Source organism: Stegostoma tigrinum, chromosome 30, assembly GCF_030684315.1.
Source record: "Stegostoma tigrinum isolate sSteTig4 chromosome 30, sSteTig4.hap1, whole genome shotgun sequence".
Lineage (NCBI taxonomy): Eukaryota > Metazoa > Chordata > Chondrichthyes > Orectolobiformes > Stegostomatidae > Stegostoma > Stegostoma tigrinum.
The window spans coordinates 5,874,706-6,163,063 of NC_081383.1; the positions used below are offsets into that span (position 1 = coordinate 5,874,706).

At 45.1% G+C, this 288,358-nt stretch overlaps 3 protein-coding genes and 1 long non-coding RNA gene across 6 annotated transcripts; 1 reads left to right on the forward strand and 3 right to left on the reverse strand.

Annotated features, from left to right (window-relative positions):
- Window positions 1-1,823: 1,823 nt before the first annotated feature.
- slc5a5 (solute carrier family 5 member 5) lies at window positions 1,824-55,266 on the reverse strand. 2 transcript variants are annotated; one of them, XM_059638554.1, is made up of 15 exons: window positions 54,311-55,266; window positions 51,313-51,378; window positions 46,768-46,819; window positions 45,171-45,238; window positions 41,862-42,016; window positions 37,223-37,363; window positions 34,755-34,884; window positions 30,710-30,798; window positions 28,943-29,055; window positions 16,191-16,261; window positions 15,102-15,188; window positions 10,532-10,737; window positions 9,854-9,957; window positions 7,427-7,527; window positions 1,824-5,756 (listed from the first exon to the last, which is right to left on the reverse strand). In XM_059638554.1, the coding sequence occupies exons 1-15, from the start codon at window positions 54,671-54,673 to the stop codon at window positions 5,553-5,555; spliced, it is 1,950 nt and encodes a 649-aa protein (XP_059494537.1). In that variant the 5' UTR covers window positions 54,674-55,266; the 3' UTR covers window positions 1,824-5,552. The 2 variants fall into 2 exon arrangements, with proteins under 2 accessions (XP_059494537.1, XP_059494538.1); XM_059638555.1 differs by lacking the exon at window positions 15,102-15,188.
- A 4,604-nt stretch (window positions 55,267-59,870) lies between these two features.
- LOC125465796 (uncharacterized) lies at window positions 59,871-79,401 on the reverse strand. The gene is made up of 4 exons (XR_007250316.1): window positions 79,302-79,401; window positions 66,971-67,094; window positions 62,742-62,846; window positions 59,871-59,977 (listed from the first exon to the last, which is right to left on the reverse strand). It is a non-coding gene; the product is annotated as an uncharacterized LOC125465796 (long non-coding RNA).
- Window positions 79,402-91,678: 12,277 nt separating this feature from the next.
- On the forward strand, window positions 91,679-217,387 carry LOC125465790 (tyrosine-protein kinase JAK2-like). 2 transcript variants are annotated; one of them, XM_048559648.2, is made up of 25 exons: window positions 91,679-91,808; window positions 92,975-93,036; window positions 129,696-129,913; window positions 135,651-135,774; window positions 145,152-145,269; window positions 151,604-151,749; window positions 153,042-153,339; window positions 155,058-155,177; window positions 162,242-162,399; window positions 164,432-164,543; window positions 172,837-173,017; window positions 176,155-176,279; window positions 182,875-183,006; window positions 184,022-184,109; window positions 185,667-185,800; window positions 187,622-187,760; window positions 188,696-188,847; window positions 190,679-190,829; window positions 193,022-193,161; window positions 195,174-195,363; window positions 199,714-199,838; window positions 202,712-202,884; window positions 209,092-209,209; window positions 214,172-214,279; window positions 216,803-217,387. In XM_048559648.2, the coding sequence occupies exons 3-25, from the start codon at window positions 129,721-129,723 to the stop codon at window positions 216,905-216,907; spliced, it is 3,330 nt and encodes a 1,109-aa protein (XP_048415605.1). In that variant the 5' UTR covers window positions 91,679-91,808; window positions 92,975-93,036; window positions 129,696-129,720; the 3' UTR covers window positions 216,908-217,387. The 2 variants fall into 2 exon arrangements, with proteins under 2 accessions (XP_048415605.1, XP_048415604.1); XM_048559647.2 differs by lacking the exon at window positions 92,975-93,036.
- A 36,207-nt stretch (window positions 217,388-253,594) lies between these two features.
- LOC125465634 (relaxin-3-like) lies at window positions 253,595-262,756 on the reverse strand. The gene is made up of 2 exons (XM_048559362.2): window positions 262,546-262,756; window positions 253,595-255,079 (listed from the first exon to the last, which is right to left on the reverse strand). The coding sequence occupies exons 1-2, from the start codon at window positions 262,754-262,756 to the stop codon at window positions 254,766-254,768; spliced, it is 525 nt and encodes a 174-aa protein (XP_048415319.1). The 3' UTR covers window positions 253,595-254,765.
- Between the last annotated feature and the right edge of the window lie 25,602 nt (window positions 262,757-288,358).

Consider the following 288,358-nt stretch of genomic DNA (forward strand, 5'->3'; position numbering starts at 1 on the left):
AGGTACATGGAGAATGTGGGCATACAACCCAGGATTGAGATAGTTTAATGTAGGCAGTTTTATTTGAATCATGCCTCCCCTGAACAATACTCTGTAACATTAACAGGTACAGAAATGCAAATCCTTTATATAAGACCCATTCCCACCTCGGCAGATTGTGAGAATGAATTCAAGATTTCAACACTTCAACACACATTCAACATTTTTCTCTGTATCTTCAAGATGTATGTGACAATAAATAAATCATTCATTCATTCACGATTTGTTGTCCAGCTGGCACCTGCAATGTAAGTATGGCAAGTTGTACCTTATCACAGAGACCCAACTGGTTCACAACTTTTAGGGAAGTTAGCATCACCCAGTCTGAGTCTTTCCATGACTCTACATTGAATATTCCTCATAGTCCCACCTGGAAAGCATGACTCATGAGAATCTGTGAGGTTTTGAGCCTGTCGCTCCAAACCAGAGAACACACAGTCCTACCTTTCACGTTAATGATAGTGATCTCATAATCAATTATCTATCAGGATAGATTAACTCTGTGGGCTAATTTATCTAAAACAGTAAAACACATTATAAATTATGAAGCGGACCTTCCAGCTATCCAATTGATTTCTGTGTGCTCAGATTGCAAACTCATGGTAGACCAGCAGCCAGGCAGAGCCGCAACATTGTATGCACACCACATGTAGAGCCCTTTGATGAATTATTTTAAAGGAAATGTACATTTATAGCACTATTGAGTCTGCCATCTTGAAAAGCCTTCTAACTCTGTTGTTAGTCCCTTCTTTTAACTCTCCTGCTGAAGTTTGGAGTGTTCATTTGTTCTGTGTGTGATTATATGTGCCTGTTGACCTGTTCATACTCACTGTGCTTGATTGCTTAAGCCTGTCTGTGGGCTCAGAGAAAGATAATTGAAGCTGTAAAAGAGCAGAAAGCCTGAGCTGAAGCTGACTCGGTCCACTGCCATGTGACTGACTCTTAACTGCCCTGTGAAAGGTCCTATTAAGCCATTCAGTTCAAGGGCAATTAGGGATAGGCAAAACATGCTGGTCTTTTCAACAGTATAAATGAACAAAGTGTCACTCATTCCCGAGTGAAATATGGCCTAAAAAATTTCACATCAGTCAGCGAACACGTTCAAATGAGACTGCCAATGTACTTTTAACAAAAAAAGTATAGTAGGCAAAAGAAAAGAACAAAAGCTATTATATATATTTTATAAAATGCATGTGATAGTTTTGTTCTTTTCTTTTGCCTACTATACTTTTCTGTATGCATATATCTGAATATATATGTGTATGTATATGATGACGAAGGAAGATCTTTAAAAGTTGTTTCGAAAAGAAAGATTTTACTCTTTCTCCCAGCAACATCCTTTACTAACACTCAACCCCAGTGAAACATCAATCCTATCTTTTCTCTTTAATATCTTACTTAACTGATCATGTTGAAAACATTTCCCTTCTGCAACATCTGAATATGCCTTCTGATCTCTGGTCTCCCTTTCTTTGTGTAACAAAAGCTCAAATTAATAACCCCTCTAGTAATTATCTCACCAGGTGCCTTGGCTAGTCTTTTAACTTTAAGTCATACGATTTCTTACAAACTTTGCTTTGATGTTACTAAAGAAAAATTCAGTTTCTGAGTCTTAATTAAAACAGCAACTGAAAACTTCTTTAAGAACTTTTTCCATTTTTTATTCATATTTTACTTTGGCAGTAATGCTATATTTATTTTGAACACCTCAGGATTTGCATAATAATTATATTTTACACAAGACCAGGTTGATCACAACATTTATTTTACTCCATATTTGCACTTGATAAAGCATAATTGCCTCTTCCAGCTACGTAAACAGTTTTCAAACTGTATAGTTGCAGTATTAAACTCCAATGAAACAGTGTCTAATTTTTATTATAAAATCATTTCAGGAAGGTTAAAAGATTAAGGTACATACCAAAAAACAATAGTGTCTGCAGAGTTGTTGGATGTGTAAACTTCAAATTATTGTAGAGACAATGACAAATTCAGTATCAATTTTTCCATGATTAATATTTTATTGCGTTCCCGCTGCAAATATATCAAAGAGATAGGCTAGGCCCTAACTTTTATCTTATTTAAAGGCAAATATAAGGTGTTGCATTCCAAATGCAATTCTATTTGTCAAACTGTGCAACATTAGCAAACACCCTTCTTTTTTACACTACAATTAAAATACAGATACAATTAAAATTAAAGAATTGGTTTAATTGTAACAATCAAAATGCTTAACAAAATATTGGATATATTAGCTCCTACTTAATAACTGTTCCGATATAGTAATATTACATAAACACACCCTTGGCAAAGGCAAGCTCAGTAAGATAGATTTGCCTCACATGCAATTCTAGCAGCAGGAAGAGAACCCCCAGTTTTTAGCTGAAACTGAGAGAGAGAATAAGACCTTCCACAGTCAGCATCAAAGCCCCAGCAACTGTTCAAATCTAAAACTAAAATCCTGGTTCTGTGGGAGCTTATCTCACGAATTCAGGTTGTATCTATTGTTTCAACTTAATAAAAGAAATCCCAAGGGCTCACAAGCTGTTTACTTTTTTTGGTTTTGAGCAGATCACTCGGCGGGTCTGCCTCAACATTTCATTATTTTAAAAAACCAGAGCAGAATAGACCTCTGAAGGCAATAGTATCACCACACTTTAAAAAAGAACTATCAATATACAAAGATGGCTTCATTTGTAAAAACCTTTAGCCTTCCACTATTAGTACACCACAATACATACACGTTATACCGACTCTAAGTATATAAACCTTCACTACTACAGCCCATTTCAATCTGTTTCTTCCCACCACCAAACACATCAGTCTTTCTTCATCAAAGTCACAACAACATGTTGGCAATTACGATCTCTCATCTTGCCATGTGTATTGTTTTCAAATTGAAAGGTGCAATAATAAGCTCCATCTAAATAACTTGGTATTTTATACTTAATATTTTTCCAAAACCTTTAAGAGTTTTTGACCTGTACATACAATTGTGTCAAACACATTACTGGCAATATATATGTCGAAATGTTGCAACACAAGCCACCAAGCTCAAGGTCTCCTTCTCAATGGTGGAGTATTTCTGTTGATGATTATTCAATTGTCTGGAGAACTACGCAACAGGTCTTTCGATCTTCTCATCATCCTCTTGTAAGATTACAGAACCAACACGCATGTCACTCGCACCGAAAGCCTCTCGGCCTTGTGTAATTAGGTATGGCTAACCCTGGGGTAGTGGTTAACACAGCTTTCAGCCTGTCGAATGCTTTCTAACATTCCTCTGTCCACTGAAATTTTCTGCACTTCTTCAACAAGTCAGACATTGGAGCAAACACACTGCTGAAACTCGGTGTAAACTTGCAATAAAACCCACTCAGCTCCAGGAATGGTGATACTTCCCTCTTTGTTGATGGTCTGGAAACCAATAATCTTTGTCTTCACATTCCCTGGGGCCATCCACCCATGTCCTATAACATGGCCCAGTAACATGACTTAGGCGTTTTTGCAAATTCGCTCTGAGCCACTTTTATTACCAAGCCCACCTCCCAAACTTGATCAAACAATTCTAAAAAATGCTCCAAATGTTACTTCCATGTGTGGCTAAAAATCACCAGATCATCTATGTGTATGACACAATCTCAAAACGGCTTTATTGGTTAGTCTTTGAAATGTAGTTGGAGCATTTTTCATATCAAATGGCATGACTTTGAACTGGTGTAGTCCGTTCAGTGTCACGAAAGCCAAAACTTCTTTTGCACTTTTGAATAAAGGTACCTGCTAATGTCCTCTGAGTCAGTCCAGCTTTGAAAAATAAGTTGCTTGTCCCACCTTCTCAATATAGTTTTCCAGCCATGCAATAGGGCATGACTTTGTAATTGCATTGATTTTGCAATAGTCCACACACACAATCTGGTTTTGGCATCATTATTACAGATGAACTTCAGTCATTGCAACTCCTTTCAATTATATTGCCTTTGAGCATGTGCTCAATCACTTTTTGAACCTGTGTCTACTTTAGAGGTTTAAGTCTTTAAGGATATGCCTTAATTGGAACAGCATTTCATGCATCTATATAAATCATAATCAGATTATTACTTCCCAGCTTATTCCCACACATCTCCCCTGTGGTTGTAATAACTCTTTCAGGTCATTTTGATTTTTATCTAGAAAATAACTTAATAATTTATTCCATCGTTTCAGAACTTCTTCATTATCCAATTTAATTTAGAGAATCTCTAATTCAGAATCATCTTAATTTGGTTCTTCACTCTGTTGCTTTCCTTCCCCATCAAAATACCCTTTTAGCATATTCACATGAAACTCTTTGTATCTGGTTTTCTTATGAAACTATTCACCTCACTGAATTTCCTTTCTATTTGATAAGTCCCACTAAACCTTGCTTTTAAAGGCTCACTTGCCACTTGGAGTAATACTAACACTTTATCCCCACTAGCAAAATTACAAATTTTTGATTTCTTGTCTGCTTCCTGTTTCATCCCTTGCAGTGCTACTTTTAAATGCTGTCTCGCAACTCACCCACTCTAAAATTTGACACATTGTCCAATATGTGGTCTCTGAACTCTGACTTAACAATTTTCCCTTGATTAATTTTAATGGTTCAATTGGCCTATGTCTGAGAACTCATTCAAATGGACTCAATTTGGTGGATTCATCAGGTGCATCCCTAATTTCAAAACATACAAATGGAAATCCTTTTCCCCAATCCTCTGGATTATTTTGATGATAACCCCTCAACATGGTCTTTCAGGCTTGATGCCACTGTTCTAACACTCCCTGCGATTCTGGAAGCTATGCAACGGATTTGAATTGTTTTATTCCTAAACTATCCATAACTTCCATGAATAATTTTGATGTACAATCTGATTCTTGATCTGATTGAATTTCTGTGGGTAGTCCATATCTTGTAAAAATTTTCAGTAACTCTTCTAGCTGTGATGTAATATAAAGGAATGGCCTCTGGAAATCTAGAAGACACATTCATTATGGTCAACAAATACTGATTCCCACCTTTTGTTTTAGGTAGGGGTCCTATGCCATCAATTAAGTCTCTTCTACAAGGTTCCTCAAATGTGGGAATGGGTATTAAAGGTATTGGCTTCATCACTGCCGGAGGTTTTTCAATTACCTGACACGTATGAACTTGTCTGGCAAAGTTCTACCACATCTTTATGCAATCCAGGCTAATAAAAATGTTTTTGTATTTTAGCTTCAGTTTTCCTTACTATCAAATGATTTTCTATTGGTAATTCTACCTGCAACACCTCCTTTCTATAACGCACTGATAATACAACTTGATGAAGTTCTGCTCATTTCTCGTCTGCCTGGACAATTCGAGATAGCTTTATTTGGTGGTCTAATCACAAGCAAGAACTGAACTGAGACCAGATTTACAAAGTAGCAGGATGTGTCATAAATCTACGATCAACAGGCACTGTGAAGCTCACCAATAGCCACGAGTATGCTGATCCTCTGTTAGGAGGAACACAGCTTCAAACACAGGTTTCTGTCAGAGGAGATAAATAACAGTCAAACATGATCGGGGGGCTGTTTCGATCTGGGTTGCAGTTCCACTCAGTGCAGTCTACGTCCTGGACTGATGACTGTTCCAGGCTTATTTTGTCTTGGGCTGGAACAGTTGACACCATTGAGCTTGTCTGTTTCAGAGCAGCCTTGCTGCTTTCCAAAGCAGGAAGCTGTAGATAAGGAAACAGGAGGCATTAGAGAGCATTCAGCATAGAAACAGACCCTTCGGCCCAACCCGACCATTCTGACCTGGTTTCCTAACAGAAATAGTGCCATTTGCCTGCGTTTGGCCCATATCTGAGGCCATGGTATCACTTGCTCAATTAAGGAATGGATTAGGAATGGGTGCTGTAGGATGATGGGGCAAAGCTAGAAAGTTTTGCATTTATATGATACTTTTACAGTTTCTGGACATGCCCAGTCAACACAACAATGATTGAAGTCTAGTCACTGCTGTAAGAAAGGGAAAGGCAGCAAAAACTTTATGTTCAAAAAGATGCCACTAACAGGAATGTGATAACAGCTCAGAGGTTAACACAGCTGTCTCTTAGTGCCAGGGACCTGGGCTTGATTCTGGATGTGGAACTGGCTACAACAGTTAGTTCATTTCTTAAGCTGCTCACTGCTTTAAAGACATTCAATGTGCTACAGAAAAGCAAGTTCTCTCTATTGTTTAGTGAACAAGACTGCCCAAGGACTGGTAGTGAGGTGATCACCATAATTGTATTGATTTTGCACATCTGTCCTCATACCACTTGCCCCTACACACCCGTCCTCATCCAGCCCTGACACCCTTTATAAACCTGTCCCCAATACTCTCCATCCTGCATTACCTGTATGCCGCCTAATGACCCAGATACAACACTCTCTTTTCCACATGCCTCACCCTGACAACTCCCTGAGTCTGAAACCCCTCGCCCCACACCCTCCACCCCCGCACTGCTGCTCCTAAATGCTCCTCATAACTCCCCTGTGCCACACCCTTACACCCTGTACCTCCACACACCAGCCACTCCTACCCACACTGTCCCTACAATCAACACGCCCCGAGCTACAAGCTCCAACTCAAGACACCCACCCCTCACAGGCCCACCCTCAAAATCCACACCCATACATACCCATTACACTCACACCCCTCCACTCCTGATGTAGGAAACATGGCAGCCATTTTGTGTACAGCAAGCTCCCACAAACACTTTGCATACAATATGTATGCCACAACCGATGACCGGCCGTTATCACAGAATCTCTACAAATCAGATAGCGGTCAATCAGCCCATCGAGTCTACCAATGACCCACCAAACAGCCTCCCACCCTATCCCTTATAGCCCTTCCCTACACCCATCGTCAATGGACACCCCACCCATATGTCAATACCACCACACCATCCCACTTCTAAAGCTGGCTCCCTCACATTTACCTCCCTCCCTTCCATACACCCCCCACCAAAAGGGTCTCAGGCTGATGTACCGTACCCTCCCTCACCCCAGGCCCAGTCCCTCACTACTGCTCCAACCTCAACTCCTCTCCTCTCTTTGCCAACCCTACAGGTCCACTCATTTTCCCCTCAAACCTCGCTGTTGATGAACTACAGCACCTCTCCAATCTTTCTGTGCTCATTGTTGAATCGATTATTTGTTAGATGGGTGGTGGGAGAGGAAGGGTGAGTAAAAGATAATGACAGCAACAACAAATATTTAACACAACGCTGTTTCCAAAGGCACCTTGAGGGCTTTTATAAAACAATATAAAAGGTATTCGACCAGATGTTCAAGAGACACAAGGCCAGTATTGTGGGTTGCACTGTGTCACTTTCAATATGGTATTCATTAAGTTTACCTCTGTCTTATTCAACTGTTCTGTCTCTTCAGAAACTGGATTCTTCTTCGAAAGATCCCACCAGAGTAAACCATCAGCGATATCTTCTCTCTTAGTTGGTCCTGAGAAAGTGGAGAAAGAAAAGGCAATCTAGTGTCCATACCCTCTCAGTAAAGGGGGGTTGATGTGTAGTGGTGTTACCACTAGCCTATTAATCCAAAGACTCAGGTAATGTTCTGAAGATATGGGTCCAAATCCTGCCACAGCAGAATTTGAATCAAATAAAAATCTCAAATTGAAAATCTCATGATGACGGTGTAACCGTTGTGGGGGTAAGCCCCACCAGGTTCACTAATGTCCTTTAGGGGAACACGCTGCTGTCCTTACCTGGTCTGGCCTACATATGATTTCAGATCCACAGTAATGTTAACTGCACTCTGGGCAATTAGGGATGGGCAATAAATTCTGGCCAAATGAGTGACAATCACAAGCAATGAATTAAATAAAAAACATTTTTTTTGGTACACCAGCTCTCAATAAAGTCCACTGTTCTTGTATGCTAACTCATTTGAGACCATCCCCTTCAGTACATGCAAGGGGAAGCAATGGCCTAGTGGTGTTAATGCTGGGCACTTATTCCAAAGATTATGTTCTGGGGGACCTGTGTTTGAATCCCTCTACAGTAGATGGTGCAATTTCAATTCAATGAAACAAAAACACCTAGAGTTAAGAGTTTAATGACTACCATGAATGAATCTGTTGTCAGTTGTTGGGGAAAAAAATCATCTGGTTCACTCACGTGTTTCAGGGAGGGAAACTGCCATTTTTACTTGGTCTGGCCTACATAATCATGAAGTGGCTCGGGAAGGGTGTCATGGCCCATAACAGCTCGAGCCTCCCAGCCTGCCTCGATCCCCTACAATTTGCCTATCAATGTAACAGTTCCACAGACGATGCCATTCCCCTAGTCCTGCTCTCATTCCTGGAACATCTGGACAACAAAGACACCTACGTCAGACTCCTACTCATCAAACACAGCTCCACCTTCAACACCATTATCCCCTCCAGACTGATCTCAAAACTCCGAGACCTTGGTCTCAGCTCCACCCGCTGCAGCAGGATCCTCAACTTCCTGAGCCATAGGCCGCAATCATTGAAGCTATATCTCCTCCACGATTCTTAGCCCCCTTCTGTACTCCCTGTACACCCATGGCTGCGTCACCAAATTCTGAATGAATGTCATCTACAAGTTCACTGATGACACCACTGTAGTGGGATAGATATCAAACAGCGATGAGTCAGAATACAGAAGGGAGACAGAGGGCTTGGTGACAGGGTGCAATGAGAACAATCTCAACGTTGGAAAAACTAAAGAACTGATCATCAACTTCAGAAAGAAAGGAGAACACAGCCCCATCTACATCAGTGGGACTGATGTTGAGCGAGTGAAGAGCATCAAGTTCCTCGGAGTGACGATAACCGACAACCTGTCCTGGGCTTCCCACGTAAATGCAACAGTCAAGAAGGCACAACAGCACCTCTTCTCCCTCAGACCGCTCAGGGAATTTGTCATGTCAATAAGGCCTCTCAGCAACTTCTACAGATGCCCCAATAAAAGCATCCTGTCCTGGTGCATAATGGCCTGGTATGGTAACTGCTCTGCCCAGGAATGTAAGAAACTACAGAAGGTGGTATGCAAGCCCAGACCATCACAGAAGCCAACCTTCCATCCATGGACTCTATTTACACAGCTGTCTGCTGTAGAAAGTTCACCAACATCATCAAAGACCCACCATACATTGGTAATGGTCTCCTACAACCTCTTCCATTAGGCAGAAGATACAGGAGCTTGAACACACACCCCAACAGGTTCACAACAGGTTCAAGAACAGCTTCTTCCCTGCCTTTATTTGACTGATGAATGGACTCTCTAACTTCAAATAATGCTGATCTTGTTACAGTTGATCTTGCCTCGTGTAACCTGTATGCCTCATTCTGTCCAAGTTTTATTCATCCTATAATCTGTATGTCGTTGCTCACAGTGATCTACCTATACCACTCATAAACAAAGCTTTTCACTGTCCTTAGGTACATGTGACTACATTAAATCAAATCAAATCAAACATAGGGCTCCAGACCCACAGCAATGTGACTGACTAATAACTGCCCTCTGGGCAATTAGGGATGGGCAATAAATGCTGCCTAGCCAGCGAGACCCACATACCTCGAATGACTAAAATAAAAAAAACATTCAATCTCCATTTGGCCCCCTTTCCTCTAGAAGGTGAACTCTCATTGAAGACCACCCCATCACTCCTGACTTGTGCTTTTTCCAATTTTGTTTTAACGTCTGCCAAAGTGTTGGGAAAATGGTACAACTGCTTTCTGATAATCTGTCACACATCTTCCTGGCAAGGATTCAGCCTGATATTTAGGATATTTATTTACCTGATAAATAGCTGACTCCAATACCAACGATCACCGTTGTTAATGTTCCCAGAAGACCATAGTAAAGGTAAGATAAGGCATAGAACTGTTCCACAATGTTGGGCCTGCAAACCAAATCAGAGAGGTCAATAACTTGACAGTAAACTGCAGTCTCCTGCCCCATCCTTGAGCAAAGACTTTGTCGATAGGATAGATAAAGAGAAATATCATCCCTGGTTGGAGATTCTAGAACTAAAGGGGCATAGTCTCAGAATTAGGGTCAGAGCATACTGGACAGATGTTAGGAGGCAGTTCTACACTCAAAAGATGGTAGATGTTTGGAATTCGCTTCCACAGCTGTTCATTTTAAATCTGAGATGGAAAAATTTTGTTAAACAAAAGTTTTAAGGGTAATGGGTCAAAGACTGGTGTGTGGAGTTTGGTTACTATCCATGAATGATGGAGCAGCTCGAGGGGCTGAATGGTCTACTCCTGTGTATACATTCCTCTGTCTCTGCCACTGCTTCCAATTCCAGAACTGGATGAGAAAAAGAGGTCCAATTCTGAATTAGGTAGTGAGAAAACAAGGGATGAGAGTAAGATCCAAAGATGTCAACACGTGACTGGGGACCTGTCCGGAAGGTGCGAGAATTATGGAGAGTTAACTCGACTTCATGATAGAACAGGGTTCGCTCTCACCTCTTGCTCAGTCCAGACTGGGGTATCACCTTGTCAATGAGCCACGCACTGCCATTGACTGTAGTGTTGGGATTGTATGCAAGATGACACCTGTCTGCGTTAAATGGCAGGACCCCCATTATCTCAGGTGTGGGTGGGTACAGAATGCCCCCGATGGACAGCCAGAGAGAAATGGCAAATCCAGCTGCTAAGCCAGAAAATACACCCTGAAAGAAGAAAAGACACAGTGAAATAATTAATCCAAATGAATTTATTGTCTCTGGGAATCCACTGGAAAAAGAGAAGGAAACCAGCAACATATATTAGGGAGCCAAAGGGCTGCCAGGTTAATTTGAATGAGCACTAAATTGTAACACATAGTGCAGAAATAGGCCATTTAGCCCATCCAGTCCATCTTCCCACTGCACTTAATCTCAACCCCAATCTTCTACTTGTCAGGGTATGCCCTTGTGTTAAATTGTTTGCCAGTGTTGGCTACTATTTTGTGGCTTTGACATAATCCAGCGTGCCCTGAAACTCGTGTGATTTGTTGCCTGCTCACTTTGTAGGAGCCAGGATATCATCAACACCAGTGCCAAGTTTATACTTACATAGAGCCTTTAAGTGAGACTAAACCGTGCAGCACAAAAACAGACCAGTTTGCTCAACCTCTTAGTATATCCATCAATCTCATTCACTGTCACGTCTCTGATTATTGTCCACTTCATACTGGTTATCATAGATTTGAATAAAACGTGAACTGAAACTGCTGTTGCATCTGTGTTGGCAGGATTTAGCCCCAGATTAAAACCCAAAGAGTTCTCTGAACATACAAACAAGGAACAAGAGTAGGCCACGTGGCCACTTGGAACCTGCTCCACCATTTAAAAAGATCGTGGCTGATCTTATTTTAACCTGAACTCTATGTTCCTGCATATCCCTGTTGGTCTCTCACATCTTGGTGTTCAAAGATATGTTCACTTCTGTCCTAAAAAATAATCAACTGCAGAAGCAAAAGCAGGCCTATTGAGGCTGTTCTGACATTTGGTGAGATTGTGGCTGATATGATAATCCTCACCTCTACATTCCTGCCTTATTCCACCTAAACCCTTGATTCTATTCCGTGATTTAAAACCTGTCTATCTCAGCCTTGAATATATTTAGTGATTCATGAACTGGATTGGTTGTTACAATGATCATTGAGAGTCACTATTAGATAAAGGGTCCAAAACTGTTCACACTATTCAGGCTATGCTCTGACCAGGAAAAACCAAAAGAACTGCGAATACTGTGAACCAGGGACAAGAACAAAGTTGCTGGAAAAGCTCAGCACGTCTGGCAGCATCTGTGGAGGAGAAAAGAGAGTTAACATTTCGGGTCCAGTGACCGGACCCGAAACGTTAACTCTGTTTTCTCCTCTACAGACCCTCTGACCAGTGCCTTGTATAGTTTCAGCAAAACCTCAGTATTTTTGCACTAAATTCCCTTTGAAATAAAGGCCAACACTCTATTTGCCTTCCCTATTACCCACTGAATTTGGAACCTAGTGTATTGTGATTAACGGATGAGGACTCCCAAACTCCTCAGTTCTGTAACTCCCAGCAATCTTTCTCCATTTAAATTATATCCAACTCCTCTATTTTTTCAACCAAAATGCATGACTTCACATTTCCCCACATTATTTTCTATCTACCAAGTTTTGACCCACTTGCTCAACCTATCTATATTCCTCTGTAGAATCTTTGCGTTTTTCTCGCCATTTGTGTTCCCATCTATTTTTGCATCATATTATGTTAAAGATTCAGGATCCATTGCTTTTTCCAAAGGCCGTCAACCCTCTGAAAGAAAAGATGTTTCCTTATCGATGTCTCACATGCGAGATCCTTTATTTTCAAACTCTGACCTTCTGTTCTAGATTCTCCCATGAGAGGGAGCAATCTTTCCACATTGACCCGGCCAAATTCTCCTCGGGTTCTTCTCTGTTTCAATTCAGTCACTTCTGAACTCCAGAAGATACAGCCCTAACCTGTCTACCTTTCCACATCAGACAATCTGCTCCCTAAACTTGTAACTACAACCTACTTACAAAAGAATTCTGTCTCACAAGCTGAACATGACTGTAGCATGAGGGTAGTGGTTCTGAAAGAGTTAATGTTGAAGTTGTGTTAAGCTCCACCTAATCTGATAATATCACATGGTTTTTGGTTTCAGAACAGTAATGTTGTGCCTGAGATTCTGATGGAGGCAGATGCATCACTTTTGGTGTCTGATAGTCTTGATGAGTAATGTCTAACTAGTCAATGCAACTCACACCGATTGTCATCAAACCAAAAACAAACTGCACCTCGTAACTTAAGACTGGTGCCTTTTCTTGCTAAGACTCACTGTCTCATTCTCAACCACTGACATCTAAACAGGGGCTGAGAGTCAGCACAGTAAGGAGTATCCATCCGCTGTACAGAGTGTGGCTTCCTCTGCACTGGGGAAACCAAGCGGAGGCTTGGGGACCGCTTTGCAGGATACCCAAGGAATAAACAACTGCACTTCCCAGTCGCGAACCATTTCAACTCCCCCTCCCACTCCTTGGACGACATGTCCATCCTGGGCCTCCTGCAGTGCCACAATGATGCCAAACGTAGGTTGCAGGAACAGCAACTCATATTCCGCTTGGGAACCCTGCAGCCCAATGGTATCAATGTGGACTTCACCAGCTTCAAAATCTCCCCTCCCCCCCACTGCATCCCAAAACCAGTCCAGCTCATCCCTGCCTCCCTAACCTGTTCTTCCTCTCATCTATCCCCTCCTCCCACCTCAAGCCGCACCTCCATTTCCTACCTACTAACCTCATCCCGCCCCCTTGGCCTGTCCATCTTCCACGGACTGACCTATCCGCTCCCTACCTCCACATCTATACTCACTTCTACAGGCTCCATCTCCGCCCCTTTAACTTATCTGTCTCCTCTCCACCTATCTTCTCCTCTAGCCGTCTTCAATCCGCCTCCCCCTCCTCCCTATTTATTTCAGAACCCTCACCCCATCCCCCTTTTCTGATGAAGGGTCTCGGCCCGAAACATCAGCTTTTGTGCTCCTAAGATGCTGCTGGGCCTGCTGTGTTCATCCAGCTCCACACTTTGTTATCTTGGACTCTCCAGCATCTGCAGATCCCATCACCTCTGAAGGAATATCGGCTCCAGCAGTCACTGTTTAAATGATTGAACATTTGTTTTCAAAAGAATAGAAAGAAGGATTGGAAACAGTATTGTATCTCAATAATCTAGCTGCATGATATGATATGGTGAGCAGTGGTATGGATTGGAACTCAATGTAGATGCTGATCTGATATGGGGGTGATCTAATTGACGTATCTAAGATAGTTAAGGGAGATAGAGGAGAAATTTTTCTAACGTCGTGAAACATCCAAAGGGCCTTCACCTTATCGAACAGATTTTGACACCGAGCCACAAACGGAGATACTAGGACAAGTGAGCTAAAGGTGGATTTTAAGGAGCACTTTACAAGGGAAGTGACTGCAGTAGGGAGACTGAGATGCATAGACAAGGAATTCCAAAGCTTGGGATTGGGATAGTTCAAAGATAAATGAAAACTGTGGATCTTCACAAGGCCAGAATCACTGAAGTGCAGAGTGTTTTTTGTAAGGCTGCAGGAGGTTACGAGCATGGGTGGGGTGAGGCCATGGTGAGATTTGGCAATAACAATGAGAATTTGAAGATTGCAGTTTGAAATTTAGGTCAGTGTGCAGATGGGTGATGGGTGAAAACAGTGTGGCATGGGAAAGGTTAAAGGCAACATAACTGCCTGGCCTCCTCTATATCGGTGAGACCAGGCAGAGCTTTGAGGAACATCTGCGCTCTGTGCGTGACAAATGACAACACCTTCCAGTCGCGAAACGTTTAAACTACCCCTCCCACTCCCTGGGCAACATGTCCATCCTAGGCCTCCTCCAGTGTCACAATAACACCACCCACAAACTGGAGGAGCCGCACCTCATATTCCACCTCGGGAGCCTACAGCCCAATGGCCTAAACATGGAATTCACCAGTTTTAAAATCTCATCACCCCCAGCCTCATCCCACGACCGACCCTCCCTCTCATCCCTGCCTCCTTCACCTGCCTCCTCCCACCCATCTGCCCCTCCCACCTCACTGACCAACCCCCACCACTCCCTACCTGCACTCACCCATCACCATCCCACCTACCATCCCCAGCCCCACCCCTCCTCTCTATTTATTTCCCAGCTCCCTTCCCCCTCCCCATTGCTGAAGAAGGGCCCTGACCCAAAACGTCAGCTTTTCAGCTCCTCTGATGCTGCCCAGCCTGCTGTGTTCCTCCACCTCTGCACCGTGTTATCTCAAACTCCAGCATCGGCAGTGCTTGCTATCTCAGAGTTGTGAGTGAGCTCAGGTTCCTGGCATTGTGCAAAGTCAGTGGGCGAGAACAAAATCGGGCAGGTCCCCACTTAGATCTACTTCAAGCTCCCTGACCGGAAGTGACTCATGGACCACAGCGATCTGATTGGATGTATGAGCATGTTGGAAATGCACCCTCTCAAAAATCGTCAGACTGTACTTACCACAGTGTTAGCAGCAGGTACGAATATGCCAAGAATGAATGCTCCCAACAAAGGATTACTGATGACACTCATCACCATGAAGGACCCCTGGAGTAATGTTTGAATAGTTTACATTAGACTACACCCAGAGACCAGGACGTTCATTTTGAATTTCTCTCCCCTCTCCCCATGCCAGTGCGACTGTCTGTTGGTTCCAGCCTGGCAGTTAGACACACCAATATGCTGCCATTCTCACATTCCGAATGTGAACTATCAACATCCTTCCTCTCCCAGCACTCCAGCCCCCCTCCCACTGCCGGCCCCCCTCCACACTTCCCGTCAGCTCTGGTGAAGAGTCTAGAAGCGTTAAGCTTGTTTTCTCTCTCCATGGATGCTGAACAACACACATTGTTTTCGGTAAAGATTGAAGCATCTGCAATAATTTGCTCCGACAGATCGTTTTTGAGTTTGAGCGCTGGTGTTAAATTTGCCGTAATCGGATTCATGCGAGAGATTCCGCCTGATTTTTGTTTCCACTGGGGCAAAGAAAAACAGACGAAGTGTTCAACATACGACCAAACTGATACCCGCTTCCTCTCCACCTAGCTTTGTGACTTTGTCCAGCCAATAACTAAGGGCGAGGCGGTAAAAGCCTGTGACCTCATAAATACCTGAAGAATGAATTGAAAACGCAGCCAAGACACCGCCACTTAATTCACCAGTTCCCTGAATAGGAGAGTCAACACAGTCTAGAGCCGGAGGAACACAGCAGGTCAGGTAGCATCAGAGGAGCAGGCAGGGTGATGTTGTGGGCCTCGGCCCTTCATCAGAACTGGTGAGGGGTCTAGGCCCAAAACATTGACCCTCCTGCTTCTCTGATGCTGCCTGGCTTGCTGTGTTCCTCCAGCTCCACACCGCGTCAACTCCGACTCCAGCATCTGCAGTTCTTGCTATCCCCGAGCAGGAGAGGCTGCGAAAACTGAGGCTGCACTGAGCTCGCAAACAATCGGTTTTCGACGCTGCACGTTCCGTTCCCCCTGTCTGAATCCAAAGCCATCCTATCTCAGATAACAGCAGCAAGCCCCCAAACCCACCTGGATGTCAACGTACCTGCAAGACTCCTGCTCCGAGCAGGGAAGACAATGCAGCAAAAATAATGCAGGCAGACCCATACAACAGGGCTGTACAAAACAAAGAACAAAAGTTACAACACAAATTACAACAACTTGTACTTATGTCTAAAATCTCTTCAGTGTAGTAGCAGGCCATTCAGCCCAAACAAACCCTCTGAACAGCATCCCATCCAGACCCACCCCCTACCTTCTCCACAGCTAATTGACCTATGCTGCGTATCTTTGGACTGTGGGAGGAACTGGAGCACCCAGCAGAAACAGGGAGAACACACAAGCTCCATACATGCGATCACCGAAGGGCGGAATCGAACCCAGGTCTCTGGCACTGTGAGGCAGCAGTGCTAACTACAGAGCTACTGTACTGTCCTACCAATGTGTGCCCTTCCTGTTTTAAAAGGAAATCCCAGCAATGCCAGACCAAACTTTGTATTTCAACCACCTCAGGATTGAGAAAAGCTTGGTCAAAATGTGAGTTTTAAACAGAAGCAGATAGGAGAAGAGCGACAGAGAGATTTCGGGTAGGAATTCTTGAGCCTAGGGTCTATACAACGTTAATGCCAAGGTGGGCATCAGAATTGTTGGCTTACATAGGTCCCTGAGGTTTTGAGGCCAGCTCGAGGTTACAGAAATTGGGGAAGGGGGATAGTCAGAAGTACATTGGTTATTTTCTTTCCAAAATTATCCATGGCAGGTCTGGAAGAGTAAGCATTTATTGTCCATTCCAGAGTGTTGCTGAGAAGGTGGGAGGAGTGTCATGCCTGAATCAGTGATGTGTAAATGCTGTAGATATACCCTCAATGGCATTAAGGAGGGAAGTCCAGGATTTTGACCCAGTAATGGTGAAGGAAGGGCAATATATTTCCAAGTCAGGAAGGTGAGTGACTTGGAGAGGAACTTGCAAGGGTGTTCCCATGTACCTGCTGCCTTTGTCCTTCTAGATATTAGAGATGCTACTTTGGAAGGTGTTGCGGAAGAAACTGTAATGATTGGTTACACTGCTCTTGTCGTGTGTCTGCCGTAGCTGTGCAGTGGTAGTGGAGAGAGAGAATGTTGAGGGCGGTGGATGCATGCCATTCAAACAGCTGCTATGTCTCAAATGTTGTACATATTGAATATTGTTGCAGCTGCACCTATGGAAGCAAGCTGAGAGTATTCTTTCACCGCTGGCTTATGCCTCGTGGATAGCTTTGTAGGGACAGTATGTGAGTTGTTTGCCATACATAGAGCATAGAGCACAGAACATAGAACATTACATCGGCCCTCGGTTTGCGCCGGCCTGTGAAACCAATCTGAAGCCCATCTAACCTACACTATTTCATTATCATCCATATATTTATCCAATGACCATTTAAATGCCCTTAAACTTGACAAGTCTACTACTGTTGCAGGCAGGGCATTCCAAGCCCTTACTATTCTCTGAGTAAAGAAGCTACCCCTGACATCTGTCCTATATCTACCACCCCTCAATTTAAGCCTATGCCCCCTCGTGCTAGCCATCACCATCTGAGGAAAAAGGCTCTCACTGTCCACCCAATCTAATCCTCTGATCATCCTGTATGTCTCTATTAGGTCAATATAATTCCTTGTCCCTGACTGACAGAGTGGCCACATTATTAAATAAGTGAAGGTAACAAAGTGTAAAACTGGATGAACATAGCAGGCCAAGCAGCATCTCAGGAGCACAAAAGCTGACGTTTCAGGCCTAGACCCTTCATCAGAAAAGGGGGATGGGGAGAGGGTTCTGGAATAAATAGGGAGAGAGGGGGAGGCGGACCGAAGATGGAGAGAAAAGAAGATAGGTGGAGAGGAAAGTATAGGTGGGGAGGTAGGGAGGGGATAGGTCAGTCCAGGGAAGACGGACAGGTCAAGGAGGTGGATGAGGTTAGTAGGCAGGAAATGGAGGTGCAGCTTGAGGTGGGAGGAAGGGATGGGTGAGAGGAAGAACAGGTTAGGGAGGCGGGGACAGGCTGGGCTGGTTTTGGGATGCAGTGGGGGGAGGGGACGAGCTGGGCTGGTTGTGTGATGCAGTGGGGGGAGGGGATGAGCTGGGCTGGTTGTGTGATGCAGTGGGGGAGGGGACAAGCTGGGCTGGTTGTGTGATGCAGTGGGGGGAGGGGATGAGCTGGGCTGGTTGTGTGATGCAGTGGGGAGAGGGGACGAGCTGGGCTGGTTGTGGGATGCAGTGGGGGACGGGATGAGCTGGGCTGGATTTGTGATGCAGTGGGGGGAGGGGAAGAGCTGGGCTGGTTTTGGGATGCAGTGGGGGACGGGATGAGCTGGGCTGGTTGTGTGATGCAGTGGGGGGAGGGGAAGAGCTGGGCTGGTTTTGGGATGCGGTGGGGGAAGGGGAGATTTTGAAGCTGGTGAAGTCCACTTTGATACCATTGGGCTGCAGGGTTCCCAGGCGGAATATGAGTTGCTGTTCCTGCAACCTTCGGGTGACATCATTGTGGCACTGCAGGAGGCCCATGATGGACATGTCATCTAGAGAATGGGAGGGGGAGTGGAAATGGTTTGCGACTGGGAGGTGCAGTTGTTTGTTGCGAACTGAGCGGAGGTGTTCTGCAAAGCGGTCCCCAAGCCTCCGCTTGGTTTCCCCAATGTAGAGGAAGCCACACTGGGTACAGTGGATACAGTATACCACATTGGCAGATGTGCAGGTGAACCTCTGCTTAATGTGGAAAGTCTTCTTGGGGCCTGGGATGGGGGTGAGGGGGGAGGTGTGGGGGCAAGTGTAGCACTTCCTGCGGTATATTTAAGATTTTCAACAATGGTAGCTTCCATAATTCTGATGGTAGGTGGGTCTGATGATGGCAATACAGTTGAATGGGAAGAAAAGGTGCTTAGACTCTCCACTGTTATAGATAGTCACTGGCTGTGTTGTGTCAGTACCCCTTGTCAATTATAGAGTCATAGAGTTGTGGAACACGGAAACAGACCCTTTGTCAATTTGTCCATGCTGACTAGCTATCCTAAATTAATATTATCCATTCGCCAACATTTGGCCCCTATCCCTCTAAACCTTTCCTATTCATGTGCTCATCCCGATGCCTTTTCAATGCTGTAATTGAACCAGCCTCCACCACATCCTCTGGCAGCTCATTCCACACACACACACACACACACACACACCACGCTCTGCGTGGAAATGTCACCCCTCAGGTCCCTTTTAAAAGTTTTCCGCTCTCACCTTAAATCTATGCCTTCTAGTTTTAGACTCCTCGCCCCTGGAAAAAGGACCTAGGCTTTCACCCTCTCCATGCTCCTCATGAGTTTATAAATCTCTACAAGGTCATCCCTCAGCCTCCGATGCTCCAGGGAAAATAGCCTCAGCCTATTCTCCCTCTACCTTAAACTCTTCAACCCTGCATCATCCTTGCAAATTTTTTCTGCACCTTTCAGATTTAACATGTTTCCTGTAGCATGGAGACCAAAATTGAATGGCGTATTCTAAAAGTGGCCTAAACCACTGTCATGGCTCCAATCTTTTCTCAAACTCCTTAATGAGGTACTCACCTCATCTCCAAAACTAAGTTCTAGTTCATGTGTGCATCAAGGTTTTTGACTGATCTTACAGAACCTAAACTCTGTCGATGACTGGATTACTGGTGAGTAGGCGTCACTTGATTACACAGACAATCCCCACTCTTTGGGTGACTGGGAATGTGCTTCTTGACTCGGATTAGAGTTGTCCCGATTTTTGTGGACAGGACACATCAGGGACATTTTCCAGTTTTGTTGGGAATCAAATCCACTGGTCACTGATGTCTGTGATCTGCAGGCTCAGAAGGAGGCCAGGCAACGCACCTGGCTCCAAATGATTGAACCTTGACCTTTGCCCTTGAATGCTGGGCTCTGCCTCATTGAGAAGGTCATTTGAACCTGAAGCCAACTCCGTGCTGAAACCCTGTCATTCATCATAGACTTGACTGAACGAAAATCATCTTCGGAGAGAGGTGAATGAGCAGAGGGAAGATGTCCAATGAGATAAGGCCTTCCCTGACCTTCAGGATGAACATTGAAAAAACTTAAGGATGTCAATGTGACATTGCATTATTCATCCGTGACCAGCCACATTCCACAGATAATATTTCCTGGATCCAGAAAGGCTCTTGATCATCTGTTTCACTTGTGCTGATGACCTGCAATCCTGGCATTAACCAATTATGTCTCCAGCTCTCACTGGGAAGATTGCATAGAATTACAAGGGATTAGCAGCCCAACCGGCCCAAGTAAGTGTTTACACCTACCACAAACCTTCCTCACAATCATATCCTTCTTTTCCCTAACCACTCATTGTGGTTACAAATTCCATATTCTCGAAATTCTCTGGGTAAAGCTGTTTCTCTAAGTTCCTCTTTCAAATGGCTTGTGACTACTTTATATTTTTGGCATGCGGTTCTGGTCTCTCATAAATGTCAGCATCTTGTCTATTTCTACCCAGTCTAAACCCCTTCCTAAATTTAATGGCCTCTATTAGGTCACCCATTTACCTTCTCTTTTCTAAAGAAAAGATGTCATGTTTTTCTTCTTGACACACATTTCTGTCTTATCTTTCTCAATGTTTTTGCACCATCTCCAGTGCCTCTACTTCCTTCATGAAGTACAGCCATATAGCCATACAGCAGGGAAACTGACCCTTCAGCCCAGCTGGTCCACGCCAACAATGATGATTCCAAACTAATCTGGTCCCACTTCCCTGTGTTTGGGCCATATCCCTCCAGACCAGTCCTATCCATGTACTTATCCAAATGTCATAGGTCCCTACAGTGTGGAAACAGGCCCTTCAGCCCAACCAGCTCACGCCAACCCTCAGAGCATCCCACCCAGACCCAGCCCCCAATAACCCACCTAATCTACACAATCCCTCAACATTATGAGCAATTTACACGGCCAATCCACCCTAATCTGCACATCTTTGGACTGTGGGAGGAAACCCACGCAGACACGTGAGAATATGCAAACTCCACACAGACAGTTGCCCGAGGGTGGAATCGAACCTGCGTCCCTAGTGCTGTGAGGCAGCAGTGCTAGCCACCGATCCCCACCGTGCCGCCCAAACGTCTTTTAAATGCTGTAACTGCACCTACATCCATCACTTCTTCTGGCAGTTCATTCCACACCTGAGCCACTCTCCTTGTCAAGAAGTTACTCCTCAGGTCCTTTACAAATCTTTCTCCTCTCACCTTAAAAGTATGCCCCCTACTTTTGAGTTCCCCCAACCCATGGAAAAGCCCCTTGATATTAACCTTATCTATGCCCCTCATGATCTAATAAACCTCCATTAGGTTACCACTCAAACTCCTATGCTCCATTGAAAAAGTCCCCCGCGTATCCGGCCTCACCTTATAACTCAAACCCCTCATTTCCGGCACCATCCTGGTAAATATTTTCTGAACCCTCTCCAGTTTAAAAATATCCCACCTGCAGCAGGATGACCAGAACAGTACACAGTACTCCACAAGGGGCTGAGCCATACTTTCACTGCTCAGTAGACACATAACATTCATTTGGAACACAGACTCAGGGTTTTTTTTTTAATTTGTGGCTTTACATTTCATTGAGTGAGGAGCTGAAACTTAGAATCACCAACGAACCATATGTTTTGAATATTGATGAATGCTTTTGGAACCCCTTGAAACCAAGAATAAGTTTGTACTGCAACATAACTCAGATTTCCACTCCTTCAGATATTGTCTGAAGCAAACACTCCCAGGGCAGCGACAGCACAGGGCTAGATACAGAGTAAAGATTCGTCTACACTATCTCCTTTCAAACACTCACAGGGTAGCGGCAGCACAGGGCTAGATACAGAGTAAAGATTCGTCTACACTATCTCCTTTCAAACACTCCCAGGGCAGCGACAGCACAGGGCTAGATACAGAGTAAAGATTCGTCTACACTATCTCCTTTCAAACACTCCCAGGGCAGCGACAGCACAGGGCTAGATACAGAGTAAAGATTCGTCTACACTATCTCCTTTCAAACACTCCCAAGGCAGGGACAGCACAGGGCTAGCTACAGAGTAAAGATCTCTCTACAAAATCTCCTTTCAAACACTCCCAGGGCAGCGACAGCACAGGGCTAGATACAGAGTAAAGATTTGTCTACACTATCTCCTTTCAAACACTCCCAAGGCAGGGACAGCACAGGGCTAGCTACAGAGTAAAGATCTCTCTACAAAATCTCCTTTCAAACACTCCCAGGGCAGGGGCAGCACAGGGTTAGATACAGAATAAAGATCCCTCTACACTATCTCCTTTCAAACATTCCCAATGCAGGGGCAGCACAGGGTTAGATACAGAGTAAAGCTTCCTCTACACTGTCCCCCATCAAACACTCCCAAGGCAAGGACAGCACAGGGCTAGATACAGAGTAAAGATCCTTCTACACTGTCCCCCATCAAACATTCCCAATGCAGGGACAGCACAGGGTTAGATACAGAGTAAAGCTCCCTCTACACTATCTCCTTTCAAACATTCCCAATGCAGGGGCAGCACAGGGTTAGATACAGAGTAAAGCTCCCTCTACACTGTCCCCCATCAAATATTCCCAATGCAGGGACAGCACAGGGTTAGATACAGAGTAAAGATCCCTCTACACTGTCCCCCATCAAACACTCCCAGTGCAGGGACAGCACAGGGTTAGATACAGAGTAAAGTCCCCTCTGCACTATCCTCATCAAACACTCCCAGTGAAAGGACAGCATAGGGTTAGATGCAGAATAAAATTTCCTTAACATTGTCTCCCTCAAACACTCCCAGGACAGGCACAGTATGGAATTTAATGCAGAGTGAAGCTCCCCTACACTGTTCCCATTTGACCTGTTGACCAATGCCCAGTTTGAGATTTGCCAGGGCCACTCAGTTCCTGGCATCATTGCAGCCTTAGTTCAAAAACAGTCAGAAGAGCTGAATTCCAGAGAGGAAGTAAAGGTGGTGCACTTTGACATAATGACAGTGTTAGACTGATTGTGTTAGCAAGGAGCCCCAGCAAAATTGGAATCAATGGGAATCGGCCGGTGGGTGGGGTGGCAGGTGTCCACAGGTTCCTGTCATACCTGGCACATAAGAAGCTGGTTGTAGTTGCTGGAGGTCAGTCATCTCAGCTCCATGACCTCTCTGCAGGGGTTCATCAGCATGGGGCAGGGGAAGGGAGAGCATGATTGGCGAGCCCCCAGCATGGGTTGACTGCAGAAGGACTATAATGTTTAACTTTATTCCCCTAATTTATACTATGAAGCACGGAAATATACAACTTTCAAACTTTTTCTTTTATTTCTCTATTTTTGTATCCAATTTAATTTAGTGCCTAAGGTTTGTAACCAGGAACTTTGCATGTTTGGTTCTATTTTCACCGTACTCCTGTACTTTTGCACTTGAGTACAGGTGACAATGATGGGCTTGAACGGGTATTGGAGAGGGAGGGGAGGATCCAGTTGTTGTGGCCCGCATCAGGGCAGTCAACACAGGCAAGGCTAGAAAAGAGGACTTGGTTAGGGATTGTCAGGACTGGGAACAAGAGCAGGTCCTCAAGAGCTATAGTCTCCTGATTACTGCCCGAGCCATGTGCAAATTGGCATAGGCACATGAGAATAAGGGAAGTAAACATATGGCTGAAGGAGTGGTGCAGGAAAGATGGGTTCCTTTTCATGGGGCACTGGCATCAGTATTGGAACAGGAGGGATCTGTACCATTGGGATGGTCTCCACATGAAACTAGCTAGGGTCGATGTTCTAACAAAAAGGGTTAAATAGGGCAGTCAACACAATTTTAAACTAGAAAGTTGGTGGAGGGAGCTGAAGGGTAAAACTCCAAGAATTCTAATGGTCAATGTGAAACAAAGCAGGTTAACATCTGTAGGGGTGGATTCAACTACATTGAAAAGTATGAAAAAAGTGAAAAGTAAGAAGATCTCAGGGAGAGGTTATTAAAGTCTCCAGGACAGACATAAAATAAGGCAGAATGTTTGGAAAGGGTTAGGAATCAAACTTCAAGCACACTGGATAAAAAAGTGATAATGAGAGGAGGGACAGTTAATACAGGGCTGAAGCTGTTATACCTGAATGCATACAGTAATAAGGAATAAGGTAAATGAGCTTGTGGCAGAGATCGAAATTGACAGGTATGACATGGTAGACATCACGGAGACCTGGCTGCCAGGGGACCAGGATTGGGAGCTGAATATCCAAGGATATACATCCTATCGAAAAGATAGGCAGGTGGGCAGAGGGTGTGGGGTTGATTTATTAGTAAGAAATTAAATTAAATCAATAGTAAGAAACAATGTAGGGTCAGATGGTGTAGAATCTGTGTGGGTAGAGCTGAGGAACCGCAGAGGTAAAAAAAAAACCATAATGGGAGTTTATGTGTAGGCTTCCAAACAGTAGCAATAGTGTTTTCATGGTAGGGGATTTTAATTTTCCGAACATAGAATGGGACTGCCATAGTGCCAAGGGCTTAGATGGGGTGGAGTTTGTTAACTGTGTTCAGGAAAGTTTCCTCAAGCAGTACACAGAGGGTCCCACTCAAGAAGGGGCAAAACTTGATGTACTCCTGGGAAATAGGGCAGGACAGGTGACTGAGGTGACAGTGGGTAGCACTTTAGGATCAGCGACTATAGTTCTATGAATTTTAAAATAGTAATAGAGAATGACAAAACTGGTCCACAGGTTCAAGTTCTAAATTGGGGCAAGGTGAATTTTGATGGAAGTAGATGATAACTTGCAGGAGTTGATTGGAATAGTTCGTTTGCAGGCAAAGGGACCTCTGGCAAGGTGGGAGGCCTTTAAAAGTGTGATAGCTAGAGTTTAAGGGTTATATGTTCCTGTGAGGGTGAAGGGCAAGGTTGGCCAGAGTAGGGAACCCTGGATGACATGAGATATTGAAGTTTCGGCTGGAAAAAAGAAGGAGGCATGGCTCAGGAGCAGGCAGCAGGGATCAAGGGAGTCCCTGGAGGTATATAGGGGATACAGGAATTTACTGAAGAAGGAAGTTATGAGGGCAAAAAGGGGGCATGAGATAGCTTTGTCTGAGAAGATTAGGGTGAGTCCAAAGAGATTCTTTAAGTATATTTAAGGAAAAAGAATAACGAGAGTGAGAATGGGATCCCTCAAAGGCCAAAGTGGACCAATCTATGTGTGGAACTGTAGGGGATGAATATTTCTTCTTGATGTTTACCATCGAGAAAAACATGAAAACTTGGGGAAGTTTGTACTGATATCTTGGGGTCAGTTTGTATTACAGGAGTGGAGGTGTTGAAGGTATTAGAAAATATGAAGATGGATAAATCACCTGGTCCTGACCAGAGATATCCAAGTGCCCTGCAAGAGACTAGAGAAGAAATTGTGGGGGGCCCTGGCTGATATATTTCCATCATTGTTCGCCATGGGTGAGGTCCTGGAAGACTGGAGGGTAGCGAATTTTGTGCCCTTATTCAAGAAGGACAGAAAAGAAAAACCTGGGAACCATAGACCAGTAAGCTTTATATCTGGGGTAGGTAAGTTACTTGAGAGGATTCTGAGGGATAAGATATATATACATATGGAAAAGGCAGGGTTTGATTGGGAGTAGTCAGCATGGCTTTGTACGTGGGTGAACATGCCTCACAAATTTGTTAGAGTTCTTTGATGAAGTGACCAGGGAGGTTGGTGAGGGCAGGGCAGTAGGTGTGGTCTGTATGGATTTCAGTAAGAACTTTGATAAGGTTCCACATGGTAGGTTGCTCTGGAGGGTAAGATCACATGGAATCCAGGCAGAGCTGGCAAATTGCCTGTGCCTTGATGAGTAGGAAGCAGAGTGTAATACTGGAAGGATGCTTGTCAAACTGGAAGCCTGTGACTAGTGGTGTGCTCAGGGGTCAGTGTTGGACCCAACACTGTTTGTTATGTATGTCAATGACTTGGATGAGAATGTACAAGGCATGATTAGTAAGTTTGCGGATGACACTAAAATAGGCGGTGTTGCGGACAGTGAGGAAGGTTATCAGAAATTTGCAGCAGGATCCCGATCAGCCGGGTGAGTGGGCTGAGAAGTGGCAAATGGAGTTTAATATAGATAAGTGTGAGGTGTTGCATTTTGGAAAGTTAAATGAAGATAAGCATTTCATAGTGAATGATAGGGCCTGAAGGAATGGAACAGAGGGACCTTGGAGTTCAGGTGCACAGTTCCCTGAAAGCGGAGTCACGAGTAGACAGGGCAGTAAGGAGGCTTTTGGCCCAGTGGCCTTCGTCAGTCAGGACATCGGGTACAGATGTTGGGAAGTTATGTTGCAGTTTTACAGGGCATTGGTAAGGCTGCACTTGGAATATTGTGTTCAGTTTTGGTCACCTTACTGTAGGAAGGATGTTATTAAAGTGGAAAGAGTGCAGAAAAAAGTTACAAAGATGTTGCGAGGACTCAAGGGACTGAGTTATAGGGAGAGGTTGGACAGGCTAGGGCTTCTTCTTTCAATGCAGGAGGCTGAGAGGCGATCTCACAGAATTGTATAAGATCATGAGGGGCATGGCTAGGCGAATACTCTCAGTCTTCTTTCCCAGGGTTGGGGAATGAGGACTAGGGGGCATCAGTTTAAGGTAAGAGGGGAAAGAATACATGGGAACCTGAAGGACAACACTTTTACACAGAGGATGGTACGCATATGGAATGAGCTGCCAGCGAAAGTGGTCACGGTGGGCACATTAACAACATTTAAAAGGTTTTTGGATGAATACATGGATAGGAAAGGTTTAGAAGGAAATGGGCCAAATGCCGGGAAATGGGGTTAATGTGGATGGACACTTTGGTCAACATGGACCAGTTTGGGCTAAAGGGCCTGTCTCCGTGCTGTAGGACTCCATGGATGTATGAGAAGTTGCTAGAAAAACTGGAAGGATAAACCACCTGGACCAGATGACTGTACCCAGGATCTGAAGGAGGTAGCTGAAGAGACAGTGGAAGTGTTAGTGGTGATCTTTGAGGAATCACTGGTATCAGGGACTGGAAATGGCTAATATAACGCCCCCATTTAAGAAGGGAGTAAGGCAAAAGATGGAAATTACAGGCTGATTAGCCTGACCTCAGTCATAGGTAAGATTTTAGAGCTCATTGTGAAGAATGAGATTTCTGAATACGTGGAAGTGTACAGTAAAACAGGGCAAAGTCAGCATGGTTTCGCCAAGGGGAGGTCATGCCTGACAAATCTGTTAGAATTCTTTGAGGAAGTAATGAGCGGGGTAGACGAAGGAGAGTCAAAGGATGTTATCTACCTGGAGTTCCAGAAGGCTTTCGACAAGGTGCTACACAGGAGGCTGCTGAGTAAGCTAAGGGCCCATGATGTAAGAGACAAGGTGCTACCATGGATAGAAGATTGGCTGTCTGGCAGAAAGCAGAGAGTGGGGTAAAAAGTGGTCGGCAGTTAGGAAAGCAAATACAATGTTAGCTTTGAGGACTAGAATATAAAAGCAAGGGTGTACTTCTAAGGCATTATGAAGATCTAGTCAGACCACATTTAGAGTGTTGTGAGCAATTTTGGGTCCCATACCTCAGTAAAGATGTACTGGCCCTGCATCGGGTCCTGAAGAGGTACTCAAGAATGATCCCAGGAATGAAAAGATTAATGTCTGAGGAACATTTGATGACTCTGCATGTGTACTTAATGGAGTTTAGAAGGATGAGGGGGAATCTAACTGAAACTTACAGAATACTGAATGGCCTGGACAAAGTGGATGTTGGGAAGATGTTTCCATTGGTAGGACAGACTAGGACCCGAGGGCACAACCTCAGAAGAAAGAGGAGGCCTTTTAGAATGGAGAGAAGGAGAAACTTCTTCAGCCAGAGAGTGGTGAATTCACGGCCACAGAAGGCTGTGGAGGCCAGGTCATTGTGCACATTTAGGACTGAGATAGATAGATTCTTGATCATCAAGGAGATCAAGTGGGAGAATAGAGTTGAGAAACTTTACAGCCTTGATTGAATGGCAGAGCAGACTTGTAGGGAAAATGGCCTAATTTCTGCCCCTGTGCCTTATGGTCTAATTCCAATTCAAATTCGAATTCGAATTCTAATGCTAGTTCTAATTCTAATTCTAGTTCTAATTCTAGTTCTAATTCTCGTGCCCTGGGCCCAAACACCAATGCACAGTTGCAGCAGCATGCAACATCTACAAGATACATTGCAGCAACTCATCACAGCCCCTTCAATTGAACTTTCCCAACCTGCAACTTCTAGCATCTCGAAGGACAAGGACAGAAAGTACTCAACAACAGCGCAAGTTGCAAGCTCTCCTCCATAACACAAATGGTCCTGGTATGGAACAATGTCACGTTTCTTCATTGCGGCTGGGTCAGAATTCTGGAACTCCCTCCTAACCTGCACTGTGGGTGGACCTGCATCGCGTGGACTGCAACCTTTTGAAGGGCAGTTAAAGATGGCCAACAGATTCTGGCCTAGCCTGTGGTATCCACATCCCATTAACAAATTTGAAAACAATCAAGAAAACGAAGGGATACGGAGAGGATGCAGTTGAGTGGAGTTGCGGTAGGAGATTAGGAATGATTAGATTAAATAGCAAAGAAGACCTACAAGTTCACCTGGCCTGTTCCTGCTCTGGTTTCTTATGTTCTTAAGCAACAGACTGTGCTATAGAACAATGGAAATTGAATCTACCTTTGCTAATTATGATTGATTAATTCCTGGTGTAACCTAGCTCCCACAGATTGGATACATTGTTAACATGCAGACAGGCACTTACACGATCCTTTAGATATTAGAATCAGCTTCCTTTCAGTCAATACTTTCAGCCTGGGTTTGATTACGTCCTCCACGGTACATGCAGCCATAGCATTGATACTGGTTGATACTGTGCTGTAAAGAAAGTAACATTTTAAGGTGTGGTCTCAAATCGCAATGATGTACTGTAACTGGTAACCCTCTGACCCTTGTGTCAGAAACTATCAGCTTTGAACCACACAAGGAAGTAGAACGGACTGATATTCCGGAGAGGGAATATTGGAAAAACAGTCCTTCAGGTGAGAAGTGAAACTGAGATCTTATCTGCTTGTCAGACAGATGCCAAACCTCAGATTGCACAAGTAGATGATCAGGAAGATGTCCTGGTCAACTTGCATCCCTCAGACCACAGCGACAAAGCCATCATTCATCTCAGGGTTGTTTGCAGGGTGTTACTGTCTAATTCCTGCACCAGCTGTGGTTACCATGAAGCACTCACCTTCTCAACCTCTTCCCTCGCCTGAGGTGTGGTGGCCCTTAGGATAAACAATCATCTCTTTGTAATGAGAGAACCCTCTGGGCCTTTGATGATTTAGTCAAGGTATTATGTTACAAGATGAACAATACCTGAGAGTTTTAGAGAGCTTTCCCAATCTCCAGACATTTAATAATACTGAACATTTTGTGAATAACTGATTGGTAACTGAATTCCCGAATTAGTGAAAAGTAGATAAAATACAGCAACAGGAAGGTGCTGGCATATTAATATTAATGCTGGATTTGAAAACCCAGACAATGTGTGGGGACCTGGGTTCAAATCTCCCCAAGGCAGATAGTTGAATTTAAATTCAGTTAAAATATCTGGAATTAGGAATCTTTGATGACTATGAATTGATTGTCAGAGGGAAAAAAAACATTTGGTTCACTAGGACCCTTTAGAGAAGGAAGCTGCCATGGCCTACTGCAGATCCACAGCAAGGTGGTTGTACCCCTAACTGGGCTCTGGGCAATTAGGGACAGGTAATAAATGCTGCCTGGTCAGTAAAGGGGGGAAAATAAACAAAATTCCATAGACAGCAATGCAGAAGCTAAACTGATATTAATAATGCAGGTTGAGGGAGAAAGTGCTGCTCCAGACACTGAGGGTCCTTGCAGTTTTCCTGTAGAAAGACTATCACAGAATCTTTTACATTGTCCTGACTGGCCAGGGAACCCCAATATTTACCAACCTCTGTCGTGCTGTGCTCCCTCAGTGCATCAGTGGATGTGGACTTCCTTGATTTTAATTTTATTCATTGTCGGCTGGGCCAGCATTTATTGCCCATCCCTAACTGCCGTTGAGGTGGCAGCAGTGAGCTGCCTACTTGAACTGCAATGACATTCAGAAGGGAGTTCTGGGATTTTGACCCAATGGCACTGAAGGAGCTGAGATAAATTTCCAACACAGGATGGCTTCATTTACCATATCAAATCCTGGAGTGGGATTCGAGTGTGGCAATATCTCTCTAACCCATTCATGCAAGAGTTGCCAAAGTAGCAAAGTCCATGGGGGTGATAGTCTTGTCCTAGCCTTGAAAAGGCATGAATGAATATCCAGGAATTGTCCTCCTGTCGCCATCATCAGATCGCCAATGCCACAACAAAACATGCAGAAGTAAGGATGGAGGTCCACCATCACCTTCTCAGAGCTCTGAGAGAGGCTTAGTAGGCATCTGTTCTGCCTGTTTCATACACAACGAAATTCAAGAAAGCCAACTCTTATGATGCTGAATATAAATTCTTGCAATACCTCAATGTCCCACTGAATGCTGCAGAAAGGAACAATCCTGGAACTCCAGGGTAGTTCTGAAAGATATCCAGTACCATGAATGGCATCATCTGCAAGTAGAGAGAAGGTCTTAGATAAACCAATCGAGGGCACCCAGTTCTCACTGCACATCCCCCTTTTCTTTATTTCAGAAAATACTTTATCCAAAAAAAAATTTTTATATCCATATATAGTAAAGAGACCAATTCAGTTCTGCACAGTCTTTACATATAGAAACAAACACACATTGAAGTTTAAGAGATAGTAGGAACTGCAGATGCTGGAGAATCCGAGATAACAAGGTGTAGAGTTGGATGAACACAGCAGGCCAAGCAGCATCAGGGGAGCAGGAAGGCTGATGTTTCAGGCCAAGACCCTTCATCAGAGTTTGGCTTTCCTAACAGTTCTAACGAACAAACCCAAGGCATTTTTTACCTATGTAACATGTTCTTCATTTGAGGCACTGGGAGGGTCTAATAACTGAACAGACTCCCACTTAATTTCAGCAGAAAGACTTCAGACAGTGGTCTTTCCCCAATGCACTTTAGCAGCTGCTGCCCCAAGCTTTCATGCAACACTCAGTCAGGGACAACTCCCTGCTCTGGAAGACCAACAGGTTTTGGGTAGACCAGAGTGTTTTTCACCAAACTGATGGCCCTCCAGGCGTAGTTGATGCTTGACTCTGTGTGCATCCCGGGAACAGACTATATAGCACAGAGTTCCCCGCTGTGGAGCTGCTTGGGACAAACATTGACAAAAATCACTGCGTCTTCTTCCAGAGTTCCTTTGTAAAGGCACATTCCAGCAGGACGGGTGGGACAGTTTTCAACTTCTCCTGCGGCAGCCACTTTGAGGGCAGCATGTGGTGGCACAGACAGTCTAGATGTACATGAAGGCTCTCACAGATGGTGCCCTTTTCATCACCAACCAGGCAACTTGGTACTTGGTTCTGGTGAGGGACTGTGACAGTTGGCTCAGGGAATCACACGACAAGACCCAGCCTCTCCACTTCCTACTGGTTCCCAAGGACACTACATGCTGACCACTTCCTGATGGACTTGTGGTCAAAAGTCTTTCTCTTTACAAATTTCTTCACGAAGGACAGATCATATGGAATGGTCCAACTACATGGACCATTCCACAGCAATGAGGCCCAGCCCATCCTGCACGACACCAGGGACATATAGGACCTCAGTATGTAGAGACACTTGGTGTTTGAGCACTGAGGGTCTGCGCACACACACCCAGGATGATGGTGACATTGGGTACCTTCCTCCCTCCCTTAGCCAGGGTTTTATACACGGTGTTCCTACAGACACTGTCCATCTTAGATCTCCAGACGAACGGGAAGATGGCTCGTGTGACTGCAGCAGCGCAGTTTTGCGGAATTGGCCAGACCAGCAACACGTACAAAAACAGAGAGAGTACCTCACACCTGATGACCAGGTTTTAGCCCAGAATAGAGAGGGAGCAATGCTCCCAAAATACCAGTTTCTGCCTCACTTTGGCAATACCTTCCTCCCAAGATTTTGTGCACCCGAGCACCTCTGAACCATATTCCCAACACCTCCAGGTAGTCTGCCCTCCCAGAGAAGGGGATAAAGATTTGGTCAGCCCAGTTCCTAAAGAACATGGGCTTCATCCTTGCCTCAATTTCCTTTGGCTCCCGAGGCCAGTTCAAGTGGTCACAGATGCTCATGAGCGTGTGCACTGACAGCAGGTCGGAGCAGAAAATGGTGACGTCATCCATGTATAGGGAGGACAAACAATGGTACCAGAGACAGGTGAGAGAGGGGACCCTCACCTCCTTTCTCCTTGAACACCTTCAGGAGGCAGCCACATTGCTTTGTGCTCTGGGAGATCATGCCTAAGTCGCTCCCACTGAGGAAATGCTGCAAACAGAAAATATCCATTGCTTGGAACCCACGACAGTCCGGGAGAATCTTCCTCACAAGGAAGGTCTAGTTGACCAGTGATTCTTCCTGCACCTTCTTCACAGTTACTCTGACTGTATTGCAGAGCCACTGGCCTCGGAAGGGGGCACCAGCAGAGGCTATAGTTTTGGCTGGCTGTATTGGCATTTGACTGAAACCAGAAAAAAGATTCACCAATTGCAGCTCATATTCAGCTCACCGTAAAGTCTACTATGAGGCTAACGCTTCACGCAGAGACCAAACGTGGACAACAATCTTAAGATTTGCTGCTGTTGAAACTTAAGATTTGCTGCTGATGAAAGTTCTCAGCTCAGACTCATCCTGGGAGAAATATTTTCTGGATCATGGATCTTCCCTGCCCCTTTCAAAAATACACTTTATTCATAAAAAATCTCTTTGTAAAAATACATTGTCACAAAGGCAGTTTGGTTCTGTATGGGTGCATACCAAGTAAATACACAAAACATTGGACTTTGACTCTATCCAAAAAACAAAATACCTCTCCTACACGTACAATACTAATATGTACATACACTTACGGCACCAGGAGGGTCCAATACCTGAACAAACCCTCATTTACCTTCAGCAGAAAGACTTCAGACAGCGGCCTTTCCCCACTGTGCCTAGGCAGCAGCTGCCCCAAGCTTCAGTCCATCCCTCAGCATGTCGTGCTGGAACCCTCTCTCAATATACAGCAACTCAGTTTAAAATCTACCTCCCTCCTTTTGCTCCGAAATTGGATAGCCTCACATTGATCCATGTTATACTGCACCTTTGTGTGCCTTTGCGCACTCACTCATCCTGTCCCCATCACACTGAAAATTGTCTGCATCCTCCTCGCAGCTCACCCTCCCCCCAGCCTGGTGGAGATATTACATTTAGTTCTGTCATCCAAATCATTCACAGAAATTGTGAATAGCTCGAGTCCTAGCCCTGGTTCCTGCAGGACTCCACTGCTCACTGCCTGCCAATCAGAAAGAGACCCATTTATTCTTACTCATTTCCTCACTGGCTGCTATCCAGCTCTCCAACCATCTCAATAGGCAATCTCGAATCATATGCACTTTAACTTTACACACTATTCTCTTATATGAGACTTTGTCTAAAACTTTCTGAGTGCCCAAATAAACCACATCCACTGGCTCTTCTGGATTAATTCCATGAGGTACATTCTTGGAGAATTACAGTGGCTTCCTCAACCACGATAACCCAAATTATGAATCCATACTAGCTCTGTCTGATGTCTTGCTTTTCTAAATGCTCAATTACCAAATCTTTCATCATGGGCTGTAGCATTTTCCCCACTGCTGGCATTAGGCTGACTGGTCTATAATTCCTGTAGATAATAAAAATGGCCATATTGTATATCAGTGTGTGTACAAAACATATGTATATGTCTAATAAATGTACATGTAATGCATAGGTATGTATTGTGTGTGTGCATATAATATAAATCAGCATAATGTACAGACTGTAATTAAGCTCTTTTTTCTGAAGAAGGGCCTCGACCCAAAACGTCAACTTTCCTGGTCCTCTGATGTTGCCTGGCCTGCTGTGTTCATCCAGCTTCACACTGTGTTATCTGTAATAAAGCTCCTTTGCTTTTCAAGCTGCTCACCCACCTCCTGCACTGGTTGTGTTTCTGGGATAGGATGTTACAGCACAGAATCCATTCAGTCCATCATGCGACTGCCAGCCCTCGCAAGAAGAAATCCCATTCCGTCACCACCTTAATCCTCAGCCCATTACCCCTCAGCAAATAAACTGGGGCTGGGGTGAAGGAGAAACTGAAGAAGGTACAGGTGCTGTAAACCAGAAACCAGAACAGAAACTGGTGGGAAAGCTCAGCAGGTCTGGCAGAACGGTTCTGAGAAAGGGTCACCCGACCCGAAACATTAACTCTGGTTTCTCTCCACAGATGCTGCCCGCCCCTGCTGAACTTTTCCAGCAATTTTGTGTTTCTGGGGTGAAGGAGGTTGTGCAGAGTGGGGAAAAGCTGGCGGATAAATACAGGTATCTTTCTGATGTAAATGCTACACCAGACATTCTCCCTTCACTGTCCCTTCAGCCTTGTCATTGTGTGTTAGACTCACCTGGTCAGGTGCAGTGACGTGTCCTGCTTTGACAGGATCACAGTCCCTGTACAGGGCGAACAGAATGATCCCACAGGTCGCTGCACTTGTCACTATCATCCACAGCCCAATTTGGTTCACAAAGATCGCGCTGGAAACAAACACAAGCAGGTTCAGCCATTTCACAATCTTTCACACTTCAAGTGCTCTCCACTTCCCTCTCAAACACAAGACGCCAAATGGAAACAGAGAGTCACACTGTGTGGGAGAGACAGAATGTTTACACACTCTCTGTATGCCTTTTCATCCTGAAGCTGAGGAAATGGTTGAAGAAACAGCGAGATCTCTCTGAGAGAACTATAGGGCGTTAACGGAGTCAGCCAAGTGCTTTTAGCATCTTACAATGGTTCATGAAGCGCAAAAGATTGGTAGAATTGAGAGCCCCATTTCGAGCTTCTTACAAGATTGTTTGCTTAACGAAACAAAGTCCGACACTGAGAGTCCAAGCAGTCAGTCAGACAAGTGTTCTTAGCCCCTCATTCCCCTTCAGGCACCGTAAAGTCTACTATGAGGCTAACGCTTCACGCAGAGACCAAACGTGGAAGCAGGAAACAGGCATGACCCAACTGCATGAGAGCTAAAGACAAAAGCTTCCTAAAGGAGGAAAGAGAGAGAGAAAGAGAGTGCCTGCCTGCCTTTGAAAAAATAATCAGCCCTTTTGGACAAGGTCTGAGCAACATCTGGGTTGTGTTTCAGAGCAATGTGGCGTTGTCTCATCTTGTTAAAGAAAAACAAGTGAACAGAAGGAGGCCACTCGATCATTTAAGCCCGCTCAGCCATCTGATACGGTTGTGGCTGGCCTATCTCAGCAGTACCTCCTTGCCTTAGAGGCTGCGAGGTCTGTAGAGAAGGTTAATTAGGATGCTGTTGGGTATGGAGGGGCTGTCGTATGAGCAGAGGTTGAGAGTTTGCATTTGTTTTCATTGGAATTTAGCACAATGAGAGACATTCTTACTAAAACTTTAAAAAGAATTGTTAAGGGACTTGACAGGTTACATGAAAAATTGTTTCCCTCCGTGGAAGAGCCTAGGACCGCAGTCATAAATCTGTGGAATTCCTTATTACAGAGGGCTGTCCTTAAGTATATTCAAGGCTGAAACAGAAAGGTTGTTCATCAGGAAGGGAATCAAGGACTATGGGGAAAAGGCAGGAAAGTGGAGTTGAGGATTATCAGATCAGCTATGGTTTCATTGAATGGAGGAGCGGATCCGATGGGCTGAATGGACAACTCCTGCTCCTATGCCTTTTAGTTTGAGGCTGGCAGGTTAGTAAATATACTTCAGTCGTGATGAAAATCCTCTTCAACACAATTTATGGAAGTCTGGAACTATGTCCCTCAAAGAGATGGTAAGGCTACATGCTTCATGAAAATTTCAAAGTGTGGGTCGCTAGATTTTTGTTGGGTAAGGGTGTGCAGGGTCAACTGATCGACACGGTCAGGTACAGTCTAGAGAAGGATCAGCCATGGTCCAATTTAGCAGTGATGGAAGAGGGGCTGAATGGCCTGCTGTAGTGAGGTCCTTCTGTCCGTCATCTCAGGCTGTCCCAGGATAGCACAGCAGCCACTCAGAGAGTTGTCTCAGATCAGGTAAAGGTCCTTCACCCACTGACTGGTACCTGTCAGTGAGGAATTCCCACTGGGATCCTCCCAATGGACTGTCATAGCCTTCAGGGAAAATCAACCAGAGTTGGGGGAGGAGCTGGGGAGAATCCTGTGGGGAGGCGCCACCTATACAAACCAGAGAAACCCTGTGACCTCACGTCTGCAGTATCTTGGGAACTGCTCCAAGTCCTCAATGTCAGGACAGTTCACAAAAGAGAAAAGGACTTACATTTACATAGTGCCTTCCAAGTCCTCAGGATGTCCCTAAAGCAGAATGTGACATTGCAGACCGGGTTCCTTATCACGAGCTCCCACAATGAATTGCCCCCCTATACTTGTGGTGCTTACAGTTCACTTGTAAGGCCATTCATGTGCTTGCCTTGTGTATAGAAATGACTAAAATGACCGACCAGCTCCCAAACTTTGCATTGCCTCATCATGATAGACAAGCACTGCACAGCAGCTAAATCCCCAATTCCAGACCCTCACCGTCATGTCAAACCCTGAATCCTCATTGCATGCAACGTTCTGAAGCTGACTCAGTGCTTGGAGATGCTGTTCTTTCAACCCACAGGATATCTTTTGGGATGCCTTGACAAGTGGGATTTCAAATGCCAATCGCGGGCCAAAGATAGTCTGTCTCTTCCCGTCAGGACTGGATCTGCTGAAAAAGAATGAACTTGGCACCAGTTTCCCTGGCCAGCCCTTCATGAGCTATCTGAGTGGAAACTTGCTGCCCTTTCCCTTGGACACCATTCTGCATGTTTAACCACCTCATGACTCATACTGTTTACAGATCCCCTCTGCTCAGATCACTCAAACTTACAGCCGGGCCTGAGATTCTGTTTTGCAGGCTATGTAGCGCTGGACTTGAGATTGATTCACTCCATACATGGATAACCACAGCACAGTTCCACCGATGACAAAAGTCCAGAAGGTGTAGCGTCTCCTTGGATCCGGGTCAAAACTAAACAGAGAGCTTTCATCAATTGACAGTAAAAAGATCAATCTACAGACGATATTATTAAAGTAGAAACAGTGCAGAAAATATTTATCAGGATGCTACCCAGGCTGGAAAGTTTGAATTAAAAGGAGATGTTGGATAGGCTGAGACGTTTTTATTCCCTGGAGTGTAGGATACTGAGGGATGTCCTTACAACAGTCTATAAAACCAGGAGAGGCAGAGATGAGGCAGATAACCAACTGCTTTTTCTCCTTGTATGGGAGTCTAAAACTAAATGGCATAGGTTTAAACTGAGAGGAGAAAGACACAAAAGAGTCCAGAGGGGCAATGTTTTCACACAGAAGGTGTTGAGTGTCTGGAAAGGGCTGCCAGAGATAGTGGTGGAGACAAATTTAATTTTGTCATTTAAGAAACATTTGGACAGGTACATGGGTGGGATAGGTATGGGGTTGGTTGGGGGGTGGGGGTGGGTGGTGGGGTTGCATATGGACCAGACGCAAGCAAATTGGGCTAAATTAATTGTGAAAACTGGACAGCATGAACGAGGGGGGCCCAAAGGACCTGTTTCCATGCTGTAAACCTCTATGGCTCTACAAATCTATGACTAGAGCCAAACACTCTGCAAACCTGCCCGGACAATTACGTTTGATGTCACGTTAGTTTTTTGAGCGCAAGGCAGACGTTACCAGGACAAGACTTCCTGAGGATTAGTTATAATTCTTCTTACCAGATGGCCAGCATTTATTGCCTATCCCTAATTGCCCTTGAGAAAGGTGTGGGGAGCTAACTTCTGAACCAAATAAAATTAGGAATGGACAATAAATACCCAAGTTGCTGGTGATGCTGATATTCAACGAACAAATAAAAAAGATTAATTTTACGAGCCACATAGACCAAAGCATCTGAATTTCATTTCCTTATCTGTCCTGGGCTAATAGCAACAATTAGCATAGCGCAGTGCAGGAAAATAATACTGGCCAGGGCTCCAATTTCTCCAACAGTGGAAGAGTGGTAGAGTCACTGGTAGCAGTAATCCATAGGCCCAGCCAAATTCTCTGGGGATGGGCATTTGAATCCTACCAAGGCAGCTTGATGACATTCAATTCCAACAAAAGCTAGGCTGACGCAGCGACTCAGTGATTAGCACTGCTGCCTTATAACAGCAGGGACCCAGGTTCAATCCCACCCTTGGTTGACTGTCTGTATGGTTCAGTTTTGCCCGTGTCTCTTGACTTCTGTTAGTGCTCCGGTTTCCTCCCACAGACCACAAATGTGCAGGTTAGGGTGGACGGGCCGTGCTAAATTGATCATATTGCCAGGAAATTGCAGGCTAGGTGGGTTAGCCATGGGAAACATAGGGGGGTGGGATTAGGGTGAGACGGTCTTTGGAGGGTTGTTATGAACTTCATGAGACAATTGGTTCTGCATGTAGGGATTCGATGATTCTAGTTTCATGTGATGGTAACTATGAAATTATTATTGGCTGTCAAAAAAGCCCACCTGGTTCACTAGTGTCCTTTAGGGAAGGAAACTGTCATCCTTACCTGGTCTGACCTACATGGGACTCCAGACCCACAGCAATGTTTTAACTCTGAATTGCTCTCCCCAGCAAGCCATTCAATTCAAGGACATTGAGCAATCAGCAATAAATCTTGGCTTTGCCAGCCATACCCACACCTCATGAAGAAAAAATCAGGAAACATGATGCTGAATAAGCAGGGTACCACCTAAGTATGGAATTGAATTCAAATATGAAATCTCCAAAGAGAAAAATTCTGCCAACACAGTTAATGGTAACTTGGATTATGAGGAATATCCAGCACAAAAACCATGCCATTCTGCCCGAAAAGGCTTTGCTGATATTTGTACATGGTGTGAAATGCCTCTTGTCCCATCAACAACATCTCAGCCTTTCAGCTTCTCTTTTTGTTCTCCCTTCTCTCACCTACTCGTCTACTTTCCATTCAAAAGCGCCAAATACTTCCGCTCAGTCACTTCTCAGGACTGCAAGATCCATATCTCGCTAATTCTCTGGGTAAAATCATTTCTCCATAATTTGCACGTTGAATTCGTTTCTGCGTTTATCATCTCTAGTTTTGGATTCTTCCAGAATTGGAAACAATCTTTCTCAATCCACTCTGTCCAACCCATTCATAATTATAAAGATCTCTTCCCTCAGCTTTGAACCTTCCATTTTTAGAAGAAAATAAGCTTTAACCTGGTCGATTTAACCTGTTTGCTAAAGGCTCTCAGTTTTGACATTGTTCAAAACAAAATCTTTTTCTCATTCACTTCAACACTTTACGTGTGGAGCCCTAATTTGTGCTTATCATCTCAAATGTGGTCTGAACCAGGGTCCTATACTAGTTTCACAGGAATTCTAGTGTTTTATTATTATTTTTTAATTATTTTGCTGAAATGTATTGTTATTTTTTAATGATTTGTTCACATGTATCCCCGGGTGCCTTTGCACTTCCACCCCAATTTGTTCTTATTCCTGAGGGTGCAGAAGAAGTTTCAGTTTGCTTGGCCAAAGTTCATCATCTCACATCCGTCCATTATAAATTTCATTCACCACCTAATGCCCAATCTTCATGTTCTCTCATGTCTTCATGGAATCATAAGTGTCCCTACAGTTTGGAAACAGGTCCTTTGGCCCAGCAAGTTCACACCAACCCTCAGAGCATCCCCCCTATAGCCCACCTAATCTATATATACCTGAACTGTATGGGAAATTTAGCATGGCCAATCCACCTAACCTGCACACCTTTGGACTGTGGGAGGAAAGCGGAGCATCCGAAGGAAACCAATGCAGACACAGGGAGAATGTACAAAGTGCACACAGACAATGTCCCGAGGGTGGAATCGAACCTGAGCCCGTGGTGCTGTGAGGCTGCAGTGCTAACCAATGAGTCACTGTGCTGCCCCATCTTTGACTTTCCTGTTGTATTCTTATTTTGCTTAGCCATAGGACCCAGTTCAGTATCACCTTCAAATTTTGAACATGCTCTTGATAGTGATCCCAGCACTACTCCCTGTGAGACCTTGCTTTCTTCCATCCTTCAACCTGAATAACTCAACCTTTTCACTTGCCAGTTGCTGGGGCTGTGAAGAGAGGCACGGGAATGGAACTCGCAGAGTTGGCCTTGCAGTGGGCTGGCATGGGCATGTCAGGCTGAATGGCCTCCTTCTCTGCTGCAACCATTGTAGGATCCAATTTTTAGCCAATTCACTATACATCCTTTATTTGCCCCCCTGGCCATACCTGGCTCTAGCTTTCTATCATGCTTCTGTCATGTGGAATTTCATTACTTGGTTGCGGAGCTGGAGACTTTCTAAAGATGTTGCCTTCAAACAGAGAAGAGATAAATTCATCAAAGAAAGATATTCAGGAGTGAAACTTGACTGTCGCACCTTCTTGTTTGTCATTTTTATAAATGACCTGGATGAGGGCGTAGAAGGATGGGTTCGTAAATTTGCAGACGACACTAAGGTCGGTGGAGTTGTGGATAGTGACGAAGGATGCTGTAGGTTGCAGAGAGACATAGGTAAGCTGCAGAGCTGGGCTGAGAGGTGGCAAATGGAGTTTAATGCAGACAAGTGTGAGGTGATGCACTTTGGTAGGAGTAACCGGAAGGCAAAGTACAGGGCTAATGATAAGATTCTTGGTAGTGTAGATGAGCACAGAGATCTCAGTGTCCATGTACACAGATCCTTGAAAGTTGCCACCCAGGTTGACAGGGCTGTTAAGAAGGCATACAGTGTTTTAGCTTTTATTAATAGAGGGATCGAGTTCCGGAACCAAGAGGTTATGGTGAAGCTGTACAAAACTCTGGTGCGGCCGCACTTGGAGTATTGTGTACAGTTCAGGTCACCACATTATGAGAAGGATGTGGAAGGTTTGGAAAGGGTGCAGAGGAGATTTACTAGGATGTTGCCTGGTATGGAGGGAAGGTCTTACGAGGAAAGGCTGAGGGACTTGAGACTGTTTTCATTAGAGAGAAGAAGGTTGAGAGGTGACTTAATTGAAACATATAAAATAATCAGAGGGTTAGATAGGGTGGATAGGGAGAGCCTTTTTCCTAGGATGGTGACGGCGAGCACAAGGGGGCATAGCTTTAAATTGAGGGGTGATAGATACAGGACAGATGTCAGAGGTAGTTTCTTTACTCAGAGAGTAGTAAGGGAATGGAATGCTTTGCCTGCAACGGTAGTAGATTCGCCAACTTTAGGTACATTTAAGTCGTCATTGGACAAGCATATGGACGTACGTGGAATAGTGTAGGTTAGATGGGCTTGAGATCGGTATGACGGGTCGGCACAACATTGAGGGCCAAAGGGCCTGTACTGTGCTGTAATGTTCTATGTTCTTCTCATGTTTGAGTTCTGGCTCACTCAAGGTGCAAGGAAATTAAATTAACCAGGCTCAGTTATCATGGAGATTTAGGATCTTGTAGGATACTTGGTGATCCGGTGATGAACTTCAAAGACAATTTCTTACTCTCCAAAGTTGATGCGGGACCCATTGTACGCAGTGGCCAGAACACCATGGGTTCCTCCAGCCAAGTAGGTGCCACGAACCATGATGGCAATGAAGCCAGACATCATGGTGATGATTTGGAAGACATCAGTCCAGATCACAGCTTTCAACCCTCCCTGGAGGCACAAGAATGGAGGTCATTAAACCCAGGAACATGAGAAAGGACAAAGCAGCATGCTACCCACATCCTGGGGCCGTTTAGCATCAAGAAATACTGTGGGAATGAGATCCATAGAGCTTGTCAGCATGGAAAAAGGCCCTTTGGCCCATCATATCTGCACTAGTCATAAAACATCTATCAATTCCTATCAGATGTCCCAGCCCTTAACCTGTAACCTAGTATGCAATGATGCTTCAAGTGCTCACCTAAATACTTGTTAAATTATTTGTGCATTCCTGTCTCTCTCACCCTTTTAGGCAGTGAGTTCCAGATACCCATCACCTTCTGAATGAAAAAATCTTTCCTCAAATCCCCTTTGGACATCCTGTTCCTTACCGTTAGAATGTGCTCCTGATTATTGACTCTCCCTTGTGCAACCACATCCCCTCTATGCGGTGATGACCGGAAATACACACCATGCTCTAGCTGTGGTCTAACTAACACTATATACAGCTTCATCAAAACTTTCTTGCTCTTGTATTCAATGCCTCAATTAAGTATCTCATATGCCTTCTTAAACCACCTTATCTACCCGATCGAAAACACCCTCGGCCGTGTTTCTTGCATTTCCCGCAACTCATCCCTCACACCCCCTCCCCGTAATAACAACCAAAACACAATCCCCCTCATCGTCACCTACCACCCCACCAAGCCACAGATCCAACACATCAACCTCTGGCACTTCCACCATCTGCAATCTGACCCCACTACCAAAGACTTTTTTTCCTCCCCACCCTTATCTGCCTTCCGGAGGGCCCCTCTCTCCCCGGCTCCCTTGTCCGGTCCACACTCCTCACCAGCCCCACCACACCCGGCACTTTCCCCTGCAACCGCAGGAAGTGCTACACTTGCCCCTACATCACCTCCCTCACCCCTATTCCCATCCCAGGCCCCAAGGAGACCTTCCAGATCAAAGAGATGTTCATCTACACATCCGCTAATGTGGTATACTGTATCCACTGTTCCTGATGTGGCATCCTCTACATCAGAGAAATCAAGCAGAGGTTTGGGGACTGCTTTGCAGAACACCTACGCTCAGTTTGTGACAAACAACTGCACCTCCCAGTCGCGAATCATTTTAACTCCCCCTCCCATTCCTCAGATGACACGTCCATCATGGGCCTCCTGCAGTGCCACAATGATGCCACCCGAAGGTTGCAGGAACAGCAACTCATATTCCGCTTGGGAACCCTGCAGCCCAATGGTATCAATGTGGATTTCACCAGCTTCAAAATCTCCCCTTCCCCCACCGCATCCCTAAACCAGCCCAGTTCGTCCCCTCCCCCCACTGCATCACACAACCAGCCCAGCTCGTCCCTGCCTCCCTAACCTGTCCTTCCTCCCACCCATCCCTTCCTCCCACCTCAAGCCCCAGCCCCATCTCCTACCTCTTGCCTCATCCCACCCCCTTGACCTGTCTATCCTCCCTGGACTGACCTATCCCCTCCCTAACTCCCCACCTACACGCACCTTTTCTGGATCCATTCCCGCCACTTTGACCTGCCTGTCTCCTCTCCACCTATCTTCTCCTCTATCCACCTTCGATCCCCCTCCCCCTCTCTCCCTATTTATTTCAGAATCTCCTTGCCCTCCCCCCATTTCTGAAGAAGGGTCCAGACCCTAAATGTCAGCTTTCCTGCTGATGCTGCTTGGCCTGCTGTGTTCATCCAGCTCCACACTGTGTAATCTTTTATCTACCTGTCCCATGGCCTTGAAACATTGGTGGATATGCAAACCAGGCCCCTCTGATGCTCTATACTTCCCCAGGTCCCACCATATTCCCCTTTGCATTGTTCGCACCCCAACTTCACACTTGTCAGAATTAAATTCCATTTGTCACTGTTCAACTTATGGGACCTGTCTGTGTACATTATCCCACAGCGTCCGGCTTTCCTCCTTGCTATTTACCAGTATTTCCGCTGGCAGGAATGTTGATGACCAGAGCTCACAGATTTAAAACCACTGGAAAAAGAGCTGGATGCGAGTGAAGGGAGAACTTATTTTACACAAGTGTTTTTATTTACTCCAGAAAAAACTTCCTGATAAGTCAGTTGAAGTTGATTCAGAGTTAATTTTCATGAAAGAATTGGAGAAATGCATAAAAGGGAGAAGATTGTGGGGCCAGTGGAAGAGAGAAAGAGAGGAACCGTCACGTTATTGCATTATAGAACTAAGAACAAAAAAAAATACAGCACAGGAACAGGCCCTTCGGCCCTCTAAGCCTGCACTGATCGAGATCGTCTGTCTAACCTGTCATTTATTTTCTAACGGTCTGTGTCCATTTGCTCCCTGCCCATCCATGTACCTGTCCAAATATATCTTAAAAGACACTATCGTGTCTGCCTCTACCACCTCCACTGGCAACGCGTTCTAGGCACCCACCACCCTCTGCGTAAAGAACTTTCCACGCATATCTCCCTTAAACTTTCCTCCTCTCACTTTGAATTCATGACCCCTAGTAATTGAATCCCCCACTCTGGGAAAAAGCTTCTTGCTATCCACCCTGTCTATACCCCTCATGATTTTGTAGACTTCAATCAGGCCCCCCCTCAATCTCCGTCTTTCTAATGAAAATATTCCTAATCTATTCAACCTCTCTTCATAGCTAGCACCCTCCATACCAGGCAACATCCTGGTAAACCTCCTCTGCACCCTCTCCAAAGCATTCACATCCTTTTGGTAATGTGGCGACCAGAACTGTACGCAGTACTCTAAATGTGGCCAAACCAAAGTCCTATACAACTGCAACGTGACCTACCAACTTTTGTCCTCAATACCCCGTTCGATGAAAGAAAGCATGCCGAATGCCTTCTTGACACTCTATTGACCTGCGTTGCCATCTTCAGGGAACAATGGACCTGAACACCCAGATGTCTCTGTTAATCTCTCTGTTATTATGCCACAGAGAAAGGTTCTAGTTTTGAAACTATTGTATTGGTTGAGGAAAGGCAACGCAGATGACTTTACTGACTACCCTGAAGCTCTCTGCAGTTTACACAGTCAGCTATTAAGGTGCCAGATTGAGCTAAAATCTAAAAGTTTGGTCATGATAGAAGGTCAGGATATTTAACATAATGATACGGATTTTGGAGTAAGTGTTCTGTACTCACCATGGTTGTGTAGAATGTGCAGATGATTCCAGTGGACAGCAGGGATGCCCAGATATTAAGACCAGTAACTGAAAGACAATAAGTTGAATCAGCATCAGACTATACCACACATTAACACAGTTTGACCAACATGCTGAGCAGTGTATTGTGCTGAGAGCCTTACATATAATGGTCTTCCTTTGCACAGCTACATTTCATTAAAGTAGGAAGCTACCCTGTAAGTCCATGTCTTGGAGTCATAGAGGTCTACGGCACAGGAAAAGGTCCTTTGGCCTATCGATAAGTCAATGCCTAAGCCATGTAAAAGTTGCTCATCATTCTTAAAAGTTGGTGTTTGTTTTTAGTTTGCCTTGTGTAAGGGTCACTTTGTTTTTTAGGGATCAAAGTTGAAAATTTCAGGATCAAGGTGTAACCCAGGAGGTGTTTAGGATGCTGAAACTACAGAGATTGCACATTCCAAATGTGAAATTCACAAGACAAAATGCGGCAAGGGAGAGAGTGAGAGAGTGGTTACTGTCTTCATGAATTACTCACATCTTTGCAATTTCTATTGGAATTAATTGGTTTTAACCTTGTTCCATTGATTACTTAAGAGTAGAAATGGATGGGTGAGTCTCATTGTACAATGGACGGTGAAAATATGATGATTGACAGTTGAAATTATGTCTGTGATGTGGTGATCATCTTTACTAGATTTCCGAAGCTAAATGGAGGGTTAGGTCATGGTTATTTTCTTCCAAACATCTTCCATATATCTTTCTTATCACTGATCCAAAATTCTGGAACATCCCAGCTAGTGGCACTGTGGATTTTCCAATACTCGTGTGGACTGTAGCAACTCGAGAAGCAGGATGGGCAGCAAATTGTCAAGAACAAATAGTGATGGGGAATGGGTGCCAGAAAACGACATTTCCACAGAAATCATTCTGAATTTCTTTTTTGACTTCCAGTTGGATGTGAGCCGATACTTTTGTATTGCCACATTCCCCATCTCAGAGTCTGGCCATCATATTCAGCTGATGTGGAGTTTGTTTCAACAACAATTTCCATGCATATAGCACCTTTAAGTTATCACATCCACCCAAGATGCATTGCTATGGTGTAACCAGGAAAAGGAAAATGGGCTTTGGAGTAACTCTTCAGATGCCAACATCTCATCACCAATCAACCTTTATTTACAAGTGCACAGTCTATGACGATAGCACTGCCTCTGAATGGGTCAGGCACTTACGGTCACAATTTCTCTGACATTCACCCTTTTATGACAGCCAGGGGTCCCTGACTGAGCCAGATTAATAGACCCAATCAGAGAACCCTTATTCTCCAATGTCCAGCTGGCTGACCTCATTACAGTTGCTACAGATGCAAGACAAAAGAGACAGTGGGAAATGTAATCAAAAAGCTGTGCCCAGAAAAGTTAAGCCTTGAGGGATAGGGCAAAAGAGAGGAAGAGGTGTTGAAGAGTTGGAGGGGTTTGGTAGACGGTAAAGTAGCCTACAAGATGTTAATCCGACTTTAGGAAAGGTTTGAGCAGTGCAGTACAGCTCTCACACATTTGCAAATTCTACAAAAAAGAAACAAAACGGATACGACTTGCCTTGGTTTAATATCAGTGCAGGTGCATAAATGACCACCCCAGTGTACAGGATCTGCAGTGTTAAAAAGAATGTCAAGCATTGGTTAGTGGAGTTACAAGGATGGTATTGGGGTTTCAACAGATAGAAACTCGCTGATGGGAAGGCCTGATGGCGAGAGTTGCTTTCAGAACTGGCAAGAATAGAAGATGGTATATGGTGGCATAAGGACTATGCTACAGGGCCGAGTGAATCAGACGCTGGGATTAATGTTCCAGCAGATTTAATGTCAAACCCAATCATGGTGGTTGGTGGAAATTTCACTCAAATAAATAAAGCTGGAATAAAATGTTCGTTGCTCAGTCATGATCACTGACTGTCTTTCAAAAATCTATCTGGAACAGTAAAATCCTTTTGGAAAGAAAATCAACCCAACCTGGACTTATTTCTAGACCCTCAGCAAAGACAGTCCTCTGAAAAATCATTTAAGAAACTGGCTCACCATGCCATTTCAAGGCAATTAGGGATGGAGTAGTCAGTGCCACCATATTCTATCAATGAATTTCACTATCTGCCCATGGTGGGATTCAAACTCATGGCCTCAGAGATGAGAAGTTGTTCTTGTGAAGTCTTGAATGTGATCTTTCTGTGTGGCATGGTGCTACCTCACAGCACCAGGGACCAAGGTTCGATTCCACCCTCAGCTGACTATCTGTGTGGAGTTTGCACATTCTGCCCGTGCCTGCAGGGGTTTCCTCCGGGTGCTCTGGTTTCCTCCCACAGTCCAAAGGTGTGTAGGTTAGGTAGATTGGCCATGCTAAACTGCCTATAGTGTCCAGGGATGTGCAGACGAAGTGGGTTAGCCATGGGAAATGCAGGGGCTGTGGGTATTGGGCTGGTCTGGGTGGGAAGACTTTCAGAAGGTCAGTGTGGACTCGATGGACTGAATGACCAGCTTCCAAACTGTAGGGATTCTATGGTCATTGCAAAATGTACCTTTTACAGTGGATAGTGTCAAGGACATTCTTCTTAGTTTCCATATTTAAGCTTCTACTTCTCTTTCCTCTTGCACCCCCGCCCTGCCACGACGGCACAAGTATGGAGGGCACTCTGCAAATGTTTCAATAAGTGTGATTTGACTGGGGCAAGAGGGCGGTCAGAATGCAAGGCAAAGCATTCTTCTTTACAAGCATAGTGGAATTTAGATTCAATGAGGGAATAGGATGTGAGGGCTGCTAGGAGGACAGGTGGAGGTGGTAGAATGTCAGTAGCCCAATAACCCAGAATACAGTCTATCATTGTAGGTGCAGGTTTAGATCCCATTATAGCAGACGATAAAACTTGGATCCCAACTGAATAAAAAGCAAGTATAATGGTGACACCCCTTTTGAAAGGAAAAACCATTCATGCCTTTGGGGGAAGGAAATTGTCGTCCTTTCCTGGTCTGGCCTACATGTGACTCCAGACTCACAGCAATGTGATTGACTCTTAACTACCTGCTGGGAAATTGGGGATGGGCATTAAACACTGGCCTAGCCAAGACCAAGCACATCCTATAAATGAAACTGAGACTCCAGCTTCTATCTGTGTGACTGACTCCCTCCACCATCGATGCAAAGTGGCAGCAGTGTGTACCATCCACAGGGTTTATCAGAGAAACTCACCATGGATCCTCTGACCACACACTCGCAGTCCCATGACTTCTAACCAAGAAGGACAAGGGAAGCAGATACATGGGAGCACTGGCCCCTGCAAACAGCACAGCATCCTGACTTACTAACTATTGCTGTTCCTCCACTATCAGTGGTCAAAACCATGGAACCACTTTCATGAGAGGCGTATAGCCTGCAACATTTCAGGGTGCAACTCACAACACCTTTCCAAGAGGTAATCAGGGATGGGCAATAAATGGTGGCCTTACATTAAACCTCCAGCAGAAATATAAACCGCATTGCAGTCACAGGCAATAAAAAATAAAAGATAAGAAACAAAAACATAAACTACTGGAATGACTTGCCAGTCCTGCTGATTATTTCCAGCACTTCCTGCATCTGCTTAAAAAAGAATAATTCTTTAGTTAGACAAGACTGTTATTAAGATGTTCCAACCCAATTTTGCCTTAATATCATTATTTGCCACTCCTTGTTTAATGTTGCTGCACAGGAACTGGGCCTGGGATTTTCCAATTTCAGGATGAATCGTAGGAATGGGTATAATAACAAACAGGGCACACCCCACAACGAGAACTCCCCTGGTCAGGGCATCCTACAGGTGCTTCAGCCCATCAATTTCTGAGACAGAGCTGCTCTCCCTCCCCTTTGCCATTGAAGATGCCAGCCAATCAGAGGCCCACAGCTAACAGAGAGCAACAGCATTGCACCTTCCCACCCCCAAGATCCAGGCAGAGGAATGTGGAACAACTCCAAGACACAGGAACAAGTGCCAGGCTCTTGGGGAATTGAGACTGTAGTGGGTGTGGGGAAGGGGGATAGTTGTGAGACGGGAAGGCTATGTCATAGCAGCAATATCATTTCCTGAGGACATGGGCTTGCATCCCACTGTGGCAGGAGATGAAATTTAAACTCAATAAAAAACTGAGAGTGAAATAAGCTAATCTAATGGCAATGATGTCTGACCATTGTTGCGTGTTGTAAAAACTGATCGGGTTCACTAATGACCTTTAGGGAAAGAAACTGCCATCCTTACCTGGTCTGGCTTACATGTGACTGCAGACCCACAGCAGTGTGGTTGACTCTTAAATACCCTCGAAAGGGCAATTAAAGATGGGCAATAAATGGTGGCTCAGCTAGTGATGCCCACATCTCATAAACACTTTTCTTTTAAAAAAGTGCAATACACTGGATTTCAGCAGATTGGGGCAGATCAAAGCTCCCACCTCCACCCAACCCAACCCAGCCCAACCCAACCTAACCCAAAACCCAGACATAATGAGAACTGCAGGTGCTGGAGAATCCAAGACAACAAAGTGTTGATCTGGATGAACACAGCATCTTAGGAGCACAAAAGCTGATGTTTCGGGCCTTGACACTTCATCTTTTCTGATGAAGGGCCTAGGCCCAAAACGTCAGCTTTCGTGCTCCTAAGATGCTGCTTGGCCTGCTGTGTTCATCCAGCTCCACACTTTGTTATCGCTAACCCAAACCCAGCCCAACACAACCCAACCTAACCCAAACCCAAACCAGCCTACCTGAACCCAACCTGACCCAACCCACCTCCATCTAATGCAAACCCAACCCAGCCTATTCCAACCCAACCCACTATCATCTCACACAAACCCACCCAATTAACACAGCCCAGCAGGAAGGAGGGGCTGCCACTTATTCCATCTGTTGGGAACATTGCTAATCATGGCAATGGCAGGTTGGGGCTGCTCAATGGGTCTTTATTGGCTGCTTACAATCCTGAATTGGTAGCATGTCCAGAAGGTCTGATTGCGGGCCCAGAAACCAACTCTGAGGTGATGGGTAGAGGGCAGCCATCTCCATGATGCCAATATGGCGGATCATTTGCCTTTCTCATCACCATTATGGCACAGTTTAGGAAGGGAGGATCCCAGCCTTACAGCCAGCATCAATCACTCTCAGGGTAAGGCAAACATGGGTTAAATTTATAAGTGCTTTTAAAATGCACACCACAAAACACAATGTAGTCTCTGGTGACAACTGCGTCCCTTCAGTTGATCATATCCAACCAAACTTGGTTAGCGTGTGGGCCAAACGCAGTTACTTAGTCAACTGAGTAGGAGACCAATCAGACTGTGAGAGGAGTGTGGGATAAGGAGACAGAATCATTCAACAGAGTTACTCCAGAGAAGAAGAACCCTCCGCCTGTGATCCCATGAGGTTTTATTCAGATTGTTCCTAAATGGCATTCAAATTAACACCATTTGTCTTCAGGCAGTCAACAATTGGAAGCTTGTCTATTGGCTAAGCTCTCTTACCTAACCTACAGCCACAATGCATATATCACGTGGTAGGGTCAGGGCCTGTTGGATCACCATGGCTGGGTAGGAGGGGTTGCTGAACTGGACTGAACAGGTTAAAACAGGAAGAGTGCAGATTATTGAGAGGCAGAGATTCGGTAGTTCCATATTATCTCCTTCTAGTCTTCCATATATACTTCACCGGCACAGTGGTTCACTGGTTAGTACTGCTGCCTCACAGCGTTAGGGACCCAGGTCCAACCCTAGCCTTGGGTGACTGTGCGGAGTTTTCACATTCTCCTTGTGTCTGCATGGGTTTTCCTTTTACACTCCAAAGGTGTGCAGGCTAGGTGGATCGGTCGTGGGCAATGCAGGGTTACAGAGGAGGGGTTTGGGTCTGTGTGAGATGCTGTTTGGAAGGTCAGTGTAGACTCGATGGACTGAATGGCCTGCTTCGACGCTGTTATGATTCTGTTCTACGATTTAAAGCTTGACTTCACTTTAAGATGCCATGGCGTGATGGGTCAGACTGAGTATAGAACTTTCTAGGCCTTGACCTTAATTCCCTGAGGTGGGAGCGAAATCCAGCCACTATTTGAAACAGAAAGCATGTGGAAAGTCTTACCGTGGCTGCTGTGAATTGTATGGTCCCACACAGTCGAAGGCTTTTGCTGAAACGCAGTTCCAGGTACTGTAAAAGTAAACCATTATATCTACAAACATTCACAAGCTTTTTCTATTGCTATGTATAGACTCTTGAGCCCTCCCTCCCTTTGGTGGCTGAGGTGTGGGGATTACCATTGTGGTGAGGTTGGGGGTAGTGGGTGTAGGTGGGAATTGAAGACCTCACAGCAGTTCCCACTACCACCTGACGGAGCCCAAGGGGGAAGTGGGGGAGTTGGAGCCCAACGTACCAGGTCTGCCCACCCAGTGACTCCCTGATGGGTCCAACTAGTGCTCAGTTAAGGACCTTATCCCGAAAAAAACAATCATTCAGGGGTTCGTAATAGTGTCTCTCTCATCCCACCACGCCTGCTTGGAACACATTGATAAGAATCGAAAGAGCTGCGGATGCTGTCAATCAGGAACAGAAACAAAGCAGCTGGAAAAGCTCAGCAGGCCTGGCAGCATCTGTGGAGGAGAAAACAGAGTTAATGTTTCAGGTCCGGTGACCCTTCCTCAGAACTGATGGTGGCTGGGAAAACTTCGGTGTATATGCAGAAAATAGGGAGGTGGATGGGGCAGGGAATAAACGATAGGATAGAGCCCAAAGAGGGAGAAAGGCTGGTGGGCAGACAAAGGAGTTGCTAACGATCAGGCTGGGAGGGTGAGGAGTTGTTAATGGAGACTGTTAGTGACTAACAACAGGGGGGGTGTAGTGGCAGGCTGTGTGGTAGTAAAGCCTGGTGTGTGGGGTGGGGGGGCTGGTCATGGGAGCGTTAAGGCCCGTTGACACATTAACGGTGGGAGGGGAGTGGTAGCTGTCCACGTGGGTAATCTGACAAATTAAGCTCACGTAGGGTCAGTTACAGGGCCCTAGAGTGGAGGTGGGTGAGGGAGAGGGGTGAGGGGAACTGGGAGAGGTGATGGGAGGTGGTGAGGAGGGTGATGAGGGGACTGGTGAGGACATTGGGAGTGCCTGGTGAGAGGTGATAATGCGGAGTTGGAAAAGCACAGCAGGTCAGACAGTATCCAAGGAGCAGGGGAGTCAATGTTTTGGGCTAGTTTTTAAACATTGGCTATCCTGCTCCTTCGATGTTGTCTGTGCTTTTCCAGCTCCACATTTATTGCCTCTAGCTTCCAGTATCTGCAGTCCTTATGTGTCCAAGTGCCTGGTAAGAGGGTGCTGAGGGGATGGAGGGGTTATGGGGGTATGTATGTGGATCTGGTTGGAATGTGTGGTTTGTGGTCACAATGTGGGGGTGTGAATGCAGTGGGGAAAGCCTGGGCACTCGAGGCATGGGGAGTGGAGAGGTGTGTGTGGGGTTAGCGATGTAAGGGCATTGGGAGATGGTGTGTGTTGAGGGAGTTGGCAATGGGGAAGTATGGGTCAGTAACAGCTGGAAGCGGCTAAGTGCTGTAGGGGTTTGGGGTTGGGGGGTGGGGCTGTGGGTGGGGAGGTGTGGGTGTGAGTAGTGAACATGGGGAGGGATGGGCAAGGTGATGGGAGTGGGCACCCACACTTTCAAAGACACTTGGTGTTGATCACTGTTCCCAATGTTGACCTCCTCCCCTACCCGCCCTCAAAAACCCAGCATCATCCATGCCCAGCCCTCCCACTCCAGGCCCCAACCACAGGAAGCCCTGCCTGTGTCCATCAAGTGTCTGGCTTTTGAGATTCAGCGAAGAGGCAATTGAGCTCAGGTAGGTGCAGTACCATTAGCGGCCACCACACTCTTGCTGGTGCTGTCATTCAATGGAGTGTCGGCCCCTGGAGGGCAGTAAGTTCTCAGTGGTAGAACCATACCAATGCCCACTCTAGAGAAATGCCCACCACTAGTAGCCAATCCACTGACTGAGTGGCAGCTGCCACAACGGGTCTTCCTGAAGGGAGGGTCTTCTACCTGCTCTTCATCCCCCAGGTCAAGACTCGCGCCATTTTAAATTACTGTTCTCTTCATTCCCAAATCACTCAAGCAAAATACTTATAATATTTTCACAGCTTCACATTTGGAAAGTGTGGCAGTGAATGGAATAAAGGGTGCTATTTTTTAATTGTACACAAAGCTTGGTCGTAGTGTGAGGATTTTTGGGGTCAAGCCTCATTCCAAAGGCTCGAAGGCAGACCCCAGGCTGAGCTTGGCCGTCACTCTGAGAGGGTCCTGCAATGCTGGACAATCCTGCTTTAGTTATGATGCTAAACTGAAGGGTCATCCTTCCCTTAGGTGGACAGAGCACATTTTTGACAATGTGGCTTTGCCACCACTTATCTGTCAATCTACATTGGAAAATTAACACGCTTGAATCATTTATCTCACTGCTGTCAGTAGGATCTTGCAGCGTACAAACTGGCTGCTGTGTTTCCCGTTTAACAGCAGCGACTACCCTTCGAAAGTGCTCCATTGTCTTCAAAGCATCATGGAACATCCTGAGCCCACAAACATTGCTGAGCAACTTCAACTTTCTCCTTTCATTGAACCTGATGATTCACGAAATGAACTTCTGCACAGGATATTGTAAGACTGTAGAGATATAGGGGCAGAAGGATCATCAGGTCCCTTCCAATATTCAATAAGATCAAGGCTGATCTGATGATCCTCAACTCCACCTTCCTAAACTTACCCTTGCTGATTAAAAAAATGTCTATCTCAGCCTTGAATATACTGAATGACCCAGCCCCTGCAACGTTCTGTGGTTAACATTCACTACCCTCAGCGAAAACAAAAAACTCTCATCTCCACTTTAAATGTGCAACCTCTTATTCTAGCCCTTGGTTCTCCCACAATGGGAAACCACCTCTCTGCGCCAACCCTGTCAAGTTCTGTAAGCATCTTGCATGTTTCAATAAGGTCTCCTTTCATTCATCTCAGCTCCAATAGATCTGGGTCCAATCTACTCAAAGTCCCTCAAAATCAGGACTCAAGTCGTTGATACCTCCACAGGAGATTGTAAAACAGGCTTACCTCATAGGTGCTGGTCAATCTCAAGCGATAGAAAACAGGAAGGAAGAGGTAGGCAGTCAGGACAGCATTTAGTGTCTGGCCCAGACACATTTGAATAAATTTAGCCCCATAGCTGTATGCTTCAACAGGGACCCCCAGTACCTGGACTGCAGACATGAAGCTGGCTGACAGGGACAGACCCACAGGCAGCGCTGACATCTGTTGGCCTCCTGTGAAAAACTCATCCGCTTTCCTCTGCTGGCTGCCTCGCCGAGTGAGGAAAAATATCCCAATCCCTGTGGAAATCAGGAGCATTGCAGCAAACAGGACATAATCCCAGACTGTGAAGGTTATCGTCATTGGCTTTGCTCCTGCTGCATCCATGATCCACACTCCAACGAAGAGTCTGGTAACGGGTATGGATCTCAGGAGAATCAAATATCAAAACCAAGTTAAGAACAACGTTGGCAATTTATAAGCAAAATGTTTGAAGCGTTCATGGAAATTCAGGCCAACTCCGCCCGACACAAGCCGGTCTTTTTCTCCTCTTCGGAAGTGACCAAGGAATGTCTTGTCCAAATCTGAGATAAATTCAATGTTGATGAAACGCTAAACCTTGCGAGAAAGTGACAGCCTTTGTCAAGCCTCATAGGAAAGTGCTTCTTGATGTAGGATGAAACATTTCATGCTTGCACAATGCTATTGCAGCTAAAAGTTTTTCAGTTTTTGCTTCCTTTAATTTGGAAGCGCTGGAGGGAACACAATGAATGCAAAGTAGTCTGTTTCATGAGAAAGGCATGTTTATGAAACCTGGCATTTTAGGCTGTCATTGGTCTGTATCTTAAGCAGGACTCACCTTGTTGGATTTGTATTAACCCTTTGAAAGGATAAAGGAAATGCTTTCTATCCTCAAGTGCAGAAATACAGCAACAGCATTGCTCCTTAATCAGACTTCTTGCTTTACGCCACTGTGAAAACTTCACCTGAAAGTCTTTCATTAGTTCCTTTGAGAAGAAAGCTGGAAATTTGCCTGAGTAAATCTAGATGTTGGCTCGCTGCCTGTTTTACAACCTATGCTGCTCCTCCCTTGGATATCTGCAAGCAGCAGCACCTGGGTTTTCCCCAGAACTGATTCCCAGCAAATCCCAGCAGGAACATGCCTTGAGGGATAGAAATTGCCAATTCCCACTGATGAACTTCTCACCCTTCACCTCCCACAGTTCTGATGAGGGGCGATTGATCCGAAACACTGACTTTGATTCTCATTCGGCAGATGCTACCAGACCAGCTCAGCAATTCCAGCTTGTTCCTTTTTCCAGCATCTGCTGTATCCAGTTTTGAGGAAGGGTCACTGAACACAAAACGATAACTCTGATTTATTTCCACAGATGCTATCAGGCCTCCTGAGCCTTTCCAGCAATTTCTATTTTTGTTTCCAATGTCCAGCATCCATAGTTCTTTCAGTTTTTATCCACAGTATTTTGTTCTATTGTATAAATGTGGACTTTCCTTGGAGCTGTTGCAGGGTCTTGCAGGTCTTGGGAAGGTCGACTGGCCTAAAGCTTCACCATGAAGGAGACAGACTGTCAGCCTTGGACAGTCCTGGATGTACTTTTACAGAAGTAGCTGGCCATTTAAATCGCTAGCTGCCACCCCGGAAGTGGGATTTTGGCCTTGCTGTAGCATCAGACTCATTGCCAGCGCACGCTGGAGTTGCTACGAGCAGAATCTGAACTTTGTGGGTTCGTGATGAATTTCACGGCTTGTAAAAATACACAACGAATGCAAGGGGGTATAGACTTGTGCAAGTGAAGCAAGAGTGGTGAGAGATAAAAGCTTTTGCACTCAGTGAGTAGTTAGGATCGCACGGCTTGGTGTGGTGGAGGCAGGTTCAATCGAGGCATTTGATGATTCTTTGGGTAGAAATAATGTGCCGGGAACACAGACAAAGCATGAAACTGACACTAGATAGGCCCCAAGATGACATTCCACATTAAGCAGAGGTTCACCTGCACATCTGCCAATGTGGTATACTGCATCCACTGTACCCGGTGCGGCTTTCTCTACATTGGGGAAACCAAGCGGAGGCTTGGGGACCGCTTTGCAGAACACCTCCGCTCAGTTCGCAACAAACAACTGCACCTCCCAGTCGCAAACCATTTCCACTCCCCCTCCCATTCTCTTGATGACATGTCCATCATGGGCCTCCTGCACTGCCACAATGATGCCACCCGAAGGTTGCAGGAACAGCAACTCATATTCCGCCTGGGAACCCTGCAGCCATATGGTATCAATGTGGACTTCACCAGTTTCAAAATCTCCCCTTCCCCCACTGCATCCCTAAACCAGCCCAGTTCATCCCCTCCCCCCACTGCACCACACAACCAGCCCAGCTCTTCCCCCCCACCCACTGCATCCCAAAACCAGTCCAACCTGTCTCTGCCTCCCTAACCGGTTCTTCCTCTCACCCATCCCTTCCTCCCACCCCAAGCCGCACCCCCAGCTACCTACTAACCTCATCCCACCTCCTTGACCTGTCCGTCTTCCCTGGACTGACCTATCCCCTCCCTACCTCCCCACCCACACCTTCTCCACCTATCTTCTTTACTCTCCATCTTCGGTCCGCCTCCCCCTCTCTCCCTATTTATTCCAGTTCCCTCCCCCCATCCCCCTCTCTGATGAAGGGTCTAGGCCCGAAACGTCAGCTTTTGTGCTCCTGAGATGCTGCTTGGCCTGCTGTGTTCATCCAGCCTCACATTTTATTAACTAGATAATAATGCTTGTTGCAATCGGCCAAATGACATCCTTCTACACCATAATAATTCTGTGACTGGGGATGGTCTTGAGAGACATCATCTACACTCCTGGATAGATCACCTTTGTTAGGTACCCTTTGTGGGATACAGCAATCCTTGTGGTTGACAGCAGGTTGTGTGGGGAAAATCACACACCACCCTTACAGGTAGGAAGGTGTCAGGTATCCTGTGGGATAACAAGGTGTAGTGCTGGATGAACACAGCGGGCCAGGCAGCATCATAGGAGCAGGAAAGCTGGCCTTTCAGGCCTAGACCCAGGGGCTACGCCTGAAACACCAGCCTTCCTGCTCCTATGATGCTGCTTGTCCTGCTGTGTTCATCCAGCTCTACACCCCTCGTTATCTCAGATTCTCCAGCATCTGCAGTTCCTACTATCTTTGAAACAAAGGTATCCTGCGGGATTGTTCACATCTACAAGGATTGTTCCTAAAGCTGTTCAAACTCCTTGGGGCTGTGAAGCTGTCAAAGAAACATATCCAGAACTGTCAAAGGCGACAAACTTGTCAAGAAAATCTGTCAAAGTCTGTATTAATGGATCAAAGTGATTTTCTCCATAGTGTGTAGATTGCAATAAAGAATTTCAAATAATGAAACATTATTTTTTTCTCCTGTGTACAGGATACTCATGTATATTAATTGAGATGGTATAGGAGGTGAACGGGAGACAGTAGAACTATCAGGCAATGGAAGGTAATGAGGATATGTAGAGGGGCGTGGGGTAGCAGAGTGAGTTTGACGGTTAAGAGTGGTATGGGGGTCAGCGGAGCCATGAGGGATGCGTAGAGGGGGAAAGGATGGTATGGGAGCATGATGGGTGATGGTGGATGGCCAAGGGCATAGGTTAGCTTGGGGAGCATGTGTGGGTGAGGGGGATTGAGGGGGGTGTGAGGCTTGGAGCAAGGCTTCATGTTTTATTGTTTAATTTTCATTTTTGGACATGCAACATTGTCAAGCCAAAGCGGGCTGCACAATCCACCTCGATCACTGACAATGTCCTTAGCTCTCCCCAGGGCACTTGGTTTGGTCTATAAATTGTACCCCTCCCATCAGCCTGGAAAGGGGAGCAGGGCAGTTGATCTTTAAATGTTATGTCCCCAGTCACAGAATTATGCAACTCTGAACCAAGTTCGCTTTCACAGAGTCTTATGATTTCAGAGGCGGGCTGTTTGCTGCCTTTGTGCACCCAACTACAGAAATGGGAATCAGGATCTCGGTCTGTCTGTACACATTAACTGGGCTCCAATGATAACTCACAACCTCCACACAACAATCTGTTGTTCAGCGTTTTGGTTCACAATATGTTCCATACAAAATAGCCTCTCGCTTGCATGGTTTGAAGTGCAAATAAAAATATCTTTAAACAAAGGGATTTTCATATATATTTTATACACTCTGAACCTAATTTGAAACTGAAATAACTGTACAAAGACTGGTATCCCATCACTAGGTTACCCTTTTTAACATGTGTATAGCACTGGACACTGGTCTGGCTTTCTCAGAGCCAACTCTCAGATTGAATCGAACTTCTGACACTCCTGCTTATATCTGCCAGTGAGGGTTCCCTGATTGGGTCAAGTTAAGAGCCTCAATCAGGGAACTCCTATTCTGTGAGGTCCGCCTGGCTGACCCCATTACAATCACAACAGAAACCATTTAAATTTCACGTAATATGTCGTTGGTACTGTATTTTAGGAGGTAGGTAAAGTCACCATAGTGCTAGAGGGCCACAGTGTGGTGGCCTTGTTAAAGGGGTGGTGTGGCAGTGAGTTTAACATGGGGTCTGGTAAGGCGAACGAAGTGGGACTTTCGTCGTAACTGCAGTTTGTATGGGAGTTGAACTCCTGCTGTTAATGTGACTCAATGTTATAAACCAGCTATTAGCAAGCTTATCCCCAAGAAATGTAAGGTGCACAGCAGTCATGAGTTACACAGCAAGCTCCCATAATTGGCAATGAGATAAACATTTTAAATAATGTTGGTTGAGATGCAGTCTCCTCGGTTCTTCCCCTAATGGTACAATGCTTTGATTTTATACTGAGCTGAAATGGTAGACAAAGCTTACCCCAAACTGGAAGATAATTCTACACTGTCTGAAGTGTAAGCTCAGGTTTGTGTGTTTAAGTCTCTGGAGTGAACTTAAATCCAGAACTTCCCAATACCAGGGAAGGAATGCAACTCTGAACCAAGTTCGCTTTCACAGAGTTATAGTTTGTGGCGGTAAGAAAAAGTATGTAGCTTTTTCATCAGATAACGTTCTTAACTTATCTCTTAATTTGCTTGTCAGGGGCTAATCACATTCATATTCTGGTCCTGGTCTCATTCAATTTGCTGTTTGGCCATTGGACAGTAATTAAATCAGTGGAAATGCAGATCGGTATAGTGGTTATGACAATGGCATTGGGTGTTGAACAGCACAGCACTGGAACAGGCCCAGTTGCTCATCATATGTGTGCTAACCGTAAATATTCTAAACTGATTCCTATGCCTGCACATGGTCTGTATTCCTCCATTCACTGTCTGTTCATGCGTCTGTCTAAATGCCTCTTAACCATTACTATTGTATCTGCTTCTATCACCTCCCCTGGCAGGATACTCCAGGCTACTACCACCCTCTGTACAAAATATTTGCCGCACACATCTCCTTTCAAGAAGATCACCATCGTCCCAGTACCAAAGCAAACTCATGCAGCGAGCCTCAATGGCACCTGCCTGTCGGCTCTGATCTCCATAATTATGAAGTGTTTCAAAGAGTTAGTCATGGTTCATAACAAGTTGCCTCCCAGCCTGCAACGATCCCTTGCAGTTCACCTACTGCCACAATAGGTCCACGGCAAGTGTGATTTTCCTGGTCCTCCGCTCATCCTTGGAATATCTGGATAACAAGGATATCTACATTAGGATCTATTAACTATTTCTTACTTACTACATTATACTGAGAAGAATTGTAATGTTTTACAATTACTTCTTTACTTTTCTACTCTTTATCTAAGATTTTGTATCTAGGTACCTCAAGTATAAGGTAGTGTCATGAGTGGCGACATTGTACAACTTTCACTAAACTTCTGCAGGCCCGTACTTAAGTACATGTGACAATAAAATCTAATTCTAATTCTAAATCTATGATGTCAGAACAATAACCTCGGGTCCAGGCTTATGAGCCCAGTGAAATTACCACCATGTCATCCCCACCAATCACAACAGAGCTCCTCAATGACATCACGTTTTATTTCAATGTTGTTAATATTTCAAAAAAGACATGCTTTTTTCAAATGTTCAATCATAAATACACTTTGAATTTCAAGAAAGACTAGCATTTTCCATAGCACCATCAAAAATACTTTCTTTGTACCACATCCCTCCAATAATGTTCTCACTCCAACATTTAAAAGTGTCACTTTCCTGAATGAACACATTTCCCCTACACATGACAACTAATGGAAAACTAAAGAATTTTAGTCCTTTTTTGTGAGAAATTACAATCTAGGTCAAGACCCAGTCCAGACTCTCCTCTCTCGACATCAGGATCTGAAGTGAATTGGGTTTAAGGTAACTACAAACAGCTCCATGCTATCACAAACCTAATTGGAACTTGGCACAGGATGCCATGAAGTTGGCATTTGTGCTGAACAAGTCTAAAAAGGACAGTTGTTGTGAGAAACAGAGATAAGGGAAAGGTTATTGGAATTTTGTTGAAAGCAGCTTCTTGGATGGGCTCAAGCTGCTTGGCATATTTCTTCATTGATTAAAAGTAAGAACACAATGTTAACCTTTTGGGTTCGATCTGGGAGTATTTTGGCCCAATGCACTATTTGAAATGGAGGAGTGAATGCACTTCAATTCAGATCAGTGGGTATTATATGTTATAATTATAATTAAAGGAAGAACAATCTTTCTTTCTTTGTCAGAAATAGAGTCACCACAAATGTTCAGCGTTTGGCTCCAAACCAAATGTATTGCAGTGACATTGTTCTTTCACCACCCCTCAGTCCGACAATCTGCTTCCATTTGTTCTCCTTCACAATCGGCAAGGCTTCCCTTCACTTTGTTCAATGTAGGTGATGTTTCTATTCACCTACAAATGTTACTGTTGCTAAGCTCATTGCTCTTCGTGACTTAAGTACTACCTGTTGATCCCTTTGATCATTTTCTTCTTTTGGGCTAATGGAGGGCAATCATCGGAAAGTTTCCAGGAATCCAGCACCCCATGAAATCAGAAGACCAATGACATCACATGACCCAATGACCACCATTTGCCCTGTGATGTCACATGGCCCAATGTCATCACATGCCCCATGACATCACTGTAACAAAGTCAGCCAGGTGGACTTCATAGAATATGAGTTCCCTGATTGGGGATGTAAATCTGGTCCAGTCAGGGAGCCGGCTCTGACCTAACTGGATCAGTGTCGTGAACTATGCACATGTAAATAAAGGGTGAATTGATGACAGGATACCAGCCTTCGTGGAGTTATTTCAGTGGTGCTGAGAGTAAAACGTGTTCCCGAATATATTCGTTGCAACAGTCATCTTTGAATTGAGGTACGAATTCCTGACAACATGACATCATTTAGGAAGCTTGACTTGCTCTATCCTGCTGTCAAAGACTGGGCCTAGCTTATGGGAAGAATGGCTTTATTCCAGACAAATGACACTGGGAGAGACAAAAATCAATGAGTAATTCATCTGACAGCTTGTGGCCTTGCAGTTTTTTTTTGTTATTAGGAGCTTAAATTTCCTGGAGGCACCAGATACTAAAACCTTTCTAGATTTGACAGATTTAGCTCAGGGATACTACGATCCAAAACCTCCTATTTGTTTTCTTGACAGTTTGAGAACCAGGGGAACCCATATTGGGATTTTTGACAAGGCTGGGATGATGACAGAGGCAAGTGATGTTGTTTTAACCCAAACCGAAATGCCGAGAGACCATTTGGCATGTGAAATTGATGATGTGACCATGCAAAAGCACCAAACAACTGAAGCCAATTCGACTCCAAACAGGCACTACAACTGAGTTTGCAGTTAGAATACGTGGCAAGTGGGGCTTATGAGTTATTGGTTATGGTGATGAAAGGGGACACCCGTGCCAGGCCAGTTGAGCTTGGGGGACACAACTGAATAAAGACAAATGCATAACCTCACTCAGGACATATTCCTGAACAGAGGATCCCGTTTTTGGCTAAACAGAAAATGTTCTTGGCAGTAATTTCAATGGCCCCTTATTCAGACTGGTGCCAACTGAGGTGAAAAAGAGCCAGTAGCCTGGATGAGGAGTCGGTGAAATTAATGATAAAATATTTTGCACTTCATCGAGAACGCTACTTTAAGATCTATTTTAATGTTGTGGCACACACTTATAGTAATGACAGAAACACAGTCCAACAATGTTTTGCACAGACGAATATACAATGCAAGTTCAAAATTAAGCAAAGTAAACCATTTAGCCAAAAGCAGAATGGATTTGATTCATCCAGTCCAGGAAACATACAAATTTATATTGACCACAACGTGGGCCTGAAGTCATAGGCTGCGGGTGCTTGCTCAAACATTATCTAGGTGCCCTTGGCATGTGTCAGCATTAGATTAGAAGCAAGCAACAGCTCAAAATGGGCTGGCTAGCCTCCCTGAAATATCACCTTGCAAAATGTTAGAATCACAGAATCGCAGAGTAGAGAAGATGCCTTTCGGCCCATCACGGTTTGTAGAGTTTTGTTATTCTTCGATAGAACATTTCAGAGCACCTGGAAATAAAAGTATTTAGTTAATACCACAACAATACAAATGGTTACACTTCCAACAATGCGTAGAAACAGAGGCAAGTTCTGAATGACAAGGAAATTGAATTGTTCCATTCGGATTGGGCAGATTTTTGACAGTGAGAATAGACGTCAGTTGGAAAGATCCTGGATATTTCCAGGAATAACTAACAATTGAAAGTAGCACCTCTGTGTCGAACACACATTCTTAACTGAACAACAGCCTTTACATCTGTCTTCCATGTTATTTCAACAATCTCATGACTTAGCTGCAAAATTAATCAGCAAACATGCAATTTGTTGACTTTGAACAACTTCCTGTAAACATAGCCAATTTTCTGCAGGACGTCTCTCTTCTCTGGAAAAGTCACTCTGTATTTAGCTCCCACTGCCTTGGTGAAAGCCCTCAGGGACAGTCACTGGCAGGCATTTCATTGAAACGTTGAGGGGAAAGTTCAAGACCACAATGAAGGTCACAAACCGAAGACGAGATTGAGTACTGTGGAGCCAGATCTTTGACAAACTTTAGATCCAGGTGTTGCCCTGAGTGGGGTATCAGAAAATTGACACCTCCAAAGTTTCAGGCTACTCAAAACCAAAGAAGTCGATACTGTGAGGGCCTGGGCCCTGCCAATAGTACTGAAGACTTGTGCTTTAGAACTTGCCGCTCCCCTCGTCAATCTGTTCCAGTACAGTTACAACACTGGCATCTACCCAGCACTGTGGAAAATTGCCCAGGTATATCCTGTAAACAAAAAGGAATTTTAGGAGTGAGATAAAGAGCCATATGACTTTGGAACTCCCTGACAGGCCGTTTCAATATTTTTAAGACAGAGATCAAAAGATTCTTGTCAGGCTGAGGAATCAAAGGTTATTGTGGGGCCGGGGGGGTGCGGGAGAGGAAAATGCAGAATTCGGAACAAAATGTGTCAGCCATGATCTTAGTGAACGGTGGGGTAGGTTTGATCACTGAATGGCCCCCTTTTGCTCAAATTCATGTTTGCAAGAGCTTGCTGTGCCAGTCAATATAATCATGGCTGATCTTGGCATTCACCTTGACTTTCCTGTCTGATCCCTCAAACCCTTTGTCTCCTTGAGAGATTAAAACTCTGTCTAAAGCAACCTTTCAATCTGTTCAATGATGGGACATCTGCAATCATCTGGAGTGGAGACATCCAAAGATTCATTTTGAGTGAAGAAATTTCTTCCCATCTAAGTTCTAAATAATTGGCCCCTGATCCTGTAACTGTGTCCCTGTGTATTGATTATAATGAGGTCAGCCAGGTGGACCTTATAGAATATGAGTTCCCTGATTGGGGCTGTTAATCTGGTCCCATCAGGGAGCCCTGGCTGTCAGATATAAACAGGAGTGTCAGAGGTTCTGTTCACTCTGAGAGTTGGCTCTGAGGGAGCTGGACCTGTGTCAAGGACTCTCCACATGTAAATAAAGGGTGACTTGGTGATGGGATACCGGCGTCTGCAGAGTCATATCATCCTGAGTCATAGATCTCCCATGTTGCCAATGGCTTTTCATTTTCCATTCATCAGGGCCAACACAAGAGTGCCAAATTTCAAACGGTCCAACAGAGGAGAAAAGGTGTCGATTAGCTGGGAAGATTTTCAGAAGGCATTTGATAAGATTGCAAGTGTTAGGACAAAGAGACAGACAGCCAAAACAAATCACCCTTTCTACCTCTGTATTCACAACAGTGTATTAACTCATGGAAAAGCCTCCAAATAGTTACTCCAATTGTTTCATATCTTAAACAAAGGAATTAATTATTTATTCATGTAATACCTCAGGAAACGCAACTGGAAGCAGGCAGCGCTGTGGCACAGCTACCTCAGAGAACCAGGTTCACAGGCTCAATTCCACCCTTGGGCTGCCTGTGCAGTGTTTGCACATTCTCCTTGTGTTTGCAGTGGTTTCCACGGGGTGCTACAGTTTCCAGGCGTGCAAGAGAAAGACTGACCATGGGAAATGCAGGGGTCTGGGTGTGAGATGCCTTTTTGGAAGGGTAATTTAAAGGGGTGATGGCACTACAGGGATTCTAATGAAAGGAATATCATTTATTGTTGAAACACCAAATTACAGCCACTGCTCGTGGCTTACATATATCTGTCCCGGACTGGGATAGCCTATCCGCAGACTCCTTCCCTGAGATAATAAAGTGTGAAGCTGGATGAACACAGCAGGCCAAGCAGCATCTCAGGAGCACAAAAGCTGACGTTTCGGGCCTAGACCCTTCATCAGAGAGGGGGATGGGGAGAGGGAACTGGAATAATTAGGGAGAGAGGAGGAGGCAGACCGAAGATGGAGAGAAAAGAAGATAGGTGGAGAGGAGAGTATAGGTGGGGAGGTAGGGAGGGGATAGGTCAGTCCAGGGAAAGCGGACATTTCAAGGAGGTGGGATGAGGCTAGTAGGTAGGAAATGGAGGTGCGGCTTGAGGAGGGAGGAAGGGATGGGTGAGAGGAAGAACAGGTTAGGGACGCGGAGACAGGCTGGGCTGGTTTTGGGATGCAGTGGTGGGAGGGGACGAACTGGGCTGCCACTCCTGCACATCCCAGAAAAATTCCATCCCCTATTCCCAATTCCTCCGCCTCCACCACATCTGCTCCCAGGATGATGCATTCCACTCCCGCACATCCCAGATGTCCAAGTTCTTCAAGGACCGCAACTTTCCCCCCGCAGTGGTTGAGAACGCCCTTGACCACATCTCCTGCATTTCCCGCAACACATCCCTCACATCCCGCCCCCGCCCCCACCATCTACAATCTGACCCCACCACCCAAGACATTTTTCCATCCCCACCCTTGTCTGCCTTCCGGAGAGACCACTCTCTCTGTGGCTCGCTTGTTCGCTCCACACTGCCCTCCAACCCCACCACACCCGGCACCTTCCCCTGCAACCGCAGGAAGTGCTACACTTGCCCCCACACCTCCTCCCTCACCCCCATCCCAGGCCCCAAGATGACTTTCCACATTAAGCAGAGGTTCACCTGCTCATCTGCCAATGTGGTATACTGCATCCATTGTACCCGGTGTGGCTTCCTCTACATTGGGGAAACCAAGCGGAGGCTTGGGGACCGCTTTGCAGAACACCTCTGCTCGGTTCGCAATAAACAACTGCACCTCCCAGTCGCAAACCATTTCCACTCCCCCTCCCATTCTTCAGATGACATGTCCATCATGGGCCTCCTGCAGTGCCACAAGGATGCCACCCGAAGGTTGCAGGAACAGGAACTCATATTCCGCTTGGGAAACCTGCAGCCCAATGATATCAATGTGGACTTCACCAGCTTCAAAATCTCCCCTTCCCCCACCGCATCCCAAAACCAGCCCAGTTCATCTCCTCCCCCAATGTACCACACAACCAGCCCAGCTCGTCCCCTCCCCCCACTGCATCCCAAAACCAGCCCAGCCTGTCTCTGCTTCCCTAACCTGTTCTTCCTCTCACCCATCCCTTCCTCCCACCCCAAGCCACACCTCCATTTCCTACCTACTAACCTCATCCACCTCCTTGACCTGTCCGTCTTCCCTGGACTGACCTATCCCCTCCCTACCTCCCCACCTATACTCTCCTCTCCACCTATCTTCTTTTCTCTCCATCTTCGGTCTGCTTCCCCCTCTCTCCCTATTTATTCCAGAACCCTCACCCCATCCCCCTCTCTGATGAAGGGTCTAGGCCCGAAACGTCAGCTTTTGTGCTCCTGAGATGCTGCTTGGCCTGCTGTGTTCATCCAGCCTCACTTTATTATCTTGGATTCTCCAGCATCTGCAGTTCCCATTATCTCCTTCCCTGAGTGTGTTTTATTTTGTTTTGTCAGTCTCTGAAGTCAGAAAACTCTGAATCTCCTATCTGTTTCTTTTTTATTTGCATATTTTATCCCCACATCACCTCGGTGCCTATGTATGTGCAGTGACTCAGTAAAGACATTCTTACTCAAAAAACCTGATTCCATGTTTTCACAACCAGGAAAACACCCATGTGACCTGTGAATTGGTGAGAGGCAAGGGCCAATGGGAGCAATTCTTATGTGAAGAAAGTGGAGGAAGAGGGTGGGGATTAAGTCCAAATAAAGTCAGAGGGGCAGTTAAAGCTGCTTACCTTCCATGGTGCCCTGAGTCTGCTTCATAAATGGCCCAGGTTATCAGTTCCAATTAAGCCAGCCATTGCCTTTTATCAAATGATCTCACTCTCCTAAAGCTCCACAGAGATTAATTAATGGGCCCTGTAGGGGTTATCACATGTAGATACAAAATAGATTAAGTAGAGAGAAAACTAAATATCACACGAAGCTTTAAATGTGAAACATTTGTGTTCAGCCCCTCTTCACACAGGATGGATAAGGCCCATGAGGCTGCCCCAGGTATGGAGGGAGATTTGGATGAGGAGAAGCTGGGCCTGTGCTCGTCAGAGTTCAGGAAAATCAATGGTGGCTTTTGTGAAACTTATGACATTGTTAGGTACTGGTCAGGGTAGATTCAGAAAGGTAGCTTCTCCTTAATGGGAGAATCTAAGACCAGAGTGTATCATCTTAGAATAAAGGAAGAACAAGAAGGAATTTCTTCTCTCACATGGAATTTTTTTTTTGCCACAGAGGGCTGTTGAGGCTGCATCATTCTGTCTGTTCAAGGTTGAATTACAAAAATGTTTAATTAGTTTGGGCATCAAGTTTCATGGTGAAAAAGCAGGAAAGTAGAGTTGGGGATAGAGATGAGCCATGATGTTGTTGAATGGCAGAACAGACTTTGAAGGGCTGAATGGTGTATTCCTGCTCTGATGTCTTATGCAAAGCTTTGGCCACGCGCTTCTCTTTTAAGCAATGTTCAAGTTCTGCAAATGACTGGTTAATTAAATATTGTCTCACCAAATACAGGTCATGTGCAGGGACACTGTCAGGTGGAGCCTAACACTGATCTTGACAAGCTTCTGGGAGAAGATCCTTTCTTTTGGCAACAGTCACAAGAATTCCAAGCATGATGCTGTAACAAACTCTCCCTTTAATAGTATTTCCAATGTCCCAAATCTCTCTCTTTTATTTGCTTTGAGCTATTGCAATCTTGTTTTCACCGTCATCTCCTGAATACCTTTCTGATGAAGGGCCTAGGCCCGAAACGTCAGCTTCTGTGCTCCTCTAATGCTGCTTGGCCTACTGTGTTCATCCAGCTCTATACTCTGTTCTCTGTTCTCTCTCTCTCTCACTCTCTCTCACTCTCTCTCACCCACCAAGTCAGGTCTTCCAACACCTAACAGGACTCGCCGGCAATGGTTGGAGTGTTAAACTAAACATTCACCAGGAACTTGTTCCAGGAGGCTCCTATTTGTATTTTTTGAGCTGTAAACTTTGTTCTTCCTCTTAGTTCATGGTGAATGGTTAATGAAGGAGAAAATATTAATTTGGGGTATTTATGGAGGTTACAAACAAGCCCCATTATTTAAAGTTAGATGAGAGTGACTTGTTAAATGCATAAATTGCATTGGAAGTTGTGGAAAAAAAATTATTCAAGGAATTTATTTTATTTTGGGAAATAATCTGACAGATTCAAGAATATTGTCTTCTGCAAGAGTAGCAGAGGTAAATGTTATTACTGGAACATCCTGGAATTGTTTCCTCACTGTGCTATGACTTGATCGCAGGCCCATAAAATCAGATGGGCAGTAAAAGCAACTATGAAACAGGGAGATGGTTCTGGAAACAGGGAATTCAGTTATTCAACACAATTTCCAAAATAAAAACTGAAAGGATTAAGGTATAGAGTCTCAGAGCACTGAAACAGACCCTTCAGTCCATGCCAACCATGATCCCAAACTAAACTAGCCCCATCTGCCTGCATTTGGCCCATATCCCTCTAAATTTTCCTATTCATTTACTTATCCAAATGCCTTTTAAATGTTGTAACTGTATCTACATCCAACACTTTCTCTGAAAGTTCATTCCACATACAAACCACTCGCTATGTAAAAAAAATTGCCCCGATGTCTTGAAATGAATTCTTTCTCCAGTCACCTTATAAATATGCCCCCCCTAGTCTTGAATTTCCCCATCCTAGGGAAAAGACACCCTACCATTCACCTTATCTATACTGCTTGTTATTTTGTAAACCTCTATAAAAGCCATCTCTCAACCTTCTATGCTCCAGTGAAAAAGGTCCCAGCCTATCCAGCCTCTTCTTTATAAAGCAAATCCTCCATACCTGCCAACATCCTGGTAAGTCTCTTCTGAACCCTCTACAGCTCAACAATATCCTTCCTCTAACAGGGAGACCAGAACTGCTCGCAGTACTCTGGAAGAGGCCTCACCAATGTCCTGCTCAACCCCAACATGACGGTCCAACTCCTATATTCAAAGTTCTGAGCACTGAAGGCAAGAGAATGTGGCAGACGTTTTTAGGCCATCTCTTTTAATAGAAATAGGTTTAGAATTGAAAGAGTTAGACCAGACAGTCTGCTCAGGGATTGAAAGGGAAACAAAGCCTGAGTATCATTACAGCATGGAAACAGACCCTTCAGTCCAACTCATCCATACTGACCAGACATAGAACATAGAACAATACAGCGCAGAACAGGCCCTTCAGCCCTCGATGTTGTGCCGACCTGTGAACTGATCTAAGCCCATCCCCCTACACTATCCCATCATCATCCATCATTTCCAAGATAAATCTTCTCCATTTGTCAACATTTGGCCCATGTCCCTCTAAACTCTTCCTGTTCAAATCCCCTTCCAGATGTCTTTTTGTCATTGTACCAGGCTCCAACACTTTCTCTTTCCAAAGATGCACCACCCACTGCATGAAAAAGTTGTCCCTTAGGGCCCTTTTAAATCTTTTCCTCTTCCTTAAACTTTTGCCCTCTAGTTTTGGACTCCCTACCCTGGGGAAAAGACCTTGTCTATTTACCCTATCCATGCCCCTCATGATTTTATAAACATCTATAAGGTCACCCTTCAGTGTCCGACACTCCAGAGAAAATAGCCCCAGTCAATTAGCCTCTCCCTTTAGCTCAAACCCTCCAAGTCTAGCAACATCCTTATAAATCTTTTCTGAACCCTTTCAAATTTTACAGTATCCTTCTTATAGCAGAGAGGCCAGAATTGCTGCAGTATTCCAATAGTGGCCAAACCAAAGTCCTGTACAGCCACAACATGACCACCCAACTCCTACACTCAATGCATTGATGAATAAAGGCAAGCGTACCAAACGCCACCTTCACCACCCTGTCTACGTGCAGCTCTGCTTTCAAGGAACTACAAACTTGTATTCCAAGATGTCTTTGTTCAGCAACACTTCCAAGGACCTTTACATTAAGTGTATTAGTCCTGCCCTGGTTTGCCTTTCCAAAATGTTGCACTTCAAATTTATCTAAATTAAACTCCATCTACCACTCCTTGGTCCATTGGCCCATCTGATCAAGATCCTGTTGTACTCTGAGGTAACCATTTTCACTGTTCACTACAACTCCAATTTTGGTGTCATCTGCAAACTTACTGACCATCCCTCCTATGTTCACATCCGAATCATTTAGGTAGATGATGAAAAGCAGTGGGCCCAGCACCGATCCTTGTTGTACGCCGCTTGTCACAGACCTCCTGTGTGAAAAGCAACCCTGCACCACCCTGTCTTCTATCTTTGAGACATTTCTGTCTCCCAATAGTTAGTTCTCCCTATATTCCTTGTGATCTAATCTTGCTAACCAGTCTGCCATGAGGAATCTTGTTGAATGCCTTACTGAAGTCCATATAGATCACATTGAACACTCTGCCCTAATCAATTCCTTTCATTACTTCTTCAAAAAACTCAATCAGTATAGTGAGACATGATTTCCCACACACACAGCCATGTTGACTATCCCTAATCAGTCCTTGCCTTTCCAAATACATGTAAATCCCGGCCCGCAGAAAAGAATTTGCCCATCACCAATATCAGGCTCACCAGTTTACAGTTGCCTGGCTTTTCTTTACCTTTTTTCTCAAACAGTGGCACCACGTTAGCCAACCTGCAATCTTCTAGCACCTCACCTGCAGTCATCAATGATACAAGTACCTCAGCAAGGGGCCAGCAATCTCTTCCCTAGCTTCCCACAAAGTTCTAGGCTACACCTGATCATGTCCTGGGTATTTATCCACCTTTATTTGTTTTAAGACATCCAGCACCACCTCCTCGGTAAAATGGACATTTTTCAAGATGTCACTGTTTATTTCCCCACATTCTCTAGCTTCTACATCCTGCCAAAAGAGAAAACACTAACGAGAAAATGGAAATAACCTGAAATAACAACCAATGAGGAATGAGCAGTGCTTCATCACATGGCAGTCCCATCTATGTATTGTTAAAAAAATTTGAGTGACTCAAATAAATTCACCTGGTTTCCCCATAATATACTCACTACTGTGGCAGGGCAAGTGGGATTCAGGTACACACACATGAGACTAGAGGGCTGTGGAATTCATCAAAAGGAAGGAATTACATTCTATGAACATTCAGGTGATCTGTGATCACCATCAGTACTTCCAGGAAGCATGTGGCATCCACAGGGATACAGCAGAGAATGTCTGTCTCTATGACCCACTTGTTTTTGAAAAACCTAAAATGTAAGTATCCATTTTGCCAGCATAAAACAGGGCCTTGTGTATTCATGTTTGTCCCTTCTTAACATTTGCAAATGCATCACAATAGATTAAAACCCAACCTGCGACATTACCTGCTTGTGATTCAGTAAAAGATCACCTCTTTAAAACCAAAGAAAACATCTGACAAGCCATATTTCAGCCTGACATCTGACTTGCCCAGAAATACCATCAGCTGGGATCATACCACTTGTGGCAACTATTTATTTACTAATGGCACTGAACCTGGGCAGTTTATGCTTTGAATGTTGACCAGAAGACACAGTTTTGCCAAAGTGGGGTCCTTCTAGCTCCCTGGATGATACTCCGAGGTATATTCATAGGCATCTAATAGCAGTTCCCAGCGCTGGATCTGAACTGATACAAAGGGAGGAATTGCTTTGTTTTCCTCAAAGAAGCCCAGCAGAGGTTTGTGATCAGTTACTATGGTGAAGTGCTGACTGTAGACATACTGGTAGAGCATTTTCACTAATTACCATGGCCAAACCTCCTTTCTCAATCTGGGCATACTTCCTTTCTGTATCTGCCAGAGTTCCTGATGTGCATGTGACTGGGCGTTCTATCTCATTGTCCCAACGATGTGGTAATACCAGCCTTATCCCACAGTGGGACGCGTCACAGGGACAATGAGTGGTCTCAGTGAGTTCTAATGAGCTAAAATATCTGTCAATAGTGGTTGTTGTTTGACATTTACAAAGACTTTCTCTGATGGCATTTGCCATGACCATTTCTGATGTTTGTTTTTGGCAGGACATGGAGGGGTGCGAGCTGGGTCACCAGGTCAGGAATGAATTTCCTACAGTACTTTACTAGATCTAGAGAAAACATCATCTCTGTTGTGCTCCTGGGAGGCAGAGCCTTTTTTTATGGCCTTCACTCTCTCTTCGACAGGTTGTAATCCATCCTCGTCCATGCTGTCCCAAAGGTGCGTTACCTCGTTTACCTGAAACACATTTTCCCCATTTTGTCAGGTGACAGGCACAGAGAAACATTGTGAAACCTTCTCCAAACCCTACAAATGTTCCTTTGCAGCAGCTCCTGAAATTAAATCATCATCCGACTAGATCCGCGACCATAGGCACCCCTTAGAGGATGTTCTCCATCAGCCTTTGAAAGATGGCATAAGCTGAAGACACCACAAAGACACCCCACAGACAAGTGGTCTCATGGTTGTGAACATTTATAGTGACGTACTTCTGGGATGATACCTCAAACTCCAGGTGGAGGTTGGCCTGGATCATATCCAAAGTAGAAAATAGCTATGGAAACAAGTCTTCAATGCATGACATATCCTAGCTGTCTAAGAGAGATGATGTGTTGATCATCAGCTCATAATTCTCACAGAGACAGACAGAGCTGTCATCTTTAAAAACTGGGACTAATGGCATGACCCATTCAACACATGGCAGCGGGCCAACGATGCCAAGCTTCTCTAGATGTTCCAACTCAGCCTCTGCTTTGGCACAAAGGACACACAGGACTGGCTGTGCCTTGAGGAATTTAGGTTGGGCCCCTGGGCCTACATAGATCTCAGTCCTAGTGCCTTTTATTTTCCCAAGGCCTTCTTGGATACTTCCCAATGACTTCAGATGGATCACCACAGCCCATTTTAAAAAGCTGTTGCCAATCCAGGTGGATTTTCTACAGCCAGTCCCTTCCCAAAATGCTGGGGCCTGGCCACTGTGCCACTAGTAAGTGGAGTCGGACTGTTTGTTGCCCACACATAACGGGAGTTACTGTGGCCCCAGTGATACATAAGGCTCCCTTATGCATGTGGCCAATCCAGCCCTGCTTTCGTACAGGCTTAAAGGTAAAATGCCCGATCAGAGCCTCCTTTCTCTCCAACGGTAGATTCAGCAGTATCTGTATTAGCCTCCATGTCTATGGGACGGCCATTTCCCTGAAATCTTATGAGTTGGGACCGCTTTGGGAGCAGTGATGCAATTTAAATGTATCCCAATTCCTCATCCTCACTTTGTCAGTTTGGCTAGCCGGGATGAACTCAACGATCATGAGTGCAGATGGATCCTGCTCCACTCTGTATCCTGGAGAAACTTCCTATCTGGGTCTGTAACCTTGTGGTTTCTGATCCCAATCGCCCTTCCCTGACAACAACCAGGAGCCACTAGTATTATCTGCTGGGGTTTTGGCTCAGCAATATGGCCTGAGGTCTGTACTGTCCATGGTCCCCTGAAGCTCCCAACCCTGTTTTATTCTGCGTTTTCTTAAGGTCTACATCTGCTTCTCTTACATTGTCATATTACTAATTCCACAAACTAAGTGATTCTTTAACATTTCCCAAAGTGCTGATCTGGGCTCACAGCTTTCCACCAATTTCTCTTAAGAATCCAAGTTCCCCTGTAAATCTATTTGCCGTGTAAAAACTACAACTCCGCAATAAAACACACAGCTTGGGGTCACAGCGGTGCACTGCTGTATTGATCAGCTCGGTGAAGGATTTTGACTCTGCATTGCTGGGAGGTTAAATTACTTATGATACTAGAAGTTGGGACCTCAAAAGCAGTCAGAGGAATTACATTTTGTTGGTGACACCCTTCTATCCTGTCTACCTGAAAAATAAGTAGCTCAGTCTTTCAGTGTACAGGAGCCAACTCTTCACACCTGCATTGTAATGTTCCAGGTTTCCAAACAGCAGCATTTCCAATATTTCCCAGGTTCATTGAAAAGTAATGCTGTCTGAAACTTTAGTCTCATTGCCTATGTAGTAACTCAGAAAGCCCGAATGGAAAGGAACAGCATTTATTTTTGAACAGCAAAACAGAGCCACTATTCGTGGTGGACTTAGGCCGAGCACAGACAGTTCTGCAGACCTATCTCTGGGTTTGCTTTATTTTCCTTTTTTGCCTTTTGTACCCTTACACAACTGAGAGATAGTAAGTACTGCCAATGCTGGAGTCAGAGATAACACAGTGTAGAGCTGGATGAGCACAGCAAGCCAGGCAGCATCAGAGGAACAGGAAAGTTGCCGTTTGCGGTCGGGACACTTCTTCAAATTTCTGAAGAAGGGCCCCAACATGAAAACGTCAGCTTTTCTGCTCCTCTGATACTGCCTGGCTTGCCGTGCTCATCCAGCTCTACACTGTGTTATCTCTTCAACAACTGAACGCTTTTTTTCTCCAACCCCTGGGTCTGCTTTGCTCTATTTTTACAGAACCACTATTAGCACTTTATGGGTATTTTCTAATCCATCTTTTCAAAGATGTTACTGGACACTTCTGGAGCATACAGGACTTGAAACTGAGCCACTGAACCACAAGAGCCCTCTGGGTTTGCTTTATATATGTATTTTTAAACAGTTTGGAACTCAGTACACCTATCCAAGTATGTGCTGTGGGTCCAATCATTACTATCGATCAGGTTGGAGTGTTGTCACCTTTCTACATATTTTCTAAGCAGCTTGTTCAGGGATGTTATTACACTCCTCTGGAGCAGGAGGGTCTTGAATGAGGGCCTCCTGGTTCACAGGTAGGGACACTGCCACAATACTATAGCAGGGTCCCCATAAATGTTTTACTTTTCTCATGAGCCTATTTTGCTAATCCACCTATTCAGAGATGTTATTACATATATCGAGAGCAGATGACACCAGAACCCAGGTCTCCTGATCCATTGGTAGGGACGTTACCTCTGCAAGACAAGAGAGCCCTTTGTGTATCTGCTTTACTAAAAGTTAACTTTTTTTTCTAAGCAACCTATTCAGAGACATTATCACACAACTCTGGAGCAAGTGGGACTTGAACACGGGCCTCCCAGTCTGAGAGTAGGGGCACTGCCACTGCATCACAAGAGGGCCCCTTCTGGGACTGCTTTAATAAAGGCTCAGGTGATGATTTCCAGCTGGAAAGGCCTTTGCCTATTGTCAAGGGAAGAGGTACTCTGAAAGTTCCACATAGAAATTTGTTCCTGTTCACCTGTGGACTCAATAGGGTTTACCACCAAAACATTTACAGGTGCAGTATGTTCAAACATGCCTTCGCTGATCGCATCAGTTGTCACATATTATCCTCACTGAGCACTACGTGACACTACGCTGACAGATAGGTTCTCCTACACTATGCAGTTTTAAAGGATTGTGCTGTAAGTACTTGCAAACCAGTTGCTTGTTCTCTGCTTTTGACTGGGCACTTTGGTTGAGTTCTGAATGCTCTTCAAAGATCACTTTGTTCACCCAAGGTTACCTTGAGCAGGTTTTTTGCTGTTACTCATTGCCTGGCAACTAGCAAGAACTCTTGGCTGGTAGAACCACCTTTTGTAATATCGCACAATTGGCAATGAGGGCTTAAAGCAAGAAAAGTTGCCAGAAATCATGGGCAAGAGGGGTCACATCACTGGAGGACAAGATGAGAGGGTTTTCAGGGACCAATTATCCTACATACAGTCAGCTGTTGTTCAATGGGTGGCTATTCCAACCTCTGGCAATGGTTATGGGTTCCAGTCTCCATTCAGGCATGTGCCAAAATAAAAACAAAATACTGCAGACACTGGAAATCTGAAACAAACATGGAGAATCCTGGAGAAACTGGAAAACCCTGGTTAGACCACACTTGGAATATTGTGTTCAGTCTGGTCACCTCATTATAGAGAGGATGTGGAAGATTTAGAGACGGTGCAGAGGAGATTTACCAGGATGCTGCCTGGACTGGAGGGCAGGTCTTCTGAGGAAAGAAGGAAACTAAGATTTATTTTCGTTGCAGCAAAAATGGATGATAGAAGTTTACCAGATGATGAGAGGCATAGATAGAGTGGAGAGTCAGAAACTTTCTCCCAAGGTGGAAATGACTATTATGAGGGGGCATAATTTTAAGGTGATTGGAGGAAGGTATAGGGGAGATGTCAGAGGTAGGTTCTTCACACAGAGAGTGATGTGCGTGTGGACTGTGCTGTCGGCAGTGGTAGTGGAGTCAGATACTTTAGAGACTTTTAGGCCACTCTTGAATAGGGAGGATAGTAGAATGTAGGGTATGCAGGGTAGTTTGATTTTAGTAGGATAATAGGTTGGCACAACATTGTGGGCTGAAGGGCCTGTACTGTTCTATCTTCTATGTTCTAAACTCTGCGGGTCTGGCAGTGTCCGTGGAGAAAGAAACAGAGTTAAGGTTTCAAGCCTGGTCTGACTGCTTCGGGAATACAGAACAGCCCTGGAGAAGAATCCGAAAGATGGTCTAAGATTGAATAAACATGCAGACAGAACCCTCCCTTTTCAGGGAAAACAAGAATCAACGTGGAGCCAGTACCTTCTTTTGCCCCAGTGTGATTAAATCCGTCTCCTTAGCAATCAAAATGATTGACACAAATGAGTTTGGGTAAAGTTGTTATTCAGAGTAACGAAAGCTTGCCTATGGCCTGACTGTTTTGTGGTTTCTTGACTCAATGGTCTACAATTCTCCATGAAGCAAAGTCTGTGACATGTGACCAGACCACATCAGCTCCACACATCGCTGACCCATTTTGTAAGCAGCAGCTGCACTTCCTTTGAATTACTGCTGAAGCCAAAGATTTTTGTCTTAAAAGAGATGTTAGGCTGACCCCGAGTTAGTTGTAACCCATTCTTTAAAGGTCAGTTTGTGGGTGCCCAGGTCTCTAATTTCTTAGTATCTCCTGGCCAATTGACTAGAATAGTAGCCAGTAAGAGAATCTGGGCTATTTATTTATTTGAATATTAATTTAGGGTGTGTTTAATCCGATTTGGAAGAGAATTGAGCTGTCTGGAAAGTTAGGAGACAGTAAACAGCTAAGCGGTATGAAAAAACAGTGTAAGTATGTTTCAATCATTACTCAGAGACTTAGATATGGTTGAGGGGCAGGAAGGTAACTTCTCCCCTTCTATCGGTCAGTACTTTTTCATCATTTTTATCAGATAAGTAGGAATCACACACATACTCCAATACTCGAAACCCATGACCTCTTCCATCCAGAAAGCCAAGGGCAGCAGACACATGCCACCAATTGTGAGTTCCTTTCCAAGCCATTCACCATCCATTGGAAATATATTACCGTTCCTTCAGTGTTGCTGGGTCAAAATCCTGGAACTCCCTCCCTTATGGCATTGTGGGTCAACCTACAGCTTATGACTGCAGCAGTTGAAGAACGCAACTGACCACCATCTTCTCAAGGACAACCAGACCAATGTATGGGCAGGGTCAATGGAAGAGCAAGGGTAATAAATGCTGGGCCAGTCAGTGATGCCCATGTCTCATGAGTGAATGAGAATACTTTTAGGTCAGTGTATCTTAAAATACCGTCAATCACAAACTACCCCAACGGAAAGTCATGTACTGGCCTCATGACTTGTAAGCAACTGCTACTAACAGAGTGGAAATTGAATGTGCCATACTGATAGTCTCGGTGGCTCAGTGGTTGGCACTACTGCCTCATAACATCAGGTACCTGGGTTTGATTCCAGGCTCAGGTGACTGTCTGGATGGAGTTTGCACTTTCTCCTCGAGTCTATGTGTGTTTCCTCTGGATGCTGTGGTTTCCTCCTATAGTCCAAAGATGTGCAGATTATGTGGATTGGCCAGGGGAAATGCAGAGTTACAGGGATAGGGTAGGGTGGTGGTCTGGATGGGATGCTCCTCGGAGGGTTGGGGTGGACTCGATGGGCTGAACAGCCCGCTTTCACTCTGTAGCGATTTGATTCGATTCTTAGTCTCCAAATAAATCTATCTGAATACAGTTTTCAAATAAAGAGGCTACATTACTGTTTTACCAATTGTTTTGAATTATTGGTTTGCTTACATTAAAAGTACAACTTAACATGATGGCACCATTTTTTTTTCATGCATTCGATGAGCAAGATATAAGCCACATCCCCTTCGCATCCTGCAAACACAGTTATGCAGCTCGGAAACAGACTCTTCGGTTCAACTCATTGATGCCGACCAAATTTCGCAAACTAAACCAGGCCCATTTGCATGCATTTAGTCCATATTCCTCTATTCCTTCCCTATTCAGCCTTTTCAGCTGTAACCATGGCTGCATCAACCACTTCCTTTGGCAGTTCATTCCACACAGGAACCACCCCCTGTTTAAAAAAGTTGCCTCTCAGGTCCCTTTTAAATCTTTCTCCTCTCACCTTAAAAATATGCTGCCCAGTTTCAACCCCCAACCACCCCCCCCAGGGAAAAAGACCTTTGCAATTAAGCTAATCTATGCCCTTCATGATTTTATAAACCTTTATAAGGTTACCCCTTAACCTTCCAAGCTCCAGTCAAAAAAGTCCCAACCTTTCCAGCTTCATCATCTCGCTCCAACCCTCCAGCCGCAGGAATGTCCTGGTAATTCCTTCTGAACCCTGTCCAACTTAAAAATCACCTTCCTATAGCAGGGTGACCAGAACTGTGCACAGTACTCAAAAAGTAGCCTCATCAACGTCCTCTTCTCAATGGCCTAGGCAAAAAAGGCAAGCATGCTAAACACCTTCAAGTAAATCTATCTGTAAATATCTGTAAATCAACTCCTGGACTCTGGCCACCACGAGCCCACGAGGAAATTCTCAAAGGACTGCAGATGCTGGAAATCCGAAACCAAACCAAAAATTGCTGGAGAAACTCAGCAGGTCTGGCAGCATCTGTGGAGAGAAAAACAAAGTTGGCAGTTTGAGTCCAGTGACCCTTCCAAGAGAGTCTCTCCACAGCTGCTGGCAGACCTGCTGATGTTTTCCCAGCAATTTCTGTTTTAGCATTTCAAGACCATGTCTGAAGTGAAATTGGAAAAGATATCAAAACCTTGTCAGCAAACATCTCAATTGATCCAAACTCTAAACAAAAGTCATCAAAATTTTATACTGACCGGTTTCTTTCCTGGGATTTCAAACCAATTTTTGAAAGTTTACATGAAACTGCTTTTTTTAACAGAAGTTTTATTCATGTGTCTAGGGGAAGGATTACTGAGATCAGTTGCATTCCGAACACACTTATCCCTTGGGGTTAGCAGAAAATCGTCAGTCATAATCCAACTCAGCAAATCTCCAAAACAGAACTATTTGTCTGAATGGTTTCGAACTGACAAATCTTGTAACTTGTTTTTGGGCTGTGTTTGTCACAGGACCCTGTCTTAACTTCGAACTAAAGTACAGAAACTGGAATTCAAAGAATAGCCTCAAAAGCAAAGATAGACATTGTGAAACAGAGGACTCTAATAAAGTGCTGTACTTTACTGATGTGAAAATCTACCTACATTGTAACAAAGTGTGAAGCTGGATGAACACAGCAGGCCAAGCAGCATCTCAGGAGCACAAAAGCTGACGTTTTGGGCCTCGACCCTTCATCAGAGAGGGGGATGGGGAGAGGGCTCTGGAATAAATAGGGAGGGAGGGGGAGGCAGACCGAAGATAGAGAGAAAAGAAGATAGGTGGAGAGGAGAGTATAGGTGGGGAGGTAGGGAGGGGATAGGTCAGTCCGTGGAAGACGGACAGGTCAAGGAGGTGGGATGAGGTTAGTAGGTAGGAAATGGAGGAGCGGCTTGAGGTGGCAGGTTTGCGCTCCTGAGATGCTGCTTGGCCTGCTATGTTCATCCAGCTTCACATTTTGTTATCTTGGATTCTCCAGCATCTGCACTTCCCATTATCTCCGACACAATCTATCTATTTTGTGTTTACATTACAAGCTTGATGTCAACGTAAAACCAACTGACAGCAACACTTAAATATCACTCCGAAGCTGAGGTTTAATTCATGTAAGGGCAGAAGTAAAGTGAAACAAGCTGGACCGAATAACCTCTCACCACTATCATTTCGCACTCTGCTGAGTTATGCCTCTTCACAATTATTGTCCTTGAGCAGAATCCCAAGGACTGACCCTGCCTCACACCTTGACTAATCTGCACAGACAGCCTCATCTAATGACTGACCAGGCCCCTGACTTCTGTAGTTTCCCATCAGACTTACTGAAAATCGTGGACCAGTTACCTTGAACCTGAGGGATTGATCATGGTCCACTTCGCAGACTGCAGTAATACAGAACTGTGGCCTTGATTACCCCCAACTGATCATGGGAAAACTCTGGATGAACATCCAGGGTCTGAGCTATAGGGAGGGGCTGAATGGGCTGGGGCTATTTTCCCTGGAGCATCAGAGGTTGGGGCAGGGGGGGGTGACCTTATGGAGGTTTATACAATCATGAGGGGCATGGTCATTTCCACGCGGTAGCAGAGTCCAAAACTAGAGGGGCATAGTTTTAACATAAGAGAGGAAAAATTTAAAAGGGACCTAAGAGGCAACATTTTCACATAGAAGGTGGTGTGTGTATGGAATAAGCTGCCAGAGGGAGTGGTGGAGGCTGGTATAATGCTAACATTTAAATGGCTTCTGGATGGGTATATGAATGTGAAGAGTTTAGAGGAATATGGGCCAAATGCTGGCAAATAGGACTAAAATAGTTTAGGATATCTGGTTGGTATGGACAAGTTGGACCAAAGGGTCAGTTTCCATGTTGTACAGCTCTATGACTCTATGGCTGTATGATTCACCTCAATGCTACCCCTCAAATCTCCAGGTGAGAGCAGGAGAGCCGAGGTGCCCCCTATTTGCACTTGTGGTTGCTGCAGGCACCCTCCTGTTGAGCCATTGTATTCTGGGCCAATGAGATTTTCATTAGGAAGCAGATGCAGCCCATCTTCCCCTCACAGAGTCCCTGAATGGTGGCATTGCACTGTTGTGCCACAGTTAAGGAGCCAGTACAAAGCTTGTTCTAACTATCAATGAGTTCCTCACAAGCTAATGGTTCTGTTGTTTCAGAAAGGGGCTAATTTCAGAAAAGTCAACCCCCATCTATCTCACATCTGCCTTTTCAGAAAGCATACAGATTTGATTCTGGTGTTCAACATAGTACTGACCTTTGGCAGAGTAGATATATGGAGGAAAGTAGGATTGGTTGGATGCATGGCTGGTTTGTGAAGCAGACTGATGCCAACATTATGGGTTCAATTCCTGCGTCAGCTGAGGTTGCAATGAAGGGCTCTCCTTCTCAACCTCTCCCCTCACCTAAGGCATTGTGGCCCTTGGGTTAAGCCATCACCTGTCGTGTCTCTCGAATTAGAGAGTTGTTCTCTGGGGCTATGGCAACGTCAACATTCCATTATATAAAGACAAAGCATTTCCACTGGCAAGAGAATCAGACCAGGTGACTCAGGTTTCAATTCATTGGCTAAAGAACCAGGGAGGGAGCGCGGTGGGGGAGCGTGAAAATGAGGACATTTGTATTTTAAGTAGCAAGTTACGATGATCTGGAATACGCTGCCAGAAAGAGTAGCAGGACCAGATCCAGTCACAACTTTCATAAGAAAGTGGGACATCTACTTGAAAAGGAAAATTTGTAGGGCTATTGGAAAGAACAGAAGAGGGAGATTAAATACAGAAATTACTGGCACACTCCACAGTTCTGGCAGTATCTGTGGAAGGAGGAACAGTTAATATTTCAAGTTTGATATGACTATTACTAAGAACCTTGGCAAATGAGGTTCACTGGAAATGAAATGATACTCCACAGATACATAACTGACCTGTTGATTTTCTCCGCATTTTCTATTCTTGTTTGTTTCGTTCGTTTCAGAATTCCAGCATCTGCTGTTCTTTGTTTTCTTGTTGAAGGTAATTGGCTAATCCTCCAAAGAGCTAGAATGGGCAAAATGGGCTGAATGGCAATAAAAACATAGGGTTTCTATACTTTGTGTGCTTCTTGTTAGTGCTTAAAAGTTGTCTGTGGAAATATGAAAAATATTATAAAATAAAATCCCTCTATCTTTTTCCTTGAGCAAATTCCCATCTGTGAAGGAAGTGAGGAAGAAATGTTGGCCCCTGATGGATGCTAGTGTTCCAGTTTCCCTACCTCAGCCACCAAGCCCCCGCCCCCAACATTTTGTTCATACAGTCACCCTCCCCTTCACTCACCACCACCCACCCGCTCACCATCTTATGCCCCCCACCACTCATACATGGCTGTGGGGTCCAAGTCAATTTCAAATGCCAAAACAGGGTTGCAGTGGGAATAGAGCGCCTGAGAGTCACTGGGTTAGAGTCCGACAACTCACCAAAGCAGTTCTTTGTTTATGTTATATTATGAATATTCACCAATCACAAGTTATAGACTGTAGCTTCCCTCTTCAGAGTTTCTCCATCATCATGTGATCAGGCATCAACGGTAATAAAGCTTCTCATATTCACACTCAATAATTAACTCTTTACTCTACTCTGCACTTAACTCTTAAGGCATGTGATCAATGTTTTCTGCAATCGTTACATTTCTCTCATCCATTTTCCTGGAATGGTAAAGACCAGCATCTGTTTTCCATTCCCTAATTTATTTCAAGAAGCTGTTGGATAACTGTCATCTTTTACTAATGTAGTCTTTGTTAATGTTTACTGTTGTCATAAGTCCCGAAGTACAGTGAAAAGTTTCGTTTTGCATGTGGTACAGGCAGATCATGCCATACAACGTACATTTGGGTACAGAGTGAAGAATACACAGGTGCACAGAGAGCAAGATCAAAATTAGATTTGAAATTTGAGAGGTCCATTCGGAAGTATAATAACAGCAGGGAAGAAGGTGTTCTCGAATCTATTGGTGCGTGTGTTCAAGCTTCTGTATCTGCTGCCTGATGGAGGAGGTTGGAGGAGATTATAACTGGGTGGGAGGGGTCTTTGATGATGTTGGCTGCCTTCCTGAGACAGCGAGAAATGTAGATGGAGTCAGTGGATGGAAGGTTGGTTTGCCTGATGGAATGGGCTATGTTTACAACTCCCTGTAGTTTCTTCCAGTCCTGGGCAGAGCACTTGCCGTACCAAGCCATGATATATCCAGATAGAATGCTTTCTATGGCACATCTATAAAATTTGGTACAGAGATAGTAGGAACTGCCGATGCTGGAGAATCTGAGATAACAAGATGTAGAGCCGGATGAACACAGGAGGCCAAGCAGCATCAGAGGAGCAGGAAGGCCGACTTTTCGGCCCTAGACACTTCAGAAAAAATGTTTTCCTGAATAAGGATCAAGACCCAAAACGTCAGCTTTCCTGCTTCTCTGATACTGCTTGGCCTGCTGTGTTCATCCAGCTCTACACCTTGTTACCCTATATAAAATTTGGTAAGAGTCATTGTGGACCTGCCAAATTTCCTTAGCCTCCTGAAGATGTAGAGGCGTTATTGTGCTTTCTTGACCATTGCAGCAACGTGGGTGGACCAGGACTGATTGCTGGTGATCGTCACTCCCAGAAGGTGGATGCTGTTGACCATCCCCACCTCAGCACCGTTGATACGGACAGGGGCGTGCCCTCCACTCTGCTTCCTGCAGTCAATGACCAGCTCTTTCATTTTGCTGACATTGCGATAGAGATTGTTATCTTTACACCATACCACCAAGCACTCTATCTCTTTCCTGTATTCTGTCTTATCGTTGTTTGAGATCTGCCCTACAACGATGGTGTCAGCAGCGACCTTGCCGATGGAGTTAGGACCAGTCATGAGTGTATTGGGGAGTATAGTAAGGGGCTGAATACACAGCTTTGAGGAGTGCCAGTGTTGGGGATTGTCATGGAGGAAGTGTTGTTGCCTCTTCTCACTGATTGTGGTCAGGAATTGGAGGATTTAGTTGCAGAGGGTGGAGTGGAGACTTTGGCCTCTGAGCTTGGAGATTAGTTTGGAAGGAATTACAGCACTGACGGCAGATTTGTAGTCAATAAGTAGGAGCCTGACGCTGGTATCCTTGTTATCCAGATGTTCCAGGGATGAGTGTAGGGTCAGGGAGATGGAGTCAGCTGTGGACCTGTTGCATCAGTAGGTGAATTGCAAGGGCTCAGGGCAGGCTGGGAAGCTGGAGTTAATGTGAACCATCGCTTTCGGAGCACTTCATTAGTCATTGGGGCATGCTGCATGATTTTACTTTGGTACTGGGATGATGGGATCGTCTTGAAGCAGGTGCAAACTTCAGGGTGAAGGAAGAAAAGGTGAAAGATAGTAAAGGCGCCCCACCATGCTATCAGAAAGGGAGTTCTAGGGTCTTGGCAGAGGCCAATAGCATTCTTGTTCAGGATGGTAAGAAGCTTGGAGAGGGACTTGTAGGGAAGTCATGCCTGTTGCTCTTGTCTTTCCGGATAAGAATGGCCATGAGTTGGGAAGGTGCTGATATCAATGGGGCCTTGGTGAGGTGTCATTGCGTACTTCTTAGGTGGTCCACACTGCTGCCACTGTGTGTTGGCGGTGGGAGGAGTGAATGTGGAAGGTGGTACTAGATTAAGATGGATTACCAGTCTGCTTGGCACAGAGTTTGGTGACAGCCGGAATCCACTTAACTTCTGCGAGGCAGGTTTAGAAGGGAAAGGGGCGCAGGAAACACAAAAAAGATCAAGAAAAATGAGCAGTATAAAGAAACACAGCCTCAACGTTCCACTTTTACATCACCTGGGGCATCAGATAAGGTTTCCTGACGTGCTTGTTTAAGTCAACAGTTAGCATGGTTTAAGAAGAATCAGTTAAGCAGCATGTCATTCAGGGCCTAGTAAAGAAACACAAAGAACTCTCCAATCTAACAATCACATTGTCTGCTGACGTCTTCTAGAATGTGACATCTGCGAGCCCTTTTTGGGGCCAGCAATAACACACACAAAGAAAGAAACCACATTCGCTTGTAAATTTCCTACTCTGAGCTGTTCAAGGCTTGCTCAATGCATCGATGCTATGCATGACACGCTAGTTTAGCAAGGTCACTGTTTACACCACAAGCTGATGCTTTCTTACTCCTGCACTAGATTGCCAGGAAGCACAGAGAGGAGGAGGGTACGGGCTGCGGGGGAGGGGGGAGGGATGCTGGTGAACGAGAGTGGGGGAGGTCGGGAGCTGGCTGTTTCCCGTCAATATGTCGATGGTGTTCAGGAACTGCTTGCCCCAGTGCACATGAGTATGAGATAACAGGCTTTTCACAAACACACAATGATGGGAAAACGTTTGAGCTCGAACTTAAGGACAATGCTTCAAAGTTAAAGGACACCACACAGAGTGACACACAGTTATAAGAATTAAGCACATAGGTTGACAAGGAAAGAGCTGTTAAGGGAAAATGATCTCAAGACAAAACAAAATCAAGAAAGAAAAAGATGATGGAATTTTTCAGAAAAATCAAATTTCCAACTGCTGGTTACAATGATAACAGTTCCTCACTGATATTTAACGTCCAGCTAAACTTTTCAACTAAGATTACAGTTGAAGAACAGCATTTTTAACAATGTACCCCATTTTTGTTTGAATTCAAAGTGATGACCTCACAACCATAGCTGGTTGTCACAAAAAATACCCATCTGATTCATCAATGCCCTTGGGGTAGGAAATTACCATCCTTACCGGGTCTGGCCGAGACCCACAGCAACGTGCTTGATATTTAGTTATTCTCTGGGCAATGAGGTTTAGACAATAAATACTGGCCTATCCTGCAACATCCACATCCAGCAAACCCTAAAACCTCCCTCAGGGTTACATTGAAGTTTCAGCATAGATTAAGCAAAGCAATATATGATGAATGGAGGATGCTTGGAATCTCCGCAGAGCAGAGGGATCTTGGTGGGCATGTACACTAACCCTAGCACATAACGTCCCCTCATGCTTCATGTATCAGTAAAGCTGGATAAAGGTGTTAAGACACCATTTGCCCTTATTAGAGTCATAGAGTAATACAGCATGGATTTGGCCCAAACCAGTCCATGCTGACCATGGTGCCCATTTAGCTAGTACCAATTGCCCGCATTGGGTTGCTATCCCTCGAAACCTTTCCCATTCATGTACCTATTCAAATGTTTTTTAAATGTTGCTACTGTAACAGCCTCAACCTTTTTCTCTGGCAGCCCATTCCATATACGCACCACTCTCTGTGTGAAGAAGTTACCCCTCAGGTCCTTCTTAAATCTACACCCCCTCACCTTAAACCTGTGCCCTCTAGTTTTCAATTCCCCGTCCCTGGGAAAAAGACTATACGCTATCTGTGCTCCTCATGACTTTATCTACCTCAATAAGGGCACCCCTCATTCTCCTATGTTCCAAGGAATAAAGTCCTATCCTGGCCAACCTCTCCCTATAACTCAAGCCAACTACTCCTGGCAACAACCTTATAAATCTTCTTTGCACACCTTCCAGTTTAACTACATCTTTTCTACAACAGGGCGACTAAAACAGTAGATAATACTCCAAGTGTGGCCTCACCACCGACTTATCCAACTGTAAAATAATGTCCCAATTCCGATACTCAATGCCTCGACCAATGAAAGCCAGCATGTCCACCTGTGATACCACTTTCAATGAACTATGTACTTGTATTCAAAGGTCCCTCTGTTCCACAACACTCCTTAGGACCTTTTTTCATTTACTGTGCACATCCTGCCTTGGTCTGACATTCCAAAGTGCAATGCCTTACACTTATCTGTATTGAATTGCATTCGCCAATCCTCAGCTCACTTCCCCATCTGATCAAGGCCCCTCTGTAATTTTTGATAACCTTCTGCACTATCAACAAAACCTCATTTTGTATCATCTGCAAACTCATTGATCGTGCCTTGTATATTCACATTCAGGTCATTTACGAAATAACAAACAAAAAAGGCCCCAGCGTCGACCCCTGAGGCACTAGTCACAGGTTTCCAGTCTGAGAAACAACCTTCAACCTTTACCCTCTGCTTCCTCCTATCGAGCCTATTTTGAATCCAGTTAACTAGCTCTCCTGGGATTCCGTGTGTCCTAACGGACATTGAAGCTCTGGTCATGAAAAAGAAGGCAGCATACATTGGGTTTTAAGCTATCAGGCTTAAGTGAATCCCTAGAAGACTACAAAAAGTGTAGGAGTACACCGAGGGAAATCAGAGAGCAAAAAAAGGGTATGAGATGGAGCTGGTAGATAAGGTTAAAGATAATCCCAAGTGGGTCTATAGATGGATTAAAAGTAAAAGGGTGGCTCGGGACTACCCCGCCTTTCAGGACCTAGTCAAAGGCCTTACTATATATACAAAACAGCCACTGCCCTACCCTCACCTATCCTCTCGGTTACTTTTTCAAAAAATTCTAAAAGATTTGTCAGGCATGACCTTCCTTACACAAACCCATGCTGACACTACCTAATCAGACCCTAACTATCCAAAGATAATGGGAACTGCAGATGCTGGAGAATTCCAAGATAATAAAATGTGAGGCTGGATGAACACAGCAGGCCAAGCAGCATCTCAGGAGCACAAAAGCTGACGTTTCGGGCCTAGACTACTAGTCTAGATGCTGCTTGGCCTGCTGTGTTCATCCAGCCTCACATTTTATTACCCTAACTATCCAAACGTTGGTTGATCCTGTCCCTCAGTATCCTCTCCAATATGTGTGTGTATGCAATCCAAAATATTCCCACTTGTTTCCCTTATTTCCTTAGCATCCATGATCCTCTCCTCAGTAAACACTGATACCATTGAAGAAGCATTTTAATGTCATTAATGCCATTACAAATGGCAAGGCATACAAGACTATGGGCTAAGAGCTGGAAATTAGGATTAGAACAGTGAGGGTTCTGAAGAAGGGTCACTCGACCTGAAAAGTTAACTCTGATTTCTCTCCACAAATGCTGCCAGGCCAGCTAAGCTTTTCCAGAAAATTCTGTTTTTGTTTAGAATAGTAAGCTGTTTGGACTAACGAAGACATGATCGGCCAAAGGGCCTTTTTTTCATACTGTGGACCTCCATGACTCTATGACACCGTGTGCTTCAGGAAAATATTCATCCAAATGATTCCGGGAATGATGGGCTCCAGTTACTTGGGAAGATTGGAGTATCTGAGCTTATCCCCTTTGGGGAAGGGGAGATTTGATGGAGGTGGTCAAAAACAGAAGCAGTGTGGGCCGGTCTGACAGAAAACATTGACCCCATGGAATGGTGGAGAAAGAAATGTTACTGATTTAAAATGATTTGTTAAAGATGGCAATTAAAGATTTGTAATTAGAGACTAACCTTTACACCACACAGATTATGAATCTGGAATGCAGTGCCAGAGAGTGACGGATGTGGACTCAGACGGTATTTTGGATCAGGATAGGATAATCATTTGAGGAGCAAATAAAATATTGTCGTTTGACAGGAAAGGTCTGGGGAGAGGAATTAGAGGACCTGAGGATAGCAAATGTTGCCCCCTTGTTCAGGAAGGGGAGGAGAGACAATCCTGGTAATTACAGGACAGCGAGCCTTACTTCGATTGTGGGTAAAGTGTTGGAAAGGATTATAAGAGATAGGGTTTATGATCGCCTAGAAAGGAATAATTTGATCAGAGATCGTCAACACGGTTTTGTGAAGGGTAGGTCATGCTTTACAAACATTATTGAGTTCTTTGAGAAGGTGACCAAACAGGAGGATGAGGGTAAAGTGGTTGATGTCGTGTGTATGGAATTCAGTAAAGCGTTTGATAAGGTTCCCCATAGTAGGCTATTGCAGAAAATACGGAGTCATGGGATTGAGAGTGATTTAGCAGTTTGGATTAGAAATTGGCTAGCTGTAAGAAGACTGAGGATGGTGGTTGATGGGAAATGTTCATCTTGGAGTTTAGTTACTAGTGGTGTGCTGCAAGGATCTGTTTCGGTGCCACTGCGGTATGGGGGCGTAGAACGATGGGTTCGTAAATTTGCGAATGACACTAAAGTCAGTGGAGTTGTGGATAGTGTGGAAGGATGTTGCAGGTTACTGAGGGACATAGATAAGCTGCAGAGCTAGGCTGAGAGGTGGCAAATGGAGTTTAATGTGGAAAAGTGGGAGGTGATTCACTTTGGAAGGAGTATCAGGAATACAGAGTACAGGGCTAATGGTAAGATTCTTGGTAGAGTGGATGAGCAGAGAAATCTCGGTGTCCATGTATATAGATGCCTGAAAGTTGCCACCCAGGTTGATAGGGTTGTTAAAAAGGCATACAGTGTGTTAGGATTTATTGGTAGAGGGATTACGTTTCGGAGCCATGAGGTCATTAATTTCTTAATTGAAACATATAAAATAATCAGCGGGTTAGATAGGGTGGATAGGGGGAGCCTTTTTCCTAGGATGGTGACGGCGAGCACGAGGAGGCATAGCTTTAAATTGAGGGGTGAAAGATATAGGAGAGATGTCGGAGGTAGTTTCTTTACTCAGAGAGTAGTAAGGGAATGGAACGCTTTGCCTACAATGGTAGTAGATTCGCCAACTTTAGGTACATTTAAGTCGTCATTGGATAAGCATATGGACGTACATGGAATAGTGTAGGTTAGATGGGCTTGAGATCGGTATGACAGGTCGGCACAACATCGAGGGCCGAACGGCCTGTACTGTGCTGTAATGTTCTCTGTTCTATGTCAGGTTGCAGCTGTACAAAACTCTGGTACGGCCGCACTTGGAGTATTGTGTACAGTTCTGGTCGCCGCACTATAGGAAGAATGTGGAAGCATTGGAAAGGCTGCAGAGGAGATTTACCAGGATGTTGCCTGGTATGGAGGGAAGGTCTTATGAGGAAAGGCTGAGGGACTTGAGGCTGTTTCTGTTAGAGAGAAGAAGGTTATGGGGTGACTTAATAGAGACATACAAGATGATCAGAGAATTAGATAGGGTGGACAGTGAGAGCCTTTTTCCTTGGATGGTGATGGCTAGCATGGGGGGACATAGCTTAAAATTGAGGTGTGATAGATATAGGACAGATATCAGAGGTAGTTTCTTTACTCAGCCGGGGGTTGGGGGGGTGGGGGATGTGAATCTGTGAAACTCATCGCCACAGAGAGTTGTAGAGGCCAAGTCATTTGAGTATATTTAGGACAGAGATAGATAGGCTCTTGATCAGGAAGGGGATCAAGGGTTACAGGGAGAAGGCAAGAGAATGGAATTGAGAAACTTATCAGCCACGGTTGAACAGTGGAGCAGAATCAATGGGCCGAATGGCCTATTCTACTCTGGTATTTAATGGCCTTAACCTGAAACTCTAGTCTAGACCCACTGCCATTGCACTACTGCCTCCTCTATAATCCAGGAGAAACCAAAGAGAAACAGTTTAAATGACCAAAAAGTCAAAAGAGAACATCAGAGGCACTGCACCTAGTGTATCGACAACACGGGGTGTGACAGGGCCATTGGCAAGGAGAAGCAGCAACCAGTAGCCAGAACAAAATGAGTCCATAACTAACGGATCAGATCTGCAGTCCTGCCACATCCAGCCATGAATGGTAGCGGCCAATTAAACAATTCAATAGAGGAGGAGGCTCCACAAATATCTCCAATCTCAATAATGACAGAGCCCAACACACCACTGCAGAGCTCTGAATCTGTCTTCCGTCAGATGTACAGCGAGAATGCGCCATTTAGGCCTCCTCCTGAAGCATCCAGCCTCACAGCTGACAACCTCCAACCAATTCAGTTCAGGCCACATGATAGCAGGAAATGGCTGTACACACTGGATAACTGCAACCACTATGGGTTCTACCAACATTCCTGCTATTGTGCTCCATGGCTCGTCCCTAGCCAAGCTGCTCTGGGGTAATTATAGCATTGGCTTCCACTCAGCAATGTGGGAAATTGCCCAGCCTAGTCCTGTTCTTAAAGAGCAGGACATTTCCAACCTCAGCCAGTTACCAAGATAACAAGGTGTGGAGCTGGATGAACACATCAGATCAAGCAGCATCAGAGGCGCAGGAAAGCCTGATGTTCCTACTACCTCAGCCGGTTATTGCTCCGTCTGTCTACTCTCAATCGTCACCGAAGTGATAGGAAGGAGGGCTAACAGCAGTATCAGGTGGCACTTACTCAGCAATAACCTGCTCAATTTGACTTCTGTTTGGTCTAATTACAGCTTTGGCCCAAACATAAATTCCAGGGGTGAAGCGAGAACGACTACCCTTGACATCAGGACAACATTTGACTAAGTTCAGCCTCAAGAAACCTGAACAAAACTAGAGCCAATGGAAATCGGGAAGAAATATCCAAAGAGCAAGAAACAAAGAACTGTGGATCTTGAAAATCTCAAAGAAAATCATAAATTACTGGAAGTCATTGCCTCTTGTCAAATCACTTCACAGTGTGAACTACCTGTAGAGTGCAGTGACTATTGTTATGTCGGCTTACACTGTTGTGTAGGTTAAGGAGGGGAAGTTTGAGCCTGGTGAGAAGCAGGAAGCTGCTCAGCAATTGATGTCTCATTCATCCTGAACAGGAAGTCTAAAGCACATACAGTAAACGCCACTGCTCAGAGCAGAACAGTCAGATACAGCATGGAGAAATTTCTAACCGCTTGCTGCTTTCGCCCCGCAATGTGGAAACCTCACAGAGGATAGGAGAAGAAACATTTCAGGGTAAGGAACCTTTATTGGCTGTTTTTACAATATTAATATATGTTTTGTAGATTGTTGTACAGTTTGTTCACATATTCATATTTGAGACACACACATAAGCTCTCATATACATACAGACTATACCACGCAACCATTCACATATATGCAAAAATACTCACTTTAACACAAACAAATACATACACTCAAACAAGAACACACACTCAGACACAAACACTCGTACATGCACTCAAAAACACACAGGCACACACATACAAAGTCAAACACATACACACACAAAACAAATACATACACATGCTCACAGTGAAACACACGGACACTAAGACACAAACACTCACACATAGCTGTGTTAAAACAGACACACACACAGACAAACATTAACTCATACACACAGACAAACGCATACACACACAAACTCTCACACACACCAACTCATACACACACACACAAACGCACACGCACAAACTCTCTCTCACACACACACAAAAGCTCTCACACACACAAACTCATTCTCACACACACAAATTCATTCACACACACACACACACACACACACACACACACACACACACACACACACACACACACACACACACACACAACTACACACTCAGCTATATACAAATGTTTACACTACATATACTTTCCAGTAAGAGTTAATTGTACTAGAACATGTTAAATTTGCAGTCTTTATTCCAGAACTGTTTGACCTGATGTCGAAGCTGCCTGACACAAATAGCAGCCAATAATGTGTTTTGATGTGCAGTTACTGTTGTAATGTGGAAAACATAGCAGCAAACTGTTGCACAGCAAGCTCCCACAAACTGTAATGTGGGAATAAGCAAATAACCAGCTATTACTGATGTTAAATGAAGAATTAATTGTGACCAAGACATTTGGGAGAAAACTGGCTACTTCTTCCCAGATCTGACATGGGATTGCTTACATCCAGCTGATTGGACAAGTAGGGCATCAGCCAAAGTCTCATCCAGATGGCAGGGCCTCCGGCATGTGGTACTGTAGCAAACGTGTCAGTCTTATTTCTATGTTCATGCGTCCAGAATGGGGACAGCCTTCAACCTTCTGAATCAGATGTGACACTATTGAGCACTGAATCACGGCTGATACCTTTCAAACTGACCTTCTGCATGACTGTTGTGTTCTTCCAGGCTGCAGTGGAGACTGGAGCACCCGGGAGCCCACATTCAACGTGTGAGCTGCGTGTTACCAGGTAGGGTGGGTTAGATGCCCCTGCCTGATTCACATTCCCCTGCATCTAGTAGATTGAAGGATCAGGTGGGTTTTAAAAGGGAGAAATGATTGCTTTGCTCCTTTAGATTACCATACAACCGATCAGTGAATCTGGAGATCTAAACATCCTTTCCTTTCCCCACTGTTTTGTTCAATCTCTCAGTTACAATGGGGTTTCAATAAACAGTGCAGTTTACCCAAGTCAATCTTACAGTACTGTTTGTTGGAGCTTGCAAAGTGGCCATTGACTGCGGTCTTCCCTGTATTAGACTATCCTGTAAAATTACTTCAATGACTGTAAAGCACTTTAGGACGTCCTGTGGTCATGAAAGACACTACATAAACACAACTCCACTTGTCAATTTCATTTTCAATCCATGTTCTAAATGACTCAGGTTGAATTCACAACAAGAATTTGTGTCATTTAGCCACCCAATCCACAATTATTCAGCAAAGCCAATAGAAGGTTATGATTTATTGTGAGGGGAATTGAATACAAGGGTATGAAGGTTATAAGCAATTTGTAGACAGTACGGACTACAGATGGCTTGAAGCTAGAATCAATAAACATGGAGCTGGAAAAGCACAGCAGGTCAAACAGCACCCGAGGAGCAGGAAAGCTAACGTTTTGGGCTGAAACCTTTCATCACAAGTGCTTGACTTTCCTGCTTCACATTTACTGACAGTAAGGAGGTTATATTTCAGTTGTATAGCTTATTAGTGAGACTGCATCTGGAGTATGGTGTATTTTACTGGTCCCTGTACATATAGAAGGATGGTTAATGTGTTGGAAGCAACTCAGAGAAGAGTTACTGGATTAATACCTGGAATGAGTGAATTGCCTTAAAAGAAGAGACAAGACAGGCTAGGCCAGTATCCTCTGGTGTTTAGAAGAAGATCTTGAGGCGACTTGACCAAGTGGATATAGGAAGGATGTTCGGCTCTTATAAGAGAATCTAGAGCTCGAGGGCTTAAAACTAAGGGGTCACCATTCAAGACAAAGCTGCGGGAACTTCTCTTTCTGTCAGATGATTGCAAGTCTTTGGAATTCCCAAAGGGCAATGGATGGAGAGTTTTAAATAGCTTAAGGCTGCATTAGATTGATTGTCAATTAGGGGGAGGATGTAAGATTGTTGGAGATGTGCAGGAATGCAGAGTTGAGGCTGAAGCCAGATCTGCCAAGCTGTTATTGAATGGCGGAGCAGGCTCAAAGGGCTGGCTGGCCTATCCATGTTTGTTGACTGTGCATGGCTACATTTTGCTGGAGAGATCACCCAGCTTCAATCCTGAGTTCTGTTTAACCTGTTCAAAGACAGCAATGTCAACTAGAGTCTGTGGACTGTTTGGTGAATAGGCTTGGCAAATTGGAAGGCGAGCAGCTCATTTTAGTGAGCCCTGCTGTAATCCTTGCCCCTCTGAATGGCTGACACTATGGCATCAAGGGATTACATCTAAACCCAGTGCTGCAGCCATCCCTGGCTCTGCCCTAATCCTGAGCCATTTTCCCGAGGGGAAAGAGCAGGTGAGAATTATTGCAGGCAGTGGGTAGAGAGTCGACCTGTTAAATTCCATTAAGACTGACTGCTGTGGGATGATGGGAACATTGCTGTTGCCCTCCATACTCCCAGAGATGTTAAGGAAAAATGTAGTTGCTGGGATTTTCATGCAGCAGGGCAGGGCCCCAGTGCTGCATGTGAGTGTGGAAGCTTCCCAGCGTGGTCAGCTTCAGGCACTAAGGGCACTATAAATTTAAAGTTTAGAAATGAGACATGTGCCTTCAGGCACCTACCAAGGTAACCTGGTGCTCCATCTCAGAAACAGGGTCTCGCCTCGCGAGCTGCTATTGTCCTTGAGATTGGCCTCCAGCCACTCATTTAACAATGGGAAGGAGATGGCCAAGTGGTATTGTCGCTGGACTATTAATACAGAAACCCAGATAACGTTTTGGGGACCTGGGTTCAAATCCCTGCCACAGCAGAAGGTGGAAATTGAATTCAATAAATATCTGGAATTAAGAATCTAATGATGGCCATGAATCTATTGTTGATTGTCGGAAAAACCCATCAGGCTCATTAATGTTGTGATCAGAGATAATGGGAACTGCAGATGCTGGACAATCCAAGATAACAAAGTGTGGAGCTGGATGAACGCAGCAGGCCAAGCAGCATCTTAGGAGCACAAAAGCTGACGTTTCAGGCATAGACCCTTCATCAGAAAAGGGAGATGGGGAGAAGGTTCTGGAATAAATAGGGAGAGAGGGGGGGTGGACTGAAGATGGCTAGAGGAGAAGGTAGGTGGAGAGGATAGTATGGGTGGGGAGGTAGGGAGGGGATATGTTAGTTCGGGAAGGACGGACAGGTCAAGGGGGTGGGATGGGGTTAGTAGGTAGGAAATGGAGGTGCGGCTTGAGCGTAGGGGAACGCTTTGCAAAACACTTATGCTCGGTTCACAGTAAACAACTGCACCTCCCAGTCGCGAACCATTTCCACTCCCCCTCCCATTCCTTAAACGACATGTCCATCCTGGGCCTCCTGCAATGCCATAATGATGCCACCCATAGGTTGCATGAACAGCAACTCATATTCCGCTTGGAAACCCTGCAGCCCAATGGTATCAATGTAGACTTCACCAGCTTCAAAATCTCCCCTCCCACTACTGCATCTCAAAACCAGCCCAGCTTGTCCCCTCCTGCCTAACCTGTTCTTCCTCTCACCTATCCCCTCCTCCCACCCCAAGCCGCACCCCTATTTCCTACCTACTAACCTCATCCTGCCCCCTTAACCTGTCCGTCCTCCCCAGACTGACCTATCCCCTGCCTACCTCCCTACCCATACTCTCTTCTCCACCTATCTTCTCCTCTATCCATCTTCAGTCCACCTCCACCTCTCTCCCTATTTATTTCAGAATCCTCTCCCCATCCCCCTTTTCTGATGAAGGGTCTAGTCCCGAAACGTCAGCTTTTGTGCTCCTGAGATGCTGCTTGGCCTGCTGTGTTCATCCAGCCCCATACTTTGTTATCTTAGGTTCACTAATGCCCTTTAGGGGAAGGAAACTGCCATCCTTACTTCATCTGGCCTACATGTGACTCCAGACCCACAGTAATGTGGTTGACTCTGATCTGCTGTCTGGGCAATTAGGGATGGGCCACAAAAGCTGCCATGCCAGCGACACCCTCATCCTGTAAATGAATTAAGGGAAAAAAATTCAGAGGAAATCACAAAAATAGAAAAAAAGCAAAGAACATCAGATCCTGAAATTAGAAACATGGTAATTCTGAAGAAGGGAAACATTACTTCCACTTTCCCTTCCCAAATGCTGGCAGCTCAGCTGAAATTTTCTAGAAATTTCTGATTTTATATTGGTAGAAATCACAGTTGGATGTCCATCTCAAAATAATGTGAACGTCTGCCCCCAAAGGGTTGCCAAGCCAGAGGGGAGAACCCAGTCCTCTGATTTTTAACAGTCAACAATCTGGTTCAAAATAATCCTCTCAATAATGTGCATAATGCTTTGGGGAATGTAAAATATTTGGTGCTGAAAAGAGGCTTCACCTTGTGAGAGAAACTAGAAGTAGGGGACACAGCCTAAAAATGAGAGCTATCCCATTTAAGACAGAGATGAGGAGGGTTTATATTCTCTCAGAAGCTCAAGAATCTTTGTAGCTCTCCTCCCCAGGAATGGTTAGGTGTGGGCCATTGACAGACAAAAACAATCTTGGCCAACAAAGAGGTCGGTGGGAAAGTGGAGTTAAAGCCACAGTCAGATCAGCTATCGCCTTATTGAATGCTGCTGTCGGCTGCAAAGTTGAATGGTCTCTAACTTATGAAATTTGTATTTCTGCATTTTTTTGTTTAGTGTTAATTAAAGTAACTAACCACGAATCCCTCATCCATGTTTTGGTCAGTATGCCACAGAGTGTAGTACAAAATCATGGTGGAGATGGTGGTGACGGTGGGGATGGTGATGGTGGGGATGGTGAAGATGGTGGTGAAGACGGGGACAGTGGTGATGGTGTTAATGGAGGTATTGGTGATGGTGGAGATGGTGGGGATGGTGGTGATGGTGGGGATTGTGGAGACAGTGATGTTGGTGGAGATGGTGGAGATATTGGAAACGGTGGGGATGGTGCTGATGGTGGAGATGATGGGGACAGTGGTGATGGTGTTAATGGAGGTATTGGTGATGGTGGAGATGGTGATGATGTGGAGATGGTGGGAATGGTGGAGATGTGGGAACAGTGGTGTTGGTGGAGATGGTGGAAATGGTGGGGTTGGTGGGGATGGTGGAGATGGTGGTGACGGCGGTGACAGTAGCAATGGTGTTGGTGGGGATGGTGGTGATGGTGGAGATGGTGGTGACATTAGTGATAGTCTTGGTGGAGATGGTAGGGGCAGTAGTGTTAGTAGAGATAGTGGTGATGGTGGTGACAGTAGGGATGGTGTTGGTGGAGATGGTGGGGGCAGTGGTATTGGTGGAGATGGTGGGGATGGTGGGGATGGTGGGGATTGTGTGACAGTAAGGATGATGTTGGTGGAGATGGTAGGGATGGTGGAGATGGTGGGGGCAGTGGTATTGGTGGAGATGATGGAGTTGGCGGAGATGGTGGGGCTGGTGGTGATGGTGGAGATGGTGGTGATGGTGTGACAGTAGGGATGGTGTTGGTGGAGATGGTGGGGATGGTGAAAATAGTGGGGACAGTGGTGTTGGTGGAGATGGTGGGGATGCTGACATTGATGATGGCAGCAGGGCTGATCTTGATCATTTTCCCTGGCGAGTGTGTGGAAATCATGCCAATGACAATATTATAAAAGGAAACGTGATGGTTTCCCCAACTCGTTGTGAGGTACCATTTCATTTCTTCATCAATGGAGATTCACAGCCGTGAAACATCCTCTAATTTAATGCTTTACAGAATTGTAGAAACTAGGAGCAAGAGCAGGCCATTCAGCCCTTTTAGTCTTTTCCACTCTTCGGTATGATTATGGCTGATCCTCTATCTTACTGCTATATTCCAGTTTTCTCCCCAGACCCTTTTACAAATTCAAAATAGATCAATCTCTTTCTACAATTATATTCAGTGGCTCGGCCTCCACAGCCTCCTGTGATAGATAATTCCACAGGTTTGTAGGAGTGACCTGACTCAACTGGAGATCGATTGTGGGGAAACATTTTGCTGTTGAATGAAGGGTGCATTTCTCTGAGGTTTACCCTTAGATCAAAAATAGAAATTCTAAACGCAAATAATCAAACTTTTCCAAAATCACTTCAACCCTTTTTTTGGTTTTCTATCATGCTTGAAGGCTAAAGTGACATTGTGCAAAACAGAGAGTCCACTGAGTTCAGCTTCCAGAAAACATTGAGTATGGCCACTCAGATTTCCATTGACAAGTCATCAGGAGATGGGGTGAGATGATAACTAAGAGGTAATGTGCCTGGACTAGGACTCTAGAGGGTCCCAGGTTAACGTGGTAGTTGATACAGGGTTATAACAGCTGGTGGAATTCAGTTCAGTTAATGAACGTCACATTGAAAGCTGGCATCTGGCTCACCAATGTCCTTTTGGGCAGGAAATCTGCTGTCCTTACTCAGTCTGGACCACATGTAACTCCAGACCCACACAATGTGGTTGGCACTTAACTTCCCCCTGAGAAAGCCACGTAGCTCCAAGGCAATAAGAAATGGGCAATAAATGCTGGCTTTCCTGGCAACATTTACATCCCTTGAAAGAATAAATATGGGTAATTGTCTGAGAGACATTCACCATCACAATTCAATTCCCACGTGCAACCTGATGGCCTTGCCCAATGTTACAGGAAGCTTCTGACATTTCTGAATGCTCTGACAAAGGTCATTACCAGCAATTGGTGAGCCAGAATAGGAAAGTGACCCAATCTCACTCTTTAACCTCATTCCCTTGACTAATAGGATTTGTCACAAACAATAACTATAGTCATCATCAAGTATATTGGCTTAGAAACTCTACAAGAGTGGGGGAGGAGGGAAATATTTTTCTCCTTATGGCATTGTTGGCATGGGCGATATTTGGTGCCGTTCTTATCTGCCCTGAAGAAGCTGGTGGTGAGTTGCCTTCTTAATGCTGCTGCCCATGTGCTGTAGGGAGATTTACAATGCTGTTAGGGAGGGAATTCCAGGATTTTCACCCAGTGCCAATGAAGGAACGGAGATATGTTTCCAAATCAAAATGGTGTGAGACTGAAGGGAACTTGCAGACTCCAATGCTCACTTGTAGTTGCTGAAATTGACATTGTGGATGATAGAGATGACATTATCTTGATATTAAGTGCTGATTAATTCACTAGCCTAAGACTGCTTCTTCATGAACATGACGACAACTAAATGACCAGTCAGTCTCAACAGCCACCCCAACTGAATATTCCCTTGTGATGCCAGCCACAGTGGTAATGCCACATAACACTTTCCACTGTATTTTGTAACAAAATACGTGTGATAGATAGATCAAACTCAGACACATTATGTTTAAACTAGTGCAGTGACCCTTGCTCTGGGCCAGCAATCTAAGGTTAAACCCAATTAACAGGGCAATAGAAAGACTGTGTGACAGTGGGAAAGTGACTGGGCCAATAATCCTGAGCTCCAGGCTAATTCTATAGGGGTTCAATCCTACCTAGTGGAATTTCAAACTCTGTTGTTTTCTGGACAAGAGGAAACAGTTTGTTGGCAGAGAGGCATCATAAATTCAACTCCTTGTTGGACAAGGTATTTGCACTGATTAATAAAACTGCAGTGCGAGAAGATGAGAGACAAAAGTCTCCTCTCTAATTGTGGTCTGTGTTACATTTGCCAAATTCAACACATTTCTGTCCTGCTGATCTGATCAGGGTGTCTCGAAGAGCATTACACACAGTGACTCACCTTAGAAATGTGAATACAGTTGGAGTGTGTCAGCCAGAGTGCTTGCACATGTCTAGATCCCACAAGTAGTGATGAGATAAATAAGCAGACTATTCACTTTAATGCTGGTGGTCCAGTGGTTTAAAGGGAGAGTGGCATTGCGGTAGTGTGTGATTAAATGTGTGAGATATATGTAAATTTAAATTTGAGTTTGGTTATCAGACTAGTGGTATATGGGTGTTGGTTATTTTTGTGAAGGGAGTTTTTAAAAAATCATCAGAAAGTCCTTCTGAAACAATGACATAATCCAGTGAGTGGGCCACTGCAGAAATCTGAAGTGTTAATGGAAGGCGATGTTTATACCAGGGGTTTATGGCTGGTAGATTAAATATGAAAGCTTGTTTTCAGGTCAGAATAATCAAAGATTGATTTTAGATTGGGAAAGTTTAATTTATGGCATGTTGGAGGAGACATGCCTGGAGTCAGCGCAAGTTTTAATTTTCTCTCTTTATAGGAATGTAGGAAAGGATAGGGAGAACACAGCCACTTCAAGAAAAAAGTTTTAATTTTTGAAATTTCCAAACCCAGAGAGATTGGTTAGAAATCTGCAGGTTATTGGAATGAAGCTTTGGATCTCAGAGTTGCTGAAGATTTCACGTTGGTTTATTTGGAAAAGATTCATTGAATCATCTTCACAGTTCATAGCAAAGAAATTTTAAGGAGTTATTTGATTCGTACCCAAAGGATTTGAGCAATGGTATGTACTAACTCAGGGCTGTTCCCCAGTACCAGGAATTTATTTTTTTCTACTTTATTCAGTCACGGAATGAGGGTGTCACTGACCAGGCAACATTTATCCCCAATTGTCCAGAGGGCAGTTCAGAGTCACATGTAGGCCAGACCAGGTAAGGACGGTGAGATAACAAAGTGTGGAGCTGGATGAACACAGCAGGCCAAGCAGCATCTTAGGAGCACAAGAGCTGACGTTTCGGGCCTAGACCCTTCATCAGAAAAGGGGGATGGGGAGAGGATTCAGAAATAAATAGGGAGAGAGTGGGAGGCAGACAAGAGAGTTGCAGTGGGAGAGAGATCCCCTGAGGTTTATCTGGGCAGAGGAGGGTAACTTCTTCAGGTTAGGCATCCCTGGAAGAAGTGTCTAGGCCCGAACCGTCAGCTTTTGTGCTACTTAGATGCTGCTTGGCCTGCTGTGTTCACCCAGCTCCACACTTTGTTATCTTGGATTCTCCAGCATCTGCAGCTCCCATTATCTCTGATACAATTTTAACCTCACTTGTAAGGATGGCAGTTTCCTTCCCTAAAGGACATTAGTGAACCAGGTGGTTTTTTCCCTGACAACCGATTCACGATCATCATTAGATTCTTAATTCCAGGTATTTTATTGAATTCAAATTCCATCATCTGCCGTGGTAGGGATTCAAACCCAGGTCCCCAGAACATTACCTGGGTCTCTGGATTAATGGTCCCATGATAATACCACTAGATCATTTCCTCTCCTTTAAAGATTGAAAATAGATTGAAAACTTTGTTTTGCTATGTTGCTGTAAGATTTCACTTAACTGCTCTACATTTAGATTGTTTTTTTTAAATTAATTTCTTCCTTTGTGTGAAGAAATGTTCTGGTACATAAGTAAAGAACAGCCCCATGTGACTATATTATAGTGACTGATCGCCATAGTGACTTTATAAAAATACATATGATCTATCAAGTCAGATTTCATTCTGGGATCTTACTTGTCCAATAGTAACATCAGTTGAGATCTTAACAAATGTCACGCTGCTAGTAATTCAGTGGTCCTTAATACCCTGGAAATATGCATTCAACCCCACCAAGGCATCTGGTGGAATTTAAATTTAGTTCTGAAATATAAAAAAAAGTCTGAGTGCTGGTGACCATAAAACTGCCATCGAACTTTGTCAAAACCCATCTGGTTCACTGATATCTTTTAATCTGCCACCCTTACCAGATCTGGCCTGCATGTGACTCCATACCAACAGCAATGTAATTAGCTCTTAACCATTCTCCGAATGGCTGAACCAATTACTCAGATAACCAATGCTGACATTTTTAGTGAGGCCCACATCCTGTATTAAAAGTAAAGGGAAAAATAAATCTACAAAGAGGGAACACTGGATGGGTAGCTGACGCCAAGCTACATCTGTAAATGAACCCATTATCAGGAAAAGTTGCAGTATCTAGTTTCATGTACACTAGATGTTTGAGTTCCAATTACCGTCAGTTCCCATGCGGTATTCCAGTTGAAGGGATTTACATTTCTGACCTGCCTGTTGCAGTGCTTGTAAGAAGGTCAGCAAGGTGGATCTCAGAACCTAGTTCCTTAGCTGACAGAAAGGATGCAGATGTTGGACATCCTGTTCACGCTGAGAGCTGACTCTAAGGAAACTGGATCAGTGTCAAGGACTCTCCTTGTATAAACATAGGGTGATGGTATACAGGCCTCTGTGGAGCTATTTCACCCATCACAGGACCTTAGGACATCCTGAAACAGGTTCACAAACAAAGTGTTGTATTGCTTTTGACATTTTTGGGTTACATTCACAGTATGGAAAACAAGCAAGCAAATCCTTATTTGGCAGTGATGGAGGAAATGACTAGTCTCTCCTTGTGTTAGTTGTATGGTCAATAACAGTAATAACAGCCAGGATGTAATTGCTATACACACACACACACACACACACACACACACACACACACACACACACACACACGCGTGCGCACACACGCACACACGTATGCACACGTATGCAAGCACACACACAGGCACATGCACACATACACACACGTACGTACACGCATGCACGCACACACACAGGCACATGCACACACGTATGCACACAGACACGTGCACACACACACACACACCCCTATCCACACCCTCCCCCAACCCTACCCACTGAAACTGCCCAGGAAACTGCAGATGTTTCATTTCATGAGTAGCTGCTAAATTCTTTTAGGGGAATTTATACTTTTGTACTAATATTTCAGGGAAATCTGAAATGAGGCAACTTGTTACTTATGGTAGAGACACAATTTCCACAGATCATGCATGTGTAAATAGAGTACAATATTGTCCACATTGCTTATGGCTTGTTTTCAGAAGAGTAAAACTCCAGGTCATTTACATTGGGAGCTGACATAGTGACTCAGTTATAGATAAAACCACCACAATCCTAAAGAGCTGCTCTCTCATTACAGAGAGACAACTGATGGTGAGTTTACCCTGAGACACTCAGACAAGGCAAAGGGAAAGATAAAACAAAGAGCAGGACCCGTATTGTAATTTCAACTGGCACAGAAGTTGAACCCATGCTGTTGGGGCTATGCTGTGTCATAAGCCAGACATCCAACTGAGCTACTGACCCCTTAAAGGTAAAGTCCCAATCCTGTTGTGGTCCCAAAGGACCATGGACTTCTCCTTAATCAGAGAGAGAGAGAGAGGGAGAGAGGGAGAGAGAGAGACAGTTGCTGATGGTGAGGGTGACCATGCCTCAGGCAAGGGGCAAGGCTGAGAAGTTGGAACCTGCACGATAGCCTCAGCTGTTGTGGGAGTTGAACACATGCTGTTGGTGCAATTAATGAAAGCACTGTGCAGAAAAGTGGAAGGAAGGTCTGGGTTGATGGTAGCGATTGAGACACTGCTGTCAATTTCACATTGAGCTGAGCCTCCCATCCCGAGTCCCAGCCTCTGCACGTGTTCACATGGCAGTGAAACTCACCCTCGCAATGTCCAGGCCAGAGAAGTCAATGGCATCATTGATGTGGATGGACGATCCGGAAGGGCTAACAGTGGACGGGACTCCACATCCAGATTCCTGATGGAAATGGTTAAAGTCACCGACCCACAGCACCCCTGCAGACACAGCGCAGTGTACGTACACCTGATAGATTTCCCGTTTGTGCCCCGCATGTTCACACCATTGTCAACCCAGTCTTCTACTCTGACTACTGCCTCCTGCTGGCTGTCACCTGCGAGACGGCCAAAGGGCTGGCAAGAGAATGTAGAAGCTGAACGTGAAACTGTTGACCCCAGAGCGCACTGAGGAGGTGAGAAGGGGTTACACAAGGTACAGAACCCTGAAACCCCTCTTTCAGTCTTCAGCAGATTGGTGAGGAAGCAATCAAGGGGAACCTCAAGATGTTTTCTTTAATCCTCAAAGGTGTCAAGTAGGTGAGAGAGAGATGAGGAAAACTGCCCTAACTCCAGTAAAGCATGCAGGCTCTACTCTTGCTGCAGACAATGGGGGTCAGTGTCACAGAGGGTGTCCAGGAGGTAAAGAGTCAGCAAGACACACTCTTTGCCTCAGAGGTGTCCAAGATAATCTCCCTGTGGAGCAAGATGAGGCGTGTTCACATTTCCTCTTCCAGAAGGTGCATTAGGGAGATCTCTGTGCTCAGCAGCCTGAAGGAAAAAGATGTCTCAGTAACAGCCTGACATCAGCCTGAAACCCTGAGACTCAGCAAATCCTTTTATAGCAGACTGTATGACACGAAGACCCCGACACTGCAGTCGCCCAGTCGCTCCTGTCCTCTCTCACAGAGGTTTTAGACAACAGCACAAGGGAGAGTCTGAACCAGCCGATACCTCTGGATGAGCTGAGCAAGGCCCTCGAGTCCTCGGGAAAGAATAAATCTCCCGGATGCAACAGCTTATTGGCGATGTTGTATTCAGCTCTGTGGGACCTGATTAGCCAGGACCGGCTGCATGCTTCTGGCTGGTGCCATGTGCGAATCCATGAGGAAAGGTACCATCGTCGGAATTGGGAGAGGGAGGAAATTAGAAATTGACAACCAATCTCACTGCTGAATGGAGATTACAAAATCCTGTCTAAGGTCATCGCCAACTGGGTCAGGTCCGCTCTGGGATTGGTGACTCACCCTGACCAAACCTGTGCTCTACTGGGCAGAACGATCTCTGAGAACCTCACGTTCCTCAGGGATATAATTGCCTACATGTAGGATGGGGGAGCGGACACTAGCTCATCAGCTGGGACCAGGAGAGGGCTTTGACAGCACATTGTACATGTACATGTGGAAAATGGTCTCCAAAATGACGCTCAGAAAGGGAACCAGTGAGTGAATCTGAGAGCTCTGATGAAGGGTCTAGGCCCGAAACGTCAGCTTTTGTGCTCCTGAGATGCTGCTTGGCCTGCTGTGTTCATCCAGCCTCACACTTTGTTATCTTGGAGACAGGCAGGGCTGCCTATCGCTACTGCCTTGTTTGTGTGTTGTATAGAGCCCTTTGCTGAATCCATCAGGAAGGATGTGAACCTGACAGGGGTGGCTATTCCAGATAGCTGGGGCCTGCAGGTCAAAGTCTCCCTATACATGGATGACATCTGCTCCGACCTGCTGTCAGAGCACACGCTCATGAGCATCTGTGACCACTTGAACTGGCCTCGGGAGCCAAAGGAAATCGAGGCAAGAATGAGGCCCATGTTCTTTAGGGACTGGGATGACCAAATCTTTATCCCCTTCTCTGGGAGGGCAGACTACCTGGAGGTGTTGGGAATATGGTTCAGAGGTGCTCGGGTGCACAAAATCTTGGGAGGAAGGTATTGCCAAAGTGAGGCAGAAACTGGTATTTTGGGAGCATTGCTTCCTCTCTATTCTGGGCTAAAACCTGGTCATAAGGTGTGAGGTACTCTCTCTGTTTTTGTACGTGTTGCTGGTCTGGCCAATTCCGCAAAACTGCGCTGCTGCAGTCACACGAGCCATCTTCCCGTTCGTCTGGAGGTCTAAGATGGACAGTATCTGTAGGAACACCATGTATAAAACCCTGGCTAAGGGAGGGAGGAAGGTACCCAATGTCACCATCATCCTGGGTGTGTGTGCGCAGACCCTCAGTGCTCAAACACCCAAACTCAATGGCACCAAGTTGGGGTTCCACCAGGGCCACTCAGCTCCTGACCTCAATATGGCCTTGGGTCAAATACAGACAAAGGAGCTGAATTTCAGAGGTGAAATGTGAGTGACAATCCTTGGCATCAAGGCCACATTTGACCGGGTGTGGCATCAAGGAACCCTAACAAAACTGGAATCAATGAGTATCAGGGACAAACTCTCTGGTGTTTGGATTCATACCTGACACATAGGAAGATGGCCATGGTTGTTGGAGGTCAATCATCTCAGCTCCAGGACACCTCGGCAGGAGTTCCTCAGGGTAGTGTCCTAGGCCCAACCATCTTCAGCTGCTTCATCAATGACCTTCCCTCCATCATAAGGTCATAAGTGGGGACGTTCGCTGATGATTGCGCAATGTTCAGGACCATTTGCAACTCCTCAGATGCTGAACCAGTCCGTGTTTACATGCAACAAGATCTGGACAATACACAAGCTTGGGCTGACAAGTGGCAAGTAACATTGGCGCCACACAAATGCCAGGCTATGACCATCACCAATAAGAGACAATCTAAACACCACCCCTTGACATTCAATGGTGTTACCATCACTGAATCCTCCACTATCAACATCCTGGGGGTTACCATTGACCAGAAACTCAACTGGACTCACCACATAAACAGTGTCTACAAGAGCAGGCCAGACGCTGGAAATCCTGCAGCGACTAATTCACCTCCTGACTCCTCAAAGCCTGTCCACCATCTACAAGGCACTAGTCAGGACTGTAATGGAATACTCCCCATTTGTCTGGATAAGTGCAGCTCCAACAACATCCAAGAAAATTAATACCATCCAGGACAATGCAGCCTGCTTGATTGACACCACATCCACAAGCATTCACTCCTACCACCACCGATGCTCAGTAGCAGCAGTGTGTACTATCTACAAGATGCACTGCAGAAATTCACCAAAGATCCTCAGACAGCACCTTGCAAGCCCTAGACCACTTGCATCTAGAGAGACAAGGGCAGCAGGCATTTGGGAACACCACTACCTCCAAATACCCCTCCAAGCTACTTACCATTCTGACTTGGAAATATATCACTGTTCCTTCACTGTTGCTGGGTCGCAATCCTGGAATTCCCTCCCTAATTGCATTGTGGGTCAACTGACAGCAGGACAACAGCAGCAGTTCAAGCAGGCAGCTTACCCCCACCTTCTCAAGGGCAACCAGGGATGGACAAGAAATGCTGGGCCCAGCTAGCGAAGCCTACATCCCACAAAGAAACCAAGGGTCATGATGTTCCCTGGTGTTGTGAAGAATGGGATTGACTGTGTTCATAGACCCCCTACAGTGTGGAAACAGGCCCTTCAGCCCAACAAGTCCACACTGAACCTCAGAGCATCCCACTCAGATCCATCCCCCATAACCCACCTAAATCTACACATCCCAGAACACTACAGGCAATTTAGCATGGCCAATCCACCTAACCTGCACATCTTTAGACTGTGGGAGGAAACCGGAGCACCCGGAAGAAACCCACACAGACACGGGGAGAATATGCAAACTCCACGCAGACAGTCACCCGAGGCTGGAATTGAACACAGGTCCCTGGTGCTGTGAGGTAGCAGTGCTAGCCACTGAGCCACCTGCGTTAGCACAGAACACTCCATGTAGTTGGACCATTCCATATCATCTGTCCTTCATGGAGAAATTTGTAAAGAGAAAGACCTTCAACCACAAGTCCATCAAGAAGTGGTCAGCACGTAGTGTCCTTGGGAGCCAGCAGGAAGTGGAGAGGCTGGGTCCTGTCGTGTGGTTCCCTGGGCCAACTGTCATAGTCCTTCAGCAGAATGCCTCCTCACCAGAACCAAGTACCAAGTTGCCTGGTTGGTGAGAAGGGCACCATCTTTGAGAACCTTCATGTACACCCAGACTCTCCGTGCCACCACATGCTGCCCTCAAAGTGGCTGCCGCGGGAGAAGTTGAGAACTGTCCCACACTTCCTTTACAAAGGAACTCTGGAGTAGGATGCAGTGGCTTGTGTTGAGGTTCATCCCCAGCAGTTTTTTGACATGGAGCTGTGCTATATGAGTTGGACACAGAGACAAACATCAGCTGCAGCTGGAGGGCCATCAACTCGGTGAAAGACCCTCTTTAGGTCTGCCTGAAACTTACTGGCTTTCCAGAACAAGGAGTTGACCATGAGTAAATCTGAAGAAAATTTTCTGAAGAAAGGTCCAGACCTGAAACATCAGCTTTCCTGCTCTTCTGATGCTGCCTGGCCAGCTGTGTTCATCCAGCTCCACACCTTGTTATCTAGTTCAAGTGAGAGATGCCTTTGGTTTGTTTAGATACAGCCAAATTCCGATGTTTGTTTCCTTGATATGCTACAGTACAGACTGAATTGTGTTTGTCTCAATACATGTATTGATTTTTTTAATGAATAAAGTATACTTTCAAATAAAAAATGAACTCCAAGATCCCAGCAGAGTCACAATCAGTCCTTGTAAGAGTGTTGTAGCCACTTTTGGAATGTGGACATTGCTGCTATGCTCAGGATTTATTGGCCGTCTCTCTTTACCCTGTAGAAGGTGGTGCTAAGCAGCTTTCTTGAGCTGCTGAACTCCATACGGGATAGTAGACCCACAATGCCCTTTGGGAGAGAATTCCAGGATTTTGACAGCAGATACATGGGAACACCACCACCTGCAAGTTCCCCTCTGAGCCACTAAGCATCCTGTCTTGGAAATATATTGCCATTCCTTCACTGTTGAGTAACATCTCAGGTCTCCCTCCCTTAGGGCATTGTAGGGCAACCTACAGCACAAGGGCTGCAGTGACTCATGAAGTGGAGGTGCTAGCATTGGACTGGATGGAGCCGGTCAGAAGTCACATGATGCCAAGTTATAGTCAAACAAGTTTATTTGAAATCACATTCTTTTGGAGCGCTGGCCTGGTGTCGTGAGTCTTCTGACATGGTTCAAGCAGGCAGCCTCACTGCCACCTTCTCAAGACCAACTACAGATGGGCAATAAATGCTGAACCAGCTAATGACACCACAGCCAGTGAACAATGTTTTAATGAAAACCTGCCAGCCAATTGTATTTAAAGCTATCAGGAGCAAAAACAAAGCTGCTGGAGAAGCTCAGCAGGCCTGGCAGCATCTGTGGAGGAGAAAACAGAGTTAACGTTTCGGGTCTGGTGACCCTTCCTCAGAACTTATGGTGGCTGAGAAAACGTTAGTTTATTTGCAGAAAATAAGGAGGTGTGTGGGGTAGGGAGTAAACAATAGGACAGAGCCCAAAGAGAGAGAAAGACAGTTGGACAGACAAAGGAGTTGCTAACGCTCAGGCTGGGATAGAGAGTAGTTGTTAATGTGTGCTGTTAGTGACTATAAACAGGAGATGTGTAGCGGCAGGCTACATGCTCCTGATTTACAGCATCTGCAGATCTTTCGGTTTTTATTTAGTATTTAATACTATGCTTGGTTGGTTACAAAATGTGCCCTGAGGTTGTGGAATTCACTTGCATAAATATATGCAAGTTTTGTTTTATCAATCTATCAAATAGGTTTTTTTCTTGGTTTTGAGTACCCACTATTCACATGAAGATGCTTATGCTTTCTAATCAATGTCTACATCTGAAAGAGCTGTTAGCCTCATCTTCCTGTGTGCTAGATTTTTGCTAATGTCGACATTGCCAGCTTTGGCTTAAACTTGGTCTTTCAGCTTCATTCTGGGATTTACCAGAGCCGTACCTGAGATTTCTGGCACTCCAGGCGGATCCAGTCCCCGATTGCAACCTTTGTAAGATAACAAAGTGTGGGGCTGAATGAACACAGCAGGCCAAGCAGCATCTTTGTGTCGTGTTTAACCCCAAGATGAGCTCTTGATCACACACTCACCAAGCCCCTGCCTACTCTTGGAGCAAATTACTGCAAATGCTGGAATCTGTATTGAAAAGAACAAATGCTGGAGGTCACAGTGGGTGAGGTCGCAGATGTGGCTAGAGAGCAAGCTGATGTGTCGAGTCTACATGGCTCTTCATCAGAGCTGACATGAAGTGCAGAGGGGGTAGTGTTTTATGCAATAGTTGGGGGGAGATACAGTTAGGAGGGTAGAGTGCTGGGGGAGAAAGGCTGTTGATAGTTCGGATTAAGTGATTGGAATGTGAGAATAGCAGAACAATAATGTGTCTAACTAACTGCCAGATGGGGAGAGAGGAGAGAGAGCTTGGTAACAGAGGAATTAACCAGTAAACCTAAAAGAAAGGGAAGGAATGGGAGGGATAGTAGGAACTGTTGATGCTGGAGAATCCGAGATAACAAGGTATGGAGCTGGTTGAACACAGCAGGCCAAGCAGCATCAGAGGAGCAGGAAAGCTGAAGTTTCGGACCTAGACTGCTTGGCCTGCTGTGTTTATCCAGCTCTACACCTTGTTATCACAGATTCTGCAGCATCTGCAGTTCCGACTGTCTCTGAAACAGAAGCTTTAGCCTTGTTTCAATCTGGGGACTTACTGTGTGTTAGACAAATGTGGCCACCGCTACACCACAGAAGGACCGCCCCTATTGATGGAATGGAAATTATTTGAGTCACAAAGACAGGATATCCATCCATGAGCCAAAAACATTACCGTGGATGTCTAAACTACTAGCATAGTGAAGTCACCACTACAGCATCATTTGCCCCTTTGTCCCGAAACGTCAGCTTTCCTGCTCTGAAGATGCTGCTTGGCCTGCTGTGTTCATCCATAAGACCATAAGACCATAAGACATAGGAGTGGAGTTAAGGCCATTCGGCCCATCCAGTCCACTCCACCATTTAAATCATGGCTGGTGGGCATTTCAACACCACTTCCCTGCACTCTCCCCGTAGCCCTTGATTCCTTCTGAGATCAAGAATTTGTCGATCTCTGCCTTGAAGGCATCCAACATCCCGGCCTCCACTGCACTCTGCGGCAATGAACTCCACAGGCCCACCACTCTCTGGCTGAAGAAATGTCGTCTCATTTCCGTTTTAAATTTACCCCATCTAATTTTAAGGCTGTGCCCACGGGTCCTAGTCTCCCCGCCTAACGGAAACAACTTCCTAGCGTCCACCCCTTCTAAACCATACATTATCTTGTAAGTTTCTATTAGATCTCCCCTCAACCTTCTAAACTCTAATGAGTACAATCCCAGGATCCTTAGCCGTTCATCATACGTTAAACCTACCATTCCAGTTCCACACCTTGTTATCCCAATCAACTCTGCCTGCCTCAGTTCAGAAACCTTTGCTCCAGTCTTTCATTACCTCAAAACATAGCCTTTCCATTAACATCTGGGGAACTCTCACCTTCCACCATATTTATGAGATCATCCATAGCTCTTCTGCCTATTTTCTAACTTTCACCAAACCTACGTCAGTCCTATTCCATGCGTTCACTGAACTACATCTGGCCTTGGTCCCACAATGCCCCACTTTCAAAATTTTCACCTTGTTTTCAAATTCTTCCCTGGCCCCTTCCCCTCTGTGCTCCCTCACTTTAGCCTAGGAAGCTGATCGAGGGGAAAAGTGAACAGAAAGTTATGTGGATAAGTTGAGGTAATATAGAGCAGGAGGAGTTTTTATTCAGTCAGGTGATATGGGCATCACGGGCAGTGCCAGCACTATTGTCCTTCCCCAGTTACCCCTTTGAGGAAGGTGGTGGTGAGCTGCCTTTTCTAACTGTTGCAGTCCTCCCGCTGTGAGTTGACCCACAACGCTGTTAGGGGGGAATTCCAGGATTTTGACCCAGCGACAGTGAAGGAACAGTGATGTGTTTCCAAGTGAGAGTGGTGAGTGGCTTGGAGGGGAGCTTGCAGGGGGTGTTGTTCCCATGTACCAACTGTTCATGTCCTTCCAGATGGACAAGGTTGTTGGTTTGGAAGGTGGTGTTTGACAATTGTTGGTAAATTTCTGCAGCACATTTTGTAGATGGTACCCACCACAGCTGCTGAGTTTTGGTGGTGGAGGGAGTGGAGGTAGGGCCAATAAAGCAGGCTGCTCTGTATGAAGCAGAAATGCCATATTGGCCAGTTAGGTCAAATGGCCTGTGATTTTTTAAAATCATTCATGGGATGTGGATATCATTGGCTAGGTCAGCATTTATTGTCCATCCCTAATAGGCCCAGAGGACATAGAACATAGAACAGTACAGGTCCTTCGGCCCACAACGCTGTGCTGAACTCTTACCCTAATCCTAAGGTCTATTTAACCTTCACTCTTACCTTACACTGTCATCCATATGCCTACCTAATAGCTGCTTAAATGCCCCTAATGAAGCCGACTCCTCTACCCTCTCCAGCAATGCATTCCACGCCCCAACCACTCTCTGAGTAAAGAACCTACCTCTGATGTCTCACCTGTATCTACCTCCACTCACTTTAAAGCTATGTTTCCTCGTAATAGCTACCTCCACCCTAAGAAAAAGTCTCTGGCTGTCCACTCTATCTATACCTCTGATCATTTTGTACACTTCTATCAAGTCTCTGCTCGTTGTTCGTTGTTCTAAAGAGAAAAGCTCTAGCTGTCTCAACCTTTCCTCGTATGACCCGCGCCCCCCCACCCCCCCCCCCCCCCATTCCAGGCAACATCCTGGTAAATCTCCTCTGCACCTTTTCCAACGCTTCCACATCAGGACAGTTAAGAGTCAACTATAGTGCTGTCGATCTGAAGTCAGATGCTGCTTGGCCTGCTGTGTTCATCCAGCTCCACACTTTGCTATCTCGGATTCTCCAGCATCTGCAGTTCCCATTATCCCTCATATGTAGGCCAGACCAGGTAAGGATGGAAATTCCTTTTCCTGAAGGGCATTAATGAACCAGTTGGATTTTTGCCCAACAATCTTTGCAGATTTTTAATTGAATTCAAATTCCACCATCTACCATGATGGGATTTCAACCTGGGTCCCCAGAACCCTGGATTTCTGGATTAACATTCCAGTGACAATGCCATAGGGTCATCATCTCCCCAAATGTTTTGTGCCATAAATATTGTGTAACAAAAAAACCATAAGTCACTCAGCACTCAAGATGAAAGAGCAGGTAATATTTCAGATGTAAACCACTGCTCAGTAACTTTTGCGGTCTGATCTGACAGTTTAAGTAAAGGTGGGAGAGTGAGTGGATAGGGTGAGGGCTCAGGAACTGGAGGGGAGACTGCAGTCAGAATGAGGCAAACAGCTATTTACATTTTAGACAAAGTAAATGGGAGCATGCTCTCTAAAAACCAGATAAAGTTGGAGGAAAGAGACGTTGAGAAGCCGCAGAGTCTGCTCAAAAACAAAGTGTGTCAAACCTCGTTAGAAAGGAAGAGGAAGCACTAAAACCCACATTCATTAAACTAACAAACAATAGAACTTTCATAAGGATTCTCGTTCAGTTCTCGAAATTTGACTCTGTGGTCTCAAGCTGCCTTGAACTTCATTGACCTAATGAAGTTTGTTGGGCCGGAGAATAAAACAAAACAAAATGTGAAGATGCTGAAATCAGGCACAGATCATAGTATGTCCAGGATGTGTGGTGATATTTTGAATGTGTGCCCTTTGTTTGATCTGCAAAAGAAGAGAGTTCTGACATTTCTGAGTTGGAGAGAAAGGAGGGCACACCAAGTCCGTGTCATCTTGCTGTGGCTACTACATTTCTGATCCCATACACCGACTACGCTTGGCTGTGAAAGCACTTTGGGATATCCCAAGGTATTGAAAGGAGATATATAGCTACAAGCCGGTCATACAAGATGGCCTTGTTTCCTTTGAGAGTCCCTGGACCTTCCTGAAAAATGTTTGAGTATGTGATTAGGACTTCACACAGGCAAGCGCTTTCTAATCAAAAAATGTCAAGCCAATGAAGTTGAATCTTTCTCAACCAATTATGTCCCATCAGATTGGGTCCTGAGCCTTTTCCAACAGCCAGCAGCAACAGAAGACACTGGAAATAAAGTTGTACCTTTAATCTGGAGAGGCTCCACAGTGTAGGTTTTCAGCCTAGCCACAGCCTTGCACATACTGAAGGATTGGAGCCCAGAGCGAAGTTTTTTGAAGATTATTTCTATGATCACTGAAATGGACGTGCCAGTATCAACCTCCATGTGAAGCAGCTGATCATTTAACCAGATATTTATTTGGACTAGTTCTGATTTGGATGTTGCTAGGCAATTAAACTGTTACAAACCTGATATAGGTGGGATTTCTGGGGTAGGCATAGAACATAGAATATAGAACGTAGAACAATACAGCGCAGAACAGGCCCTTCGGCTCTCGATGTTGCGCCAACCTGTGAACAATTCTAAGTTCATCCCCCTACACTATCCCATCATTATCCATATGCTTATCCAAGGACTGTTTAAATGCCCCTAATGTGGCTGAGTTAACTACAGCATTCCCCTGGACGCTGGCCTATGAATTCTCGTACTCAGTTTAGGTCCAGTAGGATTTTTTTTCTGTCTTGAGAACACACTTGCAGCAACTACATTGGTTTACCAGCTGGATCCTGGAGAAATTTATAACTGTTTGGCCGAGGCTTGGTTTTGTTTTGTGGTTTTGCTGTGGGCTGACCTGAAGCTCCTCTGTTCAGGAAATGCCCTGAATGAGGCGATGCATTCGGCTGGGGGAGTCAATGGTTTGGTTATATTATTGCTGGATTGTTAATCCAAATAATATCCTGGGGGATATTCTGGGGGCCTGGGTTCAAATTCCTGCCACACCAGATGGTAGAATTATTTGGGACTGTTATCCTGAACTCTTATATGTCGATTATTCTAGTTATTACTCGACTTTTATTTCTTTATTTTACCAATTTTTTCCCCCTAAGAATTTGTGCTTAAGAATCTGTACCTTGGTACCTTAGATAGCACGTAAGTGGTGACTTGTATATATCTCACTCCACCTCATACATGTGACAATAAATCTAATTCTAATTACCTTTACTCTGGTGGTGTTCCCCAAGCTCAGCCGGCCTGGTACAGAATACTTTGCAACTCTTATGCTCCACTTTCTGCATTTCCCAATGATAAAGCCAGTTGTGGTGTCTGTTTGAACTGCTGTTGTGTTTTAGCTACTGGGCACTTTTACATGGCTACATCATTAAGCCCAAAGATTAATGTCTCTTAGCATCTCACTGAGGATTAAACCAAAATCACATGCCTCTGCAAGTCATCTTGACCTAGGTAAAAATCACAATACAGATTCCCCTTGGTTCTCAAATTGAGAAGTGAAAACAATAGCAACTCAGAATTAAAGCAGGCTTGGAGTCATAATTTTCTTTAATTAAATCTGTCAACTCTTGAAATGTTTTAGTACCCAGTGCCTCAGGAAAAGTTAGCCTCCTAATAGCCAAAAAAGCTGCAAGTCCACAAGCTGTCAGGGGAATTACGCATTGCTTTTCATCTGCCCCCAACAATCTTATTTGCTTAGAAGAAATAACACATTCTTGCCACATACTAGGCCCAGTCATCGAAGGCTGGATCAAACAAGACAATCTTCCCAAATAATGGCATGAGGCCAGAAATATTTACTCCATTTGAATGATGACTCTCATGAGTGAATTTCTTCAGAAACATGTTTTTCATTTGTTGCTGCTGAAATAACTCCACAGAGGCCAGTATCCCATCACCAAATCACCCTTTATTTACACATGGAGAGTCCTTGACAATGATCCAACTCCTTCAGAGCCAGCTCTCAGAGTGAGCAGACCCTCTGTCAGCCAGGGTTCCCTCATTGGACCAGATTAACAGCACCAGTCAGGGAATTCAGACTTGGCTGACCTCATTAGAATCACTACTTGACTCTTCTAAACTCCAGAGGATCTGGGCCCAGCCTGTCTCGCATTTCCTCACAATGCAATCCACTCATTCCAGTAAACCTTCTCTGAACTGCTTCCAACACGTCCTTCAGAAAGTGCAGTGGCCTGTCCTGTACACTATACTCCAGATGCGGTCTTAACAACACCCTGGATAGCTCAAGTATAACCTCACTTCTCTTGAATTCAGTTCTCCTCGCAATAAAATGTATTCAACTGGCTTTCTAGATTGCTTGCTATACGTGTGCACTAACCTTCTGTGATTCATGCACTAGGACACTCAGATCTCTTTGCATCTCAGAGCTTCTCAACCTTTCCCCATTGAGATAATTTGCTGTTTCTCTAGCTGTCCTACCAAAATGGACAATTGACACTTCCCCTCATTGCACACCATTGGCAAATCTTAGCCCACTCAATTAACCCTTCAATACCCCTTTGAAGCTTTCTTAGGTGTTCTTCACACCTCACAGTCAAAGAACAAAGAAAATTACAGCACAGGAACAGGCCCTTCGGCCCTCCAAACCTGTGCCAATCAAGACCCTCTGTCTAAGCCTATCATCTATTTTCTAAGGTTCTGTATCCCTCTGCTCCCTGCCCATCCATATACCTGTCCAGATACATCTTAAAAGACACTATCATGTCTGCGTCTACCACCTCCGCTGGCAACGCATTCCAGGCACCCACCACCCTCTGCGTAAAGAACTTTCAATGCATATCTCCCTTAAACTTTCCTCCTCTCACTTTGAACTCATGACCCCTAGTAATTGAATTCCCCCGCTCTGTCTTTGGTTTGGTCCCCTTCAAAGTACCTTTTCTGCATTCAAAGGACCAATATGAAAGCAAGCAGTGAGTGCTGATGGTGGTATTTTTAAATCTAAGGAAGGACCTGAGCACGGCTGAGCGCAGCATCCCATTCTGGCCAATACAATTGCCTTTGCTTATTTCCACTTTGAGCCTGTTGTCATCATTAGGACACAATATGCAGAAGCTGGAAATCTCATATGACAGCTTACTCACATATATGTTATACAAAAAAAAATTGCACCACACTTCCTCTATAAGCAACAAAAGGTGTAGAGTCTGACCGTCATGAATTGTGAAAGGTTATAATCTGTCACAGCAATTTTTCCAGCAACATTGTTTTTGTTATAATGTGTCACTTGGTCTTTGGGCTCAGTGTAGACAGGTTGGGAGACTAAAGTTTTAACAAACAAGAATGATCTATAAAGGGTCTTAAAATTTTTGAAGGTTTATGTGAGCTCCGTCCAGCCTACAGTGGGAGGACATGGAGAGCAGGGACATAAACTTTACAGGGTGGAAAATTGTGCAGCAGAGAAGGGGACCTGCTTCAGAGTTGATTTGTGAAAAGGGGCTGCATGGCTTGATGTATAAAAAGAGAGATTTAAAGGTAACAGACATAATTATTTCCAGTCTCAATAAAGAGCTGAAGAAAACAAGAGCTGGCCACAACAAATGCGGTGTGCAATTCTGGCCACCAGAGGAGCGTGCGGTCACACTACAGAACATGCAGAGGACTCTCAGAGTCATACAGCACGGAAACAAACCCTTCAGTCCAACTCGTCCACATGGAAGAGATATCCTCAATTAATCTGGCCCCATATGTCAGCATTTGGCCCATATTGCTCCAAACCCTTCCTTTTCATGTGTCCATCCAGATGCCTTTTAAATGTTGCAATTACACCAGCCTCTACCACTTCCTCTGATAGCTCATTCCATACACGCACCACCCTCTGTGTGAAAAAGTTACCCCTTAGGTCCCTCCTAAATCTTTTCCCACCCACCTTAAGTCATGGTGTCACCTGGAAAAGAAAGATCTTGTATATTTACCCTATCCATTCCCTTCATGATTTTATAAACCTCTATAAGGTAACCCCTCAGCCTCTGATGTTCCAGGGAAAATAGCCCCAGCCTAATCAGCCTCTCTCTGTAGCTCAAACCCTTTAACCCTGGCAACATCCTGGTAGATCTTTTCTGAACTTTTTCAAGTTTCACAGCATCCGTCCTACAGCAGGGAGGCCAGAAATAGATTTGTGAAATAATTTTCCCAATTGGAAGATTTTAGGTGTGAGACAAAAGAGATTGAAAGTTTGTTTTCCTTGGAGAAAAGGAGGCCGAAGGGAGGTTCAATTGAGGGGAATAAAATTATTGGGGTCCTAAATAAAGTGACTTGGAAGGATCTCTTCAGCAAAGTGGTCAAACCAGCAGGTGTAGACTTAAACTAAAAAGTACTGTGGGAGCTGGAGATGTGTAATTAAACCTGGAAGTTCTGGGGGAGGTCAGCAACTCAGGCAGCGTCTGGACAGGGAGAGAGACACAGAGTAAATATTTCAAGTCTGGTGTGGCTATACTTCAGAATCCAGGCATAGAATAAAAGTAGCTGGTGGGAAGTTTGGAGAGGAATCGGCCAGCCAGAGGGTGTGTGTTGAGTCTCCAAAACCTGCTGCTGAAAGTGTCGCTGAAGCAGAAACCATCACTGTGCTCACAGAAACCACTCAGATAATTATCGTATTCCTCAGTACTACACACCAAAAGCTGGAAGGTGGGTTAGGCTGGTTTTCAGCCTCTGGGCCAAATGGCCTTCTTCCACATGAGAAATCAACAAAGGTGCTGCTGCCAGTGACCTTCCACACAGGGTTAAAAAGAGGGCAGGTCCCTTTGCCAGATTGTAAATCAGCCTTTCTAAAGGAGCTCCTTAACTTTACCCTCTCCCACGTCTCCCCATTACTGGCCATGTCTTCAGACATACCTGAAATTCTCTCCATGAAACCTTTTTTGCCCCTCTCCTCCTTCAACCCAGCTCCTCCATACCATCCTCTCTGGTCAGGCTTCTGTTCACCTGGATCAACACCTCGTAGGGTTGACATCTCCAATTTTGTCTGAAGTGTAGTGGAATGCTTTGGGACAGTTTTGCTGTAAATCGAGAGAAGTTTTGAGGGAGTGAATAAAAGAAAACTGGTTCTACTGGCGAAAAGGTCAGTAGCCAGAGGACACAAATCTTGAGATTGTTAGCAAAGTTTAGCAGATAATAGGGAAAGCAAATGTAATGTTGGCCTTTATTTCAAAGGAAATGGTCTATAAAAATGGGTATATTTAACTGAAGCTATTAAAGCACTGGTCAGATCAGAGCTGCAATAATGGGAACAGTTTTGTTTCCCTTATCTAAGAAAATACACACTGCCATCAGAGGCAGTCCAGAGAAGGTTCACGAGGCTGATACTTGGTTGTATAGAGGGTTGGTCTTATGAAGCGATATTGAGTACGTTGAGCCTGGACTTATTGGAGTTTAGGAGAATGAAAGGCAGCCATATTCATAGAAGATATTTTGGGACCTTGGCCAGGATAGATGTTGAGAGCTTATTTACCCTCATAGGAAGGTTTAGGACCACAGATAGTGGTCTGGAGGATGATCAGATCAGCCACAATTTCAACAAATGGCAAATTAAAATTTGGAGAGGCGATAGCCTGATGGTATTGTCCCTGAACAGCTAATCCAGAGACCTCGTTCACATTATGGGTGCAAATTCTACCGAAGCAGATGTTGGAATTTGAATTCAATAAAATATCTGGAATTAAGAATCTAATGATGGCCACGAATCCATTATCGATTGTCGGAAAATTCCACCTGGTTCACTCATGTGCATTAGGGAAGGAAACTGCCATCCTTACCTGGTCTCCAGACCCACAGCAATGTGGTTGACTCTCAACTGCCCTCTGGGCAATTAGGGATGGGCAATGAATCTGCTGAGCCAGTGACGGCCTCATCCCATGAATGAATAAAGGAAAAAATTGACTGAAGAGCCCAATGCTGCTCATACATCTTCTGAGCTGATGTTTCGGGCCAGGGCCCTTCTTCAGAAATGGGGGAGGAGAGGGGGATTCTGAAATGAACAGAGAGAGAGGAGGAGGTGATGGATAAAGGAGAAGATAGGTGGAGAGGAGACAGACAGGTCAAGGAGGCGGGGGTGGGCCCAGTAAAGGTCAGAGTAGGTGGGGAGTTAGAGTGGGGATTGGTCAGTCCACAGAGGATGGACAGGTCAAGGGGGCAGGATGAGGCTGGTAGGTAGTTTTTAGTCTTTGTTGAATCTGTCAAGTGGGCCAGAATTTCCTCCCTTTGAGCCATTATTGTTTCAAGAAGCTAACGAGAAATGACGAGGTGTTGGCCTAGTGGAATATCACTTGATCAGCAGTCCAGGGGCATTCTAGGCAGAAGATCAAATCCCACCACAGTCAGTGGTGAAATTTCAGTTCAGTTACTAAATCTGGAGTATAAGGTTAGCTTCAGTAACAGTGGCCTTGCAACTGTTATGAACACATGAGGAAATCTCCCATCCTGCAGCCCTAACAAGCTTACTGCAGACCCAGAGCAATATAATTGACTTTTAACTACCTTCTGAAATGGCCTACTGAGCCTCTGAGTCCAAGGCTAATTAGGGATGGGTAACAAATGCTAGCCTTGCCAGCAATGTCCACATTCTGTAAAAGAGTAATAATAAAGCAAGTCAAACTGCCAGTGTAGCCCTGCACAGGACTATGGTGTTTCAATGACTACTGCTCAGAGTCCCTGACCTCCATCATTATGAAGTGCTTTGAGAAGTTAGTCATGGCTAATATCACTGAACCTAGGTACATGTACCATAATAAATCACATCAAATGGAATAATAATACCCCATCATATTCATTCAGACACAAGGGTCTTGCACCTCCAAAATATCCCAAAAGGTACAAGTATTTTTTGAATGAACCCCAATATTTTGGACCATCTGCACTGGGAATAAAATATTGAGGGTGTTGGAAAGCTGAAATACAAATGCAACAGTTGAAAATATTCAACCTATCTGGGAGCTTTGGTGGAAAGGGAAACAGATCTGAGATTACAACAACCCCCTGCTGTCAAAATAGGAGAAAGTTAGAGAGGATTTTCAGTATTTAAACAAACACAGAGGTGGGAGAGGTGATGGGCTGACAAGCAGAAGAGATTAAATGACAAAAAGGATGATAGTGCAAGACAAGGAGGTGATAATGGCACAAATGTAAAGATGCTCGCAGACAGAGTGTAAACAGCAACAGCAAATTTATCATCAACAGTTGCTATCTGATAAAAAGGGATAAGTGGTAATGATCTAAAATTGTTGAAGTCACTAAATGACTGGTCAAAAGATGAGCTGCTGTTCCTCAGTCTTACTTGGACTTCATTGGTGCAGCGCTGGAGACCAAGGACAGAGGGGCCAGTATAGTGGTGGGATGGAGCAAGTGAATCTTTGAGTAGATGTTCCATGTAGCAATGATCTCTGGTGGTGCTAGGCTCTCTGGCTGGTTCTTGTACTCATACATGGAATGAGATGTGTTGCTGGGTCAGCAGCATGTATTGCCTAGAGGGCAGTTAACAGTCAGCCACATTGCTGTGGGCCTGGAGTCACAGGTAGGCCAGACCAAGTACAAAAGGCAATTTCCTTCTCTAAAGGACATTAGTGAACCAGATGGGGTTTTCCGACAATCCGCAATGGATTCATAGTCATTGTTAGACTCTTAATTCCAGATATTTTATTGAATTCAAATTCCACCATCTACCATGGCAGGGTTCAAACCCAGGTCCCCAGAACATTATCTGGATCTCTGGATTAACAGTCCAGCGATAATACCACTACACCATCGCCTATTATTGTTGAACTCAGGCACCACCTTATGCCCCCATGTAATCTGAGTACTGGCACTCGGAATATACAGAACCAGTGGTATTTGAGAGCTTGTATGACCATGATGGTAATTGAAGAGATGGGATCAAATTATGAATTATCACAACTGAATATAGCAGCTACATAATGACCTCACAAAATATACAATTTCAACGTTGTATCCGATGTTAGCTGAGGTTTCATCATTCTGGGGCTAACTACAAACTAAACAGTATTAGAAAGGTGCTAAGGAATAGGAAGCTGAAGACAACAGCACCCGTGATGGGCAAGAAAAATTCACTCCCTCCACTACCGATGCTCAGTAGCAGCAGTGTGTACCATCTCCAAGATACACTGCAGAAATTCACCAAAGATCTTCAGCCAGCAACCTCCAAACCCATGGCCTGTTCCAACTAGGAAGACAAGGGCAGCAGCTACACTGTTTACAGCACACCCTGAAAGTTCCCCTCCACGTTATTCACCATCCTGACTTAGAACTATATCGCTGTTCCTTCACCATCGCTGGGTCAAAATCCTGGAATTCTCTCCTCAATGACATTGTGGAATAACCCACGGCACAGGCACAGTGGCTGTTCAAGAAGGCGGCTCACCGCCACCTTCACAAATCCAACATGGGACGAGCAATAAACGCTGGCCGAGCCAGCAATGGCCACATCCCATAAACCTACATCGCTTGTAGAAAGGGACCGGAATATACAGAGGAGAGGGTTAAGCTCCCATTGGTCAGACCCCACCTGAAATGTGACTTTCAGACCTCAGGAAATGATGCAATAACCATAAGGTCATAAGACATAGGAGCATAAATTAGGCCATTCGGCCCATCGAGTCTGCTCCACCATTCAATCATGGCTGATAAGTTCCTCAACCCCATGAAATGTTCTCTATTCATATAGAAAATTGATGGCTTACCTAATTGGGGTTATCTTATTAGGATTACTTTATCTAATCAAGGTTTTCAATGATTGATAGGGTATTGTAATACCCATGGGCAGCACCTGTAGCCTTTCAGGGGATAGTCTGTCAGAGAGGAGACGGAAGACTTTGTGATGGTAGATACGCAAATGCAGTAATTAAGGGCCCACTGAGGCTGACTGGGATATTTCAGGCAACCAGCTAGGCTGTTGGAGGCAGAAATGGCCAGTTTCACTGCCTTCAGATAGCCTCAGGTGTCATTGAGTTATTCTGCATGAAAACAGGACCTTCGGCCCAACTCGTCCACGCTGACCGGATTTCCCAAACTAAACTAATCCCATTTACCTGCATTTGGCCTACATCCCTCTAAAACTTTCCTATCAGTATGCCTGTCCAAATGAGTGTTAAATGTTGTAATTGTACCCACCTCTATCACTTCCTCTGGCAGCTCATTCCATTTGCGTAGCACCCTATATGAGAAAAAGTTGCCCCTCACGCCGTTTTTTATTCTTTCCCCTCTTACCTTATATCTATGCCTTCTAATTTTGGACTCCCTTATCTCCCTTATTGGAACCTTATCAAACACCTTACTGAAGTCCACGTATATGATATCCACAGCCCTTCCCTCATCTATCAACTTTGTCACATCCTCAAAGAATTCTATTAAATTGGTAAGACATGACCTTCCCTGCACAAAACCATGCTGCCTATCACTAATAAGCCCATTTTCTTCCAAACGTAAATAGATCCTATCCCTCAGTATCTTCTCCAGAAGCTTCCCCACCACTAACGTCAGGCTCACCGGTCGATAATCACCTGGATTATCCTTGCTATCCTTCTTAAACAAGGGTACAACATTAACAATTCTCCACTCCTCCAGGACCTCACCCATGCTCAAGGATGCTGCAAAGGTATCTGTTAAGTCCCCAGCTATTTCCCCTCTCACTTCCCTCAGTAACCTCGGACAGCTCCCATCCAGACCCCGGGGACTTGTCCATCCCAATGCATTTTAGAATACTCAATACTTCCCCCCCCGCTTATGCCGACTTGACCTAGAGTAATCAAACATCTATCCCTAACCTCAACATCCATCATGTCCTTCTCCTCAGTGAATACTGACCAAAAGTATTCGTTAAGAATCTCACTCATTTTCTCTGACTCCTCCTCACATAATTTCCCTCCTTTGTCCTTAAGTGGGCCAACCCTTTCTCTCGTTACCCTCTTGCTCCTTATGTTTGAATACAAGGCTTTGGGATTTTCTTTAACCCTGTTTGCTAAAGATATTTCATGACCCCTTTAGCCCTCTTAATTCCCCACTTCAGATTGGCCCTACTTTCCCGATATTCTTCCAAAGCTTTGTGTGCTTTCAGTCGCCTAGACCTTATGTATGCTTCCTTTTTCCTCTTTGCTAGTCTCACAATTTCACCTGTCATCCACGGTTCCTGCACCTTGCCCTTTCTATCCCTCATTTTCACAGGGACATGTCTGTCCTGCACTCTAATCAACCTCTTTTTAAAAGCATCCCACATACCAAATGTGGATTTACCTTCAAACAGCTGCTCCCAATCTACACTCCCCAACTCCTGCTGAATTTTGCAATAGTTGGCCTTTCCCTAGTTCAGCACTCTTCCTTTAGGACCACTCTCGTCTTTGTCCATCAGTATTCCAAAACTTACAGAATTGTGATCACCATTCCTAAAGTAATCCCCTACTGAAACTTCAACCACCTGGCAAAGCTCATTCCCCAACCCCAGGTCCAATATGGTCCCTTCCCGAGTTGGACTATTAACATACTGCTCCATAAAAACCTCCTGGATGCTCCTTACAAATTCTGCTCCATCTAAACCCCTAACATTAAGTGAATCCCAGTCAATGTTGGGAAAATTAAAATCTCCCATCATCACCACCCTGTTGCTCCTACATCTTTCCATAATCTGCCTATATATTTGTACCTCTATCTCATGGTTGCTGTACAGCCCCAACATTGTTACCACACCCTTCCTATTTCTGAGCTCTGCCATATCGCCTCACTGCTCGAGTCTTCCATTGTGCCCTCCTTCAGCACAGCTGTGATATCTTCTTTGACTGGTAATGCATCTCCTCCACACCTGTTATCACCCTCTCTATCCCGCCTGAAGTATCTATATCCTGGGATATTTAGTTGCCAATCTCGCCCTTCCCTCAACCAAGTCTCAGCAATAGCTATAACATCATATTCCCAGGTACTAATCCAAGCCCTAACTTCATCTGCCTTACCTACTACACTTCTCGTATTAAAACAAATACACCTCAGACCATCTGTCCTTTTGTGTTCATCATCTGCTCTCAGCCTCCTCTTCCCCTTAGTCACACTGACATCATTATCTAGTTCCTTACAGGCTTTAGTTACTACCTTCTTACTGTCCACTAACCTCCTCATTTGGTTCCCATCCCTCACCACATCATAAAGAACAAAGAACGAAGAAAATTACAACACAGGAACAGGCCCTTCGGCCCTCCAAGCCTCTGCCAATCGAGATCCTCTGTCTAAACCTTTATCTGTTTTGTAAGGTTCTGTGTCCCTTTGCTCCCTGCCCATCTATGTACCTGTCCAGATACATCTTAAAAGACACTATTGGATCTGCATCTACCACCTCCGCTGGCCATGCGTTCCAGGCACCCACCACCCTCTGCGTAAAGAACTTTCCACGCATATCTCCCCTAGTTAGATTAAACCCTCCCCAATAGCGTCAGCAAAAGCAGCCCCAAGGACATTGGTAAACCATCCGATTTATAGTAGTCCCACCTCCCCCAGAACCGGTCCCAATGCCCCAAAAATCTGAACCCCCTCCCTCCTGCACCATCTCTCAAGCTGCTCATTTATCCTGCCTTTTCTTTTATTTCTACTCTGACTGGCACGTAGCACTGGTAGCAATCCTGAGATTACTACCTCTGAGGTCCTACTTTTTAACTTGGCTCCTAATTCCCTAAATTCTGCTTGTAGGACCTCTTCCCATCTTTTACTGATATCATTGGTGCCTGTATGCATCACAGTAGCTGGCTGTTCACCCTCCCCCTTCAGAATGTCCTGCAGTCGATCTGAGACATCCCTGACCCGTGCACCTGGGAGGCAACACACCATTTGGGAGTCTCATTATCAACCACAGAACTGCCCATCTACTCCCCTTACAATCGAATCCCCTATGACTATAGCCCTTCCACTCTTGTTCCCAAACATCCCACAGCCCAAATATATCAGTTCACACACCTTCCCAGGGCACAACTCAACTGCTCCCATTCAGCTCCTGCTGAAAAGAAGGGCTTACTGTTCCGATAGGGCCCTGGTTCTCGCCTTCACCGCTCCCACTGCTGCTGAGAAAATGTAGAAGACCTTGGCTAGTCACCGTATCTAAGCCATTCATGACTTTATAAACCTCTATGAGGTCACCCTTTAGTGCCTTATGTTCCGGGGAAAAAGTCCCAGTCTCTCCTATAACTCAAACCCTCCAGCCTCAATACCATCCTTATAAATCTTTATCACGCCCTTTCCGGTTTAATTTGATCTGCCAGAATTAAAGTTTAAAATAATAAATACTGTAACATCCTCCTTATCCAATACGCAAGTATCTGGAATTCTCATGCAACTGGCAATCAAATAGATACCTCCATGCTGCACAGTCCATTAGACCATAAGAAATAAGGGCAGGAGAAGGCCATTCAGCCCTTCAAATCGCTCCACCATTCAATAGGATCATGGCTGATTCCTCAAGTCCACTTTCCTGCCTTTATGTTGTAACCCTTGTGTAGTGTTTGAAACAAGGTTGGCCAGGTGGATCTCATTGAGTGTGAGTTCCCTGATTAGGGCTGTTAACCTGGTCCAATCAAGGAGTCCTGGCTGACGGATACAAACAGGGGTGTCAGGGATTCTCTCTACGCTGGGGACTGGCTCTGAACAAGCTGGTCAGAGGCCATCTACTGTGCGTGTGTAAATAAAAGGTGACTGGATAAGGAGATACCAGCCTTCATTGAGTTATTCCACCTTAATTACTCTTCTGATCCCCACAATTCAATATTCAAAAGGGGAAATCAGAATTGTAGCCGCCTGGATATTTTCCCAAGACAGAGTGATTGACTTATTAGGATTGGAGTAAGTCTGCTCCCTCTGGAAGCATATTGCTTAGACACCTCTCTCTCTCTCTCTCTTTCTCTCTCTCCTTGCTCATGGTATTTATGAGCAGTGATGGCCATTTGTTTTTACAACAGACGTTCATCTAGCATTGAAGATGAACTCCAATTCTCCCCAATACCACTCATGTTTCTCATATAGCTGGCAGATTCTTGGAACCAGCTGCCCCCATTCGCCATGATTCATGAGTATCAGGGAGAATACTGCCCTTCGAAATTAAGATACTGGTCATACTAAAGTTCATTTAGAAGTAAACTAGATGGTTTGGGTCATATGGTCAGAGATAATGGGAACTGCAGATGCTGGAGAATCCAAGATAACAAAGTGTGGAGCTGGATGAACACAGCAGACCAAGCAGCTTCTCAGCAGCACATCTCTGATGAAGGGTCTAGGCCTGAAACGTCAGCTTTTGTGCTCCTGAGATGCTGCTTGGCCTGCTGTGTTCATCCAGCCCCACACTTTATTATCTTGGTTTGGGTCATATTTTCCCTTTTGAGAGACTGGGAACTATGCACTTCAGTCAGGCTGAGAAGGCTTGAGTGGTTTAGGGCCAGATCTCTAGGTTTTGAAGAATGACAGGAGATCTAATTGAGGTATAAAGGATGCGAAAGGGGATTTGCAAAGGGAGGATAAAGAGAGATATAAGAGTTCATGTATATTGTTCATTGAAAGTTGTGTAACAGGTAGACAGAACGGTAAAGAAGGTGTTTATTGCTCCGACCATTGAGTATCGGAATTGGACCATCACGTTGAGGTTGTACAGGATGTTGGTGAGGTCTCTTTTAGAGTACTGTGTCCAGTTCTGGTCACCCTGCTGTAGGGAGGATATTATTAAATTGGAGGGGCTCAGAAAAGATTTACCAGGATGTTACCGGATCTGGAGGGCTTGAAGTAAAATGAGAGATTGAATAGGCTGGGGCTTTTTTCACTGGAACATAGGGGGTTAAGGGCTGACCTTAAAGAGGCTTATAAAATCATGAAGGGCATAGATAAAGCTAACGGCAAAGCTCTTTTCCCTGGGTGGGGGAGTTTGAATCTCAGGGATATATTTTTAAGGTGAGAAAAGAAAGATTCAAAACAGACCTGAGGGAGTTTTTTCATACAGCGGGTGGCTCACGTGTGGAATGAACTACCAGAGGAAATGGTGGATGCAGTAATATAATTTAAAAGTACATGAATAGGAAAGTTTAAGAGGGATATGGGCCAAATGCAGGCAAATGGGACTAGTTCGGTGTGGAAACCTGGTCGGCATGGATGAGTTGGGCCGAAGGGCCTGTTTCCATGCTGTATGATTCTATCACTAGAATGTTTCCTGATGTGGGGCAATCCAGAACCTGAAAGGTCATAATTTTAGTATGAGGGGTAGCAGACTTAAAACAGAGGTGATGAGGAATTAAAACAAAGTTGCTGGAAAACCTCAGCACACCTGGCAGCATCTGTGAAGATAAAATCAGAGTCAACATTTTGGATCCGGTGATCCTTCCTCAGAAGTGATGAGGAATTACTTCTCTCTAAGGACAATGAATTTGTGCAATTCGTTACCCCAGAATGCAGTGGATACTGAGACTGAGACTGAGTAAATTTAAGGAGGAGATAGGCAGATTTTTAATTAGTAACGGGTTGAAAAGTTATGGGGAGCGGGCAGGAAATTGGGGCTGAAGCAGCGATGAGATCACCCAGGATGGCATTTAATGGAAGAGCAGGCACTTGAAGCTGAATGGCCTCCTGCTCCTGGTTCTTATGTTGCCTGCCCACCCAGATCTAACAGCCACCATAGGATCATGTGGTCATTCAGCCCTCTAGCCTGTTCGAGCATTCAATGAGCTCATGGAAGATCTTCCACCTCAACACAAGCTAATCCCCCACCCTGGGATCAACTTAACATTCTCAATCCTTAATATTTAAAATCTTTATTCTTTGTTTGGATGTTGGCATCACTGGGAGTGGCTCTCGAAGCCATTTCAGCTCCACTGCAGTCTGTGGATTTAGGGTTCACACACCCTCTAGTGTAGTTTTATTAATTGTTATTAGTTCACAGAATGTGGGTGTCCTATTCACCAATGACCAGGTCTTCTCAGAGTTGATGTACATTGCTGCGAGGCAGAGCAGCAGATTTCCTCTTACATGAGCGAATGTATAGTTTTCAAAGCAACCATCAATAGTTTAATAGTCACTTGTACTGAGGCCAGCCTTATTTTCCCCAGCTCATTACTTGAGTTTAAATTCCACAAGCAAATGTGGGGGACTCAGACTTGTATCCCTAGAGCATTAGCTCTGAAGAAGGGACCAGACCCAAAACGTCAGCTTTGCTGCTCCTCTGATGTTGCCTGGTCTGCTGTGTTCATCCAGCTCCGCACCTTGTTATCTGGTACAGATCTCATGATTATTGTCCAATGATATGACCATTGTACTACCATTTCACCCCATTAAACGGACTTAAGAGCAGACCACTTATAGCTCGCGGTGCTGGAGCATTCCAGAAAACATAGCTTTCAGCTGAAGACATTTCTCCTCATCTCAATCCAAAACATCCTGACACCGACAGCCCCCTCCTTCTAATCTCAACAGTCAGGGATCAACTCACTCATAGACCCAGAGATAATGGGAACTGCAGATGCTGGAGAATCGCAGATATCATAGACCCGACCTCGTCCAATCAATGTGGAAGGGTCACTGGACCCGAAATGTTAACTCTGATTCTTTTCCTCACAGATGCTGCCAGACCTGTTGAGCTTTTCCAGCAACTTCTGTTTTTGTTCCTGAGTTACAGCATCCTCAGTTCTTTTAGTTTTTATCAAGGAATTTCATACTTTTTAATGTGTTCACCTCTACAACCAAGGAGAGAATGGCCTATTCTATTCAATGTAGCATTGTACAACAACCTATTTGGACTGTTAATCCAGTGGCCCTGGAAATATTCCCAGGACCTGGGTTAAAATTCTGCCAAGGCAGATGGTAAAATTTTGAATTCAATAAAAAATCAATCAGGAATTAAGGTCTGGTGCTGACCATGAACCCATTGTTGATTGTTGGATAGATCCATCTGATTCACGAATGTCCTTTAGGGCAGGAAATTACCATCCTTACCTGATCTGGCCTACATGTGACTCCAGACACACAGCAATGTGACTGACTCTTTGCAGCCCCAAGATGGGTAATAAATGCTGGCCAGCGACGTGCTCATCCCATGAATGAAAATAACATTATAGAGTAAACAAATGAGTCTATTCACAGGGACTGGTGGTGAAAGCGTTTCTTGTCTTTTTTTTCAGTGAAGAGACAAGTTGTTCTTTCCAGATGCCTCCGTTACCAACTTTTGGCGAAATGACTGCTTCTGAGGACACAGATCGGGACGGGTCTCGATCTGAAGGTATTGGACTGAAGGTCCATCTCTATCACCCCACGGCCCACCCTGGCGGAAGCTCATTGGAATTTTGCTCTGGAAGCTACACAGCTGAGGAACTTTGTATTCTGGCAGCAAAGGCAAGCGGTAAGGACAGTCTGTGATTTACTGTCAGTCTCTGGGGAAAAACTTAGAATCTGGTCAGGGGTCTCCCTTCAACCAGATAGGCTTAATTGTTTGATTGATTCATTGTCTTGTGTACCGACATATAGTGAAAAGCCTTGTTTGTGAGTAGTACAGGCAGATCACAACAGGCGAAGGATGTACAGATCAAAAAGACTTAGGGGCATACAGGTTACACTATGGGTTACATTATTTGAGGCTGGAGTCCATTCAACAGTCTGATAACAGCTGGAAATAAGCGATTCCTGAACCCGTTTGTGCGTGTGTTCATGCTTCTGTACCTTCTGCCTGATGGAAGAGGTTGTGGAGATCATTACCAGGGTGTGATGGGTCTTGGATGATGTTGGCCGCCTTTCCGCGGCAACGAGCCATGTGGATGGAGTCCATGGATGGAAGGTTGGTTTCTGTGATGGTCTGGGCTTGCACACCACCTTCTGTAGTTTCTTACAGTCCTGGGCAGAGCAGTTACCGTACCAGGCCATTGTGCACCAGGACAGGATGTTTGGTGAGGGGCCTTATGGACACGACAAACTTTGTGAGTTGTCTGGAGGAGAAGAGGCCTCTTTCAACAAAAATACGCAGCAGTTCTCTGAGGAAGCTCTTTCAAGATTTTGATTTGATTTGACTCCCTGGTCTGAATTTTCTTGCAGACATGGCCCGGCGTTGGAGGCTCCAAACATGGGAAGGGGGCAGTTCAGATGGCAGAGACGGTGTCATCATGGTGATGTCATTGAACTAGTAATCTAGAACCCCTGGTTAATATTCTGGTGACGTAATTTCAAATCCCACCATGGGGCACAGTGACATTTGTATCAATGTAAGTCTGAAATTAAAACCAAACCCAACAAATTCACTCATGTCCTTCAGGGAGCGAAATCTCCCATCCTTATCTGGTCTCGCTCTAGACCCACAGCAATGGGGTTGGCTATTAACGGTGTCCTGAAATGGTCTGGCAAACCACCCACTATTTGGGCGACTAGCGACAAATAGACAACAATATAAAAAGCCCCAAGCAGAGCATGCAATTCCTGGTGTCATTTCCCACAAGTACATGCTGCTCAACTATATGACCCTGTCTCTGGCTGTGGGCTATCACTGGCAAAGATGGTATTTGTTATCCAGTTCCTATGCACCCTCCTAAACACTGGTAGCAGATCAACACAACAGGGTGGGCTATGAGATAACACGGTGTAGAGCTGGATGAACACAGCAGACCAGGTAGCATCAGAGGTGCAGGAAAGCTGACCGTTTTGGGTCTAGACCCATCTTCAGAAATGGAGCCCCCATTTTGCTCTACACCTTGTTATCTCAGATTCTCCAGCATCGGCAGTTCCTATATCTAAGAGTGGACTATGAGACCTTTTTGGGAGGTGGGTCGATGTTGGGGGTGGGGCGTAGGGAGATGCGAGGTAGCAGTTCAATGTCAAACTGGAATCGCGTATCTGACGGATCAGCTGAGAACAGCTGGTGACCTTCATTAAAGGACATGAGCTGGGCTATTAACAGCAATCAGACTGCTTCATGGTCACTTCCACTGATACTGGATTGTTCTGTGTTAAAGTTAAGATTAAATAAAAACACAACAGTGTTAGAGAGTCACTAGTTGGGTCAAGCAGCCTCTGTGGAGAGAGAAACAGCGTGTCACTAGAGGTCAGTGATAAAGGCTTTGTCCATTTTTCAGATGAGATATTGGCCTCAGACCTAATTACATTGAACGTAGAACATTGAACAGTACAGCTGAGAAACGGGCCCTTGTCCCACAATGTTGTGCCGAACATGACGCCAAATGAAACTAACTCTTTCTGCCTGCCCTTGGTCCATATCCCTCCATTTCTTGCAAATTGATGTGCTTATCTAGAAGTCCCTTAAACACCCCTATCGTATCTGCCCCTACCAGCACCCCCGGCATTGTGTTCCAGACTCCGACCATCCTCTGTGTAAAAAACGTACCCCTCATATGTCCTTTGCACTTCCCCACTCACTTTAAATGTATGCCCCCTAGTTTTAGACATTTCAACGCTGGGAAGAAAGGATTCTGACCAGCAACCCTATCTATCCATCTCATAAAAAATGGAAAGAACTGTGGATGCTGTAAATCAAGAACAAAATCAAGAACCTGCCTGGAAAAGCTCTGCAGGTCTGGCAGCATCTGTGAAAGAAAGCACAGTTAACATTTCGGGTCAGTTCTGAGGAAGGGTCACCAGACCCAAAACGGTAACTCTGTTTATTCCTTCACGGATGATGCCAGACCTGCTGAGCTTTTCCAGCAACATGTACTTTTGTTCTATCCATCTCATAATTTTGTAGGCTTCTATCAAGTCTCCCCTCAGCAACCACTGCTCCAGAGAAAACAACCTGGGTTTTTTTTAGCATCTCCTTATTGCTCATAATTAGTTGCCCTTTCAATGGATGTAAAAGGTCCCATGTCCCAATTCCAAAGAGAAACTAGGGAATTTCTCTTTGGTGTCCTGGACAATACTAAGCATCACTACAGCAGTGCATTATCTCACTGCTCCTTGAAAGACGGCTGTTTAGCACTAGTCTTTCTCAGATTACAGTAGTTAATCGTGTCTCCTTCAGAACTGTTTCTTTGAGTAAACACTCATCAATCTTCTATTGGCTCATCCTTTTTTATACATCTCTCTGAAATAGTGAGTTTTGAGAAGACTTGTAGCTCAGGTTGAATTTCTGGATGTGAGTTTGCTTGCTGAGTTTCCTAGAAGCATGGCATTCCAAACAGACACATTGATTTGGAGCCAATCTACCATCCTCTGAGAAAAAGAACAGGAAATTTCATCACCAACACAGGAAATTACATCACCAACCCAAGGAAACCTAAACATATAAATAGAAAGCGGGACATAACACCAGCGCTTCGTCGGAGGCTCACTGATGATGTTACCTAGTATGGTGACGAAACGTCTGAAAACTAACCTTCCAGCTTAGTGAGCAAACTCACGTCCATCTCTCTGAAATATTTTGGAGCATTTTCCTTTTAAAGAGAAAACTTTATAATTTCAAATTGTTGTTGACGTATATACCCAGGTGAATGCAGCAGGACCCGGAAGGTCAAACATAGACCATTGTCATTCTATTCTAAGACTAAATGACCCATGCCTGTATGATTCACCCACCTTCAGGATGTGGGAACACAGGCCTGCCTGTGCACAGCAAGACTTCACAAACAGATGTGAGATATATGACCATGAATCAGGGGAGATGATGGCCTAGTGACGTTATCATGGGATAGTTAACCCAGAGACCCAGGTAATATTCTGGGGACTTGGGTTTGAATCCTGCCATGGCAGATGGTGTAATTTGAATTCATAAATATCTGGAATTAAGAATCTAATGATGACCATGAATCAATTGTCAGGAAAAACCCATCTGGTTCATTAATGTCCTGGAGAGAAGGAAACTGCCATTCTGACCTAGTCTGGACTACATGTGACTCCAGACCCACAGCAATGTGGTTGACTAGGAATGGGCAATAAATGCTGCCTGGCCAGCAATGCCCTGATCCTGCTAACAATTTTTTTTGAAATTCTGTATTTGTTGAGATTGGACAGGACACATCCTGCTGCCCTCCGATAGAATCACTAACCCAGGGGAACATAGACCTTTGGATGAATGTCTGACCAAGGGATGCCACACTTTGCAATAGAACAATCTCTCAGTGCCACTCTCAGGCTGAAGGAGCTTAGCTAAAGCTCTCGTGTCCCTAGAGTGGAGCAAGATGCTAACACCAGGCTAAGTGCCATTTTTAAATATGAATAAATATACAGCTGGCTTCACTTGCATTTATAAGGCTAGCTCATCACTGGCAGAAAGTGTCTACTATATCGACTGTAGGGCAGGACACCATGGACTTCTCAAGGACAGTTTGGCTGGGCAATAAATGCTGGCCCACCCTGCAACACCCACATCCTGTGAAAGAAATTTTAAAATATTATGATCTTTTGAAGTGTGTGGAAATATCACAAGGTTTACTTGCATTCGATCTTCAGTGTTTAAACTCTCAAGGACAAATAGTGAGTTGAATCACTCTTAATGCTGGGTCATTAGGTTTCTGATTTGGTTTTGTTTGAAAAACTCGACAATCTCAGCAAGTGCTACAGTGAACAGACTCTATGACATATCATTAGGCTTTGTGGTAAATTTGGAGACTTTGGACCTATTGAAATTAGCATAGTGAAACTGGTGTATTTTTACATGAACTTCATGAGGATTAACCACTCAACTCTGGAGTATAGTAACGATTGGATGACGAGTTTATAAACTATCCAGGACTGAACTGATGAGGCTGTTGGGAATGAACCAACATGGTTGTTTGATTCATGTTTACCAGTCAAAACCCAACTCTATCTCATTCTTTAAAATGGACTCCAGGGTTGAAATTTCACAGAATTGATTGATTGATTGATTGATGGATGCCAAATACGGCATTGCAAAAGAGTTACAATTCAGAAGGAGGCCATTCAGCCCAATGCGTCAATGCCAGCTCTCTGCAAGATTACCTCAGCTCCCATGCTCCCACTCTTTCCCCAAAGCCCTACACCTCCTCACTTTTTTTCAGGTACTTAGTCAATTTCCATTTGAAAGCCATGGTCACTGCATGTCAAGTTTATCCCTCTGTCACCTCAAATCCTTTTCCCAACTCCCTTGATCTGGTTCTCAATGCTTCATCGATGGAAACAGCTTCTCCTTGTCTGTTCTGTCTAGGTCTCTCACGATTTTGAACACTCCTGTAAAATCTGTGCACAACCTCCTGTTCCCAAACAATCTCTGCTCCTACCAAGCTGTCCACTCATCTGAAGTCCCACCTCCCTGGAAGCATTCCCCCAACATTTATGACCTCCTCGCAGTGCCACAGTCCTCTGAGGTATCTGTGTTCCTCTCACTCTTGTGTCCATTGCCAAGCACAGTAGTCCACTATTGGGGACTGCACCCTTGCAACCACTTTGAGGGTCTAATCAATGGCTTCCATTTCTGGAGTCACAGCTCACCCCACACAATAGCAAGGGGGTTTTGAGGGAATGTGGATTACTTGAGCCCCAAACTCTGGAATTCTCACATGGCACCTCTCCAGCTTTAGTCTCACTTATCTAAGTCACTCATTATAACTCCCTCTTTGATCAACCTTGTTCTTGTATCCGACTTAATATCAGCTTAAGCCATTTACTGTCTAATTGTATTTGATAATGTTCCTTCATCACACTAAAGGCGCTATAAATAAATTGTTTAAAAGCAAAATATTGCCAAGGTGGGAAATTGAAGAATGCTGGAGAAACTCCACAGGTCTGGCAATATCTGTGGAGAGAGAGAGACAGAGTTAATGTTTTGAGCTCATTAAAACTCTTGCTCCTGAAACAAGGTTCTGATGTTCTGAAGAAGAGTCATATGGAGTCAAAAGGTTAACTCTGTTTCTCTCTTAACTGCTACCTGACCTGTTGAGTTTCTCCAGCTCCTTCTGTGGTTTTTTTTTGTGAATAAGTTGATGTTACTATAAAAAAAACTCTTCTTCTCCATCTCTAATGTCTTCACAGCCTTCCTAACATTCCTAACAATTATCCCCAAGCTCCAATTTCCTTCTCAAACGAGATGATCAACTTTGAATCTTTTATTATCACTTTGGTGCCATTGTCTCAGTTGCCTGCCCTGCTGTCTCTGATATTTGAATATTTTGATCTCCCCGATGCAGGCATTCAGCCAGTCTACAACAGCCTCTTTGCTCTTGCAACTGAAGATCTGAAAGTGTGGTACCCTCCCAGTCACATTTTCCAAGTCGATGCATCGAATCCACAAGTTGTCCTATACCGGATCAGGCAAGTTGTGAACTATTGCGTTTTTGTTGCGATCACTAGTAGTCAGTATAATGTTGACAAACAGTCCTTGCCATATTTCTTGTCACTGGGCCAATAGCTGCAGCAATAATAAAGAGGAAGGTTTTAATTTCCATGGTGTCATTCAGAGTCACCATCTATCACCCACCCAAGGCCCTTTTGACAATGAAATGCTTTCAGAAGTTGTGGGGCAGTAGGTACTGCCTCAGCCTCAAAGCCAGAAGTTCTGGATTCAAGGCTTACTCCAGGATTTGATAGCCAAGCAAAAAGCCAATGGTTTGATTAACAGCCTGCACATCGCTCCACCACAAGCCAATGGCAGATGGTAGGAATGAGAAAGACAGAAGGCAAAGGGGCCATTTTATTGCTGTATTGTGTCAAACATAACCACGGACCAACACAGAAGTCCCTGAGTTATGAACAAATAAATTAGAAGTATTGCAGATGCTGGAATTTTGAAATAAAAGCAGAAAGTGCTTCAGAAATTCAACAGGTCTGTAAACATCTGTGGAGAGAGAAACAGTTTTTGAGTCTAATGTGAATATTCTTCAGAACTGGAGGGCTTGGTACCTGAAGAGGGACAGATTCTTTTTTAATGTAGGAAACTGAGCATTCAATTTCTACACAGCAAGCCACCACAGACCACATTGAGATAAACAACTGCACCTCCCAGTCACGAACCATTTCAACTCCCCCTACCATTCCTTAGATGACATGTCCATCCTGGGCCTCCTGCAGTGCCACAATGATGCTACCTGAAGGCTGCAGGAACAGCAACTCATATTCCGCTTGGGAACCGTGCAGCCCAATGGTATCAATGTGGATTTCACAATCTTCAAAATCTCTCCTCCCCCTACTGCATCTCAAAACCAGCCCAGCTCATCCCCTCCCCCCACTGCATCCCCAAACCAGCCCAGCTCATCCCCGTCTCCCTAACCTGTTCTTCAACTTACCTATCCACTCTTCCCACCTCAAGCCGCACCCCCATTTCATACCTACTAACCTCATCCCGCCCCCTTGACCTGGCCGTCCACCCTGGACTGACCTATCCCCTCCCTACCTCCCCACCTACACTCACCTCTACTGGCTCAATCCCCACCTCTTCAACTTGTCTGTCTCCTCTCACCCTATCTTCTCCTCTATCCATCTTCGATCTGCCTCCCCCCTCTCCCTATTTATTTCAGAACCCCCTTCTCCTCCCCCATTTCTGATGAAGAGTCTAGGCCCGAAATGTCAGCTTTACTGCTTGGCCTGCTGTGTTCATCCAGCTCTACACCTTGTTATTTTGGATTCTCCAGCATCTGCAATTCCTATTATCTCATGAGATAATAACCACCCACTTTCTCTGTGTGGTATTGTTCCAGGATTAAATATTGGCAAAAACACCTTTTCTTTTTAATTTGTTGGTCAGATGTTGGAGACATTGGCTTGGTCAACATTTATTGCCCATAGAGCAGTTATGGCATAGTCACATCGCTTTGGATCTGGAGTCACATATAGGCCAGTTAGGGTAAGGATAGCAGTTTCTTTCCTGAAGGACATTGGTGAACCAGATGGGTTCTTACTCAACAATAGGCCATCTTTGTCTTGCTGGTCAGGTGCGCCACTGCACATTTCAGAAATCGAATTTAACACTGGAAAAGACAAAGCGATGCTTGCATATTTTGATGCATCTATTTTTGAGCACTGGCTTATGTTACCATTTACTTCATGCACTTTTCATGAATTAAATTTGATTTCAACAGGAACCACCAAGGACAGATGAGCTCTTTTCCAGAGTGACTTTCTATGTAATGGCAAGTAGACAATGAAACAAAGCCATTCTTAGAATACACTTTGTTGTGCTTCTACTTTTAAATGCTGATCATTTATAGGCTACTGGCTGCTGTGAAAACTATTTGTGTTTCCCCATTCAGAAACTGAGAGGAGCTTTAGGCCAACATTGAGATTGAATGGATGTTACTAAAATTGAGGTAAACCGGAAAGTGGAGACCAGCCTGGCTTTAGAACAACTGAATGTAGGAGAAAGTGCAGAGTTAGTTTTAATTTAATGTAGCAGACTCTCCTTATATGACGAAAATAACATTGTGCATTTATATCGCTCAGCAACGCTTTGCAAGCACTTGACCGAACAGAAATTGATAATGAGCTACATGGGGCAGTAGAGGCATGCTCTCTCAAAGCCAGAGAAACTTAAACAGTAGGAGGGGGTGTAGGCCATTCTAAGTTATTCATTGTTGTCATGTCTGATCACCCAAGTCAGTACCCTGTTCCTGCTTTCACCCTAAATATACCCTATGATCCCATTAGCCCTAAGAGATACATCTTAATCTTGCTTGAAAATACTCAATGTTTTCACCCTAAATGCTTTCTGTGGCGGAAAATTCTACAAGCTCATCATTCTCTGGGTGAAGACATTTCTCCCGGTCTCAGACTTAAATAGCCAATGCCTTATCCTTCAACCATGATCCCTGGTCCAGGTCTCCCTAGTTATGAGCAAAACCAGCAGCCACATGACCTTGGCCTTGCTGTACTTCAATTTTTCCAAATTTCGATTTTGCCACATTTTTTGTCAACTGTTTTGGCCAGTAGGTGTGTCAGTTTGGATGGGGCCATGCTTCACTTGGAAATTATGAATAGACCAGCAATGAAAGAGTTAAGTCCAGCAATGTGCAGTACCCACCCAAATTATCCTGGTTACTCACCTTGTAACGAAATTTTAAAAGAAAAGGGTTGGAGCTTTGTATAAAAGGTTAGGATTATTCCACGGCACAACATCGTGGGCCGAAGGGCCTGTACTGTGCTGTACTTTTCTCTGTTCTATGTTCTATGTTAGTTAGCACACATCTAGAGTATTGTGGGCTGTTCTAGATACACGTTTTTTGGGGAAAGCTGTAAAAGAGATGTGCCTGATGAGGCACTTCAGTTTTGTGATAGAGTGAAGACACTGGGATTATCTCTCTTTAGAGAGAAAAGCCTAATGGAATATTTATATGATTTGAGTAAAATTGTGAGATAGTCACTTGGTGGTACACAATTTGAGAATTGTGAGACAAAAAGTTTTCTCTCACATGTTCATCAGGACAGAATTGCATGATTACCAAATCTTACAGAGAATAAAGAGAAAAGATTCAGAGATAGTAAGAACTGCCGATGCTGGAGTCGGAGGTAACACAGTGTGGAGCTGGAGGAACACAGCAGGCCAGGAGCAAGAAAGCTGACATTTCCTGTCGGGAGACAGCAGGAACTGCAGATGCTGGAGAATCTGAGATAACAAGGTGTGGAGCTGGATGAACACAGCAGGTCAGGCAGCATCAGAGGAACAGGAAGGCTAACGTTTTGGGCCTAGACCCTTCCTCAGAATATTTCTCTGATGCGGCTTGGCCTGCTGTGGTCATCCAGCTCTAAACCTTGTATGTCTTATTTCCTGTAGAGACCCTTCTTCAGAAATGGGGGAGGGGGAAGGGAGCTCAGAAATAAATCCAGAGAGGGGGTGGGGCTAGGGAAGGTAGGTGGGATAGTGATAAGAGAGTTCAGGTAGGGAAAGGTAGGGGTTGGTCAATGAAGTGGGAGGAGTGGATAGGTGGGAGAGAAGATGGACAGGTTGTATCAGGAGAAGACAAGGGTCTAGGCCCGAAACGTCAGCTTTTGTGCTCCTAAGATGCTGCTTGGCCTGCTGTGTTCATCAGCTTCACACTTTGTTATCAGGCATTTGGTATGCTTGCCTTTATTGGTCAGTATATTAAGGATAGCAGTGGGGAGGTTATGTCATGGCTGTACAGGACATTAGTTCGGCCACTTTTGGAATACTGCAGACTGGAGACATCACCACCCTAACATATTAATTCCTGAGCTTGGCATTTTACAGTCATGTAATAGAAGATACTGGTGTCCTAAACCTGACATGTACATCCCCTTCCCCCACCGCATCCCAAAACCAGCCCAGTTTGTCCCCTCCCCCCACTGCACCACACAACCAGCCCAGCTCTTCCCCTCCACCCACTGCATCCCAAAACCAGTCCAACCTGTCTCTGCCTCCATAACCTGTTCTTCCTCTCACCCATCCCTTCCTCCCACCTCAAGCCGCACCTCCATCTCCTACCTACTAATCTCATCCCACCTCCTTGACCTGTCCGTCTTCCCTGGACTGACCTATCCCCTCCCTACCTCCCCACCTATACTCTCCTCCCCACCTATCTTGTTTTCTCTCCATCTTTGGTCCGCCTCTCCCTCTCTCCCTATTTATTCCAGAACCCTCTCCCCATCCCCCTTTTTCTGATGAAGGGTCTAGTCTCGAAAAGTCAGCTTTGGTGCTCCTGAGACGCTGCTTGGCCTGCAGTGTTCATCCAGCTTCACACTTTAATATCTAATATACATCCAATAACTGATTAAAACTTCATTCTTGTATTGAGAATTCTTTATTTGTTTGTGGGATATGGGCATCACTGATTAAGTCAATATTATCGCCCATTACATGTTGCCCAGAGGGCAGATAAGAGTAAATAACAAAGCTGTGGGTCTGGAGTCACCTGGAGTCCAAGTAAGGAAAGCAGGTTTTCTTTCCTAAAGGCATTAGTGAACCCAATGGGTTCCTATCTGAAAATCATCAAGGGGTTCATGATTATAGCAATGGTACATAATAATAACACTCTTAATTCCAGGTTTGTTTTTAAATTGGATTCAAATTACTTTATCTGCCATCGCAACATTGGAACCTTGGCCCCACAGCATACCTGGGTCTCTGGTTTATCAGTTTAGCGATAACACCAGTATACCCTATCACCTCTCCAAATATGATGCTGGATCTCAAATTGAGATACTCACTGCTAACACACTGCACCTTTGATAAGCATCAAATCCAAAAGTAAATGATTAGATTGAAGCACTGATATCCTCACAATTGAGTTGTTATTCTTAGTTGAAAGCATGGACGGTAGACTTATTTGTACAAAACTGTAAACAGGAAATCTTACCCCGTTCAGTATGTACAGAGATAAGCACTGTAGTAACACGCTCCTTCCTGTGTCCCAGTTAAAGATGAAAACAAAGTCTTCATCTTGACCATGTTGACAGCATTGATCAGCTTCTAAACCTAGGTAGTACATCAAAACTTAACCCCATAATCCACAGAGTGCTGCACAGTCAGATGAGAGGTCAAACGTGGGCCCTTCTCTCTCTCTCGCTCTCTCTCTCTCTATCTGGGTTTTATTGTTGTAAAAGATTCCACAACACTGTTCCCAAAGAAAGGGCTAACATCTGGTAAGCAGGAATCTCTCAATCAATATCAACCCTGCAAAAAAGTGTGAAAGGCCATTTAGCATGTTAGGCCCTTTTATTAAGACATATTCTGCATCTTAACACCATCGCCTGCCTTTGCTCGAAATCCTTTTGCATCCCGAACAGCAAAAAAATCTATTGATCACTGTTTTAAAGTGGTTAATTGTCACTCATGGGATCTTGCTCTTAATGTGATCAATAAATTGGCAAACGTGAATTCATTTCACAAGCAAGTTGCTGACCATTAAGCACTTTGGGAGATGTACTTTTCTGAAACAAATCAAGCAGAAATTGCTGGAGAAACTCAGCAGGTCTAGCAGTATTTGTGGAGAAAAAGCAGAATTAACATTTTTAGTCCGGTGACTCTTCATCAGAACCTGGTTCATTGGAAATTTCTTTTTCTGTTTCAGATCTTAAGCATCAGCTGTGCTTTGATTTATTTATATTCTCTCCTTGGTTTTGTGAGAACTCTTGATTGAGACCTGTTTAAAATTATAATTGACCTGAATCTTCAGGTATCAAGAAGTGAAATTGCAAGCATTCACATTAATTTGCCTTGGAAGCTGACAACAATTTCAGTAGCCTGTGTGTATGTAAGTAAATGTTAAAACTCAGAAGTTGTCAGCGATTCCAAACATCTGCAGAGGGGCTTGTGGATGACCCTGAAGACTACAGTCAATTAGAAATCACTGATCTGATGAAATTTTACACTCATGAGATTTTAGTCTCGTTGGAAAATGCAATGAGGTAAAGTTAGGCTTTTACTGATGCACTAAGCTCATAATCACGACTAAATAGCATTACCACTCCAGCAAGAGTAATGTTCCATTTGTTAAATGTCAAGCCTCTCTGTTATGGCAAGAATTCCACATTGTTTTTAAATTAACTATTGTGAAAGTTGTATTTAATGAATTGTATCTTTATCTTAATCCCTTGTGCATGCCCCAAATATCTATTTTGCTTTGTGTGAAATTGTAAAATTGAAAACAAAGATGTTCTCTGATTTTTATCAATGTGTTTGTTTGTTAACTTTGTTTGGTGATATCATTGTCGCTGGTCACCTGGAGATCCCCTTGACTTGATGACAGATTTAAAATTTCTAAGTAAAGGGGAAATCAACACCTCAGTGAACACTAGACATTGTTGAGCTGTTTTCTTAGAGACCAGTAATGTCTATATTCATGTCAATTTTTCTTTTATAAGTATTGCCATTGCTTTGTGCAAAGATAGACAAGGAAAGGGTGTAATGAAATATCATCGTAATTTAAGTATTGGTGAAGATTTTCATTTTGTACCCGTCAGAGTATTTATAAGAATACTGGAATAACCTTCTGTACTACTTGAGAAGCCAGTACTGGAGAAACTCAATGGGTCTGGCAGCATAATATTAGTTTCTATCTCCACTGACATTGCTGTACCTGACATTGAGTTTCCTCAGCACTGTTTTTATTTCAGATTTCGAGCACAATCACCTGTTTGGTTAAGTTGAAGTTAGCTAATATATATATATTCTTCCTGTCAATAAAGAAGAGTTCAGTGTATTAATGTACATAATTTCTAATATACACAAATTGTCCACACAGCAAGCCCTTACTGAAATCTTAAGTTGGTTGCCAGCTTAGCACATTCATAATTATTTAGCAAATGCTGTCCAGCCCCAAAATCACAACTAATCTTGAATGGCAAGATGGAAAATTTTAATGAAATGTGCCATTTTAAAGCATTTTTAAGATTAATTTAACTCTCCATCAGTTTTGGGAGGCTATTCATTTTAATGGACTAACAAATGTGATTAATCAGTAAAAGCATGGGCGGTCAATTGTTCAGATAATCCTCCAATTTTGTGGTGATTAGAGATGTTGTATTTGCATTAAATTGTATCTGTTTGTGATCCTTTGAAGCACCACAGGATATTTTACCTGTTAAAGGCAGTTTATTGCTGAGTGCAATAGTTTGGTGATGATGACACTGGGCTAAGTCAGAGTGCTGAGTTCAACATGTGACATTTAATTTAATCAATTTGGCGCTTTGTTGAATGCCACGAGAAGAAAGTGACCCCCAAAAGCTGCAGGATTGCAACAAGTCTGACCCGTTTGACAGTGAAGGGAATCAGGGCCCCATACCTGGTCTGACTTACATGTGACTCCAGTCCCACAACACGTCATTGTCTCACAGTGCCCCAGGAGCTTACGGATGGGTAGTAAATGTCGCCTGGCTGCTCACACCCCGTTAATGGGCCAGGGCTACAAATAGCTTGTGTTTATTCGGCTTCATCGAGTTTCACAGATACGTTTCCTCCATGAGGCTTCGTAGGAGCCTCTGGCTGTACTGAATTAAACTCATCTCATCAACTACCTACCTTCCCACATTCTATCCCCATCTTAACTTGGCACTGTACCTGGAACAACATGTTGAAATATCCCGGAAATAACCGATATCCTTGGCGCTAACGTTAAGCTTAAGTCTGTTGTGCACCGAGACATTCTCTGTTTCAGAGGTGCCCTGCACAGATGTTGGCATTTAGCACAGACGTGGTAGAGAATAGAAAATTGGCACGCAGCTTTACAGGCAGTGGTGCAGAGGCAGCAGTTGACTATTTGCAGTCCTAGCAGTGGAATTCCCAACCCCAGGCCATCCCAGCCTACTCCGAGGCCGCCATCCAGGTCAGTGTGGAGTCAGTGCCTGGAGGAATACCCAGAGCTTTAGGAAGGAGGTCAATGACCTTCTCAATCTGCCAACGTTCTCTCTGATACCTGATACTCACTGCCTCTCTGTTATTGTACCTGCCTCCCATCAGGGTCCACGCTCTACCACTCTCACTACTGACCTCAACATTTTCCCCACTCCCTGCCACCCACTCCAACGCCAACAGCAGGAAAGCCTGCCAGCCTTCTCACAGGTGTAGATTTCCCCTTCACTGAGGTATTTTAAAACTGGCATAAAAACTCCAAGCGTCCAGCAGCAATGATATCAGCAAGCAAAGTGGGCCTTCTGACTCAATCACCTGCCCTTCCGTACCAACTTTCACCTCCCCTATACCTCCCTCTCTCTTGGTCCGGGAGGTTACCATCCCTCCAGAGAGAAGAAAGAGCCAATGCTGGTGGTGGACTTCCTCACATTTGGATCCTCACCTTCTTCAACAAAAGGATTTTTTCTCTGACAGCCCGAGCGTCTGACCGACCGTGCCCAAGCCCCTGGCAGGTAGCAGAGGTTGCCATTGGCTTACTGAACCTGTAGCCCCTGAGCCCTAACCCCCCACCCAACCCTTTGACTTAACAACCATGACAAGCTTCTTCCATTGTGGCTGTGCTAAATGCAGCAGCACTGTGAGCCCAGAACACAAGGTGAGGCAGGAACACTGTGGGTTTCCAGGTTGGCACAAAGTGAGAGAGAGCTAAAAGAGCAACTGAACAGGCTGGAAAGGCACTCCAGCCCTGTCTGTGAGCTGGTTGCATGTCCCTCAGAGAACAAAGCCCTTGCTGCAACATTACAATGACAGCTGCTAGACTAAGGTACAGGAGCAACCCGTCAGTGGATCAGAGATGTGCTGTGAGGCTGGCACATGTTAGATGCCATTGCCTGTGGACATGGGTTCTGTGTGGCTTGTGCTCGTTGGCCACGCCCTGAGATATTGGTGTCCAGTGTCTAACATGGAGGTCCTTTGGAGCAAGCAAGGAGCTGAAGTCTCCAGGTACCTACTCTGATTTTGACATCAAGTAGCAGAACAGGAGGCTGCATTGTTAATGAGGCAAGATTGGTGGGCCGAAGGGCCTGCTCCTGCGCTGTATTGAATTAATATTGAAGATGTGCAGTTAATAAGGTCATTGACAAGCAATAATAAGAGGTAACCCACCACTGCCTAATGAGAAGCTTACCATGACACCTGGAAATCAGTTATAAAATGCAGTGAGTTGGTCCCATTGTTGAGAGTGAATTTGCTGGACTTCTCATGCAATCCTGCCACATTTCTCATCATAGCTCACGTTGTTCAGAGGCACCTTATAAGTTTTTGCCCCAAATCTACTTTGTCTGCTGTGTTGTAATGCTGATGGGTTCACCTCTCTCTCCCTGTCTCCAACTAGGTTTTTCTTCCCCAACTGGTTTGGACAAGGCAGCAATAAATCCTATCGCTATAGCCTTACAAAGGATCACATTAACACTGTGCTGGATTACTCGGTCATTGACTACCTCTTTGCTCAGGTAAATGAGAATCTTTTACTGCTTACGGAATATGAAGCAGACATGGATCTTTACAACTTTAGGAAATGCCCATTGAATTCCGAGTCTGTTTGTTGGAGCCCAGAAGCCGAAGATTTCTGAATGTAGTGGTGCGGGTTAATAAGATCATTAAAACATGAAAATTCTTGGAATTCATTTGAGGAGGGATTGAATCAAAAACGAGAGGGGTCTGGTTAAACTTGAGCCACATCTCGGTTGTGCAACATGATGCACAACTCACATCTTCTCTTAAAGAACTGAAATAGGATTGGATGTCATTCTTTCCCATGGGGGACTGGAGGAGGATAGGGGAGTCAGAATGGGAGGATCATGTTCCTCTTGCATCTGACCCTATTCCCAATTTAGAACATTGACTCAATCATTAAGTAGCCAATTCATGGTCAGCCAAGGGGAAAACTGGCCAATTAGCTTTAGGAAGTAGGCTCCGAGTCTAGTTGAAATTGATTGAATCATTTGCAGTTTCATACAATCCCTACAGCACAGATATAGGCCAGTGTCAATCATATCTGCATTGACATTCTGTAGAGCATCCCACCCAGGCCAAATCTGATTCCCATAAACCTGTATTTCCGATGGCTAATCCACCTAGCCTGCATATCCCTACATGGCAATTTACACTTGGCCAATCCACCTAACCTGCATACTAATGTCCTTCAGGGAAGGAAGCTGCCATCCTTATCTGGTCTGGCCTACATGTGACTCCAGACCCACAGTGATATGGTTGACTCTTAGCTGCTCTCTGGGCAATTAGGGATGGGTAACAAATGCTTCCTGGTCAGGGATGCCCTCATTCTGTGAATGAAGAGAAAAAAATACTTTGGACTGTGGGAGGAAACCGGAGCACCTGGAAGAAACCCACACAGACGCAGGGAGAATGCGCAAACTCTGCACAGACAGTTGCCCGAGGCTGGAATTGAACCCAAGTCCCTGGTGGTGTGAAGCTACTGAGTCACGGTGCCACTACTTGGGTGTTGATTGTGGATGAGGAACCAGAAATTGGTTGCAGTTGTCAATTTCAGAGATAACAGTGTGGAGCTGGAGGAACATAGCAGGTCAGGCAGCATCAGAGGAGCAGGAAAGTTGACACTTCAGGTCAGGAACCAGCCCCAACCCTCCTCTCTCCATTTATTTCCCAGCTCTCTTGCCCGTCCCCCACTTTTGAAGGGTCCTGACCCAATACATCAACTTTCCTGCTCCTCTGATGCTGCCTGGCCTGCTGTGTTCATCCAGCTCCGACACTGTTATCTCTGACTCCTGCATCGGCAGTTCTTACTATCTCTGACAAATTTTAGAGCCATATTTCCCTGCAGGTCTGTCTTTCTCTCCTTCATGACTATACCAGCCTATAACTACTGGCCAAATAAAGCCTACAAGCAGCCAAATGCTGCCACCATCAATGACAGATGCTGTTACTACAAGATTCCTTTTCCCGTTGGCAGAGGCTTCCCTGCTCTCTCAGTGGGATGTGTAAATGTTTCTGAGAACAAATTTTAAGCTCCAGGAAGGCCACTCCAACACTCTCAATTTGTAGAAAATACAAACAGATCGCACCCAAAAGTAAATTACCACTCTACGGACAATAAGAGATTGTTGAGAATTGTTTTTCCAAGCTATAAATGAGAAGTTTCAAGGTAACTGGGAATGCTGCACTTCTTGTTCTGGAGAACTTCCAACAAAAACATTCCTGAGCGTCTTCTCATTTTTAGTTTTTTTTCTCTTTAATTGCCCAGAGGGCACTTAAGAGTCAACCACATTGCTGTGGGTCTGGAGTCACATGTAGGCCAGACCAGGTCAGGATGGCAGTTTCCTTCCCTAACGGGCATTAGTGAACCAGATGGATTTTATTGTCCCACATTTGCTGCATGTAACTCAGACTCCCCCAGCATCAGAGGGACCAACTGCAAATGTGGTAACTGCTTCGCAGAACAGATCTGTCCAGTTCATGCGTATGGTTCCAAATGCCCATTGCCTGTCATTTTAACTCTGTGACAGGCCGCACTGGGCCTATATGTCCGCTGCCTCCTGCACAGTTGTAATGAAGCACAATGGAAACAGAAGGAGCTGCACCCCATCTTCAATTAGGCACATTACAGCCTTTCATCCTCAACACTCAGCTCAACAACTTGAAATCGTGATGACTGGCCCCAATGTTTTTTTTCCTTTTATCACATAATAATAACTGTTAGATTTTCACCAGAGTGAGGAAACTTCTCCGGATCTTTCAAAATGGTGGGAGGGTCTCAGAAGCAGTTGTCCTGCCTCTGTGTCAACAGATCCCACTATTTTCTGGCATGTGCAGAGAGAAGAGGCATTCAATTCACTTCAGAGGGAAATCCAACCTAGCAGGGTGAGTTGAACTCAGTGCTGAGCTCCCAGGGTCTGTTTTGGGTGTTGCTAGGAATTTAACCCCCAGTGCAGGAATCCCAAATTCAAGGAGGAAACGCAGATACTCCTGAAGGGTAGGCAATTTACAATCATGAGCTGAAGTTATTTTTTTAAATCTCCGGCTCTTTAAGCGCACTTTGAGGAGGGGTGAGGACTTAACTGCTTTTATTGTAATGGTGGCAAAGTGCCAGAGAACCATAGTTGGCCTTCAAATCAGCCTGCCTCACCCAGCCTGATGGTCGCATAACCTCTGGCGGGTTTACTGTGTCTTATAGTTGGCCAAGTTAGTATATTTCCAAATTTGATTGACCCACCTTGGCAATGAAAACCAGGCCCGAGCTATTGGTAACCAATTGGCACATACTGAGGTCCAAGAAACCAAAAGAATTTCACATCTGCCCTCTTGACCCATCTTCTGTTTCTCGCTCCAGTATCATCTGTTTTATTCATAAAATCCCTACATTGCATAAAGAGACCATTTGGCCCGCTGAGTCCGCATCAAACCTCCAAAGAGGATCCCATCCAGACACATTCCCCCACCCCACATTTCCCATGGCCAAGCCACCTAACCTGCACATCCCTGGACTGTGGGAGGAAGCCCATGCAGACACGGGGAGAATGTGCAAACTCCACACAGACAGCCATCCAAGCTGTGGAATTGAACCCAGGTCCCTGGCTCTGGAAGGAAGCAGTGCTAAGCACTGAGCTACCCATCATCACTTTTGTCTTAGAGATAATGGGAACTGCAGATGCTGGAGAATTCCAAGATAATAAAATGAGAGGCTGGATGAACACAGCAGGCCAAGCAGCATCTCAGGAGCTCAGGATCACTTTTGTCTTGCTTGCTTTCCCACACAGCATCCTGGGCCCTGCCTGGCCCAGCTGTGATTTCCAGCCATTTTTTGCTTTCGGTCAATAAATACCAACACAGCCTGTGGCACTCGCGTGCCATGAACAAATGAGGAAAAAAAAATGAGACAACAGTGTGGAGCTGCTGTGTTCCTCCAGCTCCACACTGTGTTGTTCTTTGTTCTCCTCCCCTCTTCCCCCGACCAGGGGGAAAATGGGTTAAAAAAGGATCAATAATACTTTGAAATGAACATCCTGGTCATACCAGTGCACCATTCTGCATTAGATTAGATTAGATTCCCTACAGTGTGGAAACAGGCCCTTAGGCCCAACAAGTCCACACCGTCCCTTGAAGCATCCCACCCAGACCCATCCCCCATAACCTACGCACCCCTGAACACTACGGGTAATTTAGCATGGCCGATCCACCTTGTTCTTAGGTTTACAAGACCAGTCGGACCAGTTTTATGGATTTTTTTCCTTCTGGATTATTCCATTAAAACCTGTTACACCACAAACCTTTCTCCAGGGAGGCCATTAATCTGAAACGTGGACTTTAATTTTCTCTCACTGTGAAGGTAATTTAGACAGCTGCACATTTCCACCATTGTCTGTTTATGGTTTACAGTTTCTCATTCACTTTGTGGCTTAGTTATTTGAAGATGACAAAAAGCACCTGAGTGGTTTCTTTCAAGGGGTGGGGTGGGGTTAGCTGTAACATAGCTCTTCCTGTCTGCACAGCCTACAGCAGTAAAGATGAACCACCAGATTTGAGTTTCAGGGGAAAAAACAGAAATTGCTGAAAAGCTCAGCAAGTTTGGCAGAAGAAACCGGAGTTAACGCTTTGGGAATGGTGAACCTTCCTCAGATCAGGGCCTGAAATGATTTCTCTGCACAGATGCTGCCCAACCTGCTGAGCTCTTCCAGCAACTTCTGGTTTTGAATCTGATTTAAGGTATCTTTTGGTTTTTATTGAGTTTTGGAGAATTGACTCCACTTACAAGGGAACATTGCATGCACCCAACTTGTACTTTTCTCTCCGAGATAGCAAGAACTGCCGATGCTGGAGTCAGAGATAACAGTGTGGAGCTGGAGGAGTACAGCAGGCCAGGCAGCAGCAGGGGAGCAGGAGTCTTAGGTCGGGACCCTGTTTCATTTTTCCAAAGAAGGGTCCTGACCCAAAACCCCTGCTCCTCTGACGCTGCCTGGCCTGCTGTGTTCCTCCAGCTCCACACTGTGGTGTCTCATTTTTTTTTCTCATTTGTTCATGGCACGCGAGTGCCACAGGCTGTGTTGGTATTTATTGACCGAAAGCAAAAAATGGCTGGAAATCACAGCTGGGCCAGGCAGGGTCCATGAGGGGAGAGCAAACTAATGTTTCAAGTCGAGATGATTCTTCATCAGATCCTAAGTTCTCAGAGGCAATTAAGAATCAACTACATTGCAGAGGGTCTGGAGTTACATGTAGGCCAGAATGGGTGAGGCAGCAGATTTCCCTCCCTGAAGAGCATTACTGATGGGTTTTTACAACTAACAAATGGTTACATAATCACCATTAGGCTAGCTTTTCACTCCAGACTTTTTTCACTGACTTCAAATATGTCCACCATCTAAGAATTCAAACCCAATCTCATAGTCTCTGGATTACTCCATGATATTTCCACTGTGATACTGTCCCTTCCCTTGAGTACAGGAGATCAAAAGGCGACCTGATCAATGTGTTTAAAAATGTTACAACCATTCAATATGCTGGAACTATTCTCTTAAATTCATTCCTGGGAATGTGAGCCTCATCGCTTGGGCCAGCATTTATTGCCCAACCTTATTTGCCCCGGCAAATGTGGTGGTGAGCTGCCTGCTTGAAGGACTGCAGTCCCTGGGGAGTAGCCAGGTATTGTTAGGTATGGAATTACAGGAATTTGACCCAGTGATCTAGTAGGTAGTGACCGTGGTTTTAGAAAGTGCTGTCAAAAGGCCCCTGGTGAATTAATGCAGTGCTTTTTATGGATGGTACACATTGCTGCAGAGCTACATGGAGGCTGTTTCATCTGAGTTGATGTCAAGCTTCTTGAATGTTGTCGGAGTTGCACCCATCCAAGCAAGTGGGGAGCATTCCATCACACTCCTGACTTGCACCTTGTAGACGGTGGGCAGGCTTTAGGAAGACATGAGGTGAGTTACTCACTGCAGTATTCCTAGCCTCTGACCTGTTCTTGTAGCCACAATATTTATATGGCAAGTCTACATCATTATTTAGCCAATTACATCCCCTGTGATGTTGATGGTGGGAGGTTCAGTGATAAATATGTTCCCGTAATATGATTGCCTTTCTGCTTGGAACCTTCGAGTTCCATGTTTGGTAGGGACTTCTGGAACCAAAAGCCAGTTGTATGAAGCACATCAGTGTGCTGTTCACCTTACTCAGACTGAGTGGCTGTTGGGTTCCACGGCATCGAGTGTGATAGATGGTGATGCTGTTGAATGTGAAGTGATGATTGGAAGAATCCCTAGTGCAGAGAATTAGCTTCAAAATAGGAGCCAGGGCAATCAGGAGGGGAACAGTGAATCATTACTCGAACACACTTATGATACAGAGAAGATCATTCAACTTGTCAAATCCATGCTGGAGATACAGAAATTTGGAACTTCTTTCCCCAAAAGCTGTGAATACTAGTCAGCCATTGGGAGCTTTACAGCTGAGAGAGCTAGAGTTCGGCTGGGGAAGGCCTTCAGGAAACATGAAGTTGGAAAATGCAATTAAGTTGTAAATTGACTATGATTGAATTTAATATTAGAGTTGGTGTCGTGAAGTTTTGAGCTTATATCAAAAATTGCAAGTGTACTCATCCCATTCTCACAACTAATTATCCTCTGAGCCTGCTGGGTGAAAATCATCTCAAGTTCATCTGATACCATTAAAGTGTTGATGAGGCTGATGTTGGTTAATCAAAAAAGGAAACTCGACCCTACTGCTAACTTCTTATCAGGGTTTGCTGTCTGAGGAAATGTGCTTATCAAACTCGCTCATCATTGCTTGCTTTTTTCTCTCCTCCACATTTAGTCACGCACTGACTTTGTCAGTGGCCTCATTAAGGTGCCAATGGACCTGCAGATGCAGGAGGAATGCCTGGGAATGGCGGTATTGGACATAATGAGGATCTCCAAGGAGAAGAAGTGGAATCTGCAGCAGATCTGTGACCATGTCAGGTGAGATGGTAAAGGAGCTGGAGAACAGCTCCTCATTTCCAACACTGCTTCTCTCCATAAGGTTAGATTCCAAACTGGTTCACTGTGCTTCCCATCACTATGAAGCTCTCCAAGGGCAGTTCAATCTCGCAATATGACCAGCAGTAATGGAATGTAAAGTGCTGTGATGTATGCCTTGATTTCTTGGTGCCTTGTCATTCCCGCATAGTTTGGTACATAAAACCTGGTCTTATTGGGAGGTATTTTTGTAATTTCCACATGATACCCCCTTGCTCCTTTAGATCCCTTCTTAAAACCTCTTTGACTGCAGTTCTTCCGTCTCCCAAAGCCCTGAACCATCTGGTACCCTCTCTGCATCCTGCCATACATCTAAGGTGTCACTATCCATGATGAAGTGATACCCTGGACATATATCTGTCCAAAATGGGTGCGCATAAACTTCTAACCCAAAGACCAAAAGAGTGATTACTGCTATATGACAACAGCCAGCCTATGACCCCACAAACAACAAATCAACAAAAACTAGATGAATTTATTCTCCGATAAAATTGAGGCCCATATTGAACATTTCACCTGAAAGTTGGCACCTGTCTCTGTGTAGCGCTCCTTCAATACTGTACTGAAATATCAGCTCAAATTGTCCACTCAAGTTCCCAAAGTGTGTCTGTGGTCCTATGATAACAAGGTGTAGAGCTGGACAAACACAGCAGGCCAGGCAGCATCATAGGAGCAGGAAAGCTGACGTTTCGCGCCTAGACCATTCTTCAGAAATGCTGATGAAGAGTGTAGGCCCAAAACGTCAGCCTTCCTGGTCCTCTGCTGCTTGGCCTGCTGTGTTCATCCAGTTCTGCACCTTGTTATCTCGGATTCTCCAGCATCTGCAGTTCCTATTATCTGTGATCCCATGACTGTTTGATTCAGATGTGAAAGTGCTATGACTGAGGCAAGCCTGGTTGTTATCGTTTGTTAACCTATTGGTTCTGTTTGCTAATACATCCATCTCTGGCTCACCACATTTCTTTTAAATTATGTCCAGACATCTATGGGTCACTGTCTTGAAAATGCAACACTGCAAGTCTACAAGCAGATTAAGAGGCAAAAATAAACTGCAAATGTAAACCATACCAGATTAAATCAAGTGATATCCTTGTGCAGGAGAGGTTATCTTACAATTCACAACTGGCTACAAGCTGTTCAGTATTTGCTCATGAGTTGTGCAGAGTGGCCTTTATATCTGATGTGCTTTTCCGCCAGCTCTCTTGCTCATCAAATCACTCTCATTCCATTTCAAGCTACAAGTCCTGCATTCCAGCCAGCCTCCGGCAACAGATTCAGCAACACAACTTCTTGACAAGGAAGAGAATCCGAAGAAAGTTCTACAAATTCCTAAATAAAATCAGTCACTGCGAGGCTGACCTCAAGTACCTGAAGCTGAAGTATCTTATGGATATGGAAAGCTTGGAAACTGTGCCCAGCAAGGAGACCTTCCATGTTAAAGACCCAACGTGGGACCCACAAGAGCAGGAAGTACATAAGTTCATCTGTGTCTCTGGAGAACATGGAATTCAATGGAGTTTTAAACAAGATGAGGTTGGTATTTACATTTGGTAGGTCACACATAGAGCTTTGAGCTTTGTGGATTACTCACAACTTGGCATCTAGTCAGATTTTCATAGATTGGGCCAAGGTTGGCATGGAGATGCAGCTAGAACTTTTCAAATACAGCCAAAAATGTGGATGCTAGAAATCTGAAACAAATACAGAGATTGCTGGAGAAACTCAGTGGGTCCAATAGTGTAAATGGAAAAAGGAATAGAGTTAATATCTTAACTCCAAAGTTTCAGGTGAAGAAGAATATTCCAGATTTGAAACATTAACTCTGTTTGTCAGTCCACAGATGCTGTCAGGCCTGCTGAGTTTCTCCAGCATTCTGTGTTTGTTTCAGCTGGATACTGTTAGCTGTCTGTCTTAACGAGCTCATTAACCCGGGACCAGTCAGATCAGCTCTGGTAAGGGTGTTGCCGTGAGGAATTCAGCATGGACCAGCAGCCACCATGGTCTGTTCTCAATGAAGAAGATGTAATGTCTGCACAAAGCCCTTTCACCTCCACAAAACAGGATCCTTTTGATTCTAGCACATACAATTAAAACTGACAAAACAGTCATTTGCATTATGTAATTGAAATACTACGGATGCTGGAAATCTGAGACAAACACAGCGATCGCTGGAGAAACTCAGCAGGTCAGGCAGCACCTGTGTTAGAGAAGGCCATGCCCAGTTTGACCATAGCCTGCTGAGTTTCTCAAGTATGTTGTGTGTTAATAATTTGCGTTACTTATTTGACAATAAACTATATATAGACAATGTTGATTGGGAGACTGTGGATAGTCCATCTGACTCCTACAAGAATATAACTGTGTATTAAGTTTAATGCAAGAGTAACTACATCACATTCTGTCTCAGTAGTAGTAATAGTCAGAAGTATAAGATGTGAGAACTTAAAGGTACACGCACACCCTATCGTAACAAAATGGTGGGACAGTAGTTCACCTGCTTGATTATCCAATGTGGATTCCAACTGGCTTTTACCTAAGATCATAAGGTGTAGGAGACAAAGCAGGCCATTTGAGTCTGGTCTGCCATTCAATATGATCATGGCCGGCCTGATAATCTTCAACTCTGCTTTCCTGCCTTTTCCCCATCTCCCTTGATTCCCTTACTGATTAAAAATCTATCTGTGTCTACCTTGAATATATTTAATGACCCAGCTTCGGCTGCCCTCTGTGGAAAAGAATTCCATAGATTCACTAACCACTGAGAAGAAATCCCTCCTCATCCCTGCCTTAACTGGATGACCCTTGCTCTCAGACTATGCCTATTGTCCTAGACTTACCCACAAGGGGAAATAGCCTTTCCACATTTAGCCTGGCAAATCCCCTTAAAAATCCTTTGTTTCAACAAGGTTGTCTCTCAGTCTTTGAAAACTCCAATGAATATAAACCCTACCTCTCCTCATAAGATAGACCCCTGTTCCTGGGATCAGTGTAATGAACCTTCTCTGCACTGCCTCCAATGCTGACTTATCTTTAGTTAGATAAGCGGTCCCAAAACAGTTTTCTGCTTGTATGGGTTAAAGTTTATGTTATGATGTTGAAGATATTTCAATTGTATTGGACAGATGGTTGGGCAAGAGTTTCTTTAACTGCTTATCATTATTGATATGTTGGTAAGACACTGTAATTTTATTAATACTGTCACTGGCTCACAGGAACATAATCTCTGTTTGGCTTCCCTTCTGATTTGGCAGTGGCAGCCATTTTGTGACTTCCCTGAGATCGTGGACATCACTCTCAAGCAAGCGAGTCGGGATTATGTCTTAGAAGAAAGTCGAATTGTCACAGTTGCCAAGCAAGACAACAAGCTTTTGGTAAACTTCATCTAAAAATTGGATTTTATACACCGAGGACAGGAAATCAATCAATCAGGAGCACAAATCACAGGGGCAAGTCTGTCCTAAGTGACCATTCTCAACATTCACTGCTGTTGGGTGGATTTTAAGGCTCCAACTCAGTGGTTTTGATTATAGGGGCTTTTAAAAATTAAGTGACCAGACTGTCCATTCCTGATCCATCTCCCCACAGTGAGAGGGAAAGGCTTCAGACAGCTCAACTGTCTTTGAAACATTGAGACCCTCAAGTGACCCAATGAATGACCACTTCAAGGCCTCCTGCCTTCTCTGTAGAATTAGGACATTAGAAGCAGAATTAGGATATTCAATCCATTGAGTCTGCTCCACCATTCAATCATGCTGATATGTTTCTCAACTCCATTCCCTTGCTGTTTCCTCATAATCTTTGATCCCTTTACCAATCAAGAGCTTATCTATCTCTGTCTTAAACACACTCAATGACTTGCCTCCACAGCCCCCTGTGGCAGTGAGTTCCACAGATTCAACCCCCCCTCACCCCCCAGCTGAAGAACTTCCTCCTCATCTTAGTTCTTAAGAGTTGTTCCTTCATTCTGTGGCTGCGTCTTTGGGTTTTAACCTCTAACTACTGTTAGAAACATCTTCACATACACCCTTCCAAGCCTATTGGTATTCAGTAAGTTTCAATAACATCATCATCGAGTCTCTACAGTGTGGAAACAGGCCCTTCAGCCCAAGCCCACACTGACCCTCAGAGCATCCAACCCAGACACATTCCCCTATATCCCACCTAATCTACACATCCCTGGACACAATGAGCAATTTTTCATGGCCAATCAACTTAACCTGCACATCTTTGGACTGTAGGAGGAAACCAGAGCACCCGGAGGAAACCCACACAGACACAGGGAGAATGTGCAAACACCACCAGACAGTCACCTGAGGGTGGGATCGAACCCAGGTCCCTTGCACTGCGAGGCAATAGTGCTAACCACTGAGCCACCATGCTGCCCCTATTGCCCCCTCATCCTTCCACACCCCAATCGCTTACAGACCCAGAATGCTTCACCTCCTTATCTGACAAGGCCTTCATCCGCAGGATCATTCTTGTGTCAAAATGATCTGGACACCCTCCACCATCAACACATTTTTCCTTAGATGCAGAGCCCAAAGCTGCTCACAATATTCCGAACGCAGACCAGAACTTTATATAGCCTCAGCAGTACCTTTCTGATCTTGTATTCTAGCCCTCTTAATACTAATGTGTTTGCTTTCCCAACTGTCAACTGAACCTGCAAGTTAACCCTAAGAGAATCCTGAACTGAGACTCTGAAGGCCCTTTCTGCTTCAGATTTCTGAAACCTTTCCCCATTTGGAAATAATCTGTCTCTATTCTTCCCACCTAAGTGCACTTCCAACTTCCCACTTTGTATTCTATCTGCCCACACTTGTAGCCTGTCCAAGACCTTCTGCAGCCTCCCTGCCTCTTCACCACCACTACTTGTCCCTCCACCTACCTTTGTGCCCATCTACAAATTTAGCAACAATGTCCTCAGTTCCTTCTTCCAGCTTGTCAATGTCTAACATGAATAGTTATGGTCTTGATACTCCTGTAAACTTCAACTAATTGCCAGCTGCAGTTATGATGAAGGCCCCTTTACCCCCGCTCTCTGCCAATCAGCCAATCCTCTATCCAAATCAGTACCTTGACCCTAATACCATGTGCTCTTAAATTATTTGGCAGCCTACTGTGCAGCACCTTGTCAATGGAAAAATCATGTCACTGGCACTCCTTTGTCCAACATATTGCTTGGCTTACTGGCATCTGTTTGTTATCCAATGATAACCCCACTTCATGGAAGAATTAAATAAATGGCCCAGAGTCCACATCATGTCCTCTCTAGAAACTGCACCTAGTCTCAGTGTAGCCATTCATTGACCCTGGTGCTGTTGGGAGCACAGAGACGCTGGCCAATCTTCAGCATGGCGCTGGCTCCAAGTTGGAGGTGGAATTTCCTGATTTAATTAATCTTGCCTGAGAGTAAAAGTGCCATGGGGCAGTTGGACCTCCAGTGGAAGGGGTGATCGGGTTGTTTGTCAGGAGGATGGGGCAGAGGAGGGAAGGAGGAAAAAGGCGAAGACAACCTCCTTGTAAAATTCCAGCTGTGTGTGTGTGTGTGTGTGTGTGTATGCATGTATGTGTGTGAGTTTGTTTGTTTGTGTGTGTACTTGTATGTCTGAACGTGTGTGTGTGTGTGTGTGTGTGTGTGTGTGTGTGTGTGTGTGTGTGTGTGTGTGTGTGAGCCCTCCTTTGCACAGTTCCTGAACCTTGGTGCAAATGCAACGTAGATGTATGCGTTTGAAGACCACAAGCTCAAATGGGTGTGAGGTTCCCAAATAACAAGAAATTGTGTTGCTTGCACTTTCAGTTCTGAATTTGTTGCTAAATTGCCACTTTGAGCACACAGGAAGCTGGAAGGTGATTTGCTAAGAGTGCTCAAATTAGAACTTGAGGGAATTAGGAGAAACTGTATTCCAGCACTAATTTGGTCAGTCACTGTAAGAGCTATGTTAAAGTATCAAAAAAGATTAGGAGGGACATGGAGAACTTGCTTTTTTTATTGGACCTGACAAACCCTTGTGTTCCATAATGCACTTCCTGAAAGAATAGAATCATAGCTTCCAATAAAGAATTGATTAAAGAAACCTGCAAAGAAATTTTGAAAGGCTACAGGCGAAAGAGCACAAGAAGCCAATTGGCTAGTGCTTGCAAGGTGTCAGCACAGACACAATGGGAGGAGTGGTGTCTTTCATTGCTATGTCATTCCATGAGTCCACCTGACAAAGTCAGCTTCATCCTGAAAGGCTACAGCAGTGGGTGACCTTGGAAATACAACACGGAATCATTGAGGAAGTGCAAGGCAAGATTTATTCTGTGCTAAAACAAAGCTATGTAGCTAAAGAGAGGGTGTTGTATGCTATACTTATTCAGGAGTGCTGAAGCTGAGTTATAAGGAAGTACCCACATTCAACACCCTAACACGATACAAGGACATCCCAAAACATCTTGAAGCCAAAGGCAACTGACAAACTGCAGATGAACGCAGAAGACAATGGGTGTATGGGAAGGTTAGAGAAAAGTGACCAGGTTTGTTACTGGTCAACAATTTAAGTTAATTCCTTGATATGCTGTGAATAAAGCTATGTAATAGGTTACGCTGATCTGAGCTGGCCAACAGGATCTTCACAACACCACATCCAGACTGCTCCAAATCCAAAACTGCTGCTTTCCCTACACATGGCAATGACAGTACCTGTTTAGACAATGCCCTGACTACCACTGTCACTCATGAACCCATGACTTTATCTGGCAAGGAAGCGAAGCATCACCAACTCAATCAGGTAAAGAAATTATTATTGAGGAATCAACAAGAAATTCACCCCCCCCCACCACCCAGCAACAAAAATTCCATTCTCCAAAAGCCAGCGATGCCACAGTACAGAGGGAGGCTATTCAGCCCATTGGGTCTGCAGCAGCTCTCTGAATGACCAACTCCCAGGTGCCATTCCCCAGAAAGCCCTGCACATGTGGCGTCACTGCATAAAAAACTTCACTGCATTCCTATTCCATTCCCTTGTAATGGAAATTCTGTTTGCTTTCCCAATCACTTGCTATTCCCATTCACAAACTTGTTGTGATTCTTGTGTCAGGAAACCTCGAAATCTTTGTGTCCCAGAGGTCTGAGATTTCTCTCCACTTTCGTTTGTAATCTTCCTGCCAATGTTCATAAATTCATATTTTTCCACATTACACTGATATGTCACACTTTTGACCATATGACTTATATCCTTTTGCAGACATTTTTTTAACTTATCCTGCCTTTATATTCCATTTTATGGTTAATTTTTTCACGTTGTAAGATGGCGCCAGAGAGTGGTGACACTATACAACGCTTGTTACTGCATTTTGTAACAAAATACACATGACATTAAATAAATCAAATTCTCTTTGTGCCATTAGCAATAACTGTCTCTCTAAACAAGTCCTTGATTTAGATGAAAAATAGTCCATGCAGAAATCCCGTGGCACTCCATTCATGACATTCTGCCAATCTGAAAATGACGCATTTATCCCTTTTAAATCCTTTAAAAGCCTACTATTATCTTAAATAACTCCAGCAGGTTCCTTAATCTTCTGTACCCAAGGGGGAACAAGCCTTTATTGTAATACTTATCCGCACGTTAACCTCTTCAGCACCCAAAATGATGAAGTTGCTATTACCTGCAGTTGACGGATAGACCAATGAGCAAGCTGGCAAAGGGTACATTTTGGACTGCTCTGGATGTTCCCTTTATAGGATGGCCATCTCAGTAATGGAGCCAAAACTGCAGGAGTCAACTAAGCGACAGATATTGTGACTTAACAAAAATGCGTGAGAAATGGGCATCACTGGAAAGGCTGGCATTTTGCTTGGCCAGTTCAGAGGGTAGTTACGTACTGGACACACTGCTGCAGGTCCTGGACAAGCTAGGGGAGCCAATTTCCTTCCCCAAAGAACATTAGCGATAAGGTTGGGTTTTAATGACGACCAATGTTAGTTTGTGTTCAACACACATTCCGGGGTGATTGGTTAGCTCAGTTGGCTGAACAGCTGGTTCGTGGTGCCAACAGTGCGGGTTCAAATCCTGCACTGGCTGAGGTTACCATGATGGCCTGTCCTTCTCAAACGTTCCCCTCACCTGAGGCATGGTTACCCTTGGGTTAAACCGCCAGTTGCGGTCTTTCTGAAAGGAGGGCATGGTTTGGAATGGCTTTAATGGAATTGAAATGCCACTGGCTGCCATGGTAGGATTTGCGCCACTATCTCCAGAACATCAGCCTAGGGCTATGAATGACTAATCCACTCATGACTAGGTCCTCATAACAATGCATTGACGAGGGATGAGCTAATGTGAATCAAGTAGCTCCCAACATCAAGCCAACTTGAACTTTTTTATGTATTTCCCATTAATTTTCAAGATCTCAGCTTAACCTCCTTTCCAACTGATAATAGGAGGGCATAAGTGAACGTTTTCTTTCTCCCAGGAGCCACCAAGGTTAGTGCCTCAGGCCTGTTAACATGACAAAACAAATGGCTAAAGGTTGGGTGTGGGGGTTTCTGTGTGAAGTTGTCCTTTTTTTCTTTTGTTGCATGTCTTAGCCAGAATGTAAAAGAGTAATACATTACTATAAATAGTGCAGTATAAATAACTGTTTCTGTGAGCCTTATCTCAATCATGGCACAGACACCTAATGTGACAAGAAGATATTTATCACTATTTGATGCCATTCACCTTGTTTTAGAATTAGGAAGCCGAGATGAGAAATCAACATTCATAGTTTAGGCCAACAGTGAGATTGTAAAGCAATGAGGATCTGTGAGAATGAACATAGTATTTACTTTTAATTCATGCAAGAACCAAGCAGTGCTGGCCAGCCCAGCGCTTAGTGCACATCCCTATATTGGTCTTGAGAATCCTGAGCTTTTGAAGGTTGTGTGTTGAAGAAGGGTTTGAAAGTTAAAGAAAGAAGGTTTTGAGGTGTTGAGCAAGAGTGGAAGGTGATTTGTCTATTCTTCGTCTTAATACATTGAGGATATGGGAGAATGTCTAAATATGAACAGAAAACTAAATCGTCTGGGACCATTCACGACCTCAGAATATTCCAAAATATTTTACAGTCAGCAAGACACCCCTTGAAGTGTAATGTGGGAAATGCTGCAACAGATTTGTAGACAGCAATCTCCCACAAAGTATAACGAAATACCAGTGAAATACTTTTCTTGTATGTTGTTGAGTGAGGGATAACTATTGGCTTTGGACCCTGGGGGAGCTCCCCACACTTGTCCTCAGGATCTTTCTCATCCTCCTGTGATCTTCAGACAGATTGTCTCGTCTGGGCATTGACACACTCAATAATGAGGTTCTCCTTTGGCTTTGGGAACGTCAACCTGGATATTGTTTTCAACTTTCTTGAGCAGGGCTTAAACCCATGACCTTCTGCCTCAGAGTGCTGTCCCCACAGAGGCGTATATTTGGAAAACAAGAGAGTGCAAAATTCAAAAAGTAACAGAATCTAAGCTAAGAGAAGGCCAGCTAGGAATAGCTAGGGTATGCAAAGTGTGATTAAAGAGAAAATAAGACTAAGTTGTGTTTTTAAATATTCAAGAATGAGAGAAATATTCCCAGATTACTGCTGCATAAAGATTTTGGCTCTGAAAGGTTTAATACTGAGGATCGATTAGATTCTTTACAGTGTGGAAACAGGCCCTTTGCCAACAAGTCCTCACCATCTCTTGGAGCATCCCACCCAGACCCATCCCCCCTATAACTCACACACCCCTGAACACTACGGGCAATTTAGCATGGCCGATCCACCTAGCCTGCACATCTTTGGGCTGTGGGATGAAACTGGAGCACCTGGAGGAAACACATGCAGACACAGGGAGAATGTGCAAACTCCGCACAGACAGTTACCCAAGGCTGGAATCGATCCCAGGTCCCTGGCGCTGTAGGCTGCAGTGCTAACCACTGAGCCACTGTGGTGCCCTATGCATTGAGGACCACATGATATGGTTATCTCAGATGGACTTGGGCAGTGGAACAGCTGGTAGTGAACTGTCAAGTTCTCCCTCATGGACATGGTAACATTGTCTATCACAATCTTCGTAATGAAAAGTGCCTCTTTTCATTCAACTACCAAGTGGCTTTTCTTCATCACATGAGACCAGTCAGACCCTTTACATCCCAAATCTAAAAGGAGGTTGGGGGTCAGCAAATCTACTTTTCACTAAAATGCTGTGCACTGCCATACAGTTAGTTTCAAAAACAGGAGCAACACTTAAATCTTTGATGGACTTAGATTTTGTAGTCACAAGATCTGTGGAATTTGTGCTGCTTTCAGCACAAAAATATGTGGTAAAGCTGCTTGGCATTTTTACCTTTCATTATAGCTTTAATGAGCGTAACTGCATTCTGATTTGTGGCCTGCGCCTGTAATCCTGCCTATTGTCCTATTCCCACAGGAGGCAGAGTTTCCAACTCTGAGAGAGGCTCTATCCTTCGTGGCCCTTATCGATGGGTATTACAGATTGACGGCCGATGCACATCACTATTTCTGCAAAGAGGTGGCTCCACCGAAGCTGTTGCATCAAATTGAGGACAACTGCCACGGACCTATCACGTACGTTCAAGGATTTGGCCATTACGATTGGCCCAATGAAAATGACCTATCTCCCTGAAGAAGGAGAAAGTGGCCGTAGAATTATAAGTTTCTGCAAACTAGTCTTTGTTTAAGTTACCCAAGTATTTTACTGGTACTCACCAAGTGCACATGTTGAGTGATACTTTGGATTCAGAAATGATCCTTCGAGCTTGATTCACCATTCAGTAGCATTGTGCTTCATTGTGGCCCACACTTACTTTCTTGTCAACTCCCTTGACTTCCTTGTCTATTAAAAACATATCTAGCTCAGCCTTGAACAAATGTAATGATCCAGCCCACCTCCTCTACTTTCCAGGGAAGAGAATTCCACAGGCTAATGACAAAATGAGGGCGGCATGGTGGCTCAGTCATCAGCACTGCTGCCTCACAGCACCAGGGACCCAGGTTCATCTCTACCTTTTGGTGACTCTCTGTGTGGAGTTTGCACCCTTTTCTGCATGGGTTTCCTCTGAGTACTCCAATTTCCTTTCACATTCCAAAAATGTGCAGGTTAGTTGGGTTGCCCATAGTGTCCAAGGATGTGCAGCCAAGGTGAGTTAGTCATAGGACATGCAGGGTTACAGGGAGTAAGGTTTTTGGTGCAGGGGAGGGGGAGGGTGGCAGGGGGGTGGTGTTTTCAAGAATGTGCAGGTTAGATGGGTCAGTTGTGGGAAATACAGGGTTACGGGGAATGAGGTTATGGGGGTGTATGAATGGGTCTGAGTGGGATGCTGTTTAGAGATTGAGCACAGTCTCAATGGGATGAACGGCTTGTTTCAATACTGTAGGGATTCTTTGATGAAATTTCCCTGTCCTTTCTGTCTTAAAGAAGGGACCTCTTTTTCTTACTATATCTTTCTAGCTCTCATCTCTCCCACAAGAAGAAACAGCTTCCAGTTATCCACCCTATCGAGTTCCCACGCCAATTATTTCCAGAGACATTGCCTCAGCTTTTTATTGTCTTGTCACTTTGTTAAGAGGGCTCCATCCCCGACTCTTTAACTTGCCTGTCTCCTTTCCACCTATCTTCTCTCCTCTATCCATCTTCTATCCTCCTCCCCCTCTCACCCTATTTATTTCAGAATCCTCTTCCCCTCCGCCATTTCTGATGAAGGGCCTAGGCCAAAACGTCAGCTTTTGTGCTCCTAAAATGCTGCTTGGCCTGCTGTGTTCATCCAACCCCACACTTTATTAAGAAATACCTTTAGTTTATTCAGTGACTCCTTCCAATAGGATTGTTAAGATCAGGAGGTTATGAAGGTGGTCCATAACCTCTGCTGTTACTCTGTAAGATATTGTTTTGGAGTTCTGTTACTATATCACTGTCTACATACTGTCCAATTGTCTCCAACTTTCATTAACATCAATACAGACCCATGAACAAGCATCAATGCTCATTTCCTAACTTGTATGGGAGCTCCTCACCCTGTGTTCATTGACCAACATTTGCTCCTGGTCCAGCAGGTTGTTTTTTAAATTTCTGACACTTACTTTCAAATATTCTCACGATCTCCCAACCTATGTATTCTCCTCCAACTCTACAAAACTTTGAGATCTCTGCTGTCCTCCAACTCTGGCTCCTGGGGCAGTGTGATATCCATTGTTTCATTATTTGCAGCTAATCCTTCAGCCGCCTGCTTCTTACTGTCTATATTTCTGTTGCAAAACCACTCGCAATCACTGTCTTGAGGATGCATCTTAAAACCTAAAGGTGTGACCGTGTTTTTGCTCAGACATCCAACCGTCCCGCGATCCTAAGAAAAGTTCGCAAAATGCTGAATGAAGTCTTAATCTGTTTATGATCATTTTTAGTCTGACTCAAAAGGCCAACTCAGAGATCTGGCAATAACCATTGGAAATGTTCCACTTTAGGTGAAGCAACAAAGTCAAGGTCGAAGCCATGCTAGCAACGCCAATGCAACAACAGACCCACCCACATGACTCATTCAAAGAGTCCATGGTATTTTCAGTCTCTGATCTTTATTATAAGCTGATTACTCTTCCTTTACAGATCTGACTTTGCCATGTATAAGCTGAAAAAACTTGGAAACAAGAAAGGTTTCTACCTCCTCCGTTGCAGCCCTAAGGAGTTCAACAAATACTTCTTGACTGTTTGTGTTGAAGTAAGTCACCATTTTAAGGTTTTGCTGTGTGTTTTGTGTATTTGATTTGCCTCAAAGCAATGCAGAGATGGCTCCAGTGTGCAGGATCTTATCTCTGAGCCAATATCCAACCAAACAAACATTGATCAGGGTAATAAAATGTGAGGCTGGGTGAACACAGCAGGCCCAGCAGCATCTCAGGAGCACAAAAGCTGATGTTTCGGGCCTAGACCCTTCATCAGAGAGTATGATTATTAAATATCCTGTGTGCCAGGCCACCACCCCAGATGTTTTACCCCAAAATCCAACCTAACAATTCAGGGTAGTGCCGAGGGAATGCTTAATCTCTGATGAAGGGTCCAGGCCCGAAACGTCAGCTTTTGTGCTCCTGAGATGCTGCTGGGCCTGCTGTGTTCATCCAGCCTCACATTTTATTATCTTGGATTCTCCAGCATCTGCAGTTCCCATTATCACTGAGACATTGATCAGGTACCAGACTCACATAAACACAAAGCATCTGCAGCAATGAACACAATGGACGCCAAATACATTGAGTTTTGTATTTCGTTGGCTGTTTGCTATGGTAGGCCCTTGCATATGAGGAAGACCTGAGGTGATAGGTGGAGGAATGGGAACAAAAACCAGGACCTCATAATGACTCAGGAATGGGATGGATGGAGAAAACCTTTCTCATGGTCCAGTGTCTACATTGATGGAGCAAAGCCACAAATTTCTCCAATGGCCTACTTGACCTTCGGCGATCCCTGCCCTGAAGTTCCAGAGGTTCAGTTCTGCCACCACAAGGCCCGAGGCTTCTTCGTAAATTGTGAGGCTGAGGTCATTTCCTTGGATCTGATGGGGTTCACTGTCTCCGTGGAGACTTCAACAGTAGCTGCGCTTCATGTGATTATCAAACAGATCACAGCTGCTCTGCTATTTATTCCCCTTCAATCTTTCCTGAACAGGCAAACCTTGCAGCAAAGATAGGGAACTTGACCATTCAGCCCTTCAAGCCTATCCTGCCATTCAGTTAATAGCTCAAAAGGAAGTCACTTACAGCCACAACGTTGATCCTGTCTGGGATTTTGGTTTGGTGAGAGCAGAATGGGTTACCAAACCAAAGGGAAGAAGTGGAGTTCTGGTACTGGTAAGCTGTTAGAACATAGAACATAGAACATTACAGCACAGTACAGGCCCTTCGGCCCTCGATGTTGTGCTGACCTGTCATACCGATCTCAAGCCCATCTAACCTACACTGTTCCATGTACGTCCATATGCTTATCCAATGACGACTTAAATGTACCTAAAGTTAGCGAATCTACTACCGTTATTTGGTGGTACAGGCTTGAGGGCTGAATGGCCTTTTTTGGTTCCTATAATAACCCTTGCCTGTTGATAGTTGTCAGAAATCACATGACACCAGGTTATAGCCTGACAGTTTTATTTGAAATCACAAGCTTTCAGAGCCTCGGTCCTTCTTCAGATGTTGACTGTTGGAGACCTGTTGCAACAGAAACTCATAAGTGCAAAGATTAAACCATTCATGAATGCTGTGATTGGGACTAACCCTTTCATAAACCTGAACAATGATTCAGTCATCACAATTAATCCTGATTAATGAAGTTGTTTGTGCTAACCCTCATCAGTATCCAGATAAGAATCAAGCAGCAACGAACATTGAAGCTAATATAACAGGAAGGGAGGGAACCAGTTGGCCTGACCTTGGACATTGATAAGATGTTGGAGTCCATTATTCAGGATGAGATTGCAGAGTACTTGAATGTTCCTGATAAAATCCGATTGAATCATTACGCTTTCATCAAGGGGAGGTCACACGTAACAAATCTGTTTGAATTCTTTGAGGAGTTAACAACCAAGTTAGACAAAGGACAGGCAAGATACTGGCATGGATGGAGGATTGGATGACTGGCAGAAAGCAGAGAGTAGGGGTAGAAGGACATTTTAGAAGATTGCAGCCAGTGACTAGTGGGTCTCCTCACGAGTCCACGTTGGGATCACAAATATTCACGTCACACATAAATGAAGGAACTGAGGGCATTGTTGCTAAATTTGCAGATGACACAAAGAGAGGTGAAGGGACAGGTAGTGTTGAGGAAGTGGGCTGGCTGCAGAAGTACTTGGACAGGACAGGAGAATGGGTAAAGGTGCGGCAGATGGAATAAAATGTGGGAACATATGAGTTTGCCTACCAACATAACAGGTCCACAGAGGATGGCATATTCCTAGCCCTGCACTCACCCCTGGAACATCTGGCCAACAAAGACACCCACGTCAGACTCCTGCTCGTTGCCTACAGCTCCACCTTCAACACCATCATTCCCTCCAGACTGATCTGATAATTGTGTGACCTTGGTCTCAGCTGCTCCCTCTGCACCTGGATCCTCAGCTTTCTGACCCGCAGGCCGCAATCAGTGAGGATAGGTAACTGCACCCCCTCCACCATAACACTTAACACTGGACCCCCCCAGGGATGCGCCCTCAGCCCCCTTCTGTACGCCCTGTGTTGCCAAATTTCAAACAAAAGCCACCTACAAGTTCGATGACAACACCACCGTAGTGGAACGGATCTCTAACACAGACGAGTCAGAACACAGAAGCGAGATAGAGGGCTTGGTGGCAGGGTGCAATGAGAACAATCTGTCTCTCAACGTTGGCAAAACTAAAGAACTGATCATCAACTTCAGAAAGAAAGGAGAACACAGCCCCATCTACATCAATGGGACTGAGGTTGAGCGAGTGAAGAGCATCAAGTTCCTCGGAGTGACGATAACCGACAAACTGTCCTGGGCTTCCCAAGTAAATGTAACAGTCAAGAAGGCACAACAACACCTCCTCTTCCTCAGGCAGCTCACGAAATTTGTCGTGTCCATAAGGCCCCTCACCAACTTCTACAGATGCCCCGTTGAAAGCATCCTGTCCTGGTGCATAACGGCCTGGTACGGTAACTGCTCTGCCCAGGACTGTAAGAAACTACAGAAGGTGGTGTGCAAGCCCAGACCATCACAGAAACCAACCTTCCATCCATGGACTCCATCCACATGGCTCGTTGCCGCAGAAAGGCGGCCAACATCATCAAAGACCCATCACACCCTGGTAATGATCTCCACAACCTCTTCCATCAGGCAGAAGGTACAGAAGCCTGAACACACGCACAAACGGGTTCAGGAACAGCTTCTTTACAGTCATTATCAAACTGCTGAATGGACTCCAGCCTCAAATAATGTAACCTACAAAGTAATCTGTGTGCCTCTAAATCTTTTTGATCTGTACATTCTGTGCTTCTGTGATCTGCCTGTAGCACTTTTCAACAAAGCTTTTCACTATATTTCAGTACGTGTGACAGTAAAATCAATCACTCAATCAATTTGGTAGGAAGAATAGAAGCGTAGACCATTTCCTGAGTGGGAAAAGGTTTTAGAAATACAAAGCATAAAGGGACTTGGGAGTTCTAGGTTAATATGCAGGTTCAGTTAGCAGAGAAGGAGGCAAATGTAATGTTAGCATTCATTTCAAGAGGCCTAGAATGCAAGAGCAGAGATGTACTGCTGAGGCTGTATAAGGCTCTGGTCAGACTGCATTTGCAATATTGTGAGCTGTTTTGGGCCTCGTTCCTACAGAAGGATGACCTGGTGTTAGAGGAAATTCTGAGAAGATTTACGAAGATGATCCCAGGGATGAAGGGCTTGTCATATCAAGAACAGTAGAGAATTCTGGGTCTGTACTCAATGGAGTCTAATTGAATGGGAAATCTAATTGAAACTTACAGAATATTGAAAGGGCACATGAAGAAGGTGTTTCCACTTGTCAGGGAGACTGGAACCCAAAGCCCCAGAGTGAAGGGACGATCCTTTAGAACCAAAATGATGAGGAATTTCTTCAGCCAGAGGGTGGTCACAGCAGAACTCATTGCTGCAAAAGGCTGTGAAGATCAGTCAGTGTATTCAACTCATTGAGTTTATTTAAGACATGGATAGATTGGTTCATGAATCAAAGGTTATGGGAGAAGGCAGAACATAGAACATAGAACATAGAACAGTACAGCACAGAACAGGCCCTTCAGCCCACAATGTTGTGCCGACCATTGATCCTCATGTATGCACCCTCAAATTTCTGTGACCATATGCATGTCCAGCAGTCTCTTAAATGACCCCAATGACCTTGCTTCCACAACTGCTGCTGGCAACGCATTCCATGCTCTCACAACTCTCTGCGTAAAGAACCTGCCTCTGACTTCCCCTCTATACTTTCCACCAACCAGCTTAAAACTATAACCCCTCGTGCTAGCCATTTCTGCCCTGGGAAATAGTCTCTGGCTATCGACTCTATCTATGCCTCTCATTATCTTGTATACCTCAATTAGGTCCCCTCTCCTCCTCCTTTTCTCCAATGAAAAGAGACCGAGCTCAGTCAACCTCTCTTCATAAGATAAGCCCTCCAGTCCAGGCAGCATCCTGGTAAACCTCCTCTGAACCCTCTCCAAAGCATCCACATCTTTCCTATAATAGGGCGCCCAGAACTGGACGCAGTATTCCAAGTGCGGTCTAACCAAAGTTTTATAGAGCTGCAACAAGATCTCACGACTCTTAAACTCAATCCCCCTGTTAATGAAAGCCAAAACACCATATGCTTTCTTAACAACCCTGTCCACTTGGGTGGCCATTTTAAGGGATCTATGTATCTGCACACCAAGATCCCTCTGTTCCTCCACGCTGCCAAGAATCCTATCCTTAATCCTGTACTCAGCTTTCAAATTCGACCTTCCAAAATGCATCACCTCGCATTTATCCAGGTTGAACTCCATCTGCCACCTCTCAGCCCATCTCTGCATCCTGTCAATGTCCCGCTGCAGCCTACAACAGCCCTCTACACTGTCAACGACACCTCCGACCTTTGTGTCGTCTGCAAACTTGCTGACCCATCCTTCAATTCCCTCGTCCAAGTCATTAATAAAAATTACAAACAGTAGAGGCCCAAGGACAGAGCCCTGTGGAACCCCACTCACCACTGACTTCCAGGCAGAATATTTTCCTTCTACTACCACTCGCTGTCTTCTGTTGGCCAGCCAATTCTGTATCCAAGCAGCTAAGTTCCCCTGTATCCCATTCCTCCTGACCTTCTGAATGAGCCTTCCATGGGGAACCTTATCAAATGCCTTACTGAAGTCCATATACACCACATCCACAGCTCGACCCTCATCAACCTTTCTAGTCACATCCTCAAAAAACTCGATAAGGTTTGTAAGGCATGACCTACCCCTCACAAAGCCGTGTTGACTGTATTTGATCAAGCCATGCTCTTCCAGATGGTCATAAATCTTATCCCTCAGAATCCTTTCTAACACCTTGCAGATGACAGACGTGAGACTTACCGGTCTATAATTGCCGGGGATTTCCCGATTTCCTTTCTTGAAGAGAGGAATTACATTTGCCTCTCTCCAGTCCTCAGGTACGACTCCAGTGGAGAGCGAGGATGCAAAGATCTTCGCAAGTGGCGAAGCAATTGCATTTCTCGCTTCCCAAAGCAGCCGAGGACAAATCTGATCCGGGCCTGGCGACTTGTCAATCTTAATGTTTGACAAAATTTTCAGCACATCAGCTTCCTCTATCTCTATCCATTCCAGCATGCACACCTGCTCTTCAAAGGTTTCATTCACTACAAAGTTGGTTTCTTTCGTAAAGACAGAAGCAAAAAAAACTCATTTAGGGCTTCCCGTACCTCCTCAGGCTCCACACACAAGTTCCCTATGCTATCCCTGATCGGCCCTACTCTTTCTTTGACCATTCTCTTATTCCTCACATAAGTGTAAAATGCCTTTGTGTTTTCCCGGATTCCTTCTGCCAAGCCTTTCTCGTGCCCCCTCCTGGCTCTCCTCAGACCATTTTTGAGCTCCTTCCTTGCCTGCATGTAATCCTCTCTAGCTGAACTTGACCCTAGCTTCCTCCACCTTATGTAAGCTACCTTCTTCCTTTTCACTAGAAGCTCCACCGCCCTCGTCATCCAAGGTTCCTTAATCTTACCCCTTCTTGCCTGTCTCAGAGGGACATATTTACTCATCACTCCCAACAACTGTTCCTTAAACCATCTCCACATGTCTATAGTTCCCTTACCATGGAACAACTGCTCCCAGTCCATGCTTCCTAACTCATGTCTAATCGCATCATAGTTTCCTCTTCCCCAATTAAATATCCTCCCATTCTGCCTAATCCTCTCCTTCTCCATAGCTATGTAAAATGTGAGGCAGTTATGGTCACTATCACCAAAATGCTCTCCCACCACAAGATCTGATACCTGCCCCGGCTCGTTTCCGAGCACCAAGTCTAGAATGGCCTCTCCCCTTGTCGGCCTGTCAACGTACTGCGTTAGGAAACCCTCCTGAACACACCTTACAAAAACAGCTCCATTCAAATCTTCTGCTCGAAGGAGGTTCCAATCAACATTAGGAAAGTTAAAGTCACCCATTACAACAACCCTACTACGTCCACACTTTTCCAAAATCTGTCGACCTATGCTTTCTTCAATCTCCCTGCTGCTATTGGGGGGCCTGTAGTAAACCCCTAACGAGGTGACTACTCCCTTGCTGTTCCTAATTTCCACCCATACTGACTCAGTCGGCAGATCTTCCTCGACAAAGGAAGCTTCTGTAGCTGTGATACCCTCTCTGATTAGTAGTGCTACACCCCCTCCTCTTTTTCCCCCCTCCCTATTCTTTTTAAATGTTCTAAACCCTGGAACATCCAGCAACCATTCCTGCCCATGAGAAACCCATGTCTCTGTTATGGCCACAACATCATAGCACCAGGTACTGATCCATGCTCTAAGTTCATCACTTTTATTCCGGATACTCCTTGCATTAAAGCAAACACACTTTAACCGATCCCTTGGTTCCTTCCCAGGAAAATCCTTCCCACTAGCTGGTCTACCTCTTGCTACTGCCTCACCTGCATCAACGCTCACCTCTGGTATACAGCTCAGGTTCCCACCCCCCTGCCATACTAGTTTAAACCCTCTCGAACTACTCGAGCAAACCGAACTACTCGAGAAGAATGACATGATCAAATGGCAAAGTGTACTCAGTGGGTTGAAAGGCCAATTCTACTCCTATCCCTTATAAGGGCCACTTTGAAGAACACTGGGTCCAGTATTCTGACTTTCATCTGTACCATTACTGTAGCCTCTTGGATCATCCATATCTTTAGTTTTCCCTTCATTTGCAACCTCTTAACTGGCAGAACAGCAGTTGTAAGGGACAGGTCAAGCCAGGATACATTACAATGAGTGGATCACTTCCCTGGCCTTGAACATTTACAAGGTTTACGTTGGGAATATGATGCAATGCTCATCACTGACACGAGGTCTCTTCAATTTCAAGTAGAGTCAGAAGTTCTGACTGGCTGCAGCGAACTGAAATGGCACCCAATTTAACATCAGCTCTGGCCCTACCAGTGTACAATGGCCAGTGCATGGGTCCTCTGTAAGGTGCCTTCCAACAACTTGCCAAGGTCCCTACATGGGCAACCTCCACTCCTGTGTCCTTCCCCAGCAGGCAGCAATGCTGGACAAGTAGGGCTCTTTACTCAGAGAGTGGTGGGAGCATGGAATGCATTGCCGGAGACAGTAGTGGAGTCTACTTCATTAGGGGCATTTAAGCAGCTATTAGATGGGCGTATGGATGATAGTATAAGATAGGGGTGGAGGTTAGATTGACCTTAGGTTTCGGGTAAAAGTTCAGCACAACATTGTGTGCCGAAGGGCCTGTACTGTGCTGTACTGTTCCACGTTCCATATTCTAATACCCTAAGCGTGTTTTACACAGTGAGTTACTGTGATCTGGACAGTTCAGTTCAGAGGGGATGTGCAAGCAGATTCAAACATAACATTCAAAAGGTGATTGAAGGCCTGGAAGATAGAGAGCAAAGGAAATAAGACGACAGGTGTCTGCAATTGACTGATGTCTGGCATGGGAACCACTCATATGTATGAAAGTGATCTGAGCAGAGGCAATAACCAGGGGGCCCAGTCTTAAAGTTATTGTTGGAAGGATTAGAGGGGAATGGGGGTGTGTTTGGTCACTTAGGGGGAGGTGTAGATTTGGGATTCACTGCCTGAGAACACGGTATTAACAAAAACTTCATCACGGTTTACAAAATCTTAGGATTTTCATTTGAAGTGCTAGAACTCACTGACCAAGAGCAGGAAAGTAATCAAGGCAACACACTTTCGGCTAGCACAGAGATGATGGATCAAATGGCTTTCTTCTGTGTTTCATTTGATAACACTCTTTCATTTGCTGCAGACGCAGTTTGGAAAAGACTACAAGGACTGTCTGATTATAAAGGAGAAAAGCTATTCTCTGGCTGGAGTGCACAGACAGTTTGAGAGCCTGAGGGAGCTTCTGAGTTACTATCACAAGACTGGCCTCATGTCTGAAGGTGTCAGCATCCAGCTTAATACTTGCTGCCCACCCAGACCCAAAGGTAATATTTCTACTTTACTTTTCCAAGTTCCCTCCCTAGGCCCCTCTACCACTCTTCCTCCTCGCTTAGGAAACACCTTAAAACCTACCCTCTGAATGTCCTAAAGGGTGGGATCTTCCATTTTCATCGGGATTCCCTGTTGCTAAGTCGGTGATCTATGCTGACTCTCCACGGGAGGGTCTGAGCTGTGTTTTGCCATTGAGGCAGCTTAGAAGTCAGCGGTGGTCCTTCCCTCCAAACTCCAACCCCGAGGGTGAAGGTCCAACCCACTGCAAGATGCTGACCAGTCTCACACTTAGAAGCACCTTGGCTGCTGCCTGAAAGACAAGCAAAATCACAAGGATTAAGGTGTCAGGTACGTTGGTTGAGTGTGTGGGAGCTGAGTTGCTGGACATGAAGGACTCAGGAAGAGGCAAGGAGAAAGATAGAAAACTGGAGCAGGAGTAGGCCATTCTACCCTTTGAGTCTGTTCTGTCATTCAATGTGATAATGGTTGATCATTTCAACTCAATACCCTATTTCTACTTTCTCCCTATATCCTTTGATCCCTTTAACCCTCGGAATTATATCTAACACCTTCTTGAAAGCATTCAATACTTTGGCCTCAACAGCTTTCTGTGGCAGAGAATTCAACAGGCTCCCAGTCTCTGGGTGAAGACATGTCTCCTCATCTCAGCCTTAAATGGCCTAAACCCCTAGAATGTGACTCACTCTTATAGACTCATTGACCAGTGGAAAACATTTGTTTTGTTTAGTTTACTTTGTCTAAGTTCCTTACGGTTTTGAGTGCTGCGTCAGATTTCTTTATCCTGATAAAGGCTGCTTCAGGAATTCACAATTAAAGTCCAGCATTGCTAATGGCATCACAGCGACAGAAAGTTCATAAACAATTGGCAGGCCCCAGAGCACTTCACAGACAGTGAAGTGTAGTATTGTCATGTGAGAAACATGGCAGCCATTTTTACGCAGCAAGATTCCACAAACAAGGAAGGAGTGTGTGCTGATATCGTCACTGGGCTAATGATCCCTAGCAGGATTTGAACCCAGGTCCCCAGTAAATCACCTGGTTCCCTAGATTAATAGCCTAGTCATTGAGTTAAGGAGTCATACAGCATGGAAACAGACCCTTCAGAGCAACCAGTCCACGTTGACCCTGTTCCCAAACTAAACTGGTCCCACTTGCCTGCATTTGGTCCATATCCTTCCAAACCTTTCCTATTAAAGTGCCCAACCCAATGCCTTTTAAATGCTGTAACTGTACCCGTATCCACCACTTCCTCTGGCAGTTCATTCCACACATGAACCACACTGTATTAAGACGTTGCCCCTCACGTCCATCTTGAAACTTTCTCCTCTCTCTTTAAGGATATGCTCCCTAGTTTTGAACACCCCCAAGGGAGAAAACGCTTGCTATTCACCTTATCTATGTCCCTCATGATTTTATAAATCTCCTCAAGGTCTCTTCAACCTCCTATGCTCCAGTGAAAGAAATCCCAGCCTATCCTGCCTTTCTTTATACCTCAAACCTTCTAGATCCAGCACATCTGCTCAATCTTTTCTGTACCCTCTCCAGTTTAAAAATATCCTTCCTTTGGCAAAGCAACCAATAATGTGTACAGTACTCCAGGAGAGGCTTCACCAATGTTATGTACAATCTCAACATAATATCCCAACTGTTATACTCAAAAGTCTGAGAAATGAAGGCAAGCGTGCTAAATGACTTTTTAACCACCCTGTCTACCTGTGATGCACATTTCAAAGAATTATGTACCTGAACCCCTAGGCCTCTCTTCTACAATAATACCCAGGGCCTTACCATTAGTGTATACATCCTGCCCTTGTTTGTTTTACATTACCTCGCATTCATCCAAATTCAACTCTAACTATCCCTACTCAGCCCATTGACCCAAACTGATCAAGATCTCTTTGTAATCTTAGATAATCTCCTTCACTGTTGACTATATTTATGAACCATGCCTCTAAATTCTCGTCCAATTTGTTTATACAAATGACAAACAATAGTGGACCCAGCACCGATCCCTGCAGCTCACCGCTGGTCACAGGCCTCCACTTTGAAACACAACCCTGCACCACAACCCTCTATCTCCTACCATCAAACCAATTTTGTGTCCTAATGATATTATCACTATACCATTGCCTCCTTTTAAAACAAATAAGATGGAAACATATAACATTCTGGGAGCTCTTTACAGGGTGGATTTGGAGAGGATGTTTGCTGCTAGGGGAGTATCTAGAATTAGGCATCATTAATTAAAAAAAAGGTGATCAGCCATTTGAAACAAGTGACAAACAGTTTTCTTTTCCTCACAAACAGGCACGTGGAATTCTCTTCCTCAAAAGGCAGTGGAAAGCAAACATTTTTAAGGCAAAGTTAGATATATTCTAAATGAGCAAATGGATGAAGGGTCACATCATGTGGAAGCAGTCTATTCAACCCACACTGTACCTCTGAAGAGTACTGCACCCATACCCAACCCTCCACACTAGGGGAAATTTAGCAATGCCCAATCCACTTAAACTGCACAAGGAAACCCACACGGACACAGGGAGAAAGTGCAAACTCCACACAGTCACCCGAGACAGGAATTGAACATGGTCCCAGGCGCTGGGAGGTAGCAGTGCAAACCACTGTGCTACAGTGCCACAGGGATAAGTAGAATTTCTAGATCAACTGTGATCTTATTGATTGGCAGAACAGGCTCAAAGGACCGAATGGCCTACTCCTGTTTGTAACTCATGTGGTCATGCCCATGTTCAAAATAAGATCTCTCCATTGGTGTTACATTTGGGCTTGCAGGATGGCGCTACTACATGTTGGGAAGTTTAGATTATTTCATTCCCAGAATGGGGATAAATGTTAGTTTCAAACAACAATAATATAGGTTTTTATCAGCACTTCTGTAATAAACAAGTTGATGGTACCTGAATGTAAACTAAACAGCTCTAGGCCCGAAGCCTTCCTGCTCCTCTGATGCTGCTTGGCCTGCCCTGTTCATCTAGCTCTACACCTTGTTACGTCAGCTTTCAAAGCAATTGTTTATTTGATTCTCTTCCCTGGTGGACAGCTCTTCAATGCTCCAATCCCAATCAATGTTCTCTTTTCTTTCCCCTTGCAGAAAAATCCAACTTAGTTATTGTACGCAGCAGTCGTTCTAGTGACCTCCTCACCTCCCCAACCATGCACCGAAGAAATGTCCATCAGATGATGTTCCACAAAGTGAAGAAGGAAGAGCTGGTCTGGGTGAGTCCATGGGAAGAAAGAATCTTTGATTGGCCGGCAAAAGCGAAAAATTATGCTGCTGGAAATCTGAACTGAAATTGCAGCAAAGGCTAAGACAAACTCCTGCAGACAGTGAGAGAGAGAGAGAGAGAGAGAGAGAATAAAGCAGAATGAATGTCTCCTATCAGTGACCTTTCATCAGAAGGAAGTGTTTGAAATTGATGTTCAGTAAAAGTCATTGACATAGCAACATGAAGTAGTCGAAGAAAGAGTCACTGGACCCAAAACGTTAATTCTGCTTTCTCTCCACAGATGCTGCCAGGCTTGTTGATCTTGTCCCTAAGAATTTGTGATTTTGTTTCAGATTTCCAGCAACCAAAGTTTTGTTTTGTAGTTTAGTGTAATTTCACATGCACAGTCATTTGCAACTAAAGAGAGTGTAGGGACTAACTGATGTAGAACTTGGCTATGTTCATCTCTACTTGTCAGGGCAATGAATAATGAGAATAGAATCTTTCGATTTGCAGAGTTCAGTGTCAGTACCTGGTACTTTCGTGCCATGAAGAGGCTAGCATTAAGTGATAGGATAAAAATTTCCTCTACTCTGCAAGAGCAATATATTCTAGATTCTTAACTGTGGCAGTACAATATTTTCCCAGCTTTCCTGCAAGAGGCTTAAATGATTGCCAAATGCTTCAGTGTTCTGAATCTCTTCCCCAACAGAAACCAATTTTTGTTATAACTCAAGTGTTAGATTAAGACTGGTTTAAAATCAGTGCAGAATTCAGCCAACAAGCAAATAAATCTTATCTACTGTTTTAGATTTGAACCCAGAAGTGAAATTCTTGCATCTCATTCATAACCCAACCCAGTTTCCAAGAATGGTACTTTTGGGTGAGGTCAAAATCAAAAATTAAATGCTGGTCATAATTGAATGAAAAGAAGTCATTATTTGCATATATAAAGTTTATTTCAGTCAATGAAGCACTCATTGAAGTTTAGTTAATGATCTACTGATTCAGGAGGAAATTCAGCACACATGACCCACCAACAGTAGTGTGATCTAATCAATCATTCAGGGTTAATGACAGAAGAAGCAAAGGAGATGGGGGTGGGGCTTGAGGTGGGAGGAGGGGATGGTTGGGAGGAAGGATAGGTTAGGGAGGCAGGGATGAGCTGTGCTGGTTTTGGAATGTGGTGGGGGGAGGGGGGATTTTGAAGCCATCTCCTACCGACTAACCTCATCACGCCCCCTTGACGAGTCCGTCCTCCCTGGGCTGACCTATCTCCTCCCTACCTCCCCACCTACACTCTCCTTTACTGGCTCCATCCCCGCCTCTTTGATCGGCCTATCTCCTCTCTACCTATCTTCTCCTCTATCCATCTTCCATCCGCCTTGCCCTCTCTCCCTATTTATTTCAGAATTGCCTTCCCCTCCCCCACTTCTGAAGAAGGGCCTAGGCCTGAAACGTCAGCCTTCCTGCTCCTAAGATGCTGCTCGGCCTACTGTGTTCATCCAGCTCCACACCTTGGTACCCCTATATCCATGGATGGAAGATTGGCTTCTGTGACGGTCTGGGCTGTGCACACGATCTTCTGTACTTTCTTACGGTCCTGGGCAGAGCAGTTGCTGTACCAGGCTGTTATGCACCCGGACAGGATGCTTTCAATGGGGCATCTGTAGAAGCTGGTGAGGGGCCTTATGGGCACAACAAATTTCCTGAGCGGTCTGAGGGAGAGGAGGCGCTGTTGTGCCTTCTTGACTGTTGCACCTACATGAGAAATCCAGGACAGATCGTTGGTTATCGTCACTCCGAGGAACTTGACCCACTCCACTCTCCACCCTCTCAGCCTCAGCTGTGTTCATTGATGTAGATGGGGGCTTGTTCTCCCCCTTTCCTTCTGAAGTCTATGATCAGTTCTTTAGCTTTGCCAACATTGAGAGAGAGTGAGAGAGAGAGAGATTGTTCTCATTGCACCACATCACCAAACCCCTCTATCTCCCTTCTGTATATGTCTGTGTGGATTTCCTTTTGGAGTTCTAGTTTCCACCCACATCCCAAACATGTGCAGGTTATGTGTCCATGCTAAAATGCCTAGAGTGTACAAGGATATGCAGGCTAGGTGGATTGGCCAGGCTAAATGCGGGAATAGCGTGGGTCTGGATGGGATCCTCTTCAGAGGACTGATGCAGATTCAATGGGTCAAATGATCTATTTCTGCAGAATAGCAATTCTATGATATATTCTATGAGAGGCCTGGGGAGGGTGTTGTGGCACTGTTGGAGTGTGACATCTGAACCAGGAGACCCAGGTTCAAGTCACACCTCTCCAAAGAAGTGTCATTAAGCTCTCAACACGGTTACAAGAAAGTATCTGTGAAGAAATGCTGATTCTTTGACTCTTTAAGAGAGTCTGGGTATCAGGAAGTGAACTTGAGAATAACAACGTGTATTTGAGCAGCACCGACCAGGGGCAAAGGCACATGATCAATGTTCATGCTGGTTTTTTATGTGTGAATCTCCAAGATCTGTGTTTGTCAGTGATTTCTGGTACCAGAAGACAGCGCTGCCAACAGGTGGGGAGCTACAGAGTGAATGTACATGCTCGCAGCCATGCAGCTTACAGGGAATGCTGCTCAAGATGTCTGCTCACCCCATTTCAGAGACGGGAAGTGGTGGCCTAGTGGTATTGTCATCACTTCGTTAATCTAGACACCCAGATAATAACCTGGGGTTCATATCCCACTGTAGTAGATGGTGGAATTTGAATTCAGTTTTTAAAAAAAATTCTGGAATTAACAATCTAAAGATTGGCCACAGGCCAATTGTCAGGAAAAACCCTATCTGGTTCGCTGATGTTCTTTAGGTAAGGAAACTGCTATCCTTACATGGTCTGGCCTACATGTGACTCCAGACCCACAGCAATGTAGCTGATTCTTTACCATCCTCTGGGCAATTAGGGATGGGCAATAAATGCTGCCTGGCCAGCGATGCCCTCATCCTGTGAATGAATAAAAAGCTCTAAAATATGAATTCAGTATTATTGACGTTCTGAGCGCAGTACTGATGGAGTTCTGCCAGAAGACCATTCAGATGTGACATTAAACTGAGGCACTGTTTGCTCTCTCTCCAGTGGGTGTAAAACATCCCACGGCCACTGCTTGGAAATAGTTTGGGGAGTTCCATCAACTGTCTTTACTAATATTTATCCCACTACCAACACTTTTGAAAAAAAAGTTACCTTTTCATAATGTTCTGAGGACCTGAGTATGAATCCAACAATGGCACATGGTGGACGGTGGATTCAGTAAAAGTCTGCAATTAAGGGTTTAATGATGACAATGAAGCCTTTATCAGAAAAACCCATCTGGTTTACTAATGTCCTTTAGGGAAGGAAGCTGCCATTCTTACCTGGTCTGGCCCACATGTGACTCCAGACACACAGAAATGTGTTTGGCTCTTAACTGCCCTCTGGGCAATTAGGGATGGGCAATAAATGCTGCCTGGCCAGTGATACCCAAATTCTATAAATGAATAAGAAAAAATTTGGGTGTATTGCTGAGGTATGGTTTAGTTGCTATGTTTCCTATATCACATGGATGATTAGATTTCAAAAGTATTTTAAGTGGCTCTAAAGCATTTGTGACATCAGTAGATTGTGAAGAGGGTCAATAATTTGCAAATTCTTTCTTTATTTCTGGTCATATCCTTAACTCTGAGAACAAAAGGATTTCTGTATTCAGATTGAACACTTCCAGGCCATCTCACATCAATAATCAGTTCCATAAGGAAACATGAAGAGTGTTGCTCAGGAAAACTTAAACTAATTGATATCACAAGCTGTCTCTGTGGAATGTGGCATTAAATGCGTCTTGGATCAGCAATTGTTGAATGCATTATGACGGCTGCAATGTTTTAAGATCAAGCCATTCATACAAGCTGCTAAAATGATCATATCACAACCTATGAGATAACACGGTGTGAAGCTGGATGAACACAGCGGGCCAAGCAGCATCAGAGGAGCGGGAAGGCTGCCATTTCGGGTTGGGACACTTCTTCAGAAAATATCACAACCTATTTTAGGTTTCTCTTTTGTGTATTGTATGTGCATAGACTGGGCCTTGCTTATAGCTGATTAGCTGCATGATAAACCAGGAATTTTGTGGACAACCATTCCAACACTTCCTGCCCATCAGTGCTGTCAAACACTGTCATTTGTCAGTGGCTGTGGGACGTCAACAAAGTCTCCCTCTTTGTTACTTGGATCTGGAGGCTGGCTGACCAAAACTCTGAAGATTTTACTTACGTTTGCCTACCTTTGTCGGAAGAGAGCTGTACAGTCAATCCCCTCACCCCAGCTTACCAATGACTGCTTCAATCCATGACTGGGAAAGAAACACATGCCCTTAGCAAAACTGGTACATCTCAATGCCCTCTGGCCATCAGTGACACTGATAAACCTACACATGGCCAGGAAGGGAAATCCGGTTCGAAGAATCCTCTGGACAGCCCATCATTTCTTCAGGTCTGGGAATAAAAATGGAACAGTGGAAATTTGGTGCCAAGGGCCAGAAGGAAATATTGCTCCTGTGTGAGAATGATTTCCTGCATTCTTTCATAGAATGTGGGCCAGTATTTATTGTCCATCCCTAAATTTTTTTTATTCATTTGTGGGATGTGGGCATCACTGCCTCAGCCAGCATTTATTGCCCGTCCCTAGTTGCCCTTGAGAAGGTGGGGGTGAGCTGCCTTCTTAAACCGTTGTAGTCCTCCTGGGGTTGACCCACAATGCCACTGGGAAGGGAATTCCAGGATTTTGACTCCACGACAGTGAAGGAAGAGTGAAAAAATTGCAAGCCAGGATGGTTAGTGACTTGGATGGAAATTTGAAAGTGATGGTGTTCCCATGTATCTGCTGCCCTTGTCCTTCTACATGGAAGTGGTCGTGGGTTTGGAAGGTGCTGACTGAGGATCTTTGGTGAAATTCTGCAGTGTATCTTGTAGACGGTACACACTGCAGCCACTGAGCATCGGTTGTGAAGGGAGTGAATACTTGTGGATGCGGTGCCAATCAAGCGGGGGCTGCTTTGTCCTGGATGGTGTCAGGCTTCTTGAGTGTTCTTGGGGCTGCACCCATCCAGGCAAGTGGGGAGCATTCCATCACACTCCTGACTTGTGCCTTGTTGTGGTGGACAGGCTTTGAGAATTGAAACATTTATTATCACATGTATTCAATGTGAAAATACAGTGAAAAGTGGGTATATTCGCCGTACATACATGGTGTCAATAACACTAACTTAAAATACAACAAGAAAACAAAATAACTTAAGAGAGTCCAACTTTCCTTTCCACGGCCACAGTCCCACTCCGGGTTTTCCAGCCATTGCCATTGCTCTGCCAGAGCCCCCCTCTCTCCTGCCTCACCATCCCCCTCTCTCCTGCCTCACCATCCCCCTCTCTCTTGCCTCACCATCCCCCTCTCTCTTGCCTCACCATCCCCCTCTCTCTTGCCTCACCATCCCCCTCTCTCCTGCCTCACCATCCCCCTCTCTCCTGCCTCACCATCCCCCTCTCTCTTGCCTCACCATCCCCCTCTCTCTTGCCTCACCATCCCCCTCTCTCCTGCCTCACCATCCCCCTCTCTCCTGCCTCACCATCCCCCTCTCTCCTGCCTCACCATCCCCCTCTCTCCGGCCTCACCATCCCCCTTTCTCCGGCCTCAACATCCCCCTCTCTCCGGCCTCAACATCCCCCTCTCTCCGGCCTCACCAACCCCTAATGTTGGCACTAGCCCCCAGATGTCAATGAGGAGGGCTTTGCATGGTCGACAGGGCTGTTTCTGCCGTTGTCTTTTCTGGTGCCGAGGTCGATACTGGGCAATCTGTCCTGTTTCATTTCTTTGAGAGTTTGTAGCGATTATACAACTGAGTGGCTTGCTCGGTCATTTCAGAGGGCAACTGAGAGTCAACAACATTGCTGTCAGTCTGGAGTGACATGTAGGCCAGACTAGGTGAGGATGACAGACTTCCTTTCCTGAAGGGCATTAGAATCACGGATGGGTTTTCCAACAATCGGTAATAATTTCAGTAGACACTGAATTCCAATTTTTATTTTTAAACATCAGATTCAAATGCCACCACTGTGGGATTTGAATCCAGGTCCCCAGAACATTCGCTAAGTTTCTGGATTCATACCACTGGGCCATTACCTACCGCTGCCCATTGAGAAAGTGATGGTGAGTTGCCTTCGTGAACTGCTGTAGTAACACCCAATGTGACATTAGAGAGGGAGTTTGAACATTTTGACCCAACAATGGTGCAAGAATAATGATTTAGTTCCAAGTCAGGGTGATGAGCGGTGTGGAGGGCAGATCACAGATGACGGTGATCCCATGCATCTGCTTCTTTCTCGGTAGTAATATTGACATTTCAGAACATGCTGGTGATTGGGTAACTTTCTAACCAGTAGCATGAATGCCCCCATCTAAATAGTGCTGTATTGAAGCCCCATGAGAGGAAGGAGCCAGGGACACAGCGAGCTGCAACAACCTAGTGCCTAAGATGGGAATGGAAGCCATTTTGAACTAACAGTTGGGCTTTGTTTCAATCACGACAGGGTGAGAGTCTGGGTCAAGGCTCCTTTACAAAGATCTTCAAAGGAACAAGAAAAGGAAACACAGATTGCCATTTTTACCAGATGGATGTTTTATTGAAGGTCCTGGATCACACACACAGGAACTACTCTGAGGTAATTCTGTCATCCCATCATTCGGGGGCAATAAACATCAGACTTTAGAAGATTGAAAACTGATCTGATTGAATTGATCAGGGAAAGGAGGAAATTAAAACTAAACTGTTCAGAATCGGGTGTCGGAAATTGTAAAGAAAATCTTGACGTGTCTCCCCCAGAAAGATTTTGCAACAGAGGGATAAGGGGGATAAATATATTATTGCGAGGTTAAGGTTATTGACAGGCTCAATGGCATCTTCTAGCCCATTGATGTTTTCAATGGTCATTGGATTGTGGTGCCGTCAGTGAGTCTTTGTGAGGAAAACAAATATTGAAGTATGACCAACGATGGCCCAAATGAATCTCGAGAGGTAAAGGAACAGAGAAAGATAGAAATCCATAGTTGTGCAGTCAAGGACTTTTGAGTGATTTGATTTGATTTATTGTTGTCACATGTACCTAAGTACAGTGAAAAACATTGTTTTGTGAGCTATATAGGCAGATCACAGCGAACAAGGACATACAGGTGCAAAAACGGAAATTGCTGGAAAAGCTCAGCATGCCTGGCTGCCCCTGTGAGGAGAAATCAGAGTTAATGTTTCAAGTTTGGTGACCCTTCCTCAGGAAGGTTCTGATAGAGGGTGACCAGACCCGAAACATTAACTCTGATTTCTCTTCACAGGGGCAGCCAGGCATGCTGAGCTTTTCTAGCAATTTCCGTTTTTGTGCCTGATTTACAGCAACCGCGGTTCTTTCAGTTTTTCTTGCCGTCATACAGATCACAGAGTGCTTAGACAAGAGTGAGGCATACAGGTTACAACTGCACAGAGCAAGATCAACATTATTCGAAGTTAGAGAGGTCCATTCGTCAGTCTAATGATGTGAGTGGGAGCCAGGGGTGTTGTTAGGAAGGTGCTAGTTAGAGAAACAAAAGCGTTGGGAGGTGATTATATTGCTGGAGGGCATTGTAGAGATCTACCTCTGTCAGTATAGTTACCATAATAACTATGTGAACCCTTCTTTACTGTTACAGTCATTCTTTGAGGCAGCAAGCATAATGAGTCAAATTTCTCACAAGCATCTAATCCTGGTTTATGGAATCTGTGCAGTCAGCGATGACAGTAAGTCCTGCAATATCCATGAAGTTTGACTGAATTGTTCTCTTCTATCTTTTTCCAACATTTGTAGATCAGGTGGGTTATTGGGGGGGTGGGTCTGGGTGGGATGCTCGGAGGTTCAGTGTGGACTTGTTGGGCCGAAGGGCCTGTTTCCACACTGTAGGGATTCTATGAAAAAATGAAATTAAGTATTCAGATTATTTTAAAGCATGAAGAGTCTTCATTATAACACATGGCAGCGTAGTGCTGGAAGAAGAGTAGGCCATTCTGCCTTACCAGTCCGATGTTAACATTTTGCCATCACTATGGTCCTCAGTATCTCTCCCCTTTTACCTAAGTCTCTCTTTCTCTCTCACATGGTCAGACCGCTCTCCTTGCTTTCTTCCCATACCTTTAGCCCTGCAAACTGTACCTTACTCCAGCTTGAAAACACTCAGAAGTCACACGACACCAGGTTATAGTCTGACAGTTTATTTGAAATCACAAGCTTTCGGAGCACTGCTGCTTCATCCCTGACTAAGGAGCAAAAGCTTGTGATTTCAAATAAACCTTTTGAACTGTAACCTGGTGTCATGTGACTTCTCACTTTGTCCGCCCCCGTCCAACATCAGCTCCTACACATCATGAAAACATTTAATGTTCTACTTCAATCACTCTGTGGTAGCGAATTCCACAGGTTCTGCACTCTGAGAGAAGACATTCCTCCTCATCTGAGTGCTCAAAGGCCAATCACATAGCATTAAAATTTAGGCAAGGTAGATAGAAAGAAAATATTTCCACAGTTTGACGAGTCTAATGTCTAGTGTTTGATTTTGTGTGTGAATGTTAACTGTTTTCTCCTCACTGTCTGTGATTCGTAAGATCTAGACACGGAGACTCAAAAAAATAAACAAATCTGAAGGAAGATCCAGAGCAGCTTGTAGCATGGAGCAGACATTTTAAAGCATTAAATTAAATGCCTGTGACACACACCTACAGGCTAATTTAGCATCTCTGTGTAAAATACACAGACAAGGATTCAAAGATTGGAACCATAGTCAAAGTATTAGTGTCAGACTCGGGTGGAATTAGGATACACTGCCACACACAATGACCAGAGGTGTTTGCGACTCTCTTCAGCAAGGGGCAAGATTAATTTTGAACGTTAAATCCGAAAGTGACATTTTTTTAATAACTAAAGTCATGAAGGTATGTTGAGCAAAGTTTGATGTACAGTGTTAGATCACAGATCAGTCTTGATCTCACTGAATGGTGAAATGAGCTCCAGGGGCCAAAGCGCCTCTCCTGTTCCTACGTTCTTAAACAGCATGTAGGTGTTATTGGTGGAAGGGGGGCACCTTAAGTTATAGGAGTCTTCAAAACATCCGCTTTACATTCTAATGAAGTGTCACCGGACCCGAAATGTTAACTCTGTTTTTCCTTCACAGATGCTGCCAGACTTAGTGAGCTTTTCCAGCAATTTTATTTTTGTTCCTGATTTACACTAAAATGTAAATCAGGAACAATGTAAATAGTCACTAAAATGACTGTCCGTTTGTTTTGCTGCCTTTCGCTTTACAGATATCATGGTGCAGGAGTACATGAAATATGGAGCCCTGGACACGTACTTGAAAAAGAACAGAAACAAAAGCTGTGTCAACATCAGCTGGAAGCTGGAAGTTGCAAAGCAACTTTCTTACGCCATGAATTTCCTGGTAGGTATTGCAACATGCAAGAGACACTTATCTCATTGCTGGATGTTCACGGCTCCCGGGTCACTGTTCAAAATTCAGGGGTTAGCCATTTTAGACACAAATAAGGGAAAACATTTTTCTTATGGAGGGCTATGATTCGTTGGATTGTTGTTCCTCCAGTGGGTGCTGGAAGAAAGCTTCAGGAAGGTTTTTAAGGCCGAGGAAGATAAATTTATGGTGTGCACAGAGGTGAAAGGTTATTGGGATGTGGTAGGTTCGTAAAGCAGTCAGATCAGCCAGGATCTTATTGAACAGCAGAACAGGATCAAGGGCATGAGTGGCCTACTCCTGCTCCTAATTCTCTACAATAGGAGGCTGAGGAGGCCAAGTTGCTGGATATATTCATGAAAGACATAGACTTTTGTTTAGGTTTTAAAGGCACAAAGGGGAGCAGGGATAAAACGAGAATGTGGTGTTGAGATAGAGGATCAGCCATAATCATATTGAATGGCAGAGCATGTTCAAAGGGCTGAATGGCCCACTCCTGCTCCTAGTTTCTATGTACTTCCCATCTTCATTTATAAAAGCAGGGAGTGGTACAGTCTGGGTGAGTGGTTTTCCAAGGTTCCCGGGCCAAAATCTTAACGCTGAACCAACAGAAGTAAAACAAATTCTCAGGTTATTTAACTGATCTTACTGTGCTCTATTATCTTCCCAATTGTAACCACACATAAAAATATAAGATGTCAGAGATTCCAGTGAACAACTCACCTCCTGACTCCCCAAAGCCTGTCCACCAACTACAAGGCACAAGTCAAGACTATGATAGAACACCCTCCACTTCCCTGGATGGGTGAAGCCCCAATAAGCTTAAACCATCCAGGACAAAGCAGCGCACTTTATTGACACCACTTCTTCCACCACCAACAATCATTAGCAACAGTGTGTGCCTTCTACAAGATACACTGCAGAAATTCACCAAAGATCCTTTAACAATGCTTCCAAACCCATGACTACTTCCATCTAGAAGGGCAAAAGCAGCAGATACATGGGAACACCACACCGTGCAAGTTCCCCTCCAAGCCACTCACCGGCAAATATATCACTGTTGCTTCATGTCACAAGGTCAAAATCCTGGAATTCCCTCCTTAGATTTACATGCGGAAAGAATTCCTACACAAAGAGTGGCTGGGATATAGCAAGCACTGCCTTTAGGATGGTGGATACATATTCAATGGTAACCCTCAAAATGGAACTGCATAAATATTGCATTAGAAAAAAAATTGCCAGAATATGGAGAAATCATAGAGAGTGGAACTATTTGGATTTCTCTTAAAATCCAGCACAGTCTGATGGGCCTAATGGCTGGCTCCTTTACTATACTATTCTACAATTTTGTGAAACTATGTTGAGTTCACTATTACAATGAAGCCATTCGGAACAGAATGATTATTTGGATAAAATGAATTCTTGGAAGCATTCAATTCACCTTCAGAATACCAACTCTACCATCTTCCCATAGCCTCAAGCTATGCAGTGAAGCAGTCCAGGGCACAGTCACCTTTTCTGGGTAACTCTTTCTTATCGCTGATCACCATATTAAGTGAAGGAATACAATCTGACATCAATCTTGTATTTTGCCTCCACCTGTACCTGCCCTATTCATCCTCGAGTATCTGAGCACACTAATGTAGCTTCTATACTTTGCCTTGTTTCCATAATCTTCCAAACCCCCGTCTCCAAGATCCACCACATTCTCGAGGTTGCCCTCACCAACCCAACTACGTTCAGCTTCAAACCTTCTTCGAGGCTCAGTTTAATACGAAGCTTTTGTCTTTACAGGAGGACAAGCATATTGTCCACGGCAACATCTGTGCAAAGAACGTCCTATTGACCCGTGAAGGGGATGCGATAGCAGGGATCCCTCCATTTATCAAACTGAGCGACCCTGGTGTCAGTATCACAATCCTGCCAATCGAAGGTAAGAGGTTGAAAGAACTTGGCGAAGAGAAGTGTCATTGATCAGGGTGCCTTTTTACTGGTTAGGAAGAGATGGTTCATCTCAATGCTAGGCCACAAAATATAATGTTAGCACATGCTTTCCCGGTGAATATGAGGGGTATGTGATTGCTATCTCTTTTTTGATGAGTATTCTCACTTGGCATAGCAAAGGTCTTTTCTCTAAGATAGAGAGAGTTCAAAATTAGAGGGGATCATTTTAAGGTGAGAGGAGAAAGATTTGAAAAGGGCCTGAGGGGCAACTTTTTCACACAGAGTGTGATTCATATGTGGAATGAACTGCCAGAGGTAGTGGTGGATATGGGTATAGTTACAACATCTAAAAGTCATTTGGACAGGTATATGATTAGGAAAGGTTTGTAGGAATACAGGCCAAATGCAGGAAAATGGGACTAGCTTGGGAAACTAGGTTGGCATGGGCATATTGGACCAAAGGTGTTTCCATGCTGTATGAATCTATAAGTCTATGGGTGTGGGCATTGTTTCTAGCATGACTGAAGTCGCTATTAGACTGAAAAGGTGTTGGAGGTTTTCTTGAGACATTGCGTTCTGTGAGCTACATGTACTCCCACTACGCTGTTAGATACAGAGTTCCAGAATCTTGATCCAGCAACAATGGAGGAGTGGTCAGACTCAAACAAATTATTGCAGATGCTGGAAATCTGAAATGCAGAGGACCACTGGAGAAACTCAGCAGGACTGGAAGGGAGAGACAGAGTTAATGATATGACTCTTCTTCAGAATCTCTGCCCATGTTAAGTTGCTGCTTGATTCAGGTGGGAGCTCGGAGTTTCCACGCTCCTACTGCTTTTGCCCAGCCAGCCGGTGGAGGTGATAGTTTTAGGAATGTCTCCTATCTGGAGGTAAGGATAACATCTAACTGTGTTTCCTCTGCAGTGCGCATCGACAGGATCCCATGGACAGCTCCTGAGTGCATTGACAGAGCTGTCAATCTGGCTCTAGAATCGGACAAGTGGAGTTTTGGGACGACTCTCTGGGAGATATTCAGTGGAGGAGATCTTCCTCTTCACAACATGGAGCCAAGACAGGTCTGGGGCACTCAGTCACTCATGTTACAACTTTTGAATAGATTTTGATCTGGAGCTATTCAATAAGAGAATTATACAGTGCAAGGCCCAGGGGAAGTCAAAAAATGAATTTAGTCCTACAGACATGTAAGCATAAGAAATCCTCCAGGTCCAATCCAATTACACAATTCAGAATAGCTAACTCACACATATATTACAGGGAATAGGACTTAATATATCATGAGGAACGATCAGCTCCTAAACTCCTCCATCAAGTCCGCTAAAAATCTTATATGTTTAAATAAGGTTTTCTCTCAATTCAGAGGAATGGTAAGTGGCCTTATTAAAACATATAAGATTCTTAGAGGAATTGACAGGGCGGATGTGGAAAGATTGTTTCCCCTCGTGGGAGAGTCTAGGACCAGAGGGCATAATCGCAGAACAAAGGGATCAGGCAGAGATAAGGAAGAACTTCCTCTCTCACTGTATAGTGGAATTCTTTACCACAGAGAGTTGCTGAGGCTGGGTCATTAAGCATCTTCAAGGTTTAGATACATTTTTAATCAGTAAGGGGAATCAAGAGCTATGGAGAACAAGTAGGAAAGTGGAGTGGAAGATTACCTGATCAATTATGATTTTATTGAATGGCAGGGGTTCTTTCAAAGGGCTGGATGACCTACTTCTGCTCCTATCGTCAAGAAGTATTAGCAGAGAGCAAACCCTATGTATATTATATGGTAAATAGTATATTATATTAGGTTACATTATATTATCTTACATATACAGTGGCTCAGTGCCTCATAGCACCAGGGACCTGGGTTTGATCCCAGCTTCGGGTGACTGTCTGTGTGGAGTTTGCACATTCTCCCCATGTCTGTGTGGGTTTCCTCCGGGAGTTCCGGTTCCCTCCCACAGTCCAAAGATGTGTAGGTTAGAGTGGACTGGCCATGCTAAATTACCCATAGGGGTATATGACTTCATGTAATGTAATACAGGGTTGTATTTCTTTGGAGTGGTAGACACAAAAAACTGCTTGTAGTGTGCAGCTTAGGTGGGTTAGCCATGGGAAATGCAGGGATAAAGGTAGGGGAGTGGGTTTGGGTAGGATGCCCTTCAGAGGATCAGTGTGGACTTGATGAGCCAAATGGTCTGCTTCCACACTGTAGGGATTCTATAATTCTACATTACATTATAGGAAATAGGAGCTCCTGTGTATGATATAGAAAATAGCAGGTATTTTGTACATTGTCTACAATGATAGATTTTGTGTATATTACAGAGAAACACAACCCTGTGTTACATTACATGAAGTCATAATCCCTATGTATGTTACAGAGAATAGAAAAATATTGCGCATAGCACCTGTCACAGCCTCAAGATGTCAAATGAGAATATCTCTGTCTATAAGAGGAGACCTTGGGATCGTTTACATATATCCATGGAAGCGGCCCACTGGGAACTCAGTTTAATATCACATCCGAAAGACAGCACCTTAGACAGTGCAGCACTCCCTCAGTTTTGCACTGCAAGTGTCAGCATACGTTACTGTCTTGGAAGTGGGGTGTCAATACACAGCCTTCAGACATAAGGATGGGTAATCCTGCCCAGTAAACCACAGCAGGTCGGTCAGAGAGCTGGGATTAATCTGGGAGACCCCCATTCTGACTGACTGAATTACAGACAAATACAGACAAAAAGGCACGATTTCCCTTTTAGCCACTAGGCAGGAATCTGACCCGAGCAGATCAGCCCCGGAGCGTAGAAACTACTCAGGAATGAAAGTTGCTGAGGGGAAGACTAGTAATTGTGTGTTTCTTAATGAATCGGATCTTTTGTCCCAACGATCATACAGAAACTGCAGTTTTATGAAGACAGCCTCCAGCTTCCTGCTCCCAGATGGACAGAACTTGCCAACCTCATCAACCAGTGCATGAACTACGACCCCTATCAGCGGCCATCTTTCAGAGCAATCATCAGGGAGCTCAATAAACTCAATACGTCAGGTAACCAGATTCCCATCCCAGCATCAGTCTAGGGGCTCGCTTAGCTCAGTTGGTGACATGGTTGGCTTGCAGTACAGAGTGATGCCAAAATGCATAGGTTCAGTCCCTGCACCAGCTGAAGGAGATGACTCCCCTTAACCTCTCTCCTCAGGTTAAACCCCCAGCAGTTGTGTCTCTCTAATAGCTCCCCTCCCCAACTCCTGCCACTGCTGGAGTGATTGGAACCGTGGCCATGTAGATCTCATTGACTATGAGATCCTTGATTGGGGTTGTTAACCTGGGCCTATCAGGGAGCCCTGGCTGACAGATATAAACAGGAGATTCACAGAGTCTCCTTAGTCAAGAAACTTGGCTTGGTGTTGGCTGACCAGAGCAGTGTACGGTACTATGTATGTGTAAGTAAAGGATGTCTAGGTGATGGGATACTGGCATCTCTGAAGTTATTTTGGTCCCCACCTCCTTCGCATGAAAGAAAAAAATCACAAGGTAGATGAAGCTGTATGGAAAACAACTTATGTGACCAAAAGATTAATGAAGTGTTCTACAATTTACCTTTCTTTTGTTGTGAACGTTTTTCTTCTCAAGCTTTTAGTAATAGTGTGGAAGCCCATCAGATCCAGACATGAGTCAGCCCACAGCTCCAACCACATTCTCAGCACCACTTTTTCAGAAATTGTGATCCCCCTGAGATCCTCCCTTTGTTTCATTTCCTGATTTACTGCTGCTCCCACAATGTTACTTTGTATTTTTTACAGTGAGGACAAATGCAAAATACCTGTTCAAATCATCTGCCATTTCCTTATTTCCTGTAATTAATTCTCCAGTCTCAGTCTCTATAGGACTCAAGCTCACTTAACTCTTTTCTTTAAATTATTGTCAAAACTCAGAAAATTTTATTTTTCTGAATAGCTTTCTTGCATTCTCTAACTTTTCCCACATTATTAAATTTTGGTGATTCTTTGATTTTTAAAAAAAATTCTATCCAGTTTTCGAACCTGCTACCTGTGTTTACACCATTATGTGTTTTCCTTTTAGTTTGATACTGCCTTTAACATTCTGAGTTAACCCACAAATGGTAGATCAGTCCCTTGGAATTTTTCTTTCTTGTTAGAATGTTATCTGTTCTTCGTATTCTGAAATATTCCCCCAAATAACTGCCACAGCATTCCTATTGACCTATCCTTTAACCTAATTGTCAATTCTCTGCTTTCATGCCCTCATAATTCCCTTTATTTAAGTCTGAGAAGAGCAGTCTCAGGTCCACAACAGAAGGGTCACTTGACATGAAGCGTTACCTCTGATTTATCTTCGCAGATGCTGCCAGACCCTGTGAGATTTTCCAGCAATTTCTGTTTTCGTTTGTGATTTACAGCATCCGCAGTCCTTACAGTTCATTTTAAATTTAGTCTCAGATCCATTCCTTTCTCATTCAAACCGAATGTAAAATTCACTCACGTTATACTCGCTGTTACCTTGGGTAGATTGACTGAGATCATGAATTAATCCTACCTCATTACAAAATTCCAGATCTAGTATAGCCTGTCCACTGGTCAGCTCTAGAACATGTAGTTCTGAGAAACTATTTTGTAACCACTCCATCAACTCCTCACCTAGACTACCTTTATCCATCTGATTTTTCCATTCAAAAATGTAAGTTCAAATCTCCAAGGCTATCATAACGCTTTTCTGACAAGCCACCATTAGGTCTTGTTTTGAGGCCCACCCAGCAGTGTGCTTACTGTTAGGCAGGCCCTGTATACCACTCTCAAAAGTGATTTCTTTCCTTTGCCATTTCTCAACTCTATCCGAACTGTTTCCACATCTCAGCTTCCCGAGCTTGGGTTGACTCTCTGTATTGAAATAATACCACGATTGACTAAAATTCCCAATTCTGGTGCAGCACAGGATTAGAGGAAGCGGGGAGCATGCTGTAACAGTCCCTTTGGATATGTCTCACCCCTAATCTGGAAAAATGCACTTTGGGCCTAAATGCAATCGTCATTTCCAAAACGTTTGTTGCTGATTTACAATCAGTTTGATATTACAACAGAAGATCTGCTGAGTTAGACAAGGCTAATCTACAGGTTCAGGGTGATTTAAATCCTATTATTTTTGGCTGGTATTGAATCAGGTGCTGGATATGAAAGGTCAGAATTTGACCCTGCATTAACAATGTTGATGTTTTATTACAGACTATGAACGGTTGTGTGATCTTTCCCCCACTGACCACCCCAGTACTGATGGATTCTGGCGTTTTGTGGACATGTGGAAACAGGATGATCCCACTTTCTTTGAAGAGAGGCATCTTAAATTCATATCAGTCTTGGGCAAGGTATTTGCACTGAATTCATAGAGGAATAAAACTGATTTGGGAGAGGTGAGTGAGGAAGGTCACCTCTCTAATCTTGGTCTGAGTCAGGTTCATTGATCTCAAATGACTTCTGTAGTGTCTATCACATCTTTTGGATGTCTCAAAGAGCATTATTGCCAATGACTCACCTTAGAAATGTGGGGTGGAAGGTTTGAGTTATAAAGAATGGTTTGGGACTTTTTTTTCACTGGCGTGTAGGAGTTTGAGAGGTGACCTTATAGAAGTTCATAAAATCATAAAGGGTATAGATAGGGTTAATGGTGGGTGTCTTTTCCCTAGGTTGGGGGATTTCAAGACTATGGGGCACATTTTTAAGGTGAGAGGAGAGAGATTTAAAAAGACATGAGAGGCAAATATTTTACACAGAGCGTGGGTTCGCATGTGGAATGAATTTCCTGAGGAAGTGGTAGATGTGGGTACAATTACAATATTTAAAAGACATTTCTATAAGTGCATGAATAGGAAAGGTTTGGAGGGATGCAGGCCAGGAACAGGTAGGTGGGACTGATTTGGGATTATGTTCAGCCTTGACTGGTTGAACTGAAGTGTTTGTTTCCCTGCTGTATTAACTGTATAACTCTATGGCTCTGTGGAATGTGGCAGCCAATGCAGTTGTGTGTGTGTATCAAGATCCCACAAACACCAATTAAATAAACAACGATGGTGGTTCAGTGATTTAGGAGATGATGATAGCATTGTGACGATATCAATGGACTAGTAATCCAGAGAGTCAGGCCGATGTTCTTGGAGGCATGGGTTCAAATCCTGGTGGAATTTGAATTCAGTGAAAAATTCTAGAAGATAAAACTAATATCTGTAATAGTGGCCATGGCACTATCATTGACCTCTGGAGAAGCCCACCTGGTTCACTAATGCCCTTTAGGGAAGGAAATCTGCTATTTTTACCTGGTCTGGCCTACATGTAACTCAAAACCCACAGCAATGTGGTTGGCTCTTAACTGCCCCCTGAAATGGTCTGGCAGGTTTGAGGGCAATTAGGGATGAGTAACAAAAGTGGGCCTTGGCAGTGATGCCCCTGTCCCATGAAAGAAGAGATGAAGTTCTGAAGAAGAGTCATACCCTACCTATTAAGCTTCTCCAGTGCTTTCTCTTTTCCTTAAATTTCAGGTTCTCAGCACCTGCAGTATTTTGCTTATAGTTAAAAATGCATTTTGGCCTGGGATTATTCCAATAACGTAATGGGATCTTTTAGACGCATCATGAATATTTGGGACATTGTGAGATGCTGCGGGCCCTGTATCTAGGGAGGGATGTGCTGGCTTTGGAGGGGGTCCAGAGGAGGCCCCCAAAACTGATCCTGGGAATGAAGGGCTTGTCATATGAGGAGCAGTTGAGCGCTCTGGTTGATGGAGTTTAGAAGGCTAGGGTGGTGGGATCTGATTGAAACTTGCAGAATACTGAGCTGACTGGATACAGTAGACATGGAGAAGATGTTCCCACTACTAGAAGAGACTAGGGCCCAACGGCACAGCCTCAAAGTGAAGGCATGACCCTTTAGAACTGAGTTGAGGAGGAATTTCTTCAACCAGAGGGTGGTGAATCTGTGGAACTCATTGCTGCAGAGGGCCATGGAGGTCAAGTTATTGAGTATATTTAAGACAGAGATAAATAGGTTCTTGATTTCAGAGGGAGCAAGGGTTACAGGGAGAAGGCAGGAGAATGGGGTTGAGAAACATATCAGCCATGATCATATGGTAGAGCAGACTCAATGGATCGACTGACCTAATTTTGCCCTTATTGAGGGTCCCAGCTGAGCCCTCAGTTACCATGGAAGCAAAAAGCCAACACCTCCTGCAAATTGTGTTTTTTTTAACTTTTCTGGGTGATGCTCCCATCAGTGTCCTGGAGGCTAATCTCTAATTTGGGAGGATCCAGGACAGTTTCAGATGGTTGACAAGCACCCCTGCCTGTGAGCTCAGTTTTATTACTTACTCTGGTTGCCTCGTTTTCAGGGTAACTTTGGCAGTGTGGAACTGTGCCGTTACGATCCGTATGGTGACAACACGGGAGACCTGGTCGCTGTGAAGAAGCTACAGCACAGCACGAGTGAACACCTTCGGGATTTTGAGCGGGAGATTGCTGTGGTCAAGAATCTCCACAACGAATACATTGTCAAATACAAAGGGGTCTGCTACAGTGTTGGTGAGCAGGAATGCTCTTTCTTTTCCTAATGTTCCTTTTTGTTATCCTTTATTGAGAAGCACCCTTGGTACTGAGGACTTCATGTTGGTAAAGGGCACGGTGGCTCAGTGGTTAGCACTGCTGCCTCACAGTGCTAGAGGCCCGGTTTGATTTCCCCCCTCGGGTGACTCTTTGTGTGGAGTTTGTACATTCGCCCCGTGTCTATGTGGGTTTCCTCCGGGTGCTCTGCTTTTGTCCCACGGCCCAAAGATATGCAGGCTCGGTGGATTGGCTGTGCTAAGTTGCCTGTAGTGCCCAGGGATGTTTAGGTTAGGTGTGTTAGACATGGGAAATGGAGGGGTAGGGGAATGGGTCTGGGTGGGATGATCTTTGGAGGGCTGATGTGGACTTGTTGGGCTGAATGGCCTGTTTTCACACTGTAGTGATTCTACGAAAGGGATTTAGAGAGGTGGGTGAGAAGAAAGATGAGATCTTGTGATGTAGGATTGACACATTGGAAGACTAGATGAAGGAGGTGCAAACTGTCCTGCTGCAGGTTTTATTAATAGCAGCTACTCCATCAGGTTCAGTAATCATCATTCACTCTGTTAGTGCTCCCCAAATCCTGCAGTGCAGTTTGTTTTCTGTCAATTATTTTAAATCTTGGTCCAATGTCACTGCACCTCCTGTTGGTGGAAACAGATTCTCTGCTTTATGTGAAAGCTTCCACATATTGAATATTAGATAATAAAGTGTGAAGCTGGATGAACACAGCAGGCCAAGCAGCATCTCAGGAGCACATCCTGAGATGCTGCTTGGCCTGCTGTGTTCATCCAGCTTCACACTTCACACTTTATTATCTTGGATTCTCCAGCATCTGCAGTTCCCATTATCACTTCCACATTTTGAACTCCATTTAACCTTTGGTGTTTGAAGGAAAACAGTCCCAGCTTCTCAAATTTCTCCAGATATCTACGGGGTGTAACTAAAGTAGACATAGTCCCCATGTTTTCAATAGAGAGTCAAACTGATGGTGACTTTAACATAAGTTTCACAATGCCTCAGGCAAGGTGCAAAGTAGGACCATCACTGTGACCTCAGCCAGTGTGGGATTTGAACCCACACAGTTGGCATCACACAACATTGCAAACCAGCCATCTAGCCAAGTAAACCAGCCATACAATTGTAAACTCTTCCACACTGATTCTGACAGCATTAAACACTCATTAAAAATTGCAAGGAGACAAATTTATTTCACCTCGCTCTGTTCGAGTGACTTGTAGCTCAACGATAATAAAATGTGAGGCTGGATGAACACAGCAGGCCAAGCAGCATCTCAGGAGCACAAAAGCTGACGTTTCGGGCCTAGACCCTTCATCAGAGAGGGGGATGGGGAGAGGGAACTGGAATAAATAGGGAGAGAGGGGGAGGCGGACCGCAGATGGAGAGTAAAGAAGATGAGTGGAGAGAGTATAGGTGGGGAGGTAGGGAGGGGATAGGTCAGTCCAGGGAAGACGGGCAGGTCAAGGAGGTGGGATGAGGTTAGTAGGTAGATGGGGGTGCGGCTTGGTGTGGGAGGAAGGGATGGGTGAGAGGAAGAACCGGTTAGGGAGGCAGAGACAGGTTGGACTGGTCTTGAGATGCAGTGGGATGCGGGGGAAGAGCTGGGCTGGTTGTGTGGTGCAGTGGGGGGAGGGGACGAACTGGGCTGGTTTAGGGATGCAGTTGGGGAAGGGGAGATTTTGAAACTGGTGAAGTCCACATTGATACCATTAGGCTGCAGGGTTCCCAGGCGGAATATGAGTTGCTGTTCCTGCAACCTTCGGGTGGCATCATTGTGGCATTGCAGGAGGCCCATGATGGACGTGTCATCTAAAGAATGGGAGGGGGAGTGGAAATGGTTTGCAACTGGGTGGTGCAGTTGTTTGTTGCGAACTGAGCAGAGGTGTTCTGCAAAGCGGTCTCCAAGCCTCCGCTTGGTTTCCCCAAGGTAGAGGAAGCCACACCGGGTACAGTGGATGCAGTATACCACATTGGCAGATGTGCAGGTGAAACCTCTGCTTAATGTGGAATGTCATCTTGGGGCCTGGGATAGGGGTGAGGGAGGAGGTGTGGGGGCAAGTGTAGCATTTCCTGCGGTTGCAGGGGAAGGTGCCGGGTGTGGTGGGGTTGGAGGGCAGTGTGGAGCGAACAAAGGAGTCACGGAGAGAGTGGTCTCTCCGGAAAGCAGACAGGGGTGGGAATGGAAAAATGTCTTGGGTGGTGGGGTCGGATTGTAAATGGCGGAAGTGTCGGAGGATGATGTGTTGTATCCGGAGGTTGGTAGGGTGGTGTGTGAGAACGAGGGGGATCCTCTTTGGGCGGTTGTGGCGGGGGCGGGGTGTGAGGGACGTGTTGCGGGAAATGCGGGAGACGCGGTCAAGGGCGTTCTCGATCACTGTGGGGGGAAAGTTGCGGTCCTTAAAGAACTTGGACATCTGGGATGTGCGGGAGTGGAATGTCTTATCGTGGGAGCAGATGCGGCGGAGGCGGAGGAATTGGGAATAGGGGATGGAATGTTTGCAGGAGGGTGGGTGGAAGGAGGTGTATTCTAGGTAGCTGTGGGAGTCGGTGGGCTTGAAATGGACATCAGTTACAAGCTGGTTGCCTGAGATGGAGACTGAGAGGTCCAGGACGGTGAGGGATGTGCTGGAGATGGCCCAGGTGAACTGAAGGTTGGGGTGGAAGGTGTTGGTGAAGTGGATGAACGGTTCGAGCTCCTCTGGGGAGCAAGAGACGGCGCCGATACAGTCATCAATGTACCGGAGGAAGAGGTGGGGTTTGGGACCTGTGTAGGTGCGGAAGAGGGACTGTTCCACGTAACCTACAAAGAGGCAGGCATAGCTGGGGCCCATGCGGGTGCCCATGGCACCCCACCACACCCGGCACCTTCCCCTGCAACCGCAGGAAATGCTACACTTGCCCCCACACCTCCTCCCTCACCCCCATCCCAGGCCCCAAGATGACATTCCACATTAAGCAGAGGTTCACCTGCACATCTGCCAATGTGGTATACTGCATCCACTGTACCCGGTGCGGCTTCCTCTACATTGGGGAAACCAAGCGGAGGCTTGGAGACCGCTTTGCAGAACACCTCTGCTCAGTTCGCAACAAACAACTGCACCTCCCAGTCGCAAACCATTTCCACTCCCCCCCACCATTCTTTAGATGACATGTTCATCATGGGCCTCCTGCAATGCCACAATGATGCCACCCGAAGGTTGCAGGAACAGCAACTCATATTCCGCCTGGGAACCCTGCAGCCTAATGGTGTCAATGTGGACTTCACCAGTTTCAAAATCTCCCCTTCCCCAACTGCATCCCTAAACCAGCCCAGTTCGTCCCCTCCTCCCACTGCACCACACAACCAGCCCAGCTCTTCCACCGCATCCCACTGCATCCCAAAACCAGTCCAACCTGTCTCTGCCTCCCTAACCGGTTCTTCCTCTCACCCATCCCTTCCTCCCACCCCAAGCCGCACCCCCATCTACCTACTAACCTCATCCCACCTCCTTGACCTGTCCGTCTTCCCTGGACTGACCTATCCCCTCCCTACCTCCCCACCTATATTCTCTCCACTTATCTTCTTTACTCTCCATCTTCGGTCCGCCTCCCCCTCTCTCCCTATTTATTCCAGTTCCCTCTCCCCATCCCCCTCTCTGATGAAGGGTCTAGGCCCGAAACGTCAGCTTTTGTGCTCCTGAGATGCTGCTTGGCCTGCTGTGTTCATCCAGCTTCACATTTTATTATCTTGGAATTCTCCAGCATCTGCAGTTCCCATTATCTCTGTAGCTCAACAATTTCAGTTTTCTAACAATGCTAGCAGTCTGGAGCTAAAGGGAAACATCTGGAGTCACACAGTTGGAAGATTGGAAAAGATGATAATTTAAAATCTTTTGATTGCAACACAGGAAGGCTAAAGTGAGGAAGGAGATGTAAAATGGCCTCTAGGTTTAGGAGTAATCAGAGAGTAAGGTAAAAGCACTGATAAAAAAGAAAGCCAAAAACCAATTTAAAAAGCAGGGAGAAAACAAAGTTTGAAGGTGAAAGAAGGATTCCTCAGTAATAAATAACTTCCTTTGTGTTAATGGTATGAATCTGTTTTCTAACTGTAGCCTAAACATTTGCATAAAAATCTGTTCCAAAGATCAAAGAGTTAATTGGCATGACACACACCGACTCATTAAAGAAAAACATTAAAGAAAAACATTCAGATTTTACCGAAAGCTCATGCCATTCATATTTCTCGACAATATGTCTCACGACTCACAAACGGTACACACCCATGCAACACTTGTGCTGTCAGAAATAGCTGTTGTTTCATTCCAACAGGCCGCAGGAACCTGAGACTGATCATGGAATATCTACCATTTGGAAGCCTGCGAGATTACCTGCAAAAGAATAAACACAGGCTGGATCAGAAGAAGCTCCTGCTGTATGCTTCACAGATTTGTAAGGTGAGTGCTGGGTCACCGAGCAAGGACTCAGTTTGCCTGTAATGAGAGGTGATAAGGGGATCTTCCTCTCAATGCAGCAGGACAGATTGTCCAAAGCAAGGTGCATAGGCAAACCAGCCAATACTGTAGAAGGCTGAAGAGTGCTCAGACTGGCATTCATTCCCCACAACGGGGCAGCATCACTTGAGCTCATCTGCAGTTCAACATTCTGACTCTTCCCAGCCAGGCTGCTTCCCTTCCCCAGGGCATACCTCCACCATTGGCCAACAACCATCACACTGCATCCTCTCTCCATCAGATAATTTCCATGCCCAGTTCAACTTGGACAATGGGTCACCTGATCTCAGTCGTGGCAAACTCGCCCCAAAGAGGAGGAAGCCATAGCTAGTTACAGGGAAGGTGACCACCTCACCTGCAAGCTCCACTTCTACGTGCTCAGAAATCTGCTGACGCATGCCCTGCTCACTCATCATAGCACCCCTGCAGTGTGGGAGCAGGCCATTCAGCCCAACCTTCCGGGGCATCCCACCCAGACCTACTCCATCTCTCTGACCCTGCATTTCCCATGCCTAATCCCTGGGCACTATGGGGCAATTGAGCATGGCCGACCGACCTAACTTGCATATCTTTGGACTGTTGGAGGAAACCCACACAGAAACAGGGAAAACACACAAACTCCATACAGACAGCTATCCAAGAGTGGAATGGAACCTGGTCCCTAGAACTGTGAAGCAGCAATGCTAACCACCAAGCCACCCTGCCACCCCTGACATTAAGTTTAATTGAAGTGGGGAACATAATTGTTATAATGGGCTATTCTTTTGGGATTGTGTAAATTAGGAATTGCATATGGTTTAAAACCAGGAGAGTTTTGCAACATGAAAGCTTGTGCAGTACATTTTCAGCTGCTTTTAGAGCAGTGTGGTTGTTGCATTGTTGAGACTGACTGTGGAATCTTCAAGTTGAGGAAAAGCTACCTGGTGACAGCCCTTGGATCGGTGCAGGTGCAGTTTACTGTAGGTCTGTGAAGGCAGTGCAATGGAAACATCTGGAACCAACAAATGGTAAACAGCTCTCTCCCTCTCTCTCCATATGTGAGTGAAAAGACAAAAACTAAAAACTTAAGAAGAAGAATTCTAAAACAAGAAAAGACCTATGTTCCTCCAATCCGCTACTGAAATGTTGAATGACCATTATGCTATGAACAACAACATGTCATGTTTATTTAAATTAAAACGACCCTCTCCTTGTGGTCTGGGAATTTCATCTTCAGAACTGCGATCTCACTCTCTGTATGTTCCCCATTATGTGTGTCACATAGATATGCAAGGAATGGAAAGATGTGGACCGAGGGCAGGCAGAAGGGATTATTTTCATTTGGTGTCATGTTCGCACACCATAGTGGGCCAAAGGGCCTGTTTTTGAGCTGTACAGTTCCATGTTCTGTCGAACATTTGCCTGTATTATTTATGCATGAGTGTTTATGCATTTGAAGTTTTAAGGGGGGATAGGTTAAGTGCAAAGTTGTAGATAACAATCCTTTCTTTCTCTTTGTCTTTTGTTAAAGAATAAGTGTTTACACCAAATAAAACTGTTTTGCTGATAATGAGGAAACCTGCTGTAAATTGCTCTTGTCCTGAGTAGCAGTCAGTCAGGGAAATGGATTGCCTTGTTACTGTGATCGGATATTGACACATTTGCGATCGCTTGTGCGATAGAGATCAGAACACTTGCTTGACGATCAGCACACAATTCCCAATTAAGTTGTAACGTTGCGGTGAGCTGACCTTTTAACGCAGGGCATGGAAATGAAAACAAAAGAACTTTCTGACACTGGCCATCAGATCGCTGATCTTGCTTTGATATTTCCAGAGAATTTAATTGCCAAGTTTCATTCCATTTTTTGACCTCTCATCCCAATTTACTTTGTCTGCTCCACTTTGTTCCCTGGAAGGATGTTTTCCTGGAGATGGCATTACCTGACCATAACACTCACCCTGCCTCCAGATTCACTCACCCTCACACTTTGACCAGTGGTTGACCATCACGCACACTGTCACAATACCATTGTCAAGGTCCATCCCCACCGACCTCACACAATGTCCAATATTAACAATCAAAATATTCAAAGAATTTTATATTAAAAACTCTCTTTTTTAAAAATATCACTTTCCCCTGGTGTTTTCTCACTGCATGTGTCTGGAAATGTATCCTTAATCCATTCTCCAGGGTAAATCTAGTGGGTTGGCAAACCCAGTTTTGATCCCAATTATTTTTGGAGGTGTGTTTAAGTTTTATTATTCATTCTTGGCACCTGGGCATCTCTGGTTAGCCAACATTTATTGCCTGTCCCTAGGTGCCCTTGAACTAAGTGACTTACTAACCAATTTCAAACAAAGCTAAGAGTCAACCACATTGCTGTGGGTCTGGAGTCACATGTAGACCAGACCAGGTAAGAATTGCAGATTTCCTTCCCTAAAAGACATTAGTGAACCAGATGGGGTTTTTTCCTGACAATTGGCGATGGTTTTATGATCACGAATAGATTTTTTTTTAAGAAAATCAAATTCCGGTTCTACCACAGCAGGCCAAGCAGCATCTTAGGAGCACAAAAACTGCTTGGCCTGCTGTGTTCATCCAGCCCCACACTTCGTTATCTCAGATTCTCCAGCATCTGCAGCTCCCATTATCTCGGGTCCTTCCACAGCAGGATTTGAAACTGGGTCCCCAGGACTTCAGCAGAAGCTCTGGCTTAAAGGCAAACGATAATACCACTAGAATATCAGCTTCTCTTGATGTGATTAAGCACAGCGTTCAAAATAGCCCAATGTACAAGTCAAGCGAGTGACAACACTTTATGTTCATTTTGACAGGGAATGGACTACCTTGGCTCCAAACGTTATGTACACAGGGACCTGGCAACACGGAATATTCTGGTACAAAGCGACACTTGTGTAAAAATCGGTGACTTTGGATTAACCAAGATTCTGCCGGGCGACAAAGATTATTACAAAGTCCTGGAGCCTGGAGAGAGTCCAATCTTTTGGTGAGAGCAGAAGGTGGTTTCGAAGAATAGTAAGGCTTCCCCCTAGTGGTTCAGTCAGGTACTGCCCTTCTGAGGTACACTGTGTTACAAAGGTAAGGTTTACACAAGAACGAGGAGCAGGAGTAGGCCATCCAGCCCCTCAAGCCTGCCCCACCATTTAATAAGATCATGGCTGATCTTTTTGAGACTCAGCCCCACTTACCCGCCCACTCACCATAACCCTTAACTCCTTTACTGTTTAAAAAATTTATCTAGCCTTGCCTTAAAAACATTCAGCGAGGTAGCTTCAACCGCTTCATTGGGCAAGGAATTCCACAGATTCACAACCCTTTGGGTGAAGAAGTTCCTCCTGACCTCAGTCCTACATCTGCTACCCTTCATTTTGAGGCAATGCCCTCTAGTCCTAGTTTCACCTGCTAGCGGAAGCAGCCTCCCTGCCTCCAATTTACCTATTTCTTTCATAATCTTATATGTTTCTATAAGATCTCCCCTCATTCTTCTAAACTCCAATGAGTATAATCCCAGTCTACTCAGTCTCCCCTCATAATCCAACCCTCTCAGCTCTGGAATCAATCGAGTGAATCTCCTCTGCACCCCCTCCAGTGCTAGTATATCTCCTCTTAAGTAAGGAGACCAAAACTGCACACAGTACTCCAGGTGTGGCCTCACCAGGACCCTATACAGCTGCAGCATAGCCTCCCTGTTTTTAAACTCCATCCCTTGAGTATTGGCAGACAAAATTCCATTTGCCTTTTTAATTCAGAGATAGTAGGAACTGTAGATGATGGAGAATCTGAGATAACAATCTTCAGAAGTCTGGGTCTAGGCCGGAACCGTCAGCCTTCCTGCTCCTCTGATGCGGCATGGCCTGCTGTGTTCATCCAGCTCTACACCTTGTTATCCCTGCCTTTTCAAATCACCTGTTGTACCTGCAATCCCACCTTCAGTGATTCACGCACAAAGATACCCAAGTCCCTCTGCACAGCAGCATGCTGAAATTTTTCACCATTTAAAACAATGTCCATTTTGCTGTTATTCCTACCAAAATGGATGACCTCGCACTTATCAACATTGTACTCCATCTGCCAGGCCTTTGCCCACTCACTTAGACTATCTATATCCCTGTGCAGACTTTCAGTGTCTTCTGCATACTTTGCTCTACCACTCACCTCAGCGTCATCTGCAAATTTTGACACACCACACAGAGTCTCCAACTCCAAATCATCTATGTAAATTGTAAACAATTGTGATCCCAGCACTGATCCCTGAGGCACACCACTAGCCACTGACCGCCAACCAGAAAAATACCCATTTACCCCTAGTCTTTGCTTTCTACTGGCCAATCAAACATCTATCCATACCAATATATTACCTGTAATACCATGCAACTTTATCTTATGTAGCAGCCTTTAGTGTGGCACCTTGTCAAATGCCTTCTGGAAATCCAGATACACCACATCCACAGGTTCCCCATTGTCCACCATGCAAGTAATGTCCTCAAAGAATTCCACCTAATTAGTTAAACGTGACCTACTCTTCATGAACCCATGCTGGCTGTTCCCAATGGGACAATTTATATCCAGATGTTTGGCTATTTCTTCCTTAATGATAGATCCAAGCATTTTCCCCAAGACCGAAGTTAAGCTAACTAGCCTGTAGTTACCTGCTTTTTCTCTACTTCCTTTTTTAAACAGTGGTGTCACATTGGCTGTTTTCCAATCTGCAGGAACCACCCCAGAGTCCAGTGAATTTTGGTAAATAATTACTAGTGCATTTGCTATTTGCCCCATCACCTCTTTTAGTACCCTGGGATACATTTCATCAGGACAAGGAGACCTGTCTACCTTTAGCCCCATTAGCTTGCCCAGCACTGCCTCCTTAGTGAGAATGATAGTTTCTAGGTCCTCACCTGTTATAACCTTCTTGCCGTTAGCTTTCGGCATGTTATTTGTATCTTCCACTGTGAAGACCGACACAAAATAACTGTTTAATGCCTCGGCTATTTCGTCATTCCCAGTTATTAAATTGACCTTCTCATCCTCTAAAGGACCAATGTTTACCTTTGCCACTCTTTTACGATTTACTTATTTATAGAAACTTTTGCTGCCTGTTTTTATATTCTGAGCTAGTTTACTCTCATAATCTATCTTACTTTTCTTTATAACTTTTTTGTGGCTTTCTGTTGGCCTTTAAAGATTTCCCAGTCTACTAGTTTCCCACTAGTCTTTGCTTTTTTGTATTTTTTTCAATCTGATACTTTCCTTTATTTCCCTACATATCCATGGCTGGCTCTCGCTTTTCCTACAGTTCTTCCTTATCACTGGAATATACTTCTGCTGAGCACTGTGAGAAAATGTTATGCAAGTCCTGCACTGTTCCTCAGTTGACACACCGTAAAGTTTTTGCTCCTATTCCACCTTAGCTAACTCCTTACTCATTCCTCCATCGTCTCCTTTGTTTAAGCACAGGACACAGGTACTGGATTTAACCTTCTCACACTCCATATTTTAAATTCGACCCCCTAACTGTGAGATCATTCATTATTCCTGTCTCATTACACAGGACTAGATCTAGGATAGCTTGCTCCATCGTAGGGTCCATTATATATTGTTCAAGGAAATTATCGCACATGCATTCTACGAGCCCCTCCTCAAGGCTCCCATGACCGACCTGGTTTGACCAGTCAGTATGTAGATTAAAATTCCCCATGATAATTGCTGTCCCATTTTTACATTTCTATGTTTATTGTCTGCCCTACCACAATGTCATTATTTGGTGGCCTATAGACCACACCTATCAGTGACTACTTCTCCCTGCTATTCCTAACTTCCACCCAAATGGATTCAATGTTTTGTTCAGTAGAACCTCTATCATCTCTCACTACTGCCCTGATATCAGCCTTAAAAATCAGAGCGACAACACCTCCCTTACCCTCCTGTCTGTCTTTCCGAACAGTTTGATACCCCTGGATATTTAACTCCCAGTCATGACCATCCTGTAACCATGTCTCTAATGGCTACTAAACCATACCCATTTGCCATGATTTGCCCCGTCAACTCATCCACCCTGTTTTAAATGCTCTGAGTATTCAGATAAAGTGCCCTTATGTCAGATTTTGCACCTTCTTTTTGCATCCTATTACCTCCATCACTAACAGCTCTAGTTCTCCTTCCCTTTAACTTCTTTCCTAATTTTTAACGGAGTTGAAGCTTCCTCATCACCTGCTAACCTGCTGCTTTGCCTTACATTAATTGTTATACTCCCTCTACGCTCACTTCTCCCTTCCCCCCACTTACTAGTTTAACGTCCTATTACCCACCCTATTTACCCTTCTCGCCAGAACACTGGACCCGGCCCTGTTCAGGTGGAGTCCATCCCAGCGATATAGATCCCTCCTGTCCCAGAGCTGATGCCAGTGCCCCATGAAAAGGAAACCCTGCTTCCCACATCACTCTTTTAGCCACGTGTTTACTTCCCCGATCCTCGCCTCCCTACACCAATTTGCACGTGGCTCGGGCAGCAATCCAGAGATTATGACCCTTGAAGACCTGTTTTTTAATTTTGTTCCTAACTTTTCATATTCCCAAAACAGGTCTTTTTTCCTTAGTCCTGCCTGTGTTGCTGGTACCCACGTGGACCACAACAGCTGGATCCTCCCCCTCCCTCTCCAGTATCCTCTCAAGCCGGTCACAAATATCTCACACCCTGGCACACGGCAGGCAACACACCATGCGGGATTCTCTATCCTGCTCACAAAGGATACTGTCTATCCCCCTGATGGTGGAATTCCCTGCAACTACAATCTGCCTTTTTGCTCCCCCCTTTTGAATGGTCTCCTGGACCATGGTGCCTTGGTCAGTTGACTCATCCTTCCTGCAGCCCTGTTCCTCATCCACGCAGGGAGCAAGTGCCTCATTGCTGTGGGACAATGTCAAGGGCTGCGACTCCTGTGTTCCTGTCTGCAGGGTCCCTCTGTCTGCCTCACTCGCAGTCACGCACTGCTGTCCCTGACCACCAACCAAATTAACATTAGTTAATCTACCAGGTGTGACTGCCTCCTGGAACACAGCATCCAGGTATCTCTCCCCCTCCTGGATGTGTCACAGTGTTTGGAGTTCAGATTCCAGCTCATCAATTTTGAGCTGGAGCTCCTCAAGCAGCCAACACTTGCTGTAGATGTGGTCACTGCCGTTCTCAATGGGATCGGCTAGCTCCCACGTCATACAGCCACAACACATCACCTGACCTGTCATCTCCACATAGTTAATTATTTAAAATTAATTCTGTTTTTTTTAGTTTTGCAATGTTTGCTGCACCAGTAAGTTTACTCTATTATATACTCAAAACAGACTCCAGTTTTGCCTTCCGACCCGCTCCCAGAGGATTTGGCATCTCAGTGACCACCCCGAAAGATAACAAAGAGATGACGAAAAACAATGCAAATAGCTTACCTGCTCAACACTCTTCAACGTTATTATTAGGTTAGAGGAGCTGGAAGGGTGGGAGACACTACACATATGTGTGTTTTGGATACTAGTTAACTCCCTCGTTTATTGGGTGGAAGCTTACCTTCCCAGGCTGCCCCCGCACTTTCTCCCGGACTCCCACCACTGAAACAACTGAGAACGCATTTGCATTTGTGTAGCAAATTTCCTGACCACAGGGCATCCCAAATATGTTTCACAGCCGATGAGGTACTTTTTAAAGTGCGCTTGCTGTTGTCAGAAAAGACACAGCTAACTTGCACACGGCAAATTCCCAGGCACAGCGATACATGACTGGTCACCCAGTCTGTTATTGGGAATGAAGATCGGCCCTGGGCACTGGTAAATCCCCGTCTCTGTATCTAAGTGGGATTTGTTTACATCCAGCTGAGAGGACGGTTGGGTTCTCAATCTAATCTCTCACCTGGAAACAGCATCTTCTGACGGTGCAGCACTTCCTCAGTACTGCCCCAAAAGGGTCAACTAGATATAATTCTTAAGCTCACAGTTGTCTGGCTCAAATAAAACACAAGAACGTAGGAACCAGGAGCAGAAGTAAGCAATTCAACCCAATCAAGCCTGCTCTGCCATTTAATACCATCATGGTTGATTTCATCATGATCTCAACTCTGCTGCCTTGCCCACTCTCCATGGCCTTCAACATATAACCAATTAAAAATATCTATTTCTTTCTTTACTCAATGTCCCACTGTCCACTACACTCCATTACAGTGAATATCACAGATTTATCGACCCTGCGAGGGAAGTGTACATGCATCTAATGAGGTGAACATATAGAAATGGGTGATCTTTTCTACCTCTGCATGTACTCTCCTGATGTACACAGCTTTAACAACACTAGAGGAGCTCAACACTGTTGTAATTTCACCAATTTGTTGCATAGTTTAAGTATCTCAGACAATGTCAGAATAAAACTGTGCATTGGATTATTTGCAAGAGATTTAAAATACTGTCACAACATATCTACATTCTTGCTTACAATTCAGTTTCCAGCCATTTTTGTGTTTCATTGAACTCTGTGTCATCACCTGGACTTAACCAATCAAGCACAATGAGCATAGATTACTTACCAGACACGTATAATCAAATCCAGAACACATCGTTAGTGCACTGTGGCTATAGTTTATCATGTTGACACTATGTGCTGTAATGTACATTTAGCATTGTGGTAATTATTACTGGGCTTGTAATCCAGGCCAAGACTTTAGAGACATGATTCAAATCCTACCATCCTCAGCAGATAATTTAAAATCAATGGATTAAATAATTCTAGAATGACAAGATTAATTTGTGCAATGCACAAAAGTACCTAAATATGTTGTTTATTTTTTGTATATTCTACGAATAAAGTATATTGTTTAAAATTTTAAAAATGCACAAAAGTACCAAATTATTATGAACATTCATTAGATTTATCAATGCCCTTTAGGGAAGGAAATTTGCTCCCCTTATCCCTCCACCTTTTCAGCTCTGAGCCATATTTGTATCCAGAGATTCTGAAATGAACTAACCAAATCCTTAGTATTCGGGAAGGCCTCACTATCACCACCATCTTCCCAAGAACAGGCAGGGATAGGAAACATACAGGACGATGCTCACGTCCACAATTAATTTTTAAAAGTAAACACTGAAGATGTCTTTTGATAGTACTGGTTGGAAAGCCTCGAGCATATTATTTGGTGGAAATTCCCTTTGTGTTTAGGTACGCTCTTGAATCTCTGTCGGACAGCAAGTTTTCAAGAGAGTCGGATGTTTGGAGCTTTGGCGTTGTCCTTTATGAGTTGTTCACGTACAGCGATCGAAGCAGGAGTCCACCAATGGTAGGTATTAATGTTGAGGAGGAAGCCCTGAGGCAAGGCTGCCCAGGTTGGATTCTCAAACTTCCTGTTGTGGGCCTTTACTTTCTGCGTGTTAAATCTCAGACCTCAAAACATTAAATGCCTACATACCCTTTCTGTCTGCCTGTCCAAACCAAAGACAGCATTTTTTATTTGTTTCTAATCTACCTGCTTAGAGATTATTATACACCTATGGGCTGGGTGGAATCTGAACCCAGGCCTTCATGTCCAGAGGTACAGTCACTGCCACTGTGCCACAGGAGAGCCCAAATATAAAGAAAGGAGTTGTATAACAGTGACCAGGGATCAAGCCCAGATATAAGTGATAATGAGAACTGCAGATGCTGGAGAATCCGAGATAACCCAGCATGGGGCTGGATGAACACAGCAGGCCAAGCAGCATCTTAGGAGCACAAAAGCTGACGTTTTGGGCCTAGACAGAAAACAGGAATGGGGAGAGGATTCTGAAATAAATAGGGAGGAGGGGGAGGCGGATCGAAGATGGATAGAGGATAAATTAGGTGAAGAGGAGAGTATGGGTGAGGAGATTGGGAAGGGGATAGGTCAGCCCGGGGAGGACGGACAGGTCAAGGGGGCAGGATAAGGTTAGTAGGTAGGAATTGGAGGTGTGGCTTGAGATGGGAGGAGGGGATAGGTGAGAGGAAGAACAGGTTAGGCAGGCAGGGCCAGGCTGGGCTGGTTTTGGGATGCAGGGGGGGGAGGGGAGATTTTGAAGCTGGTGAAATCCACATTGATACCATTGGGCTGCAGGGCTCCTAAACGGAATATGAGTTGCTGTTCCTGCAACCTTCAGGTGGCATCATTATGGCACTGCAGGAGGCCCAGGATGGGCACGGCATCCTCCGGATACAATGCATCATCGTCCAACACTTCCGCCATCTACAATCCGACCCCACCACTACAGAGATATTTCCATCCCCACCCTGGTCTGCCTTCCAGAGAAACCACTCTCTCCGCAGCTCCCTTGTCCCCTCCAAACCCACCACACCCAGAACTTTCCCCTGCAACCACAGGAAGTGCTACACCTGCCCCCATACTTCCTCCCTCACCCCCATCTCAGGCCCCAAGATGACTTTCCATATCAAGCAGATGTTCACCTGCACATCTGCCAATGTGGTATACTGCATCCGCTGCACACGGTGTGGCTTCCTCTACATTGGGAAACCAAGCGGAGGCTTAGGGACCGCTTTGCAGAACACCTCCATTCGGTTCTCAATAAACAACTGCACCTCCCAGTCACGAACCATTGTAACTCCCCCTCCCATTCCTTAGATGACATGTCCACCCTGGGCCTCCTGCAGTGCCATAATGATGCCACCCGTAGGTTGCAGGAACAGCAACTCATATTCCGCTTGGGAACCCTGCAGCCCAATGGTATAATTGTGGATTTCACCAGCTTCAAAATCCCCCCTCCCCCCCCACTGCATCCCAAAACCAGTCCAGCTCGTCCCCGCCTCCCTAACCTGTTATCGCTCTCACCTATCCTCTCCTCCCACCTCAAGCCGCACCTCCATTTCCTACCTACTAACCCCATCCCGCCCCCTTGCCCTGTCCATCCTCCCCGGGCTGACCTATCCCCTCCCTACCTCCGCACCTATACTCTCCTCTCCACCTATCTTCCCCTCTATCATCTTTGGCCCGCCTTCCCCTCTCTCCCTATTTATTTCAGAATCCTCTCCCCATCCCCCTTTTCTGATGAAGGGTCTAGTCCCGAAACGTCAGCTTTGGTGCTCCTCACATGCTGCTTGGCCTGCTGTGTTCATCCAGCCGCACACTTTGTTATCAAGCCCAGATATACTGTGCAGTGGGCAAGAGATCTACCACTGAACCCCCAATGCAATGCCATTATCACACAGTATCGTCATTTACTCCATGGGCTGTACATTAGGGATAGAGTCATGGAGTTTTTCCAAAAGGGGAAAGGGCCCTGCAGCCCATCCTATGGATATCAGAACATTTTGAGATCCTGGGAGAGTCTGACATCGTATGGCAAGTAGTACATTGAAGCCGGATTTCCAAGAAGTGTAAAATTTGGAGTTTGAAACAAATATCAGATGAAACAATGGCCAATATGGCCTGGAATGACAAGGAAGGCGGCATTTCGTTTGTGTAGAGCTGAAATATTATTAGAAAATCTGCCGCGTGCTTTTTCTTAAGAAATAATTTTTGTGGGGAGCCACATTGTTATGATCTCGTCAGAAAACCCATTGAAAACTGCAAATATTTCAATGACCCTCACTGTAGTGCGCACAACGCACAAACCAAGCAAATTATTTAGGTGGCAGCAAATAATTGAATCAGAGTGTATGGGAGTCAGAGTTGATTCATTCCATACTTTAAAATATTGCATTCTTTTTGAATGTATGCTTTTTTATTCTCAGTGACGTGTTGATTTTATTACTGTTGTTCATTCTTAAAATAAAAATTCACAGTAATTTGGGAACCAAAGAAACAGAACTGGTCGAAACATAAGGTTTCTCAGGAGAGGTAAACGAGCTGGGAGTCACAGAACTGTGGAGCTACAGCACCACCACTGATGGGAGGGACACTTAAAGTGTGGCAGTTCTACAGATTTTCCGATACTGTTTAACTTCGGAATTCATAATGGAAAAAGTTCACACTAAAGTGTGACAACAGGGATAAAAAAGAAGTCTGTGGCAGGCAGAATAGTGCCCATACGTAAGGGGTCAGATTTTGAGCTCCTAAGGAGGTTCCCAGAGCTGGGGAAGAGTCACAGAGCTGTACAGCACAGAAACACACGCTTTAGATAAACTCGTTCATGCTGACCAGAGATCCTAAATTAACCTAATCCCATTTGCCAGCAAAGGTATGGTAGCGAGGCTGCCTGCTCACGCACAGTGGGAGTTGATCAAATTAATTAAAGCTCATTGAATGCCCATTGACTGGAATTTTCCAAATGAACTGTAGCCTGGCAGAGCTGCCAGGGACCATCTTAATTGCCTGGACGTGGCCTCCTGATGGCAGACCAGAATGCCAGTGCTTCAGGCAGATTTAGGATCCTGAACAGAAACAAAGTTGCTGGAAAAGCTCAGCAGGTCTGGCAGCATCTGTGAAGGAAGAGACAGAGTTAACGTTTCGGGTCCAGTGACCCTTCCTCAAAACAATTCTGAGCTCTGAGGAAGGATCACCAGACCCGGAAATGTTACCTGTGTTTTCTCCTCCACAGATGCTGCCAGACCTGCTGAGCTTTTCCAGGAACTTTGTTTCTGTTCCTGATTTACAGCATCCACAGTTCCTTTGGTTCAGATTTAGGATCCTGTTACCTAAATCCTTTATTAATTCTTCATCTGGAAGACTCCCTCTGCTGGTACATGTGGGTATAGTAGAGTGCAAGAGTGGACAGCTATGCTGAACCTGTATAAGATATTCGTAAGAAATCATCTGGGGTAATGTTCACCGTACTTTGGTGAGGAGGGCGCGGGGATGTGAATGCATTGAAGGGGGAAAAGCAATTTTTAATTAGACTTTGAAAATGTTGGAGAGAGGTCTCATCCATTTTGAAACAACAGCTCTCATTGAACAGCCAGGACGTCCTACTGTGCAGCTTTGAACACACAAAGGGCAACCATAACTGGTCCACGAGCACAGCCTCTCAGTATTATTTGGTCAATCCTGGGGTAATCACACTGAGTGACTATTTCCGACACAGTGCACATTCCGACTCCAGTTATATCAGACAACAGCATTCTGAATCCTGCAGGGAAAACCCAGCCCTGGGTCTCTTATTCATGGAATTACTGAGAAAGATGGTTATGAGATAACCATGAGACCGAGAAAGAGGAAAGGAAAAGAAACAGTGGTTCAGCAATGCAAAGTTTAGTATTTATTAACAATCTTCAAATTGGAGAAGGGAAGGCTGTGTTGCAGATTTTAAAAGTCCTGGAAAGAAATAAGTTTGATTGCAGTGCAATTTTTGATACATTGAGATGGTGCAAGGAGGAGGAATGGGTATAATTGTGTGGAGATGTTGTGGTAGAAACAGTTAATGTTCAGCCAAAGATTGCACACTCTGTTAGACTTGAGTACTTTATATCCTCTTCCTAACAGACCCCCTCTGCGGGTACTTGTCTGTGTGGTAGAGCATGGTGTAACAGTAAGGTAGTTAGGCTGAACTTGTATGAGTCACAAGTCCTCAGCTGGAGTATTCTGGATCATTCAGGGTGCCATACTAGAGGAAGACGTGAATATAGTGGGGAGAATACAGGAGGGGTTACTAGAACTGGTCCCGGGCATGAGACACTCCAGTTATATACAAAGATGCATTGATGAAGTATGGATGCTGTCACAAAACAGGAGATTTGATTAAAGTTTTGAAAATCATGAGAGATCTGTACAGTGCAGATAGAGATAAACTGTTGTCACTCGTAAAATGATCAAGAACGAAAGGGCACAGAGTTAAAGTGATTTGAAGAGAAGAAATTGTGATGTGAGAGGAACGCTATTGTACAGCGAGTATGAAATGCAACTCCTGGAAGTTTGCTGGAAGGCAGGTTAAATCAAAATAATTAAGACAATTATTTAAACAGAACTAATGGGTTATAGGGAAAGGATGGGAAAATGGCACTGGATCATGATGTTCATTTGAGGAGATGGTGCAGACATGATGGGTTGAATGGCCTCTTTCAGCACTGAAACAATTCTCTGATTCCAGTGAGCTCAGGTAGGAGAGGCAGTGGCATTGTAGTAATGTCACAGGGACTAGTAATCCAAAACCCCAGACTACTAACTGGGCAAATAAGGACAGGCAATAAATGCTGATCTCGCCAGGGCCACACACATTCTGTGAACCAATTAAAACAAAATGCAAATTTCAACAGATGGCATGCTTGTTTCTCTGTGAAAACGAGAGAGGAATCTTTGGTGAAAAGAATGTCCCTAACTGTTAACATTCTTCTGTTAAAGGAATTTCTGCGTATGATTGGTTCAGATAAACAGGGTCAGATTGTCTTGCAAATGCTGGAAGTTCTGAAAAGTAAGCGCCTGCCAGCCCCTCAGGACTGTCCCAGGGAGGTAAGGATTGCTGTTTGAGCCACAGATTGGCTGATGATTTTGTCTCTGCAGCTAGCTAGATAGAACAGTTCTGAAGAAGGGTCACAGGACTCGAAAAGCTAACTCTGTTTCTCTCTCCACAAATGCTGTCAGACCTGCTGTGTTCATCCAGCAATTTTAAGAACACAGAACAGTACAGCACAGTACAGACCCTTTGGCCCATGATGTTGTGACTACCTATTATCCTACTAAGATCAAACTACCCCGCATACCCTACATTATACTATCATATTGTTAGTAAGATGGAACCTCAGGTCCGTAATGAAACCAGGCAACATTCAGACGCTTCATCCAAATCATTAATACATATCATAAATAATTGTGGCTGTGGCATTGATTCTCTGTGGCACTCCATTAGGTGTAGGTTGCCATCTTGAAAATGCCCACCCTTATCCTAACTCTTCATCTTCTATTAGTTAGCCAATCCTCTATCCACGTCAGCATACTACCCAACACCAAGGATTTTTGTCTTATTAGCTTGACTCCACTATCGAATGTCTCTTGGAAAGCAATCTGGCTCACTACTGTCTTTGAGGGAAGGAAATCTTCTGTCTTTACCTGGCTTGACCTGCATGTGATTCCAGACCCACAGCCAAATGGTCATCTCTGAACTGTCCTCTGGACAATTAGGAATAGGCGATAAATACTGGCCTAGTCGATTGTACCACATTTTTTTATTTTAAAAAATGTACTTTATGCGTAGGAAATACAAAAAATAAACATATTTACACACCTACCCGGTCATGCTAGCCACTCTGGGTTACCCTGGGGCTATGTACACCAACTAAAAGAAAAAGCAAAAAACCAAAGAGAAACACCAGCGATCGTCTCCCCGCACAGTCCCCGTTGGCCCCCTGACCAGTTGGGGAAGGCACCAGCTGTGCCCAGTTACCAGACAGGGCCCCCTTTTCTATTCTGGACGAGAGGTTTCATACGGTGGTCTTTCCCCACCGCGCCTTGGCGGCGGCTGCCCCAAGCTTTAGCGCGTCCCTCAGCACGTAGTCCTGGACCTTGGAGTGCGCCAGTCTGCAACACTCGGTCGGGGTCAGTTCTTTCAGCTGGCAGACCAGCAAGGTGCGGGCAGACCAAAGAGCGTCTTCCACCGCATTGATGTTCCTCCAGGGCAGTTGATGCGTCATTGGTGCCACAGTCCTTGAGTGAACAACATCACAACAATCTTAATTGGAAGGGCATAGTGCCTAGCTCCATTTTGACATTAATTCAGACACATCTCAAGTCGCACATTGTGATGATTCAGTTTGGATTTTATCTGTCAGTGCATCTTCCCAGAATGGAAAGGAGGGATCAGGTAGCATTCAGGAGCAGATTTCCTCTTTGTAAGCCAGGGATCCAAAGGCCCATTATGCCAACCAGTTGAGCTCAACAAAGATCAACGTTCAAAGCTGTAGATCCCGACATCGCAACCAATCACTGCCTTGGTTGCTTGAACCAATAGGAACAGTCACGTTGACTTTAATTCAGCTGGCCCAATGTCATCATTGCACCTATTTCCCTCAGAAAGTCTAGAATGGAAAACAGTCAGTTCATTGCCACCTTCTCGTGGGCAAAAGAAATGCCAAGCATTGTAAAGTTTAAGGACGAATTGGCCAATGGCCATGATTTCTGTAACACACTCTCTCATTCCAGTCTTTTAACTTCCCGAGAAATTCTGACCAGGAGGACAGAGGTGTCCCATGACAAAGACAGCAATGATGATTGATGAGCCCCAGCCAATAACCTGGGGTTTTGTTTTAATCGAATGGGGTTGAATTAACTTTATTGTCATGTGTACTTTTGGAAGGAATTACGGCTCCTCAGTTTTAATCTGACTGAGAACAGCTAAAACAGTGATACGTGAAACAGGCTGCTGGAAACAGTGACGAAAGCAGATTCCAAAAAAAATTCAAAAGATTATGTATGTGAAAAAGGCTATGGGGGAGGGAGAAGCAAATGGGACTAATTGGACAACTCTCACAGAGAGCTAGCACAGGCACCATGGACTGAACGGCCTTAAACTGTGGCACATGGACTAACATGATCCTGTGTGTGCTTCGACCCCATACCAGTCTATTTATTTACTGACTAAGATAATGGAACTTGAGCCAAGTCATACATTTGACAGTCTTAGGGTACAGGGTTGACTATTTAGGAGGAAAGATCTCTTCACTCAAAGGTTAATGAACATGTGGAATTTGGTCCCACAGAGAGCTGTGAAGGCCAGGATTAAGAAAGAGACAGATATATCTATAGGCTTCAAGGGCATGAGGAGAAATTTGGGATTTGTCATGCAAGAGAGCATCAGCCATGATCATATTGAATGGTGTAGCAGGTTTGAAGGGCCAAAAGGCCTACTCCTGCCCCTATTCTCTCTGTTTCTCTATTAATTAGAAGCTGGCCAGATCATGCCACATGGGTTCATGCTACTGGGTTCTATTATTAAATCATGACCTTTAATTCTGTTTTTGACTCAAATTTCTTGTGCAGATGTACAATCTGATGCTGAGTTGCTGGAACAGCAATCCTGCTGACAGGCCGACCTTTCTGGAATTGCTGGGAAAAATCGAGGTGATGCAAGATGCCCTCCGGTGATGACCTGTGCTCGCTGGAAAGCACTCAGCTCGCTTGAGCAAAGAGCAGTGTCACTGAAAGCTCAGAACACACCGATTCTCAGGAAACCCACGTCTCTGTTTCACTTTCTGAAGCTGCACTCAGCCCCGCACATCACTCTCAGAACGCAGTGGGGAGCTGTCTGAAATTTCCTCAATTCAGACACCTACGCTGTACATTAGACTGAAATTGCTGGAGTGGGAGGGAAGGAATGGGGTGAGGGTGTAAATTTGGAGGGTCTATAGTTCCTTCAGAATGGAATCCTGTGACCTGTTGCTGCTTGTCTTGAAATGCGAAACTCCATTGGAGTGCCTGCTGCGAGCAGCACAGAACAGGGGTGAGAGCCATGCTTTCGGTATTATAACATTGTAGGATTCAGATAAGGACATTACCTTCCTTTTCAATAAGGCTTGCAGCCAGTGTATCAGTTTCAATACAATATACTTGGAGATATTGAGCAGAGTCTTACAGAGGTCGGAGTGACATGGCTGATGGTGTATGGGCCACAGAATCAAACAGGAAGTCCAGCAAAGGTTATCTCAATGTCGGGGGCAGCTTGCTCCATGTTTTATACTTTTCACAGGTGCCTGTCGAGATGAGACTCCCCCACTCAGTAGTGGTGAATTCCCAATTGGATTGTTGCTTGCCCAATGTCACATTGAAAGCACCTCATCCATATTCAGCTTCCCATCTTACTGAACTCGCTCAACAATTTGGAACATCTGGAAAATTCCAGGTGCTCCAGTTTCCTCCCACAGTCCAAACATGTGCAAGTTAGGGTGGATTGGCCAAGATAAGTTTCCCAAAGTGTCTGGGCATGTGGTGTGGGGCTGGGGGTGTGTTTAGCCTTTGGAAATGCAGGGGTAGAGGGATAGGGTAGGAGGGTAGGTCTGGGTGGAATACTCTTTGGAGGGTCAGTGTGGACTTGATGGGTCAAATGGCCAGCTCCACACTGTAGGGATTCTGGAGCAGAGTACCTGGTTAATTCAGCTCCTTCCTTGGCAGACATAGGCATTCTTCACGTGGCATCTCCTCAAAACTAGCCTGCCGCTTCTCTCTCTGAGGCAACGATAGTGGGCACTGGAAGCACTGAATGGCAAGATGAGGAATGATTGGCTGCACACTACGTACGAGTACACATGCCTAGCTCTTGGATAAGGCCGCATCTCTGAGTTGCTCGCTTGCTCTAGAGGCACGCATGCACTGAGCACTTCCTGTCGTGCCTACAGTGCCCCCACCTCGATAATTGGTGCAGTCACATGACCAAGCTTCTTTCTACATTGGTCAGCTGTCCTCAGTCAATGGGGCGGACATCCTGCTGGAAGGCAACGCCTTGCATCAATGCCTCCCTGCTCCATGAGCCTGCAGTTTATGTCGCAAACACACTGCAAGGGCAGTGAGCTGTCACCTGCTTCACTGAGCTCGATGGAGGTGCTCCTCGCCCAGTGGTAGCCGGTACTGCCAATCAGATTCAGGGTCTAATAGCACACCAGGGGATTAGCTGTAGTCAGGTGTCTGGTCAGGATGGTCTTAGTCCTTGCTTCTGCTATGCAGGGAGTGGTTGGGGGTGCTGGGGGCTGTGCTGGTGTTAGGTGGGGTTCAGGTTCAGTCAATTGTAGCCATTCTGTAGTGAGGGAGTTGCGGGCCTTGGGGCTGACACAGCTGGCGGGGGCGTGGGAGATGGACCGTCACCAGACAGGGCTCTGAGCGAGTCCCACCTGGGGCTTATGGTTAGGCTGGTCAGAAAGAGGGTGGGGGTAATAGTCATGTCACCAAGTCCGACAGAACATAAGGGGAAAGGTGGGTGTTAGTTTTTATCAGGGGGAGGGGTTAGGGGATAGTGAAGATCAGCCATTGTCATAACATTTAGCCCTGGCACGCGACTTGTCGGAGCTGGGGCCCGCAGGCTCATGGCAGAGTGCAGTATCATGGTAAAAGTGAGTTAGGGTGGGCCAATATGGGAAAGAAGGGCTAAGGGGGCTGGAGAATGCAGCGGAAATTGGGAAGAGGACTGGTCCATTGAGACAACATTCAGTTATTCAACCTGTGAATGGGAGAGAAAGTCCCCCGGAGGGATTAAAAGGGCAAGAGCATTGCTCCCAGATCCGTACAGCACACAGCGCACACACTGCTAACTCGCTGACCTTCCAACAGCCCTGACCCTGTCTGTGTGTGTTACAGCCCCCTGCGTGTGTTACAGCCCCCTGAGTGTTACAGTTCCATGTGTTACAGACCCCTGTGTATGTTACAGCTTCCTGTATGTGTTACAGCCCCCTGTGTGAGTTACAGCCCCCTGAGTGTTACAGTTCCATGTGTTACAGAACCCTGTGTGTGTTACAGACCCCTGTGTGTGTTACAGCCCCCTGTGTGTGTTACAGACCCCTGTGTGTGTTACAGACCCCCGTGTGTGTGTGTTACAGCCCCCTGTGTGTGTTACAGACCCCTGTGTGTGTTACAGTTCCATGTGTTACAGACCCCCGTGTGTGTGTTACAGACCCCCGTCTGTGTTACAGCCCTCTGTGTGTGTTACAGCCCCCTGTGTGTGTTTCAGCCCCCTGTGTGTGTTGCAGCTCCCTGTGTGTGTTACAGACCCCCGTGTGTGTGTTACAGACCCCTGTGTGTGTTACAGACCCCTGTGTGTGTTACAGACCCCTGTGTGTGTTACAGACTCCTGTGTGTGTTACAGTTCCATGTGTTACAGACCCCTGTGTGTGTTACAGCTTCCTGTATGTGTTACAGCCCCCTGTGTGTGTTACAGCCCCCCGAGTGTTACAGTTCCATGTGTTACAGACCCCTGTGTGTGTTACAGCTTCCTGTATGTGTTACAGACCCCTGTGTGTGTTACAGCTTCCTGTATGTGTTACAGCCCTCTGTGTGTGTTACAGCCCCCTGTGTGTGTTGCAGCTCCCTGTGTGTGTTGCAGCTCCCTGTGTGTGTTACAGACCCCCGTGTGTGTGTTACAGACCCCTGTGTGTGTTACAGACTCCTGTGTGTGTTACAGTTCCATGTGCTACAGACCCCTGTGTGTGTTACAGCTTCCTGTATGTGTTACAGCCCCCTGTGTGTGTTACAGCCCCCTGAGTGTTACAGTTCCAAGTGTTACAGACCCCTGTGTGTGTGTTCCAGCTTCCTGTATGTGTTACAGCCCCCTGTGTGTGTTATAGCCCCCTGTGTATGTTACAGCCCCCTGTGTGTGTTGCAGCTCCCTGTGTGTGACAGACCCCTGTGTGTGTGTTACAGAACCCCGTGTGTGTGTTACAGACCCCTGTGTGTGTGTTACAGTTCCCTGTGTATGTTACAGCCCCCTGCGTGTGTTGCAGCTCGCTGTGTGTGTTACAGACCCCCGTGTGTGTGTTACAGACCCCCTGCGTGTGTTACAGCCCCCTGCGTGTGTTACAGCCCCCTGTGTGTGTTACAGACCTCCCTGTGTGTGTTACAGACCTCCCTGTGGGTGTTACAGACCCCCGTGTGTGTTACAGACCTCCCCCCGTGTGTGTGTTACAGCTCCTTGTGTGTGTTACAGCCCCCTGCGTGTGTTGCAGCTCCCTGTGTGTGTTACAGCCCCCTGCGTGTGTTACAGCCCCCTGCGTGTGTTACAGACCCCCGTGTGTGTGTTACTGCTCCCTGCGTGTGTTACAGCCCCCTGCGTGTGTTACAGACCCCCGTGTGTGTGTTACAGCTCCCCGCGTGTGTTGCAGCTCCCTGTGTGTGTTACAGCCCCCTGCGTGTGTTACAGCTCCCTGCGTGTGTTACAGCTCCCTGCGTGTGTTACAGACCTCCCTCTGTGTGTTACAGACCCCCGTGTTTGTGTTACAGACCCCCGTGTGTGTGTTACAGCTCCCTGCGTGTGTTACAGTCCCCTGTGTGTGTTACAGACCTCCCTCTGTGTGTTACAGACCTCCCTCTGTGTGTTACAGAGCCCCATGTGTGTGTTACAGCTCCCTGCGTGTGTTACAGCTCCCTGCATGTGTTACAGCTCCCTGCGTGTGTTACAGACCCCCGTGTGTGTGTTACAGACCCCCGTGTGTGTGTTACAGCTCCCTGCGTGTGTTACAGCTCCCTGCGTGTGTTACAGCCCTCTGCGTGTGTTACAGACCTCCCTCTGTGTGTTACAGACCTCCCTCTGTGTGTTACAGAGCCCCGTGTGTGTGTTACAGCTCCCTGCGTGTGTTACAGCCCCCTGCGTGTGTTACAGACTTCCCTGTGTGTGTTACAGCTCCCTCTGTGTGTTGCAGACCCCCGTGTGTGTGTTGCAGACCCCCGTGTGTGTGTTGCAGACCCCCGTGTGTGTGTTACAGACCCCTGTGTGTGTGTTACAGCTCCCTGCGTGTGTTACAGCTCCCTGCGTGTGTTACAGCTCCCTGCGTGTGTTACAGTCCCCTGTGTGTGTTACAGACCTCCCTCTGTGTGTTACAGACCTCCCTCTGTGTGTTACAGAGCCCCGTGTGTGTGTTACAGCCCCCTGCGTGTGTTACAGTCCCCTGTGTGTGTTACAGACCTCCCTCTGTGTGTTACAGACCTCCCTCTGTGTGTTACAGAGCCCCGTGTGTGTGTTACAGCTCCCTGCGTGTGTTACAGCTCCCTGCATGTGTTACAGCTCCCTGCGTGTGTTACAGACCCCCGTGTGTGTGTTACAGACCCCCGTGTGTGTGTTACAGCTCCCTGCGTGTGTTACAGCTCCCTGCGTGTGTTACAGCCCTCTGCGTGTGTTACAGACCTCCCTCTGTGTGTTACAGACCCCCGTGTTTGTGTTACAGACCCCCGTGTGTGTGTTACAGCTCCCTGCGTGTGTTACAGCTCCCTGCGTGTGTTACAGTCCCCTGTGTGTGTTACAGACCTCCCTCTGTGTGTTACAGACCTCCCTCTGTGTGTTACAGAGCCCCGTGTGTGTGTTACAGCTCCCTGCGTGTGTTACAGCCCCCTGCGTGTGTTACAGACTTCCCTGTGTGTGTTACAGCTCCCTCTGTGTGTTGCAGACCCCCGTGTGTGTGTTGCAGACCCCCGTGTGTGTGTTACAGACCCCCGTGTGTGTGTTACAGACCCCTGTGTATGTGTTACAGCTCCCTGCGTGTGTTACAGCTCCCTGCGTGTGTTACAGCTCCCTGCGTGTGTTACAGTCCCCTGTGTGTGTTACAGACCTCCCTCTGTGTGTTACAGACCTCCCTCTGTGTGTTACAGCCCCCTGCGTGTGTTACAGACTTCCCTGTGTGTGTTACAGCTCCCTCTGTGTGTTGCAGACCCCCGTGTGTGTGTTGCAGACCCCCGTGTGTGTGTTGCAGACCCCCCGTGTGTGTGTTACAGACCCCCGTGTGTGTGTTACAGACCCCCGTGTGTGTGTTACAGCTCCCTGCGTGTGTTCCAGATCCCTGTGTGTGTTACAGCTCCCTGGCACAGCCGCTAATCGACAATTCTGTAACAGCTAAACCTTTGCACTCTTTTGAAGCTAATCACTGATATTGAGCATGGAGGACTTAACTTTTCACCAAGATGCAATTCCATATATTCACAGCATTCCTGTTGCTTCCAAGCTGGAGGCTCTGACAATAAGTTTCCGGCCTATACTGGGAGACTCACAGCCACATGGACAACTGAAGCTTAAACAAATTCGTCAGCAAACTGAGAGCCATGTTGTCCTCAATAACGTTTCTTGTTCATCTCCCCCAACTGTGTCTTCATACCTTGTCGCTTCCAGAGGTGGGATAGAGGACACCTTCTTAACAGTGGAGATCATGGGCCCTGGATATTTTATTGGCGCGACCCGGGTCATTTGTGTCTGGATTGGCCACACATGCTGAGGGCCTTTTAGTTGGAGCTGAGTTAACCCTCCCATGGCTGAACTTCTAGAGTTCAGGGTGGAGATGGAGGTGGGGGTAGGAGTGGGAGGCAGGCTGGCAGTGGCAGCCCAGATAGAGTCTGGAGTGGTAACTCCCAGGAGCGTGCATGTACCTATTCTGGGTGGTGTTTCCATGGTTCCACTCTGCCAGCTTGTGAGGAGGATGGACTTGGAGTGGGATCAAGGTGTTTTGGAACAGACGAAATCCCTTCAAAACATATCCTAAACCTTAACTTCTATCTTATTTAAAATGTAAGACACTGCGTTCCAGATGTGATTCGATTGGTCTAACCATTTGGCTTTAAACAAAACACACTTTATTCTTACATCACAGTTAAAATGCAACAAAAAATTGGCATGACTTTAACGCTATCAAAATACTTAACAGAATAATATATATTTTAACTACTAGTCATCTACTGTTCCAATATGGCAGCATCCTGTAAACACACCCTTGGCAAAGGCAAATTCAGTAAAACAGATTTCTCTCATTTGCCATGTCCTCCGGTCCTGGAGAAAATAAAAACCAACAGAATGAATCTAGCAGCAGAAAGAGAACTCCAACCTTTTGCAGCAGCAGAGAGAGAGCTGAATCTACCAGCATCAACTCCAAAAACTCCAACTTCAACAACTGAAAGCAAAACTAAAACTCTGGGTCTGTGTGAGCCTGAGTCCACCCATTCATGCTTCTTTCATCGACTTTAAAAATAAAATCCAAAGCTATTTGTTCTGTCCACAGAGCAGACACTTCAACACCAGGTGTACAACATCTCTCTTCGAGAGAAACAGCACCAAGCAAATCCCTCTTAAAGGCACATATCAATACAGAGGTTTCCCAACATACAGTCACCATAGATGGGGTGATGGAATACAGTTATGTCATCCTAGGAGGACACTGAACCTAAATCTCCATGGCACTCCCAACCTGTCCATGGAGCCAGACACTGCATTGCTTTAGCATCTGAGCAATGAGGATCAGTTTACTGTCTGCTTCTCCCTGCATATTTGGACGAGGTCTCAGGTTGCTGGCATCTCCTGCCTAGGGCTAAGCAAATGCCTGGTCTCTGACAACCCTCCAATTGCCAGCTGTCTGAGGTGTTCCTTCCTCGTCTTTTGCAGAGACGCGCTTGAGTTGATAGGAGCAGAACTTGCGTAAGGAACCTATTAGTGCCTTCAGCTTTACCCACTATCCAATACATTCATATTTGCACCTTGACTTTGCCAAGCTTTCCCCAAAATCTTGCCAAAATGCCAGAGCTTTGCAGGGGGAGAGATTCACAGAGCTGGGAACTCAATGGAAACAAGTTTACCTGAATAACAGAGCACAAAACCACAATACAAACTGAAAGAGGCAAACAAGACTCAAGCGTACAGCCATCACCTAGAAGCTGTACCGAGCTAACTCTGAAATGGAAGGCCCCATAAAGGACCTTTTCTCTTATTTATTCTCTCAGGAGGTGTAGGCGTTGCTGGGTGGATCAGTATTTATCACCCATCACTTGACAATGCGTTGGACAGTTGAGCTCCCATGAGAGAGGGAAACAAGCTCAAACAGAATCTTCTGACACTCCGGACACAGTACTGAGGGACCGCTGCATTGCCCACCATGCCAGCTGAAGGGCAAGATGTTAAAGGCCATTCACTCCCTCAGATGATAAAGGATTCCATGTCATTGTTGTGAGGATCCCAGTTAACTTCAATGTGGAACAAGTCAGACCTCCGAGCAACACCTGATAGACCCAAATTTTTTTTTAACATGCAGGCCAGTTACTGAGCATGTTCACAAGAGGCTGTCGGTATACTTTCAACACAAAGGACAAAATGTTTATTAAGGAAGAGAAACATGAATTATGTTACACCCGGCAAAAAAGAAATCAGAAAGATTTCAACACAGATATCATAAACGGATTTAAACTTATATTATTCCTTTTATTCCAACAGTACCCCCATTTGCACCAAAAACGTCATTCAGTGTTACCTTTATCTCCTCAATGAGATTTCCACTTCAGTCTGGCACAGCTGCAGCCAGCTTCCTTCCAAATAATTCCTTCCAAATAATTCTCCAGATGCTTTCCTTCAGTTGGCATTTCTCTCTGAGTTATCTAAAGCAAACTGTCAACTGACCAAACTATTATTTTATCTCTGGAGCAAACATGAGCATCCTAACCTCTGTTCTCAGAACATAGTGGCCTATACTTTGTCTGGCATGTACCCACTGACTGACTGACATCTAAATTTTTCTGTGTGTCCTGAGACCACTGTTGATAGGTAGAAGCACACGTTTAAAATCTACCTTCTTCTATCAATGCAGTAAACTGTCAGCTGCCGTGGCTTCATTCCAAGAATGTAAAGCCTTATTAAAATGTATGTAGGCAAACAGACCTCTAAGGTCCTCTACACTAAACCCTTGAAAACACTATCAATGAAACTAAAATCATGTCTCCCCTTCTTAACACAAAAAGATCCTAAAATTGTACGCCGTTCCTAACATTCCTTTGGAGATGGGTAAGGACGTTTCCCCCAGTAATCTCTGAAACAAAATTACTCACAACAGATCTTCTGGTTACTTTCATGCTGCAGTTTGAGGGATCTTGCTGTGCATAAATTGGCTGTTCTGTTTCTTTTTTAATACAACGACTAATCCTCAAAAAGTACTTAATTGGCCATCAAGAGCCTTGAGATGAGCTAAGTATCTGAAAGTCACTATATAAATGTAATTTCTCTTTCTTCATCTCGGTGCGAGATTTTTAGGAGGGTGAGGTTAGTGGAATATAAATCAATAATCCCAACAACCCTCAATCTTGAAGGTTGGGAGGAGATTTGATGGAGGTTTTCAAAATCAGGAGTTGGAGAAGCTGTTCACCCTAGTAAAATGAACAAGAATGAGAGGGAGGAGAAAGGGTCTGAGGACCCCAGTTCTGAGGAAGGGTCACCGCACCTGATACGTTAACTCTGTTTTCTCCTTCACCGATGCTGCCAGACCTGCTGAGCTTTTCCAGCAACTTCTGTTTTTGTTCCTGAACAATGAGAGGGCATTGATTTTCAGTGGTGGGTAAAAGAAGCAAGGATGATGAAAGAAAAATGTTTTTCACTCATCAAGCAGTCACGGTATGGAATGAACTGCCTGGAAATATAGGGAGGCAGGTTCAATGGAAGTATTCAGGATGGCATTGGATGGCTAAATGGACAGAAATAAAGTACAAGGAAATGGGGAAGCAACAAGACATTGGCAGCAGGTAAACAGTGATCATTTGAAAAGCTGGTGCACACAAAAGAGGCTGAATGACCCCTTTCTGCACCACCATTCAGTGATGATGTGATATCACCCTCTAGGCCTTCAAGTTGATGAAAAAAATAGAGTAAAATCCCAGCACTGCCCAGTTCATCTCCACCCTTCCAGCCAGTTCATCCCGAGCCTGCTTCTGGCCCCGACTCAGTTTTAGCCACTGAGGATTAAAAAAAACAACTTTAGCCAATAATTGGCTACCGACTTTCATTGGGAGTCTCTCTTTGATATCGTCTGGTATCCAATATCCCACCAAACTCTGCCCCACACACAGAGGTCCTCAGGAGTCAGGAGGAAGAAACATTATGGGGCACCATCACTAGTAACACCACACTCACTGTGTATGCTAAAATGGGGTAATTTTATTGCAGCAGTTTTCACTTATTCTTTCATGGGGACAAGGCCAGCATTAGTTGTCCAGCTTTATTACCTGGAGGGGGTGGTGATTAGAATTAGATTATTGTCACGTGTACTCGGGTTACAAAGGAACAGGAGCAGAGTGAAAAATGTACAATGTCACCAATACACAGCGCCACATTAGGCACCTAGATACAAATGTTAGGTACAAAAAAATAGAGGAAATAAAGAAAAATGTTACACTGCATTACAGATAGACATAATATAAGTTAGGAAGATAAGAAATAAAGCTAAAAAGATAGACATTACAGTCTTTCTATAAGGCCTCTCCTATGGTCTGACTGTCTCCACTGATTCCCAACCAGCTGCCTACTACATTCTGGGCCATTGGCTGTTCTCACTTCTACCTGAGAAAGAGTTAATACTGAGGGGCACTGTTAGCACCAGCCTTTATAATGATGCATGGCCTTGTGGGGAAGTAGGCTTTGGACCACAAAGGATTGAGAGCTAACAACGGATGCTCCTCACAGTCTCTGTAGCAATGTCTACTCTATCGCTGTAACAGGTAACCAGCTGTTCACAAGGAATAAACTACGCTTGATACTCATGAGACCACATAATGGTTGCCCTCCAGCACATTAGAGCACACAGGTTCTGCAGTTTTCCTTGATTTAAAGAGAATGGTGGCAGCAACCTGTGCCATGAGCAGGTTCATACAGAGCACTGAGCTGACATGCCATTTAGACAGTGAAGAGCTGTCTCCTTGCAGCCTTGCAGTCCATCTGAGCTATGTTTACAGTGCTATTCAAAAGCCTGGAGAAATGATGTGGAAATCCTAGCATGGCAGGCTGGTGGAATTTAAATTCAATTCACTAAATACCATCATCGTGTCTCCTCATGAAGCCTTACCATATCTCCCCATCATGTGCCAGTCTTCCCACCTGTCAATAATTCCAACACTTCAAACATTTCAGGAGTCAGGGGGGTGGCATGGTGGCTCAGTGGTTAGCACTGCAGCCTCACAGCACCAGGGACCCAGGTTCAATTCCAGCCTCAGGAAACTATCTGTGCAGAGTTTGCAAATTCTCCCCGTGTCTGCGTGGGTTTTCTCCAGGTGCTCCAATTTCCCCCCACAGTTTAAAGATGTGCAAGCTAGGTGGATCAGTCATGCTAAATTGCCCATCGTGTTCAGCAGTGTGTGGGTTATAGGGGGATGGGTCTGGGTGAGATACTTCAAGGGGCAGTGTGGACTTGTTGGGCCAAAGGGCCTGCTTCCACACTGTAGGGAATCTAATCTAATCATTTCCACTCTCCCCTTTTTCACTTCCTCCTTTAGTTTGAAACCTTCCTTCCATAAAATCTCTTCTCAGTCTGATTCTTCTTCAGGCCTGTCCTTTCAAGGCTTTGTCCCTTCCTTTATATTCAGCAAAATGCCTTTGTTCATTCACTGTCCTCAGTGCCCATTTGTTACCTTTTCTATCTGGCTGGCCCTTTCTGTTTGTCTCCAAACCCACATTTTACAGATGTTTTGCAAATTAGCCTGCTCCTCCTCCTGACAGATTCCAGAGTCACATTCACACAAAATCTGGAACAAAAATAGTCTCATTTATAACCATAGTGAGTCAATTGAGAGCCATTGCAATAATTACGAAAGTTTCCCTAAGAGAATGAAGTCTGCTGCCCTTGCCTGGTCTTGCCTAAGTGTGACTCCAGTCCCACAGTAAAGTGATTGACTCTTAATTACCCTCTAAATTAACATAGTGAGCCAGCCACTAGCCAGTTCACCAAAGCCCACTTGAGGTCAGTTAGGGATGGGCATTAAATGTTGTCCTTTCTGATTATGCTAATGTCCCTGGAACATTTTATTTTTAAAAATTGCTCAAAATGTTCTTGATTATACTGAGACCGGAAGACTGTATGATATAGGAGCAGAATTAGGCCTTTCGGCCCACTGAATTTCCTTCAATATTCAATCATAGCTGATAAGTTTCTCATTCCTTGACCTGCCTTCGCCACATAAACCTTGATCCTCTGAAATGCATTCAATAACTTGGCCTTCACAACCCTCTGGGACATCAGCTCCACAGGTTCACCACCCTCTGACTGAAGAAATTCCTCCCCATTTCAGTTCTAATGGGCCGTTCCTTCACTCTGAGGCTGTGCCATCCGGTTCTCGTCTTTCCTACGATTGGAAACATCTTCCCCACATCCACTCTATTTAGGTCTGTCAGTGTTCTGTAAGTTTCAGTGAAATTCCCCTCATCCTTCTAAACTCCACTGAGTACAGATTCAGAATCACCAACCACTCCTCACATGACAAGCCCTTCATCCCCGAGATCATTCTTGTAAACCTTGTGTGGACCCCATCTAATGTCAACACATCTTTTCTTGGATGTGAGGCCCAAAATTGCTCACGACGTTCCAAATTAAGTCTGACCAGAGCCTTATACAGCCTCAGCAGGACATCTCTGCTCTTGTGTTCTATCCCTTTTGGAATGAATGCTAACATTGCATCTGTCTTTCTAACTGAAACTGCATACTAACCTCACGAGAGTCCTGAACTTGAACTCCAAGTTCCTTTGTGCTACAGCTTTCCAAAGCCTTTCCCCATTTGGAAAATTGTCTACGCTTCTATTCTTTCTACCAAAGTGCATGACCTCACACTTTCTCACATTACAATCCATCTGCCACTTCTTTGTCCACTCTCGTCACCTGTCTAATTCCTTCTCTAGCCTCTCTGCCTCCTTCACACTACCAGTCCCTCTACCTACCTTTATGTCATCTGCAAAATTAGCAATAATGCTCTCAGTTCCTTCGTCCATATAGTTTATATATAACAGGAGCCCTTACAGAACTAGTTAGTGGCTGCCAAAATGAAAGCAGCCCCTTTTTCCTCACTCTCTACATTCTGCCAGTCAGCCAATCCTCTATCCATATCAGTACCTTGCCCCTAACTTCATCAGTTCTTATATAATTTAGCTTAGCACCTTATCAAAGGCCTTCTGGAAATCCAAATAAATTATGTTGGCTGGCTCTCCTTTGTCAAACCTGCTCTTTACTTCATCAAAGAATTCTAACAGGTTTGTCTGTCATGACCTATCCCTGACAAAACCATGCTGACTCTGCCCTATTTTACCATGCACTTCCAATTACTCAGCAATCTCATTCTCAATCATGAGCCTTAATGCCTTACCAACAATTGCCGTCAGGCTAATCGGCCTACTGTCACCTGCCTCCTTCCCTTCTTAAACCAGGGTGTTATATTAAGCATTTTCCAGTCCTCTGGGATCACCTCATTCTTCTACAATTCTGGAAAGATCACCACCAATTTCCTCAGCTATCTCCTTCAGGACCCTGGGATGTAATCCATCCAGCCCAGGCGATTTATCCACATTCAGACCTTCCACCTTTCCCAGTACCTTCTCCTTAGTGATGGCCACTGCACATACCTCTGTTCCCTGACTCCCTTGAAGTTCTGGTATGCTGCTAATGTTTTCCATTATGAAGACTGATGTAAAGTACTTATTCAGATCCCCATCCATTTCTTGGTTCCCCATCACTAATGCCCAGCATCATTCTCCAGTGATCCAATGTCTATTCTTGCCTTTCTCTTACCTTTTATATGTCTAAAACTCTTGCAATCTTCTTTTGAATTACTAGCTAGCTGACTCTGACATTTCACCTTTTGCTCCTTTACTGATTTGCTGGATTTTAAAGGCTTCCCAATCCTCTGGCTTCCCACTAATCCTCACCACACTGTATGATTTTTCTTTTGTTTTTATGCTGCCCCTAACTTTCCTCGTCTGCCACGGTTACCTCGTCCTCCCTTGTGTGTTTCTTCTTCCTTGGGATGAATTATCCCCAGAAATTCCTGCCACTGCTACTTCGCCCTCTTCCCCGCTAGGCTCTCCTTCCAATCAACTCTGACCAGCTCCTCCTCCACGTCTTTGTAGTTAACTTTACTCAACTGTAATACTGTTACATCTGATTCCAGCTTCTCCCTCTCAAGCCGCAGGGTGAGTGCTATCATATTATGGTCACTGTCCCCTATGAGTTCCTTCACCTTAAGCTTCCTAATCAAGTCTGCCTCATTGCACGCCACCAAAAAAATTCAGAACTGCCTGTTCCCTTGTTGTCTCCAATGCAAGCTTCTCCAAAAAAAACTTCTATGAATTTGTTTTCTTGAGATCTGCTTCGAACGCAATCTACCTGCATATTGAATCTCCCCATGTTTATGGTATTCGTGCCTTTCCTACCTCCCTTTACTATCTCCTGATTTATTTTCTTCCCCACACCCTGACGATTGCTGGGAGGTCTGTGCATAACTCTCATCAGGGAGTTTCTCCCCTTTGCAGCTTCGCAACTCTACCCACCCATCCTGCTGACTCTATATCACTTCTTGCTATTGATTTAATTTCATTTCTTATTAACAAGGCAAACATGGTCTTCTGCCCATTTGCATGCACATCCTTGGATATTTAGTTCCTAGACCTGATCCCCTTACAGCCACGTCTCTCCGATATCCACAGCACCGCACCTGCCAATTTCAATCTATACATGTTTACCTTGTTATGTACACCACATGCATTTAACAACAACAACCTCAGTCCTGCATTGGCTGACCCCCCCCCCCCCCCCCCACCCCCACCACTTCTCAAAGTTGTACCCTTGTCTGCTGTGCCTGGAGTTAGATTCCTCACCCTTTCCATACTCTCTGCCCTATTACTTATTCTGGAAACTTCAATAATGCCTGCTGAGCCCTCCTCCCTCTCTAAACTTTCTTTGTAATGTCCCAAGCAACTGAATGCACTCCCCCCGGCTACCGATTTTGTTTAAAGCCTTATCTGCCAGGTTTAAGCCTTAGTTACGTGATTCGCCAGGAGTCCGGTCCCAGCATCATTCAGACAAACAAACAAATCAACCCACCACATAGGCACACGCTGCTGCTGCTGGAGTCTGCATTTTTAGCACTGGTTTATCACCGTAGCTCATTATCATTGTTTATGAAAATTACAATAATATAATGTACTTTATCTCATGACACGGTTCAGTTTGTTTTCATTGAAGGCTATGGTTTGACCCAAATTAACCAAAAATTCAAGGATGCGTGACTGACAGCTCTCTGCAAAACAAGAGCGGAAGACTGCAGCTTCCGACCTGAACTTAACAAACCAAAAGCAAATACAGAGGGGAATCCCGTGGTTACTCAGAGGTGTCATTGAGATAACGGGCTCAACAGAATTTCCCAAATCAGCTCACAGATAGGGAAGGTGACATCAGGGGGGGTTGACAGGGGGAGGAAACATGCCATGCCCCTTTATTGGCATTTTCAGGGTTATGCCACCTCAGAGTCATTGTACATCCTGGAAGACAGATACTCCCTGTGCCAATGCCAAGTGACAACCGAAGAATCGGAGGGTCAGTGCTGAGGGAGCACCGCACTGTCGGAGGGTCAGTGCTAAGGGAGTGCCGCACTGTCGGAGGGTCAGTGCTGAGGGAGCGCCGCACTGTCGGAGGGTCAGTGCTGAGGGAGCACCGCACTGTCAGAGAGTCAGTGCTGAGAGAGCGCCACACTGTCAGAGGGTCAGTGCTGAGAGAGCGCCACACTGTCGGAGGGTCAGTGCTGAGAGAGCGCCGCACTGTCGGAGAGTCAGTGCTGAGGGAGCACCACACTGTCGGAGGGTCCGTGCTGAGGAAGCACCGCACTGTCGGAGGGTCAGTGCTGAGGGAGCACCGCACTGTCAGAGGGTCAGTGCTGAGAGAGCGCCACACTGTCGGAGGGTCAGTGCTGAGAGAGCGCCGCACTGTCGGAGAGTCAGTGCTGAGGGAGCACCACACTGTCGGAGGGTCCGTGCTGAGGAAGCACCGCACTGTCGGAGGGTCAGTGTTGAGGGAGCGCCTCACTGTCGGAGGGTCAGTGCTGAGGGAGCGCCGCACTGTCGGAGGGTCAGTGCTGAGGGAGCACCGCACTGTCGGAGGGTCAGTGCTGGGGGAGCGCCGTACTGTCGGAGGGTCAGTGCTGAGGGAGCGCCACACTGTCAGAGGGTCAGTGCTGAGGGAGCACCGCACTGTCGGAGGGTCAGTGCTGGGGGAGCGCCGTACTGTCGGAGGGTCAGTGTTGAGGGAGCGCCTCACTGTCGGAGGGTCAGTGCTGAAGGAGCGCCGCACTGTCGGAGGGTCAGTGCCGAGGGAGCGCCACACTGTCGGAGGGTCAGTGCTGAGGGAGCACCGCACTGTCGGAGGGTCAGTGCTGGGGGAGCGCCACACTGTCGGAGGGCCAGTGCTGAGGAAGCACCGCACTGTCGGAGGGTCAGTGTTGAGGGAGCGCCGCACTGTCGGAGGGTCAGTGCTGGGGGAGCGCCGCACTGTCGGAGGGTCAGTGCTGAGAGAGCGCCGCACTGTCGGAGGGTCAGTGCTGAGAGAGCGCCGCACTGTCGAAGGGTCAGTGCTGAGGGAGCGCCACACTGTCGGAGGGCCAGTGCTGAGGAAGCACCGCACTGTCGGAGGGTCAGTGTTGAGGGAGCGCCACACTGTCGGAGGGTCAGTGCTGAGGGAGCACCACACTGTCAGAGGGTCAGTGCTGAGGGAGCACCGCACTGTCGGAGGATCAGTGCTGAGGGAGCGCCGCACTGTCGGAGGGCCAGTGTTGAGGGACCGCCACACTGTCGGAGGGTCAGTGTTGAGGGAGCACCGCACTGTCGGAGGGTCAGTGCTGAAGGAGTGTCGCACTGTTGAAGGTAGCACTGGAACAATAAAACCACAGCCTCCTGCTCGGTCAGGTGGGCTTTGAAAATCCCGTAACTGTGACTTCGAGGAGGAGGAGGGCAGTTCCCTTCAAACACCAAGGCCAATATTTGACCTGTTACCAAAACGACAGTAAAAACCACAGGACCAGTTCCTGTAAAGTATCTGTTTGTGGGAGAATTTGACGTGAAATGTGAGATACATCTGGCAGAGAGGAAATGAAAATGTTTTCTAAGATCACGCCCATTGACTCAGAGTCTGTTTTATATCTCCCACTCTTAAACTAACTGAACTGTTGAGCTGGCATTTCACTTAAACAATGGAGTCCCATCCTCTCATTCATTGAGAACTGCTAGTTCTGGTGAACAGTTATCTCAGCAAGGTCAAGACAGCAGTCTCTCTGAAAAAATCAAAGATTTGATGGCTGAAGAACAGAAAGTCCTTCAGGCCATTAAAGGAATGGGTACAAAGATTTGTTTTCCTGAAACGGAATTGGTGCTCAAACGAGATTTTATCTTCTCCTGGGCTCTGTAAAGCAAACTCTTGTCAAACTTTCGCAACCTACTGTAGTTCACCAGTGTAGGTTCTCAACTCAAGCTGAGTTTAACATCTCAAGTTTACGCTGATTTGCTTTAGAATGATAGCTCTGGTTATTTATGTTTTGTCAGTGCTAGCACGAAGCAGCACTTGAGTTGACCAGAGAATTGTCCCCCACAGAGAAAGATCCCAAGGAAGGTGGACAAAGTCTCTCCCAGTTTCTTGATGGAAGCCATCTCGTGGTTTTAAGTGAGAGGGTATGGGATTGTGCTCCGTCCCAGCGACGTATGCACAAAATTCAGGCCAATTCTCCCAGTGCGGTCCTGAGGGAGTCCTGCACTGTCAACATGAGATTTGTCTTCATTATGAGATAAGGGGTCTCTGGCCAGGCCAACATTTATTGCCCATCCCTAATCACTCAGACTGCAGTTAATAGTCAACCACGTCATATAGTTATGGAGTTAAAAGGTCATACAGCATGGAAACAGACCCTTTGGCCCAAACAGTCCACGCTGACCGTAATCCCAAACTAAATAAGTCTCACATGCCTGCATTTGGCCCATATCCCTCCAAACATTTTCCACTCATGTATTTATCCAAATGTCTTTTGAATGTTGTAAGTGTACCCACATCCACCACTTCCTCTGGAAGTTCATGCCACACACGAACCACTGCCTTTGTGAAAAGGCTGCCCCTCATGTCCTTTTTAAATCTTTCGCCTCTCACCTTAAAAATATGCCCCCTAGTTTTCAACTTCCCATCCTAGGGAAACAGAACTGGAGTCATATATACAGCAGGTTGGGCAAGGACAGCAGATATCCCTCCGCAGGTAACATCAGTGAACCTGTTGGGTTTTAGCACGACTAACTGCAGTTGAATGGTCGCCATTAGGCCAACTCTTTGTTCCAGACTTCTGATAAATTTATAATTCTCCCTATCGTCCCTGTTAGTATTTCAACGCTTTGCCCCAGAATATTAGACTGAGATTCGGGTTAATAGTTCAGTGTCACTACCACTGCACAGACAAAACCAGAAATTGCTGGAAAAGCTCAGCAGGTCTGGCAGTGTCTGTGGAGAGAAATCAGAGTTAACTTTTCAGGTCAATTGATGCTTCTTTTGCAAGCAATTTCTGTTTCTGTTTCTGGTTTACAGCATCTGCTGCTCTTTCATTTTTATTTAGAAAATAAAAAGGTATGATGTGCAAAATAGACATTTCACAGTGATTCCTGAAGTGACTGGGCTGTTTTGTGCTCAGAGATTGAGTCAAATGGGCTGATATTTGCAGGGATTCAAAAGACTGAAAATTGTAGAATCTTAGGGAACTGTAAGACATTCCTAGAGAAGTAGAAAGGGTAGGTATAATGACACTGTTTCCTCTGGACCTGGACACAGTCCCAGAATAAAGGGGCAGCTGTTTATGAAGGGAGGAACTGGGGTAGTGGTAATGTCATTGGGCTAAGTAATTCAGAATTCCAAGTTAATGCTCTGGAGAAATGGGCTCAAATCCCATAACGGCAGATTGTGAAAATTGAATTCGATAGATAAGGCTGGCTGACAGTGACTATGACTGATTATTGGGAAAAGTCTTTTGGTTCACTGGCCCCCTTTAGGGAAGGGAATCTAGTCTGGCCGACATGTGGCTCCAGATACTTAGCAATGTGACTGACTGTTAACTGCCCTCTGAAATGGCCAGGGCACGCCACACTAACCAAGGGGAAATTAGGAATGGGCCACAGGTGCTGTCTGAACTGGTAATGGATGGTGATCCTATGTATGAATGATGAAGGGAAGGACCAAGGTAGGGAGAAATTCCTTCTGTTTTGAAAATTTTAATCATTGGAATGCCGCAGCTCTGAGCACTGGGAATCTTTAGAATAACGCAACTCAAAGAATTGAGAATCTTTGGAATACTTCATCTAAGAAAGTTGGAAATTTTTGGAATACTGCAGGCGAGAGGATTGTTGAAGCTGTAGACATTGAGTATATTCACGATTCACATCAATAACTTGTTGGACACAAAAGCAATCGAGGAAACGAGGAGTTGAAATTGAAGATCAGCCATGATTTTGACAGTGGTCTCAGTTTAATAGTGCTGCGATCTACACCTGTCTTTATTGTTTAACGTTTTATGAACGTTTATAAGGAATAAAAGAATGATGGAAGTAAGATTAGGCCCAATCAAGGATAGTAGTGGTAAGTTGTGTGTGGAGTCAGATGAGATAGGGGAGTAGATTCGCCAACTTTAGGTACATTTAAGTCGTCATTGGACAAGTATATGGACGTACATGGAATAGTGTAGGTTAGAGTTAGGGGAAGCGCTAAATGATATTTTTCAACAGTATTCACTCTAGAAAATGACAATGTTGTCGAGGAAAATACTGAGATACAGGCTACTAGACTAGGTGGGATTGAGGTTCACACAGAAGAGGTATTAGAAATCCTTCAGAAGGTGAAGATAGATAAGTCCCCTGGGCCGGATGGGATTTATCCTCGGATCCTCTGGGAAGCCAGGGAGAAGATTGCCAAGCCTTTGGCATTGATCTTTAACTCGTCATTGTCTACAGGAATAGTGCCAGATGACTGGAGGATAGCAAATGTGGTTCCCCTGTTCAAGAAGGGGAGTAGAGACAACCCTGGTAATTATAGACCAGTGAGCCCTACCTCAGTTGTTGGTAAAGTGTTGGAAAAGGTTATAAGGGATAGGATTTATAATCATCTACAAAAGAATAAATTGATTAGGGATAGTCAGCATGGTTTTGTGAAGGGAAGGTCATGCCTCACAAACCTTATTGAGTTCTTTGAGAAGGTGACCAAACAGGTAGATGAGAGTAAACCGGTTGATGTGGTGTATATGGATTTCAGCAAGGCGTTCGATAAGGTTCCCCACAGTAGGCTATTGTACAAAATGCGGAGGAATGGAATTGTGGGAGATATAGCAGTTTGGATCGGAAATTGGCTTGCTGAAAGAAGACAGAGGGTGGTAGTTGATGGGAAATGTTCATCCTGGAGAGCAGTTACTAGTGGTGTACCGCAAGGGTCAGTGTTGGGTCCACTGCTGTTTGTCATTTTTATAAATGACCTGGATGAGGGCGTAGAAGGATGGGTTAGTAAATTTGCAGACGACACTAAGGTCGGTGGAGTTGTGGATAGTGACGAAGGATGCTGTAGGTTGCAGAAAGACATAGATAAGCTGCAGAGCTGGGCTGAGGGGTGGCAAATGGAGTTTAATGCAGGCAAGTGTGAGGTGATGCACTTTGGTCGGAGTAACCAGAAGGCAAAGTACAGGGCTAATGGTAAGATTCTTAGCAGTGTAGATGAGCAGAGAGATCTCGGTGTCCATGTACACAGATCCTTGAAAGTTGCCACCCAGGTTGACAGGGCTGTTAAGAAGGCATACAGTGTTTTAGCTTTTATTAATAGAGGGATCGAGTTCCGGAACCAAGAGGTTATGGTGAAGCTGTACAAAACTCTGGTGCGGCTGCACTTGGAGTATTGTGTACAGTTCAGGTCACCGCATTATAAGAAGGATGTGGAAGCTTTGGAAAGGGTGCAGAGGAGATTTACTAGGATGTTGCCTGGTATGGAGGGAAGGTCTTACGAGGAAAGGCTGAGGGACTTGAGGCTGTTTTCATCAGAGAGAAGAAGGTTGAGAGGTGACTTAATTGAAACATATAAAATAATCAGAGGGTTGGATAGGGTGGATAGGGAGAGCCTTTTTCCTAGGATGGTGACGGCGAGCACGAGGGGGCATAGCTTTAAATTGAAGGGTGAAAGATATAGGACAGATGTCAGAGGTAGTTTCTTTACTCAGAGAGTAGTAATGGAATGGAACGCTTTGCCTGCAATGGTAGTAGATTCGCCAACATTAAGTACATTTAAGTCGTCATTGGACAAGCATATGGACATACATGGAATAGTGTTGGTTAGATGGGCTTGAGATCAGTATGACAGGTCGGCACAACATCAACGGCCGAAAGCCTGTACTGTGCTGTAATGTTCTATGTTCTATGAACACTGTTGCAAGTTAGTCCCAGCTAAAGGGCCTTAACATTAACACTAACCCGTCCACCAATTTTGTTTCATGTTCTCTGAGGAGTTAGTTACCCTAACCGAGTGTCATTGGGCATTAAATGTTCTTTATCCCTATGGAGCAAATTTCAATGTTTCACCTCTCCTCCTCAATCCATCTCTCTCTCTCGCTCTCTCTCTCTGTCTCACTCTGTCTGTCTCTATCTCTCACTGTGCCCCCCCCCGTCTTTCTCTCTCTCTGTCTCTCTCTCTATCTCTATCTCTTTCTATCTCTCTGTCTCACTCTGTCTCTCTCTCTGTCTCTCACTGCACCCCCCTCTCTCTCTCTCTCTGTCTCTCTGTCTTTCTCTCTCTCTGTCTCTCTCTCTCTCTCTCTCTCACTCCCCCTCTCTCTCTCCCACTCTGTCTCTCTGTCTTTCTGTCTCTCTGTCTCTCTCTCTGTCTCTATCTCTCTCTCTTTCTCTCACTCTCTCTTTCTCTCTCTCTCTCTTTCTCTCACTCTCTCTGTCTCTCTCTCTCTCTATCTCTCTCTCTCTCTATCTCTCTCTCTGTCTCTCTCTCTCTCTCTCTCTCTCTCTCTCTCTGGTAGATGGTGGACTTAGATTGAATGATTTCCCATGTACCAAATACAGGCATCCACATGTACAGAGAAAAGTGCACAAACTTACCAATCACTGGTACCCAGTTGGTTACAAAAACCAGAGCTAAAAGACTTAACAGAGCCAAAAGGTAATGAAGAGAAAAATGTCACAGAGTCCCAAGTCCCATTCCCAGAATGGTGCAGGCACAGATCCAATCACTCGGACACCCAGGAGGCCACAGCTGCGCCCTCACCACCCCGCTCTCACCGCCCACTGCCCCCTCACCGCCCACTGGCCCCTCACCGCCCACTGACCCCTCACCGCCCACTGACCCCTCACCGCCCACTGCCCCCTCACCGCCCACTGCACCCTCACTGACCCCGCTCTCACCACCCACTGCCCCCTCACCGCCCACTGCCCCCTCACTGCCCCCGCTCTCACCACCCACTGCCCCCTCACCAGTCCCACTCCCACTGCCTACTGCCCCCTCACTGGTCCCGCTCTCACCGTCATTCCAGTCCACACTTGATCCACCATTGCTGCAGGACACGGTCGATGCATTTAGCTCCCACCACGCGGTTCCTGGTCATGCCCCGAGTCCTTCAGTAGGTTAGTCAATAGAGTGGAGGGTAGTAGGGGGATAGAATTACTGCAGAGAGGAGAGGGGAGAAGAAAAATCAAACGATAAAGAAAAGGAACTGGCAAGCAGTGTAACAATATTTCTCCTGAATTCATAAATGGGTTTACGAGTAATATTTTATATTTATCACCTTCAGTTTTGGTCTCCCCCACAAGTGATAGCATCTTTTTCGTGTCTACACTTTTAAAGTCCTCATATAATTTCAAAGACCCCTCTATCGGGTCAGTCATCTTCCCATCCCTCCACAACTCCTGCCCCAATGGAAGATTCCGAGGTGTTGGTGATGATGTGTGTCACTGCTGTCACTGGGTTTACAAGATGTGCATATGGCTCTCAACATGCCCAGAGACCCTTGCTGCACAGAAAATAGACCATGATGTTTGGCTAGAGCCTCACAAATGTCTGCGATGCAACAAATTAACATCGTTACAGATGGGAAAACCCTATGGATGGGTCTCATGCTGGCCAAGCACTGTGCAATGACACAGAGCCAACACAAAGTTTCACCGCTCAGCTATTTTCTTTTGACATTCTGCTGTCGAACTGTGAGTTTGTTGTAAAACTGATAGCACACCAGCTGCACAGTCTGTTTATTCCCTTTACCTTGGTAAGGCATAACGATTGCTCACTCCACCCCGCTCCTTCTTTGTCCATACCTTTCATTTCTAGTTTGCCGCATTGTTCTTTGGGATGATCTCTTCCTTGTGGTATATAAACATAATCTATTTGTGCTGCTCTGACCACACCTGCTGTCTAAACTACTGAAGGATTTGTCTCGTTAAATCTGCATTTGGGTTTTCTACAGCCTTGAGCACTCAGTATTACTGGGGTCAGCACCAGTGTTAATTATCAATCTACTTTCCAACACACCTTCTGCGTTGGCAATTAGCATGCAGATATAAACCTTGAGAATTCAAAACACAGCCACAGTCTACAGGTTGCAGTCCTTTTTGATGAGCTATCAAGTACCTGACAATGGCCTGAAAGTTGGGAAAACTGTACATCTGTACATGTCCCGCTTCTACGTACCTCTGTCTGTTTCTATTTCTGTCTCTATCTCTATGTTTGGCTCTCTTTTTCTCTCTTCCTCCCTACTTCCTTCCACTTCCATTGACCCTGCTTTCCATTTTCCCTCTCTCCTTCCCTTTTCTCCTAATTCTCCCTCCTTCCTTTCTTCCTTTCCCTTTCAGTTTCCTTTTCCTCCTCCCTTTTCCCATTCGCCACTTGCTCCCCTCTCTCTCTTTATCCACCCCCTCTTACCCCAATTCCTCCCTTCTCTCCTCCCCTTCCGTCTTCGCCACATTTTGCCCTTCCTTATACAATGACTGCTGCGCCTAGGAAGTGTTTACTTGGCTTGGAAGCACATCGGGATGTTTTATCAACATGGTGGGCCCTGTGTGGATGCAGATTCATCATTCTCTCTGTTTTTTCCCCTGATGTGAAGTTTCCTAACAATTTTGGAAACTAATTGCTAAAGACAATTCTTTGTCTTCACAAACCACCAGCATCCAATCGGTTCCCAAAGGACCTGGGGACAGGCAGAAATTTTATCAAGTTCATTTCTTCAAAGGAGGAAATCAGGTGAATTTTGAAAGGATGTTAGCAAAAGAAAGTACGGGATAATAAGCCACAATTGTTGCAGGGACAAACTTGGCTTATGCAACTAAAATCTTTGAATGGGTTTAAACCCACAGCCTTCTGACAAAGGGAATCTATCTACCCACTGAGCTGCAGTTTAACAGGATTTAGACTGGTTAGTGACTAAAGACTAAGTCTGAATTCTTATTTGTTTCTAATAGAACAGCAATTAAACAGAAATTATGGGGTGCTCCCACGTACCTGCTGTCCTCGTCCATCTAGATGGAAGTGGCCGTGGACTTGGAAGATGCTGCCTGAGGAGCCTTGGTGAATTTCTGCAGTGCTTCTTGCAGATGGTATAAAGTACTGAATGCCAGTGATGGAGGGAGTGAATGGCTGGATGGGGTGCCAGTTAGGAGGGCTCCATAGTTTATTGCTCTATGTTTCAAATTTACAATACACTAAGCTTTAAGAGAAATAGAACATCACCACTGTACCATGCTTGTGACCTAAAGTTATAATGATCTCAGATTTCGTCTTATCCCAGGATCACTTGATGCATGGCATGCTGATACAAGTATGCTATTCTTTATAATTTAATATTAGCTGAAGTGCTTGTGACTGTAATAGTTGTAGATATCTGAAGCAGTAATGAACATCTGTTGAATCTTTCGATACCATGCTTCCCATGTTTAGTTACTGGAACTAGCGTAAGCATTGTTGCATTCTCTACTGGACGCAAAGTCAACACTGCAGCTCAGTAGCAATAAGATGGCATTTAAGGGTATTGGAATGAGTAAGTGTGCGAGGAAAAGTTAATCAATTATTGCTGAAGAAAAGCAACTTGGTGAAGATCTTCATCCTTCACAAGAATTCCAAAGCAAACATGAACAAAATTAATGGTGTATGAGAGTATAAATGGTTTCTTTCTCCCTACTTTGGTATCTCTTGCAAATTATCTTGATGAGTGCAAAGCAAAAACCTTTGACAAATTGTGCCTTGCACCAATGCACAAATTCTAAACAACCAAAATTGATTACCTCAGTATAGTTCTCCTAAACGTTTGTATCTTCAGGCTTGTGCTGACTTTCTGAGGCTTTTCCTACACACCTTACTTTTCAGAAAGTGTTGGAAATCTTATGGTGCTGGAGAATACCATTCAGCCCATTGCATCAGCACTGACTCTTCCAATGAGCATCAATATTTAGTACCATTTCCTACATTGCCCCCATACCCTTGCACACTATTCTATCCAAATAATCATCCAGTCCCCTCTTGAATTGAACATGTCTTCATCACATTTCCAGACTTTTGTCCAAATCCTCGTGGATTCTCTACCCTTGAGCCATTGTCCAAGTCCACCTTTAAAATAATCGATCCAAAGACTGTTACTTTCTTTTCAGGCTAAGCAGATGCATTCCAGCAAACTTTCCCCGCAAAAATATTCTTCCTCATCTCTCCTCTAAATCTTCTACCAAGATTTGAAATCCATTCTGTCCTGAGTTATTGACCCAGTAGCAGTTTAGAGGGAGTGCATAAGGACATAATGGCCAGAGGATGAAAAATAGTGGACACAGATGTATATAATTGGCAATTCCTTTTAAAGCCCTTTTAAATACCACAAGTTGTTGCACGTGGAGCACGCTGCCTGGAAGGGCAGGGGAAGCAGATTTAAATGCAACTTTTTCGAGGGGATTGGAAAAATTCTTGAAATGAAAAAAACTTGCAGCTGTCTGTGAAAATAGCCAGAGAATAGTTTCTCTCTCTCTTTCTTTCTCTGTTTCAAGGAAAACACCCTAAATGGAGCGTTTTCACCCTCTTTGCATAACTGAAGTCTCCCATCATTATGAAGATGTATTTGAACTTTCCAGAAGAGATTCACAGCTTTTTTTTTCTCAGTTTGTTAATATTGTGAGGTACAACAGATGGTCTAACAAATACTTGGCTGACAAACATACCCAGAATTGGCAGGAGCACCGAAACTTCAGGGATGTGACTGTGATTCAGACGATTAAAAAATTAGTAAAATGTGATAAAAGTGATAATGCTCAGTTATAGGGAATAGGCACCATAAAGGAAGATGAGGCCAGAATTTACTGTCAATGTTTAACATACTTACATGGTCATTATTTTAGAGCAGGTATTATTATTTTATTAGAAGAATGTCTCTTCAGGCACTGATATTGTTCAAAGTCAATTCAAAGTTACAGTGACATAATGATGCAGAACAAATTGAATTGAATTTGCTTTGTAGTGACATTGCACTCGAATGAGTGCAGTGAATAGCCTGCAATGTTGCCACTAATGACGCCAATTATGAGCCAACTATGGTCCGGGATTCTCCGCCCCGAGCCAGCTCCAGTCCGGTGCTCTCCCCACTGTGCCAGCTCCAGTCTGGGACTCTCCTCCCTGAGACATAGCATTATTAGCAGTTTCCTACATTTTGACCCAGTAACTTTGAAGGAATGATGATATATTTCCAAGTCAGGGCATGGAGGGTAGCTTATGAGGTGGGGGGTGGGGGGGTTGTTCCCACGTACCTGCTGTCCTCGTCCATCTAGATGGAAGTGGCCGTGGATTTGGAAGGTGCTGCCTGAGGATCCTTGGTGAATTTCTGCAGTGCTTCTTGCAGATGGTATAAAGTACTGATTGCCAGTGATGGAGGGAGTGAATGGCTGGATGGGGTGCCAGTTAGGAGGGCTGCTTTGTCCTGGATGGTGTCAAGCTTCAGAAATGTTTTTACTAATGCTCCTGCCCTGAGGAACGATTTCATCTTTACTCTAGCAAAACTGTTCATAACTTTAAATACCTCTATCAAATCTCACTTTAAAAGCTGCTCTATCTTATGGGACAATGTAATGCCAATCATTTTCACTTGGCATACCAAGCAACATTAGATTAGATTACCTAGAGTGTGGAAACAGGCACTTCGGCCCAAGAAGTCCACACTGCCCCTTGAAGCATCCAACCCAGACCCATCCTCATCCCCCTGTAACCCACACACCCCTAAACACTATTGGCAATTTAGCATGGCCGATCCACCTGGCCTGCACATCTTTGGACTGTGGGAGGAAACCAGAGCATCCGGAGGAAACCGACGCAGACACGGGGAGAATGTGCAAACTCCACACAGACTGTCGCCCGAGGCTGGAATCGAACCCGGGCCCCGACGCTGTGAGGCTGCAGTGCTAACCACCGAGCCACCGTGCTGCCAACACAACCTCCCATTCTCCATGCTGTTACTTTTCTGAAGCATCAAAGTCCATATTTCTAATGTTAGACATCCTGTAAAATTTCTGCACTCTGATTGCAGCTCTTTCTCTCACCTCCTGTCAAGCCAGCCCCCACCTCTGTTTGTTTTTGTGTTAGAACCCCTGCAGCATGAAAATGGGCCTTCAGCCCAACAAGTCCACACCCACCCTCAGAGCATCCCACCCAGACCCACCCCCTTATAACCCACCTAATCTACACATCCCTCAACACTATGGCCAATTTTTCGTGGTCAATTCACACAGCCTGCACATCTTTGGACTGTGGGAGGAAGTCCACACAGACACGGGGAGAATGTGCAAACTCCACACAGACAGTCACCTGAGCATGGAATCGAACCTGGGTCTCTGGAGCTGTGAGGCAGTGATGCTAACCACTGAGCCACCGTGCCACCCACTGTGATCACTTTGTGATCCTTGCTTTCTTCTGCCTCCTTTCATCACTTCCTTTCCCATCTCCCATCTCTTTCTGTTACCTAGTCTTTTCCTTTCCTCTTCTCCATATCCGTCTTTTTCTCTCCAACACACACTCTTACTCCCCCTGCCTCACCCAGTCTCCTTTTCCCTCCTTTCTCTTCTTTGGGCATGTTTTGTATCACTCAAGTCACCATTGTCTTAACAGAGCATAGAGCAGCTCTCTCATTACAGAGAGACAGCTGGTGGTGGTTTAACCTGAGAGGCACCACATCTCAGTTGAGGGGAGAGATTAAATAGGAAATTCTTTCATGGTAACCCCAGCTGGTGTGGGGATTGAACTCACGCTGTTGGCATCACACTGCTTCACAAAACAGCCCTCCCACCAATTGAGCTAAACTAACCCCCACATGCCCTTTACATTCTTTCTCTCAGTGCCCTCCCTCTTCCAAATATGCTCTCTTTCTCCACTTACCATTCATTTCCTCCTGCACTCATCTCCCCATCTCTCTCCCTCCGTCTTTTCTTGTCGTTTTCTCACCTCTCAACCTCCTTTCCCGTTCCCTATTTCACCTCTGTTTTCATCCTCCTCTCTCTTTTCTTCCCCACCTCTCCTTCTCTGTCCCCTACCTTCTCACCCTTTACCTCCTCCTGCACTCTCCTCCCTCCCCTATAATCCCCCTTTTCATGCCCTCCCACTGTCCCTCCATAAACCACTCCTCTCTTTTGCCCTTCTGATCTTTCTTAGCCCCAGTTAGTTTATACCAATGTGAACTTCAGGGACACTCAGTATTAGTCAGCACTTCTGAAAAAGAGTCACACTGGACTCGAAACATAAACTCTATTTCTCTCCACAGATGCTGACAGACTTGCTGAGTTCCTTCAGCATTCTCTGCTTTTGTCTCAGTGTTACCAAGCAAAATTGATGTCGGGAATCCTTTACCTGGGACTGTCTGTGAATCAGTTCATGGAGGCCAATTATTTTGGGGTTTGAGAAGTAACACTGGAATTGTTTCGGAGTAGATTTGAGCTGTCGATTTCGACACTGTGCAGTGAAAGATATCAATAAATTGAAAATTTGATTGCGCAGGGTCATGAGACAAATATTTTCTCATTTCATCTCAATTTTATTGGAAAAAGAAGCAAATCAACGAACAGACAATTCATAAGTACAAAAGAAGATTTACAAATGCAAATTGCCATTTTAAAAAATAATGTATCAATACAACATAAATATATGGCAGAGCCTGGAGTCTGATCTCCAGAGCGGAAAATAAAATTGTGCCAGACAATCTCCGCGATTTCTCTTTAACAGCACCTCCAATACCTTGGGAGCATTTCAATGAAGCTCAGGTGCTGGGGTCTCGAGTTGCAAAGATCGCAGGGTCTGTGCACTCTGTGAGAGAAACACTGAATGCGTTTCACATTGCAGGGGTTCACAGTACTGACTGCAGAGAGCAATCCGGCAGATACAAAACATGGAAACAGAGTTAGATCCTAACAAGAAGTCCAGGCCCTGAGGTCTGACGCACTGGGTCAATGCAGGGACTGAACGGAAGAGAAAGAAGTGCAGAGATTTGGTCTGGGTTCTCAACCCCTGTAGGGGAGACACCAAAAGGGGATAGTCTTGGAGAATTGAGGGAATGCTGGTTTTAACTTGAAATCTGGGAGTAGAAAAGAGGACATGGTTTCAGTCATTAAAATAGTATCAGAGATAGTGGGAACTGCAGATGCTGGAGAATCCAAGATAATAAAATGTGAGGCTGGATAAACACAGCAGGCCAAGCACCATCTCAGGAGCACAAAAGCTGACATTTCGGGCCTAGACCCTTCTTCAGAGAGGGGGATGGGGTGAGGGTTCTGGAATAAATAGGGAGAGAGGGGGAGGCGGACCGAAGATGGAGAGAAAAGAAGATAGGTGGAGCGGGTATAGGTGGGGAGGTAGGAAGTGGATAGGTCAGTCCAAGGAAGACAGACAGGTCAAGGAGGTGGGATGAGGTTAGTAGGTAGATGGGGGTGCGGCTTGGGGTGGGAGGAAGGGATGGATGAGAGGAAGAACAGGTTAGGGAGGCGGAGACAGGTTGGACTGGTTTTGGGATGCAGTGGGTGGAGGGGAAGAGCTGGGCTGGTTGTGTGGTGCAGCGTGGGGAGGGGGCGAACTGGGCTGGTTTAGGGATGCGGTGGGTGAAGGGGAGATTTTGAAACTGGTGAAGTCCACATTGATACCATTAGGCTGCAGGGTTCCCAGGCGGAATATGAGTTGCTGTTCCTGCAACCTTCGGGTGGCATCATTGTGGCATTGCAGGAGGCCCATGATGGATATGTCATCTAAAGAATGGGAGGGGGAGTGGAAATGGTTTGCGACTGGGAGGTGCAGTTGTTTGTTGCGAACTGAGCGGAGGTTGTTCTGTAAAGCGGTCCCCAAGCCTCCGCTTGGTTTCCCCAATATACAGGAAGACACACCGGGTACGGTGGATACAGTATACCACATTGGCAGATGTGCAGGTGAACCTCTGCTTAATGTGGAATGTCATCTTGGGGCCTGGGATAGGGGTGAGGGAGGAGGTGTGGGGGCAAGTGTAGCATTTCCTGCGGTTGCAGGGGAAGGTGCCGGGTGTGGTGGGGTTGGAGGGCAGTGTGGAGCGAACAAGGGAGTCACGGAGAGAGTGGTCTCTCCGGAAAGCAGACAGGGGTGGGGATAGAAAAATGTCTTGGGTGGTGGGGTCGGATTGTAGATGGCAGAAGTGTCAGAGGATGATGCGTTGTATCCGGAGGTTGGTCGGGTGGTGTGTGAGAACGAGGGGGATCCTCTTTGGGCGGTTGTGGCGGGGGCGGGGTGTGAGGGATGTGTTGCGGGAAATACGGGAGGCGCGGTCAAGGGCGTTCTCGATCACTGTGGGGGGAAAGTTGCGGTCCTTAAAGAACTTGGACATCTGGGATGTGTGGGAGTGGAATGTCTTATCATGGGAGCAGATGCGGCGGAGGCGGAGGAATTGGGAATAGGGGATGGAATTTTTGCAGGATGTTGGGTGGGAGGAGGTGTATTCTAGGTAGCTGTGGGAGTCGGTGGGCTTGAAATGGACATCACTTACAAGCTGGTTGCCTGAGATGGAGACTGAGAGATCCAGGAAGGTGAGGGATGTGCTGGAGATGGCCCAGGTGAACTGAAGGTTGGGGTGGAAGGTGTTGGTGAAGTGGATGAACAGTTCGAGCTCCTCTGGGGAGCAAGAGGCGGCGCCGATACAGTCTTCAATGTACCAGAGGAAGAGGTGGGGTTTGGGGCCTGTGTAGGTGCGGAAGAGACCATTTCCACTCCCCCTCCTATTCTTTAGATGACATGTCCATCATGGGCCTCCTGCAGTGCCACAATGATGCCACCTGAAGGTTGCAGGAACAGCAACTCATATTCCGCCTGGGAACCCTGCAGCCCAGTGGTATCAATGTGGACTTCACCAGTTTCAAAATCTCCCCTTCCCCCACCGCATCCCTAAACCAGCCCAGTTCGTCCCCTCCCCCCACTGCACCACACAACCAGCCCAGCTCTTCCCCTCCACCCACTACATCCCAAAACCAGTCCAACCTGTCTCTGCCTCCCTAACCTGTTCTTCCTCTCACCTATCCCTTCCTCCCACCCCAAGCCGCACCCCCATCTACCTACTAACCACTTCCCACCTCCTTGACCTGTCCGTCTTCCCTGGACTGACCTATCCCCTCCCTACCTTCCCATTTATACTCTCCTCTCCACCTATCTTCTTTTCTCGCCATCTTCGGTCCGCCTCCCCCTCTCTCCCTATTTATTCCAGAACCCTCACCCCATCCCCCTCTCTGATGAAGTGTCCAGGCCCAAAACGTCAGCTTTTGTGCTCCTGAGATGCTGCTTGGCCTGCTGTGTTCATCCAGCCTCACATTTTATTATCTTCAGTCATTAAAAGATAACTTCAACACAGAGAGTATCAGTAAATGGAGCTAATGGCCACACTGTGCCAGCACCAGGGGAACTGAACCCCACACTGTGTCAGTGCCAGGGGAACTGAACCCCACACTGTGTTAGTGCCAGGGGAACTGAACCCCACACTGTGTCAGTGCCAGGGGAACTGAACCCACACTGTGTTAGTGCCAGGGGAACTGAGCCCCACACTGTGTCAGCGCCAGGGGAACTGAACCCCACACTGTGTCAGCACCAGGGGATCTGAACCCCACACTGTTTTAGCACCAGGGGAACTGAACCCCACACTGTGTCAGCACCAGGGGAACTGAACCCCACACTGTGTTAGCACCAGGGGATCTGAACCCCACACTGTATCAGTGCCAGGGGAACTGGACCCCACACTGTGTTAGCACCAGGGGAACTGAACCCCACACTGTGTCAGCACCAGGGGAACTGAACCCCACACTGTGTCAGTGTCAGGGAAACTGAACCCCACACTGTGTCAGTGCCAGGGGAACTGAAACCCACACTGTGTTAGCACCAGGGGATCTGAAACCCATCCTGTGTCAGTGCCAGGGGAACTGAACCCCACATTGTGTCAGTGCCAGGGGAACTGAACTCCACACTGTGTTAGCACCAGGGGATCTGAACCCCACACTGTGTCAGTGCCAGGGGAACTGAACCCCACACTGTGTCAGTGCCAGGGGATCTGAACCCCACACTGTGTCAGTGTCAGGGAAACTGAACCCCACACTGTGTCAGCGCCAGGGGAACTGAAACCAACACTGTGTTAGCACCAGGGGATCTGAAACCCATCCTGTGTCAGTGCCAGGGGAACTGAACCCCACACGGTGTCAGTGCCAGGGGAACTGAACCCCACACTGTGTCAGTGCCAGGGGATCTGAACCCCACACTGTGTCAGTGCCAGGGGAACTGAACCCCACACAGTGTCAGTGCCAGGGGAACTGAACCCCACACTGTGTCAGTGCCAGGGGAACTGAACCCCACACAGTGTCAGTGCCAGGGGAACTGAACCCCACACTGTGTGAGCACCAGGGGATCTGAACCCCACACTGCGTCAGTGCCAGGGGAACTGAACCCCACACGGTGTCAGTGCCAGGGGATCTGAACCCCACACTGTATCAGTGCCAGGGGAACTGAAACCCACACTGTGTCAGTGCGAGGGGAACTGAACCCCACACTGTGTCAGTGCCAGGGGAACTGAACCCCACACTGTGTCAGTGCCAGGGGAACTGAAACCCACACTGTGTCAGTGCCAGGGGAACTGAAACCCACTCTGTGTCAGTGCCAGGGGAATCTGAACCCCACACTGTGTCAGTGCGAGGGGAACTGAACCCCACACTGTGTCAGTGCCAGGGTAACTGAACCCCACACTGTGTCATTGCCAGGGGAACTGAACCCCACACTGTATCAGTGCCAGGGGAACTGAACCCCACTCTGTGTTAGTGCCAGTTGGACCGAACCAGAATTAAATGAGAATAAAATGCAGGAAAGTAATAAAGTTAATCTCTGATTTGCTTTGTATTAGAATAAAATCTCTCCTCAAATTCAGATAACAAACTTGGTCACAATTTCAGTTTGAATATTTTGAGCATCTTTTTCAAAAACCTGAGATGACTCAAGGCTCTCATTCTTAATAATTAGAAAATCAAAACATTACACGTACTGAAGTCTACTGTACATCACATGGAATTTATAAAGATTAATTTCAGCAGTCAATTATTAAAATTGGTAAAATTGAAGGAAGTGGTGTCTGGCTTAAATTAGTCTAAATTAAACTGCATTAATTACTCATTCAGAAAGAGCTGAAGGGAAATTATATATGCGGTAAAGCACGTGTAAAAACAGGTTTAAATGGCTATAATGGCTCAAATCTCGATTCTGTTTCTGATTGGTCTTTATAGCATGGCACACAATCAGCTCAACACAGTAAAATTACAGCAAGCAATATTATAAATATCACTGAACTCTTGTAGAAAAGTTTCAATTTTTGTTAAAGCTCGTAGTTAACATGCAGTATATATTTCAGACACTGTCTTACGACATCGTCACCATATCGTAGCAGGTCATCTGAGGGTATGAAAGGCTCATTCTCCATCTTTTCAGGGGCCACTTGAAACATGACTTGTTAATGTTGCTACTGTTAGTAGCCAAATAGTTTAATATTAGCCTGGACGCCGCAATGCCCATGACTCTAATATATGTTTATATCAGGTGCTATAATAAACATCTGTTAAATTTTTCAGTACTACATCACCCCAATGCTATGGGAGCTAACGTAAGTATTGCCTTTTTAGGTGCCCACAGACTGCTGAATGTGGCAGAACACATTTGATGCATATTTGACATTAATTTATTCATGTAACTGTCAATCCAATTTAAGAAACAATTCATGGACATGCTCTGGAACTTTCAAATGACAGGATAAGAAACCAGATAAATGCAATTTTTGCGACTTTCTCATAAATTAAACAGGGTAGAAATTGGGCCTCTGAGCTTTGCAAAACCAAAGTTGAAGATTCAAAGAGATGTACAGCACAGGAACAAAATCTTTGGTCCAACTTGTCCATGCCAACAAGATATCCTAGATCAATCTTAGTCCCATTTGCGATATTCCAAAAGTGTCCTAACCAATGTCACTTTCCCCCCGCAGTGGTCGAGAACGCCCTTGACCACGTCTCCCGCATTTCCTGCAACACATCCCTCACACCCCACCCCCGCCTCAACCGCCCCAAGAGGATCCCCCTCGTTCTCACACACCACCCCACCAACCTCTGGATACAACGCATCATCCTCCAACACTTCCGCCATCTACAATCCGACACCACCACCCAAGACAATTTTCCATCCCCACCCCTGTCTGCCTTCCGGAGAGACCACTCTCTCTGTGACTCCCTTGTTCGCTCCACGCTGCCCTCCAACCCCACCACACCCGGCACCTTCCCCTGCAACCGCAGGAAGTGCTACACTTGCCCCCACACCTCCTCCCTCATCCCTATCCCAGGCCCCAGGATGACTTTCCATATTAAGCAGAGGTTCACCTGCTCATCTGCCAATGTGGTATACTGCATCCATTGTACCCGGTGTGGCTTCCTCTACATTGGGGAAACCAAGCGGAGGCTTGGGGACCGCTTTGCAGAACACCTCCGCTCGGTTCGCAATAAACAACTGCACCTCCCAGTCGCGAACCATTTCCACTCCCCCTCCCATTCTTCAGACGACATGTCCATCATGGGCCTCCTGCAGTGCCACAATGTTGCCACCCGAAGGTTGCAGGAACAGCAACTCATATTCCACTTGGGAACCCTGCAGCCCAATGGTATCAATGTGGACTTCACCAGTTTCAAAATCTCCCCTTCCCCCAACGCATCCCAAACCCAGCCCAGCCTGTCTCCGCCTCCCTAACCTGTTCTTCGTCTCACCTATCCCTTCCTCCCACCTCAAGCCACACCTCGATTTCCTACCTACTAACCTCATCCCACCTCCTTGACCTGTCCGTCTTCCCTGGACTGACCTATCCCCTACTTACCTCCCCACCTATACTCTCCTCTACACCTATCTTCTTTTCTCTCTATCTTCGGTCCGCCTCCCCCTCTCTCCCTATTTATTCCAGAACCTTCTCCCCATCCCCCTCTCTGATGAAGGGTCTAGGCCTGAAACGTCAGCTTTTGTGCTCCTGAGATGCTGCTTGGCCTGCTTTGTTCATCCAGCTTCACACTTTGTTATTTTGGATTCTCCAGCATCTGCAGTTCCCATTATCTCTGATACAATGTCACTATCGATTTTTAAGGATAAACTCAGGATTCTTGACAGGTTTGGCCAGAGATCTGGCTTGGTGACATTTCCTGGGACGTGCATGAAGTTTGGTGAGGTCAGCCTGGCCCCTGGATCTCACAGGTGGATCAGTACTTTCAGGGAAAAAGGAAAAGATCCAATTGGAAATGGGGAACCAATGAAACTTTTCTGTCTACAGTTCAACAGTTACTGAACTTCTGTGATCCAAGGCTACTCACTGTTGCCTTTCATCTCTAAGTCCTTTCCACTTTCTTACTTCCCACTCATCTCTTTGAAGTTTCCACCATAAATTAATTGTTTTAGCCAGGTTTTAAAGCTTCTTCCCTCCTAGACCTATCCCTCTCTTTAGTTTCCTGCGCCTCACACTCTTTCTTGAAGTTATATCTCAGGATGTTCTTCAAGCATGTCGCAGATTAAACACAAGTTGATTCTACTGTCCTGAATGAGCTGTTGACAGATCAGGTGACTGCAACTGTCATACAATAAATTGCCAAGTTACTTGGAGAGCTGGTAATAGCTGAATCCAACCTCAGAATCATAGCATCCCTACAATATGGGAAGAGGCCATTCAGTCCATACTGACCCTCCCTGTAGAGCACAGGATCTCCCTGTAACCCCAAATTACCCACAGCCAATTCACCTCACCTGCACATAGAATCCCTACAGTGTGGAAGCAGGTCATTCAGCCCAAAAAATCCATGCCGACCCTCCAAAGAGCGTCTTACCTAAGCCCACCCCCTGCCGTATCCCTGTATTTCCCACCCTGGACATTATGGGTAATTTAGCATGGCCAATTCACCTAACACGCGCATGTTTATACTGCAGGAGCAAACCTATGTAGACACAGCGAGAATATACAATCTCCACACAGTTACCCAAGGCTCAAATCGAACCCAGGTCCCTGGTGCTGTAAGGCAGCAGTGTTAACCACTGAGCCACCGAGCCACTCAGAAGGCCACTGGGATAGCAATTCCTCCAGCAATTGTTATTTTTCCTCTCTCAGTTAAACTGTCACAGAGGTCAATAGAACAGAAGAAGGCCCTTCAGTCCATCAAGTCTATGCTGGTCAAAAACAACCACTAGCTATTCTAAGATAATAAAATGTGGGGCTGGATGAACACAGCAGGCCAAGCAGCATCTCAGGAGCACAAAAGCTGACGTTTCGGGCCTAGACCCTTCATCAGAGAGGGGGATGGGGGGAGGGAACTGGAATAAATAGGGAGAGAGGGGGAGGCGGACCGAAGATGGAGAGTAAAGAAGATAGGTGGAGAGGAGAGTATAGGTGGGGAGGTAGGGAGGGGATAGGTCAGTCCAGGGAAGACGGACAGGTCAAGGAGGTGGGATGAGGTTAGTAGGTAGCTGGGGGTGCGGCTTGGGGTGGGAGGAAGGGATGGGTGAGAGGAAGAACCGGTTAGGGAGGCAGAAACAAGTTGGACTGGTTTTGGGATGCAGTGGGTGGGGGGGAAGAGCTGGGCTGGTTGTGTGGTGCAGTGGGGGGAGGGGATGAACTGGGCTGGTTTAGGGATGCAGTGGGGGAAGGGGAGATTTTGAAACTGGTGAAGTCCACATTGATACCATATGGCTGCAGGGTTCCCAGGCGGAATATAAGTTGCTGTTCCTGCAACCTTCGGGTGGCATCATTGTGGCACTAGCTATTCTAATTCTGTTATCTATCTCTTGGTCTATAGCCTTGTATATCTTGGAATCACAAGTGCACATCTAAATATTTCTTCAACGTGATGAGGATCTCCTGCCCCTCCCACCCTCACAGGCAGTGAGTTCCAGATTCCCACCCACTCTGGGTAAAGAAAAATCTTTTCTTCACATCCCTGTAAACCTCCTGCCCCTCACCTTAAATCTGTACCCAATGGTCATGGATCCCTCCAGTGAGGGAGAAAGTTCCCTTCTGTCTGCCCGGTCTTTGTACGTATGGTATCTATGTTCTGCACAGGAAAAATTTTAACTTTCTGCCCCACTATTCCCCATATCCCCCAACTCTCCTTCCCCAATATTTCCACTTTGCCCATTGCCCACTCATTAAAACAAACCTATGTTCACTCCTAAAAAAATACACAAAAATGTCAGCACCCACCCCTGTCCTTCTCCTATTTCCCTTTGATTCGTTACAGGCCATTTCCACAAGAGATCCATGTCCCACCGGGTAAAGGGTCTCAATGCTATTAGAGTTAGAGGGGTAGGGAAACCTTGTGTGGAGCTTAGACCACAGCGTAGACCAGTGGAGGGGTGGGGAGAGTCGTGAATGGCCTGCCTCTATGTTATAGTTTACATTAATTATTTCTGATGGATTCATCTTGAGATTGAAATTAAACAAAGAATTGCAACTGGCTGGAATTCTGAAACAAAACCAGGAATTGCTGGAGAAACTCAGCAGGTCTGGCAGCATCTGTGGAGAGAGAAACAGAGTTAATGTCTCAATCCCAGTGATCCTTCTTCTGAATCCGTTCTCCTGCCAGACCTGCTGAGTTTCTCTAGCAACTCATGTTGCCTTGAGATTGGTTTGGATCATTTGGTGTTGTCAGAAGTGACAGTGGGTCAGGTGTTCAGGGCATTTGGCACTCTGAATCACCTGTGTGCAAATGGTATCCCTGCCACGCAATCCTACTGGCATTGATGGCTAAGCCTTGAAGTTCCAGAGAATGCCAGTTTCCTGATTGAATAAAGGCTTGTATTCTCAAGCAAGGGTTGCAGGGTAAACTTTGGAGAAGGCAAATTGAAATGAGCAAAATCCTTTGGGACTAATATTTCACACAACAGAATATGAATCCTGGGCATCAGCACTAACGTGACCCCAGGAAAAGGTCAATCAATTAACAAAGTCTAGCAATTTCGCTCCTGGTGCAGCCTCGTTTGCAACAACTTTTGGCCAATCCTGAAGCACTGCGTTTGGATCTTGAAGATTTTCGTTCCAAAGCGACGAGGAAAGCTGAAGATAATCTGGCTTCCGGCTCGTTGTCCCAATCCTCATTTGAGCCGACGGGGGCTCTTTGGCCCTCGAAGTGTGGAAGGAGTATGTCGCTTTCACCAACTTGGGTCTCTGGTTCAGTGTCATCCATCTCTTCGACTTCAGGCTCCTCATTGGGCGAATTCTGTGAGCTGTCATCCAATGAGTCCAAGAGGATTCCTTCAGCAGAAGAACAAGCATGCATGTTATGCACTGAAGTAGGTACAAATGATTTGACATTAGCACTCAAATCCCTTCTGTGTCTCTTTAACTGAATAAGGGGAGGTGATGCCCTGGTAGTACTATGAACCTTAACTGTTTTAATGGGAAGGTGATAGTGGGATCATAACTAAACTATTAATCCAGACACCCAGGTTCAAATCCAGCCATGGCAGATGGCACAACTTGAGTTCAAGTTAAAAAACAATCCAAAGATGCGCAGGTTAGGTGGATTGGCCATGGAAAATGCAGGGGTTACAGGGATAACGTTGGGGGTGGATCGGTGTGGGACGCTCTCTTCGGAGGGTGGGTGTGGCCTGAATAGGCCAAGTGGCCTGCTGCAATACTGTAAGCATTCAATGAGCCTATAACGATGGCCAGGGAATTACGGTTGGGAAAGGCCCATGTGGTTCACTAATGTCCTTCAGGGTAGGAATCTTCCATCTTTATCTGGTCTACATGTGACTCCAGACTCCAGCAATGTGGTTGACTCTTAACTGCCCCTGGAAAATTATGCATGGGCAATAAATACTGGCCCAGCCATCAATCAGAACGGCCAACAACTAAAGTTTGCATTTGTAGAGCAACATTAATGTAATGAAACATTGCAGTCCAGAAGGGAAAGCCTGGCCAATGGTCAATGCTGGTCCAACTTATCTATATACTGAAAATGTAGCTCCGTTGCTCTGTGTTACTTTTCCTCACTTACTTGCCCATCTGGGAATGTGCTTCACAGCCAATGTTCTCTCTAAGTTGCTCAGAGGGTCTGTGCACTCCAATCGGCATGTGGTTGCATTGACCCTTGGTTCCCAAAGAAGCTTAGGAGTCTGAAGGGGTCAGAGGAGGAATGAAAGGGAATGTACCTCACAGCAGCAATGGTGAAGTGCACTATGATAGCAAAATAGAAAGGAAATATTTGGACAGGTGGCCAAAATCTTTCTCAAAGAGGTAGGCTTTCAAGGGACTCTTCAAGAAGGGAAATGAGGTAGAGAGGCACAGAGTGAGAATTCCGAGGCTTGAGATTTAGACAAATGGAAACACAACAGCTAAATGGAGAGCTTTAAATCAGGGAGGCCAGAATGGAAGGAGGACTGAGATCTCAGAGGATTGTGAAGCTGGAGGAGAGCCCAGAATTAGGGAGAGGTGAAGCCATGGAATGATTGATTTGATTGACTATCATCACACGTACCGAGATACAGTGAAAAGTATTGCTTTGCATTGCTATCCAGGCAAATCATTGCCTTCCATAAGCACATCAGGGTCATAAAACAGAATGCAGACTATAGTGTTACAGCTACAGAGAAGATTCAGAGAAAGCCTGAAAATAGATTTCGGGATATTGGAAAACAAGAAGGAGAATTTTAAAATAGAGCCATTGTTTGAACAAGAACCATTGCAGGAGAGTACACAGGGGCAGGCAGAAGAAAATGGTTGGTAACAGTTAAAACACAGGCAGCAAAGTTTTGGATGATGTCACATTTACAGAGGGTTGGATATGGGAGACCAGCCAGGACTGTATCAAAATAGACATTAAGTGGGCATGAGTGAATGTTACATCAGAAGGTGAGCTGAGACAGGGTGAAATCAAATAACGTTAGGGATGGAGAAAGAGACTGTTTTAGTGATGGCACATGCATGCATTCAGGAGGCAATCTTGGGGTTACATATTGCACTGTCGTTACAAAGAGATGGGCGTAATATCAGCCTGTCGATAGGGAAAAGGATGGAGTCAGCACCTATTAGAGTTCCATTCTACAGCAAAAACCGATAACAGTGGCTTCAACTTTGCCAATATTGTGTTTCTGCTCAAGCAGTACTGAATCTTGGATGTACGGTTTAATAATTTAGCAACTGAGTCAAAAGAGGTAAAGGTGAGATCAGCTTCCATGATGTAATTAACCCTGTGCTGTACCTGCCTGGGGAGTATTTATTGGGGACAATGCAGAAGGAGCTTTACTTTCACTTTCAAACAGGAGAGGGAGCTCTACTCTGTATCTAACCCTTTACTGACTCTGTTTCGGGAATGTTTGATAAGGACAGTGTCGAGGACACTTTATTTTCAATTTTAAAAAGTAGAGGGAGATGTACTCTGTATCTATCCCCAAGCTGACTAAAATTGGAAAAAATTACACTCTCAAATTGCAACATCTTGCAGCTTGATGAACTCAAAGTAAAGTTTCCAATTACTTCATGTTTCACTGTATAATTTCCTTAAATCACAATTGTTATATTCTAAAAGCATTTCCCATGATTTGCCCTGCTAACAAAATCTGCCATTTTAATGCTGCGTGTGTTTTATTTTAATTTATTTTAACAAAAAGACATTCATCACATTATCATACAATCAGTAATTGTTCCCTGTAAAGACCTAGTTTGCTGGAACACTCACTAAAACTTTGGGAAAGGTTAAGCCATTAAGAGAAAAGTGAGGTGACTGTTTAATTGTGTCAATGATTCACAGCTGAGATATAAAATAGAAATATTGATATTAAGAATGTAACGAACAGGACTGAGTTTTCATTCATTCATTCATTCATTATCAAGGTGACACAATTATCTGTTAGTGCTCAAGTTTGCAGCAGGCAGCTGTTGGACTGGGACACATTGTCCTCAATTGCAAATAACTGGGTATCTGTCAGATTTACTTTGTTCAGATACAAGTCTGTTACAAAATAAGATTTTAATCACTTTTGGTCAGTTTTTCATTAAACTGAAAGATTAAAGGATGTTGCATGAATATTACATGTTCTTCACAATGAATACTAATTTTCAGACCTTACTGTCGCATCATCAAATAAGAACTAAGAGCAGGAGTGGGCCAAACTGCCAGTCCATTTAATACCATCATGGCTGATCACATCGTGGCCTCAACTCCACTTTCCTGCCCACTCCCCACAGCCCGTCAACACGTTACTGACTAAAAATCCTTCTATCTCTTTAAATACCTTCACTGTCCTGGCATCCACTGTCCTCTGGGGTATTAAATTCCACTGTTTCACATCTCTTTAAGAGAAGTAATTTCTCCTCATCTCTGTTTTAAATCTGCTCCTCCTTATCCTAAAACTGAGACCTCTCATTCTTGATTGCCCCCAGATGAGGAAACATCTGCTTTACATCTACTTTGTCAATCCCCTTTAGCACCTTATCTAGCTCAGTTGGATCTCCTTCCTTTCATCTATACTGCAGACAGTACAGGCCTAAGCTGCTCAGTCTCTCTTCATAAGGCAAACCCCTCATCTCTGGAATCAATTGAGTGAACCTCCTCTGAACTCCTTCCAATGCCTCCTCAAATAAGGAGATCAAAGCTGTTCACAATTCTGCAGGTGCAGGCTTACTAATGCAGTGTACAGTCGCAGCAACACGTCCCCACTTTTATATTCCATTAATGAAAGGTGTTTCTCTGGGGATGGGCTGGGGTGGCATTTGCCTGTGTGTTACATTTTCCCTGTGAGAATTTGTAGTATTTACAGCACAGGAACCTGCCATTTGAATTAAATAGTCACCGATTCATGTTTATTCTCTGTATGAGGGTTCCCACAACTTGTGTCCTCCAGACCCAGCGAGCACAGATTTAAAGCAATTTGCATAAGAAGTAAGGGTATTGTGCGATAAATCTTTTTCACATGGTGTATAGTTAGAGTCTAGAATAAACTGCCTGGAAGTGTGGCGGAGGCACGTTCAATCAAGACACTCAAAAAGATCAGTTGATTATTTCAACAGATACAACGTACAGGGTTCCAGGGAAAAGGCAGGAGGAAGGCAATAAATCACAAAGCTGTTTCTCAGAGCTGGTACAGACTTATCCATAGTGTCACAGAGTCATTGTTATACAACATGGAAACAGATCCTTCAGTCAAACCAGACATCTCAGTCTGATCTAGTCCCATTTGCCAGCATTTGACCCATATTCCTCTAAACCCTTCCTATTCATGTGCCCATCCAGAAGCCTTTTAAATGTTGTCATTATACCAGCCTCCATCATTTCCTCAGGCAGCTCATTCCATACACGCACTATCCTCTGCATGAAAAAGTTACCCCTCAGGCCCCTTTTCCCCTCTCACCTTAAACCTGCAGTTTTCGATTCGCCCACCCTAGAAAAAAGACTTTGTCTATTTAACCAATCCATGCCCCTCATAATTTTATAAATCTCTATAATGTCACCCCTCAGCCTCTGATGCTCCAGGGAAATTAACTCCAGACTATTCATCCTCTCCCTATAGCTCAAACCCTCCAGTACCAGCAACATCTTTGTAAGTCTTTTTTCTGCACCCTCTCAAGTTTAACACCATCCTTCCTTGTCTCCTACTGCACTGCACTATTTCTGTGATCCCCATATCCTTCTGTTCATTTCTCCCTTCTATGTATCCATGGCCCTCTTAAACACATCGACATTATTCACCTGAACCCCTCCCTGTGGGAGTGAGTCCCACATTGTCACCATTCTCCGGTTAAAGCAGTTTCTCCTGAAGAAGCCCCTAACTGGATTTACTAGTCACCATCTTATATTAATAGACCGTTAGTTTGTTCCACTCGGCAAGCATGTTGAAAATCTTTGCTGTGACCACCTTATCACATTCCTTTCATAATCATCATGTCTTTCTTGAGACTTTGCTCCTCAGAGAAAAGAACCTGTGTTGATTTAAAATTTCCTGACAAACCTATTCTCTCAGTTCTGATATTCCTGTGCATCTTGTTATAAAGTCTCCAGTGTGCCTACCTTGCTTCATAATTCAGTTTGAATTGCAAACTGTATTACCTGGTCGAATCTAAGATTCTATACATGTTTCATCTACTCCCATTTACCTATGCCCTGCTTTTCAATTCTAAGCTTCCAGAAAACCACATATGAACATACAGACAAGGCCATTCAACCCTTTGAAGCCATTCTGCGTTTAGTAAGCTCATGGCTGATCTGATTGTAACAAATTCACATGGCCACCAATCTCCAATAACATTTTGCTCCCCTGGTTTACCACGAATTTATCCAATTCGGCCTTTAAATAATTCAGGAAGATAGTTGCTTAAACTTTTTAATGACCTTTTTAGGTATTTTTAATTGACCTGTTTAGAGATGTCGTTACATACCGACTGGAACAGGTGAAACATGCTCCTACCCCAGAGGTCAGGAATACTACCATAATGTCACAAGAGCCCTCAAAGATCTTTCCAAGCAGCAAGCCTACTCTGCTTTTTCGGTTCATATTCACAGATCCTTTTGTTCTTCCATCGCATTCAGACTCTTGTTAAGATGGCACCTGTATGGCTATTCATCCCGAAACATAGCACCTCACACTTGGTTTTAAAAATCACAGCGGTTCACTCTGCACTTGCCGTTCAATATTGGAGAAAATTTAGCCTGCAGATTGCACAGATTGTTCAGACTTAAATCTTGCTTCACAGCTCAGTCAACTCACCCTTGCCCAGACTCCAACTACAACCCGCTTCAACAACGTTGTACTTTGAAATGTTTCTCAACAATCGGTCACAATGTTCAGATACAACGACGTCCCAGAGATCACCCGTATCAGCTTTACCTCCATTCAAATACAAACAAGGTCAGAACCTGATCCCCGAGACAGCTGTTACTCACCGTCCAGGGGAATCTGCCCCTGATCCCCGAGAGAGCTGTTACTCACCGTCCAGGGGAATCTGCCCCTGATCCCCGAGAGAGCTGTTACTCATCGTCCAGGGGAATCTGCCCCTGATCCCCGAGAGAGCTGTTACTCACCGTCAAGGGGAATCTGCCCCTGATCCCCGAGAGAGCTGTTACTCACTGTAGGGGAGAATCTGACCCTGATCCCCGAGAGAGCTGTTACTCACCGTCGGGGGGAATCTGCCCCTGATCCCCGAGAGAGCTGTTACTCACTGTAGGGGGGAATCTGACCCTGATCCCCGAGAGAGCTGTTACTCATCGTCGGGGGGAATCTGACCCTGATCCCTGAGAGATCTGTTACTCACCGTCCAGGGGAATCTGACCCTGATCCCCGAGAGAGCTGTTACTCACTGTCGGGGGGAATCTGCCCCTGATCCTTGAGAGAGCTGTTACTCACTGTTGGGGGGAATCTGCCCCTGATCCCTGAGAGAGCTGTTAATCACTGTCGGGGGGAATCTGACCCTGATCCCTGAGAGAGCTGTTACTCACTGTAGGGGGGAATCTGCCCCTGATCCCCAGGCGAGCTGTTACTCACTGTTCGGGGGTCTCTGCCCCTGATCCCCGAGAGAGCTGTTACTCTCTGAAGAGGGAATCTGCCCCTGATCCCCGGGAGAGCTGTTACTTACTATAGGGGAGAATCTGACCCAGATCCCCAGAAGAGCTGTTACTCACTGTAGAGAAGAATCTGGCCCTGATCCCTGAGGGAGCTGTTACTCACTATAGGGGGGAATCTGCCCCTGATCCCCGGGAGTGCTGTTACTCACTGTCGGGGGAAATCGGCCCCTGATCCCCGAGAGAGCTGTTACTTACTGTCAGGGGGAATCTGGCCCAGATCCCTGAGAGAGGTGTTACTCACTGTCGGGGGGAATCTGCCCCTGATCCCTGTAAGAGCTGTTTCTCACTGTAGGGGGGAATCTGACCGTGATCCCTGAGAGAGCTGTTACTCACTGTCGGGGGGAATCTGACCCTGATCCCTGAGAGAGCTGTTACTCACTGTCGGGGGGAATTTGCCCCTGATCCCTGAGAGAGCTGTTCCTCACTGTTGGGGGAAATCTGACCCTGATCCCCGGGAGAGCTGTTACTCACCGTAGAGGGGAATCTGGCCCTGATCCCTGAGAGAGCTGTTACTCACTGTAGGGGGGAATCTGCCCCTGATCCCTGAGCGAGCTGTTACTCATTGTACGGGGGAATCTGGGACTGATCCCTGAGAGAGCTGTTACTCACTGTAGGGGGGCATCTGACCATGATCCCTGACAGAGCTGTTACCCACTGTAGGGAGGAATCTGCCCCGATCCCCGAGAGAGCTGTTACTCACTGTCAGGGGGAATCTGACCCTGATCCCTGAGAGAGCTGTTCCTCACTGTTGGGGGGAATCTGACCCTGATCCCTGAGAGAGCTGTTACTCACTGTAGGGGGGAATCTGACTGTGATCCCTGAGAGAGCTGTTACTCACTGTATGGGGGATTTCTGACCGTGATCCCTGGAAAAGCTGTTACTCACTGTAGGGGGAATCTGGCCCTGATCCCTGAGAGAGCTGTTACTTCCTGTAGGGAGGAATCTGACCCTGATCCCTGAGCGAGCTGTTACTTACTGTAGGGGGGAATCTTGGCCTGATCCCTGAGGGAGCTGTTACTCACTGTAGGGAGGAATCTGACCCTGATCCCTGAGAGAGCTGTTACTTACTGTCGGCAGGAATCTGACCCTGATCCCTGAGCGAGCTGTTACTCACTGGGGTGGGAATCTGACCCTGATCCCTGAGAGAACTGTTACTTACTGTACACATTGTCTCGCTCGTCATTCTCCTCTGGCGAGTACCGTTTCCACCTGGAGCCTCCACAGGAGATGATGACCGTCCTGACAAAATCCCGGCCGCACAGCTTAATGCCCACGTCCGTGGCCTGTGGGCGGACCCCAGGCAGGAGCACAGAGATGGTGAGGGTGGCAGCCAGGAGCCCAAGGCTGGGCAGACGGCAGTGAGGTGCCATTTTTCTCGGAGGACTGGCTGGGGTGGCGAGGCTGAGTGAGGAGCGGTGCCTCGAGCTCGGAGATTATCGTTCCTGCTGCTGGCGGTGAGCGCTGTGACTGACTCCCACATTGTCCCTGCTCCTTTTATAACTGGGCGTTATCTGCTCTGTGCTCGATTGGCTCTGCTCCCAGGAGCTGAGGTGAAGCATGCCCTGATCCTGTGACCTTGGTGGTTCTTGTATACGTGTGTGCAGTATCAGAGAATGCGGCATTCGCCTCAGGGGGCATCCTTGGAAACTTCTGCTCACTCAGCAAACCTGCTTCTTCAATCAAATCGGGCAAGATATCAATTTTGTGCTTTGGAAGCAAATTGTTGCAAAGTTTCGGCATCGCGGAGTTGGCTGTGATGCCAATTAACACTGCCCGAGACTGTCAGGAGCACCCGCTCCCTGGCTCCCTGCCGGCTGTAATCACAGCCGACCCACTAAACCTCAGGAAAAGAAAGCTCTGCATTTCTCTAGCGGCTTTGAAAACCTCCAGGATGCTCCAGACCATTTATTGCAGCCAATAAAATGCTTTCTGAAATTTGGTCATGGAGAGTCGCTGGGCATAGAAATAAGGCCCTTCAGCCCATCAGGGCTGTTCCAGTCAAAACAAGCACTTCACTGCAGTCTAATACCCTTTTCTAGCACTTAGACTATTGCGTTGGAATCAAATGGGCACATCTAAACATTTCTTTAATGTTATGAGGGTTTCTGCCTCTATCACCCTTACCAACAGTGAGTTCCAGATTCCTACCACCTTCGGAGGGAATAAACATTTTTCCTCAAAAGACCTCTCAACCCCCTGCCCTTATCTTAAATCGACGTCATTGATTCCTGCACCAAAGGGAAATGTTCCTTCCTGTCTCCCCTGTCTCTGCCCCTGTTAATTTTATACATCTTAATCATGAACCACTCAGAGTCCTCTGCTTCAAGGAATACTTTCCCAGTGGAACCAAACTCTCTTCATATTGCTCAGACCTTGAGCGTAGGAGTCGGGACACGTCGCACTGAGTTTGTACAGGATGTTGGTGAGGCCTCTTTTGGAGTACTGTGGACAGGTCTGTTTGCCCTGCTGTCGGAAGGATGTTATCAAACTGGAGTGGGTTCAAAAAGAATTTACCAGGATGTTGCTGGGAATGGAGGGTGTGATTTACAAGGAGAGGCTGGAAAGACTGGGATATTTTTCCCTGGAGCGTCAGAGGTTGGGGGGGTAACCTTATGGGGGTTTATAAAAACATGAGGGGCATGGAGAAGGTGAATAAGAAGGGCCTTTACCCGAGGGTGGAGATTTTCAAAAGTAGGGAGAATATTTTTCAGGTGAAAGGAGAAAGTTTTGAAAAGAGAATGAGGGGCAAGTTCTTTTACACAGTCAGTGGTTTGTGTGTGGAATGGGCTGCTGGAGGAAGGGGTGGATGCAGGTATAATTACACGTTTTAAAATACAGTTGGATAAATACGTGAATAGGAAAGGCTTAGGGGATATGGGCCAGGAGCAGGCAGGTGGGACTAGTTTAGTTTGGGAACATGGTCTGCTTGGACTGGTTGAACTGAAGTTCTGATTCCATGCTGCATGACTGTATAACGTTATAACTGAAACTCTCCAGCCCAGCCAGGCAACATCTTAGCCAATCCCCTCAGTACCCACTGCAGTGCTATCACATCCCTCCTATAGTAGGGATTCCAGAACTGCACACAACTCTCTTGCTATGGTCTGGCCATTTGTAGGAACAACAGCAGCTAGTTTACACGCAGCAGGTTTCCAAATCAATGGGTGTGCTTTCTGTTTTGGTGCTATTATTGTGGGCTGAATGTTGGCCAGGGCTGCAGGTAGCATACCGCTGCTCTTTAACTGAAATCGCAGCCGTGAGATCTTTTTAACATCCACTTGAGAGGCAAGGAAGGCTTTGGGTTTAATATTACAACTAAATAATGACTGACACTGTAGGAATAATTTTAATGTGCACTGATATAATACCCTTAACATCCCAGCGCATTTCAGAGGGGACGTATCAAAATGAAATTCAACACAAAAGCCACACGTGACAATATTTGGGCATGTGGCAGAAAATGGACTCAAAGGGATTGATAAGCAATTTAAAACAAGAGAAAACAGTAGCGAGAGGTTTTGCAGAAACAAAGCTGGGAGCCCAGGCCTCTGAAAGCAACAAGTGGTAGGACGATTAAAATTGGAGCACTGCAGATACTCGGCTTCATGCAAAAGAATTCCGAAAGTTCTGTGGACACTGTAAATCAAGAACAAAAACAGAAGATGCTGGAAAAGCTCAGCAGGCCAGGAAAAAAAAGTTAATGTTTCGGGTCACCCGAAGGAGGAAGGGTCACCAGAACCACAACATTAACTCCGTTTCCTTCCCTTCACAGATGTTGCCAGACCAGCTGAGCTTTTCCAGCAACTTTGTTTTTGTTCTATCCATCTCATAACTTTGTAGGATTCTAAAAAGTCTCCCCTCAGCTTCTGGTGCTCCAGCGAAAACAACCAGAGCTTTTTTGGCGCCTCTGCAGAACTTTTCCAGCAACTTCTGTAGATACTGGGCTCTGCTGGTGGTCTGGAGGAGGTTCCAAGGAGAGGATGAGGTGAGGCCAAAGGAGGTTTAAAAATAAAGTAGAATTTGTTTTTTAGAACCAGGGAAGATCAGTGAGATCTGGTGGACAAGCAGGAGTCACCGTTAGTATGTGCTAGATGAAAGGATTTGTCAGAAATGTTAAATAAAAACCTTTCTGCATATAAACTGATATTTTCCCAGCCACCACCAGTTCTGAGGAAGGGTCACCAGACCCGAAACGTTAACTGTGTTTTCTCCTCCACAGATGCTGCCGGACCTGCTGAGCTTTTCCAGCAACTTTGTTTTTTTGCCAGAAATGTTCGTTGACTCAGAGGCTGTAGCACTACTCTCTGTGCCCAGCTGATGCACTCTCTATCATTGGTGACCTCCTGTGCTTTCTAAGCTGCATTACAAAGAACCCTTGACGCGCCCTTCGCCGAGCGCTTGGGTGGCACAGCGGCTCACACTGCTGCCTTGCAGCGCCAGGGACCTGGGTACAAATCAAGGCTTGGGGTGACTGATGGTGTGGGTTTCCTCTGGGTGCTCCAGTTTCCAACCACAGTCTAAAGATAGGCAGGCATCTGGATATGGATTGGCCATGCTACATTGCACTGTAGTGTCCGAGCCAGGTGGGTCATCCCTGGTAAATATGGGGGCTAGGTCTGGGTGCGATGCCTTTCAGAGGCTTGGTGCAGATGTGAAGGGCTGAATGGCCTCACATTGAACTGTAGAAATTCTATGATTGAAACCTTATACCAGGCATCCAGGCACAAGGGGATAATTGACAGGCTACTAAACCTATTACCTAAAAAACATCGCCATGGCCCAATGTCAATTTTAGTTTCTTCATTCTTTAGATGTAAGCAAAGCTAGTAAAGCCCACCTTTATTGCCCATCCAAAAATGCCCTTGAGAGGATGATGGGCAACCAAATTCAACCACTGTCCATTTGGTGTCAGTAACAGCCACAATGCTGTTAGCCTCCTCTGTGCTGTCCTGTATGCTGTGATTTCAGCCCAAGTGCCCATCTTAGCTTTGGAAAGTACTCAATGACATGTCACCATTAGTCAGCTGAGCCACCAGGTGGAGCACCTTTACCTTCAATTCCAAATCTACGCAACTTATCTGCCAAAGGATGTAGACATGTTAAACAAGTCGGTCAAAACTTGATCCACTTGTAATACAACGTGGGGGTATGTGAGGTTATATACTTTGGCAGGAAGAACAGAGGAACTATATATTATTTAAATTGAGAAAGACTGCAGAAAGCTACAGAACAGAGGGATTTTGGAGTCCTCGTTTGTAAATCACAAAATATTAGCATTCTTATTGAGTGGGCAACAGGGAAGGCAAGTGGAATGTTGGCCTTTATTTAAGGAAACCATGGTTCAAGGGGAAAAGACAAGAAACTGGAATTGAGGATTATCAGATCAAGCATGATCTCATTTTAGTGGAGCAGACTTGATGGACTGAATGGCCTACCTCTGCTTCTATATCCTATGGTCTTAAAACTCTTTCTATTAACCACAGACAGTTCTTAGCCCTGACCTGACCTTCTCCTAATGCTGCTGTTCGCATCACCTGAACTTTCCCTCCAGAATCTCCTGATTTCATACCTTACCCTCCCTCATTCCAACCCTGTTGTTTTTTTTTCTGTCTTGCTTGTAATTTGATTGGTGTTTGATTTTCAGTCTGGGGTCAGGAGCCCGGTGGCGTGCCCAGACACTGACTGTATCACCAACATGGGCGTCACCTTTCAACATGAATCCCCTCAATGGGCCGGAGGTGAACCTGGCTCCTTGTGTTCAGGAGCTGCAGGAGAAGGGGACCATCTATGGAGTACAGTCGTCAAAGGCAGAGAGCAGGTGTGGCCTTGTAGAGCAGAAAACCAGAAGCAGCACAGCACAAACAAGCAGTCAAATGGTCAAGAATGAGCTGGTACATCAGCTCTGCGTAAAAATACTTTTAGCTTTCATTAATGGGACATGGGCATTGCTGCCTGGCCAACATTTATTGCCTCCCATAGTTGTCCTTGAGAAGGTGGCAGTGAGCTGCCTTTTCATAGAATCCCTACAGAGTGGAAACAGGCCCTTCGGCCCAACAAGTCCACATCCACCCTCACAGCATCTCACTCAGACCCATCCCCCTAATCTACTCACCCCTGAACACTACGGGGCAATTTAGCATGGCCAATTCACCTAACCTGTACATCTTTGGATTGAGGGAGGAAACCGGAGCACCCAGAGGAAACCCATACAGACCCGGGGAGAATGTGCAGACTCCACACAGACAGGGTGAGATTGAACCCGGGTCCCTAGTGCTGTAAGGCAGCAGAGCTAGCCATTGAGCCACTGTGCCTTCTTGAGCCATTACAATTCACCTGCTGTAGGTGGCCCCACAATGCCCTTATGGAGGGAGTTCTGGGATTTTGATCCAGCAATACTGAAGGAATGACAATGTGTTCCCAAGTCAGGACGATGTGTGGCTTGGAGGGGAACCTGCATGTCGTTGTGATCCCCTGTATCTGCTGCTCTTGTCCTTCTAGGGGGAAGTGGTTGTGGGTTTGGAAGGTGGTATCTGAGGAGGCTCTGTGAATTTCTACGGAGCATTTCGTAGACAGTACACACTGCAGCAACTGAGAGTTGGTGGTGAAGGGATTGAATTTTGAAGGTAGTGGACAAATAGATTGATGAATAACCTATAGGGCCAAAAGTGTTTGTTCAGAATAAGCACGTTGCAGCAATCACAGTGCCATAGGCAATTAAAAACTAAACTCTGACTGAGCTCTGATGAACAGCCATCTTGACTTGAAATATTAGCTTGCTGTCTCACCACAAATGTTATCTGACCCGCCGTGATTTCCACCATGTTTTGCTTTCAGTGAAAATCAAATTACTGGCGTTGATGTAACAGTAGGAACACAGGGTATTGTTAGCATCACCAAATCACAGAATTGGTACACTGGAAGAGGAGGCCATTTCGCCCATCATGTTGACTTAAGCCCTCCAAATGAGCAATTCACCGATTGCCATTCTCCTGCCTTCTCACTGGGAGCCTGCACATTCTTCCTTCTCAGATAACCCTTTAATTCCCTTCAAGAATGCTTCAACTGGGTCTGCCTTCTTCACACTCTCAGACCCCAACCACTCATCCCTTGCTTCACCAGAAACATTGTCCTCATATCACTTGCACTTCTTTTAGCAATGATTTTAGGTGGGTTTGTGAAAGCTTGTCGGGAGCACCGTGGGTCAACGGAGTGAAAGAGCAGACCAGATCAGCAACGATCTAACCGAATGCTGGGCTAGGCTCGACGGGATGAGTGGCCTCCTCCGGTTCCTGTAAACTATGAGTCATCAACTGTGAAAGAGACAAGAAGAAATAGTGCTGTGTTGAAACATAATGAGTTGCACAAAGAGTGGGATGAACCACCAGCCCAATAATAACTTAGTCTAATCTACAGTTACAGATGTAACAGGATTTATTAAGAATCAGGTTGAAGCTGTTTTTCTCCTCTGTCTGATAGCTTCATTGGAAATTGTTAAAATGGTTCCAGCACAGAAGAAACTACATTGTAGTGACAATACTCTCTACAACTCCATTTCTGCAGCTAGTCCCACTCTCCCATAGTACTTGATGGCAAAATCTCTCCACTATAGCACCATTCCACTTGAGCATCAATCATTGGCCCAGAGGGAAAGGATGAGGCCATTCAGCCCCTTAAATCTGATTTTCCATTCAATTAGATCACGCTTTTCAACTCTCATCCACTTTAGCTTCACATTTCTGAACACCTTTACCCATCAAATGTAATGTTGGAAGCTGAGATAACAAAGTGTGGAGCTGGATGAACGCAGCAGGCCAAGCAGCATCTTAGGAGCAGAAAAGCTGACGCTTCGGGCTTAGACCCTTCATCATTTTTTTTCTGATGAAGGACCTAGGCCCGAAACGCCAGCTTTTGTGCTCCTAAGATGCTGCTTGGCCTGCTGCGTTCATCTAGCTCTATACCTTCTTATCTCGGATTCTCCAGCATCTGCAGCTCCTATTATCTCTAATGTTGGAAGCTCTTCAAATAAGAGTAAAATATTGTAGATTCTGGAATTCTGAAATAAAAGCAGGAGAGTGCTGGAAAAATTCAGCAGGTTCAGCATCATCTGGGGACAGAGAAATAGACTTAATGTTTCTAACACTTCTTCATTTCCCCTCTCTGCAGAACCTGCAGTTTCCCCAGAATTTTGTGTTTCTATTCTGATTGATCTCCCCAGTCGATCCTTCACAATGTTTTATCAGGGGAACAAGTGCCAAATTTCCATGACTAACTTCCCTACGAGACAGCTGGACTCTCTCCCCACTTTGTTGAGTCTTCGAAGAATAGTGGGTCACTTATTTGCTTGTCCAATGTTCGCAAAGATGATGCCCATCCTGATCAGAAAAGGTGAAACAGGTTGGGACTCTGTTTGCTGGAGTTTAGAAGAATGAGAGGAGACCTTTTTCAAACATATAGGATTCTTAAGGGGCTTGATAGGGAAAATGCTGAGATGGTGTTTCTCTCACTGGGGAGTCTAAGACCAGAGGGCATAGTCTCAGAATGGAGGGGTACCAATTTACATCTGAGATGGGGAGGAATTTCCTCTCTCAGAGGGTCGAGAGTCTTTGGAACTCCTTGCCACAGAGAGTTGTGGGGGCAGAGTCCTTGTGTATACTTAAGGCTGAGATAGATAGATTCTTTATCAGTCAGGGAATCAAGGGTTACAGCGAAGTAAATGTAAGAAATATTGGAGCAGACATGATCCTATTGAGCTGGGAAGCAGACTCAAGGGGCCAGACAACCTACTCCTGTTCCTATTTCTTCTAGTTTTATGGACACACTTGCAGATAAGCCATCACATTGATCTTAGCTCAACGTTTTAGAGCAATATTCTCACAGTTCCTCCTGTTGTTCCCCGCACCTCATGCCTCATCCAGCTGAATACATGATGAAATGCCTATCTGTCTTTCACCAGAAAATCTTCAATGATCTTAGGAAGGGCTTAACAGTAAGTCTGCATTGAACTTCGGCAGTTTGAGTTTCTTGCCTCTTCTTCCATCTTCCATTGATTTGCCATTTCAATCCCCATTTTCAATCACCTACCCAAACTACCAGCTCCACTCTCAGACCCCTCACATCAAGGCCACTAAACTCTAAACATTTACTCCTGGCTTACTCCCTGACTCACATGGACCTCCTTGACTAACATAGAGATAGTGATGGCTTAGTGACGCTGTCGCTACAACCCAGATTATGGTCTGGGGACATGGGTTTGAATCTCCCCCTAACAGTAATTGGAATTTGAATTGAATAAAAATCCGGAATTAGAAGCTAATGATGACCATGAAAATATTGAAAATCCTGTCTGGTTCACTAATACCCTTTAAGAAAGGAAATCTGCCAACCTCACTTGGTTTGGCCTTTTACTGACTCCAGACCCACAGCAATGTATTTGACATTTAACCACTCTTTGGGCATCTTGTGACTGAATTAAACTACATATATTTTATCGTTAAAAAACAGTAATTGCTGGAGAAACTCAGCAGGCCTGGTAGCATCTGTGGGAAGAAAGCAGAGTTAGTGTTTGGAGTCGAATGATTCCTCACCAGAGCTGATTCTGATGAAGCGTCACTGGACTCACGACATTAACTCTGCTTACTTCCCACAGAAGCTGCCAGGCCTGCTGAGTTTCTCCAGCAATTTCTGTTTTTGTTTCAAATCTCCAGCACCCCACACACCATGAGTACTGCTGAAATAAATGTCATCAGGACAATTGCAAGAAACACCAATACAAGAGGAAGGACTGTACAAGGAGGGGATGCTGATTGGCTGGCAAGTGGAATCTGATTGGTAGGCATTGGTTTTCATGCAATGTCCTGATGGGCACAAGAGTGAAAGCTTTGACAAAATGTGTCTCTTTTTCAGGAACACTCAATTAATTTATATCTGCTGTAAAAGGAAATTCTCACACATCCCCTCATCTGCCAATGGGAAGCACTGAGTGAAATCTATCTCACTTCCTAAGTACATCAGAGCTGTGATTCAATTGGCCAGGCTCTGACTTCTGAGTCAGTGGTTTTGACTCCAAGTCCCACTCTGAGGACAAGAATTACAATAGTTAGGTGGTTAACTAGTGCAGCCTCAATGTTCCAAAGAGCCTTTTTCCTTTGGGTAGACCTCTATGACTCTATGGCAGGTTATAAGCCAAAGAACCAAGGGACCATCGCAGTTTTGGAGCAGGGATCCATTGGGCTTGCCAGTAAATTGAAAGGGTTGTTTACTCTTTAAGTCATTTTAAGATCACTGTGGTACACCTTGAAGAAAGGCAGCAGAGATAATCCCCTGGTGTCCACCTTCAATCAACGTCTAAAACAAAGTGTCTGATCAGTCAGAAAGATGGTTTTAAACTTGAGAGAATGCAGAAAAGATTTACAAGGATGTTGCCAGGGTTGAAGGGTTTGAGCTACAGGGAGAGACTGAAGAGGCTGGGGCTATTTTTCCCTGGAGAATTGGAGGCTGAGGGAGCCTTATAGAGATTTATAAAATAATGAGGGGCGTGAAAAAGGTGAATAGACAAGGTATTTTTCCCCAGGGTGGGGGAGTCCAAAACTGGAGGGCACAGGTTTAAGGTGAGAGGAGAAAGATTTAAAAGGGACCTGAGGGGCAACTATTTCACCCAATGGGTGGTGCGTGTATGTTACAAGATGCCAGAAGTAGTGGAGGCTGGTAGAATTATAACATTTAAAAGGCATCCAGATGGCCATTTGGATAGGAAGGAATTACAGGGTTATGGGCCAAATTCTGGCAAATGGGGCTAGATTTATATAGGATATCTGGTCAGCATGGACGTGTTGGACAGAAGGGTCTATTTCCGAGCTGTTTGACTCTATGACTCTATGAGTACATCTTAACTGCTTGTGGGGTCTTGCTGTGTCAAAAAATGGCTGCTGTGTTTCCCATACATTGAAAAAATATTTCATTGGTTGCGTGGTTTCTTCGGACATTCTGTGGTCATGAACAGCACAATAGAAAATCAAAGGTCTCTCTGCATGTAGTGATCTTAATAACTAACTGCAAAACACAGCACCATCCAGGTTATAATAGTATCGGAGATAATGGGAACTGCAGATGCTGGAGAATCCAAGATAATAAAATGTGAGGCTGGATGAACACAGCAGGCCAAGCAGCCTGCTGTGTTCATCCAGCCTCACATTTTATTACCATCCAGGTTATAATTTGTTGTGGAGATAGGAGGAACTGCTGATGCTGGAGAATCTGAGATAACACAAAAAGGGTCTTGTCCCAAAACGTCAGCTTTCCTGCTCCTCTGAAGCTGCTTGGCCTGCTGTGTTCATCCAGCTCTACACCTTGTTATCGATAATTTGTTGTGTGCTTTTTTCTATCCCTTTCTCTTCCTCTTCTTTTTGCTATAAGATACATCTCCTCAAGATGCCTACATGACCACCACTGGCAATTGTTTCCCCTCTATGTATCATATTAAAAACCCCTCCATAGTTCTGATCTCCTCCATTAAATTTCCCTTTCACACTCTATGCCCTAAGGACTACAATTCCAGCTTCTCTACAATCTCAGAGATAGCAGGAACTGCAGATGCTGGAGAATCTGAGATAACAATATGCAGAGCTGGATGAACACAGCAGGCCAAGCAGCATCAGAGGAGCAGGAAAGCTGATGTTTTAGGCCTGGACCCTTCTTCAGAAATGTACAGCATGGCTATGTACAGCACATCTGTGTGGACCTTCAAGTCTTGGAGTGACACTCAAACTCAAACCTTCTAGCTCAGAGGCAGGGACTTTACCCCCTACACCTCGCATGAATTATTGCTGTAAATACTTTAAAAATATTGCTTACCTTCAGGTCCAGGCAGGATAGAACAGATTCCTTCACCTTCAGAAAACATCATCAGCATTGGAGTGATTATAATTATTCCTGAGTGACTTGTCACTCACTAAACTGGACACCGCTGCTCCTGGAACAGTGTGAGTCTGAAACGATCTACAACCCACAAATCACCCCCTACCACACACCCACATCCTCCACCCCACAGCAACAGCACTCCTACATCCCCAACTCCTTCCCGCATCAGCCCCTCACTCCCACATCCCCCAACCCTCACACCCACATTCCCGACACCACACCCACAACTCCCACCCCATGCCAACAGCAATCCCTCACTCCCACATCCCCCACGCCACACTCACATGCCCCACCCCTCATGCCCACATCCCCCACGCCACACCCACAACTCCCACACCACGCCAACAGCACCCACTCATACCCACATCCCCCATGCCACACCACAACTCCCACACCATACCCACACCACACCCACATCCCCCACCCCACGCCAACAGCACTCCCTCACTCCCACATCCCCAACCCACCCCCCCCACACCAAACCCACATCTCTCCCTGACTCTCACATTGTCCCCCAACATCCACTCCCTCATATTCACGCCCCACTCTCATATCCCTCCCTCACTCCCATACCCCCTCCCTCATCCCTCCTTTATTCCTGCATCCCTCTCTCACTCCTGCATTCCTCCCTCACACTCACAGCACTCATTCTCCCAGTCCTCCCTGCCAAGCTCTGAGTTTCTCTAATTCTAAAACTTTCAGGGCTTTTTAAATCCGGTGCATTTGTTTTGCTTCACTCAAAGCCAAGTGAGAAACTATAGGGATTTTCCTCTGTGCAGTTAAAGCTAAGTTTGAATTTCAGCTACAGAAACTACGAGAGGAGTGGGTGGGAGAGATTGAGAGGTGATTATGGGTGTATGAGAATGTTGCAGGGGGCTGGAGGGTGGGAAATGTAGTTGGCGGTTGGATATGGGAGTAAGGTGATGGAGGGTTGTGCGTGTATGCGAAAGAAAATAATAAGTCTGGTGGGAGAGAAGCTGGGGGTGGTCAAAGTAAAGAAAGACCCCTGTCCAACCATTCATTCTGCAACTACAGCGCAGATTTAGTAGTGAAATGAATCCAACCAGTAGCCAGGATTAAGTAACCTTGTTTTTTTATTATGAAATCTCTTATCTTGTACCACAGGACTTTATTGACTGCCAATATCTAATTTGGCACAAATATCCTGGGTAGATTATAGAATACAGTAAGTTCTAACGCACAACACACTGGATCAGAGGCAGCAACAGAAGATCAACATGGTTGAAGGATATGTTAAATATTTTAGTGCAGGCGTTAATGACTACTTAGAATTTTAACTAAGACCAAAAGACAAACATGGGCTATTTAACTCTCGGAGTGCTGATTGTTCTAGAAAGCTCTTCCACACTTTGGAGGGTTATGCGGTGAGTTTTCAACTGAATCACTCGTGCTTCCAAAACCACAGCAGGTCTCAACCCAATGAGGTGGTTGATTAATATCTGCCCTTTCATCTCAGAGGCCAGGGTTCAAAATCAGTCTGAACTGAGAAGCTTGAATTTGACCCCAAAGCCTTGCAATCTCCAGTAAGCAGGCCTAAAGCCAACTTTCTACAAATCAATGAGGTCTGAAAATATGGGCATCGCTGAAAAATCTCATCTGATAGCCACTGCTGATGATCTGTGGTATTCTGGAATGATGCCTGGGTGGCTCCTTATTGGCATAAAACTGCCACCAATTCCCCTTTCTCTGTCACCATAAGGGTCTGTTCAGTCATCAGTGGTGGAGGATGGACTACTAATAAGCCTCAGCAGAAAAAAAGGACAATTTACGAGTACAAGATTGACCATTAGACCATAAGATATTGGAGCAGAATTTAGAATAGAATTGTCATTTTTTGTCACTTGCGTTTTTTACAAACAAAATACAGTCAAAGGTGTTTCAGCCACCATACCATGGGATCTATATTAATGATATCAAGGGCTGTCACTCTCACCTCACCGCTGGAATTCAGCTCTTTTGTCCATGTTTGAACCGAAGCTGTAATGGAGCCAGAAGCTCTGCAGCCCTGGGAGACAACAACTGGGCATCACTGAGCTGGTTATTGCTGATAAGAAAATTAAGACAAAGTCCATCTTAGTTCAATTCCCAGCCCCTGGGCTTGGGAAAAGACAACACTGCTGCAAGATGGCCACACCAGGCCTCTGGAATACAGGGCCGGAAGATTCCACAGATCACTACCCGCCAGGAACAATCTTGTTGCCAACTGATGATCCCGGGAAGGAAGACGTCACAAAAGCTGCCCAATGGAATCCTGGGCCATGCTGACAAGGATGCTGAAAGAGACTTCCCAATTCAGCCCATCTACTCTGCTTCCACATTCAATCATGGCTGATATGTTTCTCAACCCCATTCTCCTGCCTTCTCCTCATAACCTTTGATCCTCTTAACAACAAAGAACTTACCTTTTTTTTAGATACACTCAATGACTTAGCCTCAACAGTCCTCTGTGGCATTGAGATCACAACCAGAAACAGCCGTCTGGCTGAAGAAATTCCTCCGAATATTAGATCTAAGTGGTCACCCCTTCATCCTGACGCTGTGCCCTCAGGCCTTAGTCTCTCTTACTAGTGGAGACATCTTCTCCAAATCGACCCTATCAGGCCTCTCAGTGTTCCGTAAGTTTCAATCAGAACACTCCCATTTCCTTCTAAATTTCATTGAGTACAGACCTCGAGTTCTCAATTACTCCTCATATGACATATGGAGTCTCATTCCTTCAAAAAGCAATTGCTATTGGAATTTTTTTAGAATGCTTTCTATGTCTTTTCTCTCCTAATCCCATCTGACCTACATGTGAGTCCAGATTTCGATCTAGGTCGTTGACTCTTGACTACCCTCAGTGCAATTAGCAATGGGCTCCAAAAGCTGCCCACTACCAGCGATGGTCACTCAATGAAATTTTTAAAATGTAGCAGCAACAGCAAGGACAGGTCATTATCATAGTGCAGTTTGTGGGATCTTGCTATGTGCAAACTGGATGTAGTGTTCCTTTTTTTTATTTTTGTTCAATCATCAGTTTCACTGGCTGGCCCAGCAGTTAGAACATAGAACATAGAACAATACAGCGCAGAACAGGCCCTTCGGCCCTCGATGTTGTGCCGACCTGTGAACTAATCTGAGCCCCTCCCCCTACACTATCCCATCATCATCCATATGCTTATCCAAGGACTGTTTAAATGGCCCTAATGTGGCTGAGTTAACTATATTGGCAGGCAGGGTGTTCCACGCCTTTACCACTCTCTGAGTAAAGAACCTGCTTCTGACATCTGTCTTAAATCTGTCACTCCTCAATTTATAGCTATGCCCCCTTGTACAAGCTGAAGTCATCATCCTCGGAAAAAGACTCTCACTGTCCACCCTATCCAATCCTCTGATCATCTTGTATGTCTCTATTAAATCCCCTCTTAGCCTTCTTCTCTCCAATGAGAACAGACCCAAGTCCCTCAGTCTTTCTTCATAAGGCCTGCACTCCAGACCAGGCAACATCCTGGTAAATCTCCTCTGAACCTTTTCCAATGCTTCCACATCCTTCCTGTTACTACTCATCCTTAATGGCCCAGAGGGCAGTTAAGATTCAACCACATTGCAGCTGTTCTGAAGTTAAATGTAGGCCAGACCAGACATGTGCTAAATATTAGCTCTAGGTTACAGTTTGTAAAGCAATTTGGAGAGATAAATAGCTGAGAAAAATGTGTGAAAAAGTAAATCCTTCCTGCCTTTATTTTCTTTAACTGTCCCCTTTGGACAACTGATTGGGAGAAAGAAAATGAAGATAACTAACTCAGGACCGATACAAAGAAAACTATATCTGCACTACCTCAACAATTGAATGAAGTGAAGGTAACCAATCCAGGAAGGTCAAGGTGAACCAAATTTTCAGGGCCATTGCCCCTCGTCTCTGTTGATGTTGCCCTCAGGATGAGCTCAATGAGACTTGGTCACCCTTAGGAATCGCAGCACAAATCTTGATGCATACCAAGGCAGCTGAACACTCATGGGTATACTCCAGCCCCCTGTCAACATTTGCAGTTGAAGCAGGGGGCAATTGATAATAACAAGGGCTGGGAACCATTGGGTTATTTATCTTCTGTCCATTCCAGAAGTGCTGAGACTAATTAGAAAGGACTTACTATTCATCCAATTAGTTCAGTACAATCGAGGAGATTGGGTCCTAGGGCATCAGAAAGAAAAGGCCCCTCAAAACACCCAAGGAATAAAAGACAGAACAAATTCTATTTGTGAAACAGGAATTGTATAAAATATTTTTATTTTGATGTTTGTAATTGAGAAATAGGAAAGGAACTGAAGAAGATTAAACAAAGAATTGTCGGGTATAAGCAAATGAACCTAACTTTATGTGTGTGTTACGTATTACAATCTAACATTTTTGTTCCTGATTTGCAGCATCTACAGTTCTTTCTGTTTTTATTTAACATTTTTGCGTGTATTACATCTTGTTTTAAGCCTTGCAAGCACATATGCTTCCTGTCAAGCAAGACTCACATCCAGTTGTTATATTTCTGGTGCTCTGGAAATTGTAATTTTCCTTTAATTATTTTAATTCCCCCAGCTCATTCTTAATGGGAGATCATAAAGTGTGATTCTCCAGCATCTGCAGTTCCCATTATCTCTCATTCTTAATGGGAATTGCTTATGTAAACATGTAATACTGTAATTCTATCCTCCAACCAGTTGGAGTACTGTAGCACTGCTGTTTTTTATATTTCAATGCTGTAAGGAAATTCCTACCAGGTCTCTTTCTCAAAATGTAAAATGTTTCAACATTCCCAGTGATTAACAGATTATTTACAGTAAAAAAAATATGTTTTTTACATAATCTAAACTCATATCTCCTAATCTCTCTACTTATTTCTGTTACAAGATGAAATAAGTGCACAGAGTCCCATCACCAAGTCACCCTATATTGACATGTAGAGTCCATAAGCCCTGACCAGCCAGCTCACAGCCAGTCCGTAGAATAAGGTGACTCTCTGAGTCTCCTGTTTATATCTGTCAGCCAGGGCTCCCTGATTGGCCCAGGTTAACAGCACCAATCAAAGATCTCACCATCAATGAGATTCACCTGGCCTTCATTCCAATCGCTGCATAAACAAAAACAGAAATAGCTGGAGAAACTCAGCAGGTCTGGCAGAGAAAGCAGAGTTAACCTTTTAGGGCAAGTGAGCTTTCTTCAGAACTGCAAAGATGAGCAGGGCATTCTCCCGGTCAAAGTTTAACTCTGGTAAAAACAGATTGTCTGGTCATTTGTCTCATTGCTGTGTTTGCGAGCTAGATGGATGGAAATGGGCAGCTGTGTTTTTATGCACTTCAAAAATACCTAATTGGCTATGAACCATTTTGAGATATCTTGAGATTATCCAAGGCACTGCATAAATGCAAGCTCCTCCATAATTGTAATACAACTCTGGATTGTAATATTCCTGACTTTGTCCGGAATTTCTGTGACTGTTCTCTGGTTTATAAACCCCAGCGCAGTAGCCCAGGCTTGCTCTTGTTTTGGCTTGCCCTTAACTGAGGTACGATTTGTTCATCTTGATTGCTATTTGTTCAGCTTATTCAATTTCTATGGCAGTAAGGCCATAAGAAAAAGGAACAAGAGAAGGCCATTCAGCCCCTCGAGCCTGCTCCCTCATTCAGTAGAATCATGGCTGATCTGCTGTTCCTCATGTCCACTTTCCTGTAATTCTAGACTCCCACACTGATCAAGAATCTATCTCTCTCAGCCCTATGTATTAACAAGGACTTTTCCCCCACAATTCTCTGTAGCAGAGTTCCAAAGAGTCACAACCCTCTGAGAGAAAAACTTCCTCCTCTTCTCAGTCTTAAATTGGTGCCCCTTTATTCTGAGACTATTCCCTCTCATCCCAGACTCACCCGTGAGGGGAAACATCCCCCTCAGCATTTACCCTGTTCAAGCCTCTCAAGAATCCTATATATTTCAATGAGATCACCTCTCACTCTAAACCCCCGTGAGTAGTGTGTTACGATCCAGAGTCATTGATATGGGGGTAACAGGGATAAGAACAGGAGAACTGGGAGCCGGAATGGGTTATACATCACCTTCAGTCTGCTCTATATTTCAATAGCTGATAATTCAACTCATCGCCATATGAGCACTCCTTCTAATTTATATTTTCTTCTGCACACAATACCAGGGCCTGTGCATGGGATTGACTCCTGGAACTGGCAATGTTGCACACTGCCATGTGTACAATGCTGGAGCACCTGCATGTGTGTGCAGCCACACAGCTTAAGCTAAATTTTTCTACATTTCACTTGATTCAACTGGAATTTAAAGGGTATTGATTAAATGTCAGCCTTAAGTATAAAATGATTGAGCCCTTCCTTCTGAACCAAAGCATTCCAAAGATTCACCATTCTATAAGTGATACAAAACTCTCCTCATCTCATCATAAGTGACTCTCATCAAAGCAGAGAGTATGACCCTGAGGCCCTACCCCGTCCCAGCCAGGGGGAAAGCATCTTCTCAGCAGCTATCCTGTCTAAGACCCCTCAGAATCTAATACAGCTCAATGTGATCACTTTCCTTTCTTCAAAACTGTCCATGCTTTCTGTCTAATCTGTCCTTGTACTGAAGGGTGTCAGTTAAGAACATAGAACGCAGAGCAGTACAGCACAGTACTGGCCCTTCGGCCCACAACATTGTGCCGACCTATTATCCTACTCCAAGATCAAATTATCCTGCATAACCTACATTTTACTATCATCCATGTGCCAATTGGCCGGACTCAGTTGGCTGGACAGCTGGTTTGTAATACAGGCTGATGCCAACAATGTGGGCACAATTCAGACAGATAACCAGCTGAGGTGACCAAGAATGTCCTGACTTCTCAACCTTTCCCAGTGCCTGGGACATGGTGCCTCTCAGGTTACAGTCACCACCAGTCACCTCTCTCCAACAAGAGAGTATGATGTGGAGATACTGAGATGGACAAAGTCACACAAATCCAGGTTATAGTCCAACGGGCTTATTTAAAACTGCAAGCTTCTGGAGCACTGCTCCTTCATTCATCAGGTGAAGCGATTCTACCTGATGCAGGAGAAGTGCTCCAAAAGCTTGTGTTTTCAAACAAACTTGTCGGACTATAACCTGGCGTCATGTAACTTTTAATGTTTAACAAGTGAACAGTCCTGTTGTCCTCTGGGACTGTGGCAATTTTACCTCCCAGGGTGTGATCTCACTAAAGCCATTGGTGAATTACAATTGTTTTGACACATAGCTGACTTTTGCTCTCCAATCATCACGCTATAACTGTAGAATCTGCTTTCCAAATTGCATGTTTAATTTAATACGAAATCTTGCATATATAAAACACATTTGGACAATGGGCTCCAGCATTCCTCTATGAGAAATGCAACACGGTACTGACAATATTGTTAGGTTTAAGGTTTTATTGCTTGGTTGGTTTTGGCCAAGGGAAGTTATGGTTTTAAAGAAAACCGTGTGGTTGTTTATTTTCATTACAGCTAATTGCACCAAAGATTTCAGCATCTTATCCCCTTTTACATTTGACTAGGCTGTGATTAAGTGTATGTAGTTAGATAAACAGGATCCTTGATGCGCTTGACATGTTTTTCTAGAAAGGTACTTCGTCAAGGAACGATAATCAAATCGTGCGTTGCCTTGAGCCATTTGCAGATAATATCACAAACAGCATGGGTCTGCAACTCTATTGGATCGGGATTATCCTACATAACAGGACCCCTTAAGAGGCAAGCATTTCTCTTGTTGTACAAGCCAGCATAGAGCAGAGCAATCTAGTTCATTGTGTTTATACTCGGCCCACAAGCCGTCTTCACCTCACCCCTCGGCTCTTCCTGTACATTCCTGCAATGTCTTTTTTAATTCCATCTTCAAATGGTTCTCTTCTGAAAGTTATAATTCTGCTTCCACTGCTACCCTCTCATTCCTATCTGCAATTCAGATTAGCTTTGCTTTATCGAGGCATGCAATATCTCGTTATGTAAAACCATGCCTTCACATAATCTCTGGTTCTTTTACCAATTGCTTAATTCAATCATATTTTTCCCACTCACCCCTAATTGCCCTGGAACCCAATGTTTTGCTCAGCCCTTTTACAGAGTAGCTAAGATACAACCACATTGCTGTGGGTCTGAAGTCACATGTTGGGCAGACAGGGTAAGGATGGCAGATTTCCTTCCTTAAAGGACTTTAGTGAACCAGACAGGACAACTGAAGATGGATTCATGGTTTCCATTACTGATACTGCATTATAATTGGCAGGATTTTAAATTCCACCAGCTTCTGTGATGAGATTAGAGCCTGTCCCTGCACAGTATTGGTTTAGAAATTCAGTGACATTATCACTACACCACCATCTCCCTCACTGAACCAGGCAGAGAAGTATTGAGGCAAATGGCCAATGACCTGGTCAAAGAGGCAAGTTTTGAGGGACATCTAAAAGCACAAGAGAGACAGAGAGGCGAAGAAGTTTAGGAAAGAAATTCCAAAGCTTAGGAGCTCAGCAGCTCAAGATGCTGAAGGTGGAGAGACAAGAATTAAAGACTCATTAGTTCAGAATTGGAGGAGTACAGAGATCTTGGAGGGTCTTGGAGATTTCAAGGTGAGAGGGGAAGAGTATAATGCGTGAGGGATGGGTAAGGCCAAGTCAGGCTTCGAAAATAAGGATCAGAATTTTAAAATGGAGCATTATCGGACAATGTCAATCAGTGCATATCATTGGCCAGTGAATGGGAATGAATGAGTCACAGAGGACATAGTGAGAAATTCGCTCGAAAGAGCAAAGTAAATTACTGAAACTAACCCATGGGCTAAGTTAAGAACACAGTGCATCCCAATGGTTTGAAACAGCCCTAAAAGATAGAGCAGTTTAAACCCTGAAATGTCACACCTTTCTTCAAATATTGGAGACAATATTTACATTTCAGATGTAATTTGTTGTACAGTGCTTCAAGTTGTTTTGGGGAGATGATAGGTACTACATAATGTTAATCTTTGTTTCTTATTTGTGGAAATGACAATCACAGCTGGGGCACATTTCTGATGCAGTGTCACAAACTGTGGTCAAATTTATTCTAAGAAACACTTGATAATTTCTCAAATCAATTGGATGGTTTCCAATATGTACATTGTGCGCTGTCTATCTCGGCTTACAGATATGATTTTACTGCGCAAACTTTGGGTGTTACATGTCAAGTGCGTAAAAGAAGTATTCCATGTGAGATTCAGCAAATTCTCTGCAAAAAAAATCTCACAACTGATAAACTGCTGAGTTCAACCAAGTTCGTTGTGGACCAGAGTTGATTTTGCAACAATCTATTCTGATACCCTGCCATGACTGGTTTGTTCCTCCATCAACATCCTTTCTAACAAATTATCGTTGCTTTAATACATTGGTAAAATTTTTTTTGCCTGATTTTCTTCCCTCTCCCCATTTGCAGAGGCTGGCTCATTCTAAAATATCTGATCCTTGGCTTAACAAAGATATGCAAAAGCATGGAATTAATGCAGACCCTTTATAAATAATTAGCTGGAGTGTTCTGGTCAATTCTGCTCACTGTGCCTTAGGAAGGACACAAACGTACAAACATATGAATTCATGCATATTGGAGCAGAAGTAGGCCATTTGGCCCTTCAAGCTGACACTGTTATTCCATAATATCATGGTTGGCCTGCTTGTATTTCAAATTCCACATATCCATCTGTTTCTGATAGGTCTCAATTCCCCTGTCTAACAAGAATCCCTCCACAACTACCTTAAAAATAGTCAGTGACCCTGCTTCCCCTAGCTTCTGGATTGATGTCTTTGCTTGGGCATGGAATAAGCTTCCAAGACCTTCAAAGTGCAATTATGGAATGAGCCACCAGAGGAAGTGGTTCTGGATGTGAGTTTGCTCGCTGAGCTGGAAGGTTAGTTTTCAGACGTTTCGTCACCATTCTAGGTAACATCATCAGTGAGCCTCCGACAAAGCGCTGGTGTTATGTCCCGCTTTCTATTTATCTGGTTAGGTTTCCTTGGGTTGGTGATGTCATTTCCTGTTCTTTTTCTCAGGGGATGGTAGATTGGCTCCAAGTCAATGTGTTTGTGGATGGAGTTCCGGTTGGAATGTCATGCTTCTAGGAATTCTCGTGCATGTCTCTGTTTGGCTTGTCCTAGGATGGATGTGTTGTCCCAATCAAAGTGGTGTCCTTCCTTATCTGTATGTAAGGATACGAGTGATAGTGGGTCATGTCGTTTTGTGGCTAGTTGATGTTCATGTATCCTGGTGGCTAGCTTCCTGCCAGTTTGTCCAATGTAGTGTTTGTCACAGTTCTTGCAAGGTATTTTGTAGATGACGTTCGTTTTATTTGTTGTCTGTATCGAGTCTTTTAAGTTCATTAGTTGCTGTTTTAGTGTGTTGGTGGGTTTGTGGGCTACCCTGATGCCAAGGGGTCCGAGTAGTCTGGCAGTCATTTCGGAAATGTCTTTGATGTAGGGGAGAGTGGTTACGGTTTCTGAGCCCTTTTTGGGGTACCCTATGAACACAGTCCGCCGATTTCTCAGCAACAAACCCAAACAAACAGACAAAACAGGCTAGGAAACCATAACCACGCTCCCCTACATCAAAGACATTTCCGAAATGACTGCCAGACTACTCGAACCCCTTGGCATCAGGATAGCCCACAAACCCACCAACACACTAAAACAGCAGCTAATGAACTTAAAAGACCCGATACAGACAACAAATAAAACGAATGTCATCTACAAAATACCTTGCAAGAACTGTGACAAACACTACATTGGACAAACTGGCAGGAAGCTAGCCACCAGGATACATGAACATCAACTAGCCACAAAACGACATGACCCACTATCACTCGTATCCTTACATACAGATAAGGAAGGACACCACTTTGATTGGGACAACACATCCATCCTAGGACAAGCCAAACAGAGACATGCACGAGAATTCCTAGAAGCATGGCATTCCAAATGGAACTCCATCAACAAACACATTGATTTGGAGTCAATCTACCATCCCCTGAGAAAAAGAACAGGAAATGACATCACCAACCCAAGGAAACCTAACCAGATAAATAGAAAGCGGGACATAACACCAGCGCTTCGTTGGAGGCTCACTGATGATGTTACCTAGAATGGTGACAAAACGTCTGAAAACTAACCTTCCAGCTCAGCGAGCAAACTCACATCCAGAACCTCAACCTGAGCTACAAATCTTCTCAAAACTCGCTAGAGGAAGTGGCAGCGGCAGGTACAATTACATCATTTAATAGACATTTGGACAAGTACATAGATTGGAAACATTTAGAGGGAGATGGGCCATATGCCGTTAAATGGGACTAGTTAAATTTAGGAAACCTGGTTGGCATGAACGGGTTGGGCCCAGCCACCCTTGCCGCTTGTCATCCTCAGGGCTTCCTCCAAGTGTTGTTCAACATGGACAAGTACTGATTCATCAGCTTAAGGAGGATGGTACATGGTAACCAGCAGGAGGTTTCTTTGCCCTGAAGCCATGAGACTTCATGAGGGCAAATCCCTCCTGACTATACACCATTGTGTTAGTGCCTCTGCTGAGTCTGCCTTACCAATGGGATCATCAACAATAGTGTGTGTGTTCCGGTGATGGGACGTTGTCTGTAAGATATGATTCTGTGAGTATGACTGTGTCAGGCTGTTGCTTGACTAGTCTGTGAGACAGCTCTCCCAACTTTGACACTAGCCCCCAGATGTTGGTGAGGAGGACTCCTCAGCGTGAACAGTGCTGTCGTCATTTCCTGGGCCTTGGTCAATGGTCCTCCTGGTTTGTTGTGGCTTTGTGGAGATTGCTACAGCTGAGTTATTTGCTGGACCATTTCAGAGGGCTGTTGAGAGTCAGTGACATTGCTGTGAGTCTGGAATCACACATAGGCCAGAGCAGATGAGGATGGCAGCTTCCTTCCCTGAAGGACAATGCCACACTAGGTGGGTTTTTCCCTTGACATTGGTAGATTCTTAACTGCGCCATCCTCCCTGGTTGGGATTCAACCCCAGGTCCCCCACAACATTAGCTGAGTTTCTAGGGTTAATAGTCTCTCCTGAAGATTAAGGGATATGTTGGACAATTCACCCTCAGCCCTTCCTTGTTTCCCAGGAATGAAAACAAATGCTTGGCTGCAGTTACATTCAGGTATCAAAATCAGAGAGAAGAAAACAGAAATACCACCATGTCATTTCTTGTCGTAAGATTGCTTCGAAGGACAGCAGGATAGTGATTGATGACACTCCCAGAGATGTGCACTGATAGTGGCTTGATAAACCACACATAATTTACGGCATAGAGACAGGCCATTTGGCCCACTTCTATCCTTCTATTGCCTGCATTGATTTATCCCGATTCCCCTTGAAGGCACCCATGCTATTGATTCCAACTATGAAGGAAATCACAGCCATATAACAAGTTCCATATTTATCTGTAGGGTTTAAAGATGGGTTCTCTAATATCTATTCCCTGAATTCCTTTCTGGATTTTGTTCATGACTGTTATGGTTACAATCCTTGATTTTTGTGTCATGGCAAGTAACTGTATCCTCTGCTTCTGTACTATTAAACCCTCTCCCAGGGCCATTTAGCGCAATGGATCCATGCCAATTTTTTATATCCCTCACTAGTTTCCTACCATCCGTCTCCTAAGTTTTGGGGGACGGGCAGAATCATTCGCAGAGTTTGGGTCACCCAAGTGCCCTTTTTCCCTCCCCTGATGCTAATGAGTATTAAAGCACCAGGTAACAAGGGGCACGGGCAGGCTCCCATCCCCAACATCCGCCTGAATGCCAAGCTCCAGAGCAGAGGCTTGCAACGAGAAGCAGGGCACAGCAGGGAGAGGGTCACTGCTGTAGGTTGACCCACAATGCCATTGAAATTCCCTCCCTAATGGCATTGTGGGTCAACCTACAGCAGGTGGGCTTCAGCGGTTCAGGTGGCTGCTCACCACCACCTTCTCAAGGCCAACGGGTAAGAAATACGGGCCCAAGCAGTGATGCCCACATTCCACAAATGAATGGAAACAAAACTATCCCAGAGGCAACTCAATCCTAAGGAGGGGCCTAAGTTGACATGTAAGGGTTAAGACCCTTGACTGGGTCCAAACCTCAAGCCAAGACAATGGGAGTTGAAGGTGAGGGGCTTTAGGTAGGGACAGATTGGTGGAGCTGGAGATGTGTGTTCCTCCTGGCCCACAAGCAGAGCTGTAAAGGCATAACCCTCTGCTTCATGTCACCCCCTATCAGCTGTTGGCAAAACAAAATCACTGAGGGAAAACAACAAAGCATTTTCTTCCATCAGAAGCCGCCGGTCCATTAAAAAGTCTAACCTGCCAACTTACCTCCCAAGGGAGTTTTAAGACTTCATTGTCCCATCCCACCTCCATCAAACTCAATGTATGTGGGTTGGAGCAAGTCAGCAGAGCATCTGAGAGTTTTGTAAATGTTTACACCTAATCTGACTGCAACAATTTAAGGTGCGAGAAAAGCACTTGATTTTTGTCCTCTCATTATTCACTGATCTGCCATTTTAAATTCTTTTAATGAATGCACTTGTCATAACCTTGGCCCTAAACTCTGGATCACATCCATGCACCCCTCTGCTCCTCTAAAAATCACCCCTTCCAACAGCTTTTAATAACCTGAGTTATAATTCCTTACATCGCACAGTTTCAAAGTGTTTTCATGAGATTCCTATGAAAAACCTGAAGGTATCATTTTACTCCTTCTTTCGATATGGGTGCCACAATATCACCAACACTCTGTCCTGGTCCATTCATGCCTATACCACAGTCAAGAAAACACACCAATACCTCTACTTCCTCAGGAGGCTAGGGAAATTCAGCATGTACACGGTGACTCTTACCAATTTTTAAAGATGCACCACAGAAAGCATCCCATCTGGCTGCATCGCAGCTTAGTATAGCAACTGCTCTGCCCAAGTCTGCCAGAAATTACAGAGAGTTGTGTACACAGCCCAGTCCATCACACAAGCCAGCCTTCCATCTAGCCACACTTCCCGCTGCCTCAGGGAAACAGCCAACATCGTCACAGAGCTCTCTCATCCCAGCTATACTCTCTTCCACCCTCTTCCAAGATACAGAGGATGCAAAGGCCTGAAAATGTGTGGCAACAGATTCAGGAACAGCTTCTTCCCCACTGTTATCAGACTTTTGAACGGATCTCTGCACATTCTCTGTGGCTGTAACACTAGATTCTGCATCTGTTCTATTACCCTGATGTGTTTATGTATGATTTGTCTGGTTCACATGCAAAACAACGCTTTTCATGATATATTGATACACATGACAATAATAAATCAAATCAAATTGCTGGTTAGGTCAGTATTTACTTTCCATCCTTAATTGTGGTGGGTCTGGAGTCACATGTTGACCAGACCAGGTAAGGATGGTAGATTTCCTTCCCTAAAGGACATTAGTGAATTGGGTGAGTTTTTATGACAATTAACAATAGTGTGTATGTCCACTGGCCCCTGAAGGAATCAAGAGAAGTAGGTAAAAATGATTAAGAAGGAATATGGTATACACACCTTTATTAGCTGCAAAACAGAGTTTCAGAGCGTGGATATTTTGCTGGAACTGTATAAAACGTTGGTCAGGTCACAGCTAAACTTTTGAGTGCAGTTCTGGAATCCACATTATGGGGGGAATACAAGAGCACTGGAGAGAGCGCAAAGGAGATTTTCCAGGATGTTGCCTGGGCTGGAGAGTTTCAACTATGCAGAGAGATTGAACAGGTAGGGGTTGTTTTCTCTGGAGCAGAGGAGACTGAGATTGGATGTGATTGAAGTGTAAAAAATTGTGAGGGACAGAGATAAGGTCGACGGGAAAAAAGCTTTTCCTCTTGATGGAGGGATTGATGCCCAGGGGACCTAGTTATATGGTAACAGATGGAAGGTTTAGAGGGGACGTGAGAAAAATCTTTTCACCCAGAGGGTGGAGGGAAACAAGAACTCACTGCCTGACAGGGT

What these genes read in the sequence shown, in the direction of transcription:
- slc5a5 (XM_059638554.1), bottom strand. Translation starts at nt 54,673, where the DNA reads ATGGATGCAGCAGGAGCAAAGCCAATGACGATAACCTTCACAGTCTGG. An exon ending in TGCACTGATATTAAACCAAG is followed by an intron (nt 45,239 to 46,767) that starts GCAAGTCGTATC and finishes ATTGTCTTTCAG; the next exon opens with TTACTGGTCTTAATATCTGG. An exon ending in ACGTCACTGCACCTGACCAG is followed by an intron (nt 30,799 to 34,754) that starts GTGAGTCTAACA and finishes CTCTACTTGCAG; the next exon opens with ATGATGCCATTCATGGTACT.
- LOC125465790 (XM_048559648.2), top strand. Translation starts at nt 129,721, where the DNA reads ATGCCTCCGTTACCAACTTTTGGCGAAATGACTGCTTCTGAGGACACA. An exon ending in CTGCCCACCCAGACCCAAAG is followed by an intron (nt 173,018 to 176,154) that starts GTAATATTTCTA and finishes TTCCCCTTGCAG; the next exon opens with AAAAATCCAACTTAGTTATT. An exon ending in CTTACGCCATGAATTTCCTG is followed by an intron (nt 185,801 to 187,621) that starts GTAGGTATTGCA and finishes TTGTCTTTACAG; the next exon opens with GAGGACAAGCATATTGTCCA.
- LOC125465634 (XM_048559362.2), bottom strand. Translation starts at nt 262,756, where the DNA reads ATGGCACCTCACTGCCGTCTGCCCAGCCTTGGGCTCCTGGCTGCCACC. An exon ending in CGAGCGAGACAATGTGTACA is followed by an intron (nt 255,080 to 262,545) that starts GTAAGTAACAGT and finishes CTTCTGCTGAAG; the next exon opens with GAATCCTCTTGGACTCATTG.